Source organism: Quercus robur, chromosome 6 (assembly GCF_932294415.1).
Source record: "Quercus robur chromosome 6, dhQueRobu3.1, whole genome shotgun sequence".
NCBI classification, from domain to species: domain Eukaryota; kingdom Viridiplantae; phylum Streptophyta; class Magnoliopsida; order Fagales; family Fagaceae; genus Quercus; species Quercus robur.
The window spans coordinates 52815998-53043274 of NC_065539.1; the positions used below are offsets into that span (position 1 = coordinate 52815998).

The 227277-nt window shown below is 35.7% G+C and overlaps 11 protein-coding genes, 6 long non-coding RNA genes and 7 other non-coding genes across 43 annotated transcripts; 7 read left to right on the top strand and 17 right to left on the bottom strand.

Moving 5' to 3' along the window:
• Window positions 1–8272: 8272 nt before the first annotated feature.
• LOC126690658 (U2 spliceosomal RNA) lies at window positions 8273–8468 on the bottom strand. Its single transcript, XR_007644702.1, has one exon. It is a non-coding gene; the product is annotated as a U2 spliceosomal RNA (small nuclear RNA).
• Window positions 8469–17240: 8772 nt separating this feature from the next.
• On the bottom strand, window positions 17241–38625 carry LOC126689454 (uncharacterized). Of its 2 annotated transcripts, XR_007644522.1 has the most exons (3): window positions 38337–38625; window positions 17824–17909; window positions 17241–17721 (listed from the first exon to the last, which is right to left on the bottom strand). It is a non-coding gene; the product is annotated as an uncharacterized LOC126689454 (long non-coding RNA). The 2 variants fall into 2 exon arrangements; XR_007644521.1 differs by lacking the exon at window positions 38337–38625 and having other exon boundaries at window positions 17824–18046.
• LOC126689452 (uncharacterized) lies at window positions 18000–19757 on the top strand. 6 transcript variants are annotated; one of them, XM_050384649.1, is made up of 3 exons: window positions 18006–18090; window positions 18442–18556; window positions 18972–19757. In XM_050384649.1, the coding sequence occupies exon 3, from the start codon at window positions 19018–19020 to the stop codon at window positions 19522–19524; it is 507 nt and encodes a 168-aa protein (XP_050240606.1). In that variant the 5' UTR covers window positions 18006–18090; window positions 18442–18556; window positions 18972–19017; the 3' UTR covers window positions 19525–19757. The 6 variants fall into 6 exon arrangements, with proteins under 6 accessions (XP_050240601.1, XP_050240606.1, XP_050240603.1 ...); XM_050384646.1 differs by having other exon boundaries at window positions 18985–19757; XM_050384647.1 differs by having other exon boundaries at window positions 18991–19757.
• On the top strand, window positions 22770–22965 carry LOC126690652 (U2 spliceosomal RNA). The gene has a single exon (XR_007644697.1). It is a non-coding gene; the product is annotated as a U2 spliceosomal RNA (small nuclear RNA).
• LOC126689455 (uncharacterized) lies at window positions 23382–27468 on the top strand. The gene is made up of 4 exons (XR_007644523.1): window positions 23382–23591; window positions 23868–23967; window positions 25458–25550; window positions 27190–27468. It is a non-coding gene; the product is annotated as an uncharacterized LOC126689455 (long non-coding RNA).
• Window positions 32615–33333, bottom strand: LOC126689457 (uncharacterized). The gene is made up of 2 exons (XR_007644524.1): window positions 33034–33333; window positions 32615–32945 (listed from the first exon to the last, which is right to left on the bottom strand). It is a non-coding gene; the product is annotated as an uncharacterized LOC126689457 (long non-coding RNA).
• LOC126690663 (U2 spliceosomal RNA) lies at window positions 33145–33339 on the bottom strand. The gene has a single exon (XR_007644707.1). It is a non-coding gene; the product is annotated as a U2 spliceosomal RNA (small nuclear RNA).
• Window positions 38420–38615, bottom strand: LOC126690648 (U2 spliceosomal RNA). The gene has a single exon (XR_007644693.1). It is a non-coding gene; the product is annotated as a U2 spliceosomal RNA (small nuclear RNA).
• A 5012-nt stretch (window positions 38626–43637) lies between the features above and the next one.
• Window positions 43638–43834, bottom strand: LOC126690660 (U2 spliceosomal RNA). The gene has a single exon (XR_007644704.1). It is a non-coding gene; the product is annotated as a U2 spliceosomal RNA (small nuclear RNA).
• A 2702-nt stretch (window positions 43835–46536) lies between these two features.
• LOC126690661 (U2 spliceosomal RNA) lies at window positions 46537–46732 on the bottom strand. The gene has a single exon (XR_007644705.1). It is a non-coding gene; the product is annotated as a U2 spliceosomal RNA (small nuclear RNA).
• A 9287-nt stretch (window positions 46733–56019) lies between these two features.
• On the bottom strand, window positions 56020–56215 carry LOC126690657 (U2 spliceosomal RNA). The gene has a single exon (XR_007644701.1). It is a non-coding gene; the product is annotated as a U2 spliceosomal RNA (small nuclear RNA).
• An 11964-nt stretch (window positions 56216–68179) lies between these two features.
• Window positions 68180–70384, bottom strand: LOC126689458 (uncharacterized). Its single transcript, XM_050384651.1, has one exon. It carries the CDS (start codon window positions 70347–70349, stop codon window positions 68271–68273), a length of 2079 nt encoding a protein of 692 aa, XP_050240608.1. The 5' UTR covers window positions 70350–70384; the 3' UTR covers window positions 68180–68270.
• A 7167-nt stretch (window positions 70385–77551) lies between these two features.
• On the top strand, window positions 77552–79371 carry LOC126689463 (protein CDC73 homolog). The gene is made up of 3 exons (XM_050384663.1): window positions 77552–78665; window positions 78937–79019; window positions 79149–79371. Exons 1-3 carry the CDS (start codon window positions 77609–77611, stop codon window positions 79239–79241), a joined length of 1233 nt encoding a protein of 410 aa, XP_050240620.1. The 5' UTR covers window positions 77552–77608; the 3' UTR covers window positions 79242–79371.
• A 3390-nt stretch (window positions 79372–82761) lies between these two features.
• Window positions 82762–84123, bottom strand: LOC126689468 (non-specific lipid transfer protein GPI-anchored 5-like). Its single transcript, XM_050384678.1, has 3 exons — window positions 83716–84123; window positions 83324–83383; window positions 82762–83102 (listed from the first exon to the last, which is right to left on the bottom strand). The coding sequence occupies exons 1-3, from the start codon at window positions 84032–84034 to the stop codon at window positions 82972–82974; spliced, it is 510 nt and encodes a 169-aa protein (XP_050240635.1). The 5' UTR covers window positions 84035–84123; the 3' UTR covers window positions 82762–82971.
• Window positions 84124–92520: 8397 nt separating this feature from the next.
• LOC126689469 (non-specific lipid transfer protein GPI-anchored 5-like) lies at window positions 92521–93747 on the bottom strand. The gene is made up of 3 exons (XM_050384679.1): window positions 93292–93747; window positions 93109–93159; window positions 92521–92882 (listed from the first exon to the last, which is right to left on the bottom strand). The coding sequence occupies exons 1-3, from the start codon at window positions 93608–93610 to the stop codon at window positions 92752–92754; spliced, it is 501 nt and encodes a 166-aa protein (XP_050240636.1). The 5' UTR covers window positions 93611–93747; the 3' UTR covers window positions 92521–92751.
• A 3360-nt stretch (window positions 93748–97107) lies between these two features.
• On the top strand, window positions 97108–101181 carry LOC126689472 (uncharacterized). The gene is made up of 3 exons (XR_007644529.1): window positions 97108–97145; window positions 97243–97383; window positions 100820–101181. It is a non-coding gene; the product is annotated as an uncharacterized LOC126689472 (long non-coding RNA).
• A 4247-nt stretch (window positions 101182–105428) lies between these two features.
• On the bottom strand, window positions 105429–106379 carry LOC126690363 (uncharacterized). Its single transcript, XM_050385468.1, has 2 exons — window positions 106050–106379; window positions 105429–105914 (listed from the first exon to the last, which is right to left on the bottom strand). The coding sequence occupies exons 1-2, from the start codon at window positions 106377–106379 to the stop codon at window positions 105429–105431; spliced, it is 816 nt and encodes a 271-aa protein (XP_050241425.1).
• Window positions 106380–106717: 338 nt separating this feature from the next.
• LOC126690364 (protein ALP1-like) lies at window positions 106718–108054 on the bottom strand. Its single transcript, XM_050385469.1, has 4 exons — window positions 107708–108054; window positions 107560–107635; window positions 107249–107474; window positions 106718–107169 (listed from the first exon to the last, which is right to left on the bottom strand). Exons 1-4 carry the CDS (start codon window positions 108052–108054, stop codon window positions 106718–106720), a joined length of 1101 nt encoding a protein of 366 aa, XP_050241426.1.
• Window positions 108055–112263: 4209 nt separating this feature from the next.
• On the top strand, window positions 112264–210188 carry LOC126689460 (TMV resistance protein N-like). 5 transcript variants are annotated; one of them, XM_050384655.1, is made up of 10 exons: window positions 112280–112513; window positions 114686–115186; window positions 115453–116542; window positions 116666–116941; window positions 117043–118015; window positions 203154–203260; window positions 203323–204177; window positions 204416–204524; window positions 208594–209466; window positions 209857–210188. In XM_050384655.1, exons 2-7 carry the CDS (start codon window positions 114696–114698, stop codon window positions 204094–204096), a joined length of 3711 nt encoding a protein of 1236 aa, XP_050240612.1. In that variant the 5' UTR covers window positions 112280–112513; window positions 114686–114695; the 3' UTR covers window positions 204097–204177; window positions 204416–204524; window positions 208594–209466; window positions 209857–210188. The 5 variants fall into 5 exon arrangements, with proteins under 5 accessions (XP_050240615.1, XP_050240612.1, XP_050240613.1 ...); XM_050384656.1 differs by lacking the exon at window positions 208594–209466; XM_050384654.1 differs by lacking the exon at window positions 209857–210188 and having other exon boundaries at window positions 208594–209609.
• Window positions 122762–213561, bottom strand: LOC126689465 (non-specific lipid transfer protein GPI-anchored 5-like). 7 transcript variants are annotated; one of them, XM_050384667.1, is made up of 4 exons: window positions 213000–213561; window positions 123535–123630; window positions 123317–123376; window positions 122762–123101 (listed from the first exon to the last, which is right to left on the bottom strand). In XM_050384667.1, the coding sequence occupies exons 1-4, from the start codon at window positions 213220–213222 to the stop codon at window positions 122971–122973; spliced, it is 510 nt and encodes a 169-aa protein (XP_050240624.1). In that variant the 5' UTR covers window positions 213223–213561; the 3' UTR covers window positions 122762–122970. The 7 variants fall into 7 exon arrangements, with proteins under 7 accessions (XP_050240624.1, XP_050240622.1, XP_050240628.1 ...); XM_050384665.1 differs by having other exon boundaries at window positions 123317–123379; XM_050384671.1 differs by lacking the exons at window positions 123317–123376; window positions 123535–123630 and adding exons at window positions 207886–207918; window positions 212716–212766 and having other exon boundaries at window positions 122762–123068; window positions 212904–213532.
• On the bottom strand, window positions 146854–148550 carry LOC126689471 (uncharacterized). The gene is made up of 2 exons (XR_007644528.1): window positions 148273–148550; window positions 146854–147201 (listed from the first exon to the last, which is right to left on the bottom strand). It is a non-coding gene; the product is annotated as an uncharacterized LOC126689471 (long non-coding RNA).
• LOC126689470 (uncharacterized) lies at window positions 176411–179988 on the bottom strand. 2 transcript variants are annotated; one of them, XR_007644526.1, is made up of 3 exons: window positions 179877–179988; window positions 179317–179714; window positions 176411–176905 (listed from the first exon to the last, which is right to left on the bottom strand). It is a non-coding gene; the product is annotated as an uncharacterized LOC126689470 (long non-coding RNA). The 2 variants fall into 2 exon arrangements; XR_007644527.1 differs by having other exon boundaries at window positions 179317–179727; window positions 179877–179982.
• On the bottom strand, window positions 180854–198113 carry LOC126689464 (serine/threonine-protein phosphatase 7 long form homolog). Of its 2 annotated transcripts, XM_050384664.1 has the most exons (11): window positions 197751–198113; window positions 191924–192035; window positions 191056–191819; window positions 187298–187388; window positions 186792–187184; window positions 185791–186581; window positions 185597–185673; window positions 184550–184810; window positions 184127–184198; window positions 182865–183014; window positions 182291–182323 (listed from the first exon to the last, which is right to left on the bottom strand). In XM_050384664.1, the coding sequence occupies exons 4-6, from the start codon at window positions 187310–187312 to the stop codon at window positions 186033–186035; spliced, it is 957 nt and encodes a 318-aa protein (XP_050240621.1). In that variant the 5' UTR covers window positions 187313–187388; window positions 191056–191819; window positions 191924–192035; window positions 197751–198113; the 3' UTR covers window positions 182291–182323; window positions 182865–183014; window positions 184127–184198; window positions 184550–184810; window positions 185597–185673; window positions 185791–186032. The 2 variants fall into 2 exon arrangements, 1 of the variants encoding a protein (XP_050240621.1); XR_007644525.1 differs by lacking the exons at window positions 185597–185673; window positions 185791–186581; window positions 186792–187184; ... (2 more) ...; window positions 191924–192035; window positions 197751–198113 and adding exons at window positions 180854–181275; window positions 181385–181728; window positions 185330–185390 and having other exon boundaries at window positions 181841–182323.
• Window positions 198355–224559, top strand: LOC126689459 (disease resistance protein RUN1-like). 2 transcript variants are annotated; one of them, XM_050384653.1, is made up of 7 exons: window positions 198355–198403; window positions 219473–219994; window positions 220260–221349; window positions 221471–221746; window positions 221851–222930; window positions 223026–223880; window positions 224118–224559. In XM_050384653.1, exons 2-6 carry the CDS (start codon window positions 219483–219485, stop codon window positions 223797–223799), a joined length of 3732 nt encoding a protein of 1243 aa, XP_050240610.1. In that variant the 5' UTR covers window positions 198355–198403; window positions 219473–219482; the 3' UTR covers window positions 223800–223880; window positions 224118–224559. The 2 variants fall into 2 exon arrangements, with proteins under 2 accessions (XP_050240610.1, XP_050240609.1); XM_050384652.1 differs by lacking the exon at window positions 198355–198403 and adding an exon at window positions 217898–218106.
• Window positions 224560–227277: the final 2718 nt, after the last annotated feature.

A 227277-nucleotide genomic window follows, 5' to 3' on the forward strand; every position in this document is an offset into this window, starting at 1 on the left:
ACATCCATTGGGATCCATTAATGATATACGGATGGAAGGAAAAGGAACTCATGGAAACTTGGAGCTTCATCTTCCCATTGACGGACAAGAGTGTGAAGGACGGTTGCCTTCCATTGACAGACCCAGCCTGGTTTTACACTCTAAACCCGTGGTGGCAGTTCACCCTGGACAGGCCACCACTTCTGCCTTTAGGACAAACCAACTCCAACACCTTAAAGACTCTCTTGGAGTCCGACCTCTCTAAAGCATCGACTCAATGGAGAGAGAGTTAGTCCCACTGGAGATATGTCAAAGAAAATTTCTAACTGGGGAACCCACTGGAGTCGTGGTTCAAGGCATTCACCCATAGTTGAAGCTAATCCAAACTATCACAGTAACAACAAGCTTCACGCTCGGAACTCTAACCAAGCAAATTCAGCTAAACTTGTTGGAGCATGCCATCACCCTGATGCCAAGAACCATAGTACACAAGGAGGATCTACGCCAAGTGGGATGGAACTGGATGACATCCAGGAGAGCCTTTGCCTATGAATGTGAGTCCTTTGAACCCCATATATCTCCCAAAATGAATATTTTAGTTTGGAATTATAGGGAGGTCATGAAACCCTTCTTTAGAAGTGCTATCCGTGATCTAACAAACTTCCACTCTCCTGGAATTATTGTTGTTACTAAGACTCGCATTAGCGGCTCAAGAGCTGGGGACATCCTTCGCTCCCTTTCCTATGATGGCATCCACACCACTAACCCCATTGGATATGCTGGGGGCATTTAGCTCCTTTGGCGCAAAGACATGGTGGAAATGGAAGTCCTTGCTACAACTAAATATGAAATCCATGCTATTGTTAAGGTAATTAACTCTAACCTTTCCTGGCTCCTTTCCTCTATTTATGGTAGTCCTAGATTTGCTAAGTGCAATCTTCTTTGGGAAAATCTATGTTCTATCTCCCTACTTCGTAATCTTCCTTGGGCAATTGTTGGTGACTTCAATGATGTTTTGGATGACTCTGAAAAAAGAGGAGGGAATAGGGTCAGTATGACTAAAGCTTCTGCGTATAGAAATTGTATGAGCTTTTGTAATATGATCAACCTCGATTTCTCTGGGCCTACTTTCACTTGGACCAATTGCAAAGATATTGGTTGGCTTACACAAACTAGAATTGACAGATGTTGGGCCAAACCTAGTTGGACCCTAGCCTTTCCGGAAGCAAATGTGACTCACCTTCCTCGCATAAGTTCTGATCACTGCCCCCTTCTCCTATGCTTGTCCAGAGCTTGTGCTAGTAGAATGGAAAAGCCCTTCAAGTTTGAGAAGATGTGGCTCAACCATCCTAGGTTTTACCTCATAATAGAGAAGGCCTGGGATAGGTCCCCACCTTTAAACCATGTTATCTCCTCCTTTGCCAAAGTAGCCATCTCATGGAATAGAGAGGTTTTTGGGAACATTTTTGTTCGAAAGAGAAAGATCCTTGCACAACTTAATGGTGCCCAAAAAGCCATTGCAACCAAACCATTCGCCTTCCTCCTTTCCTTTGAGAAGGAACTCATTTCAGAGTACACAGAGATTCTAAATCAGGAGGAAGAATTTTGGGCTCTTAAAGCCCATCTAAATTGGCAACTTTAGGGGGATAGGAACACTACTTTCTTTCATGCTAAAACGATCATTAGGAGGAAAGCCAACAAAATAGATCACCTAAAAAATCATCTAGGGGAATGGTTGGATTCTGAGCAACAAGTGATAAACCATATTCAAGATGGATTTCAAGAGCGATTTCAAGAGCTCTATAAATCACAACACCTATCTTCAATTGCCCACTTTGATTTTGAAGTGGACTGGGCCACCACTCTTTCAGAAGAAGACTCGAGGATGCTATCTGCCAACATCTCTCTTCTAGAAATTTGGAAAGCTTTATTCTCTCTAAAGCCCTTCAAAGCTCCTGGAGCAGATGGGCTCCATGCGGGTTTTTTCACCACTTTTGGTCCACTCTTAGAAGCTTAGTCACTGAGAAAGTCCAAAACATCTTTGCTTCAACAAAAATGCCAGCCTACCTCAATCAAACTCTTGTCGTTCTTATCCCGAAAAGAATTGGACCTAAGCATCTAGGACACTTTCGGCCAATCAACCTCTGCACGACAGTTTATAAAATTGTTTCGAAGATCATTGTTAATAGGATCCAGCCCTTTATGAAGCAACTTGTTTCTCCTTTTCAAGCGGCTTTTATCCCAAGAAGGAAAGGTCTAGATAACAAGATAATTACCGAGGAAATTCTGCATTCAATGGAAAAGAAAAAAGGACGTTTTGGAGTTATGGCTTTAAAAATTGATCTTGAGAAAGCCTTTGACAGGTTGGAATGGAGTTTTATCAGAGAAATTATTATTCATTTCAACTTCCCTTCAGACCTCATAGCCATCATTATGGATTGTATCTCATCTTCCTCTATCTCTGTTCTATTCAATGGGGGTAAGTTAGAGTCCTTTGAAAGCTCAGAAATGTGTTAAAACACAAGAGCTGTTTAGATCCCCAAATTAGAGTTACGGTTCGATTGATTTTACTCTAACTTAACTAAGTGCGAAATAGAGTAAATGCAAGTGAATAAACAAATAAACTACTGTAACCCATAATCATAAAACCACCCAGTAAAATGAAAGGTAAAAGAATAGGGAAGAAGAATGCAAACACAAGACAACATGCCGATGTGTTATTAAAGAGGAAACTGAAGAACTCGGCGAAAAACCTCTCCGCCGCCCTCCAAGCGGTAATCGATCCACTAGACAATCAGTTGGCATACATGAGTAGCAAGAGACCCTTCAAGCCTAATCTACCCAATGCACTTAAGCCCTCCAAGCTCCTACTCCAACAAGGCTTCTCGGAACCGTGTCTTATCTAGCTCTCCGGATCCTGCAATACACCCGATTGCATCCGCCAAAGCTTGGCTTCTTCCAATGCTTCTCAGCAGCACCAAAACCTCACTTGACACTCTGAAATGATGTGGTAAATGTTTGGGCTATCAACCTCTCAAGGATATGAAAATGGAGAGGTAGGAGTTGAGGAAAAATCACAATAGATTATGTAGAGAAATGTGGGTATAATAATCTCTAACTCTTAAGTATAGTGGCTAGGGTTTTCTCTCAAAAGCACTCCTCAACATTTGTAGGTAATATGGGTATATATAGTGTGGGTACTAAAAGTGTGTATCAGAAATGACAGTTCAGCAAAACAGAATATTTCGCGGGTATCTCACGGGAAGGCCTTACCCACGAGACACTCGCAAAAACCAGTTGCCTCCATCCTATCCTGACTCTTTGCTTTCCAGTCATGTGCAGGGCACATGCTCCACTTCGCGGGAAGCCTACTCGTGAGCTACTTGTGAAAACAACTTTAGTCTTCAATTGTCTTGAATCTTTACACACTCTCTCTTTCACACACAACCCTTACAAATAAATCCCACATACAATATAGGGTACATAAGATTAAACATAATTACATTCAAATTTGGTATGGAATTAAAGCCAACATAAACTAGTTGTAAATTACAACTTTACATCCTTCACCTTGTCCCGTGGGATTAGACAAGGAGACCCAATGTCTCCCTACATCTTGGGCTCCCTCAAGGGATGGTAATTTTTCTCTTAAATTAGCATATATTCTTGCCAAAGGGTTAAATTCTTTGAACCTTCCCACTCTTGCTTCTAGTTGGATTTGGAAAGTGAAAGCTCTTCAAAAACTTCTCATTTTCCTTTGGTTATGCTCTTACAATAGCATACCGATTAGAGAAGTGTTGGGTTCAAGGGGTTTTACCATTGATCAATCATGCCCTCTTTGCAACAACCACTTGGAAACTATTGACCATCTTCTTAGGGAATGCCAAGCCTCTGTTAGTTTCTGGAATCAACTTAGAGTTCCTACAAAAGCTATAATCTTTTGGTCTCCCTCTTTTGGAATAGCTGCATTTCAATAGCACTTGTAGCTTCACTTCAAGACACCTCCACATTCATTGGAAAACTCTCTTCATTTTTGGGCTATGGACCTTATGGCTAAACAAAAACTCTGCAGCTTTCCAAGGAAAGTAGCACAACCCCTCTATTGCCAAAATATGTATTGCAAAAGCTGTTGAATTTCACTTTCTCATCTAAGGAACTGACCAAAAAAACAAAAAAATTCAGCACCCCGTCTCTTGGACCAAGCCGGACCTAGGATGGTATAAACTAAACATGGATGCATCTATTTTGCTATCCTCAAACTATGCAAGTGGGGGTGGGCTTATGAGGGACTCTTATGGCTCTTGGATTAGAGGTTTTTCTAGACTCATTGGTGCCTCAAACTACCTTCTTGTTAAGCTTTGGGCTTTAAGAGATGGCATCACTATGGCCAAAAACCTCAACATTACCAAGCTTGTTATTAATGTCGATGCAGCAAAATTCATTTCCCTTTTCTAGCAGGAACATGCCCAAGCTTTCTAGGAATACCACATGTAGCACTGCTTCGGGGAAACTAACAAAGTTGCTGATCTCCTTGCTAAACTTGGCCGTGGCCAATTTGAACCTTTTATTTCTTATATAACGCTTCCTTTTGTTGTTATAGAGGCTCTTTCTTTTGATTGTAATGCTGTTCCTTGTACCCATTTAATTTGGGCTTCAACTACTTATGATTAATATTATTAACCCCGTATTCTACCCAAAAAAAAAAAAAACAAAACAAAAAAAACAAAGATATAAAATAAACACATTAAAAATCAAGCTGGGTGTTGGAGAAAGGACAGTTCAAGGCATAAAATCAATAGATAAAATATTGTACATGACCATATCCCTAGTCTCACCTTTATTAAAGCTATACTTCCTCAACACACATTCCTTGAGGAAGCCAACTTTGTCTAAGACCCTCTGAGAACCCTTGTTCTCTAATTCAACCAAACCTTGAAACCTAACCACATCTAGTAATTCTTTTAGCCCTTCAATAATAGCCATCTTCACTGCTCTAGTTGTTATACCATGCCCCTAGTACTCAACAGCTAAGGCATATCCAACATCTGCCTTACACCGGTCATCACTGGAACGTGGCATTATGATAACAAAACCAATTGAACGATTGTCTATGCATATGGATCTACAATAAGGGTTTGGAATGCAATAGTCATTGATGTAAGAAACTACTTCTTGCTTGGAGGTGAAGGTGTTCCACCTTGTGAAGCGCGTCACTTTTTCATTTCCACCACACATTAAGAAGTCATCAACATCTGAAATTTTGTATGGATGAAGTGTGATCTTTGAAAGATTAGGCCCTGTTTGGATTTTTTTTTTTTCATCACTCATCACTTAAAATACCCCAACTCCCTACTCGAAGTCTGTTTGGCACACATCACTCAAATTTTTCAACTTTTTGTGGACCCCATACCTGAAACTTGGTCAGAGCAAACTCCAAATCCACAGCCAAACCAAAACTTACAGACACCACCATAATCACCGACCCCTGAACAACCACTGAATCAACCTAACGCACCAAACCCCAAATCCATAGCCAAACCATAATCACACCCATTTCTAAAATCTCAAACCAAATACCAAACCCACACCAATGACCACCACAATCATACCCAATTCTCAAATCTCAAACTAGGTACCACCACGATCAAACCCACGGCCCATGCCCACCGGAAACCCACAACTTGAAACCCGATCTAAAACCCACGGCCCATGCCCATCAGAAACCCACAACTTGAAATCTGATTTGAAACCCAAACCCACGACCACGACCCAATCCCAAACCCACCCCCACTAAAACAGACCCACAGATGAGACCCACCACTGAAATGCCGGCCACCTTACAGCCAAGTGGGTACTCTCCCATTTGAGGCCACAAACCAGAGCAAACAAATCGGTCAGCAGCGAAAACTCGGCACAAAACATTGAGCAAAAGCGTGACAGCGTAGTCAGCCACGTTCTCAGAGTTGGCGTCACCGGAATTGGTGACGGCAATGCCATGATGGCGGCACTCGACAAGGTCGACTTGGTCAAGGCCGGCGCTGGAGCCATTGATGGATCATGGATGGTTCAGAGAAAATGAGGTTAGGAAGTAAGGAAACGGAGAATAGAGAAATAAAGAGTAAAGGCAAAAAGTGTTTTTAGTGGGATGAGACACTGATAGTGGGACCCATTTGTGCTGAAGAATTACAAATTGCCATTGGAAACTGAGTTTTCGAAATTGAAAACACCTAAAATGTGTTTTCAGTTTCCATAACTCATCACTCAAAAATCAGAGAATTGAGTGATGGAAACAAAAACTGAAAACAATTGAAAACAAAAACCAAACAGACTTTTCAGCTATGGATCCCACCATTTTTGAGTTATGAGTGATGGAAATAGAGTTATAAGTTATGGAAATCATAAATCCAAACAGCCCCTTAATCTCCATCTCCTTTGACATGTCAAATGGTGGGAACAATAGGTGGTTCGGTTTGTTGAGAAATGGAAGTAATATGTGTTTCTAAAGTTTGCAATACCTATTATAGGATTCTTTTGAATTTTGACCTTATCATAAAAAAAAAAAAAAAATAAATAAATAAATAAAAAAAAAAAAATCTAGTTTATTCATTCAACAAACCGGAAAAACTAGTTTAATAGCTCAATGGATATGCTAACCTTGGCTTTCTTAAAGATGTATCAAAGCTCTGACTGTTCCCAACCTACATTACACAATTAATGTAGAAAAAGTTACAGAATGCTTTTTAGAAATTAGCAACCGCTGTAGTTGGTGGTTTAATTAATTTACCTCTAAAATAGAAAGAAAAATATTCTCACACTAGATTACATCCACTATTTCACACAGGCATCTACAATTGATGTAGGAATGCATTTACAATTGATGTAGGAATGTCCACATTTTAACACATAAAAGTGGTGAAAAAAAAACATATATGAAATAGTTGATGGGTGAGAATCAAAACTGTAGAATGCACAACTTTTAAAATTTCTTATCTTTCTCTCTCTTTCTGATATAGTTGTATTTTTATTCAGCTTACAGTTTAAGTAAAATAAACTAATAAAAATAAATCATATCAAACAAACACTAGATAATTGTTCTTCTTGCTGACTCAAAAATTAAAATATGGTGATTATACTTTCATTGCTTTGCTGACCTTCTCCGTCCCCCTCCCCCCACCCCCCCCCCCCCCCCCCCTCTCGCAAAAAGAAGAAGAAGAAGAAAAAAAGAACTAATGGAATACTTCGACATAATAGTGTACCTCTTATTATGGATCCCAATCCACTACACATCCGCGATACCCGTAAAGAAGAAAAATAGAATCATATTTCACTAAATATCTGTCTATCATTGCAAGGAAAACCAAAAACAAATCTCACAAAACCAACTTGTGATTCTGAATGATGATGCATCCCAGGGGAAAACGTTAAAACAACATCGTTTTGAAGGGAAGAAGTACATCAAAAGATTGGAAATTCAAGGTCCCTACTTGACGTGAAAGTTCTATTTAATATTAATTATACAATTATAGAAGCTCTATCAGAAAAATAAATTATGGGAATCTAGGCTATTTGATTTGAAAAAGCAGTCAATTGAGTTAGTCATAAACAGCACCATATAAAAGAACTTAAGTATTACTTTGTTTTCTAGCTTATTGAAAGAAAATGAGGAGTGGGGAAAATAGTGACTACCCTACCTAATTGTGACAACACCATAAGGACCACCAAGCATTTGTAAAGTTACTTTTTTCTTCTATTTAGGAATAATTGAACCCTAGTTGCTTCCAATAAAAACATTAAAAAAAAGTTAGTTAAGTAATTATTATTCTTTCTATGTAAGAATAATTGAAACCCTTGTCGTATCCAACAAAAACCAAAAAAAATAAAAGTCAGTTGAGTTATAAAGTTCTTAAATCTCTTTTAAATTAACTTTAGCCACAAACTTTTGATGAACATCAGGTCTTAGATGAATCTTATATCTAATATAGTTTATTGTTCATCAAGTCTTATCTCTTAGATAAGTCTTGTATTTAATATAGTTTATTGTTCATCAAGTCTTATCTATCTAAGTCTCATATCTTGATATGGTTTATTGTGGCTCATAGATCAACACCAATACTTTGACGTTCTAGAATTGTGACCATACCCTTCAAAGTAGTAATTAAAAACCTAGAGCGTGAAACTTGTTGCATTTTATATCGACTATCAGAAATAAATTATAAATTATACTTACACCAAACAAACTAGAACTTAATGGACATCAAACCCGACCAAATTCAATCTCTTAGACTGGAATTAGGTGGGGTGCGCCAGGCCCGAGCAATAGTGCAACGCATGGGCAACGCTTGAGAGCCCCAGCAGCAGGCTACTGTGGTGGGCTCTCCCCCTCAAGAAATAAATTTAATATCGTGTGGGCCGATGACCCACATATCAGATATTAAACTGATAAGAACAGATACTACACTTGATCTTAGCCAAAAGGCCGAGAAAGGTATGCTTTGCCCATCTTCTGATTTTCCCTTTTATACCTCAGCTCTGTTTATCCCTCCTCTCTCTTACACAATGTGGGACTCGGCATTTGAAACCAGCAAGAGTGGAAGCACATCTTGTCAACGTATCTCTCATATGCACTTAACCAGGAAGGTGTCTTAGCATATGCTGTTAATTGAAAGCGAAGAGCCATTGCATTTGGTGATAAAATATATAACAAACTACCTTACAAAATCTTAGAGATAGTAGATAGACTGCATCTCACTTATTTACATACTCAAAAATATTAGATTTAGATTTTTATTATTTAGATGGGTAGTAGGCTTTGATATCAGTAACACAAACACAAAGATAAAGACATGGAAATATGGAAGAAGACTGCTTCTTGCATTCATTGGTTTCTTACAAAAGAATTACACTCCTTTTACAGGAGGGGAGATGGAACGAAAGAATTTATAGGTGTCCCAATAATTCTTGGGCATCTATATTCTTTTTCATAGTAATCTGGCTAGCACCTTGCTGTTACAATGGTCCACCAAGTTTCACATGTGCAAATCTCGACCCCCCATTTGGTTGATGAGGTTGTAATATTCTTTTTCGTCTAAAGATGACAAAGAGATAAGGCTCTAGTTATTATCATCAATCTAACGTAGGCCTTCTATGTCCTTTGCTAATAAAAACAAGCCATATGACTCATCAAGAGTTTTTCTTGTGGTAATGTCTTCTAGCAAATCTTCAACTTTTTTGACTTGATTTTTAGTTGGACGTGTAGTTGATTGGTATTTGAGTACCCAAAAAAAAACAATCTTAAAAAATAATGTGTCAATATTTTTAACTTCTAGAAAATGAAAATTTAAATCTAGATTATGAAAAACACAAAAGAATCATCTTATTTGAGAAAGAAAAATGCATATTCCCTCTTGCTTTGAAGCCACAAATAATTGAAAAGGAAAAGGTTTTCTTGCATACTTATATGCGCAATTGCTGCATAATGGGTTATGTGTGATAGGCCACAAACTGAATGACCCCTTATGATAGAAATTAATTAATTAATTAACCAAGTTATTAATTAATCAATTTAACATGCAAACGCGTGATAGCACAAACAAAATAATGCAGCGGAAAATAAATAACACGATGATTTATTTACGAATGGGAAAAACCTAACGGCAAAAACCCCACCGGGTGATTTTCAGGTCACCACTCCCGAAACTCCACTATTATCACAACAAGCGGTTACAAGTAAAGAAATCCAAGTACCTTACCAACCTACAGTTGAACCCTTACCCCAATACCCAATTGGACTTGTTCTGTAGTGACAATTCCCCTTTCTGATGCACAACTCCCAGTACGTGACTAACCAATTGCGCGGATCCCAGTACGCGACTTCAATCACCAACTAAGAAGGTTGTTGGTTGCAAAGTTCTTCAGTTCATCCAAATGATGAAGATCAAAAAGATGCTTGGTCACAAAACCCTACGGTGCACATACACAGCAACTTCTTCAAGAGAAGGAGATGAACTAGGGCAAGAACTTCGTCTCCGGTCACAATTTGCTTGAACAAAGTTTGCTCAATACTTGTGCAACTTGTGAACCATTTGATGGCCCTTAAACTGATCCTTTTATATGTCTAGGTTTAGGAGAAAAGAAGGCCTAAAGACACATTCACAAATCCAAAGAAAATCAGATTGAAATTCTGAAAATCTTAAACCTCGACAGATAGCAGGTGTCGAGCACACCAAATAAAGAACAGCTTCCTTAAGCTCGATAGATGCAATTGTCGACCAGCTGTTGAGCTTTAATGATTTTGCACTCTGAACTTTTTTTTTTGAACAGACTTGAAAGCTTCAATACGTGATCTTGAAACAAGGTTTCTTGAAGTATTTAAAACATCCTAAATCTACCCAAATACAAGTAAAGTGCATTTTGTCAAAGGATAAGCCAATTACATAAAATCAAGGCATATGTTCTTAACATGTGAAACACATATGTTCTAACAATCTCCCCCTTTGGCAATCCATGACAAAACCACAACAAACAAATGACATATGAGAGAAGTCATAAATCACTCAACTCATATTCACTTGTTGAATACAATAAAATATATCTTAACACAAACTCTTGAAAAACTTTACAAGAAGAGACTTTATGGCAAGTAGACTTTGACAATCTGTATTTCTGAAACACTTTAAACAAAACTCATCAAGGCATCTTGTGTGAAACAGAAATAATAGATTACATACAAGTATAAGAAACATGTGTATAAAGAGCGAAAAGAAACAACACATGAAGGGGTAGGTGAAAGAAAAACATACATCAATATAAATAAGGAAATAAGTACAATGTATGTCTAGAAATAGTCACAAGACCTCATGTACAAGAGTAATGTATCCAAAAAGAAATGAAAGAAAAGGTACATACTATCCTCACTACATCCCTCAGAAATGTATCAACACTCCCTCTAACAAAATGATCCTATACTAACGCTCCCCCTAAGATAGACTACTCTCATACCAAAACTACTCCCCCTTTTTGTCACGAATGACAAAGGGTAAGAGTGTCAAGTAGACATCTCATCGGTAGAGCTAGTATCTCCATCATCATCATCTGAAGCATCATCGTCATCACCATCATCATCATCCTCATCCTCAGAAGCAGAAGCCACAGGAGAAGGCGGTGAAGAAGTAGCCTCAGGAGCAAAGCCACCCATAGACGCTTGTCGTCGAGCAATACGACCGACACGAACGTTCACCTGATACAACTCCGTAGAGTGTATCGAAGTGAGCATCCATGCGCTACAGCTGTGCCATAATATCTCCTAGAGACACATCGCTCGAAGAGGAAGGAGGAGCTGATGTGGATGGAGCCGAACGGGATGGAGCGGAACGAGAGAAAGAGCCGCTGAATCCGACTGCCGCAACCGAAGTTGGGCCTCGCTACATTTAACGGTAGCGTAATCTATGGAACACATGACAGTGGAGTGGTCGAATGAGGGAAATGGAACAGAAAAGTGGTGTAGAATCCTCATGACAGCAGAAGGAAAGATGAGCTTATCACAGGTCGCCGAATCTAGATGAACATCTATGATAGACAGAATGAAATGAGAAGGGAAGTCTATGGTGAGATGCTCAAGAAGAGACAACAAAAACCGAGCACAAGGCTCTGTGATGGAGTTATAGTGAGAAAGGGGATGCAAAACAAAAGTCATCACCATATTCATGAATCTAGGACCTTTAGCAAAAGGTTGACATAGTGTAAAAAGACGCTCACCCCAAGAAATAGGGCTCTCAGAGAAAGCGAACATGAGCTCATCCCTGGACACAGTCCTCAGACGCTCATAGCTAGGATAATCAGGAAACTCTATCCTAGGAACCTGAAGCACATCTGCAACTAGCTGCGGTGTGATAGGAATGCGCGTACCTCGAACGCGAGTGAAGAAACGAGGTACTGACCGATCAATCCTGTGCATGTTGGAGTAGAACTCCTGAATCAGCACGAGAGGACAGGTGACCGGGGCGTCACACAGTGACTCCCATCCCCTACTATGAATGACAGAAGGAAGGTTGGTGTCAGCAAAATCTGACAAGATGACTTGGCATTCCGAATGAATGCCTCGTCGAGAAAAGTTCTTCGAAAATGCCTTAAAGGCATCATCATCACGGAACCGGATATGAGATAAGGTAGGATCAGATGAAGAAGAAGCACCAGAACGAAGAGGGTTCCAGGCTGGAGTGGATTTACGCTTAGGTGCAATAGACATGACTAACGTAAACAACAGAGAGGGAGAAAAAGACAGACAATCAGAAAAGTCCCAAACATTTTCAAATATATCAAATATATTGAAAAGAAGTACGTATGCATGGGAAATGCATGAACATGTGACATGCAAAAGAATTTTCACCATGGGCTCAGCCCAATCCAAACCTACCAGCATACAATCATATAGCGCACATCTAAATGCATGGCAAGATCATTATAATGCGAATGTGATGCAATGTATGAGGTTTTAAACACATGTAAGTGAAAACCCAACCCAAAATTTCAATGAAATCTCATCAATTTTTAAAAACCCCAAAAATTTCCAAAAACCCCAAATCCTAGGTTTCAAAACATGAAATGCATGAATGAGAAAGGATTAGAAGCTTACCAAGTGAGGAAAAACGTGAAAAAACTTGGAAAATCCTTGAGAACTAAGATAGGAGTGAGATTGGAGAGTTTTTTGGAGAGAAACAGAGAAGTGTCGAGAGAGAGATTGATGGAAATGAAGACCGGATTGCGTATGGGCTTTATATAGGAAAGCCTGTAATTCTCAACAGATGAAGGTATCGACAAGTGTCGAGATATCTGTCGAGTAGGTGTCGAGAAAATCCACGTCGATAGCTGAGTTATCGAGGAGGTATCGAGGATCAACTTATCTGATTTAAGAACAGAAGCTCGATCGATCCACCAGGTATCAAGAAGCTATCGAGCATACAGATCCAATCTCGATAGATCCACTAGGTATCGAGGTGCAGGCGAGATTACGATAAGAAAAAGCTTAAGGAAGCTCGACAAATAGCTAGCTATCGAGGAGGTGTCGAGCTAGCTTTTAAAAGCAGTTTTTCGAGATGTGAAAAACACAAACATGAATGCAATCCAACATGCAACTCAACCAACGATCCAATCAATATATTAAGCTCTTAAAATCATCTCTTAAATGAAAATTTTAGCACATGGATCTCCACAAACACACACACACACACTAAACAAGTCTAACCAATTTTATATTTCAAAAACGAGTTTAGACAGTTTAGTGGGCATACATTAATACATGTAAAATCTCGTGATGGCCAAATCACATTGTACCTGCACATGTATCAAGAATAGCAAAGAATATTGCGTGTTGTGTGTGAAAAACATCGCTAGATTGCATAAGTGTATACATGTTATGACGATTTGAGATATGAGAAAATCACTTAACTCACACACAATCATAACTGCTTGATGGGGGCTATCACCTTTGAGGTACATCTTATAACTCCCACATCTCCTAGAATACACGCTTGCAAACATATTTAAAACATTTTTTATCTTTTTACTTTTGATTTTCTTTGCATATTTTTCTTTTAAACATATCATGCGTGGGCTTATTAGAGAGAGAAAAGAAATACCCAATGATAATTGACATTCAAATTTTGCTATGCCTAAGCACACAAATGTCATTGACACTGTACTTTTGCTATGCCGAAGCATACATGTGTCTTATTATGATTGGCGGGCAACAGTGGTGAGATGGTTATTTATGCCTTTCTCTCAGGATTTTTTAGTCATTCCCGTCAAAAAGAGTGATATGCATGTTAAGTTTAAGAGACAACTTAATCGTACTCATCACAAACACGAGCCACAAAACTCACTTGCTTAGTTGTGCATAGAGATGCTCATCTAAGTTACAAATGATACAAAGTTTAGAAGACTTTGTTTCCATGGCCAACTAAGGTACACAAGTACCAATGTACAAAACACACACTGTTTTTGTATTTTTTTGATTTTTCAATTTTTTTTTTTATTTTTATAAAGAAAAACAAAACAAGGCAAAAACTGAAAAATAACCAAACAAAAACATGTTAAACAAACAAAGCATAAAAACTAGACTGACTCAAAACATGAAAGCAAAACACAAGTAATGCACACACACAAAAAACATGAAGAGAGAGAGAAAAGTGATAAAATCACTTGGAGCCCTTTTCCTTCCACACCTTGGAAGCACCTTTTCGTCTAGCAAACCCTTGAACCGGCGGTGAAGGGGAAGAATTAAACCCATTCAAGTTCAAAAGGAACATGAGGGCTTTGAGAAGATCTCCAAGAGGAGCAAGAGAGGATTGAAGCTGATTCTGGTTCCCAGATGCTATCATGTCGTTGCTCTGTTGAGTGGCAAGCCACTTGTAGCAATTTGGTCGAGTATGACTGGCAGCTCCACAATAATGACAGAGATGCTGCTTCTTTTGTTTAGACTTTTGAGAGTTAGCCTTCTTAGCCCTAGGGTTTTTAACATCTTTCATCTCAAGCTTAGGGGGTGCTCCTAAGATAGATTTTACCTTGTCTAAGTTCTCACTAGCTAATTCAGTTTTAATCTCATTGTTCTCAGTTTTAACATTATTAGTAAGAGGAACAAAAACAGTGGTACTAGAAGAAGCAGTATTAAAGGAAGAAAGACCATACCCTAAACCTATTCGATCTAAAGCAGATTTCTGAATACTCAGCATCTCATCTAGCTTCGTGCTTGAAGTTCTCTCCAATTGAGCTCTGACTTGAAACAGCTTCGCTTCAAGCTTCTTGGTCTTCTCAGCCAAGAAATTGTTCTCGAATCTCAGTGCTCCAATAGTCTGATTGGCTTCATCAAATTTTGTGGAAAGCTCCTCACGATCAAGTTCCACATCACTGAGCTTCTTAGTGGTTAGCCTATATAATTTCTCATGTTTCTCGGAAAGTTTATACAGCTTCTCATAGGCTATATGGATGTCATCTTGATCATCCATCTTCTCAAACTTAGATTCCACCAGTTCCTCTTCTTCAACTACATCTTCAACAATCCCATCAGTAGGATTGACTGTGGCTGTGAAGGCATTTAAGATTCCGTCATCCTCATTATCGAAATCATCCTCAGGCTCAGTGTCGCTCAAGGTAACAACAAGTGCCTTACTCTTCTCAATGCTCTTGAGGTATATAGGACACGCATACTTCATGTGACCGAAGCCTTGACACCCAAAGCACTTAGGTCCTGAGGGAACAGTGTACTGACCACCTTCCTTAGCATCCTTCTTCCCTTTGTCTTGGCCTTTAAATTGAGAAGAATTGGATTGCCTGCGATCCTTATTGAAACCCTTTCCATTACCGTTCTTCATGAACTTCTTGAATTGCCTGGTGATGTAGGACTTCATCTTGGAATCTTCATCATCAGAAGATTCATCTGTTTCACTGCTCTTAGCCTTCAGTGCCATACTCTTGCTTTTACCCGACTTGCCTATTCATGTCAACCCTAGCTCGTAGGTCTGCAAGTTTCCAACCAACTCAGTCAGAGGAATCTTGTCAATATCCTTTGATTCTCTATTGCCGTAAACTTGGCGTGAAATCTCTCAGGCAGAGATCTGAGCACTTTCCTCACAATCTTGGGTTCAGGAATGGTTTCCCCAAGATTGAAGGCTGAGTTCACTATGTCCTTTAGCTTGGCATAGAACTCATCGGAGGACTCATCCTCCTCCATCTTTATCTCTTCAAAGCTTGTAGTGAGCCTCTGAAACTTTGAGTCTTTGACAACCTTTGTATCCTCATAGGTTGTCTGGAGAATGGTCCAAGCCTCCTTAGTAGTTTCAGTGGAGGATATCTTATTGAACTCCTCATTGGTGACAGCACTGAACAATGCATTCAAAGCTCTGCTGTTGAAGTTTTCCGCCTTAATCTTGGTATCATCCCAGTCGGCTGGTGCTTCTGTAGGCTTAGTCCAGCCTAACTGCACAGCTTGCCACACTTTCTCATCTAAAGACTGCAAGAAAGCTCTCATGCGTACTTTCCAGTATGCATAGTTAGTTCCATCAAACAAAGGAGGTATGATTAATGACTGTCCTCTATCCATGACAAACAGGGATCAATGGATCAACATAGCAAAGATTAAACCCTAATCAGAATATGCCCGCTCTAATACCACTTGATAGGCCACAAACTAAATGACCCCTTCTGATAGAAATTAATTAATTAATTAGCCAAGTTATTAATTAATCAATTTAACATGCAAACGTGTGGTAGCACAAACAAATCACCAATAAACTAATAATGCAGCGGAAAATAAATAACACGGTGATTTGTTTACGAATGGGGAAAACCTAACGGCAAAAACCCTACTGGGTGATTTTCAGGTCACCACTCCTGAAACTTCACTATTATCACAACAAACGGTTACAAGTAAAGGAATCCAAGTACCTTACCAACCTACAGTTGAACCCTTACCCCAATACCCAATTGAACTTGTTCTGTAGTGACAGTTCCCCTTTCTGATGCACGACTCCCAGTACGTGACTAACCAATTGTGCGGATCCCAGTACGCGTTTTTCATATATATATATATATATATATATATATATATATATATATATACTAATCTTCTAAAAAAACACCTAAAATTCAGAGATGTTCTCCATAATAATGATAGGAATGAGATGTTTTTTCAAACTAAATTCACAGAAGTGCTCCTTAAAAAATTTGAAAAATATAACCAAAAATTAATTTTAAAAATTTACATGGTAATTGATTTCTATGAAGTCAAGTACCATTAAAAAAAAAAAAAAACACCTACTTGGTTTAGTCATTTTAAAAAATCAATAGTCGTTTAACATGCCATCTCTCTCCTTCTAATACTAGCATCCATTTTTAATACTACTCACTAATCTCACCCCTCTCTCTCTCTCTCTCTCTCTCTCTCTCTCTCTCTCTCTCTCTCTCTCTCAACATGGATCCACTCTCGGTGGTCCGCGACTACACGATCCAAAACGAGCTGGATCAAATCGTCAGGTACAACGACGAGTTCCAGTTTGGGTTACTCTAGTACCAATCAACTACACGCCAACTATAGATGAAGTCAAAAAATCTAAAGATTTACTAGAAGACATGACCATAAGAAAATATCTTGTTGTATTGCGTATCAAGTCAGAAAATCTAAAGATTTACTAAAAGACATGACCATAAGAAAATATCTTGATGTGCTGTATGACTTATGTTTACTAGCAGATGACATTTCTTTGCGATCATAACAAGAATTTCACAATCTCATTAACCAAATGGAGAGATAGGATCCGCATGCGTGAAGCTTGGTGGATCCTTGTAAACAGTATGGCTCCCACGAATTAAAATAGTTGTACATATCCATGCATTATTGGGACACCTATTCATGTATTATTGTACTATGAGACTTCTATTGTACAAGTTAAATGAAGCAACAAGAACTACCGAGTTATACCAAAACACAAGTTTTATTAATTCAACATGATAAAGGCAACTAGGCAAGACTGTCAACGATTGCTCTTTCACTCCACACTCTTCCTCTTTTCTTTTTTTTGAGCAAACACTCTTCCTCTTTTATATAATACTAGGAATGGCTCTGATTAGTCTTCTTGCACGAACAAACTGGTACAATAATGCTACCCGTTACAACCAGGCTTCACATGGTGAGTACAATAATTGGCTGACACTTCACATAACTGTTCGTGGATCATTTGACATGGTTGGATGCTGCACATATCAGACGGTTAACAACAAATTAAATTTCAAATACTTGAGCACTAATCAATCAGCATTAACACACAAAGATACCAGAGTCAAAATCAGCTCTACCTTTATTCTACACTATTAATTCAGCTGTGATTAACATACAGAAAGCAACTGACTGCAGCTTAATGGCTTAGAAAACATAGAGAAACCTTAATGGCTTTAGAAAACATACAGAAGATTTGGGTCATCCACATAAATTAAGCAAACATGTGAAGCTTCGTACTAGAATTTATCTGTCCTGAAAACTTGATTTTCCTGTTGGTGTTGCTGATTGAAGCTCTGTCATTGATGCGACATGCTTTACTTTTAGCTTCAAAGAGTGGAGTGAAGGTAAAGCTGATTTTGTCCCTGGTTAATATCTTTTGTGTGTTCATGCTGATTGATCAGTGCTCAAATAATTGCAATTTAATTTATTGTGGGAATTTAGTCGACCACTTGATGAGTGTAGCACTAGCATCCCCACTAAAAATATAGGTGGATATATTACCACATTGAAAATTTAAAGATGTCAAATGATCCAATATTTTCCATGCAGAGTGTATTTGTGTCCTTTAGAGTCTTGTGAAAGTAAAGTCCTACAAAATAAACACCTGAAATTAGTAGGACATCTATGTTATGTTTGGATTGTACTAATTCTGATCCTTCTAATTTAAAAACTGACTTTTTAAGCATAATAAACAGCTTGGAAGATGACTCATTAGACGAACTCCAACCAATTGTACAGATATTCCTACTTTGTCACTAAAGGGCAAAGCTTGGGTCTAGTACACTGGACCCAACACAATATGAACACATGGTAAATTTTAATCATGTATCTGCATTATATTGGATTTAGTGCACTATCTGTATCCGCCACTAAAAGCATCTGAGTTGTGTGAAGTGTCTGCCAATTATTGTACTAGCCATGTGAAGTGTCATTGTAATGAGTAGAATTATTGTACTAGTTTGTGCACACAAGAAGATCTTCAGAGCCTTTGCTAGAATTATAAAAGGGTACGAGTATGAAGTGAACAAGCAAAACATATGCAGTCTGCTTCCTTTGTTATGTTAAACATGTTTGAATTAATAAATTTTGTGTGTTTTGGTTCCCTAGTTTTTGTTGCTTCTTTTAACTTGTAGTTCTATTGCTTGATCCTTATAAGTTATAACCTATTCTTTTCTATATATTTATTCTCTCTTTTTCCCCCCTAAATATTTAGCAATCACTTTAGTGTTTGGTGTTAGCTACAGGCCCAAGATATTAGAGAGATTAATAAGATGGAAATCAAACTACGCCCCTACCAATTATCTGATGTGGATGACTTCATGGAATGGGCATGCGATGATCAAGTCATACGCACGAGCAGACTAAGGTACTACACTTCAAGAGAAGATGCACTTGATTATCTTAGGGAAGTTGCCATTCCTCACCCATGGTACCGGGCCATATGCTTGGAGGACCGTCCAATTGGATTCATATGTGTCAAACCAGGGTTTGACTATGAGATATGTAGAGGGCAAATCAGCTATGCTCTTGGATCAAAGTATTGGAACAAAGGTATAACCACAGAGGCAGTGAAATTGGTTATTTCTAGTGTGTTTGAAGAGTTTTCAAATATGGAGAGATTGGAAGGCTTTGCTAATGTGGAAATTAAGGCCTCACAAAGAGTTTTGGAAAAGGCTGGGTTTCAAAAGGAAGGTGTACTTAGGAAATATGTCATTGTCCATGGGAAGACTATTGATGTTATTATGTATAGCTTTTTAAAAACTGATCAAACTAATTGAAGAATTGCGAGAAAATCCTTCACAACGCTTGGAGCAAAACTCGTGTCCTTAGGCCATGATTGAAGCTGCTATTTAGGCAAATTCCTTTGTTTAGGTCCTAAAATTTGTGTTTTTGCCTTTTTTAACACTTTATTTTTTAAAATTTCCATTGTAACTTTTAAATTAAAGTCAGAATAATGTCTTGTCTATTATGGGACATCTCCTAGAAATATTAGTATTTAGTTTTGCAATTATCTCATTTTGCCACCTAATTATGTGTTTAACACAAATTAGGATTTTTGGTGTGTTTTCCTAGCTATCCCAAGGTTTATTTTACTATTTAAACACATTGTAGCCTACAAGGCAATTCAAACTTTTGTCTCTTTATTTCCTGGTAGACTTCAGACTAATCTCCTCTTGTGTATTCAAAGAACCCTCATGGATTCAAGTGTTCTGCTTCTTCTTGTGGCTTTCGTCCAAATTAATAGGTAACCTCATGCTACTATAATAGTTTCCTTAGTCGATTACTTTACCATGTCAAGAAGTTTTGGTGACAACCAATGCGAAAAATGAGTAAATTAAATGACTATACATGCTAATGTCTTTGGTGCAAGTTATGAGACCATATGCACTAATTGTGGTTATTTTTATGGGATTATACACCCTAAGAAAATAGTCTAAACCCCCCACATTAACGAAAAAAATGCTTCCCATTGTGTGCACAAGTATCGATCTCTCCATGTGATTTGAAGAAAAATTAACGTATTTGCTATTATAGAAAATGTCGTGGTTGAATGTTGAAACAAAAATAAAATAGGATTCTTCACACAAAACACACAAGATTCAGAGCAAGAAAAAATGAGAGTGGAATAGATTGTTTTGGCAACAAAGAGTATTTTCACAATGAAACTTATGTGTGATAATTTATGCATTTTAGACTGCTTTGGGCTATTTGAAAACCCACACATTCTTAACATTTAATTTGTTTTAGTTCCTAAAGTTTAGAATTTAACCTTATCACTTGAAATTAGTAGGACATCTATGTTATATTTGGAATGTACTAATTCTGATCCATAAAACTTAAAATTTGACTTTTGTATTGTTGTTGAGGAATATCATAATAAACAACTTCGAAGATGACTCAATAAATGAATTCTAACTAATGGTAGAGAGATTCCTACTTTGTCACTGAAGGGCAAAGCTTGAGTCCAGTGCACTGAATCTAAAACAATACGGACACATGCCAAATTTTAGACACAGTATTTGTATCGTATGGGTCTAATGCTCTAGTGCACTAGATGCAAGTTGTGTCTATCACTAAAAAGAGTTGTGTGAAGTGTCGGCCAATTATAGTACAAGTCATGTGATGTGTGGTTGTAATGGGTAACATTATTGTACTGGTTTGTGCGTACAAGAAGATCTTCAAAGCCTTTGAGTATCATAAAAGAATATGAGTTTGAAGTGAAAGAGCAGAACATAGGCTCTCTTTTTCCTTAATTATGTTAAACATGTTTGAAGCTATAATTTTTGTGTTTTGTTCCCAAATTCATGTCACTCCTCGTAACTTGTAGTTCTAATTCTTGGTCTTCAAAAGTTATAACCTATTCTTTTCTACCTAAATATTTAGCAATCATTTTAGTGTTTCGGTGTTAGCTACAAGAACAATGCATAAAGATTAATATAATCAGATGGAAATCAAACTACACCCCTATCAATTTTCTGATGTGGATGGATTCGTGGAATTGGCATTCAACGATCAAGTCATTTGCATGAGCAGACTAAGGTGCTACACTTCAAGAGAAGATGCACTTGATTATCTTAAGGAAGTTGCAAATCCTCACTCATGGTACAGAGCCATATGGGTAGAGGTGGTATTATGGTCACTACTAATATGGGTAGAGGAGGTATTGTTTACTTTTATTTTTATTTTATAATTTCGTAGTAAAGGCCCTAGAGGGAGGGATAAATTAAACCTTAAATGTTTCTATTGGAAATAACAGAAAGTATTAGTTGAATTACAAAACTTTTATAATTTTGTTTATACTACCTCCATTGGTTGGATATCTACAACATTTATATATACAATAATTCATGGGCATCTATATCATTTTACAGAGTACGATATGGTTGGCACCTTGCTATTAATTATTCCATTTTTAGCAAATTATTCTTCCTTTTTCTTTAAGAACCAAATTTGATATGGCTGGAAGAATTTTTACCTCTTTTTCTCCATCATGCTATACTAGTGGCCATGTCTTCAATTGATTTGTTGGTAAAGCTTGAAAAATCAATTGGTTAATAATTCCCCATTCTTAATCTTCAATGGCTATTGATTTCAATAATCCTTTGTGAAGATTGATATATTTGTGTCTTCAAAGCAAGTGGGATTTTGCTTTCTCAAATAATACGATTCTTTTGTTTTTTTCAAAATTTAGATTTAAAATTTCAATTTCTAGAAGATAAAAAATATTGACAAATTATTATTATTATTATTATTATTTTTTTTTTTTTATGGTACTCAAATACCAATCAACTACATGTCTAACTAAAAATCAGAGTAAAAAAAGTTGAAGATTTGACATGACCACAGGAAAAACTCTTGATGTGTCGTATCTCGTATGACTTATTTTTAATGGCAAATGAAATAGAAGTTTTATCTCTTTGTCATCTTTAGACAAAAAAGAATATTACAAACTCATCAACCAAATGGAGGAATGAGATTTGCACATGTGAAACTTGGTGGACCATTGTAACAGCAAGGTGCTAGCCAAATCATACAATGTGAAAAAATACAGATGCCCATGAATAATTGGGACACCTATATAGATATTCTTTCGTTCCATTTCTCCTCCTATAAAAGGAGTGTAATTCTTTTGTAAGAACCCAATGAATGCAAGAAGCAGTCTTCTTCCATATTTCCATGTCTTTATCTTTGTGTTTGTGTTACTGATATCAAAGCCTACTACCCATTTAAATAATAAAAATCTAAATCTACTATTTTTGAGTAAGTAAATAAGTGAGATGCAGTCTATCTACTATCCCTGAGAGTTTGTAAGGTAGTTTGTATTACATTTTAAGTAATGGTTCTTCGCCTGCAAATAATAGCATACGCTAAGACACCTTCCTGGTTAAGTGCATAAGAGAGATACATTGAATATGTGCATCCACTCTTGCTGGTTTCAAATGCTGAGTCCCACATTGTGTAAGAGAGAGAAGGAATAAACAAAGCCGAGGTATAAAAGAGAAAATCAGAAGATGGGCAAATCATACCTTTCTCGGCCTTTTGGCTAAGATCAAGTGTAGTATCTGTTCTTATCAGTTTAATATCTGATATGTGGGTCATAGGCCCACACGATATTAAATTTATTTCTTGAGGGGAAGAGCCCACCACAGTAGCTTGCTGCTGGGGCTCTTAAGCGTCGCCCATGCGTTGCACTATTGCTCGGGCCTGGCGCACCCCATCCAATTCTAATCTAAAAGTTCGAATTTGATTGAAGCATCACAACTTCACAAGTTTGTTTTCCTCTGTGCGGGTTTGATGTCCATTAAGTTCTAGTTTGTTTGGTGTAATCTATATATATGTATAAAACCGAAGCTTTTGAAGCTCCTACAATTTTCCACGTCAGCATTATTTATAAAAATATAAAACCGAAACTTTTGAAGCTCCCACAATTTTCCACGTCAGCATTATTTATAAAAACCGAAGCTTTTGAAGCTCCCACAATTTTCCACGTCAGCATTATTTATAAAAATATAAAACCGAAACTTTTGAAGCTCCCACAATTTTCCACGTCAGCATTATTTATAAAAATAAAATTATTAAAAATAAATAAAACCCTAAACATCGTAATTATGTCTAACCCAATATCTATTTCTCCCCAAAACAAACCCAATAATCTTCAACTTCTAAACAATACCCGATACAAACGCAGACGCCTTACCCTTCTCTCTCTTTCTCTGTCTCTCTACCCTTCTCCTTCCCCAAAACCCAAACGCCAATCAGATCTAACAGACCGCCTCTCATGGGACATTGGGACAAATCAGAATCATCTAGCCCAGAATCATCTGGCCGTTGGGAGGACGATATGGTATGTTAGGTTTGGTTTTTGATTTTGTTATTAATCTTGATTTGCATTGCTTTAAATTTTCAGATCCCACACCCTCCTTTTCTCAGCCTCTCCGTTTATCAAGTTCCAAAATCAACCAAAGCCTCAACTTTGAACATACCCATTTGTATATCAAGTTGAGGCATACTTCAATTTTATTTTCTATGTATATTTAAAAATTTTGGGGTTAATTCTTCTGTGTATTTCCGTTTGGCTATTGAGTTTGAGTTTATGGTCTGCAATTTTTTGCATTTTTAGTTGTTGCCGTTGGTTGTAGAGAAAAGCTCAGAAATTAGGCCCACTCTGTGATTTCTTTTTACCACCGTCAGAGACCAGTCTTTCTCAGACACTATTACCAGTAAGTTTTCTAATTTTGTTTTATAAGTTTTCCTATTAAATATGATTTAGGGTTTTGTTTGGGAGTGTTTTCTCTTTTAGATTGATGGGTTTGGAGCCCATAGAACTGATTTCTTTTATTTTTCCCTTTCAGTTGTACTGCTTTGGATTTTATTTCTTAATCTTCTTCTCTTTTACTATTATAGAGTGAATTGGGGAATTAAACCTTTAATTAGCAGTCGTTGGATTTGAAATAAACTCATTCTATTTTGTAGAATAGATTAGGTGATTACGTTGGTTGTCATTACTCATTAGGATGTTATTATCTCATTAGCCAATTGTTTTGGTTATTTTAATTCTAATTAGTTTGCTATTTGAATTATTTTCAATTGGATGTAATACATATCATGGCTGTATTTTATACGGAAAAGTGTAGAAATAAAGATCATTAGAAAAATTAAACCAACACTGTGTCTTTTCTCTCATTAAGGAGATTAGACATCTCAAATTGACTAAAATCCTCTGTTCTTTTCGGTTGCTAAGGAAATTTTGCATGCAAGTTACTCATATGCAGTCAATGGATAATTTTGATAGAGGAGGTACAGTACTTTGTCCTAATTTACTGTTGGTAAATGTATGATATAACACATAAAGTTGTTAATCTAAGCATTTTTTATATTCTCTTTTTTTGTGTCTTCATCATCATTGTTGCTAATGATGCTTATTACAAAGCCAGTACCCGTTTTCCTTTTGTTTTCATTGTGGGATAGGATTTTCTTTTATGTGAATTTATGTTTTTCATTTGGTAAAAGTTTGGGTTTTAATTATTACCAAAATGAGAGGGTGAAAAACTATTCTCTTTCTTTGAATAGTGATCACCTCAATTTGCAAAAGAAACTCTAAATTCCACTATTGGCTACAACCTGCTAAATCTTCTAATTGTTGACGTATGCTACAAGATCTCATGTTACTTCATTGGTAGATAGGATTTTATTTTTAGCAAATTTATGTATTTCATTTGGTATAAGTTTGGGCTTTAAGTTTTCCAAAAAAAAAAGTGGATTTAAAACTGTTCTCTTTCTTTGAATTTGTTTTCAATACTATCAGATTTTTTGGTAATTGTATTGTCAAAGCTATTCATATGTTTTTTGTATTTTAATTTGCAATTACCAGTACTGTTTAGTGCCTATGATTATGTTCGATGATAAGTTAGAATTAAAGCTTTTAATTTTGAATGTAAAAGTCTAACTTTATATAGGTTCTCAAAAAATATAATTGGGAAACTTTTTTACAACAATGGAGAGGGGAATTTGAACCATGTTTATCCTATAAATTAAAGCAACTACCTTATGCAATAAACATATAAATATAATGCATTTTGGCTAAATTTTGATGCGTTTTGGGATGATACAATTATGTAATTTGATTTATGTTATCAAGATGTAATCTACAATTTTACATTGAAATTTTATTCATAATGTTCTACTCATACCAAAAGAATATATTCTGCAGAGTGCAAAGGCAGATATTAATGTGGAGAAGGTTTTCTTTTCAAAAGCAAGGGATATTAAATGAAGGCTTGCTGATACTAATTCCAAGATTGAGGTATGTGCGCATCAATAACTTACTCCATCAGTAATTTGACAATTTCAAGCACACTTTGCAATTTGGTGTTGGTATATAGTGTGTCATATAGTTAGATGAACAGCCTACATTAAACTTAGAATTTTTCAATATTTACCCAACATTAATATCTAATTATCCAATTCTATTAAATGAACATGTCCTAAATGGATTATATAGTTATTTTGTAATTCATTCTAAATTTTGAAACAGACCATATTTAAAATAAATAAAAAACAATTTAACATACTTATCATTGCATAGGTGTTCACTAAAGGCCTCTAATAGGTAAATTGATTTCTTATTCTTATATGATTTATCTTTTCCAGTGTTGGAGCTTAAATACTCTAAAACATTGAAAGAGAAAATCAAATAACTTATGTAGTAGGTGATTGATGGAAGATGTGATTTGCAAATTGTCCCACTGTCTACATTTATGAATGTTGAGAAAGAAGACATTTGAGGTCTTCTGCTTAGGCAATTGTACTATCGCATGCTGTTTTAAGAGCCATAATTTAAGAAAAAAGTTTCACGAAAGTTTCATTTCATATTTGTTATACAAAATCCTTATTTAAAGCATTAACATTTTTATTTTATGTTTTAGTATCAATTAAAATGTCCTCTTTTTTTATTATAATATGATCTACGTTTTATTTGTCTAATTAAATAAGGAAAACAATTTATTTATTTTTATGGTAGTAGGTAGACGCCTTACAATTGGTAAACAGCTGAACATGCATATACATTACCCTTATCAATTTTAGTATCTTCTACTTGGGTTTTTACCAAATTTTTCTTTTTTTTACTCTCTGATCTTCCATGGAAATTCGGCAACACCTTATTAAAAGATAAGAAAAATATGATTATATTCTAATAGATACTTTCCTATGTTTTTTTTTTTTTATTGGATTTTGTTTTTAAGTAAAATTTTGATTTAGAAATTTTTATTAGACATGTTTAAAGGAAAAAGAAATGATAAGAGCTATCTAACGCTCATTCACGTGATCTAGATTTTAGATGGTAGAACTAATTTCGCATTTGTATGTGATCTTCATTTGGAATCAATTTAACATTAACATTTTGTTCTAAATCTTCTGATATGTCCAGGTATGCAAAAAGATCCTCAATGGCTTGGTTGCTTACAATATTAGAACCATAAAGACTTTTAACAGAGAAAGCATGAAGTCCATAAACAAATGGTTAAACTATTTGACTTTTGGTTTATTTTAGGATTATAAATGTTATTTTGAGCTATGAATATAAATTTTTATGATGTTATGAAGAAAGGTTTTTGTTTTTCTTTTGCTGTAAGTTTAATTTTTTCCCGTTATTCAAATTATGTTAATATATATTATTATGATGAAGTATTATTTACTTTTGATGATGTTATATAAAAAAAGAAGTGTACTTTTGATGATGCTATACCGTGTTTTCATTCTTTTTCGTCTTTTTCTCCAATTGCAGTATACCGTGTTTTTTGTACCAGAAATTGGGTCTTATGCCAAAAATAATAATTGAATCAAGAAACTAAACCTACATTTAGAATTCATTTCTATCTAAACTGCACTATGATTATTACAAAATCATTGATTTAACTCTCTCCTTTTCTGTTTTTGTGTAGGTGATTTTGTAGATTTCCATGCACCAATGTATATCTTACATGCCCACATTGCTTATCACGAACCAAGAACTTGTGCTACAAATAACAAAATAATGTTATGAACAATTTTAATGTTGTAGCTTCATTGATGGTATGTACTTAAAATGATTTCAAGCAGCTTCATTGATGGCATGTACTTAAATGATTTCAAGCAAATGCTTCAAATATTGAACCTTACTGTATTTTAAATTTTTTCCATAGAGAGTGGCTTGGCTGAGCCTAATAGCACTGTTTCGAATAATTGTGTATTACTTTCAACCCAACATTTGGTGTTTTTGAAATTGATTGTATGTCTTATTTAAGATGTATCCAAAGAGTTTATGAAATTTGCTTTGAATTGTTTATAAAGATAGTTGAAACTGACATATATAGGCATTTCGTTTGATTCCTTTCAAATAAACACTCTTTCAAACTACTACTATTATTTGCTAAACACTCTCTCAAACTACTACTATTATTTGCATGTACTTAAGATGTATCTAAAGGAAATTAGATGCATCTAACACAAATATATGTTGCTGCAAATGATCTCCTCAATAGTTTCCAAGAAGCCAGCATAATCAAAATTGGGGGCCATAAAGAGTAGATAAGCAGAGATACTTATACTATTTGTCAGCAGTTTCTTTTCAAAGTTTTGAATATTGTGTTTATGAGTTGTTTCTTATAAGAGATAGTGGCATAGTGCCCCATGTGTTTATGTGGCATATTATTCCCTAGCAGCAAATGCATGGTCTTGCTAATGCTGTCATGAGATTATTTACACATTTAAATATTTATGTTATCAATAAAAATTTTTATATGATTTATATTGGTGGTAGACTATAAATTGATTTGCAATTGAGCATTATGTGACTTCATATTATGCCCAAATTTGTGTGAGCTATTGGAATGTTGGCAATAATTTTTTCGTCGACAGAGAGAAACCAAGGTGTGATCTTTATGTGTTATGTGAAACACTCTACATTTATAATCAAAGAACATATTTTGCGCACTTTGTATGATTATTTGTAATTGTTATTTAACCAACTATCCCGTGCATCGCACGGGTTAGCGACTAGTTATAATTTATTTCTGATAGTCAATATAAAATGCAACAAGTTTCACGCTCTAGATTTTTATTTACTACTTCGAAGGGTATGCTCACAATTCTAGAACGTCAAAGTATTGGTGTTGATCTATGAGCCACAATAAACTATACATATCTAGATAAAAGACTTATCTAAGACATGATGAACAATAAACTATATTAGATATAAGACTTATCTAAAACTTGATGTTCATCAAAAGTTTGTGGCTTAAGTTAATTTAAAAGAGAGTTAAGAACTTATAACTCAACTGACTTTTTTTTTTGGTTTTTATTGGATACGTCAAAGGGTTTCTTACATTGAAAGAAAAACAATTACTTAACTCAGCTGACTTTTTTTTAATGTTTTTATTGGAAGCATCTAGGGTTCAGTTATTCCTAAATAGAAGAAAAAAGTTACTTAACAAATGCTTGGTGGTCCTTGTGGTCACAATTAGGTAGGGTAGTCACGGTTTTCACCACTCCTCATTTTCTTTTTATAAGCTAGAAAACAAAGTAATACATAAGTTCTTTTATATGGTGATGTTTATGACTAACTCAATTGACTGCTTTTTCAAATCAAATAGCCTAGATTCCCATAATTTATTTTTCTAATAGAGCTTTTATAATTGTATAATTAATATTAAATAGAACCTGTTAGGACATATGTGTTTCACATGTTAAGAATATATGTCATGATTTTATGTAATTGGCTTATCTTTTGACAAAACGCACTTTACTTGTATTTGGGTAGATTTAGGATGTATTTAAATACTTCAAGAAACCTTATTTCAAGATTAAGTATTGAAGCCTTCAAGTCTATTTAAGAAAACAAGTTCAGAGTGCAAAATTATTAAAGCTCGACAGCTGGCTCGATAGCTGCATCTATCGAGCTTAAGGAAGCTGTTCTACATTCGGTGTGCTCGACACCTGCTCGACAGCTGCTCACACCTTCTATTTGTCGAGATTTAAAATTTTCAGAATTCCAATATGATTTTCTTGGGATCCATGAATTTGTCTTTGAGCTTTCTTTTCTCCTAACCCTAGACATATAAAAGGATCAGTTTAAGGGCCGTCAAAGTGTTCACAAGTTGCACAAACTTTGAGCAAACTCTGTTCATGCAAATTGTGACCAGAGACGAAGTTCTTGCCCTAGTTCTTCTCTTTCTCTTGAAGAAGTTGCTGTGTATGTGCACCGTAGGGTTTTGTGACCAAGCATCTTCTTGATCTTCATCGTGTGGATGAACTGAAGAACTTTGCAACCAACAACCTTCTTAGTTGGTGATTGAAGTCGCGTACTGGGATCCATGCAATTAGTTAGTCACGTACTTAGGAGTCGTGCATCGAAAGAGGAATTGTCACTATAGAATGAGTCCAATTGGGTATTGGGGTAAGGGTTCAACTGTAGGTTGATAAGGTACTTGGATTCCTTTACTTGTAACTGCTTGTTGTGATAATAGTAGAGTTTCGGGAGTGGTGACCTAAAAATCAACTGGTGGGGTTTTTGCCGTTAGGTTTTTCCCATCTGTAAACAAATCACTGTGTTATTTATTTTCCGCTGCATATTTAGTTTATTGGTGATTTGTTTGTGCTACCACGCGTTTGTATGATAAATTAATTAATTAATAACTTGGCTAATTAATTAATTAATTTCTATCACAAGGGGTCATTCAGTTTGTGGCCTATTAGAACTTCCACATCAAGTAAGGACCTTGAATTTCCAATCTTGATGTTCTTCTTCCCTTCAAGACAATGTTGTTTTAACGTTTTCCCCTTGGATGCACCATCATTCAGAATCACAAGTTGGTTGTGTGAGATTTGTTTTTTGGTTTTCGTTGCAATGATAGATAGATATTTAGTGAAATATGATTCTTTTTTTTTCTTATTTACATGTATCACAGACGAGCAGTGGATTGGGATCCATAATAAGAGGTACACTATTATGTCCGGTATTCCATTAGTTCTAATAAAAAAGATATTGAATAAGGTTATAGTTTAAGGCTACAACTAATTTTATAACTAAATTTTGTCATTTTAAAAATAACTTCACAACTCCCATTAAAAAAAAATTCATAACATGAGAACCTCTCCTATAAAAAAAAAAAAAAAAAAAAATTAATACTATTTATTAGTTGGAGGAGGGAAAATTTCAACCAATTAAGCTACAAGTAAAATTCTAGCTTCATAGGCTCTTGTATTTTTTTTTTTTTTTTTGGTTAATGATAATAATTTGCATTGATTATAATTTGAGATTACTACATTTACTAAGCACAAAAACACGTGAATAGTGTTCATAAACAGTGTTTTGCTTTTACAAAAATATTTTACTACAGTGTTTTTAGCAATAAATTTTTAGTTTTCAGCAAATAAGTGGTATCTAGACAAATCTTAAGAGTATGATGAAAAAATTATTTAACCCAAAAACGCAAAATGCTTGTCACATCCCTAATTTTTAAATTTTTTTTTGTGATTCGATTTTTATGCTAAAACAAACGCAAATTTTGAGAAATATGAATGATCAAGATAAATGTATGATTTTAAAAGATTACTGTTCATAAGCATAAAAGGACATTTATCATTTATGTGAGAAGCTTTTTCATTGATGAGCTGTGAGTAGCTTTTTTTTTTTTTATCAGTAATCAGTGACAAAACCAAATTCAGATACAACCATGGGACCACAATAATTAGGGCCCGTTTGGTAGAGGAATTTGAGTAATGTTGTTTGTAGTTTTTTGAAATACGAGTAAGTAAAAAAGTGTGGAAATATATGTAATGTTATTTAAAAACTGAAAATGAGTTGTTTAACAACTCTACCAAATGGGTTGTAAAAGATGCAAATGACCCATTTGAAAAAAAAATAAATGAAGGCCATGTGGCTCTGTAAGAGGGAAAAAGCAAGTGAATAGAAAATAAGAGTCTGTTTGATACAACATATGTTTTCAATTTTTAAATAACATTACACGTATTTTTATACACTTTTTCATCCATTCGTCTTTTCAAAAAAATTGGAAACTGTTATTTAAACATACATATCAAACGGATCTTAAGTGGTCGAGAAACTATTTCATTAAGGTCACTCATTCTCACCTCACCGTGAAAGATGGTTGAAAAATCATCCTTTTGTTTTTTTTAACGATTTTTTTTTTTTTTTAATTTCCCCTCATAAATCTAGCACCCCACCCGGTATACTATCTGAAACTTTATTCTTTCATTTCTCGATGCTTTGTCCTCCAGTACCCCCATCCATCCCCCTCTCTCTCTCTCTCTCTCTCTCTCTCTCTCTCTCTGTGGAAGTTGGATCTCCATCAGATCCTCTCATTCTCTGTCTCACCGAAGAGCTGTGGAAATGTTGATACCTCATACCAGTCCAAGAAGCTGGTTTCAACACTAAGCATGAGCATTCAGTAATTTTCTCACTCTCTCAAGCCTAGCAGATCTGAAAAAAGAAGAAGATTTTTTAGCAAAAAATTTGTCCTTACCCACTTAAGACCGGCAGATCTGAGAAAAAAAAAAGATTTTTCTACAAAATAAAGCTCCATATGTTGATCTGAAAGGTAGGCTTGAAGGTGGGCAATTGTATACGCTTGCATATGTTGGTCGTCTTAGCGCCATGCATGGTTCGTGGCTCTGCAAGGGGTATTACAGTCCCAACCAATTTGTCTGCGTTGTGGAGCTCACTGCAACAACAACTGCATGAAATGCATGGTGGTGTGGCCATTGACTAAGGTTATAGGCTAAAACTAATTTTGTAAAAGAGCCCTCGTTAATTTGCCCCGCAGTTTTGTTTTTTATTTTACCGTTTTTTTTTGTCGCCTTATCTAATGGATCCCCTCTCAACGGTCCGTGACTACATGATCTGAAATGAGCTAGATTGGATCGTTCGGTACAACTACGAGTTCCGATTCGGGCTACTCTAGTACCAATCAACTACTCGCCAACTATAGATCAAGTCAAAAAATCTAAAGATTTACTAGAAGACATGACCATAAGAAAATACCTTGATGTATTGTATGACTTTTCTTTACTAGCAGATGACATCTCTTTGCCATCATTACACAAAAAAGAATATCACAACCTCATTAACTTACACAAAAAAGAATATCACAACCTCATTAACTAAATGGAAGGATATGAGATATGCATGCCTGAAGCTTGGTGGATTCTTGTAATCAGTAATAAGGTGCTAGCCATACCATACTTTGTAATCAGTATAGACGCTCAAATTAAAAAAGTTGTACATGTCCATGCATTATTGGGACACCTATTCATCCTATGAGACTTGTATTGTCCCTCATGTTAAATGAAGCGACAAGAACTAGGGAGTTACACGAAAACACAATTTTAATTGATTCAACATGATAAAGGCAACTAGGCAAGAGACTGTCAACGTTTGCTCTTTTTCACACTCTTCCCCTTTCTTAATTACTAGGAAATTAAAGGCTCTGACGAGTCTTCTTGCACAATAATGCTTACAACCAGACTTCACAAGGTGAGTACAATAATAGGCTTAGACTTCAGATAACTGTTCAATAACTTGTCCAACATTTCAAACAACTCGGATGCGATTGGAATAATTGCATTTACTTTCATAAAGACTCGAAGGATGCAGATGCACTCTACATGGATCATTTGACATAGTTGGATGCTACACTGCCTACACACATCAGACGGTCAACAATAAATTAAGTTTCAAATACTTGAGAACTTATCAATCAGCATTCCAGAGTCAAAATCAGCTCTACCTTCATTCTACACTGTTGATGCGGCTGTCATTAACATACAGAGCTTAATGGCTACAGAAAATTTGGGTCATCCACATAAAGCAAACATGTGAAGCTTTGAACCAGAATTGGGTGGGGTGCGCCAGGCCCGAGCTATAGTGCAACGCATGGGCGACGCTTAAAAGCCCCAGTAGCAAGCTACTGTGGTGGGCTCTCCCCTCAAGAAATAAATTTAATATCGTGTGGGCCGATGACCCACATATCAGATATTAAACTGATAAGAACAGATACTACACTTGATCTTAGCCAAAAGGCCGAGAAAGGTATGAGTGTTTCTGTCACACATGCCATCTTTTATTGCCCAACTCGTCTTGGTTTTCCTCTTCTGGAGGCAGTGTGGGACAATACTGCGGTAACCCATATACACTTCTTTTTTACATCTAATTTTGTATTTCTGGCTGAGATGTCAAATACAAGCTCAAAGTTAAACCAGTTTTGTATCAACAGATTCGATTCTTGTTATTGAGTCTGATTAGGCTATTGAGTCTAAAACAGATCGAAACTTTGTGTATAATAAATAATTTACGAGATTATCAAAATGATGCAGCGTACTGTCCAGAGAGAGAAAGGAAAAAAATAATAATAATAATAGTAGAGAAATTTTTGCAGCATTAGTAGCAGGAAATGTAGCCTGTTACCATTGTAAGGATGATGGATGCTAATGACAACATTCAATATGTTACGATTCCGAAGATGATTGTGGCTTCTGCAGATTCAATATAGAAACATTATGGTTTAGAGTTAATTTATACATGACACAAGGAACATTCTTCTTTAATCAAATAATAATATCTTTTGAATAATGCATTTTATGAATGTTTTCATTTAAAAATTTTAAAGTAAAAAGAACATTTAAAGTTTTAAACCATATCATTTTTTAACTAAAAATTTTAAAAAAGTGACATGATCGATTAGTTTCACATTAACAATAATACAAATTTTACTACATATAAGTCTTACAAATTTATATTTATATAATATCTAAAAATTGAAGTGTAATATTTATTTTTGCTACTACTTTAGTCTATTCGGTCAATTGGGTCCACTTCAGTCCATTCGGTCCAATTTGGTTAATTCAGTCAATTTGGTCCAATTTATTCCATTCGTTTCACTTTTCTCCAATTCAGTTTTATTCAGTCCATTTTATTCAACTTCGGTCAATTCACTTGGTCCAATTTGGTCCACTTTGATCTTATTTGGTAAATTGGTCCATTTCAGTCCATTTAGTCGAATTCAATCTTATTCCGTCCATTCGATCCAATTCAGTCCAATTTAGTCATATTTGGTCAACTTCGGTCCATTCCATTTACTTAGGTCCATTCGGTCTTGTTCCGACAATTCGATCCAATTCTGTCTTATCGGTCCATTTAGTCCATTCCGTCTACTTGGGTCTATTCGGTCCTATTCATTCCACTTCAGTCCTTTCGGTCCATTTGGTAGACTTCAGTCCACTATGGTGTTATTCAGTTCAATACGGTCACATTTAGTCCACTTAGGTCCATTCAGTCTGCTTGGTCCAATTCGGTCCACATCTATCCATTTAGTTTATTTTGGTCTAATTTGGTCTTACTCGGTCCATTTTGGACTAATTGTGACTTAAATGTATTCTTTTTGTAGGTTGCTTTTTTAGTTTTGGGTTTTTTTTTTTTTTTCCCACAAATTTTTTTGGGCCAAAATTTTTAGTTTTAGGCTAAAAATTAGGCATTAGAAATTAGAGATAGGGGCCCCAAAAATGAAATAAAAATAATAAATATTCCAAAGATTATCTTAAAATTCAAGTTTCAATAGTATAGACATTATACTTTTATTTGGAAAGAAAAAAAAATGCTACAATTCTAAATGTATATAACAATTTAAAATTAATGTAACATGTTACATGTTGGAATGAGGGTGTACTTTTTAAAAAAAAAAAATATTCTTGATATGTTCAAATTAGTCAATTGATTATGGAATATTAAAAGGCCTTTTAATAACATCATCTTCATTTATATATATACCACTATGTATTGTTGTTGAATGCAAAATACATTATATGTTCCATTACATAAAACTTATAAAAATAGAAAATACTTTTAAATAACACATGCACTATTTAACCTACAAATTTTACATTATATTCTTATCAAATAATTATATTACATTTTCTCCGGTTTGCGACTAGCATGGATGAAAATGAAAAACATTCTTAAAGAAATTAGAAAGGGAAATAGTTGATCCTTTATTTTTCGACAAATAAACAAAATAATCATATAACATCTTCGAATTAGGGATGGCAATGGGGTGGGATGAGGCCGAAGGATGGGGTCTTCACCCCATCCTGAATGGTTTTGTCTTACCCCATTCTCACCTCCTCCTGCACGGTGGGGCAAATTTCCTTGACCCATCCCCAACCCTTAGGGCTTCACAAGGCCCCACCCCGCATTGCAAAGCTTTACTTCGAATTAATATGTCACACCTTGCTACATAGCTATTAAATTTTTTTTTAAAATAATAAAAAAAAAAAAAAAACTTGTTTCATTAATATAAACATACTTAAAATTACAATTAAATTATCAAAATAAATTTTAATAAGGACTGAATAATTTTATCCAAAGTGTTTAACAATATAATATCACAATAAAATAAAATAAAATAATCTTAATATTCATGCATTTAAATACTTTGTAATACAAACTAAGTTTTTAATACTAATAGAACGGGGTGGGGCTAAAAAGCCTAAACCCATCCCCACCCCGCCCAAATGTGTAAAAAAAAAAAAAAAATCTTGCTCCATTTTTGCCACACCAGCTTTGCAAAGTAAGAAAAAACTCTCGTGGGGTGGGACGGATCAGGGCAGGGCAAGGAGAAATTATCAAGCCTACTTGAGATTTTGTAGGTTCAAAGGCCAAAAGAAGTAGTTATAAGTAGTTATTGGAACTCACCCGTACGCCTTTTTTTTATAGTTAACATCAATGCAACCATTAGTGAGGACAAAGCTTGTAGTAGCAGTTGGCAAAAATAATAAAGGAGAAGTCATCTTTGTTTAGACTGAGTTTATTGATGTTTAGGATCCTCTTATAGCTGAAGCCAAAGCAAAACTCATTTTTGTAGAAATATCAGAGGCTTTAAGAATATAAATACACAAACTTTGACAGGATATGTTTATTGCACACGTTATTTCTAGAGCAAAATTGTGTCTTGAAACCTTTTCTGATTGGTCCATAAATCATACATATTGAAATTTTGTCAAAATTGAACTTGAAACGGTCTTACAATTTTGGCTTAAAAAGTAGACTTGGCAAACAAATCGGTTGGTCATGCTTTGGTTTAACACAGTATGGTACAAGTCAAATTGAGTATGTGTCAAAACAATTTTGGACCATCGGATTGTTATTTGTACGATTCTTACTCTGTCTTTTATACATTAATCCTTAAGTTTATAATTCAATAATCATTAATTCAATAATTCCATTAAAAAAAGAGATACACACACGTAATCTTATAATCTTATGCATATTTGTAGAGCTATTTACTTGATCGCAGACATTTTTGGAACACCTCTAATAGAAGAATAAATAGACAATTATTAAAGAACTTATTGTAAACCTCCTTCAGATATGAATTTATCTAATTTAGAGAGGAAGAATTTGCAACAATGTCTCAATTTCAATTCAAACACGGGTTTGATTCGCACCCCTTATTTTGAGAAATATTTACCCTCATAAAAGAGGGAAAAATGGAGTCTTTGTCTCAAGAAATGCCTTGAGATAAGGTAGATGTATAGAGCATTTCAACGAGAGAACATTTTCAACTCTCTCAAAATGGAATCTATTCCAAACATATATGTCATGTTTCCTTACTTCGGCAGAGTACAAATATCTAAATTTGATATTTTTAGATACTTTTTCAGACATATTTACAAAAAACGACAACTGTTTAACATGCCAATTCTCTCCTTCTAATACTAGCAACTCTCTCTTTCTAATACTAGTATACACGACAGCTGTTTAACGTGCCAACTCTCTCCTACTAGTATCCACTTCGGTACTACTCACTAATCTCCACCGATCTTCACCTATACAGAAATTTTTTTTTTTTTTAAGACACCTATATAGATTCAAAAGTGGGTGATGGCAATGGTAGTAACCATGCCATAATCTTTGTATGAATAAGATGGTTATGAAATCATAAGTCCATAACGCAAATTTCAACACAAGTGAATAAGCTACGACTTTTTTCCGAGTATCAAAATCAGTCCATAATTGTTGGGTTAAAAAATAATTATCGACTTAAAAACACAATTGTTTAAGTAAATAGAAGAGTAGGGATTCTGGGACTTCCAATGTACCAGTTGATCAATGTTTGAACTGGAATCGTCCGGTACAACGAGGAGTTCCAGTTTGGGTTACTCTAGTACCAATCAACTACACGCCAACTATAGATGAAGTCAAAAAATCTAAAGATTTACTGGAAGACATGACCATAAGAAAATATCTTGTTGTATTGCATATCAAGTCAGAAAATCTAAAGATTTACTAAAAAGACATGACCATAAGAAAATATCTTGATGTGCTGTATGACTTATGTTTACTAGCAGATGATATTTCTTTGCGATCATAACAAGAATTTCACAATCTCATTAACCAAATGGAAGGATAGGATCCTCATGCGTGAAGCTTGGTGGATCCTTGTAAACAGTATGGCTCCCACGAATTAAAAAAGTTGTGCATATCAATACATTATTGGGACACCTATTCATGTATTATTGTACTATTAGACTTGTATTGTACAAGTTAAATGAAGCAACAAGAACTAGCGAGTTATACCAAAACACAAATTTTATTAATTCAACATGATAAAGGCAACTAGGCAAGACTGTCAACGTTTGCTCTTTCACTCCACACTCTTCTCTTTTCTTTTTTTTGAGCAAACACTCTTCCTCTTTTATATAATACTAGGAATGGCTCTGATTAGTCTTCTTGCACGCACAAACTGGTACAATAATGCTACCCGTTACAACCAGACTTCACATGGTGAGTACAATAATTGGCTGACACTTCACATAACTGTTCATGGATCATTTGACACGGTTGGATGCTGCACATATCAGACGGTTAACAACAAATTAAATTTCAAATACTTGAGCACTAATCAATCAGCATTAACACACAAAGATACCAGAGTCAAAATCAGCTCTACCTTTATTCTACACCATTAATTCAGCTGTGATTAATACACAGAAAGCAACTGACTGCAGCTTAATGGCTTAGAAAACATGGAGAAACCTTAATGACTTTAGAAAACATACAGAAGATTTGGGTCATCCACATAAATTAAGCAAACATGTGAAGCTTCGTACTAGAATTGGGTGGGGTGCGCCAGGCCCGTGCAGTAGTGCAACGCATGGGCGACGCTTGCGAGCCCCAGTAGCAAGCTACTGTGGTGGGCTCTCCCCCTCAAGAAATAAATTTAATATCGTGTGGGCCGATGACCCACATATCAGATATTAAACTGATAAGAACAGATACTACACTTGATCTTAGCCAAAAGGCCGAGAAAGGTATGAGTGTTTCTGTCACACATGCCATCTTTTATTGTCCAACTCGTCCTGGTTCTCCTTTTCTGGAGGCAGTGTGGGACAATACTGCGGTAACCTTTGTACACTTCTTTTAGATCTAATTTTGTATTTCTGGCTAAGATGTCAAATACAATGCTCAAAGTTAAACCAGTTTTGTATTAACAGATTCGATTCTTATGATTGATCCTGATTAGGCTATTGACTATTGAGTCTAAAACAGATCGAAACTTTGGGTATAATAAATAATTTACGAGATTATCAAAATGATGCTCCGTAAGTGGCTGTCCAGAGGAAAAAAAAAAAGAATAGTTGATTTTTTGCAGCATTAAATGGCAGGAAATGTAGCCTGTTACATTTGCAAGGATGATAGATGCTAATGACAACATTCAATGTGTTACAATTCCCAAGATGATTGTGGCAACTGCAGATTCACAATATAGAAATATGGTTTAGATAATGCGAATGTTTTGATTTAAGATTTTGAAAGTAAAAAGAACATTTAAACTATATCATTCATTAACTAAAAATTTTACAAAGGCAATGTTTGGATCCACGTTTAACCACGTTTGCGTCTGCGTTTGTTATAAATTGCTGGGTTTCTGTTTTTTTTTTTTTTTTTTTTTTCACGAGTTTTGTTTTGGAGTATTGCGGTTACTGTTCAATGAACAGTAACCGCAAATGTTGACTTTCTACAGTGAACAGTGCACATATGCACTGTTCACGGACCCACAAATTACACTTTTTATCAACTTTTTCATTAAAAATGGGTCCCACGGTACTATTCACACATTTAAAAATTATTTTGCTACAGTGTTTTCAGTTTTCAGTTTCAGCAAAATAAGTTCTATCCAAACACACCCAAAGTGACATGATTGATTAGTTTCCCATCAATAATAGTACAAAATTTACTACATAAGTCTTACAAATCTATGTCTATATAATATTTAAAAGTTGAAGCGCAATATTTATTGTTGCTATGTTACTTTTAAGCCACATTAGCATAAAACTTTGATCCATTCAGTCAATTGGGTCCACTTTAGTCTGTTCGGTACATTTAGTATATTTAGTTTTATTTGATCCACTTCAGTTCAATTCAATCCAATTTGGTTTTATTCTGTCCATTTTGGTCCCCTTCGGTCTACCTTGGTCTTATTCGGTATATTCGATCCAATTAGGTCTTATCGATCCATTCTGTCTATTTGGTCCACTTCGGTTCATTCAATCCATTCCAATACTACGGTCCATTTGGTCCACTTCGGTCTATTCCTTATACTTTGGTCCACTTCAATCTTATTCAATCTAATTCGGTATATTCAGTTCACTCTGGTCCATTTCGGTCTCTTTCGATCCATTCAGTCCACTTTAGTCTTACTCAGTCTAATTCGGTCAATTAAGTCCACTTGGTCTAATTCGGTGAACAACTGTCCATTTGGTTCACTTCGGTTCAATTCAGTCTTATTCGATCCATTTTGGATTAATTGGGCCTAAAATTTATTCTTTGTAGGTTTCATTTTTAGTCTTAGGCTGAAAAAAAAAATTTTGGGCCAAACTCTTTATTTTAGAACAAAAAAATACAAAAAAAAAAAAGAAAAAGAAAAAGGCATTAGAAATTAGAAATATAAACCATAAAATGCAATAAAAATAATAAATATTCCAAAGATTACCCTTGTAGGGGTCAGTTAGTCAGAAGATACTATTAAAACTGTACGAATTGGGCCTATGGCCCAATCCGATGATATTTACTAGTTCGAGGATGGTCAAATATGGTTATTATGAGAATGGTAGAAGAAGAAGAAATAAAGATTGTATATGATAAGTCCAAGATATGTCCGAGAAGAAAATTCATCTTGGAAATAGAGATCCGAGGTCAATAGGAATGTCCTATCATCCTGAACATCCTTCAAGGTTGTGTTACGATTAGAAGTCAGACATTGGATAAGGGAGGAGTAGAGGGAGGCAACAAATATCTACAAAAACTGCTACCTCCACATTAAATGCATCCCAACTAACTCTCTGGCAGCATTAATGTGGAGGTGATACCTGAATAATGGTGAAGCAGCCTTACAGCTGCTAATTGAAGGTTCTAGGAGGTGTTGGATGGGACAAGAAGGAGTTCCTAGAACCTAACCTACACGTGTGTGATGGGGATGATACCAAAATTACAATATATAGTTTAGAAATGTGACCTAAAGAGGGAAAGGGAAAAACCAAGAAATCTTTGTAATAATCCTTTGAACTCTTGTAACCTTAATCATCAACTTAACATTATAACATAGCTCCTCGGATTGTGCCGATGACAAATTTTCTTACCTTACTTGCGTTTGATTCTCTTAAATAAACAATTGTTATTTTCTTTCTTACCGAATAGAACTAGTTCTTTCATCCATACTCTATAAATTCATTGTTTGGGCTCGTTGGGCCAAAACTCAATCCTATATTGGGTCCAATCCAAATTCAGTCCTTAAAACCCTCAAATTCAAGTTTTAATGATATAAACATACTTATATTTGGAAAGAAAAAAAAATGCTACAATTTTGAATTTATATAATAATTTAAATTTAATATAACATGTTACATGTGTTCCAGGAAAGGGGAGTACAATTTTATTTTTTTTTAATATTCTTCATATGTATAAATTAGTCAACTGATTACAGTATATTTAAAAAGGCCTTTTTTAATAACATTATCCCTATTTATATAAAATAATATTATAATTATGTAATTTAAATACTCTGTTAGGTTCTAAAAGTTTAAAACAATTGGCAAATTGTAAACACAAACTTGTCTAGATATAGATGTTAGAGTCTATAGGTATTATTAGACAATGCTTAATGTGATACAAGTTAAGATTCAAGAACATACAAGCTGCAAAAAGGAGAATTCGAAATCTGCCTGGTTCGATCGATCAAAAGACAAGCTCGACCGATCGAAATATGTATCCGCAGAATTCTATTTCAACCCAAACTTTACTTAAACGTATTGGGTTTCAAGTAAAACACTACTAGTATATAAAGGAAACTCTAAGCACGTTTTTATAAGGCTTTTTCAGAGAGAGAAAAGTGTGCCTCTTTTGCATTTAGGGTTTTGTACCCAAAAAACTCTCATGTCTTTTACTGTTGTTATTTCTTGAAGAATCTCAAGATCCGGTGTTGTAGAAGTTACGGCCTTCTCTAGTCATCAAATGTGCTAATGACCTAAACCTTTTAGGGTGGTCTTGGAGTCACAAACAGGAGAGTTTATGTTTTTTATCACAAGTGTGGGTGCTTGTGCTGCAAAGGCCTAACAGAAAAGGAGTTCGTGGATTTGGAGTTTGCACATGGTCGTGTCAGTAAGTTCTACATTTGGTACTAATAAGATGTTAGTGGTCTAAATCTTATTGTAAACTTTGATTCTCTATAGTGGATTTGCTTTTTACTTTAACAATAGTTAGGTTAAATCCACCCCAGATTTTTTACTGGTTTGGTTTTCCTGAGTCATCATATCATTGTGTTATTTATTTTCCGCTGCTTTACATGATATAACTTTATTGTTTTAACCTAAATCTGAATAATAAACCTAAGTATTCATTTGGTTAATTAATTAGGTTAAACAATCTAGTTTACAAAGTTCTAAAAACATAAATACTCTTACTTTAAAAGGAGAAGCTATGAATGTGATCCTTCCACTTGAAAATTCCTTGGCTTTCCCCATTGGTGAGGTAAATTGTGTCTTAAAACCTTTTCTGATTGGTCCATAAATCGTACATAATGGTGTTCTTAAGACTAAGTGATGTGATTCCAATATAATAGGAATATAGGATTCCTAAAACTAATCTTCAAAAAAAAACACCTAAAATTAAGAGATGTGCTTCCATAATAATGATAGGAATGAGATGTTTTTTCAAACCAAATTCACAGAAGTATTCCATAAAAATTTTGAAAAATATAACCAAAAATTAATTAAAAAAATTTACATGGTAATTGATTTTTATGAAGTCAAGTACCATTAAAAAAAAAGCCGCCTACTTTGTTTAGTCATTTTAAAAAAAGACAGTCGTTTAACATGCCATCACTCTCCTTCTAATACAAGTATCCATTTTCAATACTACTCACTAATCTCTATTTCAACATGGATCCACTCTCGGCAGTCCGCGACTACACGATCCGAAACGAGCTGGATCAGATCGTCCGGTACAACCACGAGTTCCGGTTCGGGTTACTCTAGTACCAATCAACTACATGCCAACTATAGATCAAGTCAAAAAATCTAAACATTTACTAGAAGACATGACCGTAAGAAAATATCTTTGATGTATTGTATGACTTTTCTTCACTAGCAGATAAAATCTGCGCCTAAAGCTTGGTGGATTCTTGTAATCAGCAAGGTGCTAGCCATACCATACTTCGTAAAAAGATATAGACGCCCACGAATTAAAAAAGTTGTACATATCCACGCATTATTGGGACACCTATTTATGTATTATTGTACTATGAGACTTGTATTGTACTTCAAGTTAAATGAAGCAACAAGAACTAGGGAGTTATACCAAAACACAGAACTTTATTGATTCAACATGATAAAGGCAACTAGGCAAGAGACTGTCAACGTTTGCTTTTTCACTTCACACTCTTCCCCTTTCGTAATTACTAGGAAAGGCTCTGATAAGTATTCTTGTACAATAATGCTTACAACCAGACTTCACATGGTGAGTACAATAATTGGCTTACACTTCAGATAACTGTTCAATAACTTGTCTGACATTTCAAACAACTCGGATGCTATGGGAATGCATTTACTTTCATAAAGACCCGAGATTGCACCCTATATGGATCATTTGACATAGCATTAAATTTCAAATACCTGAGCACTTATCAATCAGCATTCCAGAGTCAAAGTCAGCTCTACTTTCATATAACTCTTTTGATGCGGTTGTCATTAACATACAAAAGGCTTAATGGCTGAGAAAACATACAGAAAATTTGGGGTCATCCACATAAAACAAACATGTGAAGCATTGAACTAGATTTTGGTGGGATGCGCCAGGCCCAAGCTATAGTGCAACGCATGGGCGACGCTTTAAGAGCCCCAGTAGCAAGCTACTGTGGTGGGCTCTCCCCCTCAAGAAATAAATTTAATATCGTGTGGGCCGATGACCCACATATCAGATATTAAACTGATAAGAACAGATACTACACTTGATCTTAGCCAAAAGGCCGAGAAAGGTATGAGTGTTTCTGTCACACATGCCATCTTTTATTGTCCAACTCGTCCTGGTTCTCCTTTTCTGGAGGCAGTGTGGGACAATACTGCGGTAACCTATGTAAACTTCTCTTACATATAATTTTGTATTTCTGGCAGAGATGTAAAATACAAAGCTCAAAGTTCAACCAGTTTTGTATTATCAGATTCGATTCTTGTGATTGAGCCTGATTAGGCTATTGAGTCTAAAACAGATCGAAACTTTGGGTATAATACATAATTTACGAGATTATCAAAATGATGCTCCGTAAGTGGCTGTCCAGAGAGAAAAAAAAAAAAAAAAAAAAAGAATAGACGATTTTTTGCAGCATTAAATGGCAGGAATGTAACCTGTTACCATTGCAAGGATGATGGATGCTAATGACAACATTCAATGTGTTACAATTCCCAAGATGATTGTGGCAACTGCAGATTCACAATACAGAAATATGGTTTAGATAATGCGAATGTTTTGATTTAAGATTTTGAAAGTAAAAAGAACATTTAAACCATATCATTTATTAACTAAAAATTTTACAAAGTGACATGATTGATTAGTTTCACATCAATAATAGTACAAAATTTACTACATAAGTCTTACAAATCTATATCTATATATCTATATAATATTTAAAAGTTAAAGCGCAATATTTATTGTTGTTATGTTCCTTTTGAGCCACATTACCATAAAACTTTGATCCATTCAATGAATTGGGAACACTTTAGCTTGTTCGGTCCATTTAGTATATTCAGTTTTATTCTCTCCATTTTGGTCCCCTTCGGTCCACCTTGGTCTTATTCGGTTTATTCGATCCAATTAGGTCTTATCGGTCCATTCGGTCTATTTGGTCCACTTCGGTTCACTCAGTCCATTCCGATACTTTGGTCTATTTGGTCCACTTCGGTCCATTTTTATACTTCAGTCCACTTCAGTCTTATTCAGTCTAATTCGGTCCATTCAGTTTCCCAATTTGCCCCTGAATTCTTCAATTATTGCGACTGAACCATTTCCCCCAAATTTCTCTGAACAAAACAACACCCAATTGCTCAAACATGAGATCGTCGATTTCATGAGGGTGATGGTGCCATTGAAGGATCGAGAATCATTGTTGGAGTGTAAGTAGAGGGATTAAATTATGTAATTTAAATATCTTAATTAAATTATGTTTTTCATATATATTTTACTATGTATTGTTGTTGAGTGCAAAATACATTATATGTTCCATTACATAAAAATTATAACATAGAAAATACTTTTAAATAATGGTGTTCTTAAGAGTAAGTGAAGTGACTCCAAAATAATAGGACAATAGGATTCCCAAAACTAATCTTCTAAAAAAAAAAAAACACCTAAAATTAAGAGATGTGCTTCCATAATAATGATAGGAATGAGATTTTTTTTCAAACCAAATTCACAGAAGTGCTACTTAAAAAATTTGAAAAATATAACCAAAAATTAATTAAAAAAAATTTACATGGAAATTGATTTCTATGAAATCAAGTACCATTAATAAAAAAAAATTAAAAATAAATAAATAAATAAAAAACAACAACAACAACAGATGCCTACTTGGTTTAGTCATTTAAAAAAAAAAGACAGTCGTTTAACATGTCATCTCTCTCCTTCTAACACTAGCATCCATTTTCAATACTACTCACCTCTCTCTCTCTCTCTCTCACAACATGGATCCCCTCTCAACGGTCCGCGACTACATGATCTGAAATGAGCTAGATCGGATCGTTCGGTACAATGACGAGTTCCGATTCTGGTTACTCTAGTACCAATCAACTACACGCCAACTATAGATCAAGTCAAAAAATCTAAAGATTTACTAGAAGACATGACCATAAGAAAATACCTTGATGTATTGTATGACTTTTCTTTACTAGCAGATGACATATCTTTGCCATCATTACACAAAAAAGAATATCACAACCTCATTGAACTAAATGGAAGGATGAGATATGCATGCCTGAAGCTTGGTGGATTCTTGTAATCAGTAATAAGGTGCTAGCCATACCATACTTTGTAATCAGTATAGACGCTCAAATTTAAAAAGTTGTACATATCCATGCATTATTGGGACACCTATTCATGTACTACTGTACTATGAGACTTGTATTGTCCCTCAAGTTAAATGAAGCGACAAGAACTAGGGAGTTACACGAAAACACAGTTTTAATTGATTCAACATGATAAAGGCAACTAGCTAGGCAAGAGACTGTCAACGTTTGCTCTCACTTCACACTCTTCCCCTTTCTTAATTACTAGGAAATTAAAGGCTCTGACGAGTCTTCTTGCACAATAATGCTTACAACCAGACTTCACATGGTGAGTACAATAATAGGCTTACACTTCAGATAACTGTTCAATAACTTGTCCAACATTTCAAACAACTCGGATGCGATTGGAATAATTGCATTTACTTTCATAAAGACTCGAAGGATGCAGATGCTCTCTACATGGATCATTTGACATAGTTGGATGCTACACACATCAGACGGTCAACAATACATTAAATTTCAATTACTTGAGCACTTATCAATCAGCATTCCAGAGTCACAATCACCTCTACCTTCATTCTACACTTTTTGATGAGGCTGTCTTTAACATACAGAAAGCTTAATGGCTACAGAAAATTTGGGCCATCCACATAAAGCAAACATGTGAAGCTTTGAACTAGAATTGGGTGGGGTGCGCCAGGCCCGAGCTATAGTGCATCGCAGGGGCGACGCTTAAGAGCCCCAGTAGCAAGCTATTGTGGTGGGCTCTCCCCCTCAAGAAATAAATTTAATATCGTGTGGGCCGATGACCCACATATCAGATATTAAACTGATAAGAACAGATACTACACTTGATCTTAGCCAAAAGGCCGAGAAAGGTATGATTGTTTCTGTCACACATGCCATCTTTTAATGCCCAACTCGTCTTGGTTTTCCACTTCTGGAGGCAGTGTGGGACAATACTGCGGTAACCTATATACACTTCTTTTTTACATCTAATTTTGTATTTCTGGCTGAGATTTCAAATACAAGCTCAAAGTTAAACCAGTTTTGTATTAACAGATTCAATTCTTGTTATTGAGCCCCTGATTAGGCTATTGAGTCTAAAACAGATCGAAACTTTATGTATAATAAATAATTTACGAGATTATCAAAATGATGCTGCGTACTGTCCACAGAGAGAGAGAGAGAGAGAGAGAACAAAAAACAAGAAGAAAAATAATAGAGAAACTTTTGCAGCATTAGTGGCAGGAAATGTGGCCTGTTACCATTGTAAGGATGATGGATGCTAATGACAACATTCAATATGTTACGATTCCCAAGATGATTATGGCTTCTGCAGATTCAATATAGAAACATTATGGTTTAGAGTTAATTTATACATGACACAAGGAACATTCTTCTTTAATCAAATAATAATATCTTTTAAATAATGCATTTTATGGATGTTTTCATTTAAAATTTCTACAGTAAAAAGAACATTTAAAGTTTTAAACTAAATCATTTTTTAACTAAAAATTTTACAAAGTGACATGATTGATTAGTTTCACATTAACAATAATACAAATTTTACTACATATAAGTCTTACAAATCTATATTTATATAATATCTAAAAATGAAGCGTAGTATTTGTTGTTGCTACTCTACTTTGGTCCATTTGATTAATTGGGTCCACTTCAGTCCATTCGATCTACTTTGGTCAATTCAGTCCATTCGTTTTACTTTTCTCCAATTCAGTTATATTCGGTCCATTTTATTCAACTTCGGTTCATTCACTTGGTCCAATTTAATCTTTTTTGGTAAATTGGTCCATTTAGTCCAATTCGATCTTATTCGATCAACTCAATCCAATTCGGTCTTATCGGTCCAAATTTAGTCTTATTCGGTCCACTTCGTTCCATTCAGTCTTATATCGACCATTCGATCCAGTTCTGTCTTATCAGTCCATTTAGTCCATTCCGTCCACTTGGGTTTATTCGGTCCTATTCTATCCACTTCAGTCCAATTCGGTCTATTTGGTTCACTTCAGTCCAATTCAATCCACTTTAGTCCTTTCGGTCCATTTCGTAGACTTCGGTCCACTTTGGTATTATTCAGTCCAGTATGGTTACATTTGGTCTACTTAGGTCCATTCAGTCTACTTGGTCCAATTCGATCCACATCTGTCCATTTGGTTCACTTTGCTCCAATTTGGTCTTATTCGGTCCATTTTGGACTAATTGTGCCTTAAATGTATTCTTTTTGTAGGTTGCTTTTTTAGTTTTGGGTTGATTTTTTTTTTTTTTTCCACAAAATTTTTTGGGCCAAACTCTTTAGTTTTGAGCTAAAAATTAGGCATTATAAATTAGAGATAGGGGCCCTAAAAATGAAATAAAAATAATAAATATTCCAAAGATTATCTTAAAATTCAAGTTTCAATAATATAGGCATTATACTTTTATTTGGAAAGAAAAAAAAAAAAAAAAGCTGCAATTCTAAACGTATATAATAATTTAAACTTAATGTAACATGTTACATGTTGGAATGATGGTGTACATTTTTTTATAAAAAATATTCTTGATATGTTCAAATTAGTCAACTGATTATGGAATATTTAACAAGCCCTTTTAGTAACATCAACTTCATTTATATATATACCACAATGTATTGTTGTTGAATGCAAAATACATTATATGTTCCATTACATAAAACTTATAAAAAAGAAAATATTTTTAAATAACACATGCACTATTTAACCTACAAATTTTACATTATATTCTTATCAAATAATTATATTACATTTTCCCTTAACTTGTGTAGGTTTGCAACTAGCATGGATGAAAATGAAAAACATTCTTAAAGCAATTAGAAAGGAAAATAGTCGATCCTTTATTTTTCAACAAATAAAAAATATATATAATAATCATATAACATCTTCAAATTAGGGATGACAATAGGGTGAGATGAGGCCGAAGGAAGGAGTCTTCACCCCGCCCTGAATGGTTTTGTCTTACCCCATCCTGACCCCGTCTTGCATGGCAGGGCAAATTTCTTTGCCCCATCCTCACCCCTTGGGGCTTCGCAAGGCCCCACCCCGTGTTGAAAAACTTTACTTCGTATTAAAATGTCACACCTTGCTACATAGCTATTAATTAAAAAAAAAAAAAAAAAAACTTGTTTCATTAACATAAATATTCTTAAAACTACAATTAAATTATCAAAATAATTTTTAATAAGGACTGAATAATATTATCCAAAGTGTTTAACAAGATAATATCAAAATAAAATAAAATAAATAAAAATCTTAATATTCATGCATTTAAATACTTAGTAATACAAACTAAGTTTTCAATACTAATAGAGCGGGGCGGGGCTAAAAGCCTAAACCCATCCCCACCCTGCCCGAATGTGTAGAAAAAAAAAAATCTTGCTCCATTCTTGCCCCACCACCTTTATAGGGCAAGAAAAAACTCTCGTGGGGTGGGACGGGTCAGGGCAAGGCAGGGAGAAATTGTCAAGCCAATTTACTTGATCGTAGACATTTTTGGAATACCTAGGGATAAATTGACAATTTTTATAGAACTTATTGTAAACCTCCTTCAGATATAAATTCATCTAATTTAGAGGGGAAGAATTTGCAGCAGTGTCTCAATTTCAATTCAAACATGAGTTTGATTCGCACTCCTTATTCTGAGAAATATTTACCTTCTGAAAAGAGGAAAAAATGGAGTCTTTATTTAAAGAAAAGCCTTGAGATGGGGTAGATGTATAGAACATTTTAACGAGAGAGTGCTTTTTCAACTCTCTCAAAATGGAATCTGTGGGGCCCAACAATATATGGGCCAGGCCCACTTGTTCACGGGAAGCTTTAAGGCCCAAGCCGAAGGAGGTGGTAGTCCAGGCTCATTAGTGTAAAGCACAAATGGGCCCAGAGAGGCAGCCGAGGACGGTGCAGCCCTCGGCTGGTCCAAAGCTCCACCAAGAAAAGGGGCAAAAGCGGCATAGGGACAATCTTAAAAGAAAATCTGAAATATCTAGGAAAGGCTGCCCTTACTGCCTTTCCCAGACTGAGTTTTGCACCTAACAGAGCCGTGTTCTTTAGCTTTATCAACTACTCCCAACGACTTGGGTCTGGGACAGATGGGACAAGTATCAGTCTTGGAAAGGTTGACCCTACACGTGGACGAAGGAAATTGAACGCATGCTAGTATAAAAGAAAAAATATGTAACCTAAAAGGGGGCTGGAATCCCACTAGGAAAAAGAGGGTTCCTGAGGTGAATACACCTGAGCCATGTAAGAACACCTTAACAAAAACCACCGCCGGGTAAACACGACTTAGCCTTTCGATCCCACTCTCTACAAATGATATTGTATAGGCCCATTCACGTCCTGACGCAACAACTATTATGGTTCGTTTCGGAATGTGACCCTACAATTGGCGCCGTCTGTGGGGAGGCTTGCGTGTTAGCTCGAACGGTGGTGAAGTTGAGCTTCTGTTGAACAAGGGACTACGAGGGTGTCTTTATCACCGGCGACACATTGTTGCTATTCCAACATAAGTTCCCACTAGGGGCTACGTTCCACGGTGTCAATAACATGGGCAAGTCTAGGGGCTTCAAACATCAGGCTAGCTTCCCCCACCTTATTCGAGGAGCTAAACCTTCGGAAGATAAATGAATAAAGAGAATACAAGTTTTGGACACAACCAAGGCCTTGTATGGTCCTCGGACCCAAGCCTCTGGGGAAACCAACTACTTACAAAGAGAATACAAGTTTTGGACAGAACCAAGGCCTTGTATGGTCCTCGAACCTAAGCCTCTGGGGAAACCAACTACTTACAAAGAGAATACAAGTTTTGGACAGAACCAAGGCCTTGTATGGTCCTCGAACCCAAGCCTCTGGGGAAACCAACTACTTCCAAAGAGAATACAAGTTTTGGACAGAACCAAGGCCTTGTATGGTCCTCGGACCCAAGCCTCTGGGAAAACCAACTACTTACAAAGAGAATACAAGTTTTGGACAGAACCAAGGCCTTGTATGGTCCTCGGACCCAAGCCTCTGGGGAAACCAACTACTTACAAAGAGAATACCAGTTTTGGACAGAACCAAGGCCTTGTATGGTCCTCGGACCCAAGCCTCTGGGGAAACCAACTACTTACAAAGAGAATACAAGTTTTGGACAGAACCAAGGCCTTGTATGGTCCTCGGACCCAAGCCTCTTGGGAAACCAGCTACTTACAAAGAGAATACAAGTTTTGGACAGAACCAAGGCCTTGTATGGTCCTCGGACCCAAGCCTCTGGGGAAACCAACTACTTCCAAAGAGAATACAAGTTTTGGACAGAACCAAGGCCTTGTATGGTCCTCGGACCCAAGCCTCTGGGGAAACCAACTACTTACAAAGAGAATACAAGTTTTGGACAGAACCAAGGCCTTGTATGGTCCTCGGACCCAAGCCTCTGGGGAAACCAACTACTTACAAAGAGAATACAAGTTTTGGACAGAACCAAGGCCTTGTATGGTCCTCGGACCCAAGCCTCTGGGGAAACCAACTACTTACAAAGAGAATACAAGTTTTGGACAGAACCAAGGCCTTGTATGGTCCTCGGACCCAAGCCTCTGGGGAAACCAACTACTTACAAAGAGAATACAAGTTTTGGACAGAACCAAGGCCTTTTATGGTCCTCGGACCCAAGCCTCTGGGGAAACCAACTACTTGCAAAGAGAATACAAGTTTTGGACAGAACCAAGGCCTTGTATGGTCCTCGGACCCAAGCCTCTGGGGAAACCAACTACTTGCAAAGAGAATACAAGTTTTGGACAGAACCAAGGCCTTGTATGGTCCTCGGACCCAAGCCTATGGGGAAACCAACTACATAAAAGGAAAACTGTGTTACATGGATTCTCTAGCTTGCCCTTGGATCCTCAACACTAAAGGGACCAGTATGGAATGGAGTAACGTGTTTCCAAAAGCATAACTGAAGTCATGCAATGCTCGGTCACTCCCTCGGATGAATTATTTAGAATTTGTCGTCCTCAGACAATATTCTCGCGCTTATTACAGAACGTTCAAACGTTATCTCGATTAGTTTCCTAAATTCAACTTACTATGAGTTATTATTATTATGCCTAATAGTGTCGGTAGAGTAGAATTAGCTGAATTGTGTTTCAAGAGTTCTTGCTTTAAATACCGCTGAGGAGAAACACACACATGGAGCACACCAACTCACAAAGTAGTGTTATCAAAGGAACAGCATTCAAAACAAGTAAAGAAATCGCCATTTTTTACTAAAGCAAAGAAATAGTACAGCGTACAATGAAAAGCTAGAATCAGTTTGTGTCAAAGCTCACTACATAACCAAAAAGAAAGGAAGATACAAGAGAATAAAGTAAAGCCGAGGAAGTAGATCAGAGGAGAGGTTGGCTACAGCTCCAAGACCTTGTTCTTCCTCAACGCTTTCACTTGCCCACAACTCAAACAGCAAAAGAGACCCAACTTGAGCCTGACACCGCTGAAGGAAAGGTGCAAGGAGTTGGAAGTTGAGGGGCTTTCTCTAAATATTCGCCCGCCACAAGGCAGAGGCGCTGATGGCGGAGAATCTTTCTTCTGACACACCAAAGTTCTGGTATGAACAGAACCTGCTTCGGATTTTGACTAAAAGAGGGAGAGACATCCTTTCTCCTCGATTGAAATGGAGTACTCTCTTGAACTTATGCTTCCTGTGCCCATACCTCACCATTTTTAGTCTCATAAGGGCACGGCGCTTCGGTGGCGGAGAGATTTCCTTCTTCCCAACCCTCGCCTCAGACATATTGTGCTAAGGGAGGACAGCACTGAGTATAGGAGCTGTGATTTGGGAGAAAACTAAAGAATTGGTGTGAGGATGAAGTAACTTTCTCTCCTATTTATTTAAAGAGATAAGGTGGTGGCATTTAATTCACGCAGCGTCCCAAGGAACGCTACAGACAAGATGGCGTAGGCTCAATCTCCAACGCCACCTGCAACCAGGGGATTAAAGGAGTCTCTGGAAGGTGCACCTCGAACATTGGGACGCCAAAAAGTACTACGTAACCAAAAACTACCTAAATACCCTTTAAGTTGTGGGCCAAGTGAATTCGCGGCCCAGGCCTGTTCTACATGGGGGCCCAGGGGCGATGGCCCACACCGAGGAATAACTGTTGCCGAGGACAACTTCCTGCTCGGCACCTCGTGAAGTACCTGAGGAAAGGAAGAAACTGAACTCAAAGAGTCTTGGACAGAACCTAGGCCTTGTATGGTCCTCGGACCCAAGCCTATGGGGAAACCAAGTACTGAGAAAACCTAAGTTTCAGACAGAACCTAGGGTTTGCATGGTCCTCGGACTCAAGCCTATGGGGAAACCAAGTAATAAAAATATATATATATATATAATAAAAAAAATTAAAAAAAAATAAAATCTAAGTTTAAGACAGAACCCAGGTGTTACGAAGTCCTCGGACTCAAGCCTTTTGGGAAACCGACTACTCGAATGGGGAAGGTTCTCGGCTCAAATACTGTGAAAGGTTAAAGCCAGTGTGTTAAAAAGATGGCGAAACGACCCAACTTTCATTAACCTAAGGAAACTGTCCTTTTGGCGAGTGAAATGTCCTCGGATAGTTATTTCCTACACTGTATCGAGCACTTAGTCCTCATCTTGGCTAATTTTAAGGTGAGTTTCGTTCCTCACTGGTCGGCTTTGCTATGTTAAATAATTTTATTAAAGTTATGGTGACACCTTTTTATTAACAAATATTTCAGCCTTAGTTGTCATTAATTCAAATGCTATATTATTGTGCCGAGCAGCGTGTGTAAACTTATAAAACATAAAAACAAAACATGCGAAATAAATGAATAGCAACTTTTATTAATATGGAAAGTTGTTACAACGTACAAAGAAGGGCTTAAACAAGCCTCTACAAAAGGTGAACTGCCGAAGCAGCAATAACCACTGCAATACAGATAAGTAAACAGTCAGGTGCCTTTTAAACTCGCCATCAAAGCTTCTCCAATCTCTGCCTCAGTACTGCTCGTATCAGGAGAAGAACCTTTTTTAGAAAAAGATAAAGGAGAAGGAAGAAGAATTGGAACACATGGAAGCACTTCAGCAAGCTCTTGTCACCAAAAAGCACAAAGGAAGAAGAAGATGGAGGACATGAGCAGAAGATGGAGGAGATGAATGAGGAAGATGGAGGACATAAGCAAGAGAAGGAGGAGAAGAAGAGGGAAGAAATGAAAAGAAGGAGAAAGGAGCAAAAGAGAGAGAAGGAAAAGCCCCAGGATGGAGCTGGAGGTGGAAAGAAGAAGAAAGAAAAGTAAAGGGTGGCGCCAGTGAACGAAGAGAGGAAGAAGCAGGGGCATTTAGTCCCTGCCCCAGTCCTGACTCCTAGCACACTGGTACCACATTAGATATGCTCATGAGAGAGCGGGTGGTGATGATGCTGTGTGTCCTCGGCTCAGTCACGTCGAAGGTGCGACGTGACGAGTTCCTGCTTCGGATTTTGGCTGAAAGGTAGGCAAGACAAATCTTAAGTCTCCGCCATCCTTGCCCCGACCGATCTATCTCGAGCTTGGCCAGAACAAGGTATTTTTGGGAGAGAGAAGGTTTCTTCATCACCTATGACTGTGGCGAACGTATTACGAGTCGAGGTATAATCAAAGGGTAAATGTAAATTCTGGGAAGAATCTAAGGACTTCAGTTTTCTGGGGGATTAAGGGATTCACATATGGAAAAAACAACTCATGTCCACCCTCTTTATATAAGGGACGAAGAGGATGGCATTAAATGTGTTCAGATCTTCAAGGAAATCTGCCAGCGAGAATGCGCCTGTTCCGCTCCCCCACGTCATCAGCAGCCATTGAATTTGAGAGGTCTCGTGAAGGGAAAACATTAAAGACCTACTTCGGATAGCCAAACGGACAGAACGTATCAAGGCTAAATCAAGAAGGATATCTCGTAGATCGAAGCGTTCCCTGGGCATTTGGAGAATTGCCAACGCCAGGGAAGGGTCGAATTAAATGAGCCGTAATAAAAGCTCGGGGTTACCAAAACCCCCCTCTCCAACTAAAAGGTCGGACAGCAGGGTTTTGAGGGGCTATTGTGGGGCCCAACAATATATGGGCCAGGCCCACTTGTTCACGGGAAGCTTTAAGGCCCAAGCCGAAGGAGGTGGTAGTCCAGGCTCATTAGTGTAAAGCACAAATGGGCCCAGAGAGGCAGCCGAGGACGGTGCAGCCCTCGGCTGGTCCAAAGCTCCACCAAGAAAAGGGGCAAAAGCGGCATAGGGACAATCTTAAAAGAAAATCTGAAATATCTAGGAAAGGCTGCCCTTACTGCCTTTCCCAGACTGAGTTTTGCACCTAACAGAGCCGTGTTCTTTAGCTTTATCAACTACTCCCAACGAATTGGGTCTGGGACAGATGGGACAAGTATCAGTCTTGGAAAGGTTGACCCTACACGTGGACGAAGGAAATTGAACGCATGCTAGTATAAAAGAAAAAATATGTAACCTAAAAGGGGGCTGGAGTCCCACTAGGAAAAAGAGGGTTCCTAAGGTGAATACACCTGAGCCATGTAAGAACACCTTAACAAAAACCACCGCCGGGTAAACACGACTTAGCCTTTCGATCCCACTCTCTACAAATGATATTGTATGGGCCCATTCACGTCCTGACGCAACAACTATTATGGTTCGTTTCGGAACGTGACCCTACAGAATCTATTCCAAACATATATGTCATGTTTCCTTACTTTAACAGAGTACAGATATTTAAATTTGATATTTTTAGATACTTTTTCAGTCGTTTAACATGCCAACTCTCTCCTTCTAATACTAGTATCCACTTCAGTACTACTCACTAATCTCCACCGATCTTCACCTATATAGATTCTAAAGTGGGTGATGGCAATGATAGTAACCATGCCACCATCTTTGTATGAATAAGAACGGTTATGAAACCATAAGTCCATAGCGCAAATTTCAACAAGTGAATAAGCCACGACTTTTTTCCGAGTATCTTTTTTTGAGAAGGTCCGAGTATCTAAATAAGTCAATAATTCTTGGGTTAAAAAACAATTATCGTCTTTAAAAATGCAATTGTTTAAGAAAATAGAAGAGTAGGGATTCTGGGACTTCCAATATACCAGTTGATCAATGTTTGAACTAGAATTGGGTGGGGTGCGCCAGGCCCGAGCAATAGTGCAACGCATGGGCAACGCTTAAGAGCCCCAGCAGCAAGCTACTGTGGTGGGCTCTCCCCCTCAAGAAATAAATTTAATATCAAGTGGGCCGATGACCCACATATCAGATATTAAACTGATAAGAACAGATACTACACTTGATCTTAGCCAAAAGGCCGAGAAAGGTATGAGTCTTACAGTCACTCATGCCATCTTTTATTGTCCAACTCGTAAAGGTTCTCTTCTTCTGGAGGCAGTGTGGGACAAATACTGCGGTAACCTATCACTTCTTTTTTACATCTGATTTTGTATTTCTGGCTGAGATGTCAAATGCAAAGCTCAAAGTTAAACCAGTTTTGTATTAACAGATACGATTCTTGTGATTGAACCTGATAAGGCTATTGAGTCTTAAACAGATCGAAACTTTGTGTACAATAAATAATTTACGAGTTTATCAAAATGATGCAGCGTAAGTGGCTGTCCAGAAAAAAAAGAACAGATGATTTTTTTGCTGCATTAATGTAGCCTGTTACCATTGCAAGGATGATGGATGCTAATGACAACATTCAATGTGTTACAATTCTCAAGATGATTGTGGCTACTTCAGATTCAATATAGAAACATGGTTTAGAGTTTATACACGACACAGGAACATTCTTCTTTAACAAGTGAAAGATTGAAAGTTTCAATATTATGAAGTGATTTGACGATCACCAGTAACAAAAACTCAATTCACCTTGGCCTTCCAGATTTTTTGATATGCAGTTTGACTTCATCATTGATGGATGAGCCTTATGATAGAATCACACGAAAAGTTGAAGTTCTCAAAAGAAGATGCAAGAAACTTTACATTATTCGTAGCATATTGTTGTGGTATAATATGAATGAAAAGGAACAACATTCTATATAATACAATCAGTAAGGGAAGTTGTCCATCCTTTGTTCTTACTTAGACAAATAAACAAAATATATATTATATAATGATTATCCAACATCTTGGGATTTTGTAGACAATTGTTGGAACCCACCTCCCCTACCCCTTTTTGTTAAAGTTAACTTTATTGCAACCATCAGTGTCAGTGATGACAAAGCAAAATCGTAAGGGAGAAGTCCTGGCTTTATTGATGTTTAGGGGTTGTTTGGATTTAGTATTTTCCATCACCTATCACTCTGTTTTCATCACCTATAACTCAAAATTGGTGGGTCCCACAACTGTTTGGTTTGTTTGGATTTGTTTTCAGTTTTTGTTTCCATCACTTAATTCTCTGATTTTTGAGTAATGAGTTATGAAAATTGAAAACAACTTTTAGGTGTTTTTGAGTTATGATGACATTTTAGTAAATACACACATATTTGAGGGACCCACAGTCAGAGAGTAGTCAAATCTGGTCTGGACCGTCTGGTCTTCTTCTTCTTCTTTTTTCCTTTCACGCTGAGTTTGGTCTTCTTTTTCTTCTTCTTCTTCTTTTTTTCTTCTTCTTTTCTTTCCTTTTCACACTGGGTTTTTTTTTTTTTTTTTTTCTTTCACGCTGGATCTGGGCTTGATTTCTCTATTCTTCTACTCTTCTTCTTCTTCTTTTTCTTTCCTTTTCACATTGGGTTTCTGGGTTTGGTTTCTTTTTCTTTTTTTTTCTTTCACACTAGGTCTGGGCTTGGTTTCTCTATTTTTCTCTTCTTCTTCTTCTTCTTCTTCTTCTTCTTCTTTTCTTTCCTTTTCACATTGGGTTTCTGGGTTTGGTTTCTTTTTTTCTTTTCTTTTTTTTCATTCATTTTCACTAGGTTCGGTGAGTTTGGGTATTGGGGGTTGAAGGAAAGAAGAAAAAGAAGAAAAAGAAATAAGAAGTAAAAGCTGCACCAAACCAATCCGTGGGTCCCACAAAAAGTAAATTTTTTTGAGTTATCAAAATTGGAAACAAGTGCCAAATATGCCACCTTAGGAAGTTGTGGTATTTTAATTTTAAGTGGTGAGTTATAGAGTGATGAGTGATGAAAATTGAGTGAGGAGTGAAGAGTGATGGATTTTTAAAAACCAAACAGCCCCTTAGTATCCTCTTATAGTTGAAGCAAAAGCAACCCTTCTTGGTCCAATTCGATCCACTCGGTATTATTCGGTCCAATTCGGTCTTATTCGGTTTATTTGGTCTTATTCCGTCCATTTGATCCAATTCAGTCTAATTTGGTCCATTCAGTCTACCATTGTCTACTTGGTCTGCTTCGGTCTTATTCGGTCCACTTCAGTTCAATTAGGCCTTATTCAGTCCAATGTGGTCCATTTTCTCTACTTCAGTTTATTCTGGCCATTCATTCCACTTCGGTCCACATCAGTACATTCACTTTATTTCGGTCCAAACTAGTCTTATTCGGTCTAATTGGTCCAATTCGGTCCACCTTAGCTGATTCGGTTGATTTCAGTCCAATTCGTCCACTTCATTCCTACTCAGTCCATTCAGTCCACTTGGTCCAACTCAGTCCACCTTTGTCCATTTAGTTCACTACAGTCCAATTCGGCCACCTTTTATATTTTTTAATCCACTCTTATTCATTCAGTCCATTTCTGTTCATTTAAACTATTTTGGACTAATTGAGCCTTAAATTTATTCTTTTTGTAGGTTGTATTTTCAGTTTTGGGCTAAAAAATACAAACAAAATAAGAAATAGAAATTAGAGATAGGGGCCTAAAAAATGCAATAAAATTAATAAATATTCATAAAATTACCTTAAAATTCAAGTTTTAATAATATAAGTATTATACTTATATTTGGAAAGAAAAAAAATGCTACAACTCTAAACTTATATAATAATTTAAAAGAGAAATGATATGTCTACAACATTTTTACAACAAATCCTAAGTAGCAAGTTTTACTGGTTGTTATTGTTAGGGTAAAAAAGTAATCCTAGTGTTAGTTTCAAATTTGAACTAATAATAACTAACCACTTGTGATTTGTTGTAAAAATGTTATAAACGTAGCATCTCTCAATTTAAAAACATGTTACATTTGAGTCCAAATCTTCTATTCTACTCTTCCTGCTCCACTATATATTCTACAAATGAAAACATATCACATGTTCATCTAATTGATTAAATGCTAAATTTATGCCTTCTATTATTTCAATTTCCTAAATTTATGGTTGGAGGCTCTGAAAGGACAGCCATAGATCAAGTGCCAGCCACCATACTAATTCAATAATTCATTTGAAAGGACTAGTTTTGAATCAAAATTGTGAAAGTGAAGTCGCACCAGTTTCTTTAAAGTACTCAAAAGCACTTAGTGCTGCCACATTACTTTCTTCTTAAAGGGTCACTCACAAGAATCAGAGCTTCAGTTGCCAATTAGTAGAATTGTAAAGAAATTGAAAATTTGACTAAGTTTTGCACATAGGTTAGTCATCTAAAAAAAAGTACAACGTCCATGATGGAATTATTAATAAAGATAAATTTAAATAGATTTGACATAATTGATAATTCAACACACAAGTATAAAAAATCTTGTAAAAATAGCATATTGTCAAATTATTGAAAATTCAAAATAAACCATTATTTCAGCAATAGCATATTACTGAGACAGTTCAGGGTTCACACTAGACTATCTTCATATCAAGATAAAACAGTTCTTCGCTAAATAATAATTAAATTCAGAATCTTCCCTTGAGGGTAGAAACGACACATTTATAGATAATCATACTTAATATGTCAGTGTCAAAGAACAGGTAAGTTTCACTGCATGCCGATCCTGCAACTTGATGAAACAGCAGCATATAAAAGCAAAACAAGACTACCTTCCTGAAGTAAATTATATACAGGTTATATTGAACTATTAAAAATGGTATATGGTTCTCAGTATGATTAGCATCATCATTAGCTCAAAAAGAGTTCTACTAAGTGTACGTTTGGGTCCGGCTTATACGTTTGCGTTTGCATTTGCATTTTTCTGTTCTTTTTTTATTTCTTTTTTTCACGCATTTTGGGACAAATTTTACTGTTATGGCTACTGTTTATGAATAGTAGCCACAAAGTTTGACTTGTCAAACAATTTTCAGCCAATCAGTGCACACCATGCACTGTTCACAGACCCATAAATTTTACTTTTCAGCAACTTTTTCATTAAAAATGAGTCTCACGGTACTATTCACACATTTTACAGTGTTTTTCAGTTTTCAGCTGTATCCAAACGGACCCTAAGATTATAAAACAGAAGATGCAAATTTCCTTCTGAATAACATATATATTCCTTTCATGATTTAAATTAAGTTCAAAATCTGTCCTCAGCCACATATATATATATATATATATATATATATATATATATATATATATATATATAATATACCAAATTTCATGACATGAATTTCTAGCAAAGCAGAAATCACTACTAAGAACCTTTGGTGCAAATTTTCACAAAGTAACCAAGGATTTTTCTCAAAATTAAATGCCTGCGTTATTATCCAGCAGGGACTAAAACTGAAAAATATAGAAGGAGCACATATCTTAAATACTAGAACTTAACCAATAAACCAATCCAATGGTGCTTTGAGATGTAAGACGAAAAAAAGTTCCTGCTTAATAGCAAGGCCACCAGCATCCATTGTTTCCTGTTGTAATCGACGTAACATCTCCCAAATTCTTCTCCACAACCAGATGGACATATGCCAAAATCAACAGGGCCAAAACAGCCACAGAATAGAAAGAACATCACTGAATCGAGAACAACTCTAATCAAACATCTAACAAGAAATCCAATAATAAAGTTACTGCATCATTAAAAGGAACATACGAGTAACTAAGGGGCATTTCCACAATCACATATTATAAGCAAGACTGATCAAAAAAGGATCATTGAGTCATAAACTGATAACTGCAAGGAAACAAAATAGTCAAAATTAAAGCAACAATTATGTCATAAAGATGAAAGTATGATACTTTATGAATATAGAATATTATGATAAAGAACATCATAAAATCTTGATTCCTGAGTGAACTTCAATTTCAACTTTTGAGTAGTCAGACAAAATGTTGAAAGGAATTAACTTAGGTAACAGCGTTTAAATTTTTTATTTTTTATAATTGATCTAGACATTGCATTATATGATTTTCTTTTTACAATTTGTTTTTATTCTTTTCCTCTTTGAATCTGATTTCTGAGCTCAAGGTCAAAGGAGAATGTTGGATTTTATTTTTTAACCGGTCACAACAATTTATAACAGTAAACTTTTTTACTATTAACATTTAAATTTTAGCAAGGAGAATCCTACTCTTTATTGGTATAGATGAAAACTGAAGAAGATGCATGTTCGTGACTGAAAAACACAGGAAAAAATGTGTTTAACATCCCTACTGAGTTCTGACTTCCACACTTTTCTGAACAATAAAAATCATTTGATAATATATAAGACAAGCTAACAAGTGCATGATAACCCACTTACCTTCTTCTCAAAATTGGAAAAAAAGAAAAGAAAGTGCTTGATAACCATAAACTTCCAAAAAAAAACTAAGCAGTGTGAAAACATTAGGTGACACATCCACCATGAACCATGGCGACATTCAGCATACAGAGTAATGATATAAGGCACACCAAAGGATATAAGTTTAAATAATAAAATTATTATGTCTATAAGTGTATTTGCATACTCTTCACTTGCAATGGCTTGTTCTGTCAAAGCTTCCTAATCGTTAATGCATTGTCCAGATGACTTAAAATTTGTCATATGACTTGATTATCAGTTCACCTTTCTCTGTATGTACTCTGCCTTCCCTCATTCTTGCCACCACCTTGTCTTAAATGAAAATTTTATACCACAAAACTATCAGATGCTACATGCATATGATAGATAATTAGGATCCTTCTTCAAAACATAGAAAGGTGTGTCCTGTTTGTATCATTGTGCAGATAACTTTAAACCAACATCTGTTTTCAATTAATTAAATCTTTTCTACCAGAAAATAGAGATAATAACAAGAGAAATTAAGGGAAATAACGTCCAAAAGAACACTTGCAGGATGTACAAGAGAAAATTTTGGATACCCTTATCCAAAATATAATTTCTGTCTACTCAAAATGACAGATCCAAAAGAAACAACGAAAGAGAAGATGAAACAGTGTTCTATTCCCATGGGGAAGATTCTTGTGTTCTCTACATAGCCATATTTCTTCTGTGCGTGCATTATAGTATCGACAGCTCATTTGCACTCCTCACATATATACCTTGCGAGACATTTTCTTCCTTCTCTACAGGAATGTGGACCTCAATGAGTCAAATGGCCCGATAAAATGAATCAATGCCAAAATTTTTGTTTTTTTTACTAACAGAATGCCACATCAAGAAAGCACATCCGTACTTCTAACTTGACCTTTTTCTAGTTAAACTAATTCCCATAAACTAATCTAATCTAATCAATGCAAGAGGGATTGAGAGTGCAGGATAATAGTTACAATCAAACTGATGCACCTTTGGGATAAATTGTGAGGTTGCCTAGAACAAGAGAAACTACTAAGAGCATTCGCATCCCATATTTTCATACTATTCTATTTTACCATCTCAAAAAGTCACTTTATCAATTATACAATATCATTTTATAATACACTCAGCATCCCAACTTTTATTTTACTATACTACACATGAAAATAATATAAATTATACAATAAAATATATTTTATTCTCTCTCTCATTTTTGTCTCCCTTCCTCTTTCTCAACTAGTGGTCAAAACTCAATACACCATCCACACAGCAACCACCCTCTCAACCACACCACCTCCACACAGCAACCCAGTCACCACCACACAACAACCACCATGACACCAAAACCCGTTAACCAACAAAACCCTTCTTCTTCTTTTTCATCCTCAGGATTCATCACCGTCTTCACCGAGATCAATCACTTCAACCCAAAACCCCAACTACAAGAACAAGCCTTTCCCACCACCACTGAGATCTTCCTCTTCTGTGACCCGATCATTGACCCAAACCCACACCACCACCACGATCTCCGATCTCTGCCGATCCACACCAACCCCGAACCCAAAATCAACACCCAACTCCGTCACACCAATCCCCATTCAAAAATCAACACCCAAATCCAAAATCTCCAATCCACGCCCAGATCAACACCCAGCTCTATCACGCCCAGATCAACCCAAATCCAAAACCCATAACCCATAACCCATGGCCCACCACCTGACCCATGATACACCGATTGGAGCAAACCACACCCACATTGGAGCAAACCCATTGAAGCCACATCGAACCCATCGGAGCAAATAGCACTGAGAGAGAGGAAAGGGAGAGGGAGAAATCTGAAAGAGAGAGAGACGAGGATGACAAAGTTGAGAGAGTGGGAGAGTTAGAGCAGATGAGAGAGAAAATGAATAAAATAATATTTTTATTTTTACAATTGAGCTACAGTGCAAAATTGCTAAGCAATTGCTACAGTGCGCAATTTTGGGCCCAAAATTGCTTAGCATCCGAAATTGTCTATGTACACTATTGCAAAAAAATTTGCAATTGTGCTACAGTGCAATTCTAACAGTGTAAAATTTCGGGCCCAAAAAGCACTGTAGCACAATTGCAAATTTTTTTACAATAGTTTACATATACAATTTCGGATGCTGAGCAATTTTGAGCCCGAAATGCCAAATTTTCCTTACATTTGGCATTTCATAGACCCAATGCGAATGCTCTAATCCTAAATATGGGAACCTTGGATCCCTAATTGTAGTAAACAATATGACTATCAGTATATCACAAAGCCATTATAAATCATCATTAACTCAAAGAGCTATAGAGTAAGACAACAAAATAACACTTGGTATCTTAAGAAAACCAGCAACATCAGATGAACAGAAACTAGCAGTTACAAATTCAAAAAAATTTATTATCCATCCCTGTAACATTACTTGCTGGAAGAATATAAACTACATATCTTTCATTACATTTTTCAGTGGTAAAAGAATTTTTATTTTTTTTAGAAAAGTATACAATGAAGTGACACCCAGCGAAAATAAAATAGCCAATTACTATAACTTCAAGATTCATTAGTTTTGCATTCAAGTGGAAAGTATTACACTATTTTTTTGACATGGAACAATTACACGATTAATATATGCAAATTAACAGTACAAGTCTTCAAAAAAAAAAAAAAAAAAAAACAGTACAAGTCCTTGTTAATACAGACTGTACTGAACGTAAAGCCATGGAATTGATCACAAGAAGGATCAATTAAATTAGAATCTAATGAACCAACAACAACAATGTAAGTGATCAGCAAAATTGTGAAGGTCACAAAAGAAGCAAAATATAAAACAATTTGTTTAAGGCAAGAATAATATGGTTTGAGCTACCTCCTATGACCGGTTCTCTTAGAAGCTCATTGGGTTAATTTGATACTTATACCAAGTATCAGGTCCATAGGTTCGAGAACTGGTGAGAGAGAGCTACCTCCTATGATAATATTGCAAAGCAGGCAAGTTCAATTTGTTGTCCTCATAATGCATTCATCTTTTTGACAGTTTTTTATCTCATCCCTAATTCCTTCAACAGATGACTCTCAATTCCTTATAAGCCAGACATTATATATAATTGAAGCTGTCATTTTCTTCTTGAATAACATATATATTCAAAATCTGCCCCAGCCACGTATATATGAAGAATTTCAAGCAAAAGTGTATCAAAACCAAAAAAAAAAAAAAAAAATATATCTAGCAAAAGAAGAAATTACTAACCTTTGGCTGTAGATTTTCATAAATGAAGTAACAAAGGATTTTCTCCAAATAATATGTTATCATCCAGCAGGAACAAAAAAAGAAAACGCCCGGCTTAAGTAAATCTACAACTTGACACCATTAAACCAATCCATCCACTGACGTAAGACGAAAAAACCATTTCTTCTCAATAGTCAATGGCAAGGCCACCATCAGTTGTGTCACCTGTTGCAAATTTGTAATCTAGAACATGATATCTCCATAATTCCTTTCCACAACCAAATGATCATAACCAAAAATCATCAGAATTTCTTAGTCTAGTTTTAAAATAAACTGATCAGAAATATAACTTAGTCCCTAAACAGTTAGTTATTTTTTCTCAACTGTTTTATGGACTAAATTGGCTTTAGGGACCAAATTGGTTAGTTTTAAAAAGTTTTGAACTTAATTTGCATTAGTCCGAACCTCAGGAAATGTAAATGGAATTTACCCTAAAAAAATAAATATAGTTGAAGGTATTTATAGACAATTTTGCAGAGGAAAGCAAATTCCTAGAAAAAAAAGGAACTCCTCTTCACTTCTCAAAGCTTTGATAAGTAACTCTTACTATTGGTCTTTGATAAGTCATATCAATATGGTATGAACCATATTTTCTTCACATTTAAAAAGAAAACTTTAAAATATCTTCTAATCTTTATTTTCTCTCTATACAAATAAAATAACAAAGAAAACACTCAAATATAATAATAAAAAATGAGCTAAATCATACATGAATCCTTAAGTTCATAATTCAATAATTCTATAAAAGAAGAAAAGAGAATATATATATATAACACATAAAACAAAGTTGAATCACATATAAAAATAGCTTAAGTATGCATTTGAATGATGTTTTTGTTAGAGTAAAATACTATTTTGGTATGTAAATTTTTAATTTAAATTATATTACTGTGTAAAAAAAAAAACACATAATACCTGTAAAAAAAAACAGCAACGTATTCAACAACAAAATCTTCCTCTTTACACGTGACTTTTTAGATAATTATTGTTCATACAGATTTACCAAAAATGTTTTTGGATAAAGTTAAAAAAAAAAATTGTAAATAAGGTAATAAGTATTTAAGTTTAGAGCAAGATTTAGGTACAGTACTTAAGTGTTGTTCCTTAGGTTTCTCTTAAGATTCTATCATGTGGCTTTTTTCACATTAATGGAAGTGTATTTTTAAGTTAAGTAGCCACATGACAAAATCTTAAAAGAGGAACCTAAGAAACAACACCTAAGATATTGTATATAAGTTTTGTCCTTAAGTTTAAAGTAAACACCTTCTCTTTTTTCTCCAAAAAAAAAGTATCCATATGTAATAAACTTTTATTCTTCTAAAAAAATAAACTTTTGTTAATACAGACTGTACTGAACGTAAAGCAATGGAATTGATCACAAGAAGGATCAATTAAATTAGAATCTAATGAGCCAACAGCAACAATGTAAGTGATCAGCAAAATTGTGAAGGTCACAAAAGAAGCAAAATATAAAACAATTTGTTTAAGGCAAGAATAGTATAGTTTGAGCTACCTCCTATGATAATATTGCAATGTAGGCAAGTTCAATTTGTTGTCCTCATAATGCATTCATCTTTTTGACAGTTTTAATCTCGTCCCTAATTCCTTCAACAGATGACTCTCACTTCCTTATAAACCAAACATTATATATAATTGAAGCTGTAATTTTCTTCTTGAATAACATATATATTCAAAATCTGCCCCAGCCACTTATATATGAAACTTCTTTTCAAGAATTTCTAGCAAAAGTGTATCAAAAAAAAACCAAAAGAATTTCTAGCAAAAGAAGAAATTACTAACCTTTGGCTGTAGATTTTCATAAATGAAGTAACAAAGGATTTTCTCCAAATAATATGTATAATGAGTTTGCCTGTGCACTCATTGGTATAATGAATTGGTGGCTTTGTAAGATAAAAAAAAAATAGTGTAATATGGTGGAAGCCACTGATAACTGCAAATTCCATGCAAATTTTTAATGTATAAGAATGTGAAGTTTAATATTATGGTAGCCTTTCCCTTGTTATGTGCAATTAGATTTTTTTTTTTTTTTTTTTTTTTTTTTTTTTTTTTTTTTTTTTTTTTTGTGTTTCTTAAATGAAGTGGTGAGAAAGATTCAAACCCAGGTTCTGATTCAAACCCAAGTTCTCCTTCATGGGAGAACTGAGCAATGCAACTAAGCTACAAAGCTCTTAATTATATGGAATTAGCTAGGTAATAACGTGAGGAGGGGTATACACTACTAATATGGTAGAAGAATGTTGTGCTTCCTATTCCACTATTTTTTATTTGACAGAAATCAATAATATAAAGTTAATATTATTATCATTTTGTGAAACATGGTTCTGTAATTGACTGTACAACTTATTGTTCGTTATAAAAACAGTTATATAATCTGTGTGCTTATTTATTCGTGGATAAATTTGTAAAATAGAATATCCAAATCATTCATCTTAGGACCCTACTTAGGTGAGACCAGAACCCAGTACTGATCCTATAAGGCACCTCCCTCCACCCACCCCCCCCCCCCCCCCCCCTTTCTCTTTCATGTTTAGTTATGACCATACTTAGCTGCTAATGATTGTTCCAACTCAGTTATGTTTTGTTTTTGATAAGTAATAGAATTTTTATTGAACATGAGTAGGGCTACTCTATGCTCACGTTGATGTGCATAAAGCACCTTTAAAAAAAATACAAGCAAATCAATCAGAAGATCTAAGAGAAAGTTGAAAATAATTCCTTCAACAGATGACTCTCAATTCCTTATAAGCCAAACATTATATATAATTGAAGCTGTAATTTTCTTCTTGAATAACATATATATATATTCAAAATCTGCCCCAGCCACATATATATGAAACTTCTTTTCAAGAATTTCTAGCAAAAGAAGAAATTACTAACCTTTGGCTGTAGATTTTCATAAATGAAGTAACAAAGGATTTTCTCCAAATAATATGTTATCATCCAGCAGGAACAAAAAAGAAAACGCCCGGCTTAAGTATAACTACAACTTGACACCATTAAACCAATCAATCCACTGACGTAAGACAAAAAAAACCTTTGCTTCTCAATAGTCAATGGCAAGGCCACCATCAGTTGTGTCACCTTGCAAATTTGTAATCTAGCACATGATATCTCCATAATTCCTTTCCACAACCAAATGAACATAACCAAAAATCATCAGAATTTCTTAGTCTAGTTTTAAAATAGACTGATCAGAAATATAATTTAGTGTCTCAAGAAAGTCAAACATCTAACAAGCAAATCCAGCAATGAATAAGCTACTGCATATTTAAAAGGAACGTACGGGCAATTCAACAATTAATCACATCATAGCCAAGAATGATCACAAAAAGGGATTACCGAATCATAAACAGATAATTCCAATGAACCATAGTCAAAATTATTGCAAAATTTATTTCATTAAAGATGAAAATAGGAAAATTAACATGAACAACTACTACTTAAAAAAGCTCCTAAAAAAGTCATGGACATTAATCATAGATTGCAAGCTTCTGGTACATCTCTCCAGAGATAGCTTCATGCATGACAGCAACAGGGTTGATAATCCCACCATTTTCCAAGAACAACTTGACCAAATTCTTAGAAAACCCACTCACCAGAGCCACCCCACTCTGATCGGATGGAACAGGAGTGGCCTTAGAGTTCCTAAGGTTCCAAAACACAATCTCAGGCACCTTATTGTACCCCTTCTCCCTAAACTTTCTCTGTATAACCTCATAGTCAGTTTCCCACCCTGACCTCCTCAGCCTAGCCTCTCTCTCTCGCTGTTGTGTAGCCTCATTCCGCCTCTGCCTCCTCTCATTCACATCGCTCTCCGACTCGTCACTATCCATATCCGAAGAATCATCATCCATACCATAATAACCACCATACTCATAATGCCCAGATGCTTCATCAAACTCCATATCACTGAAAACAAACACTTTTTGTATAAGTTGGTCCTCAGTCAAGTCTGCTTGAACAGCCACATCCAGAATCTGATCAAACACAGCCTGAAAGTTGGTGCTCCCACCCCACTGCATATTTCTAATAAACTGAGTCTTTTCACTCAGGCTATCTCCTTGAACCATTTGAATGGTAGGGTTGGTGTCAAAAGTTATCACTTGACCTTTCCATGGGTCCTCACTAAGCTCCGAGATCATCAACCCTAGAGCCACACAAACATTCATAGGTTGACCGTCCATACTCCCCGACACGTCACAAACCGCAATGCAGTTACTCAGCTTGCCCTTCTTCAACAAGTCATCCACCATTCTCTTCCACTGAAGCTCCGCCACCTGTCCTCCATCGCCGTCATTCAACGAAGCGATAATCTCATGTGGGAGCAACGCACCCGCCGCGATTGTTGCCTCACCATGCTTCACGCTTTCGAGGTACTCCTGGAATCGCTTGTTGTCGTGTTTCAGAAAGAGTTCCTTGTAATTCTTCATTGCCACAGAAGGTACACGGTTGTAAGGCAAGGTTTCCCACATATTTGCACTCATATACACTTCGGGGAGTTCCAGAACCTTATGGAGTGGGACCAAAACTTGCTTTCTCAACCTATCTCGGACTCTATAAGCATAGTGAGCATCTTCTAGGGTTTGATATTCCGGGTCAGACTCTTTAGGGAAAACCCGTTTAGCAATGCTCTCGCATATCAACAAGGACTTGTCGTAGGCCGAGTCAATCGTAGGGCACCATTTCGCTGCAAGACTGATATCTCTATGCTTTCCTTCATTCAAAGCTTGCATATCAGCCTTCAACATGTCAGCAAAAACATCGGAAACAGCGTCATGCAAGAACCGATAATCCGGATCTCGCTTATACCTCTCGAAAGCTTTCTTGGCCATGGCCAAGACCCGTTCTTTCCTCATCGTCCTTGCGTGCTCTCTTTCGAGATTGACCTTAGCGATATTCTGCTTAACCCTCAACTCCTTGGGCAACTTTGAAGTCTTATTCTTGTTCTTATTCCTCTCGGTTTCTTTCATATTTGCGAGGTGTTTTCTCGCGAGAGAACGCATTCTGCCTGTGACTCTTCCCCTGCCTTGCATTCTTCTGCCTATGCCCATGGCTGCTTTTCTCTGGTCCCATTCTCTCTTGGCGATTTCGCGTGCCGACTCACCTTCAAGAATTAGGTAAAGAATTTCCAGGAGGTCTTTGAAGTAACCGAAGTCAGCGAAAGATCTAGCATTGAGGGCTAGGGTTTTAGGGTGGTGTTTATGGAACCAAAGCGCCGCCGTATAGAACCGTTGCTTGTCGGATTTTCCAGTGCCACGTACACCACGGAGGTTACAGATGAGTTTGAGTGTGGTGAGAGGGTGGTAGGCCCAGGCTTTTTGGACTCGCTCGACGGTTTCGTGGGATGGTGTGGAGGGGACAACATGGAAAAAGAAATCTAAACATGGGTTTCCTGTCTCTTTGTAGGTTAACGAACAGTTTTCTGTGAAGCCGAGTGTGGGTTCTTGGGTTGAAAGATTTAGGGTTTCAACTGAGGACTCGATGGCGGTAGTGGTGGTGCTTTGGGTGTTGATCTGGGGTGGGCCGAGAAGAAGGGAATCTGAGGCCATTGGGATTTTACTTTAGGAAGGGTGAGTGAGACTGAGATTTTTGATTGAGATTTGAGAGAGAGAGAGAATTAATATCAATTTTCTCTGATCGCTACCAAACACCTAAGGACCATCATAAATACAAAATAGCCACCATCAAAACCACGGCTGCCATTGGGATTTTGCTTTAGGAAGGGTGAGGGAGACTGAGATTTTGATTGAGATTTCAGAGAGAGAGAGAGACAGGGAGTTTGAATATGATCTGTGATTGTGACTAGGGTTTACAAAGGGGATTTATATACACACGGAGTGCTTATATGCTGGGTTTGCACCGGCTTTAGTATGAACTCACCGTCTAAATAAAAGCTTTCATGTTAGGAAAGGGCCCACCTGATGCTAGTTGGCCCATTTTGCATGTCGAACCAACTTGAAAAAAACCCAATCCCAAACCAATCAGATCACTCAACCAAAAATCAATAAATTCTTCAAGAACCCAGGTACAAAAATTTAAAGGATGAAAAACGCACAACAGTCAGAACATTTAAGGAAGTAACATGGCCAGGTTGGCTGTCTGCTCCTCATGATCCTCATCGATTTAACGATAGATTTGCTTTTGAACCCATTTTCTTCTGGGTACTTCGTATTGAAGCGCATAGTTGCTTAAGTATTTAGAGGAAGTCAGGCAATCAAAGCAGTGTTGGTATAAGTGTGCGAAGCATATTTGAAGAAGTGCGCTATATGGACAGAATGGGCGATGATAACGTGGGCTATATAGAACGCTAGGAAGAAGGTTATTTTACGTAATGCAAGTCTCTCATGCATGAGTATCAAACGTTGATGGCCAACCAGAGGACATGATTTGGTCTAAGGCAGCTTTTTCAATTTTTTATTCTTTGATTTAGTCAATTTTTTTGGTCTGCCGCAGCTATTTTCAATTTTTTATTCGTTTCTTTAGTCATGTCTTCTGTTTGTGGTGATGTTTAGCCTGTTTCTTGTTCTGTAGCGTAGCCGGATAGGCCGTTGTGGCTCAGGATCCTATTCTTATATTTTTGTACTTTTGCCAATTTTAATATATCAATTCTACCTTCTTCTGTTAAAAAAAAAAAAAAAAAGATGTACGCCTTTTGGAGTTTTTTGATCAGCTCAATGTTCTATTTTATATATATATATATATATATATACGCGCATGTAATAAACTTTTGCATATATATATATATATATATATACAACAACCCAAGTTTGCATATATGTACAGTATATATGCATATATATATATATATATACACACATATATATATATATATGCATCGCATGGCTTAATTAAAATTTATATATAAATAATTATTTTATTAATTTACTTAAAATAAATAATAAAAATAAATAAATATTTTACTTTTAAGTTACATAATGAATATATGTTGTGTGAAATTAAGGTATTATAAAATGTATATATATATATATATATATATATATATAATTGATTGGAAGATGGTAGATGTACCTAAATAAATAAATAAATATATATATAAAATAATTTTCAAAAATACATTGAACTTTAAGGCTCAATTAATCATATATTTTTAAATGGAAAACCTTTGAATTTAATAGTTAAAAACTATCCAAAACAGTAATTAAAGCTCAAACTTTTGTACTCATTTATTATCTTCTACAATAATTGGTTCAAGTTTTAGTTACATACTCACACTTTCATCTCTCAAAGTAATAGAGAAAACAAACAGGTTTATTCTTTGTTCTTTTTCTAAAGTTATATCTTAACTAGCATTATGTCGTGCGATACACAGCTTAATCAAAATATATATATAAATAATTATTTTATTAATTTACTTAAAATAAATGAATATTTTACTTTTAAATTACATAATGAATGCATGTTGTGTGAGATTAAAGTATCATAAAATGCACGTATATATATAATGATTTTCAATAATACATTGAACTTTAAGGCTCAATTAATCACATATATTTAAATAGAAAACTCTTGAATTTAATAGTTAACTATCCAAAACAATAATTAAGGCTCAATTCAGTAATTAAGAACAATCTAAATTATTAAACATTTAAAAATTTAACCACCGCACACCCTTGGTATGATGGTCACTCTACAAGTATAAGTGCTAGTGCGATAGTCACATGAGAATTTAATTTTTGTTCTTGAAAGTATGGAAGAAGACACTAAAACTTGAGTTAGTTTCATCCTACCAAGTTTAAATTTAAACTCAGACTTCGTTTGGGAGGAAGGAATGGAATGAAAAGGAATGAAAAGAATAATTTTAGAATATTCTTCCCTTCCCTTGTTTGGGAGTTTTAATGGAGGAAATAGAAAGTTCATTCCCTTGTTTGAGAGTTTAAATGAGAGGGAATGGAATGGATAGGAGAGAATATTCATTCCTCTCTATTCCTTTAAAATCTCAAATTTTCATTCTCCCCAAAATTATGAGGAATAAGAGGGAATGGAATTAGATTTAATGATTTTTTTACTAAAACTCCCAAAATACCCCTATATATTCAACTCTTTATTTTAAAATAGAGGTCTAATAGTAATATTATTATAAAATAATTTCATTACATTCCCTCTATATTACTCCCAAACAAGATCACTTACATTCCATTTATTTTCATTCATTTACATTCCTCAATTTTAAAACATTCAATCAAGGTTACTTAATTTAATTCCATTCCATTCCATTCATTTCCCTTACTTAAATACATTCCATTCCTTTACATTCCCTTATGATCATTTCATTTCATTCCAGTTCCTTCCCTTATAAACTCCCAAATGAAGTCTTAAAGTTTAAGTCTTGTGCGTTGCATGGTACATGTATGTGTATATGCATGAAAAATTATCTGAATTCAATATTTATTATAGAGAATAGGTGTTCTAGTCTTACCCCTGTCCGACTAATTCTTGTTATGATCCTTTGTGTAGTGTGTGCATGTGCATGAAAAATGATCTGAATTTAACATTTATTGTAGAAAAGAGATAGTGTAGTCTTACCCTTGTCTAGCTAATTTTTATTATAATTCCTTTGTTTTGTGGGGAGAGAGAGAAACGATTGTTTTGAAAAAAAGGGTCAGTGTATAATATATAATAGCTAAGATATTAATTTTTGGAAGTGATATCTCATATAGATTAGTATTTCAATTATGGGTTTTGGTAGTTAGAAGTTAACGCATAGTAGTTAATAATTAGAAAATTACTTTAAAATTTTTTTTAAACCAATCCCTTAAAAAAGTTTGAGTAGAGTTTAAATCATGTTAATAAATTTTCTCTCTATTCAATTTTTTGAAATCATGTTAATAAAAAGTTACTGATAAAACTATTATCAGTAAACATTTCCTAGGCTTATTTATTTAGCTTTGTTGCTAAATTTATATAAACTCTTTTATTTTATTTTGAGAAATGATATGTCTATAACATTTTTACAACAAATTATAAGTGGAATGTTGTTATTGGTTGTTATTGTTGGGGTAAAAAAGTAATCTTAATGTTAGTTTCAAATTTGAACCAATAACAACTAACCACCTATGATTTGTTGTAAAAATGTTGTAGACGTAGCATTTCTCACAACCAAAAACCTATAAACAACAATTTACATTCAATATAAAATATAATCAAACTTATTCATAATTTAAAATTAAGAAATTAACACACAAATTATAAATTAAGATATAAATTTATAAAAAGAACAAAGAATAAACCGGTTTTTTTTTTTTTTTTTTGAGAAGCAAGTGTGAGTATGTAACTAAAACCTGAACCAATTATTGTAAAAGAGAATAAATGAGTACAAAAGTTTAATATTATGAATTGGGTTAAAATGTATGTGAGAAGTTTTTAATATTTTTTTTGAAGTTAAAGAAAAATAGCTTAAAAAAAATGAAAAAATAATAATGAAGAAAGAATGCATACTTGTTATGGGATTTGGGCATTCACATATTGGAATAAACTTTTTTTTTTTTTTGAGAAGATATTGGAATAAAATTCACTTCAAAAAGGATATATATATATATATAGGTAGAGTTTCATTTGATATAGAATTTAAATCCAAATGGAATTAAGATTTCTAATCAATTTGTTTGTTGCTATCTCATAAATCCCATACAAAGTGGAATAAAAAAAATGTCATATGAATTGGAAAAAAGGAAACCTTTCTTTTATAACCAAAAAAAAAAAAAAAAAACACAAACACAAACACAAATAAAGGTTCTTTTTTTTTAGAAGAACAAATGTTTATTATATATAGATACTTTTTTTTTTTTTTGAGAAGAAAGAGAAGATGTTTACTTTAAACTTAAATACTTATTACCTTATTTACAATTTTTTTTTTAACTTTATCCTAATTTTTTTTTTCGTAAATCTATATGAATAATAATTATCTAAAAAAAAACAAATTCACGTGTGAAGAGAAAGATTTTGCTATTGAATATGTTGTTGTTCTTTTTACGGGTATTATGTTTTTTTTTTTTTTTTTTTACAAAAAGTAATATAATTTAAATTTAAAAAAAGGAATAGATGAAGATTGTTGTCGTAGTTTTTTTTTTTTTTTTTTACACATAGTAATATAATTTAAATAAAAAAGGATTAGATAAAGAGTTTGAATTGTAATCAAATTAAATTTTTTTTATCAAAACTTATAAATTATAATTAAAAAAAAAAGGATTAGATAAAGAGTTTGGATTGTAATCAAATTAAGATTTTTATTAATTTAGAAATTATAGGAGAAGATAAGTACAAAAAAATATATTTATTTTTTTAAAATTCAAAAAAAAATTCTGCAATTTAGTGCAACCACTTGGCGCAACCACGACTTCTAAGCCCAACTTTTATTATATAATATACTAGCCGCTAATTCGTGCAATGCACGAGAACTTAAATTGATTATTAAACTATACAATTGCATAAATTGCTCCTATCTGACTTGAATTTGTGTTTACTAATAATAGTTTTATCAGAAACTTTTCATTAACATAATTTAAAAAAAAAAAATTTGAATAAAGAGATAATTTATTAACGTGATTTAAACTCTACTAAAACTTTTTTAAGGGATTGGTTTAAAAAAATTTCAAAGTAATTTTCTAATTATTAACTACTATGCTCTAATTTCTAACTACCAAAACTGACAATTGAAATACTAATTTGTATGAGATACTACTTCCAAAAATTAAAATCTTAGCTATTATATATCATATGTTAACTTTTTTTTTTTTTTCAAAAGAAGCGTTTCTCTCTCTCCCCGCAACACAAAAGGGATTATAATAAGAATTAGCTAGACAAAGGTAAGACTACACTACCTCTTTTCTACAAAAAAATGTTAAATTCAAATAATTTTTCATGCATATACACACACATATAGCATGCAACGCACAAGACTTAAACTTGGTAGGATAAAAGCCACTCAAGTTTCAGTGTCTTCTTCCATGCTTTCAAGGTCAAATTAAATTCTCATGCGAGTCTCTCTACTTCAAATTTTTAAATGTTTAATAATTTAGATTTTTTTTTTAATTATTGAATTAAGGTTTCTACTTAAACATGATTTCAATTATTGAAAATCATTATTGAATTAAGGTTTCTACTTAAAGTTCAATGTATCATTGAAAATCATTATATATATATATATATATATATGTATATGTATGTATTTTATGATACCTTAATCTCGCACAACATGCATTCATTATGTAACTTAAAAGTAAAATATTCATTTATTTTTATTATTTATATATGTATTTTATGATACCTTAGTCTCTCTACTTCTTTGTGTTTGCTTCTCTCTTCCCTACTATTTTCCTTTTAATTGTTGTTGTGTTTGTGATTAATTATGGTTTAGAATGTTTTGTCAATTTGGGTATTACTTATTGTACGGCACCTAACACCCAAGTTCATATTAGGTCTTGGACCATGAATCAACGATATGGGCCAAAGATCCAACCTTCACATCAACAAGAGCCCCGGCCTAAACCCACGAATTGTTGCTAATGTGAACTGAGTGTTTTCCGGACCCTTAGAAGGCGGATTGTGTACACCCTGCTCACAAGGTTCTCGGGAAACTATTTCTGGGCACTATGCATATGCTCGGTCACATTGCCCGGGCACATTGCCGTTTAAGTGCTCGACATAACCTTAGGAAACTCCACTGCCGAACACGTTAACGGAAGTGGGAACCATTTCCAAATCCACTCGTACCTAAAAATCCACTTAAGCCCATTGACATTGGACCCTTCTTTGCACTAAGAGAGAAAATAATGATGATCACCCCATTAACGAAAGCTATAAATAGGAGAAATGAATGGATAGTTAGGGGATGCAATTCTGAGGAAAGAAAGAATAAGGAAATAGAGAGGAGATAACATTGAGAAAGAGGGAGAAAAGTGATTGCATTGGGTCCCTTATCCTAAGACAACCCAAGGTAGAATACCCAGACCCACCATACAAGTAAATTGCGAGCCCAAATAGTGGTTTGGCCTAGCAAGCCCGTCTTTGGAGCTTACATTTATATTTATCATTCTGCACATCAATTATTTGAATATAAGTGTGCTTTGGTAATTTTGTAATTAGAGGTCTAAACATTCACTAATATTTTACACACCAAGCGAGCATTCATTCTCTTCACTTCTCAAAGTTTTGATAAGTAACTCTTACTTTTGGTCTTTGATAAGTCATATCAATATGGTATGAACCATATTTTCTTCACTTTCAAAAAGAAAACTTTAAAATGTCTTCTAATATTTATTTTCTCTCTATACAAATAAAATAACAAACAAAGCACTCAAATATAATTAAAAAAAAAAGAGCTAAATTATACATACCCTTAAGTTCTTAATTCAATAATTCTATAAAATAAGAAAAGAGAATATATATATCTTACATATAACACATAATACAAAGTTAAATCATATATAGAAATAGCTTTAGTATGCATTTGAATGAGGTTTTTTTTTTTTTTTGATAAAATACTATTTTGGTATCTAAATTCTTTTAAAAATTTGTATTTTGTCTCTAAACTTTAAAAAAGTTATTTTTTTCCTCTCTAAATTATTGAAATTTTTTTACTTTTTGTTCTTAAACTTTAAAATAAATTCTTTTTTTTTTATCCCTAAATTATTTATATAAAAAAATTCTTTCTTGGTCACTATTTTGGGTCTCTATTTAAAAAAACGACAGTCGTTTAGCATGCCATTTCTCCTTCTAATACCAGCATCTACACTCAGTACTGCTCACTCCATCTACACCCAGCATCCACCTCTCTTTTTCTTCTCACAATATGGATCCACTCTCGGCGGTCCGCGACTACACGATCCGAAACGAGCTGGACCGGATCGTCCGGTACAACGACGAGTTCCGGTTCGGGTCGGACTACTCGTTCCCATGCTCCATCGAAACCGGGTACCGATCGAAGCAAGGCAATCTCTACACCTTAGAAACCCTACTGTTCTTCATCAACAACCACCAACTCAAGCACATCGAGTACATACAGAAGGCTCGCACGCAGGGAATCACCGCCGTCACTTTGCCGGACCGGAAACCCTTGCTCGATTATCTCACCGGAAAAGTCTCCTCCTCCGATTCGGTACAATTAAACGACGTCGTAAACCTAAACCCCCAAAAGTTCCCCGATTTGCCCCTGAATTCTTCGATTATTGCGTCCGAGACATTTCCCCCAAATTTCTCCGAACAAAACAGCACCCAATTGCCCGAACACGAAGTCGTCGAATTCACGGCGGCGATGGTGACCTCGATGGAGCGGCCGTTGAAGGATCGAGAGTCGTTGTTGGAGTGCAAGCAGAGGGATTTCTACAGCGTTCTGGTGGCGTCGACGAAGCGAGAGGAGGAGCGGCAGCGAGTCGAGTCGCAGCAGAGGAAAGACGGGCTCGTCGCGAAGAATCGGCTGATGGGCTCGGAGGAAACTCGGTACGGCGTTGACGAGTCGATGAATTACGATAACTCGATGACGCCGAAGCCGAAGATGATGCATTTGATGATGAAAGGGAGCAAGATTGGCGAAGGGGTGCCGATAATTCTGGTTCCCAGTGCGTTCCAGACTTTGATTACGATTTACAATGTGAAGGAGTTTTTGGAAGATGGGTTTTTTATACCTACGGATGTGAAGGTGAAGCAGATGAAGGGGGCGAAGCCGGACTGCGTGACGGTGCAGAAGAAGTTCAGTAGGGATAGGGTGGTGACGGCTTATGAGGTTAGGGATAAGCCTTCCGGGCTTAAACCCGAGGATTGGGATCGTGTTGTGGCGGTTTTCGTGTTGGGGAAAGAATGGCAGTTTAAGGATTGGCCGTTTAAGGACCATGTTGAGATATTCAATAAGAGTGAGTGTGATTGTTGTTTTTAATGCTGTGTTAGAACTAATTTTGAATTGGGTGTGGTTGTGTTTTTTGGCATTTGGGGTTTTGGAGTTACAAAAAAAAGGGTTTTGGGTTTTAGGGGAAATGGGTTTGTATTTTTGCTTTATTTAAAGTTATGTACTTGGGTTGAGGAGGGTTAGATTAGGAATGGTTCTTTTTGCCTTTTTTTTGGTTATGAATTCGTGTATTCTTTGTGGAATTGACTCTGAGTTATGTGTTGGATTGGTGTTTGCAGTTTTAGGATTTTTTATGCGGTTTGAGGATGACAGTTTGGAGTCGGCGAAGACTGTGAAGCAGTGGAATGTAAAGATTATCTCAGTGAGTATTGTTTTTCTTGATCTGGTTGGTTGTTTTGATCTTAGTTATCTTGAATGGGATATGAGTATATCGGTGTTTGCAGCCATGTATTATTAGGATTTGATGTGAATGTATATTGCAAATGTGCAGATTAGCAAGAATAAGCGACACCAAGATAGAACTGCAGCGTTGGATGTGTGGGAAAAACTAGAAGATTTTGTTCGGTCACGATCACATTCTTGATGTGCACCGACTTTTTAGATAAGTTGTGTGAATATTTGTGATGTTTCTGAGATTTTTGACCCTCGTACTCAACGCAACTTTGTATTTATTTAGTTCTGGTATTGGAATAGATTGATTGCTTTTGCTAAAATTCTCTTGAGATTCTATTGCTAGGCTTTGTGAGAGTTTATTTAAACTAATTTGCCAATTGAAAAAAGTTGAGCACAACCCTCGTTCCTGTGCTTACTTTTCTCGTTAGCTAAGCCTAAATTTCCCTGAGTTTGCTTTGGTTATACTTATCAATGCTGTGGAATTCATTTCATGCATATAACAGACTAGATGATAAGATAAATGTACAAACTTCTCGTAAACAACTTCTGTGCAGCTTGGTAGTAGCTTATTTCAGTATGCTCTTAACCAACCAAGTTGAAGCAAAGCCAGGCTCAACTTAGATCTGTTATTGAGTAGTTGGGAAATTCATTTAGCTATGTCGGCAGATATTTTCAGGATCTTTTATAAAAACACTATTAATTACCAAAGAGTGAGTATCAGTGAACAAGTCATTGGTTGAGGTTATGAGAATACTGATGTATGAGGACAACCAGAGTTTGAAACTTCGAATCCCCCCTTGCCTACTTCTTGTAACAATTAAATCTATTAAAAAAAGAAACAAGAAAAAGAAAAGAAGCTAAGCATATTTGAATATTCCCTGCTCTTTTCTTTTTGTTATCTGGTGTGGCTAAAAGTAAAAGATAATTCAACTCTTAATGATCTGCAATGTTATTAATTGAGGTTCAAATTAATTTGAACTGTAAAGAAAAAATATATAATGGAGCAGTCTGAAATAGAACTCAGTTCCTCACACTAATAAATTTTTTGACTAGGAAGACTGCATTCATATTTGATCATTAAGTAGAAAAAGCATAGCTGCAGCTTTCCTATAGTTGCTAAATGGTTCTAGAAAGATGTTTGATGTCATTGGGGGTAGGTAGGCAAGCGCGATTGATCTGAGATGATCTTTCGACCCTTCCTAATATTACCTATTTACACTAACAACCTGCTATGAAAAAGCCTCCTGTTGTATGAATGTTTTCCTGCTGACCTGTCTAGATGTAATTTAGAAGCAATTTTGTCACAGTATCAAGTACAACTAGCCTTCTCATTTTACTTAATAACTGGTTAAAATTTTAGTTCAAACCCATGTTTGAGAGTTTTTTTCAAGCTCATTTGCCAATTGAAAAAGGTTGAGCACAAGCCTCGTTCCTGTGTATATTTTTCTCATTAGCTAAGCATAAGTCACCCTGAGTTTGATTTGGTTATGCTTTTCAATGTTGTGAAATTCATACACATTGGGATATCAGAGATTAGGGATGAAAAGATAAATGCATAAACTTCTCATAAACAGCATGTGTGGAGCTTGGTAGTAGTTTATTTTTAGTATGCTTTTAACAGACCAAGTTGAAGCAAAGCCAGACTCAACTTAGTTTTGTTCTTGAATAGTTGGGAGCTTCATTTAGCTGTATCTGCAGATATTTTCAGTACCTTTGATAGAAACACTACCAAAGAGTGAGTATCAACTAACAAGTCATTAGTTGAGGTTATGAGATTATTGATGTATAACTTATTATGGGATGGGAAATTAGGAATTTTTAGAATCAAACCGTCATGGTTGGTGTTGTCATCTCATCTGACATGTCTTTACAATCTTCTTTAGGATTACTCAAAAGCTAAGCATATTTGAATATGCCATCCTCTGTTCTTTTATTATCTGGTGTGGCTTAAAGTAAAAGATCAAAAACAACTTTAAATTTCCTGCTACTTTATTAACCGGCTTTCAAATTCTGGATTGTAAGGGGAAAATATATAATTGAGCAGTCTGAAATAGAACTCAGTTCCTTGCACTGATCTATTGATTGACCAGGAAAACTGCATTCATCTTTGATCCTTGAGTAGAAACGCTTAGCTTCAGCTTTCCGATTGTTGCCAAATGGATATAAACAGATGTTTAATGTTATTGGGGGTAGGCAGGCAAGGGTGATTGATCAGAGATGATCTTTATGCCCTTACTATTACCCTTTTACACTAACCAGCTGCTATGACAAAGCCCTTCTATTGCATGAATGTTTTGCCTCTAGTCCAGCAAGATGGATTTTTGGTTTTAAAAGCCATTTTGTCACAGTATCAAGTACAGCTGGCCTTTTTATTTCACTTAATCACTGATTGTAAAAATTTTGGTTCAAACTGACTTAGAAACAACAGGTAAAACCATTAAAAACCTCCAATAATCTTTTCCTAAACCATAAATTAGAATCTTAATCAATGATTCCAGGTATGACTTTCAGACTTGCTTGGAAATCGGACCAAAAAATATCTTAGATGAGTATGCTTGCTTGAACCTAGGTGCAAGTTGTATAGAATCAACTGTAATCTTTAATGGCACATCCATGGGGATTAAAAGTCTTCTTCCTGCAGATATGTCACATGATGATGAATGCAGCTACACTATGACCGTAGTTTTAAGTTTTGTACTCAAATTCACATGGGCCAGGAAAAAAAAGGATATCACATGCGCAATCTATATTATTACCCCATGTCTTAGGGTTGTAGTTCTATTTTAATTTGATTGCAACAGCTTCTTTGTTTGGTTGTATGCATATATTAATGGTCACTGCGAGTGTTTTTTTTATATCTGGTACTTATCAGGTGCAGAGGCCACGGAGCCAATGAGGGGGATCAAAAGAAATGAAAAACATTTCCTTGACTTAGCAAAAAAAGAAAAGAAAAAGACATTTGTTCACTTGCCAGTATGCCTTACTGAAGAGCTTTTAATAGTGTTGATGGAAGTTTTTCACCAATGATGAGTGGCCTTTTGTGATGTAATTGGGAAATACATTTGTTTCTGGCTTGGCAAAGAAGCTTGGGATGTTTCATTTCCTACTAGTTAGTTGCAATTTAAACAAATCAAGGGAGCAGGTTCCTTGTCCAGGGCTGGTGCCATTCTTGTATCTGTTTCTGCTTTTGCATGGTACTTGTGTTTAGAGCAATCAGCTTCTTGTTTGTACGAGTAGCGTATCAATTATTTTACCTTTTGTGCAAGTGATGATGAAATGTGTGTGATAATGATAACAACTTATGTTGGTAGGCAACATTGAAAAATAATAGGGATATGTATTTGCAGCATATATACAGTCATTCATTTTCAGCAACAATTTTCCTTATTTAAACTTCATTATTAGAGGTTTGTCACAGCTGCTAATCATTTTTTGTATATTGAAGGATCAAATACCATGTCGGAATACAGACTATAGTGGGAAGTAATGAAATTTGATATGCATATAAATTTTCTTTTCTGGCAGTCATGCAAACTTAAATACCAAAGATTGCTGAAGTTAATTTTTTCAGTGAAGAAGTTCTAGAATCCTTGCTTTTTATCGTTTCATTTTGGTTAGTTTACTATCTTATTGTTGAATTGGTTATTGATGACACTGGAAGTGACACTGCATGACTTCTTGGTAATATGTTTAGGTGTCTGTTGTATTACTTATAAGGCAGAAATCATCTTTATTAAGAAGGGAAGAGCACAAGATGTCTCCTCAATAATATAAGAACATATCAACCCCTGAAGATGTCACAAACAATAAATACATAAGAACCCCACAACCTAAGGGAAGTCATAAAAGGAAGAATACGGTAATAATCATCAAGAACAGGTAGGAATGTTTTGCTGTGAAAAGCAGGCTAACAAATGAGATCAATATGTTGTAAAGGCTGTAGCAACTGTTGCAGCACATATAAGGAAGAAGAGATGAGAAATCGACAACTTGATGGAATTTCCAGCTGATGAATTGCCTTCTGTTGATGGCACGGTTTTAGATCCACTTCCTACACAAGTGAACATCAACACGAATGAACAAAGTAGATAAATGAATCCTTGAGGATTCATTGATGAATAAATGATAAATAAAACTTGTTTAGTGCCACTTATTTATTAAGGTATATTGAAAAGATTGAACTTTTTAAACCCAGAATGTGGCTTGTATGAGTCAACATTTGACTGATCATGATATTTTTGCATGTAATTGAACAAATGAAGCAGTTTGTACCTGAAGGAGTTGTATTTGAAGATTCTGTTGATCCTGCAGGAGAGGCGGCCGGTGACGCAGCTGCCAATATTCAGGAAGTATGTTAGCGGAGATGAAAATGATGATTTAATATTTGTCTAAAATGGTATTCAGGAAGTATGTTAGCGGAGATGAAAATGATGATTTAATATTTGTCTAAAATGGTAGCCAGGGAGGATTTTGCATCCATACACAAGGCTATACAAGCATATTAAAGGCCTGTTTGGTTGTGTTGTTTAAATAACACAACACATATTTCTACAATACTTTTTTATTCACACGTATTTCTATAATACTTAAACAATATTACTAGAATAATATTACCAAACAGGCCCTAAAATGTAAAAAAAATGAGAATTATAATGTGTTCTTACCATTACAGCGGCTGATAGGTGGGGTCTGAACATTACAAGCACCAGGCAGGGCTAGAGCCAGAGTCTGGTTTATGTTGATTCCCAATGACGCGCCACCACCATTAAGGACTTGACACAAGCACTGTGGTTGCGAGCGGACTACACTAGCAAGCTGTGAGCAGCAGCTTGAAGATGGTGTTGAGGAGTTGCCGGTAATGTAGTTAAGGCATGGTGACATACTGATGATCACATTTGAACAACTTGACTGAGCCGTAGCTCCTGCCCAGAGCATAGTCACCAAGACTAGGACCAGAGCCATCTCCATTTTTCCATGAGCCATTGGAAGTTGTCAAATATGTGCTAGAAATGCCTGTGGATTGCTCTGATCTTGTATCACTTAAGTTTTGGATTAGTTTGGTGGAGCAAGGGGGGAGATTTATGGCTTTTTGTAGGGAAATCAAGAAAGAAAGAGACAAATGAATGATGGGTTTGTGTGGTTCAACAACTTCTCCTACTTTCTAACGAGCTTCTAATGCGTGGTCCTAGACATTTGGCGTGCTTAGAAGTTCATGTGTTCTGACCTGGAGACTTGGAATTTTCTTCAGTAGTTATGCCTAGGAAGAAAATATTAATCTTTGAAGTTCGTTTATGTTGGTGACTGACTCCAAATATAATTGAGAAGTCTAAAATACAAATTTCCTTAACCAATCAATTGATTAACTAGGAAGACTGCATTCATCTATGATCCTTGAGTAGAAAGTGTTTGTCACGGAATCTAGTACAAATGGCCTTGTCATTCATTTAATAAGTCCAATTCTTAACATTTTGGTTCAAACTGACAATTTTTTCTTACGGTATCAGACTTCAGAGTGAATTTTTATTTTAATCCCTTACAAAATTTCAGCTGATTTAGGTTGCTTTTCTTTCCTTTGAAACTTCTTTTTTACTCCTTTTATTGTGATTTAGATTTTGGGGTGATGAATTTTGATTGGTGTTTGATATTTTGCATTATGGGATTTGATGATGGAGTTTTGTATGGCTCTGCTCAATGTTAAAAATAATGCCTCTTTGTGACACGGGCTAGGTGTTGACAAAATTTTGGGCCTAAAGTAGAAGTATTGAAAGGCCGAAAAGGCCATAAAAAGAGACTAAGAAATGAAACGGGCCCATGATTCAACGCGGCAAACTCAGAAAACCAAATCCAAAACCAAAGCCTTGCATATGTACTTGTTTGGTAAGAGATTTATAGTAATATTATTTGTATTTTTTAAAAATATATGTAATATTATTTAAATAATAAAAACTGTTGTTTAAGTAATAATAACAAACAGCCCTATATTTATTAGACAACCCGTGACTCTCTATGCAAGATCAGAAATAAAGAGTGTTGAGAAAAATCGTGTACCGGAGATTCGGGCATGGCTTGACAGAGATTTCTGAGTGGACCTTTTTCTTTTTCCTTCCTACTTCATTAAGACACACCAATAGCATTCCTCTAAACTATCTGCTAACTCAGTTCTTCTGACAAACCAATACAGTTTCTCTAACTCTCTACTACATTCCAAAATCCAAACAGAAATATTAAACAAACACAATCTATCAAAGTATACACGGAACACACGGCTCCACCTCCCATTCTACACCGCCACAGATCTTGATAGACTTTTCAAATAATTCTATAGTATATGTGTAGTCTCACGTTGAAAATAATTCTCTAATATATGTGTAGTCCCATATTGAATAATGATAAGATAAATTAATAGTTTATAGGGTAAATTACATATTTGGTCCCTAACTTTTACACTATATTTTAATTTAGTCCCTAACTTTTCAATTGTGTCAATTTGATCCCTAACTTTTCAATGTCGTGTTAATTTAGTCCCTAATGTTATATCTTAGATGGAAATTGCTAACATGACAAGCGGCCAAAATAAAATTTAAGTTTATTGTCTCATCAATGAAAGCTAATTTTTTTGTTTTGACCATTAGACATGTCATAAATTTTCATCTAAAAAATAATGTTAGGGACTAAATTGACACGATATTAAAATGTTAGGGACCAAATTGACACAATTGAAAGATTATGGATTAAATTGGAATATAGTATATAGGATAGGGACTAATTATGTAGTTTACCCTAGTTTATATAATATAATTGAATATATGCTCGTTGAGCTTGGGTACCCAAAAGGCTGAAGCCTTTTTGAGTCTTATACAAGAACTTACGCCTCACTGTATTTTTTATTTATCCCCTCTCTTCCTCTCTCTATCTCTTCCTAATACAGCAAAGTCTTAATCATCTCAACCACATGACCGTTCAACCCAAGCAAAGTCTTAATCATCTCGTTCAACCCACAGCAAGTGTAAAAATGAGATGAACAATCTCCCATCTAATCACCATTAGGAATGACATTGAAGCATACTTATGACCGTTCAACCCAACTGATGGCAGTGGCATTGCTCGAGCCAAACGGCTCGAAGACACCCACAGTAATGTTCTGCTTATGCCCAATATATATATATATATATATAAAAGGGACGGATCCAGGTGGGGTCCAATTTTTTTTAGTCATTCTATATTTCATTTTTGTAATTGAGTCTATTTTTCCCAATCAGTTTAGTTAGCTTAACTCAAATAGCAACTATTTAACCAAAAAACTTAACAAAAACAATAAAAATATTAACAATGGTAATTGTATTTTAGCAAAAAACTATTTTACAACCAAAGAACAAAAAAAATCATATGTTATTGGAGAAGTTAAAGCTAAATTTTTGGCAATTACAGTAAACTGATATAAATACTAGTTGACTGTAGCAAGTTGTTAAGAATAAAATACAATATTTTATTAGGATTATATTTCTTCCTTTAATTAAAAAACTCAAATTCCCTCTCTTCCTTATTATTTTAATGAGTTGTTTATATTATTTTAAATGAAGTGATAAAAAAAAAAAAAGAACATTTGATATTGGGTGTAATGTAAAGTGAGATGATAAAATAGATAAGGTAGCTTTTTAAGGTACTAAAAACTAAAATTTTTATCACCACCACTGTGAATGCCCTAACTTAAAAAAAAAAAAAAAAAAAAAAAAAAAAAAAAAAAAAAAATCTTAGCTAGCGTAGTATTAAAAAAAACATTATTTTGTTTTTGTTTTTATCTTTGTTGGTAGATGATTGCTTCTTAATACTATATGGATATTTGTTTGGACTTTTTTTTTTTTTATACTTTGTCCCTCACTAACTTAAAATCTTAGGTCCGTCCCGAATATATATATATATATATATATATATATATATATATATATATATATATATATATTATTATTATTATTATACACAAAAATCAATAGGTTGGAATGCTTTGGGCTATGGTGATGGCTGTAGGTCCTAAAAATAAAGAAAAAACTGTCGAGGGTGACCAGTGTAACTCAACCAAAGACCTTTCGACGATTAAGTCAGTTTTCTCTTTAGAATACAAGGATGTAAAATAGTAAATGGTTGAACTTAACTTGGGTGAATGAGACTTACTCCTTTTATAGAGAGTTTGAAGTGAGTCTACTTGTTCGAGTCCACCACCATCATGGGTGATGTATGTGGTTAATGGAGAAAGTAGGATACATGGAGCGGATTACGGGAAATTTCCTCCGCATTTTAGGAGTAGTATATTGTGGTTTGATTATATGAAGCCCTTTGAGAAGTTCACATAAGAATGTTAGGAGAAGGAAAATTAGTCCTTAGGAAAGGATGCATTGCTTAACGCAAGAGGAAAGTTCGCACCAACTCCTGGAGGACCATATCCTAGTTGACATTGATGGAAGAGAGTTCCAAATTTCGGCAATTTAAATCGATGCTATACTTTGTGTCATCCCTATGAAATTAATTAAATATTTCGAATCAGGAGATCATAAAAAAAAAAAAAAAAAAAAAAACAAACAAACAAAAATATTATTATTATTATTATTATTATTATTTTTGTTTTTTGTTTTTTACAAAAACCTTACCCCATTACCCAAAATCCACAAAGATGCACAACAAAAAGTACAACAGAAAAAGAAATGCACCAAAATATCAGAGAAAAAAAAAAAGTTCATCCAAAAAAAGATTCGGGCATGGCTTTAGAGTTTAGAGAGGTTTGATAGTGGACTTCTTTTCCTTCCTACCACTCCATTAAATTCATTAAGACACACCAATAGCCTTCGTCTAAACTCTCTGCAAACTCAGTTCTTCTGACAAGCCAATACAATTTCTCTAACTCTCTGCAACACACTTCTTCTTGTATTTGGTTCTTTATATGTGGTGCCATGTGCCAAACTTTGTCTCTTTCAACAGAGAGATTAAAGGGAGAGTTGTTGGGTATGATTGATTCAAACATTATTACCTTTCTCTCACTCAAGTTGGGAAACTCGTTTGTTTCTGGTTGATTTCTCCCCAGTGTTTCGCGTGTCAGGAGAAAGGGGAAAAAAAAAGAAAAAAAGATAAAGAGTTTCTGCGTATTAACCCAGTTGACTGAAATTTAAAGGAAACTTAAGCATCAGTATATAATTTATTGTACCTTTGTTATATATATATATATATATTTTTTTTTTTTTTGAAAAGAAGTTATATTTATATTAACTTCTTATCAATGATCTTAAGTATATTATTTTATTTTATTTTTTGGTTATCGATGCTTCAATATAAAAGAAACTATGGAACAAGAAGTCATTTGGGGGATGAAAAAAAATTAAAGTAATTATTTATTATTTTTTTGGTAGAAAAATTAAAGTAATTATGAACTGCTTATATTAAATTAATTAGTGGATGTATTATTAGACTTTAGTCATAATGTTTACAGATTTCACCAAAGCCGTTATGCATGTCACATGCTGTTATCAAAAAAAAAAAAAAAATTATGGGTGTCACATGGAAAAAAAATTTAATAAATATTTGGTATCTGGATTTTTATTAAATTTTTAGTAAGCTGGACCACGTCCTCTACCATTTGAGAAGAAAGCAACTTTTTTTTTTTTTGGGAATAAAGCAATATGAATAGAAATTTACTCATTTCCAAAAGAAAAAGAATAGAACTTTATAGTTTGTCTAAATGCAATATAAATAGGACTTTATAGCTAGCCATCAAGAAGATAATCTTTCCTTTCTTTTCTCTTCCCAAACACAGAATGTGTAATTGTCATCAAATTTCCACTAAAGAACTTAAGAACTTATCTAAAAATAAAAAGTTTCCACTAAAGCAAGTAAAGACTACATCAAAAAGATTTTAAAAAGGAAAAAAATTTAATAGATATTTGGTATCTAGATTTTTAATAAATATTTAGTAAGATGGACCACGTACTCTACCATTTGAGAAGAAAGCAATATATATATATATATATATATATATATATATATATATATATATGTATATATTTTTTTTTTCTTTTTCTGAGAATAAATATGAATAGAACTTTACTCATCTCCAAGAGAAAAATAATAGAACTTTATAATTTGTCAAAATGCAATATAAATAGGACTTTATAGCTGGTAAAGTAAAAAAAAAAAAAAAAAAAAAATTACAATTGGGCCACCAAGAAGATAATCCTTCCTTTCTTTTCTTTTCTCGAACACTGAATGTGCAATTGTCATCAGATTTCCCACTAAAGGACTTATCTAAAAAATAAAAAGTTCCCACTAAAGCAAGTAAAGACTACATCAAAAAGATGTTAAAAAAGGACAATAAAGTGGAAGCAAAACTTTATACAGGTTTCTAGGAATTTACCCTTCTTTTTCACCCTTTTTTTTAAAAATTTTTTTTAACAAGATAGAAATTCTACTTTATCCTAAATTAGGTGTATAAGTGTGTAAATTTCTCTTTGGAAGACTTGAACTCCGGTCCTTTCCTTCTTTCTCCCCACAAAAACTTTGTATTTGTAAAGTTACCACCAAAGGTGCGCTGTGATAAGATCATCCTCTTAATTACTTGCATAAGTCAAGCTTAAAGAAACCAAAAAAACAAAGTCAAGAATAAATGCATTCACCACTACGCATCTTAGCGTGATAGTCACTTCATAAGTATAAGTGTTTGTGGGATGTGAGAGGCAAGGGTTGGAGTTCAAGTCTCAAGAAAGGAACTTCGCACATATATACACTTATATTATGTTAGAGTGAAATTCTATCTTAGATAAAAAAAGAAAAAAAAGAAAAAAAAATAGAGAAGAAGAACAAATTCATTCAATAATAACCGTTAGTGGTAGTAACGGTATGAGAAAAGGTTGGAATAATATTTGAGAGCATTTCCTAAGCACAAAAACAAATAGTACAAAATAAGAAGTTGTTCTATTAATTAGACCTGTATCCAGACACTTTGTTTCAAGAAGTTTTAGAGCTTTACAGAAACCAATTGCTACAATTCTTCAAACTGTAAGTTACTACTCTTCTTGCATACATCCATGTTTTTATTTCTCCTTGAAATAAAATATCCACAACAAATTGTTTTCCCTCTTCTCCAATATATTTTCCTTCTAATTTTTTACTTCAGTTTTATATTTTAATGGAATGCACTTTTTATATAAATCGTGGTTCTAAGATATATTAGGACATGATACGATTATTCATTGGAAACAGATGATGGGGTTGAGAGTCGGTGAAAGGGAGGGAGGGAGTTTTGAGTTCTAGGTTTATGTGTGGGCTTCAGCTTGGTGTGGGTTGGGTCTAGTGGTCAGTGGGTTCTGTGATTTGGACTAGATAGGGGTCTGAGCTTTGGAATGTGCTAATGTTGTGTGTTGGCAATGTACGTTAGCTTGGTACATTCCTGAATGTACCCTCTCTTTTTTCTTCTTCTTCTTTTTTATTTTATTTTTTGCCAGCATATTTCCAATGGCTTCCATAAGCACTCAAAAAGACTCATCTTCCTCATCATTTTCATCTTCAACCCCATAATGGAAATATGATGTCTTTCTCAGTTTTAGAGGTGAAGATACCCGCAATGGTTTTACAGACTATCTATATGCTACCTTGAAACAAAAGGGCATTGTCACCTTTAGAGATGAAGAAAAACTTGAGAGAGGTAAATCCATTTCACTAGAGCTCTTGAAAGCAATAGAAGAATCCAAATTTGCAATTGTCATTCTCTCAAGAAACTATGCATCTTCTACATAGTACTTGGATGAACTTTCAAGAAACTATGCATCTTCTACATAGTTGTTGGATGAACTTGCAAAAATCATTGAAGGCATGAGAGAGATAGGAACAACTGTTTGGCCAATTTTTTATGATGTGGATCCATCTAATGTGCGTAAGCAAATAGGAAGTTTTGCCCAAGCCTTTGCTAAACATGAGGAGCATTTCAAGGATCACATAGAGAAGGTGCAAACCAAGAGAGCTACTTTGAAAGAAGTGACCAATCTTAAGGGGTGGCATTTACAGGATAGGTAATCAAATATGAAATTTTCTTTCTTTTAAATATTCAAAACATACTCTTCTTATCTTTAGTCTTGTTGTGAACCTTAGGCATACCTATATACGCGTTCATGTTTCTTTCAATTTTGATTTGATCCAATTAATTTATATTTTCATATTTCTTTCAAATATGTCTTGAGCAAAGTTAATTATTTAAATTTTTCTGGTTTCACCCAATAGAGTGGAACTTTGGATTTCAACTATCATAAGCTCACCAAATGTCATACTCTCTCAATTGCAGGTCTGAGTCAAAATTTATCCAAAATATTGTGGATGAGTTATGGCATGAACTGAGTTGTGCGTTCTCAGAAGATATTGAAGACCTTGTTGGAATAGAATCTCGAGTAAAGAAATTGAAGTCATATTTGGCTATAGAGTTTAACGATATTCGCATTTTAGGGGTTTGGGGGATGGGGGAATTGGTAAAACAACTCTTGCTAGAGTTGTTTCTCGTATGGTTACTAAGAAATATGAAGGCTATTAAGTTACCTATATTAAAAATGATGGACTGCCTCTCCTGAATATGTAGTATGGCAACAATCCCCTCAACCAAATATAACACGGAAAAAAACATGCAAAAGTAGAGTATAATAAAACCTGATATATATTGATTTGGGCTGAGGCTAATTATATCAGGGCCGTCGGATTATATGATTCAACAATCATGGATGCTACACGAGAAAAAAAAAAATTATGAAAAAATTGCGTTCGGAAAAGCCTGAAGTTATCATATATAATTGGTGATAGCAACCTATGGACTTATGATCACTACTATATTCCAAAATCCAAATAGTAAGATTTACAATAATATTAGGAAATATTATACAAACACGATCTATCAAAGTATACACGGAACACACGGCTTCACCTCCCATTTTGCATTGCCACAGATCTTGATAGACTTTTTAAATAATATCTAGTATATGTGTAGTCCCACATTGAAAATAATTCTCTAGCATATGTGTAGTCACATATTAAATAATGATAAGAATAATTAGTAGTTTATATAACATAATTGAATACATGCTCATTGAGCTTGGGTCTTTTGGATAATGGGTCAAACCAAAGGCTTAAGCCTTTTTGAGTCTTATACAAAAACTTATAAATCAGTATTTATAACATGCAGAATCAATCAGAGACCGTTCCACCCAACCAACGGCAGTGTCATTGCTCGAACCAAAAGGCTCAGAGACACCATTCGGAATGAGCGGCATTGGCATAAAGGTAATATACATGCTTCAATAATGTTCTGCTTAAATACCAAAGATTTCTAAGGTTGATTTTTTCAATGAAGAACTTCTGGAATCATTGCCTTTCGTTTTGGTCAGTTTTAATATCTTATAACTTAATTGGTTTTTGTTTATACTTTATATGTTAGGTGTTGTATTACATAATTTACATATAACCCAGAAATCGTCTTTATTAAGAAGGGAAGAGAGCAAGATGTCTCCTCAGTAATACAAAACCATATCAACCCCTGAAAGAGGCCACAAAAAATAAAATATAAATGAACCCCACAACCTAAGGGAACTCTTATAATAAATGAAGAATACAATAATAGTCATCATTAATCAAGAATAGGTAGGAATGTGGTGCTGCAAAAGGCAGGCTGACAAATGAGAAGATCAGTACGTTGTGAAGGTTGAAGCAACTGTTGCTGCACATATAAGGAAGAAGGGTTGAGAAATTGACAACTTGATGGAACTTCCAGCTGATGTACTACCTTCTGTTGATGGCACGGTTTTAGATCCACTTCCTACACAAGTGAACCACCAATGAACAAATTAAGAAAATAAATAAATAAATCCAATGATGTTTCATTGATGAGTATAAATTTAATAGAACTTGTTCAATGTCACTTATTTCTTAAGGTTCTTTGTAAGGATTGAACTTTTTGAATCTAGAATTTGGTTTGTATAAGTCAAAATTTGATTGATCATGATAATTTTGCACAATCGAACAAATGATGAAGCAGTTTGTACCTGAATCCGAAGATGTTGGTGATCCTGCAGGAGAGTTGGATGGTGAAGCAGCTGCCGATATTCAAAAGTTAGCATAGATGAAAATGATGCTCGTTTATGAGAATTTTAAATCCATCCACAAGCTAAACAAGCAGTTTTGATGGGTAAATTACTAATTTTAACAGTTAAAATATGGGCTCTTACCATTACAGCTACTGAGAGGTGGGGTCTGAACATTACAAGCACCAGGCAAGGCTAGAGCCTGAGTTTGGTTGATGTTGATCCCCAATGAGGAGCTACCTCCATTAAGGACTTGGCACAAGCATTGTGGTTGTGAGCGGACTACACTAGCAAGCTGTGAGCAGCAGCCTGAAGATGGGGTTGAGGTGTTGCCAGTAATGTAGTTAAGGCATGGTGACATACTGATGATCACATTTGTACAACTCGACTGAGCCGAAGCTCCTGCCCAGAGCATAGTCACCAAGACTAGGACCAGACCCATCTGCATTTTTGTAAAAGCCATTGGAATTGGATGCTCTCAAGTTCAAATATAAGCTGGAAATGCCTGTGGATTTCTGTTATCTTGTAGCACTTAACTGACTTAAGTTTTGATTGGTTTGGTGGAGAAGGGGAGAGAGATGTATTGGCTTTTCTAGGGAAATCAATCAAGATAGAGACAAAATGAATGGTCGGTTATGTGGCTCAACAACTTATCCTACTTTCTAACAGGTTTCTAACGCGTGGTACTTGGCATTTGGCATGCTTAATAAAAGTCTGTGTTCAGACCTGGAGACTTGGAATCTTCTTCTGTAGTTTAGCTTTAGGAAGAAAATACTAATTTTTGAAGTTCGGTTATGTAGGTGACTGACTTTTAATATTATTTGTCAAAGGGGCTAATAAGAACTTTCAAGGATTTCAAAGCTGGAGTCTTTAGACACCTATTTTGAGAAGAGACTAGAAAGCATAACGTGTTTCTGACTCCACCTTCACTAGAATTGGCTTTATACCTCTAATCTTTGAGAATCTGAACTTATAGGGTAGATAGAAAGCAGAAATTTCCTATAGAAAAATAAAAGGGGATACATGATGTAACATAGGGATTGAGTATTGGAGGAGGTTGATACTTCCCTGATAATGACATACCTTAACGTTTATTTGCTTCGAGCATAAGAAAATTGACTTGGCTAAAGATTGCTATTTGTGATTGAGTGACATCTGTCTAGGGAGCATGTCAGCAACTCTATCAAATATATTTTTCCTCATAGAATTTTGTGCTTTGTTCGGTTTGCAAAAATGTTATAATAGTTTCATGGGGACCCTGACCATTATTTGGTATCATGTTCCTTCCAGACTCTAGTATGGGGCTAGCTTAGTTGTGAAAGTTGAGGGCATCACTACCTTAAAACAAACCCTTTGATGCAAATGAGTTTTGAAAAAAATATACCTTCAAAGGGAGGAAAATTCCATTTACATTAACCATTGATAAAACCATAAAACCATTTACATGTACTTTTTAGTCACATGACTTATTTAGTTATTCATATGGTTTTTTTTTTTTTTTCCTAAATATAAGTATAATGCTTATATTTTTAAAACTTGAATTGTTTTCTTTCCAAATATAAGTATAATCCTTATATTTTTAAAACTTGAATTTTAAGGTAATATTTTGAATATTTCTCATTTTTGTTACTCTTTTTTAAGGGAGTAATACTATAACCACAAACTATTTTACAACATTTTATTGGTTTTCATCTAGGTCCACCATTAATATCACTTTTTCATTTACCAATAATTATTCACCACAACTGTAGTTTGTAAATTTTTTTGTAAAATAGTTTGTATCTCTAGCATTATTCTTTTTAAGGTTCATATCTCTAATTTATAATGCCTATTTTGTTTGTATTTTTTAGCCCAAAACTAAAGAGTTTGACCAAAATAGAATAAATTTTCATACTTTTTAACCCCAAAATTGAGAGAGAGAAAAAAAAAATTGAGCCAAAATTGAAAAAGACAACTTACAAAAAGAATCAATTTAAGGCATAATTAGTCTAAAATGGACCAAAGTAGATTGAGTGAACCGAATTGGGCCGAAATGGACAGAATGGACCAAAATGAGCCAAATGGTTCATTCGTTCCACTTCAGTCCATTTATTTCATACGGTCCACACTGGTCCTTTTCATCTGCTTTGGTCCATTCAGTCCACATCAGTCGATTCGGTCTTTCTCGGTCCATTTAGTCCATTTTGGTCCAAAATTCTATTTTAAAAAAAAGTTTTGGACTCAAATGTCCATCTTTTTAATTTCTTAATTTTTGGGTTGAAAAGTATGGATTTTTTTGGGATCAAAATCTTAATTTTGGGCTAAAAATTACAAACAAAATATGCATTAGAAATTAGCTTAAAATGATAAATATTTAAAGGGAAAATTTCACTTTGTCTACTTGTGGTTTGCCCGAAAAATACTTTACCTACTTGTGGTTTAAAAATAGACACTTTACCCACCTAAGGTAAACTCTATCTGTCTCCAGTTATCCACCTTTGTTAAAAACATGGATAAATTTGTATTTTTGCTACTGTATGGCACAAGGGTCCCTAGGCCCACTTAAGCCTTGAATTTCAACCCAACGGTATGGCCCATAACCCCAATCCCTTTGTCCGAGGCCGGGTACTAGGCCTACTAGGGCCGTAGGCCCAAGCCTCATGCCAACCTAAAGCCCATTGGGTGAATAATCTTAATTTGTACACATCATGTTTCATTACCTGGGCCTTGCCCAATCAACTATATCCCGGACAAGAAAGCGACTGCTCAGGGGTACCACTTCTCGGCTGCCCAACAATGCCTTAGGGAGTATCGCTGCCAAGCAACTCTTCTGAGGTGGGAAGCAGTTCCAATGCCACTCCTCCCACTCCCACCTAAACACCCACTTTGAAACAATGGAATTGGACCCCTATGCCCACTAATATCCTAGAGTAATCATAACCCCCCCCCCCCAACTAATCTTGGGCTATAAATAAGAAATGAGAATGAGGAATAAGAGGTTGTTGAAGAGTTACCAGAGGAAACAAGAGGCAGAGAGTGAGAGCACCGGAGAGCAAAAAGAGAGAAAGGAGAGGAATTCATAGGTAAGGTCACATTATTAGGTCTCTACGTTTGAAACTACCCAGGATAGGAAATCCAAAGCCCACATCACAAATAAATTGTAAGCCCAAGAGATTATCGACCCAACAACCTCATTTTTGGCGCGCACAACTACCCTTTTATGTTTCTTTCCTCTCAAAACATAAAAAACTTAAAAAATCAAGAGAAAAGAAGATCTAAAAGCTAGGTTTTGTAAAAATTAAAATCTATCATATTTTGTTTGTAATCCAAAAACCTTAGTTTTTATTATTAAATCATAGTTACACTATATATTAACATATAACACTACAAATTCCAATTGCAACATAAAAATCTTGATAAAGGTATGGCTTTGTTAACTTCTCATTCTTTTTTAGGTTATTTAATCTTTTACATTTCGCATTCTAACAATTTTTTTTCCCATTTTGAAGTTATTTTCTATTTCCTTTGATAAATAAAATAGTTTATTTTAACTTTGTTGTTGATGTTCTTCATAGATATAAAGTCACCGAAAAGTTCAACAAAATTTTGAAGCCAAGAGAGAGAGAGAGACATGGAATTCATGAGCTTCCCATCTCTTGATTCTGAAGGAGTTGTATTTGAAAATTTAATTTTTTAATCTATATATATATATATATATATATATAACCGAAACTTTTGAAGCTCCCACAAATTTCCACGTCAGCACAATATTAAAAAAAAAACATAAATGAAAAAAAAAAAAAAAAAAAAAGCAAAGAAAAGCCTTTCCTAAAACCCGATAAAAACCTAAGCATAAAAAAACATAAGCACAAAAAAAGCTCTGCCGTTCCTCTCTGTTCTCTTTTTCTCTACGTTCTCCTTCCCCAAAACCCAACACTGAAAATCAATCCTGCCTAGAAGCCATCCCCACACTGTCAGGTTTGAGATAGAAAGAAGGCATCACCAACCATATGGCTCCGGTATACCTCTTTATCTCTCTCTCTCTCTCTCTCTCTTTGTGGGTAGCTCTGTTAATGGTTTTAAAAAGTGAGATTGTTTGGCTTTTTGTATATACAGAGGGATCAGAAAGATGAAGGATTCGCTGCCTTCGCAAGTTCTGAATAAGAAGCTGCCACGGTTTTTGCAGAAGTGTGCGCAGACCTTCGATTCCGATCGCCGTTACAAAAACGACTTACGGTACCTCCGCGTTTGGTTACGGTTGGTATTTTACTAATCCATCACTTTTTTTTTTTCGTTTCCTTCTTGATGATTTCGATTCTGGGTCGTTGGGTTTCTTAGAAGTTGTTTGGTTCCTGTGGAAATGAAGGGGAAAGATGTGAAAATCAAATTTGGATGCGCTTTAGATTTTTTTGGTTATCCAAATGTTGAGAATTTATTCATTTATTTTAGTGTGTAGATGGGTTTTTGTGGATGGTCTGAGAGCGTTTTTTTTTTTTTTTTTTACATTTTCTTATTGTTGATTTTGATGCTGGGTTATTCGGTTTTTGTTCAATTTCATAGCCTTTATATGATGAGGATATAATGTCTGTGAACTTGGCTGAGGATATAATGTCTGTGAACTTTATAAGTGATTTTTTTTATGATAAGTAGAAAAGTTGGAAGCACTACTCTGATTTGGATACATTTTCATTGGCCTCGATTTTTCAATCAATGTGAAAGAAATCTAATAAGAGATAACAACCAACTAAATCAAAGAGAAAAAAGAAGTATAACATGAAATTCCTTAGAGAGAAAGAAATGTTGGAATGATTTCCAGAAAGGAATCTTACCCCATCAGGCTTAAAAACTTTCCACGGTTGTAGTGAAATCTCCACAACTAGATCAACATTTTCTGATCTTTCATGAAATGAAGGATACTTCTCACTGATAATTTGGTAGCTCTATCACAAGAAATTGTCAATAAATGAGGTCCAAGTTATGTAGGGGGAACTAATGTCATATATGCATTGCAGTGCTATAGGGAATGCAAGATTAACCTTCTCTCAGCAGTGAAAGATATAAAAGAAATAGATACTACAAAAAAATTATGGAAATTTCAAAATACAGCCGATCTGATAAAGCAGAACATTGTGAAAATTAGTGATCTACAGATCAGACATAGCAGTCAACTTTCTCTAGGTAACTTTACTTAAAAGACTATTAAAACCCAAATTTATGTAGAAATATAGCTTATGAACAAATAACAAATGAATGGGATGTAAAGTAAACAAAACAATTCTAAGGAAATCTAGGATAGTGACTAATGAAGTAGTTGGACCACTTAAAAAAACAAATTAGTATTCCAAAGTAGTAACATGATCCTCATCCTGAGGCAAAAGAGAAGACCACTTCTGGTCCTTTATTTTAGAAATAAAATGAGGGTCCAACAAGTAAAAAAACACAAAGTATAAGAAACTCAGACATTCTGAATTTGCAGGTTTGGTGCTATACAAATCCAAGAAAAGGCATGATTTTTTTTTGGTATAGGTAATAGAAGTTTTATAGAAAAGGCATCTAAATATATTCTCTAAAAAATGGGCCATGAACATAAGAATTGTTATCCAAAGATCTCTGTTTAAACATGCCTTCATGTACCTCCCTGCTTGCCTCATGAGCCAAACCGGGGGTCTTTCAACATCTTCCCCACGAACAGCATTAAGCAACAATGGTTCAACAGCAATGCTAATTTTTGGTTCTGCCACAGTCCCTGCATAGGATTTTCTTCAATTAGAAATACTCATGGACTAGAAGCATATCCCAATGAATTGTAACTCAAATCAAATGACACTTCCTCTTCTCGTGGGAGTGGATAAAGGAAAGAGGTCATGAGTTCAAAACCTACCAATAAAATTACAAAGTTACTGTTTTTACGTATTAAACCAATAAATATAAATCAAAGACATTTTTATAATCTTTAATAAGAAAGTTGAAAACCTTAGCCTCTATCATAGCATGAGCAAACCTACCTTTCAGATTGGTGAAGAAACATTAGACACACACCTTTCAGTTGCTCACACATTCCAGAATTCCATATCCTAAAGGAGCCAATTCTTCAGATTTCATATTCAAATTTCACGTGATTATGAAAGAAGCATCTTTAGAGGGACTTCATGACCACTCTATACTTGCTTTAAACCAATGTAATATTTTTTTCCTTTTCTTTCAATCTGTGGTTTTTTTCTTTATTTTAAATACCACTTAGTATTTACAAAGTCTCAAAGTGTCAATTATTAATTTATTATTTATGAGTTTGCTACGAGAAGGTTTTGGTGTTCTATTTTGGGGAGTCGGCATTAATAGTATTGTGGTAGTCCTACACTCTTCAGCGTTATTGTTCATACCATGTGTTCAGTGAAATTTCTTTTAGAAACATATGTGAATTTAGCATGCTGTTGTGACTAATGGCTATTAGAAATTTTTGATAAAATCACGTTTCTATGCACCAATTCTTTTGGCTTTTCTTCATTGATAAAGTGGGCTACATCTTCCATTATATCTACGTCTTGCTATTTTCCAAGGAACATATATTTGCTAAATGAGCTTCCATTTGTTTCAAAGGAAAATTATTTATTTTCAACAAAAACAATTGTTTAACAACTTGCTCTGTTGGGTTAAATTGTTGTAATTGGCTGCATATACTTTCATTCATAAGAGATGCTTAATTCAAGGGCTTTTCACCCCTGAGGGGCTAAGCAGTTTACTTAGCACCCTGTTACTATGATTGACAAAAGAACCATAGTGACTAACCATCTTTAATCTTGCTGTTTGCAGCATCACAAATGCACAATGTTAATATTTCATGAAGGTCATTAAAATGGAAATTAGCTGGTGTCATCTCATCATATACATATAATAAATGCAAAAAAGCTGCATTTGTTGGGTTTTCTTTGGTTTTCAATGCAACTGAGCAATTGTAGCAGGTAGTTGTGGATAAAGAGGTTGAACATGACCTAGGTGCTCTAGGAGGGTGCCTATTTTTTTCCTTTTGTATTCATAAAAGGATTTAAATTCTAAACATCTAAAGTTTTTGATGGTGTGATTTGTTCCAATCTAAATTCCAGACCAAAAGGATTCTAATTTTGTTGGCAAAGTTCTGCCTCCTTTGCCTTCCTTTTTGCAAAAAATTTTTGTTGAGAATAATAACTCCTATGAAGCTGAAACTCCAGTTGTTTCCAATTGATGGTGGAACTCACAAAATGGTGAGAGATTAAAAAAAAAAAACTTCTACTTTTTGATAAGTGAGATTTAAATTTAAAAAAAAAAAAAAAAAAAAAAAAAAACTTAAAGAGTAGCATAATCCTCATATGAGGCTCTTTTTTTTGTGTGAATATTGTTACTTTTTAATTGATTTGGTTGTTTGTAGTTCTTTTGGGCTCTTTTATATATATTACTGTGAATGATGCTTTGATGAACATTTTCTTTCATTCTTTTTATTTTCTTTTAGGTTTGGGAAGCGTTGTAGACTTTGCATTTTCTTTTCTTTTTTTCAGCTAAATTGAAGTAATTTCCTATTTGTAGTCAGAAATTTCTAACTGAGGTGTTGGTCTTTCTTTCCTCAAGCAAATGAGTTAGGCTACTTATATTTTGTACAAATGTAACTTTTGCTTGAAACCAGCAATTAACAATTTTCATTCTTAAAAATTTTAACTTGCAGGGGATGGGATAAAGGAGGAGGATGCTTGCGTCAAGACCATTAGGTGGAATACTCTCATGGAATTGAGCAATCGGGATAACTCTTGCAGCTACTATTGGCTTGCAAGAAGGAATGGGAGGACCTGCATTTTTTATTTTTTTATTTTATAGTAGTGGTTTATCCTAAGAGTTTAGTTTGATTTGCATTTTGTTTGCACCCCATTAAGTTGAAATGTTCCCTCAAACATTACTATCTTAGCTTTAAGATAAAGATAGACCTAACATTATTAGTTACTATTGCTATATAATTTTTTTTCAATGCCCTGTTGTAGTAATTGTGGAAATTGTTAACAGATGAATAAAAGCATTTAGAGTGTGCAACAATTTGATATAGAAAATCTAATGTTTAGTAAGCATTTGGTTCCAAGAACACTAAAGCCAAGACTGTGAAGTAGTTGCATGTTTTTTGGGACTGTTTGCTTTTCAAGCTTTATGTCAATTGGGCAAGAAAAACTCCAATCCTCTAATACAACCTTAACTAAAAGATAAATGCTATAAATTTGTAAAGTTATTATAAAATGTGATAAAAGTTATGCTTTTATTTAACAAAATTAATGCATTTCTGAACCTCTAAGAACAACTTTTCACAGTTAGATTTTACACAAACTCCTTTGTGATCCTAACACATTATGCCATTAAGAAAAAAAAGTTTAAGATGTTATAAAACTATAGATTTACTATTTAAAATGATGTTATACCCTTTTTTTTATAGTTTCAATAAAATGTTAATCTATTACGTCCGTTACACAATGATTGTTTTTTATCATTAGACCTAAACTTTAAAAGAATAAAAGAAAGATTATATTTAATAGAACAAAAAGACGGATTAAATTTATTTTCTAATAGTTTTCCCGTGCATCGCACGGGTTAGCGACTAGTTAGCTATAAAAGGAGAGCTACAAAGCTTCCCACATCATTTATCTTAATGCAAATGGAGTTATACACACACACACAGACACAGATAAAACTTATGTATTTAAAGGGAAAAAACATTCTAATAAAATTCAGACACAATTAATAGAGGACCAAGTAAGATAACAACAAAAAACTTTCATATATAATAATAAATTTTCTCTCAAATAAATAGTGTTTTTTTTCCCATAACATGTCTACTTATAATAAGTTGAATAAAAAAATCATGTGAAGCACGGGCCAATTACTAGTATACATCTAAAAGCTGAAGCGTAGTATTTATTGTTGCTATACTCCAGTTGAGCCATATTATTGCCAATCATCTTTTATCTCTCTCTCTCACTCATCATCATCTTCCCATTATTAATTTTTCAACTTATTTTCATACATTCTCCAACTTTCCCCTTTCTTTTTACCTTTTCATATCCCTACTACTATCTACCTTAATGTCACTATTCCTCTATTCCTTTATCTTCATTTTATTTCTACCTCTTCTTATTCCTATCCTATTACTATAAATTTGCTCATTCTATGCATAGTTTTCTCACACACAAAAAATTATTTCTCTCTCTCTCTCTTTCTCTCTCAATTTTTTTTTTTCCATTTTTTGGTGGATTTTACTATTTTTCTTACATCTCTACTTTAAGTTGATGAATTTTTTTTTTTTTTTTTTTATAACTCAACTTTAGGTTGATGTGATTTAGTTTTGTATTTTTAAGTTGTTATATTTTTATATTTTCTTTGATTTCATAGATGTTATCTTATTGAGTTATAAAGATAGTATATAAGAAATTTAATGTTATTTGTAGGGGGTGGATTTGAGTGCTCCTTCTATTGGTCGAAAGGTCTCAAGCCCAACTGACCCAATACAATGAATTTTTAGAGAATGGGCTTAAGAACTAAGTGTTAGTCTGAACCACAATCACTAAACACGGTTAGGTGCCAACAGACCAATAAGGAAATGGGTTCAAGCATGAAATGTTGTCCTCGGGCATTTCATCCGATGAGCTTGGTATTCTTCTCCTTCTACTTTCAGTACTAGGTTACAGTGGTTTTCAAGACCATGTAGACTGCTGCAATTTTCTCCTTTTTCTCTCTTCCTGCTCTTTTTTCGCGATCCCCCCTTCTTGGAGGGTCTCTCGCATTATATACTTCTTTCCAGTCGATCTTGACCCTCCACCTGTTGATTGTGCAGGTCATTACTCGAGTGCTTGTCCTATCAGCCACATTCCCAAGCCCTCTGTGAGTTGCAGCAACCAAGGCCGCACTGTTCAGGGGTCATTTCCTCATTAATGCGGCCAGAACGTTAGTTGGGCGCATTCAATGTGGAGGTGACAGTTTTTCCTTGAATTGCTCCTACACCATACCCCTGGGTGCGTCCTTCTGTACTCGTCCTTTCTTCGGGGAGCGCTTTGGGAGGCTACCTTTGAGGGTGTGCCGTTCTCTCCTTCTGGATTCTGGAATGCTGAGGACAGAATCATCCTCGGCAACATCTCTAAGCCATTTGGACTTTCATTGTACATCCTCAGACATTTTCTTCTCCTTGGCGCGGGTCTTGGGTCCAGTACAAAGTGGGCCGGGGTCACTAAGTTATTTGGCCCCACATTATTTTATTACATAGCATGACTTAGATAATTTGGTATTTATCACTCTATCTTTTGTTTTTATTATTTTTCTTTTCATCTTATTTTCTATAAAGTTGTTATTATCTCTTTTATTCTCTCTTGAAAAAGTGATTATTCTTTTTCTTTTGGTTTTATATTCTTCCTTGCAAGTCTACTTTAAGTTGATGAATCATTGCATTTTTTAAAACTCTATTTGGGTTAATACGTATTAGTGCTATATTTTTTACTTCTCCATCACAAGTAGTCTTTCTCCCATGTTATAGCTTTGATTTGATATTTTTTTGAGTTAATACTTAGTTATTTTTGAAGTGATAATTGAATTTATATCAAAATACAATATTGATTATGCATTTCAGTGTGCCTATAATTGTATAATATTAAGTGCAATTTTGTTATGATTTTTTATTATCATGATAATCTCCTTTAAGAGGATGATGAATTTGAATAATTTATTTGAACTATTTACCATAGGCAGTGTAATTGTTTTTTACCATGTGAGGTTTAATTTGGCTAGGGTTTAATTTACTTGAGTTAAATTTAATTAGGTTGGGTTAAGATTCCCTAGTTTTATTTTACTCGGTTGGGTTAGGGGGCATTTTCAGTATTTTGTTATTAACTGGGGGTATTTTAGACTTAGGATAAAGATATATTCCAAGAATCAAAAGATACCATTGATTTAACGCTCTGTTTGTTTCGATGTAAAATATTTGCAAAGGTAAAATATTTTACATGTAAAATATTTGCAGGAAAATATTTTCATTTTACAGTGTTTGGCAATGTATATGAAAATGTTGTGTAAAATATTTTCCAGTGTTTGACACAACGTAAAATGGAAATAAAAAAACCGGTAAAATGAAAGCTCAGAATCAGCAATCAATATTCAAATACTAACTCAATCATTCCATCCGTATAGGCAAAGAAAGACACAAATTGCTTAAAGTCATATGTGGCATCTACAAGAAAAAGAAAAAAAAAAAAGATTCTGAGCGCATCATCAGTATAGGCAAAGAAAGAGAATAGTAGTCATTAAGGTGAAATATTCACGATTTAAAAATGTTCGATGTATATATTAACACTATGCAGAATAGTTTTAGCTAAAGAGTATGACTGGGGAAGCCATCATAATAATGCTTGTATGTATCATTGTTACTCACATTATTAGGAAGCCATCACTCATTCGATTCTGCCAAAGATGGCTCCTATTGTTTATCCGGGATGCTACTTTCTTGCCAGCTTTAGGAACTGAACCCAGCAATAAAATTATTAACGACAAGAAAAGAAAAAAGAAAAATCAATGCAGATTTAATTGAGCATAAATGCATAAAATGATTACAACTAGCCCATTTATGAACAATTTTCTAAAATTTAACATTGTAAAGCTGGCCCTTAAGTCAAACTACTTCAATCATTCCATTCCACTTTCGACCTTCACCCCCTATACCATAACAGTATTCAATACTAACTCTACAGTCTACAGACTATGAACCAGCAGAATTCAACTCAATATAATTGTTGCTTGGCAAAGGCATTCCATTCCAGGTACAAGCCCCTCCATAAAGGTTTCCTCCTACTACTTTTATAGAAGGTAAGTGCCAAATCACCACAACCACAATCTGTGAAAATTTTCTGCAACCAACTCAATGGCCTACAAAAATTAATAAAGCAGTAGTAAAGAAGAGAGAGATAATCTGTTAGTATTTTCATTTAACAATCACCCTATTGTTAAATGAAAGCTCAGAATTAGCAGTCAATATTTCAACCTGATAGTTCAGGTAATCCAAGGAGAGTATCTTGTCCTTAATGGCCTATTTCAAAATGAAAGAACCTGCAGAATATTTCCCAACCAATACAGCAGAACTTGCAAAATATATCTGGACAAAATATAACATTATAAAAATACTAATGAATCCAAAATATAACATTATTTCATAATAACTCCAAAACATGTCAATCAGTGTTCCATAATTATTAATAACCTAAAGAATACCATGGTACCACTAACATGTTTCACACAACGTATCCAGCAACTTCAAGTTAGAAGGTTTTGTTGAAAAATTTCTCCAACCAAAGCTTTCTCATCCTATCATTTTTAGCCATAAAGGCCCTTCCTGCCTTTTCATCATTAACCAAATGATCAAAAGCTTCATCAAGCATGTCTTCTTCAAAGCCTTCAACATTCATCACTACTTTATGAAGCTCATTTGTATCAACTGGGCCATGACTCAGAGCTGTAACAGCTACTGCAATCTGTTTGAGTTGTTCAGTCATCTCACTAAAAGGACTATCTTCATTCATAGCTGCATAAGTTCTCTTTCTATGGCTGCTCCTTCCCTTAGGTGAAGTTCCATTGGAAGCTTCATGGGCATCTTTTGGCAACGTATCAGTGTCACCTTCAAATTCTGGATTTTGGATGTCATTTTGTGGGGTCTCATTTTCAACCAATGGAGAATGTTCACTCCATTGCTTTGAAAAGCCACCAGTTGCCATGCCCTTACCAACAACAATAGCCATCTCATCATACTGTTCAATTTTTTTTATTTAAATAAGGCGCATGAGCGGGATGAGCCTGTTCAAAGAAATATGACAATGTCAATAAATTGGATGATTTAATATAATAAATGTATAAAATGAAGCTCATTTATATAAATTTCATACCATCACTTCAGCATCATAAGTTTGCTTGTCACATGTGATCATTTTCAAATTATCATCCCAACCAAATCCACTTTTTTTTTGAATATCCTGAATGAGTTTCCACTCTTTTCTAACCGTACGAAGACGGTTATGCACATGTGATGCATGACACTTTACATTAAACTTCACACCAATTTCTTTTGCCACTTTGTCAAGGGATTGAGGCTTATATTTGTTTGAGGGCTTGTTGCCTTGTTCAGCCTCAACAACCAACATTTTAAACAGCATGTCACACATTGGTTGTGTCCACCTAAGTTGAGATCCTGGTTCTTTCCCCTTGTTCTTGGACATTGCTATAGTCAAAAGGACAATCTAATGAATCACAACCATTATGATAATAACAATATAAAACATTATTACAAAAATAAAAACTGAAACAATGGAACAAAAAATTCATCATCAAAAAACAATGCAATGCCATGTTGACTTGAACTTGAGGAACCAAATAACAATTTTAACTGTTTCCCCACAAAAATATTCAATTATTACATTTTAAAAAGTATACAAGATATCCACTTATGCTCTGTTAGCAACCAAATACAAAGCCAAATAAAGTTGACAGCACCTAATCATAGAAAGCTGTAATACATCATCAACAAATAACTCCAAACAGTTTGGACTGAATAAATTTATGCATGTCTCCTAATTATGTAGTCAGCCCACATTGCTTGACATATCTCATCCCTCTTATTATTCCATTCTCTACTTTCCACTATAGCTTCGTGTCGACTAGGTTGGACTCGATCACTAGACTTTGTCTCAAATGTTCCATCTTGTATAATTGGGTCATTAGGATCAACCCCCATGATGTGATTGTGAATAACACCACATGCTAAAACTACATCCACTTGTGTATTAAAAGACCAAAATGGTTCTGCATCCAAGACACGAAAACGTTTTTTTATAACTCCAAACCCTCGCTCAATGGTAGTTCTCAATGAAGAATGACGAAGGTTGAATAATTCTTTTGCATTTTCAGGTGGATGATCACTAAACTCTTTCAAATGATATCGAACACTTTGATAAGGAGACAAGATTCCAAGTCTATTTCCATAACCGGCATCACCAAGATAATATTTACCTACAAATTATGAATCAATTTTTTTTTAAAAAAATTCCAGCATAAAACCAAACATAAAGGCTAGTTATCTATATAATACCTTCTGGAATTTTAAGTCCCCTTGGTCTACTAAGTGCATCATTTAAAATACGATAATCATGAGCACTGCCTTCCCAACCAGCTAACATATAGGTGAATCTTAAGTCAAACGAAACTGCAGCTAACACATTTTGTGTTGTCCCCCCCTTTCGACCACGAAACCTTCCTTGGATTTCAATTGGAACAGATGCACGGACATGAGTTCCATCAATTGCTCCCACACAATCCTAATGATGACCAATATTAAGTAATGTTCATTTCAAAAATCACCTAACAAATAAAAAAACAACAAACAAAATTTGAAAAGTTTACCTTAAAGTAAGGATAAAACCTTCTACTATTCCTTATCTCTGGGGGTATAGAGTTGTCAGATAATCTAACAACATGCCTATATAATTGCAAAACTGCTTTAAGGACAATTTTAAAATATCGATAAGTTGTCTCAATCGATCTATGGAACCTGGCAACAACGACTCGAAACCTAACATTATGGCCAATAATATGCAAAAACATCAACACCTGCTCTGTAACAGACATGTAGATAGTCTCACATACCAAATTTCTCTCAACAAGAATTCTACATAATTCATAGAAAGCTACAGGTCTCATTCTTATCATAAAACTGCAACGTGCGTCACCTCGATGAAGAATATCACTTATAAAACCTTCTCTTTCATAATCCCGGTTCACACGAGGTTGCCTAATTATAAATCTCCTAGACCTAATATCTTCTAATATTATAGCTCCCACAGCAAGGACAGATGCAACTGTGGCAAGAACTGCTGCTTGAATTTTTTGGTTATCCATCTACATAACAAAACCAAGATAATGAGCTCTTTGAACTTTTCTTTAGCCACACAAAACTAAAACAAAATAGAAAAAGCCAACCACACAACCAAAAAGCAGAGGCAGCAACCAAATAAGTGATCAAAGGTGAGTGGTTGTAGATTTTTGATGGCCCTATATCCTTTAAAATATCACAACCACATTACCCTTAACCAATGAATCCTTCACCTTACATATATTTACTATGAAATGAACACAAAACCACAGTTGAGAAAAGTAAGCTGGCCCATTTAAGAACAAATCAATTATAACATACTCTTGTGGCCAATCATATACAAAATATAGCAAAACCCAAAATCTCAGAATTGTTACAAAAGCCACTAGATTTATATCTTATGGCAAACCCAAAATCAAGCAATCATCCAGTTTAACAACCGTGCCCAGAACAATGCAAAACCAATTATATAACACACATCCAGTTGCTAACAAAATGTACAAAATCAAAGAATAAATGGAAGCAAATGTTTCTATTATAAATGCTTAAAAAAAAAAAAAAAAAAAACCCCATATATTTGCCTAAATCAGTTGTACTCTAACCCCACTGATCACCAATCCATTTTTAGATTGAAAAATTCAAACAGGCATGCACATAGTATTAACTAAAAATCAATAGCCCCAACCTTCCCTGCCAGTGGACTCTGCTCACTCCCCGTTCCAACATCCTTACTCTTGTAGATTATCAAAAAAACTAAAAATCAACAAAACATTGCAAATTATCAAAAAAAAAAAAAAAACCCAGAAAAATGAAAACATTGCAGATTTTAAGTAATACATTGCAGATTATCAAAAAAAAAAAAAAAAACTAAAAATCAAAAAAGTTACATAATCGAACACAATATTGTTACATTGCATTGGCCAATGAACCAAATCATTGAACTTAATTGTCTTTAGAAAAGTTAACACTCAATATAGTCATGTGGTTGATTCAATTGAAAAACCCAGAAACACAAAAACCCAGAGAAGGGTTAGAGACAACCCAGAAGCGAGCACAAAAGCCATTTTGTTGAAAAACCCAGAAACAAAACCATATGACACACCAGATCGAATAGAAAACCCAGAGAAGGGTTAGAGATGAAGAAAAACGAAAAGAAAAGGAGAAATCTAATCTAAAAAGGTAGAAAAGTACCTGGTTTTGCCGGTGATGGACGGCGCCGGCGGAAGTTGGAGTTGGCCGGTGGTGTCTTGGACCTTGAAGCCGGAGATTGGAGGGAGAGGGGACCGAAGGTGGCTGGGTTTTTTGGAGAGAAATTTGAAAGGGTGGCTGGATTTTTTTGGAGAGATATATGAGAGGAGAGTTTTAGCGCGAAAGTGCAGGAGTGATAAGTATCGGGGTGTGAGGAAGTAGCAAATGTAAAATGTTTTCCCAAAATTTTAAGCGTAAAATATTTTACACAAATTTGCTTAGATTGATTTGGTTGACTGAAAATATTTTACTTTTGATCAAATATTTTACTGCAAAACAAACACGCTAAAATTGGAAAATATTTTCCTGAAAATATTTTACATTGAAACAAACAGAGCGTTAATTGATAAAGTAACCGATTGAGAGTATTTATTCATTTTCCAAATATAGTTGATATGTTTCAAAGTTGGGTTGCCCTTAGGGCATTTATTGATGTATTATTTTAAAAAAATTAATACCACTTTTATAGAAAATATAAAAAGTAGTAAAAAAAATTAGTTTCTTTTTTCTTTTTCCATACAAAATTTCTAAAAATAGTTCCTAAATCAATATCCTTAGGGCATTCATTAATTTTTCCTTTAAAAAAATGGGAAATTGTGAATTAAAAAAGAATAATGCTACATGTACAAACTATTTTATAATATTTTTACAAATGGTTGATGTTGCCAGCTTCTTGTTGATTTTCATCTAGATCAACCTTTAACATCACTTTTTCATTTACCAATAACTACTCACCACATCAATTTTAAATAAAAGAAATTGTAAAAAAGTTTGTATTTCTAACATTACTTTAAAAAAAATTTGGAGAAAGTATAATTTTTTTCCCCCTAAAAACGCTTTCTGATCAAGTTATAGAAATCGTGAAAAGCATAATAAAATTATTGTTTTGATATTTTTTGGAGTGGAGTAACTATCAAAATCAAAGAGAGTTCAATTATCTGGTCTCAACGAGTGGACTAAGAGAGTAAGAGCCTGTTTGGTTTAGAGCAATTTTGGGTGATATCACTCAAAACTCATAACTGAGTTATCAAAAAAGTGAGACCCACACAAATTTTTTTGTTTGGTTTGATTTTCACATTGTGTTTCCATCACTCAAAATTCAAAAAAATTGAGTTTGAGTGATGGAAATAGGAAACACAAAATTGGTATTTTCAAAAACTGAGATACAAAACTCAGTGGCACTAAGGTAATATTCGGACTCTATGGGGCTCATAGGCTTTTGTGTTGTCTTGTTCATTCAGAGTTGTTTGGTATTACCGTTGCAAACAACCATAGCACCACCACAACAAACCCAGCGCCACCACAACAAAACACCATCAAAACACAAACCTAGCCCCACCCAGCGCTGCCACAGCAACCCACTGCAACAAAACACCAATTGAAACCCAAAAACCCGATCTCCATCGTAACCCATAACCCGATCTCCACCGTGACTTAAACTAGATCTCCATCGTGAAACCCAACCAACACCCCCAAATGACCACCACCGAAACCCACCATCACTAATTCGACCTTAGCAACCACTGAAACAACCCACCACTTTAAAGCCAATAACCACCGATTCAAACCAACCAAAAACAGCTAAGAAAGAAACAGAGAAGAGAGAAAAAAAAATCATATATAGATTGAAGAGGGGAGAGACAGAGAAAGAGAGATAGACAAACAAAATTTGATAGAAAAGAGGGAGAGTCAGAGAAATGAAAGGTGAGAGGATGCCACGGTAGGAGAAGTAAAGGAGGAAGATTTTTTTTTAATGAGACGCGGGTAGCAACAGTAACAACACTGGGTAGTGTCTGTGGGTGGGGTCCACGGTTTTAGCAAAAAGCTGTAGAGATATGTAACTGAGTTATGAGTCCAAACAGGTGTTTTGCAATTTTTGAGTGAAGGTGAGATTTGAGTAGGGAGTTATGAGTTTTGGGTTTGAGTTATGAGTTTTGAAAACTGAGTTATGAAAACTAAGCTATCTCTAAACCAAATGGGCCCTAAAAGCATCCGCACCTGGCATTGTAAATGCCATATGTAAAAGGTATTTAGCATTTTTTTCCCTCAAAAACCTCCCACATCCGGAATGCTATATACCAAGTATTGCAAAAAAATTTGCAATACTGCTATAGTGCAATTACAGTGCAATTCTAAAGGTAGAATTGCATTGTAGTAGTATTGTAAAAAAAAAAAAAAAAATTTGTCTACTTTTCCCCCGAAATTTCTCTCTCCTCTCTCATTATTTCTGTTCTCTTCTCTTTCTTCCTTCTCTGTTTCTCCATCGGCGGGTTTTTTTTTTTTTTTTTTTTTTTTTTTTTTTTTTTTTACTATGACTGGTGCTTAAAGGAAGGCGTGGGCGTGGGAGGAAGGCGTGATCGGTGCCCAAAACCCATTTTCTCAAACCCAAAATCCCGTCTGGTGGTGGCAGCGATAGATGTAGGCATGACCTCTTTTTTCTTTTTTTCTCTCTATCTTCCCTTGAATCAAACCCTCCATGGTGGAGATGTGGTGTGGGACTCATGGATCGGTGGCTGGTTTCATCATCCCTAATGTGGGTTTCATTTTTGGAGGTATGGGTTTCATGGATCAATGGATGAGTTTCATTTTTAGTGGTGTGGGTGGCCGGATTTCTTTGTTCCTTGGTATGGTGGTTGTGGTTTTTGTGGGTTGGTGGTGGGTAATTTGATGGTGGTGTGGGTAATGGGTCGGTGGTGGTTTTGGTTTTGGTTGTGTTGATGGTGGTGGTGATTGGATGAGAGATTTAATTTTGATTGGGTTGATGGTTGTGGTGGTGGTGGTGGTGGTGGCGGCGGCTTGGTGGTGGTGGTGGTAGTGGGCTATGTGGGTAATTTATTGGATAGTATAAATTATATTTTTTTATTATATAGAAATATTATTTTAATGAGTAAAATAAAAAAACAAAAGTTAGGATGTTGAGAATAATATAAAATGGTATAGTATAAATGATAAAGTAAATTTTGAAATAGTAAAATATAATAATTTAAAGAAAGCTTATGGGAATGCTCAATGGTCAATCAGGAAACTGGAACTTTCCTACTCTCTAACACGAACAGAACCCCACACTTCATTTAAAGTGAGTCGCCATTACCGTCCACAAGTTCTCTATAACATACACTTTTGTGATCTCTATCATTTTCTATTTTTTCAACCTGAGCACACACAAAGTTCTTTTGCGGCCAATCGTTTGAGCCGCTTCATCTACTCGACCTGGACAACCTCGTCAGCACCCTCAAGGTCCTCTCTCTTCTCTTATGCAATGCTTGTGTGAATTCAGAATTCTCTGCTTTTGATTTTATATTAAATTTGTGTATAATTTTATTTGAGTGATCAGAAAGCAGGGGGAAAGGAGAGTAACAGAAAATTTGTTTATTGAGTTTTTGTGTTTTCTAATTATTTTATAGGTTGTGTTAATGGATACCCATAAATACAATATCTTATATACTGTTACTTATGTTCTTCTCTCAAATTTGCTAAAAAAAGGGTGTTAAAAGAGAAGAGAGATTTGGTTTGTAGGGTCTGATTTTTTCTCACCGTGTGTCGGTTCTCCCTTCGTCAGCTCCGCTCATCACCGCCGGAGGTCGGTTCTCCGGCCTCCAGCGGTGCGGTTCCTGGACTCGGTTCGATGCGGTGCATCGGTAGATCGACGTCCACAGCCACTAAGCCACAGATTGATACCCACAACCACAGATCGACACCCTCAAATCCAAAAAAAACAGATCAACACCCACAATCATACATCCAAATATCTACCACCCACAAATTGAGACCCAGTAACCCACAAAACACAGAAAACATAGCTGAGATTGAAGCTTATGAGTGTTGGATATCGAAGATCCGAGTTTGAGGAGAGAGAAGAGATCGATGGCGGCGGCGGTTAGGGTTTGGTGAGAGAAGGGATCGGTTCGGTTTTGCTTTGGTTTGGTTTTTGTATTTTGTCTCCGACGAATTCACCGCACCAGCGTCGGAGCAAGTCCCGATCTCCGCTTGCGGTGTTCGGCTTCATTTGTCGGTTCCCTTTTTGGTGCGGTTGCGTCGGTCGGTTTATGCACACCTCTGAGTCTGACGATTTCTCACCAGTGTTTTGCGTGTCGGGAGAAAGGGGGAAAAAACAGGAGAGAATAAAGCAATATGAATGGAACTTTATAGTTTGTCAAAATGTAATATAAGTAGGACTTTATAGCTGGCCACAAAGAAGATAATCTTGCCTTTCTTTTCTTTTCCCGTACACAGAATGTGTAATTGTCATCAAATTTTTACTAAAGAACTTATCTAAAAAATAAAAAATAAAAATTTTCCACTAAAGCAAGTAAAAACTACATCAAAAATATTTTTAAAAAGGAAAATAAAGTGGAAACAAAACTTTATACAGGTTTCCAGGAATTTACACTTTATTTTCACAATTCTACTCTATCTTAATTAAAATGTATATGTATGTGAGTCTCACTTTTGGAGACTTGAACCTTGTACCTTGCCTCCCCTTACTCCACAAGAATTTTGTATTTTGTGAAGCGACTATTATGTCAAGGGTGCGCGGTGATAAGATCATCCCCTTAATTACTTGCATAAGCTATGTTTAAAGAAACAAAAAAAGTGAAGTTCAGAATAAATGTATTCACCACCGCGCACTTTTGACATGATGATCACTCTACAAGTATAAGTGCTTATAAGGTGTGGGAGGTAAGGGTCAAGGTTCAAATATTTAAAAAGAAGTTTACACATATATATATACACTTAGTTAGGTTAGAGTAGAATTTTATCTTAGAAAAAAAAAAATAAAATAAATTCATTCAATAATAACTAGTCGTAGTATTGAGGATAAAAGAAAAGGTTTGAATCATATTTGAGAGCATTTCCTAAGCACAAAAACAAATAGTACAAAATAAGAAGTTGTTCTATTAATTAGAACTGTATCCAGAAGCTTTGTTTCAAGAAGTTTTAGAGCTTTACAGAAACCAGTTGCTACAATTCTTCAAATTGTAAGTTCTTATTTTTCTTGCACACATCCGTGTCTTTATTTCTTCTTGAAATAAAATATCCACAACAAATTGTTTTCTCTCTTCTCTAATTTATTTTCCTTCTAATTTTTTACTTCAGTTTTAAATTTTAATGGAATGCGCTCTTTATATAAATTGTTGTTCTAAGATATATTAGGACATGCTACGATTATTCCTTGGAAACAGATGATGGGGTTGAGAGTCGGTGAAAGGGAGGGAGGGAGTTTTGAGTTCTGGGTTTATGTGGGCTTCAACTTGGTGTGAGTTGGGTCTAGTGGTCAGTGGGTTCTGTGATTTGGATTTGATGGGGGGTCTGAGCTTTGGTATGTGCTAGTTTTGTGTGTTGGCAATGTATGTTAGCTTGGTACGTTCTTGAATGTAACCTCTTTTTTTTTTTTTTTTTTTTTTTCAGTATATTTCCGATGGCTTCCATAAGCACTCAAAAAGACTCATCCTCCTCATCATTTTCTTCTTTAACACCACAATGGAAATATGATGTCTTTCTCAGTTTTAGAGGTGAGGATACTCGCAATGGTTTTACAGACCATCTATATGCTGCCTTGAAACAGAAGGGCATTGTCACCTTTAGAGATGAGGAAAAACTTGAGAGGGGTAAATCCATTTTACCAAAGCTCTTGAAAGCAATAGAAAAATCCAAGTTTGCAATTGTCATTCTTTCAAGAAACTATGCATCTTCTACATGGTGCTTGGATGAACTTGCAAAAATCATTGAATGCATGAAAGAGATAGGAACAACAGTTTGGCCAATTTTTTATGATGTGGATCCATCTAATGTTGCCCAAGCCTTTGCTACACATGAGGAGCATTTTAAGGATCACATAGAGAAGGTGCAAACCTGGAGAGCTACTTTAAAAGAAGTAGCCAATCTTAAAGCGTGGCATTTACAAGATGGGTAATTGAATATGAAACTTTTCTCTCCTTTAAATATTCAAAACATACTCTTCTTATCTTTAGTCTTGTTGTGAACCTTAGGCATACCCATATACACGTTCATGGTTCTTTCAAGTTTGACTTGATCCAATTAATTTATATTTTCATATTTCTTTTAATTATGTCTTGAGCAAAGTTATTTAAATTTTTTTGGTTTCACCCAATAGAGTAGAACTTTGGATTTCAACTATCATAAGCTCACCAAATGTCATACTCTCTCAATTGCAGGTCTGAGTCAAAATTTATCCAAAATATTGTGGGAGAGTTATGGCATAAATTAAGTTATGCGTTCTTAGAAGATACTGAAGACCTTGTAGGAATAGAATCTCGAGTGAAGAAATTGGAGTCATATTTGGCTATAGAGTTTAACGATATTCGCATTGTAGGGGTTTGGGGGATGGGGGGAATTGGTAAAACAACCCTTGCTAGAGTTGTTTCTCGTATGGTTGCTAAGAAATATGAAGGCTATTGTTTTCTTGCTAATGTTAGGGAGGTTTGTGAAAAAGATGGTTTAGTTCCATTACAACAACAGCTTATTAGTCAAATTTTAAATGAAAGTATGAATATACAAAACGTTGATGATGGGGTGTTCGTGATCAAGAATCGATTACGTCATAAAAGAATTCTTCTTGTTCTTGACGATGTAAATCAATTAGACCAGTTAAAAAAGTTAGCTGGGAAGCATAACTGGTTTGGTTTAGGTAGTAGAGTTATCATAACAACAAGGGATAGGCATTTACTACATATACTTGGAGTAGATGAAATATACGAAACTGAAGGATTGAATGATGATGAAGCTCTTCATCTTTTGAGTTTGAAAGCTTTTCATAAAGACCATCCTCCCAAAGATTATCTAGAGTTGTCTAAAGATGTTGTAAAATATACTAAAGGTCTGCCTCTGGCTATTGAGATTTTAGGTTCCTTTTTGTTTGGTAGAAGCATTAATCTATGGAAAAGTACATTAAATAGGCTTACAAAATTTCCAGAACATGAAATTCTCCAAGCACTTAAAATAAGTTATGATGGATTACATGAAACAGAGAAAAAAATATTCCTATATATTGCATGTTTCTTTAATCATGAGGACAAAGATAGTGTAGTAGAAAAACTAGATTATCCTGGTCTTTACCCTGAGGTTGGATTAGGGGTTCTTGTTGACAAATCTCTCATAAAGATAAGTGACAATGAAGTCTGGATGCATGATTTACTAGAAGAAATGGGCAGGAAAATAGTTCATGAAGAGAGCCCTGAAGATCCTGGAAGGCGTAGCAGTCTATGGTCATTTGAGGATATTAACAATGTTCTAACAAAAAATACGGTAAGAGGTTATTTAGAAAACTTGAGCACATACCCTATCATATTATTCAAAAAAGCTCAAGTTAGATTAGCTTTGGTAATCATACATTTTGCAATTCTCTAAGCCCTTTCATGATTATTGTAGGGAACAGAAGCAATTCAAGCCATAGTCCTAAAGCTGCCTGAATCGAAAGAGGCAGATTGGAATCCTGAATCTTTTTCAAAGATGCATCATCTTAAATTGCTCATAATTAAGAACATTCAACTTGTCCTTGGACCCAAACATCTTCCTAATGGCTTAAGATTTCTTGATTGGAGTGGATACCCTTCAAAATCTTTGCCATTAAATTTCCAATCAAACGATCTTATTGAACTTTACATGTGCAGTAGCTACATCGAACGACTTTGGAAAGGAGCAAAGGTAATTTAAGTATCCTTGTACAAGTTTATATTTAAGTTCCATTAAATTGTAAGGTTTTGTTGAAGCTAATTGTTTCTTCTTTTTTTGGTTGCTTTTAATAGTCTTTTGAGAGGTTGAAAATCATCGAAATGAATGAGTCTTCAAATCTTATAGAAACCCCTGATTTCACCAAAGTTCCGAATCTTGAGAAATTGGTCCTAGAAGATTGTATAAATTTAACTGGGGTGCATCCATCAATTGGAGTTCATAAAAAGCTTACTCTTCTCAATTTAAAAGGCTGCAAAAACCTAAAAACTCTTCCGAATAAGTTTGAAATTGAGTCTCTGAAGATTCTTATTCTTTCTGGTTGCTCAAAAGTAAGGAAAATCCCAGAATTCGAAGAAAATATGCAACGTGTATTGAAGCTTTACTTGAATGGAACTGCTATTACTAAACTACCGACATCAATTGGGCATTTAACTGGCCTTGCTTTATTGAATATAAGAGATTGCAAAAGTCTTACGTGTCTACCAAACACCATTTTTAATTTGAAATTTCTTACAGATGTGAATATTTTTGGATGTAGAAAATTGGGGAGATTGCCAGAGAATTTGGGGAATGCAGAAAGTATAGAGAAGCTTGATCTGAGTGAAACTGCTATAAGACAGGTGCCTTCTTCCATTAGTCTCCTAAAAAATCTTAAAGTGCTATCTTTCTTTGGATGTAAGGGGTTGTCATCATCTAATAATTCATGGTATGAGCTCCTCCCTTTTTATTTTATGCCAAGAAGTCCAAATCCTGTGGGATTGTCCTCTCTATCGAGTTTGTGTTCTTTGACCAATTTGAATCTTAGTGGCTGCAATGTCAAGGCAATCCCCATTGATATTGGTAGTTTATTTTGTTTAGACAAAATGGATCTAAGTAAAAATAGTTTTGTTTGCCTTCCGGAAAGCATTGATCAACTACGTAAGTTGAGAATATTTTGGTTCACGGGTTGCACAGGTCTTCGATCATTGCCAAAGTTTCCATCAAATATTGTTTCTATTAGGGGATATGGTTGTACCTCACTAGAAACGGTACCAGATTTACTAAAACCTAATTCTTTATGTGAGGCAGAGCTTGTTCTTTCAAATTGCAGTAATTGACATGTTTTTTGCAGTGATAAGAAAGCAACTTCAGGTCTCTCTCTCTCTCTCTCTCTCTCTCTCTCTCTCTCTCTATGTGTGTGTGTGTGTGTATCTCTTTGTTATAACAACTTTCTTTGTATGTTTTAGGGACTTTCTCTTGATGGTAGATATGACTTTCAAGATTTTAATTGGGTATATGAAATCCTTATTCCTGGAAGTGTAATTCCGAAGTGGTTTAGCCATCAAAGTATGGGGGCTGAAGTGACTATAACAATACCTTCTTCTCATTTGTGTGACAAGTTGATGGGAATTGCTGTTTGCGTTGTATTTTGTTCACTTCCACATCACCAAATTGATGAGAAAAGTTCACTTGAATGTTGGTTGATGGTCAATGGAAAAGATATGTCTTCTTCACCACAAATAAATGCCTTTGTTACTTTATCAGATCATATTTGGCTATTTTATGTGCTTTCTCAATACTACAAGGATGCTGAGGAAGACATAGCATTACTAAAGGAATGTGAAGCAAATGAATTCAATCATATTGGTATTAAATTTGAAGCCGGTTCAGTCTTGGAGGTGAAGGAATGCGGTTTCCGTATGGTATACAAGAAAGACATAGAAGATCTCAACCAAACTATGGCTTAGAGCAGCAATACCAGCATCATTCCTTATGAGGACTTAGGTGTTCTCCATCATAATTTCGACAATTCGGTAGTGGTAGCGGAAGGCAACAAAGCAAAGCGAACCCGTGATGATTATGATGGGGTTGGACCTAGTGGAGATGGAAGCTCTAATGATGTGCCACACCGAAAAAGGATTGAAAGGCTTGCAGAATTTAACAACCATGGTAACTCTGATTGTGCGGAGTCAAGTGAGTACAAGGATTGAAGTGATGAGTTTAGTGATTGGTGGTCATCTAGTGAAACTGAATTGGAATGTTGATGGAATTTGAAGGGTTCAAATACTCTGTAAGTCAATGAATTATAATTAATTCCTATATTTTCTCTTGATTACTTGTATGTCATTGTCTTTTTTCTTAATCTCTAGTTTTGTCGATTGCTACATTATCATTCTTCCTTGAGGCTACTCGTTTAATCTAAAAACAAAAATTAAAAAATAAACATAGTTTTATAAAACAAACAATGGTTAGGGTAATTTTGGTTTAGTGATTTGTGTTAGTTGTTTTGTGTTGGTTTCCTCCTTGACGTAGGATTATTGGACTTGTTCATAAGGAGAAACTATCACACAGCCAAGAGACAAGAAGACTAGAGCGGTCCATTGTATGCTTCTAATTTTCACTTACTCTAATAGATTACAGGGTAAAATCTGCACTTTTGTTGCCTACATAATTCATCTTTTTAAAAAAATTTCGAAGTTTAAAAACAATATATTTATGCCACTGCAAACATTATAATCAGAATTAAGTATTATGTCTTTACATATTGTATATGAGAACTCGTGTATAGATCACAATCAGAATGATTAGTCTAACTAGATGTAGCATCAAGCTTCCTCGCTATAGGTTTCCTATGGTTGTGTACTGATAACCTTCAACCAAAAAAACTTTTCTTTTGGTTTGGTTTAAGAGAATGGATAATTTTTCTATTATTGTTTTTTTCTTTTTATTTTTATTTTTTGCTCTGAAATTTTTATTATTTTAATGTAGGATAACAATTTTAGAAGCTATTAAAATGATTTATATCAGCATGTTTAAGGACTTTGTTAATGTAATTCTCATAATGTAACAGACTTTACAATTACGCAGTGAATGTTCAAAATTTAACTTTCTTTTTATGAGGAAATATAAATATGCAAAATTTCCCTGTTGACCAAATCATTCAAAACAGTTCATGTATTGGTGTTACAATACAAAATAGTGAAGGCTTGGTGATTGCGTCTCTAGCTCAAAGGTTGAAACAAGCATACAAAGCTGTTGAAATTGAAGCTATGGCTGCCATTCGTGCCTTGGAATTTGCAGAAGAGATCGGTCTGGACAGAGTTGTGGTAGAGGGGGATTCCAAGATAGTAACACAAGCTTTGAAGACTAAAGATACAGGTTAGGCGTCGTATGGTCTGCTTATTGCAGATGTGTGTTTTTGAAAGAAACTTCTCTGAATTATCCTACTCTCACACTAAGAGAGAGGGTAACTAAGTAGCACATTGTTTAGCTAAGTTTGCTGCTAATTTTACAGCTAGTGTTGTATGGATGGAGGATCTTCCACCATCAGCTTTTTCTTTTGTTTAGGCTGATTTAGCCTTTCTTTCTTAATAAAGTTAGATGTCTCCCTTCTCCCAAAAAAAAAAAAAAATCATAATTGATTGATCCATTGATCAACTGAAAAAATGATTTGCATCAACATAAGTTATTTTTTTGTCAATTTTCTTATGCTATCATCATTAGGAACCTAAGGTCGTACCTATGTGTAAATAGATGTGTGATAACCAACTAAATAAAAAGCTCTCACAAGAGACAATCTTCAAAGCTAAAAGCATGTTGTAATTGTTAGACAATCTTCAATTTATCTTCACCAAAATAATGTTATGAATGACTATATATTGCTTGATTGTTAGACTTAGACATGTTGCGATGATGCAATGATTTATCATAATTGAATATTGAATGGTAAGTAGTACTAAATAGCCTTAGCCATGTGCTGCTTTTATTCTGCAATGTAAGTAAATCATCATTCACATCAGTGTCCCATGTAATACTTGTGTAGAAGAATTGGTGAGACCTTAATAATATTCAATCCCACTTAAAAACCATAATCTTTTCCCTCTGCCATATATATATATGATCTTGATCAAGTTTAAAGAAAACTAGTTGCAGACCCATCCAATGTGTGAGAATATATATGAAATTGCCCTAGCCAAATAATAAGTGCTATTTTAGAACCACCCCCCCCTCCCCCACCCCAAAAAAAAAAATTTATGACTTATTAATTTTAGTCTAAACACAATTAAAATGGAATTTATGTAATTAGCGTAGAATTTATTTAATTAGCCAATTAATTAACTAGCGCATTCTACAATTGCATGGATAACCATAGTTGAACAAAGCAATTGAGTAAAGGGCAAAAAGAAAAGAAGATGCAAACCAAAGATAACATCCGATGTGTCAAAATAAAGAAAAAACATTGGCCTGAAACATAATCAATCATCTTTTCTCTCTCTCAACTCATCATCTTCACATCATTAATTTCCAAACTTATTTTTACACATTCTCCAACTTTTCCCCTCCCTTTTACCTTTTTATGTTTCCACTATTATCTACTTTAATATCACTCTTCTTCAATCCTTTTATCTTCCTTTTATTTTTGACTCTTTTTATTCCTATCATTTTACTATAAATTTGCAACTCTCTCTCTCATTTTTTTTCTCCATTTTTGGTGGATTTTATTATTTTTCTTGCATCTCAACTTTAAGTAGATAATTTTTTTTTTTTTTTTTTTTTAACTCTACTTTAGGTTGATGTGATTTAGTTTTGTATTTATAAGCTGTTATATTTCTTTTCTTTGATTTCATAGATGCTATCTTATTGAATTATAAAGATAGTATATAAGAAATATAATGTTATTCTATTATATAGTATGACTTGGATAATTTGGTGTTTATTTCTAAATCTTTTATTTTTTCTATTTTTCTTCTCGTCTAATTTTCTATAAATTTGTTATTTTCTCTCATATTCTTTGTTGAAAAAGTGATTATTCTTTCTCTTTTGATTTTATATCTTTCCTTGCAACTCTCTATTTTAGGTTAATATGTATTGATGTTGTATTTTTGAGTTCTCCATCATAAGTAGTCTCTCTCCCCTCTTATAGCTTTGATTTGATTTTTGTTTGAGTTAATACTTAGTTATTTTCAAAGTGATTATTGAATTTATATCAAAACACAATATTGATTGTGCATTTGAGCATGCCTATATTTGTGTAATATTAAGTGCAATTTTGTTATGATTTTTTATTATCATGATAATCTCCTTTAAAAGGATGGGGAATTGAATAATTTATTTGAAATTTAAAAAGTATGACATAATTTTGAAGAATATGTACCACCTCGTAAAGGAATAATACCAATCAAACACACCTAAAATAATAGTATGATATTGTGGGGGTCAAAAACATTAAACTAAAGAACTAAACTTGGGTTTAAGATCAATACAACTAATTTCTTAAGAATGGGAGTTAGAATTCCATAATGAGAAGATCAAATAGGTGGTTGGAGTCGAGTATAACTAAATTAAGATCTTGAATAAATGAAAAACGGTTTCCTGAGGTGCATACAAGAGTTCTAAAGGGAAAATACATTTATAGCTATCTTCCTCCTCCTCTAGATGTCTTGCTCTTAGCTAGATTTAGGGGGATACTTGTCCCATCAACATCTTCTCTTGCCATTTCTTGATCATGAAGATAGACTTTTGAAGTGCTTTTACTGTTTAGGTTAGTTATTCAGCATTTAATGTGGCTGACATTAGGTAGGGAGAGTTTATTAATGCAGAGGTGTCTTTGATATGAATACAGTGGGAAATAAAAAACTTTGATCTGTATATAAATTTTGTTTTCTAGTGGCAATGCACACTTAAATACCAAAGATTTCTAGGGTTGATTTTTTCAATGAAGAACTTCTAGACTCATTGCCTTCCGTTTTGGTCAGTTTTATTATCTTATAGCTTAATTGGTTTTTGTTTATATGTTAGGTGTTGTATTACATATAACCCAGAAATCGTCTTTATTAAGAAGGGAACAGAGCAAGATGTCTCCTCAGTAATACAAAACCATATCAACCCCTGAAAGAGGCCACAAAAAATAAATATACATGAACCCCACAACCTAAGGGAACTCTTATAATAAATGAAATCATCATTAATAAAGAATAGGTAGGAATGTGGTGCTGCAAAAGGCAGGTTTACAAATGAGAAGATCAGTACGCTGTGAAGGTTGAAGCAACTGTTGCAGCACATATAAGGAAGAAGAGATGAGAAATTGACAACTTGATGGAACTTCCAGCTGATGTACTACCTTCTATTGATGGCACGGTTTTAGATCCACTTCCTACAAAAGTGAACATCAACCCCAATGAGCAAATTAAGAGAACAAATAAATCCAATGATATTTCATTGATGAGTATAAATTTAATAGAACTTGTTCAATGTCACTTATTTCTTAAGGTTCTTTGTAAGGATTGAACTTTTTGAACATAGAATTTGGTTTGTATAAGTCAACATGATAATTTTGCACAATTGAACAAATGATGAAGCAGTTTGTACCTGAAGGAACTGAATCCGAAGATGTTGGTGATCCTGCAGGAGAGTTGGATGGTGAAGCAGCTGCTGATATTCAAAAGGCAAGTTAGCATAGATTTAAAAAAAAAAAAAAAATGCTCAATTATGAGAATTTTACATCCATCCACAAGCTAAACAAGCAGTTTTGATGGGCAAATTACTACTTTTACAGTTAAAATGAGAATTTGAATATGGGTTCTTACCATTACAGCTACTGAGAGGTGGGGTCTGAACATTACAGGCACCAGGCAAAGCTAGAGTCTGAGTTTGGTTGATGTTGATCCCCAATGATGAGCTACCTCCATTAAGGACTTGGCACAAGCATTGTGGTTGTGAGCGGACTACAATAGCAAGCTGTGAGCAGCAGCCTGAAGATGGGGTTGAGGTGTTGCCAGTAATGTAGTTAAGGCATGGTGACATACTGATGATCACATTTGTACAACTTGACTGAGCCGAAGCTCCTGCCCAGAGCATAGTCACCAAGACTAGGACCAGTCCCATCTCCATTTTTGTATAAGCCATTGGAATTGGATGATCTCAAATTCAAATATAAGCTGGAAATGCCTGTGGATTTCTGTGATCTTGTAGCACTTAACTGACTTAAGTTTTGATTAGTTTGGTGGAGAAAGGGAAAGATGTATAGGTTTTTGTAGGGAAATCAATCAAGATAGAGACAAATGAATGATGGGTTATGTGGCTCAACAACTTCTCCTACTCTTTAACAGGTTTCTAACGCGTGGTACTTGGCATTTGGCATGCTTAAAAGTTTGTTTTTAGACCTGGAGACTTGGAATCTTCTTCTGTAGTTTAGCTTTAGGAAGAAAATATTACTTTTTGAAGTTCGGCTATGTAGGTGACTGACTGACTTTTAATATTATTTGGCAAGGGGCTAATAAGAACTTTCTAGGATTTCAAAGCTGGAGTCTTTAGACACCTATTTTGAGAAGAAACTAGAGAGCATAACGTGTTTCTGACTCCACCTTCACTAGAATTGGCTTTGTACCTCTAATCTTTGAGAATCTGAACTTATAGGGTAGATAGAAAGCAGAAATTTCCTATAGAAAAAAAAAAGGGGATACATGATGTAACATAGGTTTGAGTATTGGAGGAGGTTGATACTTCCCTGATAATGACATACCTTAATGTTTCTTTGCTTCGAGCATAAGAAAATTGACTTGGCTAATGGTTGCTATTTGTGATTGAGTGACATCTATCTAGGGAGCATGTCAGCAACTCTATCAAATGTATTTTTCCTCAGAATTTTGTGCTTTGTTCGGTTTGCAAAAATTTTTATAATAGCTTCATGGGGACCCTGACCATTATGTGGTATCATGTTCCTTCCAGACTCCAGTATGGGGCTAGCTTTGTTGCGAAAGTTGAGGGCATCACTACCTTGAAACAACCCCTTTGATGTGAATGAGTTTTGAAAAGAATTTACCTTCAAAGGGAGGAAAATTCCATTTACATTAACCATTGATAAAACCATTTACTTGTACTTTTAGTCACATGACTTATTTAGTAATTCATGTGGGTTTTTTTCCCCCAAATATAAGTATAATCCTTATATTTCTAAAACTTGAATTGTTTTCTTTCCAAATATAAGTATAATCCTTATATTTTTGAAACTTGAATTTTAAGGTAATATTTTGAATATTTATCATTTTTGTTACTTTTTTAAGGGAGCAATGCTATAGCCACAAACTATTTTACAACATTTTATTGGTTTTTATCTAGGCTCACTATTAATATCAATTTTTTATTTATCAATAATTACTCACTGTTTGGGGGCCCTTTTCGGATGCCCAGTCACGTGTGGTCCGTTGGAGGGATGACCTTACTAGGCTTGGGTTCTTTTTGGGGAGTTGCGTCCGAAACTCAACATTGTGCCACGTGGTCCAACGGCTATCGGCGTATTTTTTAAGCCTATAAAATCATTAAAGCCAAAGTCTAAGAATCGCGATAATGATCGAATAAATATATAATATGCGTTTGATATAATAGCTTTGATTAGTAGTTTGTAATAGTAGTCGAAATAAAGTAGTATTTTAGGGGTAAAGTAATCATATACTCAATAATGTAAATTTAAAGATAAGAAAGCAAGGTCACTTATTTTTGTATGGTTTATAGCCCAGCTGTGTAGCATCAGTGAGCTGATAGGATTCCAGCAGAATGCTAATGATAAAGGCTAGTTTATCATGCATTTAAATGAATCTAAACCTTGGTTAATAGTTGTAATAGCAATTGGAATAAAGTAATATGTATTTAAATGTGAAGTAATCATATACTTAAGAATGTAAATTTAAAGATAAGGAAGTAAGGTCACTTATCTCTGATGATTTGAAACCCAGCTGTACAGCTTCTGTAAGCTGATGGGATTCCAACAGAATGACCCCAGCGGTAGAGAGACAGTTTGCCATGATAACTTTGTGATTGAAAGGGAAAAATGGGTGCAACTGGAGGGAGAGAGAGTATGTCCAGTTCTATGTAGGGGCTGGTTAAGCTTGTCCCTCTTATCATGTACTTAAATGAGTTTTCTCTTTGACAATGCTCTTTTAATTGTTGTGAAGTTATGAATAGAGTTGCCTTCCATGAGAAGGGCTTTTGTATGGAGTAGTTGTGCCTTCTAAGAGAAGGGCTTTTGTAAGATGTAGTTTTACCTTCTAAGAGAAGGACTTTGATATAAGGTCTTGGTGCCTTCTAGGAGAAGGGTTTTAGTAATAGAAGTTCATGTCTTCTATAAGAAGGGCTTTTAGTATGAGTGTTTGGCATCTCTTGAGAAGTGTGGAGATGGTAAAGACAGATGTTTTGTGGGATGTAGTATTTGTAATATGTGTGATATTTGGAAGTATGAGAGATATGGAGATTGAAGATAGTAAAAATATGAGATTATAACTGCTGGAGAAGTTGTAGAGATTGCTTTCCAAGAGGAAAGATTTTGTAAGAGAAGAGTATGAAGATGTGTTTAGGTATTTCGAGATAGGAGCAGTAAGATAGGTGTAGAAGAGTATTAACATGTTTTTATGGGCAGCAGAATAGTAGAATTTCAGAGTGAGAGTATGAGAGTGGAGTTTAGAAGAGTTGTGATGTGTTATATGTAATGGTGTTGTAAGTGTGTATGATATTGTGTAAGAGAAGTGAAGAAAGAGCTCTTTAGAGATATAGGTAGCAAGATATATGTATTTTCAAAATATGGAGAATGAGATAATGAGTATAAGAGAGTAATAGTAATGTAGTGTGTTTAGCAAAGTTGCTGGGATCTTCTGCTGAAGAATGTATGAAGGCTTATGAATGACATTTGTGAGCTAAGGGCTGAAGAGTTTAGTTCCTCATTTAGAAACTAAAAAACTCAGAAGCTTAGAACTTCATATGGAGCTTCAGAAGATTATTAGAGGAAGAAAGAATAGGGAAGCTTATGAGAGAGTTGTTCTCCATTGGTGCCCCTCCGTTGAGGTGTTGATGAAGGGTTCCCTTTAGAGCTGAGTTTAAGGAGGTATTTTAGCAAATAATATCAGCCAAAATCTGTCCCAAACAACAATGAATGTTTAGAGAATCCAACTTAAGATTTGGCCAAAAATGGTATGTTTAGTTTTAAGATATTCTTGCTATTTCGGGTAAGAGTTGCTGAGAAAAAAGTAACAAAAAAGGAAGGTATTTTAGCAAGAGAAAGGTAGTTTCAATAGTTGGTTTTGGTTTTAGCCAAATGTGGAAAAATCAGTGATGTTTAGGCTGCTGGGTTAGCTGTAACAGCTGTTCTGAAAAGGCTGTCCCAACTGTCAGGAAAAACTGTGACAGCTATCATGAAAAAGCTGTCCCAGCTGTTAGGAAAAGCTATGACAGCTATCATGAAAAAGTTGTCCCAGTTGTCAGGAAAAGCTGTTTGCTTTGGGGAGAAGCCAATGATGTCAGATGGGTGATTTCAGACTGCTAGAGAGGACATTCAGCATTTATTGTATGGCTTTGGCTAAAAAATGGTAAGATTTCTTTGAAGGGTATCTTGCTATTTTGGGTATAACATCTGGTTGCTGGGATTTCAGCATTAAATGACTGATGATATCACTCTCAGCCAGGTGTCACGTGTTGAATACACTGCTAGGGTTCAGCTGGAAACGTTTCCTTTTTGGGTGTTTGTGTTTTTTGTCCAAGGTTCTATTACAACACATTTCTAGCAAGTAATAGAAGAATTGGTTGAAGGCTAAGGAAGCTTTAGAGATTTGGTCAAGGTCTCATTAGGTTGTGACATAATCTTGGTGAGCAAGAAGAGTATTTAATGCTCTGCTCTAGCAGTTGGAAGAGACATATATGATTTGATTGTGGCAGACAACTGCTAGGTATCAGAGATATCAAGAATATTTTGTATAGAGATAGATAAAAGATAGTCAATCAGATTAGGCCACGAGTTTAAGTTGGATTTTAGCTGAAAGTAGTAATGAGATTTATGTAGAATATTATAATGAAGTTTCTAAATTTGTATAGCAACAGTTGGGGATTGAATGAACAGTTACCCAGCAGTTAGATGGCTGGAGATATTGAGTATTTGTTACATGATGAATATTAAGTTTTAGGAAAAGAGCAATGAAGAATTTTATCATTTAAAGTACTATGTGATAAGAGATGCTTACCATATATTACTCGCTATAGACGGATTCGTCAGAGTTTAGGGAGTTAGAGAAGACACGCCAAGCAACATATTTCTTTTATCAACTTTAAACCACTGGAGTTTTACTGAATACACCTCTTGGCCCTCCAAACCACAACTCCCAAAGTTTTCCCAAAGAGACTTATGAGCTTGGGTCATAAGTCAAAGATGAGATGACATACCTCAGATTTTATTGTTATTTTATGTAAATATGGGCTTTTGTTGAAGAAGCCACTTGCCATGAGTGTAAGAGAGGTAATATGGGCCATGAACTTTGATTCATTGCTTAAGCCCTATCCATATGTTGATGTTGATAATGTCGTGGGGTTATGATCCCAATTGATGAAAATGAAATGTGGACCATGAATCCGCCTCTTGAAGTAAAGATCTTGCGGGCCATGAGAGCCCAATCCATGTAGTTGAATGAGATATGAGCTTATTTTGGGTTTTAAATAGATTTACCCAAAAAACCAATAATATGTTGATGTGGCATGGGGTGCCAATGAAGTAATGCCACGTGGGTCGAAAAAATAGTCCTCAACACTCACCACATCTGCAATTTGTAAATTTTTTTGTAAAATAGTTTGTATCTTTAGCATTATTCTTTTTAAGGTTCATATCTCTAATTTATAATGTTTATTTTGTTTTTATTTTTTAGCCCAAAACTAAAGAGTTTGACCTAAATAGAATAAATTTTCATACTTTTTAACCCCAAAATTGAGAGAGAGAGAAAAAAAAAATTTTGAGCCAAAACTGAAAAAGATAACTTACAAAAAGAATCAATTTAAAGTGTAATTAGTCCAAAATTGACCAAAGTAGATTGAGTGAACCGAATTGGGCTGAAATGGACAGAATGGACCAAAATGGGCCAAATGGTTTATTCGTTCCACTTCAGTTCATTTGTTTCATACGGTCCACATTGGACCTTTCCATTTGCTTTGGTCCATTCAGTCAACATCAGTTGATTCGATCCTTCTTGGTCCATTCAATCCATTTTGGTCCAAAAATTCGTTTAAAAAAAAAATGTTTTGGACTCAAATGTCCATCGTTTTTCTTAATTTTTGGGTTGAAAAGTATGGATTTTTTATTATTATTATTTTTTTTATAATTTGGATCAAAGTCTTAGTTTTAGGCTAAAAATTACGAACAAAATATGCATTAGAAATTAGCTTAAAATGATAAAGGGGAAATTTCACTTTGTCCACCTGTGGTTTGCCCAAAAAATACTTTCCCTACTTGTGATTTAAAATTTTGCATTTTACCTACTTAAGGTAAACTTTGTTTGTCTCCAGTTACCCACCTTTGTTAAAAACATGTATAAATTTGTATTTTTGCTACCCTTTTATATTTCATTCCTCTCAAAACATAAAAAAAAACTAAAAAATCAAGAGAAAAGAAGATCTAAAAGCTAGGTTTTGTAAAAATTAAAATCTATCATATTTTGTTTGTAATCCAAAAACCTTAGTTTTTATTAATAAATCATAGCTACACTATATATTAACATCTAACACTACAAATTCCAATTGCAACAAAAAAATCTTGATAAAGGTATGGCTTTGTTAACTTTTCATTCTTTTTTAGGTTATTTAATCTTTTACATTTCGCATTCTAACAATTTTTTTCCCATTTTGAAGTTATTTTCTATTTCCTTTGATAAATAAAATAGTTTATTTTAACTTTGTTGTTGATGTTTGTTAAGGACTCTTTTTTCAGCCTACATGGCATTACTTCATTGGTAACCCATGCCACATTAACATATTATTGATTTTTTGAGTAAATCTCTTTAAAACCCAAAATAAGCTCATATCTCATTCAACTACTTGGATTGGGCTCACATGGCCCGTGAGATCCTTAATTCAAGAGGCCGATTCATGGTCCATATTTCATTTTCATCAATTGGGATCATAACCCATGATATCATCAACATCAACATATAGATCAGGCTTAAGCAATGAATCAAAACTCATGGCCCATGTTACCTCTCTTACACTCATGACAAGCGGCTTCTTCGACAAAAGCCCATATTTACACAAAATGACAACAAAGCCCAAGGTATGTCATCTCACTTTCAGCTTATGATTCAAGCTCATAAGTCTCTTTGGGGAAACTTTGGAAGTCGTGGTTTAGAGGGCAAAGAGGTATGTTCAATAAAGCTCCAACGGTTTAAAATTGATAAAAGAAATATGTTGCTTGGTATGTCTTCTCCAACTCCCTGAACTTTAACGAGTTGTGTGTAGCGGGTAACATATAGTAAACATCTCTTATCACATAACACTTAAAATGATAAGACTCCCCATTGTTCTTTTCCTAAAACTTGATATTCATCATATGACAAATACTCAATATCTCCAGCCATCTAATTGCTGAGAAAATAATTGTTCATTCAATCCCCAGCTGTTGTTTTACAAATTTAGAAATTTCATTATATTATTCTACAAAAATCTTATTACTACTTTCAGCTAAAATCCAACTCAAACACATGGCCTAATCTAATTCGCTATCTCCAACTATATACAAAATATTCATGATATCTCTAATACCCAACTACTGTCTGCCACAATCAGATCATATATTTCTCTACTAGCTACCAAAGCAGAGCGTTAAATACTCTTCTTGCTCACCAAGATTAAGTCACAACACAATGAGACCTTTACTAGATCTATAAACTTCATTAACTTTCAACCAATCCTTTTATTACTTACTAAAAACATGTTGTAATTGAACCTTGGACCAAAAACACAAATACCCGAAAAATGAAACATTTCCAACTGAACCCCAGTAGTGTATTCAGCACTTGACACCTAGTTGGAAGTGATATCATCAGCCCTTTAATGTTGAAATCTCAGCAACCAGCTGCTATACCCAAAATAGCAAGATACCCTTGAAAAAGATCTTATCATTTTCAGCCAAATCCATGAAATAAACGTTGAATGTCCTCTCCAGCAGTCTAAAATCACCCAACTGGCTGCATCTGCTTTTGCCCAAAGCAACAGCTGTCTCATGACAGCTATCACAGCTTTTCCTGACAGTTGAGATAACTTTTTCAGAACAGATGTAACAACTGACTCAGCAACCTTAACATTATTGATTTTCTACATTTGGCTAAAACTGAAACCAACTAAAGTAACTATCTCTTTCTTGCTAAAATACTTTCCTTTTCTACTACATTTTCCCCAACAGCTCTTACCCAAAACAGTAAGAACACCTTAAATCTAAACATACCATTTTTGGCCAAATTTTAGGATGGATTCTCTAAAAATTCACTGCTAGTTGGGACAGATTTTGGTTGATATTCTTTGCTAAAAACCCTCCTTAAACTCAGTTCTAAATAGAACCCTTCATCAAAACCTCAAGGGGGGACATCAATGGAGGAAAACTTTTTCATAAACTTCTCTATTCTTTCTCCCTTTAATTATCTTCCTAAGCTCTGAATGAAGTGCTGGAACTTCTGAGTTTTTTTTAGTTTCCAAATTAGGAATTAAACTTTTCAACTCTTAACTCATAAATGCCCTTCATAAGACCTTATACATCCTAGTAGTAAATCCCAACAGTTTTGCTAAACACACTACAACACCATTATTGTCACGCCCCAAACCCGATACCCGGATTTGTGACCATGACCGGCATGCTAATATCAAGCTTAAACCTGATATTAACAAGAACCAACTTAACTTTTTCCAAAACTTTTACAAAAGCTTCCCTCTTTCTTTTCATTATTGTTTCTTTATTTAAATGATATAACTTTCCACTTGATATTTAGAGCATCTACATTGTACCTCAAAATATAACATAATCCACTAGTCATTTAATTTCCACACTTTCACATAATACATCTCTTAATACTTTAACGTACACAACTTTCATTAGATCCTAAAATACACAATACTACAAAAACTAAACATCAAATTGCTAATTTAGGATCTATACATATCAAACTAAAACCAACTCATTCCAAACTCGACTAAAGCTCCCTCTACTCCAAAATAAAACCTGCTAATTGAAATAATGGAAGAGGTGAGCTACACAACTCAGTAGAGGTAAGGTATATGAGAATTTAATAAGAATGCATGTAAATCAGATCATTTCATTCTATGAATATTCAAATAGCAGAACAACTTTTCATGCATAGTATTTTATACTATTCATAATAATAACTTATACACTCTTCATAGGAAAATAATTGTTCTCCATTTTCTTATCAGGTTAATGTTACCAAAACCATTCAGATCAAATTTCTTTCATTTCCTACAAAGTAACCACATATATATATATATATATATATATATATATTCTCATTACGAAATAATTACTTTAACTTAAATCAGATAATCGGCAATTTTGTATTAAACTAGAAACATCTTGACTAATAAGAAAACTTTTCTTTATAAACTTCTTCTCATAAAATATTGTCGGGGGCAAAAAAGTTTCCTTCACGACAAATAAGATTTATGTTGGGTCGGGGGGTCTAAACCGAAACTCGATGATGGGCTCGATGCATGGCTCAAAGGCTATCGGTGAAGATCCAAGAAGTCCACTATATTTTATGCCTTGAGCTTAGATTGGAACTGTCAAGAGTGGTCCATGAACAATCCCTACAGCGAATACGTCAGCACGGTTGAAAAACATACTGTAAGAAATAACCCAGCAGTAAAGTATTTCTGCAGAAAACAACCCAGTGGTAAAAATGTTTCCGCAGCAAAAGGGGCCCAACAGTAAGGTATTCCAGCAGAAAATAGCCCAGCAGTAAAGTAAAACAACACAAGATAAGTCTCCAACCGTTAGTTACTTTACAGACTAAGGGAAATATCTATGTTTTCGGACGCATCATTCGTTAGCTCCAAGGAGAAGTCTTCTAATACGACAATATGAGGGAAAAACTCTATAGTAACAGTTACATCATAACCATTGATACTAAATGAAGAAGTAAATATCATGGGTTCCATAATAACAAATAATGGAGAAGACTTAGTGTGAGATGAAAGAAGAGAAAGAGATCCCAGCTAGTGCAGCAAGATTATTATGGTGCCATGGCATGCTCATGAATATGATATATGTAGTGAGTAGAGAGAATCATTTGTGAGAAGTATGAGTAATGAGTGAGAGTGTATAGTAGTACTGCTGGAATGTTCTGCTGGGGCAAGTAAGTGTTTAAAAGTATATTTATGAGAAAGTATTTGTGAGTTAGAAGCTGGGGAATTTAGTTTCTATGCTTGAAACTAAGAACTCAGAGGCTTTTTCAAAGCTTAGAGAAAACTTAAGCAGAGAGGTTCAGGCAAAATCTTTTCTGGTGTATGTCTTAGTATGTTGTTGGTTGGTTCAAGCATTAATGGAGAATTCCATTTATATTAGGGTTTTCAAGGGGTGATTAGCAAATAATCTTTGCTAAATCTTCCTCAATCTCCAGAAAATTCTTAGAGAATCGTTCTTAAGATTTTTAGCTAAGAATAGTAAGCTTAACTTTAGGAGGTTCTTGCTATTTTGGGTAACAGTCAGCTGGGTTTCTGGCTTTAGCATTAAATGCTGATTAGCCTTGGCTGATGGATTAGAGCATGCTTTAGGCTAATGATCTTGGATATAGTCAGAGTTTCCTAGGGCAGATTGGACCACCCCAAGCCAAGTGTTAACCTTGGAGCCCTTGTTGAGAACTCTGCTGGGATCCCCTTTGGTGCCCTCCAAACCACATTTCCCTAAGTTTCCCTATTTGGGGTTCATGTGCTTGGTTCATGAACCAGAAAATACATATTTTTAGTATGAAAATGAGCTGATTTTGTATCTTTTCAGGAGCTTCAATGGTCTGGTCATGGCAGCTTTGGTTTCTTGACTGAATGAGCTGAAGGAGAAAGAAGTAACAGCTGGCTGAAGCTTTCCCAGCTTTCCCAGCTTTTTGTCACATCACCTTCAGGTTTCTGTCACTTGAGAAATGATGGAATTTCAGCTTGTGAAGGAAGGATTCATCCCCTGGTGGACATGTGTCTATTTTCTGATCTGATTAAGAAAGTGGGGACCTGATGGGAAGGGGCTCCAGCTGTTTAATTGTTGCTGAAATTTGGCTGACCAGTTCACATGTTCTTCAATTGCTGAGATTTGTGTGTGGGCTGGCCTGACCCAGCTGGGCTTTATTGATAAGCTTGCTTGGGCTTGGTTAGCCCTACAAGATTAGTAGTTTTGCATGGGTAATATTCATGGGCTTTATAGTTAGTTGATTATGGAAATAATAGACATAGTTCCCATAAAATTTTGTGAAAGAGATATTCTTTTGAGAGATGAGTAATTTGTATTTCTCATGAGTTGGGGATTTAACAATATGTTAGAATAATATTTGAATTTAGTAGATATGTGCCAAAGTAGCATTTGGGCTTTATGAAATAGTTGTCAAAAGATTATTTGGGCTTTGCAAGATAAGTGTCAAATCAACATTTGGACTTTGTGTATAAAGTAATTGTTTTTTGCCAAAATGTTATTTTGGGCTTTGTAAGATAATTGCTAGAATGGTTTTGGGTTTTGTAAAATGGATGCCAAATTAGCATTTGGGCTTTTATAAAAATACTGTAAAGATAATTGCCAAATTAGTACTTTGGGCTTTATGAAAGAGTTGCCAAAATAATATTTGGGCTTTTTGAAATAGTGCCAAATTAGTATTTGGGTTTTATAAAAATAGTGACAAATTAGTATTTGGACTTTGTGAAAATAGTGCCAAATTAGTACTTGGGCTTTGTGAAATAGTGCCAAATTAGAATTTGGGCTTTGTAAAATAGTGCTAAATTAGTATTTGGGCTTTGTAAAAATAGATGTCAAATAAGTATTTGAGTTTTGTGAAAATAGATGCCAAATAAGTATTTGGGCTTTGTGAAAATGATTTTGAGATTTTGTAAAGTATTGCCGTGTAGCAACGGGTTTTAAGGTGCCATGTAGCAACGGACTTTGTAAATAGTGCCGCATTGTAGCGGGTTTTGTAAATAGTGTCACATTGTAGCGGGCTTTGAATTAGCCATATCGTAGTGGGACTTTGGAATTAGCCACATCGTAGTGGGACTTTTGGAATTAGCCACATCGTAGTAGGACTTTAGAATTACCGACATCGTAGTGGGACTTTTGGAATTTAGGCTTTTTTTGAGTTTTGCCCACAAGCCAAATGATGTTGGGCTTTGTGTGGGGATAGTGTAATTTTGCGGCCCAACTTTGGTAGTGATATGATGAGCATATTTTGTGGAAAATTTAAGTTGGATGATATGTGAGATATAATAGGTAATATTTGTGATAGGGCCCATGATAATTTATGGGCTTAGGTATGGAGTATTTGTGAAGGTCCAATAACATGGAGAATATTTGGGTAATATATGTGGGAAATATTTATGTGGGTTTTGAATAATGTGTGGGTTCATGTGGGTATTTTGTGAGTGGGCTAATAAAATCAAGGCCCGAAAATTTGTATCTCAACATATAGCCCCCCGACTCACGTGTGAGCAGTTTCTGCTTGGTCACACGTGCGAGTTTGAATTTTGGTGGCAATTATGAATAATGGGCTTTTGCAACTTTCCCATGTTTTGTCATCTACACCCTTCACGTTTACTAGTAAAGAGCTGGCCTTGGCTGTTTCTTCTTTTATTTTTTTGCTTGGACCGAAAAACAAAGGGAGAAAGGTAGAAGGAGCATCTTTTCTTCATCCTTTTCCTATTTTCAGCCAAGGGTGAGAGAGTAACACCAGCTTCAATCAAGGCAGAGAGTGAGTGACTGAGATTTTTGGCAAAACAGAGAGAAACAGAGCTTTTTCTTTTCCCTTTTTCTTGTCTTCGACCCAAAGTGAGAGAGATAGAGAGCTTCGGCCATGGTTAAGGGGCAAACTGAGTTTTTCTTTCTTTCTTTGCTGATTTCGGACAAGTGAGAGAAAAACCCATAACTTCTCTTGCTTCCTGTGGTGGCCATGAGTATTCTTCTGCTCTTTTTCTCTTTTCTTTGAGAAACAATATTTCTGGTTCTGTGAATCATGGCTGAAGGAGAAGAATTGTTGGGTTCTGGTGATGTCAACACTACTGGGGTAGTTATGCCAGAAAGAGAGGCTACGGCTAGGGGCGTAGCTGAGGCAGCTGCTAGGGGTGACAATGTTGAGATTAGGCTAGGGGAGCCCTTGCTGCCACTGCAGGACCCTTGGTATTGTTCATCTTCTCTGTTCCCAGTAGTTGGGGCTCTTGAAGTCAGCCTACCCGAGGTGCCAAAGAAGTGGATTTTGAAAGGTGAAGCCCCCAGTCATGAGACAGTGTGGGTCTCGGCTACTTTTGGCATACTAAACTTGCGGTTTCAACAGAAAGAGCTTATGTAAATAGTAAAACAAGCTTCTTGTTCAATAACACTTGGCTGTATGAATACTTTTCTGTTACTGCTGAGGACATAATCATGCCTCTTTTTTGTAGAGCTACGAGTTAAGTCTTCTGGTGCTACTATCAAAGGAATGAGCCTTGAAGAATTCTTGGAGAAATTTGCAGAAGATGAACAGAATGAAAAAGTGGCAACTGACTTTCATCCTCTTTCAAGTAATACTGTTATGTTCCAACGGTTTGAAATTCCTGCAGAAGGCTAGCCACTACTAGCAGCAATTATAAGGAAACATCCACACTTTATGGCTGGATGCAAGCTAGGTGTTTTGTTGGGGAAATCCGGACTTCAATTGCTTGTTGCAGTGCTACTAGACATGCAACGCACAAAGCTTGAGAGTTCAAACTTGCAGAAAGTACTTGAGTGGAAAAATGCCCTTAAGGACTTGTTATTCATGAAGTTTGGAGTTCAATTCATCCTTGATAAGATTCGGGCTACTGCTGAGACTTGTATTGTTCGAGATGATGAGTTTACAATGAAGATAACTGATCTTGAGAAAGAAATTGTAGCAAAGAGAGCTGAGCTTTCACTTTTGTTGAGTCAAAGAGATGCATTGATGCAGTCATCGTCAACTGGAGGTGCTTCTTCCTCAGCAGAAACCTTTGGTGATGGCTTATTTACTAGCTTTCTCATTATTATTACTAGCTTGGCAGTTTATTTTTAAATTATGATGTAATGAAACATGTTATGTATTTTGGATTTATTTAGCTATGTAGGCTGTGTTTTGTGCAGAGGTGCACCAGCCATATGAACTTTATGTAGTAACTCAATATTTTGCCAGCTATGCAAGTTGTGTCTTTGTTTATGCACAAGTATATGAACTTATTTTGTGAAAAATACTTCATTTATCAAAGAATAGTATATTCGAGCTAAAATATGGTTATGGAAATCATATACATAGTTTTAAAAATACTTATTGTGTTCATGACTATTTTGGTTCAGAATACCCAGCTGTTAGGGCTGTAACTTTATTCACAATTTAGAGTATATGTGTGTATGCATGGAAAGTAATATTAGAGAACTTGTAAATATAAGAAGTTCATATTTGAGGCAAAATGCAATGCTTAATTCTTTATTGGCATAGTAGTAGTTTAAGATCATGCAAAGAGAGTTACTTGGTACATACTTGAATGGTGAGCATAGTGCAACTTAAGCCATTTGCTATTGATAGGTTCCGTGAGACTTTCACCCTCTGCTGTAGCTAAATGATAATAACCGCTGGCACTGGCTTCCCTTATAAGATAGGGCCCTTCCCAGCTTGGGGCAAACTTAAAGGGTGCTGAGAGATTCCTCTTGATATGATCAGCTGCCTTTAAAACCATTTGTTCCTTGACAAAAACCCTGGATTTCGTGGCCTTGTTGTAAGCATTGGCCATCTACTACTAATACCGCTGAGTGCGGTTATAGGCAAGATTTCGTGTCTCTTCCAAGGTTTCAAGGTCTGTAGTTCTGATTTCTGTACAAGTGGCAGCATCTATGTCTGTTTCTTGTCCATGAACAACCCTTGGAGTGGGAACCAATAGCTCAACTAGAGATATTGCCTCGGTACCATATACAAGAGAGAATGGTGATAGTCCGGTGGCTGTTTTGCTTGAGTTTCGGTATGCCCATAGGGTTTGTGGCAAGTATTTTGTCCAGCCACGCTCGTATTCATGCACCATCTTGTTGAGAATTCTCAATAGCACTCAATTTGTAGCTTCCGCTTGACCATTGCCTTATGGATAATAAGGAGTGGACTTGCGGTGCTTGATGTGGCGATGGGCAAATAATTTTCGGACATCCTTGTTGACAAAAGGAGTGCCATTATTAGTAACAATCTTGTGAGGAATACCAAACTTGTAGATTATATGCTCTCGGATGAAATTGGCAACAGCTGGGCCTGTAGCCTTCTTTAGGGTGATGGCCTCAACCCACTTTGTAAAATATTCAGTAGCCACTAGTATCCAAATATGGCCCTTGGATGGTGGATTGATTGGGCCTATTATGTCAAGCCCCCAAGTATGAAACGGCCAATGAGTCATCATGTTTTAAAGGTTGGTGGGGTAAGTATGTATGAGATTCCCATGGACTTGGCAAGTATGGCATGTTTTCACACATTCAGCTGCATCTTGTTTCATTGTGGGCCAGAAATACCCTAGATTGAGCAACTGCTGGAGAAGTCACCTTTTGTCTTGATGGTCACCACACTCACCCGCATGCACCTCTTGCATGATTGATTATGCTTCGGGGGTCCCTAGGCATCTTAAAGGTTCCCCATTGAACCCTTTCCTGAAAAGAATACCTCCTTCCACAAAATAGCGAGTGGCTAACTTTCTCAAGCGGTAGGCCTCTTTATGATTGTCAGGCAAGATGCCCTCTATGAGATACTTAAGGAAGGGTACACACCAATCGCTGGTGGTAAAGGCTGCACATGATTCCATCTTATCAAGAGGATTTTGGCAGTCGATACATTGCTCTTGGACAGTGGCAGCTTGTTTGCCCATTTCTGGCCAGTAATAGCCTAACTGTTGGAGGCATCTGTAGAGACTGACAGAACCGCTAGGACCACAAGATTTTTCATAAACTTCTTTTAATCGCTTAGTGGACTCACTAGGGCTCAGGCATCTAGCTAGAACTCCTCCAGGTAACTTCTTGTATAATTCCCCTACCATTAGAACATAATCTTTGAGTATCTTCAAATGATCTTTCTCATCCAGTGATAATAGTGCTTGTTTGATGGAAGACCGCCAGTCTGTATGTCCCAGCAGTTGATCAGAGAATTCTTCCTTCAGCATTCGTACCACTGTGATTGGCCTTTTCACAATAGTAACATCTGTGGTTGCTCCTTCAAATCTGATTTTTGATCCCAATGTAGCTAGAGCATCGATAAAGCGATTGTCGGACCTTAGGGAGTGTTCAATATTGAATTCTTCAAAAGAGTCCTCCAACCTTTGAGCCATAGCTCTATATGGAGCTAAGGATGGTTCCTTGAGTGCAAAATCTCCTCTAGCTTGGCAAACAACCAGATTTGAGTCTCCAATTACTCAAAGACGTTTGATGCCCATTTCACGAGCTACCACTAGGCCCGTGAGATATGCTTCATATTCAGCCATATTGTTAGTGCATGGAAAATCAAGCTTGAATGACATACTCACTGTTTCTCCGGTACTTTTGGATAAGACTATTCGAGCCCATCCTTCAGAAGTGGTAGAGGATCCATCAAAATGTAAAGTCCAAGCTGCCCTAGCTGTTTCCACCAATGCAACTGTTGGCAGTTCTCCAGGTACGTCATCAGTGATGTCCCAGCTATCGTGTGAGTTAGCAGATAATGGTGCAGTCGCTGGGCAACATGTATTAGAGCAAGACAAGCCCTTTCAGCCCTTGGATAGCGAGTTTTTGCATCCTTTAACTTTCTGCTAACATAATAAATCGGTCGCTCAATATCTTCTTGATCATCTTGGGCTATGAATGCCCCTATTGCTTCGTTATTGGTAGCCAAATACAGCTTGAGTGGTTTCCCTGGTATGGGCGCACATATGGTTAGCAGTTTGGTCATGAGTTGCTACAGTTGGAGAAATGCCTGCTGATATCTGGAATTCCAGCAGAATGGTCTTCCTTTCTTCAGTAATGGTGCAAAGGCAGCTGTGAGGGCAGCGAGACCTAGAATAAACCGCCAGATGTATGAGAGTCTACCAAGGAAACTTTTGAGCTGTGTGAGTGTTGCAGGTGGCTTCATAGTAGTAATGACTTGCACTTTGCTAGGATCAACATCTATACCTCTTTAATGTACAAGAAATACCAGAAATTTCCCTGCTGTAACTCCAAAAGCACATTTGAGTGGATTCATGCGAAGCTTGTAAAGTCGACACCTTTCGAAGACCTTTTGTAAGATAGCAAGATGATCTCCTCTGGTTTTTGACTTCACAACGATGTCATCCACATAGTCCTCGATCTCTTTATGCATCATGTCATGAAAGATTGCGGTCATAGCCCTTTGATATGTGGCACCGGCATTCTTGAGACCGAAGGGCATGATGGTGTAATAAAAGTTACCAATAGGAGTTCGGAAGGTTGTTTTGGTTGCATCTTTGGATGACATTTTGATCTGATTATAACCGCTGAAGCCATCCATGAACGAAAACATAGCATGCCCAGCAGCTGAATCAATGAGCATATCCATGTTGGGAAGTGGAAATTCATCTTTGGGGCATGCTTTATTAAGATTCCGAAAGTCAACACAGCATCGTATTTGCCCATTCTTTTTCTTGACTGGTACAATATTTGAAAGCCACTTTGGGTGCATGATAGGCTTGATGTACCCAGCTGTGAGAAGCTTCTGGATTTCTTGAATGATTTGAGCTTCAACATCAGGATGGAAGGTCCATATGGGCTGTACTTTTGGCTTTGCCCCTAATTCCACGTTAAGAGCATGTGCTACTAGGTTAGGATACAAACTGGGCATCTTATGGTACTCCCAAGCGAAGATATCAATGTACTCTTTTAATAGTGAAATGAGTTGAGCCTTTTCCAGCGATGACAAGGCTGCATTTACTGAAGTTGGTCGCTGGACATTAGGATCATCACTGAGATTAATGGTTTCCAGCTCCACATCAGGTGAGAAATTAGTTACCGCTAGGGGCTCTTCAGACAGTTCTGCTAGACTGCTGGGCAAATTTTCTTCTACCGCTGGGGTTTCTGTTTCTTGAGTATAATAGCAAGTTGGTGTAGTGCTTGCTTCATTCAATTCGGGACCCTTCTGTTTGAGACAGCTAGGCCCCGCATACCGTCATAGACGATACCCCAAACGACCATCCGGCAGCTAGACTTGTACACAACGTGGCTGTGAGGCACCGCTGGAGGTTTCCCCACGTCATCTTTTCTTTTTCCTTTGACCAAGGAAAGGCCTCATGTCTATTTCAAGATTATTCTCAATGTCTTGCCAGCTGGGTAAAGGAATTCCAACAGGCCTTGAAGTAGGATCTTCCCCACTCGGGGTGAGCTCATCATAGAAAGTAGCCTCAAAGTAATATGCTTCGGATACATCAAATGGTGTAGGATTAGCAGGGATGCGAATAGGCTTACCATTAAACCTCCCCTTGACACATTGGTGGTAAGTTGATGGCACAAGCTTGTGTTTGTGGAGCCATGGCCTCCCAAGTAGAGCATGATAAGAAACTGATGAGTCGATAACATGAAAACTAGTGAGAGCGACAATGGGCCCCACTTTAAGAGCTACCTGTATACTTCCAATAGTACATTCATGAATTCCAACAAAACCAAAAACCTCAATAGGAGCCCCAACTATTTTGCTGAGTGGGATCCCAGCTGCTTTGAGTGTGCTGGCTGGAACAAGATTAAGTGATGCACCAGTGTCGACTAATGCCCTTCTTATATGAACATCATTAATCTAAGCAGCAATATATAATGGTTTACTATGATCAGGGTGTTGTACCTCCATATCCTCGTCGGTGAAGGTGATGACATTAGTAGTCTCTGAGAAGGCATGGCTGGCATGAGCTTCAGCTGTGAGACAGTGTGTTCCAGAGCTGGCAGCGATGGATACAAGAGCTTCGGTCGCTGATCTTCTTGACTCCCCATTGAGCCCTAACTGATTGAACAAAGTCCGAAAGGTAGGGCTTCTTTGAAGAGCAGAGATAGCTGCTGGAGGCATGCTTGTACCGCTGGCAATTTCATTCTCATCAACCCTATTATGAAAAAGTAAGGCAGCTGTAGCTTTCCCTCTGTGATGCTGAGGTAGTGGGTTCCGCTGGACCTCTTGTTCACGAGTGAGGTTCAATGACCCACATATCGATGATACCGACAATAAAGGGGTTTTCACATATCTTCCTGAGTAGGCTCACGGATGGGCTTGAAAGGCCTAAGTAATCCATTAACCATCCATTTGTCAATGATGACGTTCATTTCTTCATCGGTGCATGGTACGAGAGGATACTCTTCCTCCTCTTCCCTTTTCCCTTTTTCCCTAACTATTGGCTCATTGGTGGAGACTGCAAGAGCTTGAGGAGCATTTTTCTTTTCTGACTTGGGCCTTTCAGCTGTGAAAGGTTTGATTGATACGGTTGTCTTACGAGCCTTCTGAAGCAGCTGGGCAAACTGAATAATATCAAGATTCTCTAAATGAGCTCGGTACTCATGAGACATGTTGTCAATGCAAATCTCAACCAGCTCCTGCTCCTTGAACTGCCTATAACAATCAAGAGCAGCATCTCAGAACCGCTGAATGAAATCAAGGAGTCCTTCGGAGGACTTTTGCTTGGTATTGTGAAAAGTGAGGATGGTAACCTTTTCCTCCTCGTGAAAATACTTTGAACAGAAACTTTCAACCATGTCATCCCATGTGGCAATGGGACCTGGCTGTAGAGTGGAGTACCATGTATAAGCACGATCGGTAAGAGATTTTAAGAATTCCCTTAAGCAAAGATCACCATTTCTAGCAAAAGGACCCATAGAATCAAGGAACTTGTTGACATGCTCAATCGCATTTCCTTTCCTCCCATCGTAAAGAGAGAAGGTGGGAGTTTCATATTTATCCAGATATGGCTTGCTTAGCAACTCAGTTGGGTAAGGTGGCCTATGAACAAAGTGCCTTGGTTCCTTTGGCTGACTAAGCCTTTCCCTTTCCAGCAAAGTAGTAAGATAAGATATTGTAACAAATTGAGGGAGAGAGGCATTTTGCTCACCAGACTGAGGATTCCCAGCGGCTGATCCCCTATCCTGCTGTGTTCTAGGATCTGGTTCTTCATGTAATGGCTGAGGTGTTGGCCTTTGAGTCTCTCTCAAGACCTTTAAAGATTCAGCAAATTCGAACTGAGCTTGCTGCATTCCTTGTATTGTTTCCAAAAGGAAAGAGAATTGGCGATCAGAATCTTCTTGGTTGACCTCATGTTGGTCAGCTTGTCCTCCTTATGGAGTTTGACTGTGATGGCTTTATGCCGCTGGGATACTGGTGTGCTTAGTCTCCTCTTGCCGGCTGTTCCACAACCTAGGTCGCATGGTGAACTCTTGGCTTCAGTAGACTCCCCAGTGGAGTCGCCAAAATGTCGGGGGCGAAAAAGTTTCTTTCACGACAAATAAGATTTATGTTGGGTCGGGGGGTCTAAACCGAAACTCGACGATGGGCTCGATGCACGGCCCAAAGGCTATCGGTGAAGATCCAAGAAGTCCACTATATTTTATGCCTTGGGCTTAGATTGGAACTGTCAAAAGTGGCCCATGAACAATCCCTACAGCGAACACGTCAGCAAGATTGAAAAACATACTGTAAGAAATAACCCAACAGTAAAGTATTTTTGCAGAAAATAGCCCAGCGGTAAAAATGTTTCCGCAGCAAAAGGGGCTCAGCGGTAAGGTATTCCTGCAGAAAATAGCCCAGCAGTAAAGTAAAACAACACAAGATAAGTCTCCAGCCGTTAGTTACTTTACAGACTAAGGGAAATATCTATGTTTTCGAACTCATCATTCGTTAGCTCTGGAGAGAAGTCTTCTAATACGACAATATAAGGGAAAAACTCTATAGTAACAATTACATCATAACCATTGATGGTAAATGAATAAGTTAATATCATGGGTTCCATAATAACAAATAATGGAGAAAACTTAGTGTGAGATGAAGGAAGAGAGAAAGATCCCAGTTAGTGCAGCAAGATCATTATGGTGCCATGGCATGCTCATGAATATGATATATGTAATGAGTAGAAAGAATCATTTGTGAGAAGTATGAGTAATGAATGAGAGTGTATAGTAGTACTGCTGGAATGTTCTGCTGGGGCAAGTAAGTGTTTAAGAGTAGAGTTATGAGAAAGTATTTGTGAGTTAGGAGCTAGGGAACTTAGTTTCTATGCTTGAAACTAAAAACTCAGAGGCTTTTTCAAAACTTAAAGAAAACTTAAGCAGAGAGGTTCAAGCAGAATCTTTTCTGGTGTATGTCTTAGTATGTTGTTGGTTGGTTCAAGCATTAATGGAGAGTTTCATTTATATTAGGGTTTTCAGGGGGTGATTAGCAAATAATCTTTGCTAAATCTTCCTCAATCTCCAGAAAATCCTTAGAGAATCGTTCTTAAGATTTTTAGCTAAGAGTAGTAAGCTTAACTTTAGGAGGTTCTTGCTATTTTGGGTAACAGTCAGCTGGGTTTCTGGCTTTAGCATTAAATGCTGATTAGCCTTGACTGATGGATTAGAGCATGCTTTAGGCTAATGATCATGGATATGCTGCAACTAGAGTCAGAGTTCCCTAGGGCAAATTGGACCACCCCAAGCCAGGTGTTAACCTTGGAGTCCTTGTTGAGAACTTTGTTGGGATCCCTTTTGGTGCCCTCCAAACCACATTTCCCTAAGTTTCCCCATTTGAGGTTTATGTGCTTGGTTGATGAACCAGAAAATACATATTTTTAGTATGAAAATGAGTTGATTTTGTGTCGTTTCAGGAACTTCAATGGTCTGGTCATGGCAGCTTTGGTTTCTTGACTGAATGAGCTGAAGGAGAAAGAAGTAATAGCTGGTTGAAGCTTTCCTAGCTTTCCAAGCTTTTTGTCACATTACCTTCAGCTTTATGTCACTTGAGAAATGATAGGATTTTAGCTTGTAGAGAAAGGATTCATCCCCTGGTGGACACGTGTCTATTTTCTGATCTGATTAGACAAGTGGGGACCTGATAGGAAGGGGCTCCAGCTGTTTAATTGTTGCTGAAATTTGGCTGACCAGTTCACGTGTTCTTCAATTGCTGAGATTTGTGTGTGGGCTGGCCTGACCTAGCTGGGCTTTATTGATAAGCTTGCTTGGGCTTGGTAAACCCTACAAGATGAGTAGTTTTGTCATGGGTGATATTCATGAGCTTTTTAGTTAGTTGATTATGGAAATAATAGACGTAGTTCCCATAAAATTTTGTGAAAGAAATATTCTTTTGAGAGATGAGTAATTTGTATTTCCCATGAGTTGGGGATTTAAGAATATGTTAGAATAATATTTGAATTTAGTAGATATGTGCCAAAGTAGCATTTGAGCTTTATGAAATAGTTGTCAAAAGATTATTTGGGCTTTGCAATATTAGTGCCAAATCAACATTTGGGCTTTGTGTATAAAGTAATTGTTTTTTGCCAAAATATTATTTTGGGCTTTGTAAGATAATTGCTAGAATGGTTTTGGGCTTTGTAAAATGGATGCCAAATTAGCATTTGAGCTTTTATAAAAATAGTGTAAAGATAATTGCTAAATTAGTACTTTGGGCTTTATGAAAGAGTTGCCAAAATAATATTTGGGCTTTATGAAATAGTGCCAAATTAGTATTTGGGCTTTGTAAAAATAGTGCCAAATTAGTATTTGGGCTTAGTGAAAATAGATGCCAAATAAGTATTTGGGCTTTGTGAAAATGATTTTGAGATTTTGTAAAGTATTGTTGTGTAGCAACGGACTTTAAGGTGCCGTGTGGCAACGGACTTTGTAAATAGTGCCACATCGTAACGGGTTTTGTAAATAGTGCCACGTCGTAGCGAGTTTTGAATTTGCCACATCGTAGTGGGACATTGAATTAGCTACATCGTAGTGGGACTTTGGAATTAGCCGCATCGTAGTGGGACTTTGGAATTAGCCACATCGTAGTGGGACTTTTGGAATTAGCCACATCGTATTGGGATTTTGGAATTAGCCACATTGTAGTGGGACTTTTGGAATTTGGACTTTCTTTGAGTTTTTCCCACAAGCCAAATGATGTTGGGCTTTGTGTGGGGATAGTGTAATTTTGCAGCCCAACTTTGGTAGTGATATGATGAGCATATTTTGTGGAAAATTTAAGTTGGATGATATGTGGGATATAATAGGTAATATTTGTGAGAGGGCCTATGGCAATTTATGGGCTTAGGTACAGAGTATTTGTGAAGGCCCAATAACTTGGAGAATATTTGGGTAATATATATGGGAAATATTTTTGTAGTTTTTAAATAATGTGTGGGTTCATGTGGGTATTTTGTGAGTGGGCTAATAAAATCAAGGCTCGAAAATTTGTATCTCAACAAATATTATAACTTTCATGGTCATAAAACTTAACATTTCATAAAAACAGATATCTGATAACTTTTAAACATAAACTTGTACTTTCATCAGAAGCTTTATCTTTATAGCACAACAGAACTTAAGAAACTCTTATCTTTAAAGAATAGCTTTTCTTTTCATTATAAACTTCTTTTCATGAGAGCTTTTAACTTTTTATAATGCATTTAAACAAAATCATTCTCTCATGATTAATAACTTAATATAGTCGTTGATAAATAACTTGTTGGTTAGTCTATATCTGATAAGTCTGTACTTATTTGGGCGGCTTCTAGCACCACGGTACTAGGCATCTAGCATTCCCCACAATGCCAGGTATTCCTGGGATCACATCATGACTTCCTCCACAAGTTGGCCGTAACCAACAAGAGTGGGTACAGCAGAGCCAGTCCCATTTAATGGCCAAACATATAACATTTTCCATGGAAAGCCAGTAATTAACTCCTACTAACAGAGTTCAGATCACCAGAGAACATAACCCGAAAACCTTTCATACTTATACATTATACTGAAATTTCTTATTTTGCATAACGTTTCATAATAATAACATTTCCATTCTTTTCTTGAACATCATGTTCGTGGAAATTCGTAATGGCATCAATATGCTTAAATCATATACATAAGGTTTCGAAAACTCACGAACATATCTTTGTCAGAATAATGATTATATGTCATATCTCTAATCAAAAACTTTTTAATGCATAATATACTTTAAAATAATTTCATGACTTACCAAATACCCATATAACTTATCCCTTACCTGAAAGCAGAGGAACTGAGAGCCTACAATCGAAGAAGCTTAGACTTGAGGAACTGGTAACACCTAAACTAAATACCAAAACTTATCACTATCCATTACTCCTTATCATAAACTTACACATTCATCTCAAAGCCTAGCTTTTAAAATCAAGGAAGTCATAATCCTACCTCAATGAGGTTCCCACAAATACAAGGTACATTCATCAAACAACATGATGTACTAAATCACAGAGAAACCAATTCATAAAATTTATATATGATCATAACATACCAAAGGATGAGCATATTAAATTATAGCTCAAAATATTCACCCTAACTTTAGAATTAAATTCTCAAAGTTAGGCATGTTCCTTACTGTTCACTATTTTATTCCAGCAGCATATGCTTCAATTATAAAATACAAATGGGCTGTCCATACACATCAAAATGTCATGAAATTTTACAAAACCACTCCCCTGTATATCTGGTATATACCATAAAATTTTCGGAGTCAAATCATAAAACCATAATTTATTAAAAATCATACAAGATAGTATACTCAAATCTGTCCTGACAGAATTTCTTGCAACTTACAAATTAAACCATTATTTTTATGTTCATCAAAATGCTATGAGACCACTTCCATAACAATCATGTGTGTCTTAGAATTCATAAAAACTATCCTAGCATTCTAATTCATTGTATACAATTTAATACATAATTTACCATGCATGAACACAGAATCTGTCACAGTGACAGCTTTGCAACGTTCTCTTATGAATTCACAAATAATTATCAAACGATGGTATTTTCATATGGGGATTTTTATACACTCATTAGAAATGTTACAAAACACTTACATACAGTCTTTTAACCATTTAGAGCAAAAATACACACAAAAAAAATCCCAGCAGCAGCATCAAAAATACTCATCATAACTTTTTCTTACTTCCTTAATCTTATAAAATCATTAATTAATAAAAACTCTAATCTACCTTCAACAAATAACCAACACAATTTCAAAACTTCTTAAAACACTATAAATATATAGATTTACATGTTCATGATTTTCCTAATTTCACAAACCACAAAAACCATTACTAAAAATTCCTTGAAGAAATCATGATTCTAAGGTGAGAGTAGCTAGAATCCTTACCAAATTTATGGTTCTTGAGAGGAAATAGAAATAAATCACTCTTGCATGAAAGGATGTCCATTTCCTAGTGGCTGGATCCAAAAGTATGAGAGGTAGAAAGCTTGAGAGAGTTTTTGAGTCTTCTAGTTTCTTTGAGAAAGTGTGAATAAGAGATGAGTCTTGTCTTTATTTTGGTGTGTGAATCGGTGGACTTGAGAGAAAGACTCAAGGGAGCTTCTTAGCACTTTCCTTAAGAGAAAAAGAGAGCAAAGTGAGGTAAGAAATTCAGATTTGTTGTTTACCCGTGGAAACTAGAGAGGGAGATTGCTTCTTGGATGTTCTATTTGTTTAAGAAAGTCAAGGAAGAGGTGAGGTGGAGTTTGGTGATTGCATGTCCAAGTCTTAGTCTTTGGGTTTGTTCACATGCATGAAACTTTGGCTTTACATGTGTTGAATTTCAATTGATTGCATGTGGGTGGAATTTCCACTATAACATCTCATGCATCATATGCCTAATTAAAACACCAACTATGTATCTAATAACTTAAACCACTTAATATAGTTTTGTATATACTTAGTGTGTATATATATATAATACAAAAGGCCATTCAATTATTTATAATCTTTACAATTCTTATTCAAAGGTATTATAAAATAATATGTTTATTAAATACTCTTCTATTAATTATAAAAAAAGAAGGTTGCTTCAAATAATAATTAACCATTAAAACACATAGTTTAATTATAAAGTTGGGTCAGGGTGTTACAATTACTCTCTTATACTTATTCTCTCACTCTTCATATCTAGAAAATATGTCTTTCTTATTGCTCCTATCTAAGGAAGTCAATACTGTACCGGAAGCTGTACCGATTTGACTAGCGGTACGATATATTTCGGATATCGGTTAATACCGATGTACCATTTCGGGTTTACCGCTATTTTATGTAATTAATATATATATACACACATCCACACAACCTTGGAAATGCCCCTCATTTAAATTTAAATTTAAAATTTTATTTTATTATTTATTTTCTAAAAAAAGTTAATTTAAAAAAACGGTACCCTCAAAATCCCACCCCCAAAATCCCTCTTCTTCTTCTTCTTCTCAAAAAAAAAAATTAAAATTAAAAAAAAAAATCCCACCCTAACGGGCCTAACTCGGACTGAGAGAAACTCACCCCCAAAATCCCACCCTAATCCCCCAACAAACCCATCTGTATTTAAACCCAACCCTATCTCAACAAAAAAAAAAAAAAAAAAAAAAAACCCCAACCTATATTCTGCTCACTCCCTAAAACTCAACTTTTGCAAATAGTCAAATACCCATTTCTCAACTGATCCTTCTCTACAGTCCTCACCATGGCTCAGCCAAATCTTCAAAATCACAACCCCGAAATCAAAGAACCATCGCTGAAGATCCCAAAGTTTGGCCAAAACGGCGTCGCTATTGAAATCTCGAAGGACCCCATTTCACGACTCAGAGTGAAAAAGCTTTCTGAGTAGCCTTCAACTACTCCCTAAACCCAAAAAGAAATCGTTTTCGGGTGGCGGCTCCAAAGAGGTTTTTTTGGTGTCTCTGGCCACTACCCGGCCTACTTCAGGCAATTTTCGGTTGGGTAAGTTCACAAATCTTTGGATTTTTCAGTTTCAGTGTTCTTTTGGGTATTAGGCTATTAGCTTTGTTTTGGAAACCAATTACCTTGTGATTGTGAACCCAAAAAATGACAGAATCGTGTTTCGGCCCGGTTTCCATTTATCGGCCGAAACAGCTAGAATTCGTCGATACTACCGGTAAGCGGCCAGTATGGCTGGTATTTTTTTCGGTACGAAACAGGGGGTGTACTTGTACCGGTGCACTAATCGGTACGGTATATATCGGCCGTACTGGCCGGTACAGTACAGTATTGACTTCCTTGCTCCTATTTCCAAATACCTAAACACATCTCCATACTCTTCTCTTACAAAATCTCTCATCTTGGAAAGCAATCTCTACAACTTCTCCAGCAGTTATAATATCATATTTTTACTATCTTTAACCACCATATATATTATACTTCCATATATCATACATACTACATCCAACAAAATATCTATATCTTTTACCATCTTCACACTTCTCAAGAGATATCAAACACTCATACTAAAAACCCTTCTCATGGAAGGCATAAACTTTTAATACTAAAGCCCTTTTGCTAGAAGGCACCAAGATCTCCTATCAAAGCCCTTCTCATGGAAGGCACAAATCCATCTTACATAAGACCCTTCTCATAGAAGGCGACACTATTTATAACTTCACAACAACTAAAAGTCATTGTCAAGGAGAAAACTCATTTAAGTGCATAATAAGAGGGGTGTTCGGGGGCCTTTTTCAATTCCTCGACCACGTGTGGTCCGTTGGAGGGATGACCTTACTAGGCTCGGGTTTTTTTTTTGGGAGTTGCCTCCGAAGCTCAACATTAGTCCACGTGGTCCAATAGCTACTAGCATACTTTTAAGCCTACAAGACCATTAAAGCCAAAGTCTAATAATCACGATAATGGTCGAATAAATATATAATATGTGTTTAATATAATAGTTTTGATTAGTAGTTGTAATAGTAGTTGAAATATAGTATTTATTCAGAAGTAAAGTAATCATGTACTTAATGATTTAAATTTAAAGATAAGGAAGTAAGGTCACTTATCTCTAATGGTTTGCAGCCTAGCTGTGTAGCATCAGTAAGCTGATAGGATTCTAGCAGAATGCCAGTGATAAAGGTTAGTTAAGTTTGCCCATTTTATCATGCATTTAAATGAGTTTAAGCCTTGATTAATAGTTGTAATAGTAGTTGGAATAAAGTAATATATATATATATATATATTTAAATATGAAATAATCATATACTCAATGATGTAAATTTAAAGATAAGGAAGTAAGGTCACTTATCTCTGATGGTTTGTAGCCTTAGCAATACAGCTTCTGTGAGTTGATAATATCCCAGCAGAGTGACCCCAGCGGTAGAGAGGCAGTTTGTCATGATAACTTCAAGATTGAGGGGGAAAAATGAGTGCAACTAGAGGGAGAGAGAGTATATCCAGCTGTGTGTAGGGGCTGGTTAAGTTTGCCCTTCTTATCATGCACTTATATGAGTTTTCCCTTTGACAATGCTCTTTTAGTTGTTGTGAAGTTATGAATAGTGTTACCTTCCATGAGAAGAACTTTTGCATGGAGTATTTGTGTTTTCTAAGAGAAGGGCTTTATGTAAGAAGTAGCTGTGCCTTCTAAGAGAAGGGTTTTTGTAAGAAGTAGTTATGCCTTCTAAGAGAATGACTTTAATATGAGATCTTGGTGCATTCTAGAAGAAGGACTTTAGTAATAGAAGTTCATGCCTTCCATGAGAAGGACTTTTAGTATGAGTGTTTGATATCTCTTGAGAAGTGTGGAGATGGTAAAAGATATAGATGTTTTGTGAGATGTAGTATTTGTAATATGTATGATATATGAAAGTATGAGAGATATGGATGTTAAAGATAGTAAAAATATGAGATTATAACCGCTGAAGAAGTTGTAGAGATTGCTTTCCAAGAGGAAAGATTTTATAAGAGAAGAGTATGGAGATGTGTTTAGGTATTTGGAGATAGGAGAAGTAAGATAGATGTAGAAGAGTATTGAGATGTGTTTATGGGTAGCAAAACAATAGAATTTCAGAGTGAGAGAGTATGAGAGTGGAGCTTAGAAGAGTTGTGGTGTGTTATATGTAATGGTGTAGTATGTATGAGATTGTGTAAGAAAGGTGAAGAAAGAGATGTTTAGAGATATGGGTAGTAAGATATATGTATTTTCAAAATATGGAGAGTGAGATAATGAGTATATTAGAGTAATAGTATTGTAGTGTGTTTAGCAAAGCTGCTGGGATTTTCTGCTGGGATCGTATGAAGGCTTATAAAGGTATTTATGAGCTAAGGGCTGAAGAGTTTAGTTCCTAATTTGGAACTAAAAAACTCAGAAGCTTAGAATTTCATTGAAAGCTTAAGAAGATCCTTAGAGGGAGAGAGAATAGAGAAGTTTTCAGAGAGTTCTCCTCCATTGGTCTCCCCTTTGAGGTGTTGATGAAAAGTTCCATTTAGCTGAGTTTAAAGGGGTATTTTAGCAAATAATATCAGCCAAATTCTATCTCAAATAGCAATAAATCTTTAGAGAATCCATCTTAAGATTTGGCAAAAAAAAGTATGTTTAGTTTTAAGGTATTCTTGCTGTTTTGGGTAAGAGCTGCTAGGGAAAGAGCAACAGAAAATGAAGGTATTTTAGCAAGAAAAAGGTAGTTTCAATAATTGGTTTTGGTTTTAGCCAAATGTGGAAAAATCAGTAATGTTCAGGCTACTGGGTCAGCTGTCATAGCTGTTTTGAAAAAGGCTATCCCAGCTGTCAGGAAAAGCTATGATAGCTATCATGAAAAAGCTGTGATAGCTATCATGAAAAAGCTGTCCCAACTGTCAGGAAAAACTGTGACAACTATCATGAAACAGTTGTCACAGCTGTCATAAAATAGTTGTTTGCTTTGGGTAGAAGCCAATGAGGTCAGATGGGTGATTTCAGACTGTTGGGGAGGTCATTTCATGGATTTGGCTAAAAAATGGTAAGATCTCTTTCAATGGTATCTTGCTATTTTGGGTATAACAGCTAGTTGCTAGAATATCAGCATTAAATGGCTGGTGACATCAGTTTCAGCCAGGTGTCAAGTGTTGAATACACTGCTGGGGTTCAGCTGGAAATGTTTCCTTTTCGGGTGTTTATGTTTTTGGTGCAAGGTTCCATTACAACACATTTCTAGCAAGTAATAAAAGGATTGGTTGAAGGCTAAGGAAGCTTTAGAGATTTAGTCAAGGTCTCATTGTGTTGTGACATAATCTTGGTGAGCAAGAAGAGTATTTAATGTTCTGCTTTGGTAGCTAGCAGAGACATATATAGTCTGATTGTGGTAGACAGCAGCTGGGTATTAGAAATATCATGAATATTTTGTATATAGTTGGAGATTAAAGATAATCAATCAGATTAGGCCATGTGTTTGAGTTGGATTTTAATTGAAAGAAGTAATGAGATTTATGTAGAATAATATAATGAAGTTTCTAAATTTGTATAGCAACAGTTGGGGATTGAATGAACAGTTACCTAGCAGTTAGATGGCTGGAGATATTAAGTCTTTGTCATATGATGAATATTAAGCTTTAGAAAAAGAGCAATGAAGAATTTTATCATTTAAAGTGCTATGTGATAAGAGATACTTACCATATATTACCCGCTACACACGGACTCGTCAGAGTTTAAGGAGTTGGAGAAGACATGCCAAGCAACATGTTTCTTTTATCAACTTTAAACTGCTGGAGTTTTACTGAACATACCTTTTGGCCCTCCAAACCACGACTCCTAAAGTTTCCCCAAGGAAACTTATGAGCTTGGATCATAAGCCGAAGGTGAGATAACGTACCTCAGGTTTTGTTGTCATTTTGTGTAAATACGGGCTCTTGTTGAAGAAGCCGCTTGCCATAAGTGTAAGAGAGGTAATATGGGCCATGAGTTTTGATTCATTACTTAAGCTCAATCCATATGTTAATGTTGATGATGTCGTGGGATTATGATCCCAATTGATGAAGAGGAAATGTGGACATGAGTCCGCTTCTTGAAGTAAGGATCTCGCGGGCCATGTGAGCCTAATCCATGTAGTTGAATGAGATATGAGCTTATTTTGGGATTTAAATAGATTTACCCAAAAAATAATAATATGTTGATGTGACATGAGTTGCCAATGAATTAGTGCCACGTGGACCGAAAAAACGGTCATCAACAAGGGGTAAGCTTAACCAGCCCCTACACACAGCTGGGCATGCTCTCTCTCCCTCCAGTTTCACCAATTTTTTCCCTTCAATCTTGAAGTTATCATGGCAAACTGCCTCTCTACCGCTGTAGTCATTTTGCTGGAATCCTATCAACTCACTGACGCTATATAGCTGGGCTACAAACCCCACAAAGATAAGTGATTTTGCTTCCATATCTTTAAATCTACATCATTGAGTACATGATTACTTCACATTTAAATACATAATACTTTATTCCAACTACTATTACAACTATTAATCAAGGCTTAAACTTATTTAAATGCATGATAAGAGGGGCAAACTTAACTAGTCTCTACCGCTGGCATTCTGTTGGAATCCTATCAGCCCACTGATGCTACATAACTGGAGCTATAAACCATACAAAGATAAGTGACTTTGCTTCCATATCTGTAAATTTACATCATTGAGTACATGATTACTTTACCTCTAAATAAATACTATTTTATTTCAACTGTTATTACAACTACTAATCAAAGCTATTATATCAAACGCATATTATATATTCATTCGACCATTATCATGATTCTTAGATTTTAGCTTTAATGGTTTTGTAGGCTTAAAAATATGCCGGTAGCCATTGGACCACGTGACCCAATGTTGAGTTCCGGACGCAACTCCCCAAACAAAACCCGGGTTTAGTAAGGTCATCCCTTCAACGGACCACACGTGGCTGGGCAACCAAAAAAGGCCCCCGAACAATGTTCTACATAGATATAAAGTCACCGAAAAATTCAACAAAATTTTGAAGCCAAGAAAGAGAGAGAGAGAGAGAGAGAGACATGGAATTCATAAGCTTCCCTTCTCTTGATTTTGATGGAGTTGTATTTGAAAATTTAATTTTTTTAATTAGCTATAAAAGGAGAGCTACAAAGCTTCCCACATCATTTATCTTAATGCAAATGGAGTTACACACACACACAAAAGTTATGTTTTTAAAGGAAGAAAACATTCTAATCAAATTCAGACACAATTAATAGAGGACCAAGTAAAATAACAACAAAAAACTTTCATATATAATAATAATAAATTTTCTCTCAAATAAATAGTTTTTTTTCCCATAACATGTCTACTTATAATATTTATAACTTATAATAAGTTGAATAAAAAAATCATGCGAAGCACGGGCCAATAACTAGTATACATCTAAAAGTTGAAGCATAATATTTATTGTTGCTATACTCCAGTTGAGCCACATTATTGCCATGTCACAATTTTTTTTTTTTTTTTTTTTGGTTTCCACTTCACACATTCTCGATTATCAATCATCTTTTATCTCTCTCTCTCTCTCTCTCTCTCTCTCTTTCTCTCTCAATTCATCATCTTCCCATTATTAATTTTTCAACTTATTTTTACACATTCTTCAACTTTCCCCTTTCTTTTTACCTTTTCATATCCCAATTGCTATCTACCTTAATGTCACCATTCCTCTATCCCTTTATCTTCATTTTATTTCTGCCTCTTCTTATTCATATCATTTTACTATAAATTTGCAATTCTCTCTCTCATTCTATGTATAGTTTTCTCACACACAAAAAATTATTTCTCTCTCTCTCTCTCTTTCTCTCTCTTTTTTTTTATTATTTTTATTATTTTTTATTTTTTCCTTTTTTTGGTGGATTTTACTATTTTTCTTGCATCTCTACTTTAAGTTGACGAATTTTTTTGTTTTTTATAACTCAACTTTAGGTTGATGTGATTTAGTTTTGTATTTTTAAGTTGTTATATTTTTATTTTCTTTGATTTCATAGATGTTATCTTATTGAGTTATAAAGATAGTATATAAGAAATATAATGTTATTTTATTACATAGCATGACTTGGATAATTTGGTATTTATTACTCTATCTTTTATTTTTATTATTTTTCTTTTCATCTTATTTTCTATAAATTTGTTATTTTCTCTTTATTCTCTCTTGAAAAAGTGATTATTCTTTTTCTTTTGATTTTATATTCTTCCTTGCAAGTCTACTTTAGGTTGATAAATCATTGTATTTTTTAAAACTCTATTTGGGTTAATACGTATTAGTGTTGTATTTTTGAGTTCCCCATCACAAGTAGTCTTTCTTCCCTCTTATAGCTTTGATTTGATTTTTGTTTGAGTTAATACTTGAATTTATATCAAAATACAATATTGATTATACATTTGAGTGTGCCTATATTTGTGTAATATTAATTGCAATTTTGTTATGATTTTTTATTATCATGATAATCTCCTTTAAGAAGATGATGAATTTGAATAATTTATTTGAAACTAGTTACCATAGGTAGTGTAATTGTTTTTTTCCATGTGAGGTTTAATTTGGTTGGGGTTTAATTTACTTGAGTTAAATTTAATTAGGTTGGGTTAAGATTCCCTAGTTTTATTTTACTCGGTTGGGTTAGGGGGCATTTTCAGTATTTTGTTATTAACTGGGGGTATCTTAGACTTAGGCTAAAGATATATTCCAAGAATCAAAAGATACCATTAATTTAATTGATAAAGTAACCGATTGAGAGTATTTATTCATTCCAAATATAGTTGATTGGTTTCAATGTTGGTTTCAGTAAACAGGTGCCCTTAGGGCATATATTGATGGATTACTTAAAAAAATTTAATACCACTTTTATAGAAAATATAAAAAGTGGTAAAAAAAATCAGTTTCTTTTTTCTTTTTTTCCATACAAAATTTCTAAAAATAGTTCCTAAATCAATATCTTATGACATTCATTAATTTTTCCTTTAAAAAATGGGGAAATTGTGAATTAAAAAAGAATAATGTTACATATACAAACTATTTTACAATATTTTTACAAATGGTCGATGTTACCAACTTCTTATTAATTTTCATCTAGATCAACTTTTAACATCACTTTTTTATTTACTAATAACCACTCACTACATCAGTTTGATTTTTTTTTTTTTTTTTGTAAAAATGTTTGTATTTCTAATATTACTTAAAGAAAAAGGGAGAAAGTATCATTTTTTTTCCCCCTAAAAACACTTTATGATAAAGTTATAAAAATCGTGAAAAGCATAATAAAATTATAATTTTAATATTTTTTGGAGTGGAGTAACTATCAAAGAGAGCTCAACTATTCAGTCCCAGCAAGTGGACTAACTCTGTTTGGGATCTATTTATTTTGCTGAAAGTACTATAAATAAATATAAAAGTTAGTTGAAATAGTATAATAAAACACATAAATAATATCAAAAATATAAAAAAACCTATAAATAATAATAAAAAAATAAACTAAATAGTAAAATAAATTTACAAAATTAATTATACACCGACAGTAAAGAGTCGATCAGCAAACTGAAACTTTCCCTAACTCTCTAACATGAACAGAACCCCCGCACTTCATTTAAAGCGAGTCACCATTACCGTCCACAAGTTTTCTATAACATACAGGCGAAAATGGGTAATTACCCATAAAGATGAAACTATTCAGTTAGTTGGCCCGGTTCTGAAAGAAATTGGGAAACTAGCAACTCGAGCCTCAGAGGCTCGATTTTAGGCCCCTAAATCGAGCCTCTGAGGCTCGGTTTAGGTTGTTTGATGTGGCAAAAATCCACGTGGCGTTTACATGAAACTCGAGTCTCAGAAACTCAAGTTCCACGTAGATGCCACGTGTTAAACTCGAGTCTCTGAGACTCGGTTTCACTTTAAGTAAACCGAGTCTCAGAGACTCGAGTTTCAAGCAAAAAAACGCGCGCATGTTTAACTTTGAAACCGAGTCTTAGAGACTCGAGTTTTAAAGCAAACTGAACTCGAGTCTTAGAGACTCGAGTTTCAAAGCACTCTCATGTCTGGTTGTCTGGTCATATCAAGCTGTCTTTGCTGTGCTCTGTGCTAGTCTATATTAGCTGAATACATTGTGCTCTGTGCTAGTCTATTAAGCATGTGCTGAAGGACATGTGAATATAATTTGTCTGTTGCTTGTTAGCCTATTAGTCTATTTTGGTGCTTGTGCTAGTCAACAACAGTCTTTGTTGCAGGTACACTATTAATTGAGTACGTTGCTGAAGGACATGTGAATATAATTTGTCTGTTTTGAGACATATTCAAAAAATATGTTAAACTAGCACAAGCACCAAAAACTTCTCTCAGACTATGTTGAACCAATTTTGTCTGTTTAGGAACGTACTCAATGAATATTAGACTAACAATAAAAAACTCTCACACTACTCTCAGATGCAGAGAATATGACTAAACACAACTCTCACACCTTCAACAACTTGAATCACAAAGCCTCAACAACTCTCACACCTTCAGCAACTTCAATCACAGAACCTCTCTTAAGAACTCTCACAGAGACTCAAACTCTCATACATATTTAGCAGCAAAACATTGCTCCTCTCACTCTCATACAATCTCAGCAGTACATTTGCACATCATTATGTCAAGTAAGGGTCTCCTCACTCTCTAATTAGTTGTTTAGTGTATATAGCTGCTTTAAAAAGTGTTGCTTGCATTGTTTTAGTGTATATGCCATTTCGTAATAAAATATTTGTTTGTATTAGGTAAATATATTTGTTTCCTAATAAGATATTTGTTTGTATTAAAATATGTATATTTGTTTCCTTATAAAAAATACGTATATATATTTATATTTATATTTATATTTATATGTATATTTATACAACTATATAATTAAATATTTATATATACATATTTTTATTTATATATTTATAAAACTATATAATTAAATAATTAAAAATTTATATAAATATATTTATATTTATACAACTATATATATAAATACTTATATAAATATATTTATATAAATATATAAATATTTAATTATATAGTTGTATAAATAGGCTAAATATAAATATATTTATATAAATATTTAATTATATAGTTGTATAAATAGGCTAAATATATAAATATATTTATATTTATATATTAAATTAGATGATATGTCTAATTTGATTGATCATGATTATATTCACATTAGTGTTTTTTTTTTCTTTTTTTGTCTGATGAACCCTGCTCTATGTTATTTCATCAATAGTAGTGTAATAGGGTATGGCATTAATTTAAAATTACTTGAATGATGTTGTTACATAATTGCACTCATTCATTTGCACATCCTCATGACTTTTGTTGTTTGGTTTGATATTTTTATTTATATTTTTGTTAGAGTTGAGTTTCAATTTTGTAATGGGGGTGAGTTTTGTCTTCAGTTTTTTTATTTGTTTGAGTATGAAATTATAATGATTGAGTGTGTTTGTATGTGATGTGGGGTGAGTATATGCAATTGTTACACTTTTAGAAGTTGCGATTCTTGTACTTTGAGTAGATAGAAAAGGTTTTGTAATTGATGTTAAATCAAAGAGATCAAATATGTCACTAACATAAATTTACTTGGCTCTCTAATAGGTTCACAATCTTTGAAGAATATTGACATAAATGTATACTTCGGTGGACCCCTTTACAATCCTGAAGGGATTGACGGATTTCCATTTAGAGGGGAGGGTATTGAATGCTACTACATGATGTTACGTCGTAAGTTGAAGACGTTGACTGATTTGAAGAGGAAAATAATGGACGAATTGAAATTGAACCCTGCTTGGTATGACATCAAGATTATTTATCGTTACCCACAAGAAGTTCTTCATGAACGGATAAATTACGGGTATATGGCGATTAAAGAAGATAAACATGTAAAGATGATGTTTAATAGGATCCAGAAAATGTCCCAAGTAAATGCTGCTGAGTTGTATGTAAGTTTGGAGGCGAGTGTAGACAACAGTACTGAGGTGGTGCAAGAAACATCTACGGCTTTACAATTTACAACCCTAGATAATGGATGCACTACGATGGGAGGGTATGCAATGGGAGGTTATACGCTCCCATCTCAAGATTATGTTGCAAATACTGGTGAAACCCTCTACTCTCAAGAGACACATTTAGAGGAGGAAGACGAAGATTATGCTGCGAATGATAACATAAATAATGATGATATGGATCAGTACGAAGAGAGGATTGAGCAAGGTGACTTTGAGAACGATGTGGATGAGCATGAAGTCGTTCCTAATTTTGAAGAGGAAAATATGGAGTACCATGATGAAGGTGATGCAGATGATGATGATATTGGTGTCCAGCATGATACAGATACGACCATTGGCTACAGAGCTCCTGCAGACTCATTCTACACAAATACTTGGGAAGATATGGTTGATCCTTCACTTCTTCAGATACCATTTCTTTGTACTTGGCAAGATGGGATGCATTTTTGTAAAGGGTTGACTTTTGCAAATAAAGCTACGGTGAAGCGTGCATTGATAATATACGCAGTAAAGGATAATAGAAATTTCTCCATCCAAAGGTCGAGCACAACTCAATTGTGCGCCGCATGCGTTGACGACAACTGCAAGTGGTACATTGGGGCATACATGAAGTCTAAATTGAATGGTCTGTGGATGGTCACGTCTTATGTGGGTCCACACAGTTGTATACCCTTTGGGCTGCGAAGAGACGGTAGAATGATGGATTCTAATTTTGTTGCATCAGAAATTGTGGGAAGATTGCGAAAAAAGCACACTGCTACTATTGATGAGCTTTGGGAGATCATACGTACTAAGTATGATCATGAGCTTTCTTACTATAAAGTATGGGACGCAAAACAAAAGGCAATTGCTAAGATTTTTGGGGATTGGGAGGAGTCTTACCAAAGGTTGCGAAAGTTGTTGTTGGCATACTTGGATCAGGATTCGGGTACCCAGTATAGCTATCACACCATACCTAAGCCATTAGAAGGTACTACGTTACTGCGCTATGTATATTGGGCATTCGCTCCATGCATTGCTGCATTCCAGTATTGCAGGCCAGTGATCAGTATTGATGGAACTCATTTATATGGTAAATACAAAGGGGTATTGATGATTGCAATGGCAACTGATGCTAATCAAAAGGTTTTGCCTATCGCCTTTGCTGTTGTGGACAAGGAGTCAGGGCCTAGTTGGGGGTGGTTTTTAGAGTGTCTCAGGACTTCGATAGAGCGTGTTATTGAAAACAAGGACATTTGCATTATTTCTGACCGACATAAAGGTATCAAATGCGCCATTCGAGAGTGGCCTAGAGGGCAAGACGGAAGAGAACGGGTATATCATCGATATTGCCTTCGACATGTTGCTAGCAACTTCAACACACATTTTGATAACCCGACTTTAAAGGCATTGGCCTTGAAAGCTGGATATGTGACTCATGATGCTAAATTTGTGTCCATAATGCAAACCATTAAGGAGGCCGAGATTAATTTACTGAGGGGTGTAGACCCTACTGATCGCCGGATTATACGTTATATGCCATACACATATCTAATGAGTGAGGATGTAGACAAATGGACCCAGTCACATGATGGTGGAAGACGTTACGGGGCAATGACAACCAATACCTCTGAGTGCTTTAATGGGGTTCTTAAAGGTGCCCGCGGTTTGCCCATTGCTGCAATGGTTGAGTTCACTTATTTTAAACTTGTTGCATATTTCCACGATCGACATAAACAAATTACTTCTGATCTCTCTCGAGGTAAGGTGTAGAGTGATTATGCAATGAAGATCTATAACAAAAATGAGCAGAAAATTGCAGGACACACTCTGAGGAATTATAATCATGCAGAGGGTATATATCAAGTGGTTACCCCGTATAACGACCATAGAGCTGGAGGGGGAAATCACAGTCATGATGTGCGCATATTTGATAGAACTTGTGGTTGTGGAAAGTGGCAAAACTTGAAGATCCCTTGTTCACATGCAATTAAAGTTCTTAAAGGTCTGCATCTCGATGTGCCCAGCTATATTGACCCATGTTACAGTCTGAACAACGCCATTCTCACATATTCACATAATTTTGTGGTGCCAAAGTCAGAGTTGATAAGGGTAAAAAGGAGTCTGGCCTCGGACCGACGATTCTGTGCGACCTTCCATACGTAAGTAGACGGAGCCATAGCAGACGGTCTCTAAGTGTTACGGTCTTAATAGCTGACGGTCTAAAAGCTGAAGGAAATGAATTGAGGCTGACGGACAAAGTAATATGACTTGCTCCCCACGCTACAAGTAAGGGATTGACTTGTTTCCCACGCTATAGAATATTCAAGAAACCCCTATAAGGAAAGGATCCCGAAAAATACGCCCAAAAAGGACTCCTATAAGGAAAAGACTTCTACTCCAAGGGAAAAGGGGGATGACCCTTGCTACTATAAAAACCTTAACACCCTCGTGATCCAAGGTACGCGTAATTTTACCCTCTCTAGCACTCTAGAGCAGTGAGAATAGTTCTAACTTGACCTTCGGAGGGTATTCGGCCGGTACCACACCGGTGCTCTCTGCTAGGTTATTCCTTTTCGTTGTGCAGGTGTCATTGGCGATCGAGTGAGGAGCGTGCGACTCATTGGTGGTATTGTTTTCAGTATCATCAGTTGGCGCCGTCTGTGGGAAGCGTTTTAGCACGTTCTCGCTTTCAAAACAAGAGAGTTACATGGTACTCACTCGCTCAATGGCGACCAACAACGACATTCAAGAAGAAGACACTCCTACAACCGCGCTTGAAAGACAGGTGAGGACGCTCGCCGCCGCCGTGGAGCGCCTCACAAAGCAAAATCACGACCTAGAAGAACAACTGAGACAGAAGAATGCGGCTCCCAACAACCAAGGAGCAGAGCAGGAAGGAACCAGCGCTGACAGGAGAAACCAGGAAGGACCCCAGGCCAGCAACGCCCCGAGCAAACCTGAACGACAGAACACGAGCATCCCCTCCCTCGCGGAAACCACTCCGCCCATCGTTCTCGCGGAAATGCAAGCCATGAAGGAACAAATGGAGGTTATGATGAATGCTCTCAAGGGACGAGTATCGAGCGACCTTGACGACCTTGTCAACCGAACGGACTCACCGTTCACCACTACCGTCAACTCCTACCCGTTGCCAAGTAAGTTCCGCATGCCGCAGATAGACAGTTATGACGGGGTCAAGGACCCACTGGACCACCTGGAGACCTTCAAAACCCTAATGCACCTTCAAGGAGTAGCGGACGCCATCATGTGTAGGGCCTTCCCTACAACGCTAAAGGGCGCAGCAAGAATTTGGTTCAGTCGACTGGCCCCAAACTCCATCAGCACCTTCAAAGAACTCAGCGCTCAGTTTACCGCACACTTTATTGGAGGCCATCGGTACAAGAAGTCTACGGCTTGCTTGATGAGCATGAAGCAGCGAGAAGACGAGACTCTAAGAGCCTACATCTCCCGCTTCAATAAAGAGGCGCTTTCGATCGACGAAGCTGACGACAAAATACTTGTCGCGGCATTTACAAATGGTTTAAAGAAGGGCAAGTTTTTGTTTTCCATATACAAAAACGACCCAAAAACCATGTCAGAAGTGCTTTATCGTGCCACAAAGTATATGAACGCTGAAGATGCACTCTTAGCTCGGGAAGAGAGGCCTAGAAAAAGAGAACGGCAGGAAGATGGTCGGCAGGACCAAAGCCGAAAGAAGGCAAGAACCGTGGACCGAAGGGACGAAAGACGCCCTAAGCCCCTGGGGGGAAGGTTCACGAGCTTCACTCCGCTAACAGCCCCGATAGATCAAGTCCTTATGCAGATCAAGGACGAGGAATCGCTGACGTTCCCAGGAAAGCTGAAGAGTGACCCCAACAAACGTTCCCGAGATAAGTACTGCCGATTCCACCGTGACCACGGCCACGACACAGCAGATTGCTATGACCTCAAGCAGCAGATTGAAGCCCTTATTAGACAAGGAAAGCTGCAGAGATTCGTTAGCAAGGAGAGGGCGGATCCCCCCGCACAAGACCAACACCCCCGACGGGACAATGAGCGACCAAGGCCCCCAATTGGGGATATAAGGATGATCGTAGGAGGGATGACCGCTGCCGGGTCGTCCAAGAAGGCCCGTAAGACTTATCTCCGAATGATACAGAATGTTCAACTGACGGGAGCCGTGCCGAAGATAGCAAGAAGAGAAGGTCCCGTAATCGGATTCTCAGAAGAAGACGCACGACGCCTTCACCATCCACATGACGACGCACTCGTCGTCAGCTTGCGTGTAGGAGATTACAATATGCACCGGGTGCTCGTCGACAATGGCAGTTCAGCAGATATCTTATACTACACCGCGTTCCAGCAGATGAGGATCGACAGGGGGCGACTGATCCCAACAAATGCCCCGCTTGTCGGCTTCGGCGGGAGCCGAGTATTCCCACTGGGCGCGGTCACCCTATCCGTAATCGTGGGTGATTACCCCCAACAGATAGCCAGGGACGTGACATTCTTGGTTGTTGATTGCTCATCAGCCTACAACGCTATCCTCGGGCGACCCACGCTCAACTCATGGAAGGCAGTAACCTCCACCTACCACCTGATGATTAAGTTCCCAACTGACTACGGAGTAGGGGAGTTGCGCGGGAGTCAGATGGCCGCGCGCGAATGTTACGTAGCCATGGTGGAAATGGAGGATCAGGTTCAGACTTTAAGTATAGAAGAGCACCGGACGGTAACGGAGCCGGTTGAGAAGCTAGAAGAAATACCCCTTGACAGTTCCGATCCTGGCCGAACGACCAAAATTGGAACACTCGCTAACCCCACGACCCGTCAGGAGCTCATAACATTCCTTAGGCAAAATCAAGACGTATTCGCATGGGGTCATGAAGATATGCCAGGAATAGATCCTTCAATCATGGTGCATAAGCTGAATGTGTCGCCCGCCTTTTCACCCGTCAGACAAAAGAAGAGGGTGTTTGCCCCGGAGCGAGACCGAGCCATAGCAGAGGAAGTCAGAAAGCTACGGGAAGCAAGCTTCATCAGGGAAGTGTACTATCCCGACTGGTTAGCAAATGTAGTAATGGTGAAGAAAGCGAGCGGGAAATGGCGGATGTGTGTGGACTTCACCGACCTTAACAAAGCTTGCCCCAAGGATAGCTACCCCCTACCCAGGGTCGATGTCCTAGTAGACTCCACGGCCCGACACCAGTTGCTGAGCTTCATGGACGCTTTCTCGGGATACAACCAAATCCGAATGCACGAAGCCGACCAGGAGAAAACGTCGTTCGTAACCAACCAAGGCCTATTCTGTTACAAGGTCATGCCCTTCGGCCTAAAGAACGCAGGCGCAACGTACCAAAGGCTCATGAACAAAATGTTCGCACAACAGATTGGGAGGAATGTCCAGGTCTACGTGGACGACATGCTAGTTAAGAGCCGGAGGGAGGAAGATCATCTAGGAGATCTCAAAGAAACATTTGATACACTCCGCTCCTACAATATGAAGCTCAACCCAGGGAAGTGCGCCTTTGGAGTAACGGCAGGAAAATTCTTGGGATTCATGGTGTCTCAAAGGGGAATCGAGGCGAACCCGGATAAGATCCGAGCCATTATGGAAATGACACCGCCAAGAACTATAAAGGAGGTACAGAGCCTAAATGGAAAAATAGCGGCACTTAACAGGTTCGTGTCGAGAGCAACGGACAAGTGTTTGCCCTTCTTCCGGACATTGAAAAAATCCTTTGAATGGACCAACGAATGCCAGCAAGCGTTCGAAGAATTGAAGATTTACCTCTCCTCTCCACCGTTGTTAAGCCCGTCGCAGCCGGGAGAAGAGCTTTTTCTCTATCTGGCCGTCTCCCCCGCAGCCATTAGCGCAGCCTTGATGAGAGAAGAAGAAAGAGTGCAAAAACCCGTATACTACGCAAGCCGAGCGCTTCGCGGTGCCGAGGAAAGATACCCGCCGATGGAAAAACTTGCCTTCGCATTGGTTATGGCAGCCCGAAAGCTCAAACCGTACTTCCAAGCTCATACGGTAAATGTCCTGACTGACAAGCCTTTGCGGCAAGCAATGAGCAGCCCCGAGGCCGCGGGCCGACTGGCATTATGGGCGATCGAGCTGAGCGAATTTGACATTCAGTATCGTCCGCGGACCGCCATCAAGGGACAGGCTGTCGCCGACTTTATAGCTGAGTTCACCCATGACGAGGACCAGGGGGCAGCAGAGTCCCCTCAGTGGAGCATACATACGGACGGATCATCCAACAGGCAAGCCGCAAGGGCCGGCATTGTGTTACTATCGCCTGAAGGAGACACCATTGAATGTATGGTCCGTCTAAACTTTCCCGCCACCAACAATGAATCAGAATATGAGGCTCTGATAGCAGGACTCGACCTCGCCAAAGCAGCAGGAGCCGCAAGGGTAGTCGTCTACTGCGATTCACAGGTCATCACCAACCAGATAAATGGAGACTACGAGTGCAAGAGCGAAAAGATGAAGAAGTACCTTGACGAAGTAAGGACAAGAGTGGGCGACCTAGAAGCCAAAATCATCCAGATTCCCAGAGGGGAAAACGAGCGAGCAGACCGTCTCGCGAAGGCCGCCTCAGCAGAACGAATGGTCGTCCCTGGTAATGTACTCTCCTTTGTACAGCTTTCCCCACTAATAGATCTCAGCAATATGCAGGAAATATGCTCCGACAGCGGCTGGGCGGCGCCGTTGGTTTCGTACCTAAAAAACGGGGTCTTACCGGACGAGAAGGAAGCTGCAAGGAAACTTAAAGTCCAGGCGGCAAGGTTCGTCCTGATAAAAGACGTCCTATACAAGAGAGGTTTCTCCCGACCGTATCTGAGATGCTTGGGTGCGGAAGAGGCAGACTACGTCATGAGAGAAGTACATGAAGGAATCTGCGGAAACCACTCAGGGTCCAGATCATTGGTACACAAGCTTGTACGAGCAGGGTATTATTGGCCCACCATGCAGAAGAACGCCGAAGCCTATGTCAGGGCCTGCGACAAATGCCAACGGTTCAGCAATATTATTAGACAACCAACCGAAGAGCTGACCCCAATGACAGCCCCATGGCCGTTCGCACAATGGGGATTAGACATTATGGGACCGTTCCCTACAGCTATGCGGCAGCTGAAATTCCTGGTAGTAGGCATCGACTATTTCACGAAATGGGTGGAAGCTGAAGCTTTAGCCACGATTACGGAGAAAAACGTTCGGAGCTTCGTCTGGAGATGCATCGTATGCAGGTTTGGAATTCCTAGAGTCTTTGTCTCGGATAACGGGAGACAGTTCGACAACGACCATTTCCGGGATTTTTGCTCACAGTTGGGAATAAAGAACCACTACTCCTCCCCCGCCCACCCTCAAGCTAATGGACAGGTCGAAGTCACAAACCGATCCTTGCTCAAGATCATCAAGACTCGGCTCGAGGGGGCAAAGGGTATATGGCCCGAAGAATTGCCAAGTGTACTATGGGCATACAGGACGACGGCAAGAACACCCACAGGAGAGACACCGTTCCGCCTGACGTACGGAAGCGAAGCAGTCATCCCGGCAGAGGTCGGACTCGCAAGCTATAGGGTACATAACCATGATGAGGACAAAAACGATGAAGCTATGCGACTACAGCTCGACCTAGTGGATGAGATCAGGGCAGCAGCCGAACAGAGGCTCGCTAGGTACCAGGATCGCATGGCCAAATACTACAACTCTCGGGTCCGACACAGAGACTTCCAAGTCGGAGACCTTGTTCTTAGGAAGGTCATGGGCGCCGCTAGGGACCCTACCCAAGGGAAACTCGGCCCCAATTGGGAAGGCCCTTACCGAGTCTCGTCGTGGCAGAGAAAAGGTACTTACCACCTTGAAACATTGGAGGGACAGAAACTACCACATCCATGGAATACCGAGCACCTACGGAAGTACTACCAATAGAAGCAGCAGCATGAAGACCAACTTCTTTTATTTTTTCAGCAAATTATAGTTTAACTCCTCAGATTTATCGTTTACTTTAGTTTTTTCGCAACAATACTTTTTTTTAGCCCAAGGGGCAGGGTTTGGTTTTAATTACTTTTATTTAAATGCATGGCAATAAGAGGAGTTTTATTCAGAAATCGCTGAAGTATATTTTTCCTCCGACAGTCCACTAAGTTTACGACCCAAATACGACTAAGTCCATAACTCACGGACTAAGGAAAAACCTGACGGACTACTGAAAGATGTTAAGGCATCAAGGCTAAAAAAGCCAAAGAAAACAATGGTCCGAGAAGGCTAAAGCTTAAAGCTGACGGTCCAATAGATAGAGTTATCATATGGATCGAGCCTTCAAAACCGACGAACCAACGAAGATGTCAAAAGACGTCGAGGCTAATGGCCATAAAGATAACGGTCCGAAAAGGCTAAAGCTAAAAGCTGACGGTCCAATAGATAGAGTTATCATATGGATCGAGCCTTCAAAACCGACGGACCAACGGAGATGTCAAAAGACATCAAGGCTAAATGGCCATCAAAATAACGGACCGAAAAAGCTAAAGCTAAAAGCTAACGGTCCAATAAATAAAGTTATCATATGGATCGGGCCCTCAAAACTGACGGTCCAATGGATGAAAAATTTATATGGTAGACGGTCAAATTATTGACGGTCTTACCAAAAAATGTGACTACTTACAAATAAGTTTCTCCAACCAACAAGCCTGTAAAGATGACGAGCTAATCAAAAAAGGCTAAATACAAAAATAATAGGCGATCTCATTAAAATTAGTCAAACAATAAAAAGCCAAGTGTATATGTTCAAAGTAACGGACAACAAGGGATAGATTGAATTACAAAAAGCCCAACAAACAGACGGGCACTTGAAGACATTGTTCAAAAATTACAACTAATAAAAGATTAAGCAGGAGCGTCCTTAGAGACCCCGTCAGCTTTATCCTTCACAATCTGATCTGAAGGCCCAGCAGGGGTAGCAACAGCAGGCTGGGCCAAAACAACCCCAGCATCATTAAGCAAGGAATCCAAACTGAGGGGTTCGTCATCTCTGTCAGCGGCAGGAGTCATTGGAACGGAAGTGTCCATGGTGATTCCAGACAGATCCAGCTCCGGATAAGCTAACGACACTTGCTTCAGGCAATCATCAAAGCCTGCGCCATAGTAATCAGCACAAGAGTCGATGAAGGACTGAGTTGTCTTAAACTTTTCAACTGCGTCAGTCCCAGCCGTCACCACCTGCGCACGCAGAGACGAGACCTCCTCCTCAAGTTTCTTCTGCTCACCCTCTGCTTCTCCTAGCTTCTCCTTCACGTCCTTCAGGTCTGTGTTCAAGAGACGGACGGCCTCCTTGTATTGCGCCTGCTGATCCATCAGGGTGGAATTGTGCCTCCTCACCCGAGAGACGACACCTTCTTTGGCCATGCAACGGTCTTGAAGTGCTTTGACACGAACCAAGGCCTGAAGGAAACACAACCGTTAGCTATTAAGCAAGGAAAAATATCAGATTAATCAAAGTAGGAAACATACCCGTGCAATATCAAAGAAGGCTGACGCCCCCAGGTCATCCGTCCCAAGCTGAGCACAAGGATCCAGATCCGTCTGTTTGATAAGAGACTCCAGACTCTCGACAGCGTGATCCTTGTGAGTCAGCAAGCAACGGGGCCCCTCAATGACGGGACCAGAGGAAGTCATCACTCCTTTTCCAGCACCGTGACTAAGCTTGGGAGGTGACTTCTGGGAGGACACGTCCGTAGGAGTGACGGCCACCTTCTTAGAAGGAGGATCATCCTTTCCGTCAGATTTCCTCTTAATTGGGCCCTTCAAGGAGGAATGAGGAGTTGACGCTCCATCCTTCCCCTTAGCCTTATCTTCTTCTTTCTTACGGGCAGCAGCGGCCCTCACCCTTTGCTTCGCAGCCTCCATCTCTGCACGAAGAAAGCTAACGGATAAGTAATCTGACGGATGAATACTAGCAGACGAATCAAATAACGCATTTACTTACGTTTTCTTGAAAATTCTTCCAACTTCCGTGCTTCGACCGTCGGCTCAGGACCACCACAATACAAATGTAGAGTGTCTAGGGTTATCAAGTCCCTACACCTACGTTGCTCGAGTGAGATGGTGAGTATCCGACGGATGAAATCCCTCTGTTCGTCAGACACCTCCGGACGAGTGATGGCTGAAACAAAAGGAAACAGACGGTGTTAAAAAGAGACGGTGAAAATAAAAAGCGACGGTAAAAAGAAAGAGACGGGGTCAACCTGACTCCCTAATATAAGCCCAAGTGTTATCAAAATAACCCCCGGGCAACTTATCCCATTCATCCGGGCGACACACCCAGTCCGTCCCTTTAACAAAGAAAAATCTATTTTTCCAATTCCTATTTGAATCCGGCATATCAAACACCAATCTTAAGTTCTTTTCACGAGGTGCAAAGTGATATGTCCCCTTGGCGGATACTTTGTGCTGGGGTCTGTAGCAGTAAAAGAACTCGTCTAGCGAAAGTTGACGGTTCCCCCCACTCAAGCGACCCCAAAGAACCTCAGCTCCAATAAAGATCCTCCAGGCATTCGGAGAGATCTGGCTGACGGACAACCCTAAGAAATCCGCCAGCTGACGGTGTAAAGCCGTCAGTGGGAGCCTAAGGCCAGCTGCAAACATGGCGTCATACATCCCCACATCAGCCGTCCTCCCTGTATAACACTTCTCATTCTTTTTAGGAAGACGGAGGGGAATGTGATCTGGGATCTGAAAACGGATACGCAACTCAGAAAAAACTCTGTTGCTCATCTTTGGGAGAAATTTATTGACGGCCCACTCCTCTGGAAGGATGAAGGGACGGTTACCTCCTGAACTCCCTGAAGTTCCCTCACTGGACTCTTCGTCATCCTCATCCTCATTACCGTCACTACTAACCTCGCTACCGTCATCCCTATCTACGTCACTATCGATCTCTACGTCACCTTCCTCCCAGTTCCCGTCGTCAACAACTTCCTTGTCGATCCTCTCGACCTCAACCTCACCTAACACCTCTTCCCTGACTCCCTCAACACGGTCCTCTGCGCCAATACTAAGGGATTGGGCGGATGTTTCTCTTTCTGACGACTCCAAAAAGCCGTCGGACTCTTGACCTGAGCCAAAGACTTCGTCGTAGCCCGCTCCATCGCGGACTGACGACTGATCACTCGACGCGTCACTTGACATCTGACTACCTACAAGTGACGGATACACCCTAAGTTCCTAGACTGACGTTCTCAATAAAAGAAAAATTCTTGGGCAAAAATAAAAATAAAAAGGAAGCAGAAAGGAAAAGGAACTTACAGGTGAAATAGATCTTGAATAAATGGAACAAAGTGTGACGGTACTGGTAAGAGCTGACGGAGCAAAACGTGAGCGAGAGTGACGGTTTCTCTGTTAAAAAGATCTGCGAAGTTAAAATGACAAAATGAAGCGAAGCGTGATATTTATATAAGGGAAAAACGCACGGAATGCGAGGCGACGTCCGTGCCCAGAAACGAGGCCAACGACCGCTCGCCACGTAACCTTGCATTAAATAGCTCGCAGCTCGAGGAGGCATCCATAGTTCTTTTTCTGTTTCAAAAACAACTCCACATGCTGACGGTTGAAAGCGTCGAACATGTAGAGTAGGGGGCAACTGATAAGGGTAAAAAGGAGTCTGGCCTCGGACCGATGGTTCTGTGCGACCTTCCATACGTAAGTAGACGGAGCCATAGCAGACGGTCTCTAAGTGTTACGGTCTTAATAGCTGACGGTCTAAAAGCTGAAGGAAATGAATTGAGGCTGACGGACAAAGTAATATGACTTGCTCCCCACGCTACAAGTAAGGGATTGACTTGTTTCCCACGCTATAGAATATTCAAGAAACCCCTATAAGGAAAGGATCCCGAAAAATACGCCCAAAAAGGACTCCTATAAGGAAAAGACTTCTACTCCAAGGGAAAAGGGGGATGACCCTTGCTACTATAAAAACCTTAACACCCTCGTGATCCAAGGTACGCGTAATTTTACCCTCTCTAGCACTCTAGAGCAGTGAGAATAGTTCTAACTTGACCTTCGGAGGGTATTCGGCCGGTACCACACCGGTGCTCTCTGCTAGGTTATTCCTTTTCGTTGTGCAGGTGTCATTGGCGATCGAGTGAGGAGCGTGCGACTCATTGGTGGTATTGTTTTCAGTATCATCAAGAGTCATTATGGACAGACGTTCGCGGACCACGGTGGGTGCCTGACCCACAATTGTTGCGGGCCAAAGGTCGTCCTACAATGTCAAGAATAAGGAATGAAATGGATGGGGTACGGCGAGAACGGGGAAGCCGGAGGGAAGATCCGGAGTTGAGGGAGATTCAACCGAGACAACGATGTAGAGTGTGTCATCAAGAGGGGCATAACCGCATATGCTGTCCCAATTCCCATGGGGCTTCGACAAGTGGTAGTGCTATGAACTAGGCAAGTGCCGTCACTGTTTTTATATAATATACTCAGAATGTCATTTGGTTTTTGTTCTTTGCATTTGGAAACTAATAACCGTATTTAATGTTTGTCAGGCAAGCGGAGACTTGATTTTCGTAAGTGACATTGTACATGGGACTTGTCATGATCTTCTGTATGGACAAGCTAGGTGATTATGTAGACTATGTTGTATCAGTATGGACAAGTGTTAGGTGAATATGTATAATATGTTATATCAGTATGGAGCTTCCGCTAGGCGAATATGTAGACTATGTTACAGATAATTGAACTATTTGCTATCCATTTTACTCGTTACATTAGTTGCGTGATGCAGCTTTTTCCTATAATACGAACAATGATATTACTTTGACAAGTTCAACCACAAGGCCCTTCTAGTATTGAACTGCCATTGTGTGCTAAGACTTTTTGTCCAACAATAATTTTATTGAATAGTTACTGTTTTAATCTGGTTGTAGAACTTTAATGTATGCTCCGTTCGCGTATCACAACGTATGTAGTTGTTTGATGTGTTCTGGACCCTGGAAAATTTGCTGCAGGGGAGAAAATTAATTCTGGTCCATGCACCTGCGGCCAAAAAAAAAAAATATCCCAGTGGAACTCGAGTATCTTATACTCGATTTCCATTTATGGAAACCGAGTATAAGATACTCGAGTTCTACTGGGAATTTTTTTCCTTTCTTTACCCCAATTTGAGAACTAAAAAATAATCTGGTGACCGGCCAAAAAAGGAAAAAAAATTCCCAGTGGAACTCGAGTAATACTCGGTTTCCATAAATGGAAATCGAGTCTTAGAGACTCGATTTCTATTTATGGAAATCGAGTATAAGATACTCGATTTCTATAAGTAGAAACCGAGTCTTACAGACTCGATTTCAATTTATGGTAACCCCATTTCTACTGGGATTTTTTTTTTTTCAATTTTTTGTTAATTTCAGGTAATTTTTTACTAAACCGCCAACATCGAAGAGTAAACCTTGTAAAATCCCAAAATATAACTAAAATGAACAAAATAAAATTATACAATCTGGTTTTTTTGTTTTCAACTGCCAACATCTAAGTAACTCAACCCTGTAAATCCAAAAAAAAAAAGAAAAAGAAAAGAAAATCAACATCTCATGTCTTCACAATCCAACAATACACAAAAAGCACACGTTCAGTATAATTTCATATCACATTGTAATGCACAAACTATAAGCAAGAAAAATTGAGTGGAATATTAAAAGTTCAGACTTGTTCTTTTAATTTTATTTTGAATATAATTGAAGTTCTAACTCTAATTAGCTCATTTACAACCACTACATGGTAGGATTGATCCCTGAGTGCTATGTCTCATGCTACAGCTACACATGCCCAGAAAACTAAGCCACATGTGCTTCTCCACTAAGCACAGATTTTTAATTATCATTCTGGTCGTCTAACCAATAGATTGATAATAGATTGACAGTCATTGTCTACGGACATTCTTGTCAGATACTTGAAGTAAAACACATATTACATAAAAATGTATCACAAAAGAATATTTAACAAAATAAACAGAGATGCCAGTGGTATTTAAAAAACTTCAACAAAGTGTAGGCACCCCCATGTGGCTTTTATATCCATACAAAGAACAGAGCTGTTGGCTGTGTGTGAAGAACAAAGCCACGGATCAATTATATTCAGGGTGGTGGAGTGAAACAAAACATTAACATGGAGACACTACTTCCATAGCTTCCGCAATGACATGTTTTTCTCGGTCTCCTTCATTACCTTTGCCACTACCATCTCAAAATCTTCTTGTGTTACATCAACCCTCCTCTCCCTCAGAGCAAACATCCCAGATTCTGTGCACACAGCCTGCAGCAAAAAAAAAAAAAAAATGAAATAAAGTCGAAGAAGGGATAATATGATTATGCACAGAGAAAACACACAATCTTTCACTTCTGAAGACTTTAATAGCCCAGTGCAATAGGTCGTTATGGAATTAACAAGACTATACTTATCATTCTGTCCAAATCCATCGAAAAGAGTTGAGATTGTTTAAATTGAATAAAATACTGGCAATCTTTACAAGAATGAAGCCTATTTTGACATGCTTGCCAAATACTTACAATAAGAGATGAATCTGTTTAAATAGTTGAGGTCACAATAAAGAAAAGTACCAAAAACTAAACAACCCAATCTGCATAATGAAAACACACACGATACCTTTATTTTATTTGATGCTTCAAATCCATCCAGCTGGTTGAGAAGCTCCAGCATAGTCCGCTGCACTTCACTGTCACCATTGCCACTACCAGTTTAAATGCAGAACGTAAAAGGGTACACGAGGCAAACCTCCTTTATCCCTTTAATTTGCTGGTCAAGACCGCCAATCATGTCATATGTGGAATCTAGAACCTTTTCAACTTTCATGAGGTTGACCAATGGATCAACTTTGCTTGGCAAGATTAAATGAAGCACATAACTGTCATTATGGAGAGCAACTCTTGTTGATGGAGTTATCTTGGTGATATCGATATTTTTATCAATGTCAACAACATATTTCCGTTCAAGATGAACCTGGGAAACAATATGAAACATTAGATAAAAATGTATTCAAACTGTTTTCAAACCATCTCTTATTAACATAAAGGCACTCCTAAGGCACTCCTTGTGCATGTAATAGTCTATTCCCTTGCTAAAATATCATTACTTTTCAAAAAAATATATAGTTAAGGCACAGCTGCAAATTTACAATTGAGTGCATTCATATAGGAATATTACTTACCTTAACTAAAACGTTATTCTTCCCCATTACTTTGACAAATAGTGTGTATATATATAACTTTAAATTGGCATCAATGTTAATATAAATGTGCTAATTTCGACTTTCAACATTTAAATGAAGTTAATTTTATTCTTAGAAATTGGTTTTAAAAGTGTATGAACAAAATTGATACAACTAATAGTTGGGGAAATTGATTTGAAAGTCGAGGGACAAAATTGATACTATTAAATGGCTTGAAAAATTTACGATGCTCTAAAAGTATAGGTTTAGGAACTATTTTTAAAAGCATTTGATAAAAAAACCAAAACTAACTTTTTGTCCTTAAAAATGATTTGGTAACAAATAATCTAAGGGCATCGGTTAACAAGACCCAACTAAAACTAAAACTGTGACAAATTTATAAAAACCAAAAAATTGTAGTTTGGCCATTTTATTAATTTTTTTTTTTTTTTTTTGGAGGGTGGCCATTTTATTAAAGTTACTAAAAAAATTCACACCTAATGATGACATTGGCTTGATTTTGCCACGGCTAAGTGATTAAATTGATACAAATAGTATTTCTAAAAAAAAATTTATTCATACAATTATACAAATAGTAGTTGAGTGTTAAATTAAATTTAGCCCAAATAGTTTGAAACCAAGTTAGATGTAACTGTTTAAAATTAATCTATAATATCTGAAGATTGAAAATGTAATCTAAAAATTCAGTGGAACCCCCTCATAAAAATTTTTGACTTTGCAAATGGAATTACATCATGAGCTATATGAGAGTTTCAATAAGTTAACTGGTGATATTTATTGAAAAAAAAAGAACGAGTACTAATGAGATTTCTTAATATGTTTTGCCTAACCTTGGATGAAACCAAATGCTCATGTTTTTGCAGCATGGCAGAAATTAACCCTTTTTTTTGCTTGAAAAGACTAGGTGATTTTGCTTAGATCCTTTTAAATTGGAAATCAATTAAGCAAATTTCAACCTTCCATTAACAAACAAAATGTATGTCATTGTAAACTTCATTTATCTTCTTATCATTACCCTCTAGCCAATTTGAGCCAAGTTTTTATGTTAAAAAATTATTTTAATGTGACCCAAAAGACACATGAAATATTTTGCATTATCGTGGGGAAAAATAAAAACAATCGAAGTATATAACAACCTTTACATAAGGAAGAGAAATTTCAATTTCTGTATTTGAGAGAAGTTTGACAGAACAATTTAGTCCAGAAAAGGTGTTAATTTAACTTCTTTCTTTTTGTCTTCTCTTTTCTTTTTGGGTATGGTTTATAATACAAAATAATGTATGAAGCGTTGGCTGGTAGTAGAGTCCAAAAATGTTCAAAAGACTTTGAAGCAACAGCAAGACCCCAACATCTGTAGCAACTCTCTTATGCACAAAATATACAACCACTAAAGTTCTCCTACTTCTATGCACTTGTGGCCTTCAATCAGCACAGCAAGTTGCCAAGGAAACCTTCTTCTCAAAAGGAGTTCCTCCACTCTTAGAAATGATGGAAACAAGTCTACAAAAACCAAGCTGTATAGCCTTAGTTAATGCTTTCCGAACAGGGGCATCTAGCTGCATGCCATTTGGTTGCATATGGAAGAACTGCAACAGCCTGCCAGCACCCACCAATTTGGCTACAAAGCCAAAACCACCCCGTTCACACTATCTCTGCTAGCGTCCCTAAATTGTCAGCAACACCTACAACCCTCCACAACTTGATACACCTGCCTTGGTACTTTCCTGCAGTTACTTTGATCTGCTTGTTGTGCATTAGAGACTTGTGCAGACCTGCAAAACAAAGCATTAGCACTTCTTTAGAAGCAATTTTGCACCGTTAAACATCAATCTAGAGAACATAATATATTCCTGTTTTTGAAAATTTGGATCCTCCATCCACTGAGCCAACCACCGCTTCAAAGAGCAAGGAGAAATGAACTCAGTTCTATCCAAACAATACCTTCCAAGCAAGATTGCAGTTCAAGAATAAATGAACCAAATTTTCCTCTTCCTCACACAATTACTATCACTCACAATGTTTCATTTCGCTATTCTGTTTTAAACAATAAGTCCCCATGCCAAACTCCCACATAACAATTATTAACTTCAAAAGAAGCTTCAATTCTCACAGATGTCTCCATCTAAGAGCTATGACCCTCCAATGAGAATCCATTACCTGAATTCCCCCACTTTCAACAGTAGCTTAGTTTTGATATCAACACGTGTTACATTGAGGCGATATATGTTTATTAGTAGCTCCTCACCTTGAGAGAGGGGTGGCTAAAATTTGAGCAACCACTACACTACTTCAGGAGAGTATAGCTCCCTAATCAGGTCCTGTGTTCCAAGTCAAAGTGTAAATTTTTGGGTTGACCTTGCATTGACCCATTTTTCAGAAAGATTAACTAATGGGGCAAAACTATTTTCAAACATGTGAGAGAGTAAGACATATGCATGAGTAGATTCTAATGAATCAAAATCTTTTGGTGGTGGTGGTGGTGACGGGATGAATATGCTTTATCATGCTTTTATGAAAACTTTTTTTTTTTTTTTTTTCATTTTTTGGGATTAGTAATGTAGTGCAAATTTGATGACAATTACTCCTACACATTTTGTGTAATTTCCTAGTGCCCAGCTATATAAAGTCCTACTCGTTTTACTTTTTTGAAAAGCTATAAACTTATTTTTATTTGTATGGCTTTCTTTCTATCTATTCACAATCAAGGTTCCATCATGATGTATCACGCATAAATGCTTTAGTAGAATCTGGAAACTTTATGACTAATACATCCACTAATTAATTTAGTATTAGCAGTGTAAAGTAGCTGAAGAAAGTGTTCAAGCAGGTCATATTACTTTAGTTTTCTTTAATCATACATTCGAAACTGATAGGGTGACTTACTTAGTTAAAAACTGAAAATGAAGATAGTAAAGTATTTTGGGGAAAAAAAAAGTAAGAGCTAGGAGCAAGCAAAGTTTGTAATCGACATCAAAATCATTGACATTAGAGCTGCTTTGACATCAACTGAAGAATCTTTACCCTTTCAAACTAACAACTATGCCTCTTTAAAATGAATAATGGGATCACTCTACAAATAACGTCATTGTTCTTTAAAAAACTGAACATGCCAATTAATGAAAGGGTGTCCAATAAAACTTAGCCTAGTAGCTTAATCTATTTCATGCCTTCTCATGATGTGACTTCATTGGTTCCATTTCTTTTCATTGAATAGTTTGTTGATTTTTCATATTTTAGAGCAAAACATTTACATTTATATGAGGTAAAAGTAAAAATGTCACCAGATAGGATTATACATAACAGCATTGTTTGTTAATTTTTGATCTCTTTGAGTGATGTTGCTATTAATCTTTGCCCTTTTGTACATAGTTCAGACCTTTCACTATGACAAAATGTACGATGAAGATGCTGAGAGAAATGTGAGCTTATTTTTTATCTGCTTTAAATGCAAGCCTGCAAGGCAATGCTTCTTCCTTAGCTAGATTCGTTTATAATCTAGTAATTTTCTACTTTGCTATAGATATCTCTTGAGTTGCAACTTGCAACTATACAAACATTTTTCTCCTGTAAATGTTTGATAAATTACTAATTAAGTAATTATTATGTTTTTAGGTGAATATGTAATTAACCATGGAATAAGAGCACGAAATCCTTAGTTCAATCCTATCTCTACTCTATCTTTAATTTAAAATGTTAAAAACCCCACAAGTTAGGCCCTACTTTTTAGGAAGGGATTTAAGCTTGCATGTGAGGGGAAGTGTTAAATTATGGTTAAATGATTAGATTCACAATTTTTTAACAGTTTAAACTTTTGGGAGAAACGGTAATTTACTAATGCTATCCAAATTTGACTAGCCTTGTTGATTGACATTCCAAGCCAACTCTCAGGCTCATTAGCATTACCTGTTGGTATAAAATTTGGGGGGGGGGGGGGGGGGGGGGGGGTGGTAGAAAATACCATTTGAGCTACCCAGCTCATTGGCAATTTTGACTATCCATTAACATGTGGAGAATATCAACTAAACATGAACAATTTTTGCTGAAAGTAACTCTAAAGTCCTACTATTGAAACAAATTGGCTATATATTATCCAGACTGCTAAAGTTAACTCTCTTTTAATAGAGTTACAAGCCCAAAAAATGTTCATAAAAGAGTTACAAGCAAAATTAACCAGGAATCTAACCTCATTAGTGACTCCTGTACACAGCAAATGTACACCACTGGCATTCTCCAACTTTCTTGCACTTGTGTTCTTCAATCAACGCACCAAGTTGCCAAGGAACCTTCTTCTTTTCCACAGGTCCTCCAATCTTCCACTAACCAGAACAAGCCTGGAAAATATGCTTCTCAAACAGTAAGCTTTCACTTTTTTGCATACGGCATTACTGGAACAGGCTGAGAAATTATCTGCCAGCCCATGATTTAGCTACATAGGCAAAACAACCCCATTTGCATCTGCTCTGCCAGTGCCCCTCAACTGTCAGCAACACTTGCCATCCCTCCACAACTGGACACACTACCCTTGGAACTCTCCAGTAGTTACTCTAATCAACATGTTGTGCATCAGAGGCTTGTGCATACCTACAAAACAAAGCTTTACTGAGCATTAACACATGATAAATACACTTTTTTGCACCCTCAAACATCACTGTGTTGAGGTTATACAGCCCAAGCAAGACTTGCTTCAGGAATGAACAATCGAAATTGTCTTCCTCACTGCATAAGACACTTGGTTTCACTCACTATGTTGTGTTGTATGAGGCCATAGCAGCTTATCAGTAACTCCACAGCTTGAGATAGCTAAAATTTGAGCAGCTACTTCTGGAGAGTACAGCTCTCTAATCAGGTCCTGTTTTCAAGCCAAAGTGTAAAGATAAGTTTAAATACCTATTAATACTAGTAGCTTATTTTGACTTGATTGAGGGATTACTAAAGTAAGGTTTTTATAACCTAGCAAAATAATAATTTTTTATTATTGAAAAAGATTGACACACACATACATGACTAAACTTAAATTCTAGACAAAACACATCAAAATAAAACTGTAGGATCTTTCCACTACAAAATACAATACATCAGGCTAAAAAGACAAAACCAAGCAGAAAAATATGAAAACTTATATTCTGGATGTAACGCATCAAAACAACGATAACAATTAGAGCAGGGCTTGCCAATCAAAGCAGGATAGCTTCTCTATTTTTCAACCTTTTCTGCACAGTTGCTTGCCTGATTGAATATGCACCAGAGAATTAGGTTAGTAATTTATGGCTAAGTTTGTTGTAGGCTCAGGTTTAACTTCCGTTATCCTTTGATTCTAATTCTAGTTGAGTCACTTTGATAAGGTAGCCAAGCTAAGTTACCTATGGAGATCAAGTCTTCTGGTTTGTTTTATCCTGTGAAATGAGCATGAACAGTTTTGCCCTGCTCATGATCTCATTTAGGTAAGTACAAATTTCAGTCAATAATTTCATTTAGAGTTAAAGGTATAAAAGTTAGAAAACTTCAAGAACATCAAGAGGAAATAGCACAAAATTTATTTGGCCAAAACTCAAGAAAGTAAAAAATATATATCTAGGAACATAAAATAAAATTACTGCAATTGATTAGATGCAATATTTGTGTGTTATGCAATCAACTTTAAATAAATCCATCAATCTTAATGACTAGCCACCCATCCTAATTCCTAAATGAAGAGAATAACACACAAATAAAAGAAATGAAAAATAAGTTAGTGTTTAGCATCCCATGACAACCATATCCACCCATTACAATGCCATGACATTTGAGCCAAAACATTGATTAAATGACATCCTGATAACTAAATAGAAGTTGCAGACTCGCCATAAAGCACTTAACTTTCTGATATAGGAATTTTTTTACTCTATGTAAAAAAAAGGGTGTGATAAATTTACAAGTAATATAATTACATTGGGAAATCAAAGTGACTCAAGCAGCGCATGACGCTTCATGACAACTGTAATACAATGAATAAAGTCGAAAATCATACAAAGTGAAACCCAATAGAGGTAACTTTAATGCTAAAAAACTCTGCACAGTGACACAACAACTTACTGCAAGAGCCTTAGCTGAATCTCCTTCAGTTAAAATCAAGGTACATTTATCAGCCACCCACATTAAAAGCCTACAAAAATTTTGAAGCTATGGCTGTATAAATATAAATTGAGTTTGTTTTTCTGATAAAAATCTCGTTATGCTAATTCAAGGTTGCAATATTTGGGAAACAAGCATACCTTTTTATTCAATTAAGGTTTCAAAACCTTCATTCAGATTAGCTCCAACATTAGTGCAGCTACTTGAACGTGAGACGTAGGGTCCAAGGAAACTGATGAAAAGGCTGATGAGGTTCTAAAGTGGGATATTCTGGATTGTTGGACTCCAGAAAATCATTACCGATGGTCTAAACCCAACATGTTTAACACTCAGATTCAGTCCATCCGTAGTGATTTTCTGGCGTCCAACAATCCAAAATATCCCATTTTAGAACCTCATCAGCCTTTTCATCAGTTTCCTTGGACCCTACCTCTCACGTTCAAGTAGCTGCACTAATATCCACTGCATGTGATTGAATCCCCACCTACAAAGAGTCATACAGTAGTCTGTGAGATATATACACCTCAGGAGGGTTCTAATTGAAGTGAAATGGGTTCTAGTATTGTTGAGAATATAAAAGAGAGATTTCAAGTTACCTGTGCAAGCTGAGCAACTTTAAATCCAAAACTTCTCTCTGAAACACCAGTTAGTAGCTTATATAGGTAAATAAAATCTTCATGATCTGTTGTTCAGTCAACCATATCCGTATCTTTAATATCTTTATGTGAGGTCAGATATGACACATGGTATGCCCCCACAGAGCCTGGAAATTCAGTTCTAATATCAGCAATTTTGGGGTAGTGGGTGACGAAGAGGACCATGCATCTTTTCTGCTCTAGTAGATAATGCAATGTAGCATAAGCAATAGCTACACCATCATGCGTACTTGTGCCTCTTCCAAGTTCATCAATGATAACCAACGAACGTGCTGTGCAATTATGGATTATATGTGAAGCCTCACTTAACTCTTCAAGAAAGGTGCTTCTACCTTGTTGGATACTGTCAGAAGCACCCATTCGGGTGTAGATACCATCTAACACATGGAGTTTTGCTGATGATGCAGGTACAAAGGAACCAACCTAGAGTGACCGGAGAAAATTTCCTTAAAATATTTAGCATTCAACACTAGCTGAAGAGAATTCAAACAAAATCTTATTACAGAACTTTTTTTTTTTTTTGAGAATCTTTTTACAGAACATAATTAAATAAATAGAGAGATAAACAAAATGACTAATAAAAAGTACTCTGCTTGACATTGAAACACCCAAACCAATTGCATTGTTCTCAGATACTTGGCCTTGTTACTAACAATAAAGAATTACATTATATAAATGCATGGAGTACGAGTTTAACAATCCAAAATTTACCCCACTTTTGAAATCCAAGTGGAAAATTTATTCCAGAACGTGCAACTTTGGAAGGAAGGCAAAAACAAGAGGACCAGACATTTACCTCCCACTTGTTTAGATGAAAATAATTAAAAGATACCATGCAAGAATTTTCAAGGAATGTAAGTAATATGATATGTTCACAGTGTTTTATGGTCAATCCTTTTTTTAAAAGAAAAAAATGACACCCAATTCTTAAAACTAGATATAGCAGTTGGAGCTTTAATTTTACCTGAGCCATGATAGCAATGAGAGCAACTTGGCGAATATAGCAACTCTTTCCACCCATGTTGGGTCCGGTAACAATTTGGCAATACTCTCTGTCAGCATGCAAATTTGTGTCATTTGGAAGAAAATTGTCTTGTAATGTAGTATCCAAGACCTGCTCAAAAGTAGCAGGCAGTAAACATTAGGCCATGACTTATAAGAAAATGGCCTTTCCTTAACAAATCAGTGACATAAAACTTGAGTTACAAAACCAACCCCCCCCCCCCCCACCCCAATCAAAAATAATAATAATAATAACTTTGCTTGCATATATTATGTCATATTATTTGCAATTCAACAATATTGATGAAACTATGATTTATCTGAGAACCAGTACAAACCAAAGGGTACAAGCTAGCTGTATTCTATCAGACAATTGATTCATCCAATTATTTGCTAAAGGTAACTAGCTATGTCAGCATAAACTACTAACTACAACCGCCAAATAAAATTCACCCCCACCCTCACCCCTATCTCCCTAAATCACAGGTCCCAGAGGGCAAGTTCAGCTTGCCACCCAGAAGGTAGGCAGAAACCAGGAACCACGAAACATAATAGCTCACTGTGTCTCCCCCAGTTTAGAGAGAGAGAGAGAGAGTCAGGACTTGTTAATAATTATGCTTAAATATTGAACAAAAATCACTTTCCAAAGCATTAGCTTGACTCATATAAACTAGAATGGAAGAGTTGGAACAATCAACCCCATCTTCATGAGCTACTTTCCCCCAGAAGAAAATGAGAACCATGGCTAGAAATATAATTTTCATTAAACTTAATTTTGGCAAGAATAATATAGGTTCATCAATATAATAAGTATCGCCATTTCTCCTACATATACATCTTTAGAGAGTTGGAATGTCAACAGCATTAATGTTTCTCTTTTTTTTGATAAGTAACACTAATGTCTCTCTTTGAATAGAATGTAAAAGATGATCCATATTTTGAAATCCCAATTCTACTCACACATCAAATAGAGAGAAATTTCTCAACTGGCAATCATTATTGTAGCCCAGTAATACCCAGAGCCCCAAGATTAGATAGAGAGACTGTCATCAAACCAGTTGAATAAGACTCAGCGAATTTATACTAGAATGTAGTTCAAAGATCACAATACCTTGAGTGAATAAAAATATATTATCATTTATACAATAGTATCAGTTCAACAGATTTTATAAAGTTTATAAGATACCTGACTCTATAAAAATTGAATCAGTTTTAAACACATACCGGGTGCCGACCAGCATGGATATGTATCTGAACAGGTTCATCATCATAGACAAAATCTGGACGAACATAATTCTGCAACAGATTAATTGAGAGGATTACACAACAATCTAAAATCAATTTTAAGTTGCAGATATAGTGGAAAATTTTACTCCCCCAGTCCCTGAGTTTACACTTAAGACATAAATTTTAAGAAATACTAAATACTTTTCCACCAACTCATCATTATGGGCTTCTCAATGTTACCCTTACTTTTATACATTCAAAAGTGAAATTATATATGTGATAAATGGATAAGGGTTATGTGGGGAAATGCAGGACCTATTTTCTCGATATTTTGACAGTAAACAAGAATTCTGGAACATCCCAAAAGGGATATGTTGACTAATTTTGGAACAGAGGGTAATTATTACTCCAGGTGTATACCTTATTTCTGCAAAGAATGGCAAGCGAATGCAGACAATCCAAAGTAGCCAGTGCTTGAACAGCTGCTTGGAACTCGGCATAATATTTACTGAATTCCTTTACAAAGCTATCCCAAGCAGCTTTAGAGGCAACATTTAGTGATTATTTTTCCAGGGATAACTGCTCCAATGCAGTCAATACTTCAGGTGGGTGATAGCGAACCGTTTTTTTGGTACTATTTATTTTAACCCAACTCAAAGGCACCTTTAGATCTAAGGGCAACTGCAGTAAAGACAAACCAAGTCAGGTATACCAACTCAAGCTATATTTTTACAAGGGAAATAACCAAAAGTTAAGGCCACGCATATCTGTGAAAAATAAAGACAAAGGAACTAATACGAAAAACAATGGATAACCAATAGATATATGAATAACAGAAAGACAATAATGTAAAAATATTTCAGGTCACAAAAGTTTGAACTTAAAAAAAAAAAAAAAAAAAAAGCTACTGTCAGTTTCATATAACTTAACCATTCACAAAACATTATGTAACTATTCCAATAGTTGTAGTTAAGACCAACATACATGGAATGTGTTGTAACTTAGTTTAAGAGTTAAAACTTAGCCCTAAAAGCACAACAAACCAGTCAGAAGAAAAGAAAGTGGCACTCAAAGTACAAATTAGGAACCAAGGAGTAACTAGATGGGTGAAATCTTAAATTAAAAAGGAAAAATTGAAATCTAACTTGAATAAGGAATTATTTATAAGAAATGTTTCCAGCTGAATTTCAACTCAACTACCTCTATCAAATGTGTTGTTCCAGACACACTAACAAATTCTTAATGTGTTTCCTTAGTCTTGCATATGGCATCACTCAAGTACACAAAAAGAGGATGATAATTTTCAACTATTTTTTCCGTTTTGATGCAGGCAAAGCATGATAAAATTAATTAAATAAATAAAAATAGACTGTGGTATCATAAAAATATATGTAAATTAAAATAACAAATGATGCAAGGAATAAAATTGCAACAAAAGCATTTAACAACCAACACATGTTGGGTTACCTCCATTGTCACATTTAAGAACCATATCCTTGTTGGAATATCTACCTCCAGCTAATGTCCTTATTTGAGGCATTCACCTAGTTCCAATAATGTACGTTCAAACCATATTGAAAACAAAAATACTCTTATTGAAATGTGAAAAGAGAAATAATAATGGAATAAAGTGTGTTGTTTCACATTAACCTTTCAGATACCTTTTTTGAATCTTACGCCGTCTCGTATAATGAGGAGGAGGTCTTGCATGTCCTTCGTCAAATGCCTCGGGCCCAACATTGTGTCCATGTTTGTGCCCCCCTGTCCCACACGGAGGTGCCTTTGATATGCGTTTAGGCCGACCTTCAGCCGCTGTAGGTAACCCAACCGCCTGCTCAGCCTGAACATGGGGTGGGTCAATGGCTGAAGAAGGGGTACTAAACGAACTATGGGAGGGTGGCTCCTACTGCATGTCAGGTGGGGTACCCAGGTCAAAGGATGGAATGGGTGACAGCTGAAGAAATGACTGTGGGGTGGGTGGACGGGCGTCAGAGCCAGAACAAGGAAGTGGGGTGGGTGGAGGGATGGTGGGGCAAGGAGATGGATGGGGGGTGGGTGAAGGGATGGTGGGCGTAGGGGCTGGATGTGGGCTAGGTGAAGGGATGGTGGGCGTAGGAGCTGAATGTGGGTTGGGTGAAGGGATGGTGACGGTAGGGGATGGATGTGGGGTGGATGAAGGGATGGTGGGGCTGGCGGATGCATGTGGGGTGGATGCAGAGGGATCGGGGGTAGGGAGAAGCTGAGAGGTAGCAACAGGCAGACGGGATTGACATCCGGCCGGAGCTGTGCTCGTGCTTGGGCCGGTACGCATAGCTGCCTCCTCAATCGGGGCCTCAGGGATAGGAGGTTGGACACGTGTCATCGCCTGCACTGCCGTCAGCACCTCAGTAATGTCATTGTGGTCCTCCGTGCCCACTGGATGATGTCTCAACAAACGGATGTATCCTTCAATCTACACATGGAAAAACCACACATATTAGACGTGCAATACGAAATCAACAATGCCAATTGATACTAAAATAAATACACGTTCAGTATAAAAATTGCAAATTAAAGGGAGATGAAGTGCTAAGCAAAAAATTTAGTAGCAAACATCATGCTCTCTAAACAGTGGTTTCATGGTAAGAAACACGGTAACATGTAGAAGACATTGAGAAGTTACCAGCAGAGTCACTACAGCACCAGGCCTATCGATGAACCTCCGAGTCACCCTTTTGAACCAGTCGTGGTACTCGTGCTCTGGAGGCATATCACCAAGCACTGCTTCACAACGCCGAACAAAGCGATTACCCCACTCAAGGATATGCACAGCATGTTTCTGCATCCAATTAACACCGATCTTCCCCCTCAAATCAATGCCATGAAGCACTCTGTCAGTATTAACAGCGCGGGGAATTTCTTGGATCATCCCGAATTGACGAACAACACGATCCGGTGTATGTTTCTCTACTAGGTGGAAACATACAAGCGGCACCGTTGCCGTCCATACGGCCCTCCCTGCAACACACCACGGCGGGAGGTCGTCAAAATGAGCTTCATATGGCTGCCACACCACCTACAATAGCCAAAAAAGAAGTACACAACACATTAGGGAACAATGTTTATATTTCAAAGTTCACGAAACCTATATGGACGTTCGTAAAAGCGTAAAATAAGGCATTTTCATACCTGGTCTGGCAACATGGAAGCTAGTTGCTCGCGATACCTGTCCCTGAAGATGTGGGCGGGCCTATTTTTCTTGTTTGGGACCCACAACCACCTACAATCAAGAAGAATGGATCAATAAGTACTGAGATAATCTTAAAACTATAATGTAATCACATATATTAAATATCAATATAATACTAAAAGCTGAAACGTAGCAATTAATGTTAATTGGATGTTAAAACTAAGATATTAAACTAATTAATAATATCAATATCAATATAAAACTTATGAGTCTGTTAAAACTAAGATAAAGTAATCACATATAACTACTGAGATAATCTTAAAGATATTAAACTAATTAATAATATCACTGGAATAAGAAACGGCCCTTTTAAAAGACAAAGCACAAACCAGCTATATTGAGAGTCACAAAATTATAGTAGATTAACATAATCAACTACATTGGACCTCGGTTTAAAATGTTGTTATGTTGACATAAAAAATTGCTAGAAGCCTTTAAAATCAATAAATAAAATCAAGTTACATGATTGTGGAGTTGGTAATGATCAATCCGGAATGATAAGTGTTATTGGACCCCAATGTTTCTGTGTAGTTCATGATTGGGATGAAACAAAGGAGAAAAATCAAGATTTGGGTGGCTGTGAACAGAAAAATAAAGAAAAGATAAATTCCTTAGCATCACACGAACCGTAACCGTCTGTAACTGTAGACAAAGCTTCTTAGCTCTTAAGTCTGAAAATATATTTTTCCTCCCCCAGTAGAAAGCATTACAACCCTTTAAATAGAAGTCTAATACCTTTTCCTAGTTGAACCACGAATTTCTTAAAACCCTAATAACACTTGAACTCCTTGGGCTTTTTCTACTAAGGCCAACTAAATAACTAGACTTAAATAAAACCCAAAATAAGACCTAATGGACTATTAGTACAGCCCATGTCTAGAATTTAGGAAATTACAAAATTTCCCCTGACACAATCAAATAAAATATAAAACTGAGATTGGCTTTCCTTTGCCTGCAACTATACTTGTTCAAGGATTGGAAGTTTGGAAATTAGTCTCAATTGCCATTCTCAATATAGTCAAAGTTGCAACTGAAGAAGATCTTTTAATGAAACAAAGACTCTAAAGAGGTGGAAGCTGCTAATGAAGTTGAAATTGAAGAAACAAGAGTATAAAAAACGCAAGGGAAAGGCAAAGAATATGGAGGCCGAAGCGTCTTATTCCCAGTTCATGTTGCATATCAAAGAAAGGTTCTGTTGCCTGCACTAACTTTTTCAAGATATTGATTTTGTCATATTGAAAAGTTTAATGGTTTAAGTGGATTAGTGAGTGTATCATTATCATCATTGCTACTTAAGATGAAGAAATAAAAGGAAATTTAAATTTGATCATTTTATTTTAAGTCAAGGATGTACTTCAAGAAACCAAGATTTCTCTTACTTCAACACTTTAAAACTCGAGGGCAAGTTTTCTCTACCAGGAGAGAATGACGCAAGTAGCAAGCTAATATCATTTTAATTTTAGGTGTTATGACCAATGTATAATTTGATGGTTTTTAGAGATGGGTTGTCCTAATAGTCTTATTTTGAGTTTAGTTATTTAGTTTGGGCTTACTAGTAAAATCCCAAGGAGTCCAATTCTCATGTCCCACAATCGAAGTGGAGTAGGCATTGGTCATCTATCATATGGATGTCATGCTTTCTATTCAGAAAGAGGATTAAGTTTCTAAATTTTTAGAGGCCATGAAGCATTGTTTGATACAACCTTCTCGAAGGTGTGATGCCTACGAAATCCTAGGCGTGATCCCTAGAAGTTTATTGTTTTTCTTTTCCTTTCTTAAATACCCAATAACTTAAAACCTTGCAAACACACATTCGTTTGTAACCTTTTAAACCCTAAAATCCAAAATTTCAAACCCTAAACTACCCATCCATGAAATATCCCCAACAATGCTTATAGAGAGCCAAAACACTTTTCATGGGTAACTGTTCACAGCCCTGGAACAACAATCTAAATCTTAGATTATCTTTTTTGTTTCATCCCTAAATTCTACTGTTGTTGAAGCTGAAATACTTATTTTTGTAGACCGTATATGAATGGACTTCGACATCTCTTACGTCTTCTATTGCAGACTTTCTTGAGTTCCTGGATTCCTTGAGCTTTCATTAATTTTTTGTTGTATGCAACAGAGCTTTGCTCCTTGCATACACCCCATGTATTTGGTTAGCATCCCTTTGCTTTACTTATTTATTTATTTTAATGGATTATATATAAAAATAAGTGCATATTTTTTTTAATGTCCTATTGTCCAAATAAACTCACAGCATCACTACATTCCAAACTGGTTGGGTTCTGATACGTACACACACTTTTTTTTTTTTTTTATAAGCACACAACAAAGCTGAGAGAAAGAGAGAGTGAGAGAGAGAGAGAGAGAGAGATCTGACTTTGTTTCTGTGTTGTTGTGTACTGTACACACTCACGCCTCCCAGCTACAACCATCTATATGACTCTATATATAAGTGTACCTTCTTAAAAGCCTTTTAAAACCTAACACAGTGCTTGCTTTTAAGGAAGATAAAAGCTTTAGCAAAAGTTGAAAACATAAAAGAGGGCCGGCCTATATGATCAAAACTTGATCTCTCTCTCAGTCTTTTTCTGCTTCAGATTTAAGCTATAAAGCAGGTGATGCAGTAAATAGCCGATCTGAACCAAACTCAGTCTCTTTGTATTTAAAGCTTTTGCTGACCCTAAAAAATATGCCAGCCAGCCCATTACTACATTCGCATTTACATTAGTACTAATCTTAGATTCTTAGTCATAATTAATTAAATTCCCCACTCATTAATAATTAAAAAGACACACTTAACTGTCCCAAATTTAGAAAGAAAAAGAGCTAGAAAAAGATGGGGTTGTGAATCAATTGTGAGCTCTATCTTGTGCACCCAAGTCTTGCAGTTTAAAGCTAAACAGTTTTGAATATGCAATGGTGTAAATTGCGTCTTGTCTGCATAGTTTGTGCTATAGAAGTTTCAATGGACGTCCATTTGAAGGGAAAAATAGTATATCAAGTATCATTTTGTCTGCTGGAAAGGCTTCAGGGCAGTCCAATCTTTGGTATTTGAGGGATTAAAATATCATGTTGACGACTAGGTATAATTTTAATTCAGAGGGCAAGCACATCAAAAGTTTGGTTGCAAGCATGTAACCATTAGTAGCTTATTTATGTGCAAGACAGTCTTGCATTTTGTTCAGACTATAATTACTCAGTATCTAGGCTGTCATTTGCATAATATTAGACAGTATAATAAGAGGACAATCGATGTAGGATCTTTAAAAATTCAGTACTAAATTAAGGTTTCTGACCAAATCTTGAAGGGTTCTTAAATAGACTTTGATATTTGATGGTGTGGGTTGGGCTAATCAATAAAAAGATTGGATCTTGAATGAGTAAGTTGTTGTTTGGTTTAAAAGAGTGAATAGAATGGGAAACAAAGAAAGATAAACCCTAAACAAACACTCTCAAAGGCAAAGCGTAAAATAAGCTGTCATCATTCTTTTAAAATTCACTCTCTCTATGAGTGTTACTGATTACAATAAAGCCTTTATAAATAACCTAAAGAGACTAGGACTTCAAATAGCAAATAAAAATACTCAAGAAGAAGTTAGAACCAAATAGAAAAAGAACTCAAAACATAATATAAGACTCGTGCTTTGGTGAAGACAGTATGTTATAGCAGTATGAGGTAGAGACTTACTTCAGGGATAGTGGACCACGTACTGGAGGACCGTAAGCACCCACTGGCGGGCCTCACTCAACTGTCGGGCACAAATAGGGGAACCTGGCCCATGCCCAGTACTGGAGCAACAGCAAGCACCCACCAATCTGACTGGTGTCCTCGCTTGCCCTGCATAGCTCTCGATACAACCATGCAAGGCAAGCACTTCCCCAACTGTACCTTCGTGGGTTGTGAAGGTCTTCCAACTGCTGCACCCACATTAGATGCACCCTATCGCCGGATTTGTCCATGAATATTGTGTCCCCCAATAGCGCTAGGATGTAGCATCGTGCGTACTTATGCAGCTGATCCTCTTCAGCATCAGGCGGCAATGGGTTAGCAACTTCCTCCAAAAGGCGATTGATGAGAATCCTCTGCCCATCAAGTTGCTTATGGTTGTTTTGAGTTACAGGTCGAAAGCCAAGGAAGTCCCAGCTCACATCCACCCAAGTTTTTTGTGTGCTCCCTGTTATAGCGTCACCATCAACAGGAAGCCCGAGAAGAACCTCCACATCCTGCAATGTGATGGTCACCTCACCATGTGGCATGTGAAAGGTGTGAGTCTCAGGCCGCCATCGCTCCACTAAGGCCGTTATCAGGCCATTGTCAATCTCTCTACCCGGGACCCACAGGAGTCCCTCCAAACCAACTGTGGTGATGATGTTCCTCACTCGGTCGTCCACCATTGGAGGTTGCTTGGAGAACTCTGAACTACGACTACGGCAGGTAATGGACCCTGGATCCTGCACATAACAAAATCATGGATTAATATAGTATATGCAAATACGTGTACATTGTATGGATTAAATGCATGTGCACAAGTTACTGTTTTAGTTGAGTGTTTTACCCGCCCATTCCAAATAGCTTCGGACCGATGCGTCGCCTGCTGTGTCAACACCGAGTGGTCAATAGGTCCAGGCTGTGTATAGTCAATGCGTCCAGCATTTGCAGCAGCCATACTGAGGAAGAATGATAAGCAGTTACTTTCAAAATTGAACACACAATATGCTTAAATATATAGGTATGAGTTAGAGCAACTAAAGCCAGTTTGTACAATGAGAATTCAGTAAAAGATGAAAGACTAAACCAAAAGAGGCCAATATGAACACAAAGCTTTTTAGACTTAGGATTTTGTTTTTAAGGTTACAGTTTTGAACACACGCAGTTTTTGTATTTATTTTTATTTTTTAAAAGAAGATCACACACAGAATAATGCTTAGTTATAAATACCACAAGACAATGAAGGGCTTTGATAAACTTACTATCAAACATGAGATTAAAGGGTAATTTAGGAACATAAAAAAAGAAAAAGAAAAAACAAACTAATGTATTAAATACTATTGATTGATTTCATATCAACAACTAAATAAATTAATTTTTGAATGAAAGAAACAATTTTTTTTATATCAATTTTATTACAAAATGCTTACAAATTGACATGATAATTCTTCTCCAAAAAAAAAAAATGACATCATAATAATTGTGATTGATGTCATGACAACCACATAATAAGTAAATTTCTTAATTACTTTTTTTTTATGTGTTTTAAATATCAAAATTATTAGACTTTAATTATTATCTCATTTAAAAGTATACATAAAACATAAGTTCATGGATTAGACAATAAAAAAAATCCTATTAATACAAAAATAGGTGTCCATAGTAAGAACAAATAAAATATATAATACAATTGTGGAATTTTCAATATATTAATCCAATTAAAGGTTATTAAATAGTGTGATAATTAGCAGCTTTTTCCTATTATGAAAACTGTTGTATACAAATTCATTATGACACAGAAAGGTTACTAGTTATAATTGAGACACGGCCTTGTAATTACGAGTTTCATCTTTTTGGCTCAAAAGATGCAGAATCTGTCATCACTCAATTTCTGCATCCTCTGTTCATTTATGCAGTAATGTATAGGCATTGTGACTTTGTTACCCAGAGGAGCGTGTTCTGCATAATTTATCTCAGAGACCTCTGACCTAGGAAGCTGAATACGTACTTGAGTAAATTTTTGGTATATGATAAGACCTTATTAGAAATCTTGAAGAGGGCATAGCTCTAGTACATGGGAGGTATATTATTGTTCATATACTATTGCTCAATAGATTTTAGTGATTAGGCTATTTGAAAATTCTTCTTATCAATAAAAAATGCATTTTCTGGCTAAAAGATACTAATACCCTAGCCATATCAGTTCTGCCTGCACAAGCAAAGACTTTTGCAAACCATAAAACATTTTGTCTCCCTTTGTTTATTAGTTTTCCTTGAAGGTGAAGCATCAAGAATAATTAACATAACTTATTTGCTTCCTATGGTTTATTTGGAAGGGGAACTTCACCAGAGTGCCAGGTTTGTCGAAGCTAACTAGGAATGAATTATATGATGCCTTTCCGAGTATTTTATATGTTATGAATGATTTTGGTAATATAAGAGGATGTGATGTGATGAAGATTACATAAAACAGTGCTTGAGACAGTAGTAAGCCACAATTTTGTGGTTTGGTCGTCTCATGAGGTTCTTCAGCAAAGTTAGAGCAATGCTTTGTTATTTGGGCAAAATATTTGTGATTTGGGGTTCCCTTGAACATATCCTTCTTAGGCTCATTAAAGCTTTGTTGTTTATACTTATGGTGGAAGTATGATCAAGAGATGTCATTTTATCACTTGTTGGTGTTCCATGCATTGAAGTGATGTTTTGTGCCATCTTTGGGTCCACTCTACAGTTCTAGGAATTGTTTTCTCTCTTTTCTGTTTTGCTCTGTGCTTGTGTCTGTGGCAGTATACCTAGATCACTGTTGGATTTGGTGGCTAACTACAGAGGAAGGTCCTTTGTAGTTGGTATGGTGTATATAGAGGAAGAGGGAAAAGCTGTACTTATTGAGGGCAGGGAGCTTCTTGTTTACTGACTTGAGATGGTGCTATAAAGGTCCTTTTTTAATGGCTTTTGTTTATCTTCTTCTTCCTTTTTATTTTTATTTTTGATTTTTGATTTATTTTTAAATGGGCAAGTCATAGACGACCCAATGGGTTTTGAAACCACAACCTCACTATCCTCCTGCTTTTAATGGCTTTATGCCACTCCTGACTTCTCTTTTCTTATTGTTTGAGGAAACCTTAATTTGATTGGAGAAAAATCACTAGCAATAGACTGGTAATACTTCAAAAAATGCAAGGTGGAAAACCCATGCTCATCAGATACATATAATGACAACCCCAAGGCAACCTGCGGAACACAACCTGATAGCTATACTATAGTATTTTTGTGGTGTATGATTATGTTTTGTGTAGGCTACATATATTTTGATGGGGAAAAAAATTTCAGCTTGTTATATGTTTTTAGTTGTGCATGTAGATTTGAATTTTTTGATTGCTATTGATTAAGTTATTTCTTCAAAATTTTAAGGGTATTTATTAACGCTTTAACAAAAAATTTAGGGTTGGAAACACCTTTTATATGAATTATTAATGTCTGTTTAAAGTTAATGCTCCATAATATTTCCAAATTCTTCCATCCTTTCTCTGTGTTTTCACAAAAAGTTGAACTTTTTCTTTTTTATTCCACCGTATTGATTTTGTGGCAAAGGACTACTTAACTAAGGTCATTGTCACTTTGTGTTGAGCATTTGAACTATTAGTACTTATTTTTTTATTACATTTTCAAAGTTCTTATTTGTTATTATAATGGAAACCAGCTGTTTGGAGATGCATCATACAAATTTTTCTACTCTCGTAGATACTAGTTTGCCCATATTGAGTGCAATTTACTTAAAGTGTGTGGATTGAGGATTTTTCTAAGTTGATATGTTCCATTATCATGTAAGTTACACAGTCGGGACATTTTTCTTCTGAAGGTAACAATAGTGCTTGCTTTAATTATGTCTTTTAATCTGTTCTCATGCCAATTATTTCATTTTTATTTGCCTATTTAAGTAAGTTATCTGAGAATCTTATTGTAGGACCTCACTAAATACAAGGAGCCTACCTCACTCTTTGAACACTTTATTGTTGTGGGGCTTCATCCAGATGCTAATCTTGAGATTGTGGAGGATGCATTTGCTAAAAGGAAGAAATGGCAGTTACAAATGGCAAATTCTGAAATATTAGATTTTAAAAAGCTGCAGCATCGGGCGCCTTCAATTCCAACATTGGAACCTCAGGTTGACTGCATGACTAAATTCTTTCCTGGAACCATTTTATATTTTTTCTATTTTCAACAGTATATGATCTGATCTACTGGGTCATTTTATTTGTCACACATATGCATTCAGGTTCTTTTTTAAAAAAGTATTTTAACTAGCTATCTTCTATGTTGCTTTATTACTTGCCTCATTTGATATTCTAGTTCTATAATTTTTTTCAAGATCTCTACTTGTGGCATTTGTATAGTGATCTTGTCTCTGCTTCATGTGGCACGTGATTTTATAGGCACTGCATTAATAAACAGTTAATTTGCTGCCGAGAATTTTTTGCCGTAATTCAATTTTATTTTATTTTATTTTTATTCTTTATGGGAAGGCTGTTTTGGTTGTAATCAGAATGGTCATATCTGGTTGGTTATCCATCATTGTTTGATGTGGTGCATATGGCATCTCTGGAATAGTAGGAGTTTTGAAGACATGGAAAGTTCTATGCCTAATCTCAAGTTGTTCTTTTTTAGAACATTATTGGATTGGCTATCAGCCATGAAGAGCCTTTCCTTTTTTCTATTGTTGATTTATTAGATTTATGCAATTTTGTAATTGATTGTTTACCCCATTATACTTCTTGTGTACTTGGGTGACTTGTTTTCCTGATTTATATAATTTTATTACTTATCAATTTTTTTTTTTTTTTATCTGTTGTGTTCTTCCCTTATAAACTCTGATGATTTATTGGTTGGTATATCTTGAATAATGAGTTTTTGGTCCTCTACTCATATTGGCTGACATAACTATTGTTTTATCTTTCATCTTCTCGGGTCATAGATACTTTTTAGATACCCTCCTGGAAAGAGGTTAGCCATTCGTGCACTTAACTATTTGCAATTGCAATAGAGGCTTTTACTATGATTATGCAGCTAAGTGTCAAGGAGTACAAGGAAAGCAGGTTGCTTTTTCGGTACCCATTAATATCAGGGAGATTGAGCTTTCATGATCATCTCTGATTGATAAAATTATGGTGGACAGCTAAAAATCTCTCAGCAAGAAGACCTCAGCTCCTTCAATCAGTATTCTATACAAGTGCTAGGTGATTTGGCTAGTTGTTTCAACTGCCTACGAGTTTGTAAAAGCTATCGAGCAAGAATTCAGTAGCTTTTTGTAGAAAATTTGAGAGAAGTATGTTGGGGTGCTACAGTTGTTTTGGGCTTGGATTGTGTGCCAATGAAAGGAGGTTTGGGGTTGAAAAGGATAGAGGAATGGAATAAGGCAGCCGTTCTAAAGCATAATTAGAATTTTTTTGTACAAGCAGGTTCTTTATGTGTGACCTGGGTGCACTATAACATTCAAAAGGGGAAGAGCTTTTAAGTTGTTACGGTCCCTCAATAGTGTACCTGGGGCTGGAGGAAGATCCTAAGCTTGAGAAGCCTTGCTAGACCTTATCTGAAGTTTCAATTGGGGATGGGATCCTTATTTTCCTTATGCATGATTGGTGGCATGCTGATGGGGGGCATATGAAAAATATGGATACAGAGCAGTATATGGTTCTGCTAGCAACATGGATGCCAAGGTTGCTGTGTGTCGAAGGGTTCTGACTGGTGTTGAAATCATGCAAGGCCAGATGACTTAGTCTCCATCCAAAGAAAATTATATCTAATTAAGCTAGAAGATGTGGATCAGCCTATTTGGGTGGTTTCTCTCTCTCTTTTTTTTTTTTTTTTTGGTGGAGAATCTATTTGGGATGTTTTTAATTATGCTAGATTTTAGTCATACTGAAACCCGGAAGGATTTCTATCCAAGCCTCCTATGGTTAATTGGTGGAGGTTGGTTTGGTTCCCTTTAGCCATCCCTTAGCGTGCCCTTTATCGGGTGTTTAGCACTTAGAAACAGGTTGGCCCAATTACAATTACACTAAGCATACGCTTCATATGGAAAATTTAAAATTACTAAATGCGAAAAAAATTTAAAATGACAACCCAATTGAAATATTTAAATGTAAATAAAATTTAAAGGAGCACAGATGCAGAATTCACAAAATTAGAAAAATAAAAAGGGGTTTAAGACATTATCAAATTTACCAAGAAGAAAGTCATCAAACTTTCAGTAACATGGATCAAATTAAACACTAAATCATCAATTTTAACAAACCCTATCATCAACTTTAACAAACCCTAACATCAACAATTTAATTTAACAAAGACCCAGTTAACAAACCCTAACATCATCACTGCAAAACAATGCATAGTTCAAGATTTGAGTATGAAATTTCCCTCATATCAACACATCAACCCACGAACAGAACAAAGCACAAAACAAAAAAAAAAAAAAAAAAAAAAAATCAAACCCACAGACCAATTCAATCTCAAAACACAATAAAGTTTCGCTCTTTTTTAGCAGGTTTAACAGTTTTATTACAAATTCAATACAGAACCCAAAATAGAAAACAAATTCGTGACTGATGACATGCAGTAATTTTTCATGCATGTTTCTCGGCAACCAAACAGTCAACGGTGGGTACAAAGCAACTCACCTTTTTCTTTAGTTTTGAGAGACCGCGTAGACTCAAAGCTTGCTGTGGCTTGATCGAAGCTTTTGGCGAAGGCTGACTGAGACTGAGAGTGAGACTGACTGAGAGTGAGACTGAGAACAATGAGATGGAGATGCAGGTGAGTGAGAGCGTGAGTGGAGAAAGTGAGTGACGGATCAGTGTGTGAGAGGGTGAGACAGTGAGTGAGAGCGTCAAGCATTTGCTGTGTGTGAGAGAGAGGATGAGGGTGAGTGACAGTGGAGAGTGATTTGTGTGAGGTGAGTGAGGCGTTATTTTTGAAAATGTATTATTTGAAACTCGAGTCTCTGAGACTCGGTTTAGTTAAAGTGAAACCGAGTCTCAGAGACTCGAGTTTAACACGTGGCATCTACGTGGAACTTGAGTGTCTGAGACTCGAGTTTCATGTAAACGCCACGTGGATTTTTGCCACATCAAACAACCTAAACCGAGCCTCAGAGGCTCGATTTAGGGGCCCAAAATCGAGCCTCTGAGGCTCGAGTTGCTAGTTTCCCAATTTCTTTCAGAACCGGGCCAACTAACTGAATAGTTTCATCTTTATGGGTAATTACCCATTTTCGCCATCGTTTGAGCCTCTTCATCTACTCGACCTGGACAACCTCATCAGCACCCTCAAGGTCCTTTCTCTTCTCTTATGCAATGCTTGTGTGAATTCAGAATTCTCTGCTTTTGTTTTTATATTAAATTTGTGTATAGTTTTATTTGAATGATCAGAAAGTAGGGGGAAAGGAGAGGAAGAGAAAATTTATTTATTGAGTTTTACGTTTTTCAATTATTTTATAAGTCGGTTCTCCCTTCGTCAGCTCCGCTCATCACCGCCGGAGGTCGGTTCTCCGGCCATTAGCGGTGCGGTTCCTGGACTCGGTTCGATGCGGTGCATCGGTAGATAGACGTCCACAGCCACTAAGCCACAGATTTATGCCCATAACCACAGATCGACATCCTGAAAGCCAAAAAAAGCAGATCAACACCCACAATCATACATCCAAATATCTACACCCACAAATTGAGACCCAGTAACCCACAAAGATCAAAACCCACAAAACACAGAAAACATAGCTGAGATTGAAGCTTATGAGTGTTGGATATCGAAGATCCGAGTTTGAGGAGAGAGAAGAGATCGATGGCCGCGGCGGTTAGGGTTTGGTGAGAAAAGGGATCGGTTCGGTTCGGTTTTGCTTTGGTTTTTGTATTTCGTCTCCGAAGACTTCACCGCACCAGCGTCGGAGCAAGTTCCGATCTCCGCTTGCGGTGTTCGGCTTCATCTGTCGGTTCCTTTTTTGGCGCGGTTGCGTCGGTCGGTTTATGCACACCTCTGTGAGTCTGATGATTTCTCACCAGTGTTTTGCGTGTTGGGAGAAAGGGGGGAAAAACAGGAGAATTTTACTCATCTCCAAAAAAAAAAAAAAAAAACCTTATAGTTTGTCAAAATGCAATATAAATAGGACTTTATAGCTTGCCACCAAGAAGATAATCTTGCCTTTCTTTTCTTTTCCCGAACGTTGAAACCAATTGCTACAATTCTTCAAATTGTAAGTTATTACTTTTCTTGCACGCATCCATGTTTTTATTTCACCTTGAAATAAAGTATCCACAACAAATTGTTTTCCCTCTTTTCCAATTTATTTTTCTTCTAATTTTTTACTTCAGTTTTATATTTTAATGGAATGCACTTTTTATATAAATTGTGGTTCCAAGATATATTAGGACATGCTACGATTATTCCTTGGAAACAGATGATGGGGTTGAGAGTCGGTGAAAGGGAGGGAGGGAGTTTTGAATTCTGGGTTTATGTGGGCTTCAGCTTGGTGTGGGCTGGCTCTAGTGGTCAGTGAGTTCTGTGATTTGGACATGATAGGGGTCTGAGTTTTGGTATGTGCTAGTGTTGTGTGTTGGCAATGTATGTTAGCTTGGTACATTCCTGAATGTAACCTCTCTTTCTTTCTTCTTCTTCTTTTTTTTTTTTTTTAATATATTTTATTTTTTGCCAGCATATTTTTGATGGCTTCCATAAGCACTCAAAAAGAATCATCTTCCTCATCATTTTCATCTTCAACCTTACAATGGAAATATGATGTCTTTCTTAGTTTTAGAGGTGAGGATACCCGCAATGGTTTTACGGACCATCTATATGCTGCCTTGATACAGAAGGGCATTGTCACCTTTAGAGATGAGGAAAAACTTGAGAGAGGTAAATCCATTTCACCAGAGCTCTTGAAAGCAATAGAAGAATCCAAGTTTGCAATTGTCATTCTCTCAAGAAACTATGCATCTTCTTCATGGTGCTTGGATGAACTTTCAAAAATCATTGAATGCATGAAAGAGATAGGAACAACAGTTTGGCCAATTTTTTATGATGTGGATCCATCTAATGTGCGTAAACAAACCGGAAGTTTTGCCCAAGCCTTTGCTACACATGAGGAGCATTTCAAGGATCACATAGAAAAGGTGCAAACCTGGAGAGCTACTTTGAAAGAAGTGGCCAATCTTAAAGGTTGGCATTTACAGGATAGGTAATCAAAAGTGAAAATTTTCTTTCTTTTAAATATTCAAAACATACGCTTCTTGTCTTTAGTCTTGTTGTGAACCTTAGGCATACCTATATATGCATTCATGGTTCTTTCAATTTTGATTTGATCCAATTAATTTATATTTTCATATTTCTTTCAATTATGTCTTGAGCTAAGTTATTTAAAATTTTCCGGTTTTACTAGAGTAGAACTTTGGATTTCAACTGTTTTAAGCTCACCAAATGTCATACTCTCTCAATTGCAGGCCTGAGTCAAAATTTATCCAAAATATTGTGGGAGAGTTATGGCATAAATTGAGTTGTGCATTCTCAGAAGATATTGAAGACCTTGTAGGAATAGAATCTCGAGTGAAGAAATTGCAGTCATATTTGGCTATAGAGTTTAACGATATTCGCATTGTAGGGGTTTGGGGGATGGGGGGAATTGGTAAAACAACTCTTGCTAGAGTTGTTTCTCGTATGGTTGCTAAGAAATATGAAGGCTATTGTTTTCTTGATAATGTTAGGGAGGTTTGTGAAAAAGATGGTTTAGTTCCATTACAAGAACAACTTATTAGTCAAATTTTAAATGAAAATATCAATATACAAAATGTTGATGATGGGGTGTTCGTGATCAAGAATCGATTACGTGATAAAAGAATTCTTCTTGTTCTTGATGATGTAAATCAATTAGACCAGTTAAAAAAGTTAGCTGGGAAGCATAATTGGTTTGGTTTAGGTAGTAGAGTTATCATAACGACAAGGGATAAGCATTTACTACATATTCTTGAAGTAGATGAAATATACGAGATTGAAGGATTGAATGATGATGAAGCTCTTCATCTTTTGAGTTTGAAAGCTTTTCATAATGACCATCCTCCCAAAGATTATCTGAAGTTGTCAAAAGATGTTGTACAATATACTAAAGGTCTTCCTCTAGCTATTGAGATTTTGGGTTCCTTTTTGTTTGGTAGAACCATTAATCAATGGAAAAGTACATTAAGTAGGCCTATAGAATTTCCAGAACGAGAAATTCTGCAAGCACTTAAAATAAGTTATGATGGACTACATGAAATAGAGAAAAAAATATTTCTATATATTGCATGTTTCTTTAATCATAAGGACAAAGATAGTGTAGTAGAAAAACTAAATTATCTTGGCCTTTACCCTGATGTTGGATTAGAGGTTTTTGTTGACAAATCTCTCATAAAGATGAGTGACATTGAAGTGTGTATGCATGATTTAATACAAGAAATGGGCAGGAAAATAGTTCATGAAGAGAGCCCTGAAGAGCCTGGAAAGCGTAGCTGTCTGTGGTCATTTGAGGACATTAACAATGTTCTAACAAAAAATACGGTAAGTGGTTATTTAGAAAACTTGAGCACATACCCTATCATATTTTAAAAAAAGTTCAATTTAGAGTAGCTTTGGCAATCATACATTTTGCAATTCTCTAATCCCTTTTGTTCATGATTATTAGGGAACAGAAGCAATTCAAGCCATAGTCCTAAATCTGTGTGAATCGAAATAGGCATATTGGAATCCTGAATTTTTTTCAAAGATGCATCATCTTAAATTGCTCATAATTAATAATGTTCAACTTCTCCATGAACCTAAACATCTTCCTAATGGCTTAAGATTTATTGATTGGAGTGGATACCCTTCAAAGTCTTTGCCATTAAATTTCCAATCAAACGAGCTTATTGAACTTCACATGTGCAGTAGCTACATTAAGCAACTTTGGAAAGGTGCAAAGGTAATTTAAGTATACTTGTACAAATTTATTTTTAAGTTCCATTAAACTGTAAGGTTTTGTTGAAGTTAACTGTTTGTTTGTTTGTTTTTTTTTTTTTTTTTTTTTTTTTTTTTTTTTTGCTTTCAATAGTCTTTTGAGAGGTTGAAAATCATCCAAATGAACCAGTCTTCAAATCTTATAGAAACCCCTGATTTCACCAAAGTTCCAAATCTTGAGCAATTGGTCCTAGAAGATTGTATAAATATAACTGGGGTGCACCCATCAATTGGAGTTCATAAAAAGCTTACTCTTCTCAATTTAAAAGGCTGCAAAAACCTAAAATCTCTTCCGAACAAGTTTGAAATCGAGTCTCTTAATATTCTTATTCTTTCTGGTTGCTCAAAAGTAAGAAAAATCCCAGAATTCAGAGAAAATATGCAATGTGTATTGGAGCTTTACTTGGATGGAACTGCTATTACTAAACTACCCACATCAATTGGGTATTTGACTGGCCTTGCTTTATTGAATATAAGAGATTGCAAAAGTCTTACGTGTCTACCAAGCACCATTTTTAATTTGAAATTTCTTAAAAATGTGGATATTTTTGGATGCACAAAATTGGGGAGACTGCCAGAGAATTTGGGGAATGCAGAAAGTATAGAGAAGCTTGATTTGGGCCAAACTGCTATAAGACATGTGCCTTCTTCCATTGGTCTGCTAAAAAATCTTAAAGTGCTATCTTTCTATGGATGCAAGGGGTTGTCATCATCTAATAATTCATGGTATGAGCTCCTCACTTTTTATTTTATGCCAAGAAGTCCAGATCCTATGGGATTGTCCTCTATATTGGGTTTGTGTTCTTTGACTGAATTGAATCTTAGTGACTGCAATCTCAAGGCAATCCCCAATGATATTGGTTGCTTAAATTGTTTAGAAATGATGGACCTAACTGGAAATAGTTTTGTTTGCCTTCCTGAAAGCATCGATCAACTGTGTAAGTTGAGAGAAATGTTTTTGACGAATTGCACAAGTCTTCGATCGTTGCCAAAGATTCCGTTAAATATTGTTTCTATTAAGGGATATGGTTGTAGCTCATTGGAAACGGTACCAGATCTACTGAAACCTAATTATTTATGTGAGGCAGAGCTTGTTCTTTCAAATTGCAGTAGACTGGCTAACAATCAAGGTGTCATTGACATGTTTTTTGCAGTGATAAGAAAGCACCTTCAGGTCTCTCTCTCTCTCTTCTGTGTGTGTGTGTCTGTTATAACAACCTTCTTTGTATGTTTCAGGGACTTTCTTTTGACAATAGACATGACTTTCAAGATTTTGACAATAGATATGACTTTCAAGATTTTGACAATAAATGGTATTATGAAATCCTTATTCCTGGAAGTGTAATTCCAAAGTGGTTTAGCCATCAAAGCATGGGGGCTAAAGTGACTATAACAGTATCTTCTTATTTGTGTGACGAGTGGATGGGAATTGCTGTTTGCGTTGTATTTTGTTCACTTCCACATCACCAAATTGACCTGGAAGGTGTACTTGAGTGTTGGTTGATGGTCAATGGAAAATATATGTCTTGTGCACCAAGCATGATCACATTTGTTGCTTTATCAGATCATATTTGGCTACTTTATGTGCTTCGTCAACGCTACAAGGATGACGAGGTGGACGTAAAATTACTGAAGGAATGGGAAGCAAATGAATTCAAACAGATTGGTATTGAAATTGTTGCCAGTCCAGGCTTGGAGGTGAAGGAATGCGGGTTTCGTATGGTATACAAGAAAGACATAGAAGATCTCAACCAAACTATGGTTCAGAGCAGCAACACCAGCATCATTCCTTACGAGGACTTAGGTGTTCTCTATTATAATTTCGACAATTCGGTAGTGGTAGCGGAAGGCAACAAAGAAAAGCGAACCCGTGATGATTATGATGGGGTTGGAGCTAGTGGAGACGGAAGCTCCAATGATGTGCCACACCCAAAAAGGATTGAAAGGCTTGCAGAATTTAACAACCCTGGTAACTCTGATTGTGTGAAGTCAAGTGAGTACAAGGATTGAAGTGATGAGTTTAGTGAGTGGCGGGAATCTAGTGAAACTGAATTGGAATGTTGATGGAATTTGAAGGGTTCAAAATACTTTGTAAGTCAATGAATTATAATTAATTCCTATATTTTCTCTTGATTACTTGTATGTCATTGTCTTTTTTCTTTATCTCTAGTTTTGTTGATTGCGGCATTATCTTTCTTCCTTGAGGCTACTTGTTTAATATATATATATATATATATATAAATAGTTTTATAAAATAAACAATGATTATGGTAATTTTGGTTAAGTGATTTGTGTTAGTTGTTTGTTGTTGGTTTCCTCCTTGATGTAGGATTATTGGACTTGTTCATAAGGAGAAGCTATCACACAGCCAAGAGACAAGAAGACTAGTGCGGTCCATTGTATGCTTCTAATTTTCGCCTACTCTAATAGATTACAGGGTAAAATCTTCACTTTTGCTGCCTATATAATTCATCTTTTTAAAAAATTTTCAAAGCTTGAAAACAATATGTGTGCCACTGCAAACATCATAATCGGAATTAATTATTATGTTGTTACATATTATATATGAGAACTCGTGTATAGATCACAATTAGAATGATTAGTCTAGCTAGATGTAGCATCAAGCTTCATCGCTAAAGGTTTCCTACGGTTGTACTGATAACCTTCAACCAAAAAAACATTTCCTTTGGTTTGGTTTAAGAGAATGGACAATTATTCTATTATTGTTTTTTTTTTTTTTTTTTTTTTTTTGCTCTGAAATTTTTATTATTTTAATGTAGGATAACAAATTTTTTTTTGATAGGTGTAGGATACAATTTTAATAGTTCTTAAAATGATTTTTTTTTTTTTTGAGGAAAAGTTATTAAAATGATTTGTATCAGCATGTTTGAGGACTTTGTTATTAAAATGATTTGTAATTCTCATAATGTAACAAACTTTAAGATTACGCATAGTGAAGGTTCAAAATTTAACTTTCTTTTTATGAGGAATTAATGTAAATATGCAAAATTCCCTCATTGACCAAATCATTCAATCAAGTTCTTGATATATCCAATATCATCAACATTGTTCATAATTGATTGATCCATGGATCAACTGAAAAAATGATCTGCATCAACATAAGTTATGTTTTTGTCAATTTTCTTAAGCTATCATCATTAGGAACTTAAGCTTGTACCTATGTGTAAATAAATGTGTGATAACCAACAAAATTAAAAGCTCTCACAAGAGACAATCTTCAAAGCTAAAAGCATGCTGTTATTGTTAGACAATTTTCAATTTATATTCACCAAAATAATGTTATGAATGACTATATATTGCTTGATTGTTAGACTTAGACATGTTGCGATGATTCAATGATTTATCATAAGTTGAATATTGAATGGTAAGTAGTACTGAATAGCATTAGCCATGTGTTGCTTTTATTTTGCAATGTAAGTAAATCATCATTCACATCAATGTCCCCTGTAATACTTGTGTAGAAGCATTGGTGAGACCTTAATAATATTCAATCCCACTTAAAAACCATAGTCTTTTCCCTCTGCCCCATACATATATATATATATATATATATATATGATTTCGATCAAGTTTAAAGAAAACTAGTTGACCCACCCAATATTTTAGAACCACCCCCCTCCCCCCCCCCCCCCCAAATTTTAATTAGGACTTATTAATTTTAGTCTAAACACAATTAAAATGGAATTTACGTAATTAGCCAATTAATTAACCAAAGCACTCTACAATTGCATGGATAACCATAGGAACAAAAGCAATTGAGTAAAGGGAAAAATGAAAAGAAGATGCAAACCAAAAATAACACCCAATGTGTCAAAATAAAGAAAAACATTGGCCTGAAACATAATCAATCATCTTTTCTCCCTCTCAACTCATCATTATCCCTTCATTACTTTCCAAACTTACTTTTACACATTCTCCAACTTTTCCCCTCCCTTTTACCTTTTCATATCCTTACTATTATTTACCTTAATATCACTCTTCCTCAATCCTTTTATCTTTCTTCTATTTTTGGTTCTTATTATTCCTATCATTTTACTATAAATTTGCAACTCTCTTTCTCTCTCTCTCTCTCGCTCTCTCTCTCTCTCTCTCTCTCTCTCACATTTTTTGGTGGATTTTATTATTTTTCTTGTATCTCTACTTTAAGTTGATGAATTTTCCTGTTTTTTATAACTCTATTATAGGTTGATGTGATTTAGTTTTGTATTTTTAAGTTGTTATATTTTTTCTTTTCTTTGATTTCATAGATGTTATCTTATTGAATTATAAAGATAGTATATAAAAAATATAAAGTTATTTTATTACATAGTATGACTTAATTTGGTGTTTATTACTATATCTTTTATTTTTTTTCTATTTTTCTTCTCTCATATTCTTTCTCTCTTGATTTTAATTGATGAATAATTGTGTTTTTTAAAACTCTATTTTGAGTTAATACGTATTGATGTTGTATTTTTGAGTTCCCCATCAAAAGCAGCCTCTCTCCCCTCTTATAGCTTTGATTTGATTTTTCTTTGAGTTGCTACTTAGTTATTTTCGAAGTGATGATTGAATTTATATCAAAATACAATATTGATTATGCATTTGAGTGTGCCTATATTTGTGAGATATTAAGTGCAATTTTGTTATGATTTTTTATTATCATGATAATCTTCTTTAAGAGGATGAAGAATTTGAATAATTTTTTAAAAACTTAAAAAGTATAACATAATTTGAAGAATATGTACTACCTCGTAAAGGAATAATACCAATCAAACACACTCAAAATAATTGTATGATATTGTGGGGGTAAAAAACACAAAACTAAAGAACTAAACTTGGTTTAAGATCAACACAATTGATTTCTTAAAAATGGGAGGTAGAATTCCACAATGGAAAGATCAAATAGGTGGTTGAAGTTGAGAATAATTGAATTAAGATCTTGTATAAATGAAAAATGGTTTCCCGAGGTGCATAAAGGAGTTTGAAGGGGGAAATACAAGTTAAGACTCTTCTCACTTTCTCTCTCTTGTTCTTCCTCTAATTTTTCTGGATCCATTCTCCTATTGTCATCCTCTTCCTTTATAGCCATCTTCCTCCTCCTCTAGTTGTCTTGCTCTTAGAAAGATTTAGGGGGATACTTGTCCCATCAGCACCTCCTCCTACCATTTCTTGATCATGAAGATAGATTTTTAAGGGTGCTTTTACTGTTCAGGCCAGTCATTCAACATTTAACGTGATTGACATTAGTTAGGGAGAGTTTATTAATGCGGAGGTAATTGTCTTTGATATGAATACAGTAGGAAAAAAAGAACTTTGATCTGTACATAAATTTCGTTTTCTAGTGGCATTGCACACTTAAATACTAAAAATTGCTAAGGTTGATTTTTTTCAATGAAGAACTTCTAGAATCATTGCCTTCTGTTTTGGTCATTATCTTATTGCTTGATTGGTATTGGTTTATATGTTAGGTGTTGTATTACATATAACCTAGAAATCATCTTTATTAAGAAGGGAAAAAAACAAGATGTCTCCTCAGTAATAAAAATCCATATTAACCCCTAAAAGAGGCCACAAAAAATAAATATAAATGAACCCCACAACCTAAGGGAACCCTATAATAAATGAAGAATACAATAATAATCATCATAAATCAAGTAGGAATGTGGTGCTGCAGAAGGCAGGCTGACAAATGAGAAGATCAGTACGTTGTGAAGGTTGAAGCAACTGTTGCAGCACATATAAGGAAGAAGAGATGAGAAATCGACAACTTGATGGAACTTCCAGCTGATGTACTACCTTCTGTTGATGGCACGGTTTTAGATCCACTTCCTACACAAGTGAACATCAACACCAATGAACAAAGAAAATAAATAAATCCAATTATGTTTCATTGATGAGTATAAATTTAATAGAACTTGTTCAATGTCACTTATTTCTTAAGGTTCTTTGTAAGGATTGAACAATCATGATCAACAATCATGGATGTAAAAATTATGAAAAAATTGTGTTCGGAGAAGCCTGAAGTTATCATAATTGGTGATAGCAAGGTATGGACTTATGATCTCTACTACGTTCCAAAGTCCAAATGGTAAGATTTACAATAATATTAGGAAATATTAAACAAACACGATTTATCAAAGTATACACAGAACACACGACTCCACCTCCCATTCTGCACTGCCATAGATCTTGATATATAGACTTTTTAAATAATTCTCTAGTATATGTGTAGTCTCACATTGAATAATGATAAGAAGAATTAATAGTTTATATAACATCAATTGATTTTTTTATGTTTGCAGTGATTGAACCTTAAATCTCTTATTTAAGAATAAAAGACTTTACTCGTATAAATGAAACCAATTCTTCTAAAAATACTCCATACTCATAAATTGCCTTCAAATCATTCTTTTCTTACATGAAAATGCATATTAAATTAGGAAAGCAAAAGACTGCTAAGACACCTACAAAAGCATTTCTAACTAAATTTGAAAGGTGAAACAGGGAAATCAAGAATCAGCACCCGGAAATCCCACGAGGCTGATAAAGCTCATCCTCAAGGAAACCAATCTTTCCTCTTAGAGTCGGGCACTCCTGCATCATCATTTCACTTTCACTCTCTCTCCTTGCATTCTAGGCTAGAAGCTCCTGAACTTCAGCATGATGCCCCCTCTGACGTTCTTCGCCTCAAATACGAAGACGCTCAACCTCAGCTCTCAAGGCATCCCGCTCTGCTTTTGCCCCCTCAATTGCCTTCGGAGCTTCATCAAAGTATCTTCTGAGCGGACTTCGGCCTCAGTAGCATGATCACGAAGGGAAGATTAGGATGGCCCGGCAGCCTCGAGACGAGGAATGAAACATGGGTCCCTAGTGGCTCTCATTCAGCTCAAGACCAAACAAATAATCGACCCATCATTTCCCATCACCAGAGAAGGGAAGCTTGATTACCAAAGTCACCCCACCCAGTCTCGCAGAAAGAGTCGTGTTTGACTATCAAACAAAGAAATGCCTTAGGTGACTGTAAAACCAAAGCTGTAGCAAGTGAACGCAACAGTAAGGATGGCCACCGCCTTTGTTCCTGCAGAGCAATAAAGATCTAACAGTCTCACATAGTATGGCAGAAACAAACGACTGGGATGGCAATTGACGCACCAGATTTGCAACAACAAGGCCGATATAGTCCACTACAAACTATAGATGTTTGATACCTAATAAACTGTTTATTCAGATCATTGATTGTCTAAATCTATGATTCCTACATAGCCATAGGTGTTCCACGGAATTAGCTGATAGATTAGAATTTTGAAGGAGTGTGGATAAAAGTTTCTCTCTTAAAATTGGAATCATCATGGACTACCTAGCCGAATTGTAGGGAAGGTATGATATTTCAAATGATTTGGGATCTAGGGAACACATTTTAATTTTAGAATTGGACTCCACATTGGTAATTTCTAGGCAAACATCTTGTGGTATTCTTTTTTTGTTTTTTGTTAGTGTTTTCATTTGTTTTCTCATCTTTATTATTTGGTATTGAAAGAATTAAGCTGAATTCTTCCATGAAGAAGGATATGAGAAACATGGAAAAATCCTAGCATTTTTAAAAAAAAAATTTTAAAACCCGCTTTTCTTTCACTAATACTGAAAGGAAAAACACATAGGTTTCTTCTTCTTCTTTTATTTACTAAAAAAATTACCTTCTTTTGTCACAAGTGTGTATATATATTATTTATTTAAATATAATTTTGAATATATAGATTCTTTATTTAGGTAGTTTGGAAGATGAAGAAGAGGGTCCCATAGGCTTGAAGCTCTTCCGTTGAGAAACCGGATTGTGGGAGCTGAGTTGATTGAGGTTGAGGTTGTGGTTTGAGAGTTTTTTCCAAGGCGGCTTTAGCAGAAGCCGTGTGTTCTTCTTTCATGTGGTAGTCTCTGTAGCACTTGGAGCAAAGGTTCATGGTCGCCGGACTGCCTAAGAACCCACAGTTGTTGGCGCAGAGCATTGGCACTGATGGCTGGTAGCTTGTACCAGCGTCCTGCTCAGAGCTCATCTTTCTCTTCTCTCTCGGATCTCTCTCTCTCTCTCTGTTGAAAAGGAAAAATTAAGGGTTCATTTGATACGTGTTTAAACAACAAGTTTAAAATTTTTTTGAGAATACATGTAAATGAAAAAATATGTAAAAATACGTGTAATGTTGTATGAAAAATAAAAATACATATTTAAAATTATGTACCAAACAGCCCTTAGAATTTCTGAGAACGCTAGCGTTGTAGTGCGTGTGAATTTCAATGACTATCTTCGATTCTTTGTATAGTATAGTTTCCACAAGGTTTAAATTAAAGTTGTACACACAAGGGTGGGATTAAAAAAAAAAAAAAAAGAAGAGAAAGACCCAGTTGTCCCAAGGAGATTCGGCCTTTCGCCCGACCTCATGAAAAGCATCGTCTGGAACTTTGATATACTTTAAAATAACAAGAGAAAAAAACTTTAATACATTGAAGGAACGTTGATATAGTGTCAGAGCCTCAGAGGTTTGTCTCAGCTGCTAATCATTTTAAGATATTGAAAAGAACTTTGATATGAACATAGTAGAAAATAAAGAACTATGATATGTCTGTAAATTTTGTTTAGCCAGCGACACAATGCACGCTTAAATACCAAAGATTACTACGGTTGATTTTTTTTTGGCAAAAATGGCCCACTACCACTATTTAGCAAAAAAAATTAGTCATTTATTACTGTTTTGGAAATATGTAGGGGTGTATCACTTTTTTGAAACTCGAATTTATGAAACTCGAGTTTGCCGTAAAACTTGAGTTCCAAAAACTTGAGTTCTTTAAAAAAATATACTCTGAAAAATTTTGAAAATTTTTTATAGTACTCGAGTTTAGTTCCATAAACTCAAGTACCGTGGAAAACTCGATTTCCCCAAACTTAAGTATCCAAAAAGTGGTAGAAAGGAACGGTCCAACAAGTTTTGAGGCCTAAGGCGATATATTTAAATGGGGCATTTTTGTTATTAATTAAATAAGATTTAACTAGTTTTCAATATCATAATTTTTATATGAGTCATGTTAACGAGTGTCCTTAGGGCATTAGTTAACAATCCAATTAAAGAAATATTTTATGGAAAAAAAAAATTAATGTTTTGACAGTTTTTTTCATTTCCCATAAAAATAATGTCAAAACTTTCCTAAAATGGATTGTTAACCAATACCCTAAGGGCACTCGTTAGCATTTCCCTTTTTATATAACAAAAATGCATTCTTTTTATCTTGTAATATGTTTTTTTTTTTTTTTTTTTTGAAGAAATGCTAAAACTATAACAAATTTTACTAAAAAAAAATGTACAAATGTTGTAGCAATGAATGTAATTAATGATACTTCAAGAAGATAATAAACAAATATTTAAATGAAAGATGTTAGGGATATTATAAATTTTACAACATGATGCTTATAAAGATGTATCACTAAGTAATTTAAAAATGCATTTAATAGGTTGCTGATGTCTACAAATCATATTAATTGTCACATCAATTTGTATAAAGGTTTTAAAGTAAAATTTATAGTATTTATAATATTTTCCTATCTAAATTATTTCTTATAATTGGTGACACATATTTGTAAGCCTTATGTATTTAAAATTGTAATATCTCTAGCATCACTCAATTCTTTGATACTTTTTAAAAGTAGAAGAAAAATGTAAAACTAATTTTTTTTCCTATATTTTCCAAAAAAAAAAATTAAATATATATATATATATATCTCAATTTTTGCCCCAAAATTTGGGAGCCTTTCTCTAGTAGGGGGTCCTAGGCGATTGCCTAAGTGGCCTAAGCCTAGGGCCGGCCCTGGTGGTAAATCTCTACATATTTTTGAAACAGTAATAGATTGCAACATAATTTGTGAAAAGATGTTATTTGACTATTTTCAATGAAGAACTTCTGGAATCGTTGCCTTTCGATTTGGTCAGTTTTATTGTCTTATAACTTAATTGGTTTTTGTTTATACTTTATATGTTAGGTGTTTTATAACATAATTTACATATAACCCAGAAATCGTGTTTATTAAGAAGGGAAGAGAGCAAGATCAAGATGTCTCCTCAGTAATACAAAGTCATATCAACCCCTAAAGAGGCCACAAAAAATAAATATACATCAACCCCACAACCTAAGGGAACTCTTATAATAAATGAAGAATACAATAATAGTCATCATTAATCAAGAATAGGTAGGAATGTGGTGCTGCAAAAGGCAGGCTGACAAATGAGAAGATCAGTACGTTGTGAAGGTTGAAGCAATTGTTGCAGCACATATAAGGAAGAAGAGATGAGAAATCGAAAACTTGATGGAACTTCCAGCTGATGTACTACCTTCTGTTGATGGCACGGTTTTAGATCCACTTCCTACACAAGTGAACATCAACACCAATGAACAAAGAAAATAAATAAATCCAATGATGTTTCATTGATGAGTACAAATTTAATAGAACTTGTTCAATGTCACTTATTTCTTAAGGTTCTTTGCAAGGATTGAACTTTTTGAACCTAGAATTTGGTTTGTATAAGTCAAAATTTGACTGATCATGATAATTTTGCACAATTGAACAAATGATGAAGCAGTTTGTACCTGAGTCCGAAGATGTTGGTGATCCTGCAGGAGAGTTGGATGGTGAAGCAGCTGCCGATATTCAAAAGTTAAGTTAGCATAGATGAAAATGATGCTCGTTTATGAAAATTTTAAATCCATCCACAAGCTAAACAAGCAGTTTTGATGGGTAAATTACTAATTTTAACAGTTAAAATATGGGCTCTTACCATTACAGCTACTGAGAGGTGGGGTCTGAACATTACAAGCACCAGGCAAGGCTAGAGCCTGAGTTTGGTTGATGTTGATCCCCAGTGAGGAGCTACCTCCATTAAGGACTTGGCACAAGCATTGTGGTTGTGAGCGGACTACACTAGCAAGCTGTGAGCAGCAGCCTGAAGATGGGGTTGAGGTGTTGCCAGTAATGTAGTTAAGGCATGGTGACATACTGATGATCACATTTGTACAACTCGATTGAGCCGAAGCTCCTGCCCAGAGCATAGTCACCAAGACTAGGACCAGACCCATCTCCATTTTTGTATAAGCCATTGGAATTGGATGCTCTCAAATTCAAATATAAGCTGGAAATGCCTGTGGATTTCTGTGATCTTGTAGCACTTAACTGACTTAAGTTTTGATTAGTTTGGTGGAGAAGGGGAAAGATGTATAGGTTTTTGTAGGGAAATCAATCAAGATAGAGACAAATGAATGATGGGTTATGTGGCTCAACAACTTATCCTACTTTCTAACAGGTTTCTAACGCGTGGTACTTGGCATTTGGCATGCTTAAAAGTCTGTGTTTAGACCTGGAGACTTGGAATCTTCTTCTGTAGTTTAGCTTTAGGAAGAAAATATTAATTTTTGAAGTTCGGTTATGTAGGTGACTGACTGACTTTTATTATTTGGCAAGGGGCTATTAAGAACTTTCAAGGATTTCAAAGCTGGAGTCTTTAGACACCTGTTTTGAGAAGAAACTAGAAAGCATAACGTGTTTCTGACTCCACCTTCACTAGAATTGGCTCTATACCTCTAATCTTTGAGAATCTGAACTTATAGGGTAGATAGAAAGCAGAAATTTCCTATAGAAAAATAAAAAGGGGATACATGATGTAACATAGGTATTGAGCATTGGAGGAGTTTGATACTTCCCTGATAATGACATACCTTAATGTTTCTTTGCTTCGAGCATAAGAAAATTGACTTGGCTAAAGATTGCTATTTGTGATTGAGTGACATCTGTCTAGGGAGCATGTCAGCAACTCTATCAAATGTATTTTTCCTCATAGAATTTTGTGCTTTGTTCGGTTGGCAAAAATGTTATAATAGCTTCATGGGGACCCTGACCATTATTTGGTATCATGTTCCTTCCAGACTCTAGTATGGGGCTAGCTTTGTTGTGAAAGTTGAGGGCATCACTACCTTAAAACAACCCCTTTGATTCCAATGAGTTTTGAGAAAAAATAACCTTCAAAGGGAGGAAAATTCCATTTACATTAACCATTGATAAAACCATTTACAAGTACTTTTTAGTCACATGACTTATTTAGTTATTCATGTGCTTTTTTTTTTTTTTTCCCTAAATATAAGTATAATCCTTATATTTTTAAAACTTGAATTTTTTTTCTTTCCAAATAGAAGTATAATCCTTATATTTTTTAAACTTGAATTTTAAGGTAATATTTTGAATATTTATCATTTTTGTTACTTTTATAAGGGAGTAATACTATAGCCACAAACTATTTTACAACATTTTATTGGTTTTCATCTAGATTCACCATTAATATCACTTTTTCATTTACCAATAATTACTCACCATAACTATAGTTTGTAAATTTTTTTGTAAAATATTTTGTATCTCTAGCATTATTCTTTTTAAGGTTCATATCTCTAAATTTTCATACTTTTTAACCCCAAAATTGAGAGGGAGAAAAAAAAAATTTTGAGCAAAAATTGAAAAAGACAACTTACAAAAAGAATCAATTTAAGGCGTAATTAGTCTAAAATGGACCAAACCGAATTGGGCCAAAATGGGCCAAATGGTTCATTTGTTCAACTTCGGTCCATTTGTTTCATACGGTCCACACTGGTCCTTTCCATCTGTTTCGGTCCATTCAGTCCACATCAGTCGATTCGGTCCTTCTCAGTCCATTCAGTCCATTTTGGTCCAAAAATTCTTTAAAAAAAAAAGTTTTGGACTCAAATGTCCATCTTTTTTCTTAATTTTTGGGTTGAAAAGTATGGATTTTTTTTTTTATTTGGATAAAAATCTTAGTTTTGGGATAAAAATTACAAACAAAATATTTATTAAAAATTAGCTTAAAATGATAAATATTTAAAGGGGGAATTTCACTTTGTCCATCTGTGGTTTGCTTGAAAAATACTTTACCTACTTGTGGTTTAAAAATTTACACTTTACCCACCTAAGGTAAACTCTGTCTGTCTTCAGTTACCCACATTTGTTAAAAACATGGATAAATTTGTATTTTTGCTACCATTTTATATTTCTCTCCTCTCAAAACATATAAAACTTAAAAAATCAAGAGAAAAAAAGATCTAAAAGCTAGGTTTTGTAAAAATTAAAATCTATCATATTTTTTTTGTAATCCAAAAACCTTAGTTTTTATTAATAAATCATAGTTAGACTATATATTAACATATAACACTACAAATTCCAATTGCAACATAAAAATCTTGATAAAGGTATGGCTTTGTTAACTTCTCATTCTTTTTTAGGTTATTTAATCTTTTACATTTCGCATTCTAACAATTTTTTTTTCCACTTTGAAGTTATTTTCTATTTCCTTTGATAAATAAAATAGTTTATTTTAACTTTGTTGTTGATGTTCTTCATAGATATAAAGTCACCGAAAAGTTCAACAAAATTTTGAAGCCAAGAGAGAGAGAGAGACATGGAATTCATGAGCTTCCCTTCTCTTGATTCTGAAGGAGTTGTATTTAAAAATTTAATTTTTTAATTAGCTATAAAAGGAGAGCCACAAAGCTTCCCACATCATTTATCTTAATGCAAATGGAGTTATATACACACACATAAAAACTATGTATTTAAAGGGAAAAAACATTCTAATCAAATTTAGACACAATTAATAGAGGACCAAGTAAAATAACAACAAAAAACTTTCATATATAATAATAATAAATTTTCTCTCAAATAAATAGTGTTTTTGTTTCCCATAACATGTCTACTTATAATATTTATAACTTATAATATTGAATAAAAAAATCATGCGAAGCACAGGCCAGTAACTAGTATACATTTAAAAGCTGAAGTGTAATATTTATTATTGCTATATTCCAGTTAAGTCATATTATTACCATGTCACAATTTTTTTTTGGGTTTCTACTTCACACATTCTCTATAATCAATCATCTTTTATCTCTCTCTCTCTCTCTCTCTCAATTCATCATCTTCGCATTACTAATTTTTCAACTTATTTTTACACATTCTCCAACTTTCCCCTTTCTTTTTACTTTTTCATATTCCCACTACTATTTACTTTAATGTCACCATTTCTCTATCCCTTTATCTTCATTTTATTTCTGCCTCTTCTTATTCTTGTCCTTTTACTATAAATTTGCAATTCTCTCTCTCATTCTATGTATAGTTTTCTCACACACAAAAAATTATTTCTCTCTCTCTTTCTCGCTCATTTTTTTTTCCAATATTTTTCTTACATCTCAACTTTAAGTTGATGAATTTTTTATTTATTTTTTAACTCAACTTTAGGTTGATGTGATTTAGTTTTGTATTTTTAAGTTGTTATATTTTTATTTTCTTTGATTTCATAGATGTTATTTTATTGAGTTATAAAGATAGTATATAAGAAATATAATGTTATTTTATTAAATAGCATGACTTGGATAATTTGATATTTATCACTCTATCTTTTATTTTTATTATTTTTCTTTTCATCTTATTTTCTATAAATTTGTTATTTTCTCTTTTATTCTTTCTTGAAAAAGTGATTATTCTTTTTCTTTTGATTTTATATTCTTCCTTGAAAGTCTACTTTAAGTTGAAGAATCATTGTATTTTTTAAAACTCTATTTGGGTTAATACACATTAGTGTTGTATTTTTGAGTTCCCCATTACAAGTAGTCTTTCTCCCCTCTTATAGCTTTGATTTGATATTTGTTTGAGTTAATACTTAGTTATTTTTGAAGTGATAATTGAATTTATATCAAAATACAATATTGATTATGCATTTGAGTGTGCCTATATTTGTATAATATTAAGTGCAATTTTGTCATGATTTTTTATTATCATGATAATCCCCTTTAAGAGGATGATGAATTTGAATAATTTATTTGAACTATTTACCATAGGCAGTGTAATTGTTTTTTACCATGTGAGGTTTAATTTGGATGGGGTTTAATTTACTTGAGTTAAATTTAATTAGGTTGGGTGGAGATTCCCTAGTTTTATTTTACTCGGTTTGGATAGGGGGCATTTTTAGTATTTTGTTATTAACTGGGGGTATTTTAGACTTAGGATAAAGATATATTCCAAGAATTAAAAGATACCATTGATTTAATTGATAAAGTAACCGATTGAGAGTATTTATTCCTTTTCCAAATATAGTTAATTGGTTTCAAAGTTGGGTTTAGGTAAGGAGTGCCCTTAGGGCATTTATTGATGGATTATTTTAAAAAAATTAATATCACTTTTATAGAAAATATAAAAAGTGGTAAAAAAAATCAGTTTCTTTTTCCTTTTTTCATACAAAATTTCTAAAAATAGTTCTTAAATCAATATCCTTATGGTATTCGTTAATTTTTCTTTTAAAAAAAAAAAATTGTGAATTAAAAAAGAATAATGTTACATATACAAACTATTTTACAATATTTTTATAAATGATTGATGTTACCAGCTTCTTATTGATTTTTATCTAGATCAATTTTTAACATTACTTTTTTATTTACCAATAATCACTCATTATATCAGTTTGAAATTTTTTTTTTTTATAAAAAAGTTTATATTTCTAACATTACTTTTTTAAAAAAAAAATTGGAGAAAGTATCATTTTTTTCCCCCCTAAAAACACTTTATGATAAAGTTATAAAAATCGTGAAAAGCATAATAATAATAAAATTATAATTTTGATATTTTTTTTGGAGTGGAGTAACTATCAAAATCAAAGAGAGTTCAATTATCCGGTCCCAACGGCAACGAGTGGACTAAAGAGGGTGAATCAGGAAACTGGAACTTTCCTTTAACTCTCTAACACGAACAGAACCCCACACTACATTTAAAGCGAGTCACCATTACCGTCCACAAGTTCTCTATAACATACACTTTGTGATCTCTATTATTTTCTATTTTTTCAAACTGAGCACACACAAAGTTCTTTTGCGGCCAATCGTTTTGAGCCTCTTCATCTACTCGACCTGGACAACCTCATCAGCACCCTCAAGGTCCTCTCTCTTCTCTTATGCAATGCTTGTGTGAATTCAGAATTCTCTGCTTTTGTTTTTATATTTAATTTGTGCATAATTTTATTTGAATGATCAGAAAGCAGGGGGAAAGGAGAGGAACAGAAAATTTATATTGAGTTTTTGTGTTTTTCAATTATTTTATGAGTCGGTTCTCCCTTCGTCAGCTCCTCTCATCACCGCCGGAGGTCGGTTCTCCGGCCTCCAGCGGTGCGGTTCCTGGACTCGGTTCGATGCGGTGCATCGGTAGATCGACGTCCACAGCCACTAAGCCACAGATTGATAGCCACAACCACAGATCGACACCCTGAAATCCAAAAAAAGCAGATTAACACCCACAATCATACATCCAAATATCTACACCCACAAATTGAGACCCAGTAACCCACAAAACACAGAAAACTTAGCTGAGATTGAAGCTTATGAGTGTTGGGTATCGAAGATCCGAGTTTGAGGAGAGAGAAGAGATCGATGGCGGCGGCGGTTAGGGTTTGGTGAGAGAAGGGATCGGGTCGGTTTTGCTTTTGTTTGGTTTTTGTATTTCGTCTCCGACGACTTCGCCGCACCAGCGTCGGAGCAAGTCCCGATCTCCGCTTGCGGTGTTCGGCTTCATCTGTGGGTTCCTTTTTTGGTGCGGTTGCGTCGGTCGGTTTATGCACACCTCTGTGAGTCTGATGATTTCTCACCAGTGTTTTGCGTGTCGGGAGAAAGGGAAAAAAATCAGGAGAGAATAAAGCAATATCAATAGAACTTTACTCATCTCCAAAAAAAAAAAATATATATATATATATATATAACTTTATTGTTTGTCAAAATGCAATATAAATAGGACTTTATAGCTGACCACTAAGAAGATAATCTTGCCTTTCTTTTCTTTTCCCGAACGTTGAAAACAATTGCCACAATTCTTCAAATTGTAAGTTATTACTTTTCTTGCACGCATCCATGTTTTTATTTCCCCTTGAAATAAAATATCCACAACAAATTGTTTTCCCTCTTCTCCAATTTATTTTTCTTCTAATTTTTTACTTCAGTTTTATATTTTAATGGAATGCACTTTTTATATAAATTATGGTTCCAAGATATATTAGGACATGCTACGATTATTCCTTGGAAACAGATGATGGGGTAGAGAGTTGGTGAAAGGGAGGGAGGGAGTTTTGAGTTCTTGGTTTATGTGGGCTGGCTCTAGTGGTCAGTGAGTTCTGTGATTTGGACATGATAGGGGTCTGAGTTTTGGTATGTGCTAGTGTTGTGTGTTGGCAATGTATGTTAGCTTGGTACATTCCTGAATGTAACCTCTCTTTTCTTCTTTTTTATTTTTTTAATATATTTTATTTTTTGCCAGCATATTTTCGATGGCTTCCATAAGCACTCAAAAAGACTCATCTTCCTCATCATTTTCGTCTTCAATCCCACAATGGAAATATGATGTCTTTCTCAGCTTTAGAGGTGAGGATACCCGTAATGGTTTTACAGACCATCTATATGCTGCCTTGATACAGAAGGGCATTGTCACCTTTAGAGATGAGGAAAAACTTGAGAGAGGTAAATCCATTTCACCAGAGCTCTTGAAAGCAATAGAAGAATCCAAGTTTGCAATTGTCATTATCTCAAGAAACTATGCATCTTCTTCATGGTGCTTGGATGAACTTGCAAAAATCATTGAATGCATGAAAGAGATAGGAACAACAGTTTGGCCAATTTTTTATGATGTGGATCCATCTAATGTGCGTAAACAAACGGGAAGTTTTGCCCAAGCCTTTGCTACACATGAGGAGCGTTTCAAGGATCACATAGAGAAGGTGCAAACCTGGAGAGCTACTTTGAAAGAAGTGGCCAATCTTAAAGGGTGGCATTTACAGGATAGGTAATCAAATATGAAATTATTTTTCTTTCTTTTAAATATTCAAAACATATGCTTCTTATCTTTAGTCTTGTTGTGAACCTTAGGCATACCTATACACGCATTCATGGTTCTTTCAATTTTGATTTGATCCAATTAATTTATATTTTCATATTTCTTTCAATTATGTCTTGAGCAAACTTATTTAAATTTTTCCGGTTTTACTAGAGTAGAACTTTGGATTTCAACTGTTTTAAGCTCACCAAATGTCATACTCTCTCAATTGCAGGCCTGAGTCAATATTTATCCAAAATATTGTGGGAGAGTTATGGCATAAATTGAGTTGTGCATTCTCAGAAGATATTGAAGACCTTGTAGGAATAGAATCTCGAGTGAAAAAATTGGAGTCATATTTGGCTATAGAGTTTAACGATATTCGCATTGTAGGGGTTTGGGGGATGGGGGGAATTGGTAAAACAACTCTTGCTAGAGTTGTTTCTCGTATGGTTGCTAAGAAATACGAAGGCTATTGTTTTCTTGCTAATGTTAGGGAGGTTTGTGAAAAAGATGGTTTAGTTTCATTACAAGAACAACTTATTAGTCAAATTTTAAATGAAAATATCAATATACAAAATGTTGATGATGGGGTGTACGTGATCAAGAATCGATTACGTGATAAAAGAATTCTTCTTGTTCTTGATGATGTAAATCAATTAGACCAGTTAAAAAAGTTAGCTGGGAAGCATAATTGGTTTGGTTTAGGTAGTAGAGTTATCATAACAACAAGGGATAAGCACTTACTACATATTCTTGAAGTAGATGAAATATACGAAATTGAAGGATTGAATGATGATGAAGCTCTTCATCTTTTGAGTTTGAAAGCTTTTCATAATGACCATCCTCCCAAAGATTATCTGGAGTTGTCTAAAGATGTTGTACAATATACTAAAGGTCTTCCTCTAGCTATTGAGATTTTGGGTTCCTTTTTGTTTGGTAGAAGCATTAATCAATGGAAAAGTCTATTAAGTAGGCCAACAGAATTTCCTGAACATGAAATTCTGCAAGCACTTAAAATAAGTTATGATGGATTACATGAAACAGAGAAAAAAATATTTCTATATATTGCATGTTTCTTTAATCATAAGGACAAAGATAGTGTAGTAGAAAAACTAAATTATCTTGGCCTTTATCCGGATGTTGGATTAGAGGATCTTGTTGACAAATCTCTCATAAAGATGAGTGACATTGAAGTGTGTGTGCATGATTTACTACAAGAAATGGGCAGGAAAATAGTTTATGAAGAGAGCCCTGAAGAGCCTGGAAAGCGTAGTAGTCTGTGGTCATTTGAGGACATTAACAATGTTCTAACAAAAAATACGGTAGGTTATTTAGAAAACTTGAGCACATACCCTCTCATATTTTTAAAAAAGTTCAACTTAGAGTAGCTTTGGCGATCGTACATTTTGCAATTCTCTAATTCCTTTTGTTCATGATTATTAGGGAACAGAAGCAATTCAAGCCATAGTCCTAAAGCTGCGTGAATCGAAAGAGGCAGATTGGAATCCTGAATCTTTTTCAAAGATGCATCATCTTAAATTGCTCATAATTAATAATGTTCAACTTCTTCATGAACCCAAACATCTTCCTAATGGCTTAAGATTTATTGATTGGAGTGGATACCCTTCAAAGTCTTTGCCATTAAATTTCCAATCAAACGAGCTTATTGAACTTCACATGTGCAATAGCTACATTGAACAACTTTGGAAAGGAGCAAAGGTAATTTAAGTACACTTGTACAAATTTATATTTAAGTTCCATTAAACTGTAAGGTTTTGTTGAAGCTAACTCTTTTATTTTTATTTTTTTTTTCCTTTCAATAGTCTTTTGAGAGGTTGAAAATCATCCAAATGAACCAGTCTTCAAATCTTATAGAAACCCCTGATTTCACCAAAGTTCCAAATCTTGAGCAATTGGTCCTAGAAGATTGTATAAATATAACTGGGGTGCACCCATCAATTGGAGTTCATAAAAAGCTTACTCTTCTCAATTTAAAAGGCTGCAAAAACCTAAAAACTCTTCCGAACAAGTTTGAAATCGAGTCTCTTAATATTCTTATTCTTTCTGGTTGCTCAAAAGTAAGAAAAATCCCAGAATTCAGAGAAAATATGCAATGTGTATTGGAGCTTTACTTGGATGGAACTGCTATTACTAAACTACCCACATCAATTGGGTATTTGACTGGCCTTGCTTTATTGAATATAAGAGATTGCAAAAGTCTTACGTGTCTACCAAGCACCATTTTTAATTTGAAATTTCTTAAAAATGTGGATATTTTTGGATGCACAAAATTGGGGAGACTGCCAGAGAATTTGGGGAATGCAGAAAGTATAGAGAAGCTTGATTTGGGCCAAACTGCTATAAGACATGTGCCTTCTTCCATTGTTCTCCTAAAAAATCTTAAAGTGCTATCTTTCTATGGATGCAAGGGGTTGTCATCATCTAATAATTCATGGTATGAGCTCCTCACTTTTTATTTTATGTCAAGAAGTCCAGATCCTATGGGATTGTCCTCTCTATTGGGTTTGTGTTCATTGACTGAATTGAATCTTAGTGATTGCAATCTCAAGGCAATCCCCAATGATGTTGGTTGCTTAAATTGTTTAGAAACAATGGACCTAAGTGGAAATACTTTTGTTTGCCTTCCTGAAAGCATCGGTCAACTATGTAAGTTGAGAGAAATGTTTTTGACAAATTGCACAAGTCTTCAATCATTGCCAAAGATTCCATTAAATATTGTTTCTATTAGGGGATATGGTTGTGTCTCATTGGAAACAGTACCAGATCTACTGAAACCTAATTATTTATGTGAGGCAGAGCTTGTTCTTTCAAATTGCAGTAGATTGGCTAACAATCAAGGTGTCATTGACATGTTTTTTGCAGTGATAAGAAAGCACCTTCAGGTCTCTCTCTCTCTCTCTCTCTCTCTCTCTCTCTCTCTCTCTTCTGTGTGTGTGTGTTTGTTATAAGTTATAACAACCTTCTCTGTATGTTTCAGGGATTTTCTTTTGACAATAGACATGACTTTCAAGATTTTGACAATAGACATGACTTTCAAGATTTTGACAATAAATGGTATTATGAAATCCTTATTCCTGGAAGTGTAATTCCGAAGTGGTTTAGCCATCAAAGCATGGGGGCTAAAGTGACTATAACAGTATCTTCTTATTTGTGTGACGAGTGGATGGGAATTGCTGTTTGTGTTGTATTTTGTTCACTTCCACATCACCAAATTGACCTGGAAGGTGTACTTGAGTGTTGGTTGATGGTCAACGGAAAATATATGTCTTGTGCACCAAGCATGATCACATTTGTTGCTTTATCAGATCATATTTGGCTACTTTATGTGCTTCGTCAACGTTACAAGGATGACGAGGTGGACGTAAAATTACTGAAGGAATGGGAAGCAAATGAATTCAAACAAATTGGTATTGAAATTGTTGCTAGTCCAGGCTTGGAGGTGAAGGAATGCGGATTCCGTATGGTATACAAGAAAGACATAAAAGATCTCAACCAAACTATGGCTCAGAGTAGCAACACCAGCATCATTCCTTATGGGGACTTAGGTGTTCTCCGTTATAATTTCGACAATTCGGTAGTGGTAGCAGAAGGCAACCAAGAAAAGCGAACCCGTGATAATTATGATGGGGTTGGAGCTAGTGGAGACGGAAGCTCCAATGATGTGCCGCACCCAAAAAGGATTGAAAGGCTTGCAGAATTTAACAACCATGATAACTCTGATTGTGCGAAGTCAAGTGGGTACAAGGATTGAAGTGATGAGTTTATTGAGTGGCGGGAATCTAGTGAAACTGATTTGGAATGTTGATGGAATTTGAAGGGTTCAAAATACTTTGTAAGTCAATGAATTATAATTAATTCCTATATTTTCTCTTGATTACTTGTATGTTATTGTCTTTTTTCTTTATCTCTAGTTTTGTTGATTGCTGCATTATCTTTCTTCCTTGAGGCTACTCATTTAACATTAAAAAAAAAAAAAAAAACATAGTTTTATAAAATAAACAATGATTATGGTAATTTTGGTTCAGTGATTTGTGTTAGTTGTTTTGTGTTGGTTTCCTCCTTGATGTAGGATTATTGGACTCGTTCATAAGGAGAAAATATCACACAGCCAAGAGACAAGAAGACTAGTGCGGTCCATTGTACGCTTCTAATTTTCACCTACTCTAATAGATTACAGGGTAAAATCTGCACTTTTGCTGCCTATATAATTCATCTTTTTAAAATTTTTTCAAAGTTCAAAAACAATATATGTATGCCACTGCAAACATTATAATTGGAATTAATTATTATGTCGTTACATATTATATATGAGAACTTGTGTATAGATCACAATTAGAATGATTAGTCTAGCTAGATGTAGCATCAAGCTTCCTCGCTAAAGGTTTCCTACGGTTTTGTACCGATAACCTTCAACCAAAAAAACTTTTCTTTTGGTTTGGTTTTAGAGAATGGACAATTATTCTATTATTATTATTATTTTTTTTTGCTCTGAAATTTTTATTATTTTAATGTAGGATAACAAATTTTTTTTGATAGGTGTACGATAACAATTTTAATAGTTATTATAATGATTTTTTTTTTTTGAGGAAAAGTTATTAAAATGATTTGTATCAGCATGTTTGAGGACTTTGTTATTAAAATGATTTGTAATTCTCATATTGTAACAAACTTTATGATTACGCATGGTGAAGATTCAAAATTTAACTTTCTTTTTATGAGGAATTAATGTAAATATGCAAAATTTCCTGTTAACCAAATCATTCAATCAAGTTCTTGATATATCCAATATCATCAACATTGTTCATAATTGATTGATCCATGGATCAACTGAAAAAATGATCTGCATCAACATAAGTTATGTTTTTGTCAATTTTCTTAAGCTATCATCATTAGGAACTTAAGCTTGTGCCTATGTGTAAATAAATTTGTGATTACCAATAAAATTAAAAGCTCTCACAAGAGACAATCTTCAAAGCTAAAAGCATGATGTTATTGTTAGACAATTTTCAATTTATATACACCAAATTAATGTTATGAATGACTATATATTGCTTGATTGTTAGACTTAGACATGTTGCGATGATTCAATGATTTATCATAAATTGAATATTGAATGGTAAGTAGTACTAAATAGCATTAGCCATTTGCTGCTTTTATTATGCAATGTAAGTAAATCATCATTCATATCAATGTCCCCTGTAATACTTGTGTAGAAGCATTGGTGAGACCTTAATAATATTCAATCCCACTTAAAAACCATAGTCTTTTCCCTCTGCCCCATATATATATATATATATATATATATATATGATTTCGATCAAGTTTAAAGAAAACTAGTTGACCCACCCAATATTTTAGAACCACCCCACTCCCCCCCCCCCCAAATTTTAATTAGGACTTATTAATTTTAGTCTAAACACAATTAAAATGGAATTTACGTAATTAGCCAATTAATTAACCAAAGCACTCTACAATTGCATGGATAACCATAGGAATAAAGCAATTGAGTAAAGGGCAAAATGAAAAGAAGACACAAACCAAAGATAACACCCAATGTGTCAAAATAAAGAAAAACATTGGCTTGAAACATAATCAATCATCTTTTCTCTCTCTCAACTCATCATTGTCCCATCATTACTTTCCAAACTTACTTTTACACATTCTTCAACTTTTCCCCTCCCTTTTACCTTTTCATATCCTTATTATTATCTACCTTAATATCACTCTTCCTTAATCCTTTTATCTTTCTTCTATTTTTGGCTCATATTATTCCTATCATTTTACTATAAATTTGCAGCTTTCTCTCTCTCTCTCTCATTTTTAGGTGGATTTTTTTATTTTTCTTACATCTCTACTTTAAGTTGATGAATTTTCCTGTTTTTTATAACTCTACTTTAGGTTGATGTGATTTAGTTTTGTATTTTTAAGTTGTTATATTTTTTCTTTTCTTTGATTTCATAGATGTTATCTTATTGAATTATAAAGATAGTATATAAGAAATATAAAATTATTTTATTACATAGTATGACTTGGATAATTTGGTGTTTATTATTATATCTTTTATTTTTTCTATTTTTCTTCTCTCATATTCTTTCTCTCTTGATTTTTTATTTTTCTTTGCAACTCTACTTTAGGTTGATGAATAATTGTGTTTTTTAAAACTCTATTTTGAGTTAATACGTATTGATGTTGTATTTTTGAGTTCCCCATCACAAGTAGCCTCTCTCCCCTCTTTTAGCTTTGATTTGATTTTTCTTTGAGTTACTACTTAGTTATTTTCGAAGTGATGATTGAATTTATATCAAAACACAATATTGATTATGCATTTGAGTGTGCCTATATTTGTGTGATATTAAGTGCAATTTTGTTATGATTTTTTATTATCATGATAATCTCATTTAAGAGGATGAAAAATTTGAATAATTTATTAAAAACTTAAAAAGTATAACATAATTTTGAAGAATATGAGTGCGTTTGGATTGCACTGAAAGTTGCTGAATTTGTGGCTGCGTTTTCCAGTTTTTTTTTTTTTTTTTTTTTTTTTTTCCTCTCAGCCGCACTATTTGACCAAGTCCACTGTGAACAGTGCATTCGTGCACTGTTCACGGACCCACAAATTCCACTTTTTATCAACTTTTTCATTAAAAATGGGTCCCACGATATTATTTACACATTTAAAAATTATTTTGCTACAGTGTTTTCAGTTTCAGTTTTCAGTTTCAGCAAAAATAAGCTCAATCCAAACGGACCCTATGTACTACCTCGTAAAGGAATAATACCAATCAAACACACTCAAAATAATTGTATGATATTGTGGGGGTAAAAAACACAAAACTAAAGAACTAAACTTGGTTTAAGATCAACACAATTGATTTCTTAAAAATGGGAGGTAGAATTCCACAATGGAAAGATCAAATAGGTGGTTGAAGTTGAGAATAATTGAATTAAGATCTTGTATAAATGAAAAATGGTTTCCCGAGGTGCATAAAGGAGTTTGAAGGGGGAAATACAAGTTAAGACTCTTCTCACTTTCTCTCTCTTGTTCTTCCTCTAATTTTTCTGGATCCATTCTCCTATTGTCATCCTCTTCCTTTATAGCCATCTTCCTCCTCCTCTAGTTGTCTTGCTCTTAGAAAGATTTAGGAGGATATTTGTCCCATCAGCACCTTCTCCTGCCATTTCTTGATCATGAAGTTAGATTTTTAAGGGTGTTTTTACTGTTCAGGCCA

Coding starts and splice junctions, on each gene's coding strand:
- LOC126690363 (XM_050385468.1), bottom strand. CDS start 106,379: ATGTCCAAGAACAAGGGGAAAGAACCAGGATCTCAACTTAGGTGGACA. Junction 105,915..106,049: donor CTTATGATGCTGAAGTGATG/GTATGAAATTTA, acceptor AAAATTGAACAG/TATGATGAGATGGCTATTGT.
- LOC126689465 (XM_050384665.1), bottom strand. CDS start 213,222: ATGGCTTATACAAAAATGGAGATGGGTCTGGTCCTAGTCTTGGTGACT. Junction 123,380..123,534: donor ACCTCTCAGTAGCTGTAATG/GTAAGAACCCAT, acceptor TTTGAATATCAG/CAGCTGCTTCACCATCCAAC. Junction 123,102..123,316: donor TTCGGATTCAGTTCCTTCAG/GTACAAACTGCT, acceptor TCACTTTTGTAG/GAAGTGGATCTAAAACCGTG.
- LOC126690364 (XM_050385469.1), bottom strand. CDS start 108,054: ATGGATAACCAAAAAATTCAAGCAGCAGTTCTTGCCACAGTTGCATCT. Junction 107,636..107,707: donor TTTCGAGTCGTTGTTGCCAG/GTTCCATAGATC, acceptor GCAATTATATAG/GCATGTTGTTAGATTATCTG. Junction 107,170..107,248: donor GGGACTTAAAATTCCAGAAG/GTATTATATAGA, acceptor CATAATTTGTAG/GTAAATATTATCTTGGTGAT.
- LOC126689452 (XM_050384644.1), top strand. CDS start 18,049: ATGCGACATGCTTTACTTTTAGCTTCAAAGAGTGGAGTGAAG. Junction 18,091..18,984: donor CTTCAAAGAGTGGAGTGAAG/GTAAAGCTGATT, acceptor GTTTGGTGTTAG/CTACAGGCCCAAGATATTAG.
- LOC126689463 (XM_050384663.1), top strand. CDS start 77,609: ATGGATCCACTCTCGGCGGTCCGCGACTACACGATCCGAAACGAGCTG. Junction 78,666..78,936: donor TGTTGAGATATTCAATAAGA/GTGAGTGTGATT, acceptor TGGTGTTTGCAG/TTTTAGGATTTTTTATGCGG. Junction 79,020..79,148: donor GGAATGTAAAGATTATCTCA/GTGAGTATTGTT, acceptor GCAAATGTGCAG/ATTAGCAAGAATAAGCGACA.
- LOC126689458 (XM_050384651.1), bottom strand. CDS start 70,349: ATGGCCTCAGATTCCCTTCTTCTCGGCCCACCCCAGATCAACACCCAA.
- LOC126689459 (XM_050384653.1), top strand. CDS start 219,483: ATGGCTTCCATAAGCACTCAAAAAGACTCATCTTCCTCATCATTTTCG. Junction 221,747..221,850: donor AACTTTGGAAAGGAGCAAAG/GTAATTTAAGTA, acceptor TCCTTTCAATAG/TCTTTTGAGAGGTTGAAAAT. Junction 222,931..223,025: donor TGATAAGAAAGCACCTTCAG/GTCTCTCTCTCT, acceptor TGTATGTTTCAG/GGATTTTCTTTTGACAATAG.
- LOC126689460 (XM_050384655.1), top strand. CDS start 114,696: ATGGCTTCCATAAGCACTCAAAAAGACTCATCCTCCTCATCATTTTCT. Junction 116,942..117,042: donor GACTTTGGAAAGGAGCAAAG/GTAATTTAAGTA, acceptor TGCTTTTAATAG/TCTTTTGAGAGGTTGAAAAT. Junction 203,261..203,322: donor TGATAAGAAAGCACCTTCAG/GTCTCTCTCTCT, acceptor TGTATGTTTCAG/GGACTTTCTTTTGACAATAG.
- LOC126689468 (XM_050384678.1), bottom strand. CDS start 84,034: ATGGCTCATGGAAAAATGGAGATGGCTCTGGTCCTAGTCTTGGTGACT. Junction 83,384..83,715: donor ACCTATCAGCCGCTGTAATG/GTAAGAACACAT, acceptor GAATATTGGCAG/CTGCGTCACCGGCCGCCTCT. Junction 83,103..83,323: donor TTCAAATACAACTCCTTCAG/GTACAAACTGCT, acceptor TCACTTGTGTAG/GAAGTGGATCTAAAACCGTG.
- LOC126689464 (XM_050384664.1), bottom strand. Junction 186,582..186,791: donor GTGCTGTAGTGACTCTGCTG/GTAACTTCTCAA, acceptor TTCCATGTGTAG/ATTGAAGGATACATCCGTTT.
- LOC126689469 (XM_050384679.1), bottom strand. CDS start 93,610: ATGGCTTTTACAAAAATGCAGATGGGTCTGGTCCTAGTCTTGGTGACT. Junction 93,160..93,291: donor ACCTCTCAGTAGCTGTAATG/GTAAGAGCCCAT, acceptor GAATATCGGCAG/CTGCTTCACCATCCAACTCT. Junction 92,883..93,108: donor ACCAACATCTTCGGATTCAG/GTACAAACTGCT, acceptor TCACTTGTGTAG/GAAGTGGATCTAAAACCGTG.